Source organism: Echeneis naucrates, chromosome 5 (assembly GCF_900963305.1).
Source record: "Echeneis naucrates chromosome 5, fEcheNa1.1, whole genome shotgun sequence".
NCBI lineage: Eukaryota > Metazoa > Chordata > Actinopteri > Carangiformes > Echeneidae > Echeneis > Echeneis naucrates.
In genome coordinates, this window is record NC_042515.1 from 11,769,726 (window position 1) to 12,046,237 (window position 276,512).

Genomic DNA, 276,512 nt, shown 5'->3' on the forward strand with positions numbered 1-276,512 from the left:
ACTAACAATAATAAACTTTTAACATTCTCATGCTTTCAATTCATTCTGACTGTCCAGTGGCCGACCGTCACCATGGAATCATGCAGCAAGCGTGGCTAATGTGCAGAGCCAGTCCCCTCCTCTTTAATGTGAAACCATGTGGCCGTTGAAACATGCTCCGCCTCAAGCTTTCCATTCAGAAACACATTACACCCTCCCTCTGTCTCTGAGGGTACCTCTTCTGCTTTCTCTTTTCGTCATTGTCGTACAATCAGCTTTCTCAACTCTCATGGACTCACTCATTGTCAGAGTCAGTAACACTTGTGCTGAAGAGACCTGAAGATCTAGACTTGTATTTTTCCTCAAAGGAACTAGATGAGCCCTCACTGGAAGAGCAACCCAGATCCAGAGACTTCTGCTGTGTGGCAATTTTCACAGGTACTCTTTCCCTTTCCCTCATAGTCACACATAGTTTTCTTTGCCTTTATGTTAGTGCTTTGCATAAATCTACTGTGGCTTTCTTCTCAAATGAGAATCAAACAATATCCTTGCACTTAAAGGACAGCTGGGCTTTTGTAGCAGCACTGACTTGGAGCTTGCTGTATTATGTAGGGCAAAGGTTATTGGCCACTCTGCAGCTTCCCCTTGTTTAGTACTCACTCTCTCTCGAGGCTGTTTTGTTAAGTGGCTGCAAAAAGCAAAGTTTCTCTTGCCAGTGCGTTTAGAGCAGGTAAAAAAAAAAGTCCAGGTACAAATTTGAAAAAGTTCTAACATTTAGAGAAGCACAATGTATTTGTCTGAAAAAAAAAAAAGGCTTGTGCAGCCAGGGTCATACAGCAGCCTGAGGTGCTCTAAACACTCCCTGACAAAAATGGGTACACACATTCCAACAAACTTTTTATACCTGTTCAATGAATGAAAACAAAACTAGACTTACCAAATATATTTAACACAGAGCATAATTTGTGGTCGGCTGTGACCAACAACTATTCCTAGTTCCAAGTTTCTCACAGTCTCATCACATGTGGAACAAAAATATAATCTAAGATAATTCTGAAAAACCATCATACGTTTTTGACAGAATTTGCTTCCAGTGTATACATTTGTGGAGTTCTACCTTTTTGCATTCTCCTTGTTACAACTGTAACTAATTGTGGATGCCTTCAGCCAGAGAAAAATTATTTATTTCAAAATGAGGAGGCTAATATGAATAAGAGTTGTCTGCTAGGCAATCATTAATGGTTTATTTGTGTAAGAGGCAACAGCAGAAACAGTTCCCTTCAAGGTTTGACACAGTGTTCAAACCTAGTTTTCCCTTTGAATAATTACTTGGCAAACAAATTAGCCATAATATACATATATATTGGGTAGCAGGTCGTATTATGATTGAAATAGTCTATATCTGGGTCCTTGAGATACTGAATGCCTACCAGATCCAAGGTTGTTGCTATGTGTCTGGATCTGTTATTTGCCATCTTATCCCACAAGGATGCTACAAGTGTTTTCAAGCAGTCACTGTATCTGGCCTTCATCTCATGGACATTGTCAATTATGGACAAAAATCCAGCATTTGGTTTTAAAAGCATTGTTAGGGTTAAAGTGAGAGGTAGAGTTAGTCAATTTTCTTGGTTCAGCAACAACTGCTCCAGCATCAACAACAATATTTCATTTAGTGTTGATTTATTAATCATATGAAATATGTTACTTGCACAAAAGAACATGAAAGAGAAGCATTGTGAGTTTCCATTCTATGTAGATTTTTTTCTGTCCCTATAGAGTGTTATCTTCTAGGAAACAATCACACCATGTTAGCACATAAACAATACAAGATCTACAATATACAGCATAAATGAGTACACCCCCTTTCCAAACTTAACAGATTCAGTGACTTTTCTTCACAAATAAGACATATTTATGAATTTTTTTTTTGTTAAGGTTCAGTACTTGATGAGAAGATCAGTCTGTTAAACCATCCTACTCAAGCAGGTTTAACTGATTTAAAGTTTCAGTGTTGCATACCCATTTAATCACTATGACTATGATTAATGTTGACAACAATGATGCCTCCTGTGGGAAGATCTTCTGGGAGCTTGACAAAAATAAATATCGCATTTTATAAATATGAATAAAGTGAAAGGATGGTAGGCGAATTATTGTTATTAAGTAAGAACACAATGGAAAAAGTTATGCAAAGTTCATAAAGTTTGAATCACCCTTGTCTTCATAGATGAAGACTGGAGGGAATTCTCTGATCTGATGAGACCAAAATCAATCTTTGTAGATCTGATTGCACAAAACATGAAGGAGAACAGTGATGGTAATGTCCTTGTATGAGGATATATGAGTATGGAAGGTCTAGATGAACGAAGTGCATGATGAATTTGAAGATTTACTGCACTAACTGGAAAGAGAAGCTTGTTTGCTTTGCTGATCCTAAAGATAAGATAACTCTACTGTTGCCTTCAGCAGTAAGTATGTAACCTTTCTTTAACCCCCCCCCCGAGCACCTGGGGAGAATAATTTGAGCAAAACTAGTCATCAAACACCAAGGCACTTAGGGGTTCATTCTGCGGGACTGAACACGATTGACGGAGAAATGAGCTGCAAACTTGTTTGCAGGAAGCCAAGACAGGTCAGTGCAGGACTTAAAAGTAAGGGAAAACATATGAAGTAGTAAAATGTTATAGTAAATACTTGCAAGATTGAATCAAGGATGAACTCATCTTTGCAACCATAGATTTGAACAAAGTTGCCTTACTTACTTTTTGTACAGCTGTAAGCTTTCTATGAATTGGGATGATCATTCAGGAAAAAAAATATTATGTTCGAGGGGATGTAATCATTTAATCATTGGTTGAAAGTGCATTACATTTGCATGATGTCCTTTTTCCTTAAAGGATTTGTCCACAATCCGTGCACCAAAAAGCATTTGTGGATTTTTTTACTTTAACCAGACTTATTCAAATTTTGTACTGCCAGACCTTTGTCGTCATGATCCATCCAACAAAGTGTCATTTTATAAAAACAACATCTGCTTAGCACTGCTGAATATGGAAACAACTTCAGATTCAAAAAATAAGTTAGCTATTAGGACTTTTCATTTGTAGTCTTTATAAAATATTTTATTTGAAATGTTTTTTCTCCCAAACTGTCTATGTGCATATTAATGGCTTTGTATGTTGTTTGTGTTCACAAAGCATTTATTAATAACATAACACAGCAGTTTCTCATGCAAATCCTTCAAAAACAACTGTTGCCATTATGATTAACTTACATATGTTTTCAAATTCAGACATTATCAGATTATGAATAAATTGTTCACGAAGCATTTGATGGTGTGCTGAAATAAAAGATGAAAAGTTTAACATCTGGAATGATCACTAATAGTATGAACACTGGACAGAACAACAGCATTGAAATTTAATGTGACATTCCAAAGAGACAATGATGTCACAAGGAATGTCAGCTTTATCACATGGAACCATCTTAGAATCTGTCCAGCGGAAGCTCAGGAGTCTTTACCATATTTGTCTCAAACTGTATAAGAAAAAAAGGAAGGCCGTGGTATTTCCCATAATGCACCTGGTGATTTTCCTTATAAGGACATCATGGCATCATCATTTCCCCTACAATGCATGGCTTCAATATTGTATTTGATCTCTGACATCATTTCCTGTGGCTTTGATCTGTGATGTCACCGTTTCATATCAGTAAGTAGGCCACCCCACTACAGAATTAATCAGTTTCCAAGTTCATTTATGGAGTCAACCACTGAGAGCAGTAATCTTCTGAACACGAATACAAGTGAAGAAAGCAAGAAAGCAAGCAAGAAAGCAAGCAAGAAAGCAAAGCGAAGAACCCATCCAGATCTTCCAGACCACGGTCAACGAAGGTGTCAACACAGCCGTTTCAACTGAAACACTGAGACAAACAACACACAGGCTGCCACAAAAATGGAAGGACAGGCAGGTGCTACAAATGCTGTTCCTGCTGTAACAGAGCCCAAAAAGGTATCAGGAACCTTACCACTGTTATTACCCCAAGCTGTCTTTGAGGAGGCAAGGTCAGGTTACATATTCTACCGAGGCCAAATTGACCCACTAAGACAAGACCACAGTAAAAGACAAAATCCTGGAAATATGAACAACCAAAGACCGGAGAAAAAGAACCATCAAAGACAATGGAACGGCCACCTGCAAGGACCAAGCAACATCACCTACCAACGTGCACGTACCTGCAACCAGCAACAAGTCCAGCCTCCAGTCCAGGCCACACCACAGCATGGTGCTCTTTATCAAGTCCACCCGGGACACCAGGCCACACCACAGCATGGTGCTCTTTATCAAGTCCACCCGGGACACCAGGCCACACCACAGCATGGTGCTCTTTATCAAGTCCACCCGGGACACCAGGCCACACCACAGCATGGTGCTCTTTATCAAGTCCACCCGGGACACCAGGCGACACCACAGCATGGTGCTCTTTATCAAGTCCACCCGGGACACCAGGCCACACCACAGCATGGTGCTCTTTATCAAGTCCACCCGGGACACCAGGCAACACCACAGCATGGTGCTCTTTATCAAGTCCACCCGGGACACCAGGCAACACCACAGCATGGTGCTCTTTATCAAGTCCACCCGGGACACCAGGCGACACCACAGCACGGTGCTCTTTATCAAGTCCACCCGGGACACCAGGCCACACCACAGCATGGTGCCCTTTTCCAGGTTCAGCATCCAGTCCCTGCTACACCACATTACGGAGTTCTTTTCCAGGTCCCTCCAGGAAACCAGGCTCTTCCTCTTCAGGCTCAGCGTAAATATATACCGAGACCGCAGCCTGCAGCTCTTTCCCAGGTGCAGCCTCCAGTCCAGACTACACCGCAGCCTGCAGCTCTTTCCCAGGTGCAGCCGCCAGTCCAGACTACACCGCAACCTGCAGGTCTTTCCCAAGTTCAGCCTCCAGTCCAGACTACACCGCAGCCTGCAGCTCTTTCCCAGGTGCAGCCTCCAGTCCAGACTACACCGCAGCCTGCAGCTCTTTCCCAGGTGCAGCCTCCAGTCCAGACTACACCGCAGCCTGCAGCTCTTTCCCAAGTTCAGCCACCAGTCCAGACTACACCGCAGCCTGCAGCTCTTTCCCAAGTTCAGCCTCCAGTCCAGACTACACCGCAGCCTGCAGCTCTTTCCCAGGTGCAGCCTCCAGTCCAGACTACACCGCAGCCTGCAGCTCTTTCCCAAGTTCAGCTGCCAGTCCAGACTACACCGCAGCCTGCAGCTCTTTCCCAAGTTCAGCCTCCAGTCCAGACTACACCGCAGCCTGCAGCTCTTTCCCAAGTTCAGCTGCCAGTCCAGACTACACCACAGTCGACAGTAACCACCCAAGTCCAACCTGCAGTAAATACCAAACCACAGCAGGCTGTGACATTTGAGCAACAACAGGTTGCTGTCGGCAATTCCACTGCTCGATATGAGGCCAACACAGATGGGACCAAACAGGGTCTCCTCCCAACTCCTAAGAAACCACCAAATGAGATCATAGAAGAGCTGGTAAAGGAGAAGTTTTTCTTGGAAGCCCACGTAGACACTTTAAAAAAAATGATCAAACATCACACACAATTGGCAAACCAAGAAAAGGAAACCCTGTGTGCTGCCCTGTCCAAAATGGAAAAACAGGAACAGGAGGCTGCCCAACAAAGACAAACGCTAGAGGAAACCGTCCAAGCTGAAAAAGAAAATGCAGCAGAGCTTGAGAGACGTCTGGACATTCAGCTGAAGGAAACAACCACAGCCCAGTCTGCACTTGCCAATATCACAGATGACCTACTAAAGTCAAGATGCCAGTGGGAAGAGGAGAGGTCTCATCTCCTGGCTGAACAAGAGCTGACATCTTCCAGGCTTAAGGCTGCATTTGTACAAGACCTGCAAGAAAAAAGAGCTGAATGGGAGGCAGAAAGATCCCGTCTCCTTGAAGAGCATCTGCAGGAAACCTCCATGCTCAAGGCAGCATTGCTGAAGGCACAGGAAGACCTGGAGATGGAAAGGAACCGGCAGGGTGTGGAAAATGTCCAGGAGTCTGATGAGGTCCTGGATCAGGCTGTGAAAGACCAGGATGAAGTCAGGGCTGGCGCTACAGATGACCTGATGAGCAAATTAAGACATCTGGAAGAACAGGTGGAAGAGGCAGAGAAAATACCAAAGAGGAGATCCGTGTGGAAACGATTCCGCCAGCTCTTTAAAAGGAGCTAGAAAGATCCAACACCACACTGACCTCTGAAACAGATCGAAGACCTCTCCACCAGTTCTCTCTCTCTCTTTTTTCCTCTTACTCTCTTTCTCTCTCTCTGTCTCTCTCATTCCCTCTCTCGCTCTGTCTTTTTTCCTCTTACTCTCTCTCTCTCTCGCTTCCCCCCCGCCCAAAGCCTGGTTGCTGATCATTGCAACCAACCCCCCCCCCCCCCCAACCCCTCTAAAAAAAAAAAAAATAAAATAAAAATAAAAATAAAAATCTAATATTATCATTATTATTTTTTTCACAAGTCAAGACCATCACTGTTTATAATATTTTTGGGGGGATTTGGTTAATTTGTACCATTGATAGTCAAAGAAGAGGACCAATTGAATGACATATGTTCAGTTTAAAAAATTCTAAATTTTTATTGCTGGTCTAACACAGCTGATAAATGACATTGGTCTTGTTGCTGTTAATTGGTTATAGTCAATTCTGAAAGAACAAAACATACAGACTTAAAATTACTTGTGTGACCATGACAGCATCTGCACACACTGTAAAAGAAAAAGTAAAATTACAGGAAATGTTCTATCATTTTTTACAGATTTTCCCTGTTTTCCAATAAAACAATGACATGCCAGAAGATTTACAGATATTTTCAAAAATCTTAGGTTTTATGTTTAGAATTACAGTCAACTAACTATAATTTCGTTTTTTTAATAACAAATTATTGTATTTGTACATCTTTAACTGTAATTCTACACACAAGTTTGTGTATTTCTTTACAGTTTTATTACCATTTTCCATAAGACAATGTAATAACTGTAAATTAGCAGATATTTAGCATTAATTTAAATATTTACCTTTAGAGTTACAAGTAATAAACCATAATATAATATTACATTATCATTTGTTTTGTTAAAGGTAATTTAACATATTTTTTCATATTCAAATGCAATTTTACATTAAATGTGAGGTATGAATTTATGATGTCATGATGTCTTTGGACGGTGGCAGGAAACCAAAGTACCCAAAGAAAACCCATACAGGCAAACTCCACACAGAAAGGCCTGGGAATTAAATCCGCTACCCTCTTATTGTGAGGCTAACCACTATGTTGTGCTATGCCGTGGTTAGCATGTTGTCTTAAAACTCTGATGGAGAAATCAGACCAATGCATATGAGAAAAAGAAACTACGACATGGTTTAGTTAGTGTGATGAGAGTTGCCATGTGATTTGTCATTATGCGTTTTCATTGCGTTTCATTTCATTTCAAAAATCACAGCAAGTATCGGTATCTTTGAAATATGCCTGAAAACCATAAAAGTGTGTTATCGCCCATCAAGGGCTTTCACCTCCTGAAGGAGTTAAGCTCGCAGTTTGTACATACTGAGAAAATTTCAGACACTCACCAGCCTGGACCCTCAGCAAGGTAATTCATTCATGTCAACCTCTACGATAATTTAGACCAGTTTTGTTGTGTTACGTTAACTCTGTGGAGACAGAATAAGAGACATAATTAGTGACTCTAATGTGGCTCTGCACAGTCACTGCTGCCTCTATAGCCATAAAGGCGCTGTTATCCTGTGTGTTTATTATTTGTTTGGAATCGGTGTGCTATCCGTTTTCTGGGTAGAATACGATATTTTGGTGCCGTAAATGTCGAAAATCCTCAAAAATCTTTAGCTTTTTCAAACCTCTGATACTTTGGCATACGTCCAGCTACACAGTCCATTTTACCTTCAAAACGGAGGAAAATTTGTTGTCTTTCAAGTGGTGTTTTCATCTTTCTGATATCTTTTATACTTTTCTATTAAGCAATTGTTCAAATCTGATGCTCGTCTCACCTCATTTCTGCTGAAAGTTTTTGTTTCCCATGTGTGTGTATTGCACAGAATGTTGGTGGTTAGAGTGGAGGACACTTAAGTTAGAGTGTGAGTCAGTGAGCTGACACACACACACACACACACACACACACACACACACACACACACACACTGATATATAGACACACACACACTGATATATAGACACACAGACACACTGATATACAGACTCACACAGAAACTGAAATGCAATATACACATATACATATACACATGCACAAAGACAAATATACTGACGCACACACAGGGAAAATATGCACACGCTCACAGGAACGCACATTATGACACAAACAGAAACACAGCTGACACACACAGAAACTAAGCAGATAGACAGCATTGGTCAGTTTTTACAATAGTGTCACAGGGTGTATGTGTGAAATAGATGTCTCAGTTAAATAGTTGTGTGTCTAAAGACATATGTCTGTCTGTTTATATTCTCATTCAAACAGATTATAGTATTATTCCGTCCAACAGTTGAATGGAAAGCAACTTAACTCAGGACTTGGGTTTTGTCAAAGAAGCTTTGCCTCTGATCCAAAGGGCTTCGTCAGTTCCCAACGCCTCGGTCTGACTGGTCTGACGCATGTGTTCTCGCACACAGTTTGCACACGGTTCAGTATATCTGTACATCTGCCAAGTCAACGTCAAGGCAGCAGCCCCCCGAGTCACTCTTGAAATTTCTGCCGAAGAAATTTCTAGTTTGTTAGCTATAAGTCAACATCAATGTGCTTAACCTATATGCACACAATTTAAATTGGATGGATGTTGTTATCTGGTTGTATTTAGTTTAGCTTTAGTTTAGTAATTCAAAACTAGCAGCTGACAACAAGGGAAAGACCGTGTGACAGCTTGGATGGACTGCTGACAGGAGGCAAAGACCCCAAAGGTGCTGCCATGGGCTAGCAATCCATGGTAGCAGTGGCAAGGTTTAGCAGCCTTGTCACAACCAGCATGAGCTACAAGTCAAATGAGGAAAATATCCCAAGGGTCAGCGAGAGCAGGGGTGGAAGGTGACTCACAGGCAGACTACATGGTAACAGACACTGGAATGGACAAGACTACGAGTTGGACATGTAACTCAGTGAAGGATAGGGGCACAGACCTATTCTCTAGGACTAGAAGTGGGCAGAATAGTTTGAAAGGGCAAAGTGAGCACGACTGGAGAGAATAACAATGGTAGCTTAGAGGGAAAGAAGCTCCAGGTTTGTCCTTGTGGTTGACAGAAAGTAACATCAGTTAGAGGGCTTAGAGTGAAATGGAGAATAGAGTAGTAGGGCTTCCACCTGACATGCCACCATTAGGGGAGATACATCAGGAAATGGATATGATACCACCTAAGTGGAAGGAGGTTGAGGAGTCCCCTACCAGGTCTATAAAAGCGCACCTGAAACCCTAAAGTTTTTGGTGGAGGCAATTAAGAATAGTTTGGAAGAAACAGTCTATTCCCAGAGCATGGCGCAGGGCAGGAGGTGTTCTTATTCCAAAGGAGAAGGAGTCTTCAGAGCTGAGTCAGTTCTGTATGATCTCTCTCCTGAATGTAGGGGGGAAGATTTTCTTTCGTGTATTTGCACGGGGACTAGCTAGTTATTTAGAAAGGAATAGCTTAATAGATACTTCAGTACAGAAGGCAGGAATACCAGGTTTCGCAGGGTGTTTAGAGCACACTAGCATGATTTATCCTCAGATTCCGGCAGCCAAGAGTGACAAAAGAGACTGGCATGTGATGTTCTTGGACTTAGCAAATGCATTTGTGTCAGTGCCACATAGCTTTATTTGGGAGGCATTTGATTATTTTAGAGTACCTGGAGCAGTTGTCAATTTAGTAAGAACATATTTCCAGGATATCAGACTATGCTTAAGTACAGCAGGCTTTACAACAGGTTGGCAGAGGCTAGAAATAGGTATTATGTCAGGGTGTACAATTTCTCCATTAGCATTCACACTGGAAATGGAGGTAATTATCAGAGCTTCTAGGTGGGTTGTAGGTGGAGAGAGGCGGCAGGATGGGATGCGCCTTACACCAATTAGGGCATACTTGGATGATATGAAGTTGATAACTTCAACAGTGCCATGTATGAAAAGAGTACTTGAGAGACTTAATAAAAACTTAAAGTGGGCTAGTATGAAAATCAAGCCTAGTATGTGTAGAAGTATCTCATTAAGCAGAGGGAGATTAAGTGATCGAAAGTTTGAAATAGATGAGGAGGAAATCCCAATAATTAGGGAAAAACCAGTAAAGAGTCTAGGTAGGTGGTACAAGGCAGATTTGCATGACGGAGGACACGTAGTGCGGTTTCAGAAGGATGTTGCTGAGGGACTGGATAGAATAGACAAATCAGGACTTCCAGGAAAGTTGAAGCTGTGGAGACCCGCTATGTTCGTTGTGTTCAGATACTGCAACTCTAAAGCACATTTTGTCAGGTTGTAAGGTTAGTCTGTCACAAGGACGGTATAAGTGGCGACATAACCAAGTTTTAAAAAGCCTAGCTGCAGGCGTTGAAGATATACAGAGGCAGGCAAAATTAGGAGGGTCTAAGACAAAGAGAGTGGCAATTCAGTTTGTTCAAGAAGGAGGGAAAGTTAATAAGATAACAGGGAGGCAAGGCAGCTTAGAGGGTGCTAGTGACTGGGAGATGCAGGTGGATTTAGGATTGTTCCCCAGGAAATAGCCTGTACAAAGCTAAGGCCTGATAAAATTTTGGTCTAGGAGTAGAATGAGAGTAGAGCTGACTGTGCCGTGGGAGGATTCAGTGGAAGAAGCATATGAAAGGGAAAAGTTCAGGTAAGGACGCTGAGCAACGAGGGTGGAAGGTCAGGATTTTTCCAGTGGAAGTAGGATGTAGAGGGTTTGTAGCAAGATCTGTTGTTGCTTTATGAGGGAGTTAGGAGGAAGGGGACAGAGTGTGAGGAAAATAGCCAAGGAAATGTCGGAGGCAATAAGATCCAGTCAGTGGATTTGGATTAGAAGAACTAATAGTAGCTGGGGTGGCAGCAGGGGGAGCTCTTAAGATAGACTGACTCTAGGGAGAAGCAGAGGAAGAAATCCAGGAAGAGGAAGTGTATTTAAGTGGAGGGTGTGGCCTATTTGAGCCTCTTTGAGACCAGGCGCTTAGTCCAGGTGAGCTGGCCTGTGTTGGTTTGATTTGGTTTGAGTATCAGACTGTTTAGGTGAGTTTGTTTGCTGAATCTGCTAGTGTAGCTTGTCCTTCACTTCTGCACCCTCTACACTTCCATGTCCCCTACCTGAACCAGGGTCTGTATCCCATCCCTACTTTTATCTCCGCCCCTTCTATTTCTCCCCCCCTACCCGAACCAGGGTCTGTATGCCCAGCCCGCTTTTACTGTTGGTTAGGGTTAGGGTTAGGGTTAGGGTTAGTTGGTGAGAGGCCAGAGTAGTTGACGGTCGTGCTGTGTGAGATAGTTGTCTTTGTGTGAGGAGCGGTGATGGCTGGCGTTAGGGGGGTGACTCTGGGACGCCAGTGATCGCTGTCTAGCCTCCTGGAGGTGTCGTGGGCCTAACTAGACAAAACACCATTGAAAGGAGGTTCCCACCTGATGTTTCCAGTGCTGCATTTTATCGTTAACACATTAAATTGACAGTTTTCTACAATGTGATATGTTCTTTTGTCACACTGAATAACTTTTACAAGTTAGAATGGAATGCATATGTAAGGTTTACGTCACTCAAAGGAAATCTTTGTGACAACAAAAATAATTAATATACAGTATTTATATTAATGCTGTCATACCTGTGTATTACATTTACTACATTGAAAAAACGGTGTTTGGTAGATAATGATTACATTTTATAGTAGGAATGCTGTGGGATTTATGACAGCAACTAACCAGGTAATCACCGCCAGCCAGTAAACGGTACATTTCACACAACTGAGGATTTTCCTACCATGTCCGTGCAACCCCATATGAGACACTGACTGGAGAGAAAATAAAGTTTTGTACAAGGGGAGGTGTGAGGAAAAGGGGGTGCTGGTCCAGGGGGGCTTGGGGATGGTCCGGAGATGGTTCTCAGTTTTTAGGCTAGACTTCCCCCTCTACACAAGCCGCGTGTGCAGAGCGACAATCCGGCAGAGACTGGAGGTCGGTGCAGGGCTGGGTGGAGGCAGAGTGGCTGAGTGACAGACCAGAAAACAGTACAGACACACACACACACACACACACAAACACAAAAACTTACATGGGGCTGGCCTCGTGACAATTCTAGGTGTCAAGTCCTACACAATATAACCTCTTCTGTTGATTTTCAAAATTATTCTCTCAGGGATCTAAATGTTCACTTAAATTTCGAGGAAAGTTGTTTTTGGTAAATCTGGACTTCAAGCTTTTCAACAGCAGTGTAGTAGCACACACATTTTCCACTCTAGTTGCTTCACTCCCACAATAAATCCAAAGCAGCAGCACAAAAGAATCATTGATGAAAGAATTACCATAATGCAAAGCGGCAATGAGCCTCGCAAACTACTGCAGCAAGACAGCCTTCATTGTGCAGATTATGAATATTATTATGGGGTGAATTAATCATGTGTTCCTTTTGTGGTCCTAGATTGTGTTGTGGACCTGTCTGCAATGACGCGATTGAAGAAAAGTGACCTGTAAATCCATGCATTGCATTGTGGCTACCACTTAAATGTTTAGTAATGTTTATGCCAGAAATACTTTTGGACGTACCATATTTTAAAGTACTTCCCCTTTAACATTTCTATTGTTACAGTGCAATGGAGAAGCAACATGGTCCAGAGGTCAAGTTCAGGCTGGACATGAGCACGGCCCATGATGCACCCACCACAGCGACCAGAGGACAGTGGTCCAACAAAATTGAGTTCTTGTTAGCTGTTGCAGGACAAATTGTTGGCCTGGGAAATGTGTGGAGGTTCCCCTACCTGTGCTACAAAAATGGTGGTGGTAGGTTTCATATTTGCACACAACTGTAGAAACTATGCTTTTGGTATAGATGAAGAATGTATAAAACAGCTTAAGCCGTAATAACACAGCAATCAGCCAAAATCCTCTTCAGAATTGCTTTATTAATATTACCATTACTTATGGCTCCGTTGATGCCCCCGGGGCCAAAAACTGCAAGTAGCCTTTTTCAAAATTACAATCAGACAACACCACAACAAAAAAAGGACACATTTAATTTTTTTTTTCCCAAAAGAAACGTACTAACCCATTTCAAATAAACGCAGATTAGATGGAAGGTCCCTCTGCTACTGGATTACTGAAAGTGTCCCATCTACAAACAAAGTAACCTGGCATATTTTTGCATTTTTTGCAGGAGTGTTCTTCATCCCTTATGTGGTCTTTCTTTTTACCTGCGGGATCCCCCTGTTTCTGCTGGAGACATCTCTCGGCCAGTACACCCAACAGGGGAGCATTACCTGCTGGACGAAAATTTGCCCGTTGTTTGAAGGTAAATTGCTTAATTCATCCATGTGAAAGAAAACAAGTGTATTTTTATAGGCACGATGCACTAAATGCGGTATTTTCATATTAGTGTCACTGAGCACTGAGTACACACATTAAAGAGATTTAAAAATTGTGACGAAAAGAGGTTTGAAAAGGTTTAAGAAATTTCGAGATTAGGCAGTTACGTCATCATTCACTGTGGTCTACTAACATCTAAACGTTGAAAGGAATATGGGGTAGTTTGGAAAGTAAGAGTAGAGATTTAGAAATGAATATCATATAGTAAGGATAGTAAATGTGTTGTATTTTAATCAGAAAGAATTGAAAATGAAAGAAAAACAGTTGTTTTTCTCTGATTCCGTATTACCCAGGTATTAGTAAAAGTGTGTGCTTTGGACTTTACCCAGTATAATTTCCTTGTGTGCAACTGCTGTTTTCATGTTCGGCAGGAGACAGACTCTTCTGTGAATGTGCTACAAATTCAACAGTATTGTCTACAGTATGCTACCATTACTCAGGAACAACACTTTGTTTGGTCAAAAATCACAATATTTAACATGATTGCTTTTGAATTAAAACTTTGACGTTACCTCTGAATGTATTCATTAATCATATAAATCTAAAAGGAACTGCATTATTTATGCTATCCAACAATCTATCCAATTGCTCCTCTCCGACATTTTTCGGTATAATTTCAATTAGTTGTATACTTTGTTTGTATTGATATGTATAATCCAGAGTTTTCAATGAAAAAATTATCTGTTTTATTTGCTTGCTTGCTTCCAAGTGACGCCTTTTTAACTGAGTGGTGTTCGTCCGTTTGTTTCAGGGATGGGTTATGGTAATCAGGTGACTGTTTTTTACTCCAGCGTCTATTACATCATTATACTGGCCTGGGCTTTCTTGTATCTCTTCTCCTCTTTTAAGTCTGAACTGCCCTGGGCAAGTTGCAGAAACAGCTGGAACACAGGTGCGTCCCCATATCAGATCTGACCAAACACATGGCGAACAAAATAAGTTGCATTTTGACAAAGCGCTGTGAAGGCATCATAATACTGGAGAATTTATTTACAGTGAGTCATGGAGCGTAAAACCAGCTACTGGAAACTGATGGCTTGTATTCATGTCACAAAACAGCATACAACCCCAAATGTGTATGCATTGGTAAAATTCTTTAAACTGCATCTTCAAAGAAAAATTCGAATAATGTTAATTTCAGAAGCAAACTGTTCAGACACAAACTGCCTTCATTGCGCTAAAGTTTGGATGACACATTTTGAGTCGCAGGTGTCTTAACACGATTCTAAAATCCTAAATAATGTAATCGCTCCTATTTCAAACAGAGAATATATTCTAATCAATTTGCTGATCTGTAAACGTCCATAATTCAGTTTATTAGATTAAACCCTTATCTGCATTGATAAACGAAAGAGATTGGGTGACAGGTTTTCATGTGATAATTAGACTAAAAGTTTGATAAAGGAAAAAAATTGATGTCCCCTGTAACATTTCCTTTTATTTCTTTGCCACAGAGGCCTGTGTGGAGTTTGATCAAAGGGCTAATTATTTCAACTGGACTTGGGCAGAAAACTCGACATCATCAGTGACAGAGTTCTGGGAGTGAGTATAAAAACTAAATCCAAAATCAACGCTGAAAGTGATGTGACATGAATGAATTCTAACTGAAACTGATTTGCAGGAGGCGAATTTTAAATATTACAGGCAGTGCAAATGAGCTTGGCAGCATCCGATGGGAGTTGGCTCTTTGTCTTCTCTTGTCCTGGATCATCTGTTACTTTTGCATTTGGAAGGGAGTTAAGTCCACAGGGAAGGTAGGATAAGGGCCTTTTTTTTTGGGTTGTATGCAAAATCCAAGGAGACAGTTTTTTGGAGCAGATGGACGCTAATGTATTCTGTGTGAATGGAACAGTGATATGTCCTTCGAACAACATTTTGTCTTCTCTTAAAGACCTTTTTGCTGTTACTTTTGTGAGATAGAACACCTGTCTTACGACAGTTTTATTACAGATGAAGAACTTAATGTGACTGAACAAATGAAAAATAATTGGCACGCATGTATTGTCATAAAGGTATGTCATAAAGTGTTTATCATGTTCTGGCAAATACACACCCCGGGACATGGTCATGCCTTTAACAGTGGAACCATGAGTCATACCACAAATTATGCATCTCACTCAAACATCCTTGATGGGTCGATGAATCCTGCATATTCATAAATCACATAATCGCAAAATTCAAAATTCACGCGGATGTTCATGATTCCAACACGACGAATTTTAACTCCGATAATCCCCTGACTCTTCGAGTGAGCAAATTATCTCAACAATCAGCAATGATCGATTGCTATCAAATCTGGTTCATAAATTCATGTCCCCCTCAGGAAGAAGGGACGAATCTGTTCAATACTTGGGATGACATAATCCCTTTAAATCCCATCAAAATGTGCGTTTTGCTTAATACTAATGAGCAATGTTAACATGAAGAGGTTTGAATGAGAAATATTAAGCCTGGCATTTTTGCATTATTATTGTTTGCATGTTAGCATGTTGAAATTACTTTTTATCTTGACTGCTATGCATACTTGCGGATGACAGTGTAGGTGTGGTTTGTTAGTGTGTTTGGTTTGTATAAAATTAATCTTGAATCCAGTGTGAAAAGTGTCAGCCGCTCGTAATCCTTGAGCATGCCTCTCACTCTGGCTCCTCCGCAGGTTGTTTACTTCACTGCTACATTTCCGTATGCAATGTTGGCAGTGTTGCTTGTTCGTGGACTTACGCTGCCCGGTGCCTTGGATGGGGTCAGGTTCTACCTCTATCCAGATCCTTCCCGCCTCACTGATCCCCAGGTGTGAACATATAAACATCACTGCTTTCCTGTTGTGATGAGAGAATTTCAAAATTTGCAACATTCCCGGAGATGTGAAGCCTAGTTCAACAAAAATAAATTTAATTTGTGGGAGAAACATGGAAAAAACATAATGTGTGTTAAAGTGGCCTATTGTGATACTGTAATACAAAAACAAAACTACCAATAAGGTTACTGTCAGAGGAAAATCAGCCAATCAGGAGATTAAAAGGATTACTCATACACTTCAAGCAGTGTCATATTTTTCTATGTAGGTATATCTGCAAATGCCACAAAAGTCTGCACTATAAAACATTATACGTTCACAGGGTGATTCTGTCTGGACTCGTTATCGCATCTCACACAAAATGCTCTCAATTTGTATTTTATTGTGCGTGTACAAATGCTCATTTTTTGATTTGCAGGTGTGGCTGGATGCTGGCACACAAATATTTTATTCTTATGCTCTTTGCATTGGATGTCTAACCGCACTTGGCAGTTATAATAAGTACAACAATAACTGCTACAAGTAAGTTCAATATAATTTCTATGATTTAGAGTTGGTCTCCCGAACATTCGACCACATTTCCTAAATAACAAAGCAAAGAAGTGGTTCATACAAGCGATGAACTCTCTTGTACCTAAGTAGTTTTCCTCCAAAATTATTGTTTTAATCTATATGTATGAATGATAATGGATCAATATGAAAGTGAAAGACTTGTGGATTTAATCCATAATAAAAGTGGAATTTTCTTTCTCAGGGATTGCATCTACTTGTGCCTTCTGAACAGTGGAACCAGCTTTGTGGCGGGTTTTGCCATCTTCTCTGTGCTTGGATTCATGGCATATGAGCAAAACACAGACATATCAAAAGTAGCAGAATCAGGTAAGTGCCTGTAAGGAAATATTTAGTTGAATGAAAATTGGAATTGAATTATTTGTATTTTGTTCACTCCCTCCAGGCCCTGGCTTAGCGTTTATTGCCTATCCTCGAGCAGTTTCCATGATGCCTTTTCCTCAGATCTGGGCAATATTCTTTTTCATTATGATTATCCTCTTGGGACTGGATAGCGAGGTAAACTTACTTAGAGGAGAATTTAATTTTAACAGCCTCTTTTTTTTTCCCCCCTTCTTTAATAATGTTTTTCAATTGAGGAACATGAAATACAATTATTAGATAAGTCATCTTTTGTCCAAGAGGACTTGCCTTTCTGGCAACAAAAGCACAACATGAAGGCTTTCGTTCATAATGAAATTTTCAATTTGCACATTATATAGCACTCCTCATCAATCCTTTAGGATTCGGGGACTGTTGGTTTGAAGTCAATGGGTGTCTCACAGTTAAAAAGTCATAGTAACAGTGCATTTTTCAACTCTTTTAGTGTTTTAAAGATTCCAAAGTGAGTCACAAAATGTCAGTGAATGTTTGGGGAGTTCACTTCTAAAAAATGAATGAATGTTTCAAATCAAAGTTCACATAGGGAAAGTTTTCAGAGGATTTCTCAGCACCACGCAAACATTTGATGATTCTCATGAACTATTATGTCAAAAATGTTACTCATACTGTAGGTCACATGAATTTTTTTGTACTCAGTACTTTCAGCTTTGCTTTATTTCTATTGTGTCAATCAGGGGTTAAGCTATTGTTTAACTGAGACATCTGGATTCAGTTTGTAGGTCTGGAATCTCTCACAACAGCAATTTCTGACATGAATCCTGCTTTCTTTCACATCGGCCATCGACGGAAACTTCTCCTGTTGGGTATTTGTGTCATCAGTTTCCTTACTGGTCTTGTGATGGTTACAGAGGTGAGATCAAATTTAAATGTCAAATAATTACATGACATCATAAGAACTACATTTAATACATTGTAGACCTTTGTATGAGAAAGCTGTCTGAAGTCTCGTCTCGCACACAGGGTGGACTGTACATCTTCCAGTTGTTCGACTACTACACCTGCAGTGGGATGACGATCCTTCTCTTTGGCATGCTGCAGTCTGTCGCTATCGGATGGGTGTACGGTCAGTCACCAAAAAAGAAGAATGTGCACTTTTCTTCAAAGTGAGGTTTTATTTTTCTCATCTCTGTGTTTCTATCTATTTACAGGTGTAGACCGATTTTATGACAACATCGAAGACATGATTGGCTACAGGCCTTTTCCCGTCATGAAGTACTGTTTGAAATATGCCACTCCAGTAGTGTGCCTGGTGAGTCAGCTCTGCTGCCTGTCAAGTTTATATCCTCAGGAGGCATTTTGGTTTATAATAACTATGGCAGATTAAGCAGTTAAGGTGAGCATGATCAGTTCTGTTGGCTGACAACAGCAGTTGGCAGCTGTCAGTTTACTGGCTGCTAGGACACCTGCTGCTTATTTTTCAAAAGGGGCTCTTTAGTATCTATTTAACAGCGACGTAGACACTACACTGCCAAAAAAGTCAAAAACTTAACTAGCTCTACAGCGTAGAGAAAATGCACACATTACGTTAACCTTAAAAAAGAAAGGGCTATTAGGATAAGGGGTTAATTCATGTCTTTGCTGATGTTGTGCTGCTTTAGATATCAAAGTCTGGGTGAGCTTGCCCGACAGAGATGACAGGATAAACTCCAATAGCATCCAGGACGAACTCATGTACAGCAGAATAATGCAAAAGCCTGTACTGGTACTGGCATCATAAACTAAAGTGAGCTAACGGTTAAAATACTTTGTTGTGTCCAGGGAAGTGGTCTAACTGCATGTGAACTGAAAATATCGTTAAATATTTTATTTAAAGAAAAAAAGTTGTATACCTGAGGTAAAGCAGGAAACCTCAATTAGTTTTATATGTTTGGGCGATTAGAATTATGCTTGTGTGCCTTTTGTAACTGTTTTTTTTTTTTCCCCCCGTTGCTCTTTTCAGGGAACATTCATTTTCGCTTTGGTTAAGTATACTCCTCTGAAGTTCAACAACGTGGTCGAGTATCCGTGGTGGGGCTACGTCCTCGGCTGGGGGTTCACTCTCTCCTCGACACTCATGATTCCCCTCTTCATGGTGTACAGAATCTGCATCACTCCTGGTACACTGCAACAGGTGAGCTGTGGTTTCCAAAAACCCACCTGTTTGTGTGGTTTTATACATTCATGATTTAACACCGGTCTTCTTCTTTGTTAGAGGATCGGCATCTTATGCACTCCGGCTGAAGACCTTCCTTTCACCAGAGAGAGAAAGGCTTTAGCGCTGTTTGACTTGTCCCCTGAAAGCATGGTGCCCTTATGAGAAGGGATGAATCGGAGTTGGCTGGGACACATCTAACATTAATAGACATGGGGGACTTTTACGCTTTGCACAGTGGTCAACAACACCTTACTTGTTGAGCAATGTTTCCCCGTCGTTTTCCCAAAGTTCTGTCAACAATGGTACTTGCCACTGATAATAGTTTAAGTTTCAATGGTTCTTTAAAGGTTTGCACATTAACAACAAAAAAATCAAGAGTTCAGTCAAGTATTTCAAAAATGTTTTGTGTAGCAGAAACGAATGTGGGATTTTTGGTTTTCGTTTGGTTGGTTGGTTGTTGGGTTTTAGGGTTTGCTTGTTTTTTTTGGTTTTTTGGTTTTCTTCCCTGAATAATCTTTGAACCCCTCAGATTTACCTTGTGATCTCTGGTTGAACATCACAACACTCGAGGGATAGATTGGAAAGTACTCATTCAATTTTTCATTAAAGTTGTAATTATAATATTTTGAAGAACATGGCAAAGTAAGTTGGGGGCATTGCATTGCAGATAACATTGATAAATACTGAGAAATAAGACGTTATAATAAAAAAAAAAAAAAAAAAAGCACTTAAACCACTTTGAGGTCACTGAAATGGCACAAATCAACAGTGTGAAATGCCGTTACAGCAGTGACCTTAAAAAAAAAGCATTCAGGTACAGATTCAGGCCCGGGACACTGAGAGCACCTTTGGTAAGCTCTTTCTAAACAGTGAACTAAAAGTAGCACTACACAGACACACAACTATTCAACAAAGAGTGAAGACCAACATGCAATGCCAAATACAACAAAAGAAACATGGTTAAACTTTTTTTCCAGTCAGAATCAGAATCACTCACATTTGGTATCGGGTGTATTTTTAACCAGGGTTAACACGATTATATTTTCATCAGGTGTGGTTTTTGTATTACAGAGGTGAGTTTAGATTGAGAAATCACACTTTGACTGGCTCAATGTTTCCAGTCACTCTCTCTAGAGGAGCTGCTCAAGATAATGTTATTCTGAAATGAAAGCATAATTATTTTTTATCATTCTTATTAAACACTGTGCCATGTTATGTATTACTTATGAATGGAGACATGTCAATATCAACGAGCTTATAAATTTCCTCCTTGGTGCCTTGAATGGTGAAAGTATCAAGACTAATAATGTAATAATGAATAATGTAACAAGAGCCAAAACAATCATGATTACATTTTTATGATCTTTGGTCTGATTTGAATACATCTGATCAGATTTGGAATTGTAATTCAAATAAATTTGTATAATTCATCATTTACAAAAACAATATCCTAATTGCCAGTTTGCTGGTGTGGAAGAAAACAGTCTTCCATCATTGTTTTAATTTTTAGTTTTTTGTTGTTTTTTTTTTAACATGAAACTCAACAGATAAGCAATAGTTTAATAACGAAATGATTTGTTGGCAGCAGGTGCTTTGGGTCATTCCCCTCTCTCGTTTTTTTTTCTTGTTGGCCTCTCTGCCACTTAAAGTTTGAAATAAAGGCATAAAAAGCCTAAATAAATACATGCAATTATATAAAAGATAGCTAGGAAACAGCCAGACCAGATTCCATAATGGTGGATCAGTTATAGACAGGGATTGTTTTTATGATCATGATATCTAAACAAATGCGAAATGACTGTGTCAGCATGATGAACCTACTTGTATTTCACCTGATCTACAACTCTCCTCTAATAAACTCTTCAGTTTGCTTCATCCCAGTGTTGTTTATTGCTGTCAGACACATTTGTGTATATGTTACACTAATTCAGTTACGGCTATGCGTGTCCTGAAATGTATTGTTGAAAGTTACCATTTTGAAAACCTAAGAAAAAGTGTATAAGATCAAGTTAAAGAAAATGAACAGTTTGTTACTGTACCAGTCACGCTGAAGACAGTGAAACCAAGTGTTAATATAATACAAAAATATCTTTGATAGCAGCTCAGGTATCCTGTAAGTTATCTTGGACTTTTAAAACCGAGTCCCACCCGTCATTTTTGCATTGAAATTTGGTATGACATAACTGCTGTACGTCCAAAGCTATACTGAAAAATATGATTCTTGCAACTCTTCAATATATTTAATGGTTTTAAAGTGCAAAAAAATTTTAAAAATATATAAAGAAGACATGAACAAAGGTACCATACATTTGTTTGTTTGTTTGTTTGTTTGTTTGTTTTTTTTGCATAAATGCCAGTTTAAAACATTGATCACACTTTGCTTTACAGGGTGATGATCTTTTGAATGCACGTAAACATTTTGTATGACATTATAATTAATTTTCTAATAAAACCAAACTCACATCAAGCATGCTGCAGTTCACCAGCTGCATTTTATCCTGCTTCTTGTTGTCAAGATTTTCCAAATTACTTCTAAAATTTACACTTTCAAGTCACCAAAATGATGAATCTAGCAATTAAAGGCCTATAAATCTACTTGTAGTGGACAGTGGGGGATAAATAGGATGTATAACTGATCATTTCCACTGTACAAAATGCTTGAATGTTTAGAGCTAGCAGTACTAGAAAACATTTAGCAACAAGCTGTTTAAAAACAACAATATATATTAACACACACACACACACACACACACACAGTTGATTTTTTTCTTTTTTACACAAAATATTTAAGACAGTTAAGGTTTTCATTCTGAACCAACCAATGTTGATAAAGCATTTCAAGAATACTGCCCAGATATTTGTCCAGACATTTCATGACAAGATAACAGTGTTGGTTTGATAGTCACCAAAGTGCATTATTGTCCACTATACACTGACATTCACACATTTACGGAATTAAAAAATAATGTATGCAGTAAAATAAAGAGAAACCTTTTTTGGGCCTGAGGCGAAAAGGACTACACTGATGAAAAATGATGTAGTTGATCACATTACCAGAGTTGAAATATGTTAAAAAAAAATTGTGAAAAATGGAAATTAGAGCTGTGGTTCTGAGAATATTAAAGGATAGCTGTCCCTCTCCCAGCTGCACTCAGTCAACACAAACTGGTGTATCCTGTTGAATACAAAGGCGGGAGTAGGGCTTTTTTATGATCAAGTGTGCCCTCTTGCAAAGAAGCTTGAATCACACTTACTCTGATTTGTGACAGTAGTAGAAGCTATGCTACTTGCAATCACTTCTCAGATTAGGATTTTATGTGCCTGACAGTTGTGCTATGCTGTTTGCTGATAAATTAACACAAAGAGTGCGAGAGAAGCGTGACTACTCATCAATTCCTAAAATTCATCAAAGCTCAAGTGCAGAAATATAAATTTTCAATACGTAGTTTATATTGATAAACTATTATTATTGTTATATACAATGACAGGTTTTATTGTTGTAGTTTGTGTTTTCTTGTTTGGGTTTGTTTTATTATTTTCATTGAACATTTTTGCAGCTGCCACCATCTTAAAATAATCAGTCATCACTCCGATGAATGCACTCCCAGAGCTCATCACGTGTTTCGCTTGATCAACTACAATGCCAGATTGGATTTCTGGTTAAAATTATAGATACAAAGCTTCAACAAATTAATAATTGCCTGGCGTGCATGTACTGATGAATGAGTGATTTTAGTCCATGACTTTGGTCTAACCCATCCTAGAAAAAGATTGCCTCATTTTAGCCCAAAACTATTTTAAATTGCATCTCTGTAAATAATCTGTAGACTTAAAAGAGGATGTAATGATTTGTCTGAGTAATAGCCAACCAAATCATGAAAATATTATAATATATATACTGAAAATTTTTCCAAACCACCAGGATTTCAGATTTTGCTTTTTTCAACTTTTTTTTTTTTTTAAGATCTTTCCTTTGCTTCTGGTTATTTCTGATAATTTGAGGATCTTTACAGCGGTATCTGACAGGACTGAAGATTCATCTTTGAAGGAGAGTTCATTTTGAGTTCTTCATTTGTAATATTTTTGTATTTCCCGACATTATATTCCTTTTTTAAATGGGGCAAATGACTAATTTCAATTGCATTCTTTCAGCTCTACTTGACTCAACTCTACTCGGTTTTTTAGGCAAAGGTTTTGGATTATACCCATCATAGCAGCTGGTGCTTCTTCTGTAAAATGTCCACAGAGGCTCCAAGAGAGATGAGGCTATGCCAAAAGGTGATATGGACAGACAGTGGACAGACAACTTATTGGTCAGCGAGAACTGTCATTATCGTGACCTTGGTGCAGGACAGGACGGTTTAAATAAAACCACTAAGCGACTGTAGATCACTGTGTTCTGTGATATTTATATTCCAGTGTGTAACACACTTGAACCAAAGCATGGTCAGCTGGTTTGGTCTGGTATCCCTTCGGTATCCAACGTTCTTCAGGTGTGTCACTTTGAAGCTCAATACCATCTTACTTCGTCACTATTGAGCTGAGCTATCTACAGCGGGAAAAACTATTACCAGATACCAGAATAGAGTAGAGCTGAGGAGAGTAAATTCAAGTAAAGAAATGCAAAGGAAAAATGCTGTAAATTGACAACAGTTTAAACAATTTGGAATTGACTGAGTTTTTCTTTAAAAAAACGACTAAGCTGACCAGACTTGTTATACAATTTTATGCAAAGTACATATTGCACATTTGAAAAAAATAGCAAAGTTTCAAGTCTGAATCCCAAGCACCTTGTGACACATGCATGCAGCTGCCCATGAAAAGGCTTAATACCAAATGCAAGTCTGACATCTGAAAACCAGTGGGTACAGTTTTGGAGGCACATCTCAACTTTGCACAGTAGCCAAGTGACAAAGTGGAGATCTTCTGTTTTTCAAAAACAGTTTGCTTCAAGAGGTGAATTCATCCTGGCAGTTGTAGAATCCATGTGACAGGGAAATGCTGTGTGGCTTGCAAATGCCCTGCTTACACTGTTTTATATTTGCAGGAATGGTTATGCTGGATTTTGTGATGAGGAGGTTTGGATTAGAGGCTTTTTAATATCTCCATTCCAAGGGAGGTGTGTCTTTCTCTTTTTTCTCCTTGGATGTCACTGTTAGGACTGGCACTCCTGACTACTCCTCCGTCGTTTAATGCCCACCTCACCATTCCTCATGCTTTCCTCCCACCTCCTCTTTGATTTCCTGGTCTGTGTAAAAAAGAAAATTGTTGATAAGCCAACTTCTTAGATGGACTAAGAGATGGACAGTTTTAGACTTTCCTTAAACTGCAACCTTTACATGACTCATGAAACTGTGTATTTCTTGACAATATGAACAGGAACTGTTTTAGTTCCACATTGTGTTATTACTTTTTCCCCTCATTTATATGTTTAACAGAGTGGCATCGGCATCGGTAGGTGAGATCATCCGCCACTAGAGGTCAGTAGTGTACCACTAAAGAAGTACAGTTAGAGGCCCTTTCGGCTAAGCAATTTACTGTTACAACCTAAGTGCCTATTTTTCAAAAAATGTTGCATTATGTCTTGATATTCATATTAAAACATTTTTAGGAAACAGAGGGTATGTCAGTTCAATTGCCTCTGAAATTCTCACCATGATACCTTAAAATGGCTAACGTATGGTCAAATATCAACCTACACATCAGTCAAACATATTGAAATCATTTGAATGGTTTAAATAAGGCCAAACTGACAAGACCGGAGGTTAGATAAATGTTAGATAAGTGTTAAAAGGATCCAAAAACTGTTTCAACTTTGCAGAGTTGTCATACAAAATGCTAATTCCTTTATAATTTACACATTACATGTTCCCACTTCTCAATGTATGGCTTGATTTCTACTTGTATAATAAATAAATGTGACCCCCCCTCTATGAATTTTATATTACAGGAAACTGATAGTGATTATTGGTAACTTCCCAAAATAACGCCCATACATTAACCAGCTAGGCTAGAACTAGAACTGTCATAAAACTCGCTTTCTCGAAAAACCACAAAGAATGATGTGAGTCCTAATAACTACCGTTACTTCTCCCAAAGTAAAAGAATGTCACAAACAAAAAGAAAAGAAAAGAAGTGGATGTTTGTCTGTACTCAACCAAGGCCAGTGAGTTCACAAACCTTGGCATCCCGTTCTGCAAATTTCTTGAACATGTTGGCATAGGTCCTCTTGTCCTGCTCATGATGTTCCTTAATCTTGGTCTGGCAGATGGAAATCTGAGCACGAGCTGCCCGATTTGAGGGGTTGACTAGAAGCACTTGCTGAAAGTCTGCCCTGGCAAGGTTGAACTCATTGCGAAGAAGGCGAGCTTCCCCACGACGATACAAAGCTTTCTCATTGCTCTCATCGCACTCAATCACCTAAAGACACACATGCACACAGTAATTAGGCAAGAATGCATCTTAGGATCAGCAGCTACAGGAGGGTCAGTAAAATAAATCTGAACTGTCATCAGGGTCATTTATCCCTCCTACCTTGTTGCAGTTATCCACAACTTGAGAGAACTCTTTTAGCCGCAGGAAACACAATGCTAAATTGAGGTGGGCCGTCAAAAGACATTCTTGTATCTTCTTCTGCTGCTCCAACCCAGTACCACACTCCATCTCAAACCAGGAAACAATGCGCTGGTACTGGATGACCGCCTGCAAGTAACGCCCTGCCTATTACGGGAAGACAACAGAAACTTAGAAAGATGTAAACAATAGGACAAATTGTTTATTAAATAGAAGACCAGAACAGGCATTGTACCTTAAAATACTGATTCCCTTTATGTTTCACGCCAACAAATATTTCCAGCTTTTCCTTCAAATCCATTTCCCAGGATTCTTTAGCCTTGTGTTAAAACATTTAGCATCACAAAGAGTTAGGAAACACACTTATTTTTTGGGGGCTTGTTGGTTTAATTTCTTTCCTTTCTTTTTTTAGTTTCCTACATTGATAAATAGGGATAGGATTCAATGGAAACTACCCAAAATTTGTATGTATTGATCATAGATCTATTCCAACGTTATGCAAAATTTGCCTGTTTATAGCATATTAGATCATGAAAAGTAACAAGAGAGCTCACCCTTTGAAAGTCTTTGAGGATAACTTCATATACAACATCTTCATCTGGTCCAATTTTGTATACTGCACTACCTTCACTTCCAAAGGCATACCTATAAAATACAAAGAAAAAGAAAAACCATGACCACCATGATGTATTTTTGGTTGTAAAATATTGATTATATATATTTTGTCTACTTTTTGTATATTTCATGTACATTTAAAATTGCTTGGATATGGTCCCAGTGTGAGAAAAAGTCATATTGTCTGACTGATTTAATGAGATGGTTTTAAATTGTGATATTGCTCCTTGATTGGAAGTTTGTTCTACCTTCTACCAGTCTATGGTTGCCAGCGCGCTCTTCTTTGCTGTAGTGTGCTGGTGGGGTGGTGCCAAGACTAGTGAGGTCAACAGGTTCAGCAGGCTGGTGAGGAAAGCCAGCTCGGTGGTGGGTTTGAACTTGGATTGTTTGAATCAGTGGCTGAGGGGAGGGTGAAGGACAGACTCTGTGCAATCCTGGACAATCTCTCTCACCCTCAGCAGCACGATGAGCTGTGGCTGATGGGCAGCTCAGTCAGCCAGCGGATGCAGAACTAAATGCTTCAGACTCACCACCACCAGACTGCGACAGCACAGCTGTTTCTGGTCACCTTATCTGCAACTTCCGTTGCAGTTTTTTATGTTATTGTCGTCTCTGTCTTGTTTAATGTTTTTTTGTCTTTTGTACTTTGTGTCCTGTTTAATTTATTTATTTCTCACCTGTTCTCATGCCTTGTGCTGCTGTGACATTCGAATCTCCCCGATGGGGATCAATAAAGTATTATCTTAATTTATCTTGTTCACCCCTGATCATCAAAATCCCATATCAGACAGTTGAGGAAAAAGAAAGACTATAACTATAATCTAATAATAGTTAAAATCTATAATGTAGGACCATAGCGCCAAACAAATCATATCAAGACAGGATCACAATATGTGCCGTGATAGAGCAAAAGTTAGATAAGTTGAAACTTACTTTGGTTTTAAATAAAGTACACAGTGCTCTCCTCTCTGCATCTTGTCCATTGCTCGGTCCACTCCCAGTGGAATGCCTCTATCTTCAGCCTCACCAACAATAAAGCTAACATCCCTGCAATCAAACAGCCGACCAGCACATCTCCCCTCCAGGTGAACTGTGGAGCACATGACAGAAACAGTGACACACTTTAACCTCTGCTTTAGACATGTATCTCAATTATTTGTCTCAACTGGTGTGATATTAACATTTATCCTTGAAGTAAAGAATGCTGTTACCGTCAACACTTGCGCCATCATTGGGATTGGTGTAACCATCTCCTTTAACCTTTATTCTTCTCATAATGCCACTGTCATCTGTAAGCAGCTCCCCTTCAAAATTAACCAGCTCCATCTGTGTAATTGCAAACATTTATTTAATCAGATAAGGTGTAAAATACAAAGTTACAGCTCGACAGCAAAATTTCATCTATGTTGTTACATTATGTAGATGTGAGAAGAGAAAAACAAATAAATTGTAGGGGAAAGACAGGGTCCAGAGGACTTGTCTCCGTTCCACAAAAGAAGTCAAGACAAATACATTGGATAAGGCAGTTAGGATAACTAGAATCATTCAGCTCAAGTTGCTTCAGTGTTGGGAAAAATTCCACAAAAACAGCATATTCCTTTAGTATGAATATATAGTCTTTTAACCTATTCCAACCTCAACTTTATGATGTTTGCACTCAAAGAAATGCTCTTCTGCTGCCCCATCTGCACCACCAATGAAATGAAAACAGTCTTTTTTATCAAATAAAATGATGCAGTGGTTCTAACCCACCTCAATACCTGTGCTAATTACTAAATAAGCAAACATCTACTTTATCAGGATTTCTGCAGGTCAGAGAATCTAATTTAATGCTTTGTTAATAATGCCCTTTTTATTAAATTTTTAACATTTGTAATGCCAATGTACATGTCTAACTGTGGGTACTGTGTGCATACACATGGATATATAAAATACTCATGTCCAATTCTGAATTGCAACCATTTAATTTGACTATGATGAAATTCTGACAATATTCAATATTTTAGAAAATACAAATATAATTCAAATAAACATCATTTTATAAACAATCACTGAACGTAATGTGCAAACATAAAGAAATATAAGTGACTTTGTGTATAATTACTGCATGTGCCTCAGTTCACTTAGGTAACTTGTGGCTTTCTGATTCCATATCAGATTTAATGGCGCTGATGCCCAAATCCACCTAATAACTTTTAATGCTTTTTAATGACCTGCAGAAACCCTGTTCATAGAATAATACTGAACATAATTTACAGTTAACAATGAACAACAGATTGTGAAACAGTCCCATCTAAGCAGATTATAGCCAGCAGCGTTACAGTAACAGACTTAACATAGGAAAACTTAGAGGGGCTCATATATGCAATTAAATTACTAAAATGTGTCTATGGGGCATAACTTGCAAAGCAGAGAACTTGGTGAAATGTTTAGGTTTTCATTCCAGAAGTGAATTATAATGAAAGTTGATTGTTATTGGAATGAGAAAGCCTGAATTTTACCCACTGAGCTACACTGGCTATTTGACTCATAGGGATTAAAATAGACAAGCCAGTTAATTATATTACCATGAAGCTCAATCTGAAGAGACTGACACAAGTCCCTAAATTATTACAGTCCCTTGGTAAGAAGCAGAATTTTCAGTGGCACAAATTAGCAGCACTCATGGATCACACTTACCTCAAATATTACTGAGGAGTTTGGAGGAATTTTATCGGGATTTCCAGGAGGTCCATAAGCATAGTCTGGTTTACATAGTAATGTGCACGCCTCGCCTTTCTGCATGGACAACACACAAATGTCCCAGGCTTTCAGGACTTGTCCTGTGGGTGGATAAAGCAAACAAAAGTTAAAAAAAAAAAAAAAAGGAGAAAATTTTTTGGGTTCAAATTAATCAGTACTGGCACGGGCACTCAGACATCAGACCTTATTCAAGGTCAGTATCAAATAAAAACCTGACTTTAGAGAAAAGCAAACGGAATTGGAGTAAATGTTTAATGAGTTCTCACCTGCCCTTTGCCCTATCACTAAGTGCAAGCGGTTTTTACTACTTTAGGCTGATTTCTGTTGACAAGGTTTTATTTAGATATACAATATGATTTAATTTTACTTATGAAATCATATTGTATATATGATGATGATGTTTCAAAGGAACATCAACATACAAAGGAGCCCCTATCTCTCTATTAAATAAGAAGATGAGGACAACAGAGAAGTAGCTTATCTTAGATTTAAGAGAGGGAACTAGGGAGAAACAGCTAGTCTGGTGACAAAGGTAAGAAGAATCAGACTTAAGACCCATAATCACAAAAGACACCAAAAACTCACAACCAGCTGTTTTGAGTCCGTATGCGAAGCTAAAACAAACCCGTCATTCCTACAACTTCATATTTATTTGATAGACAATGGGATCAATCTTGTCACCTTTCAGTTCTCATCAGGAAAACAGATGTTAGGCTATTCCTCTAAAAGACAATCATAATGCAACAATCAAGCCAGTAATGCATAAAGTCACCTACCCCGTCCCACATTGAAGCAAAAAGGTTCCTTGCGATCTCGACTGCAGTCAAACGTCTTCCCTGTAAGCAACTTTCCAGTGTAGTGGACTGTCACTCTGTCCCCAATCATTGGTTGTTCTGCACCTAACCCCGGACACTTCACAATCTGCGGACAGAAAAATGAAGACGTCTGTTTGACAGAGAATCTAAAAGAAATTAAAACTTTGTAGGACTAAAAGGAAGAGACAAAGAATCATGACCATACCATAAGGACTCTTGTGGTACTTACGCCTGATCACCAACATAAAAACATTAAAATATCTAATGATGACAACAGATACCTTGATAACTCCTTGGTCTTTGTTAGGCGTTACATCAAGGCCCTTTGCAGCAAACATGGCTGTGGCTGACTGGCTATCCATCGGCAAATCCTGGTCAGTGGTCATTTCTGCACTTCACACAGTAACACAGGAAAATGATCTGAATACACGTTTATGTGTCAGCAATATGAGCACCATGAATAGCATGTCGTTATGTCTCATATGTTGTCACATCTGGACTAAGTTGAAACAAGGAAAAATACACACATTTTTTTTTTATAAAGATGGACTGGAAAATCCCAATCTCAGACAAAGAATATCAATACAAGCAAATGTGATTTTTTTTCCTTCACATTATATAACTTATTGCTATTTAAGGACATACACTGTACATCCACATTTTATACAGCAAAAACCACATTACCAGTGATGCCATATGTCTCAGGAGCATTACTCTGCGATGCAGCTCCATCACAGTTTGTCTGATCCCTTGTAGATGAAATTACATAACTCTAATTTTATGCAAAAAGCGGCACCTAGTTGCTTACTTATCATTTCCTTTTGTAACATGTACTCTGTTCAGAGAGGTACAGTATGTTCACAGAGGTACTGTGTGTTCAACACTATCTCATTATGGCCATGTGACAATCTATTAATTACATCTGGATATTTTATCTACAGAGCCATATTTAGTTATCTTCACTGTTGATATACTCATTACACTCATTTTGTGATGAATATATCAACATCACAAGGTGTGTGCTCAAACACATACGCTGTGCTTACAGATCTGCAGGATTAGACCTCCTGTAGATCGTTTTTAATCGCTCAGTGTGTATGACGAAACAGTAAAAATTTTGGATATATGACCATAATTCTTCAACTCGGTGGAGCTACACTGGTAAAGAATCTGAGGCTGCACATTGTCTGCTTTGGTCAGTCAGTTATTGTGGAGATATACAGACACTATCAAAGGACAAGACAACATTATGTGTTTTGGAAAGCATGAAGCCAACACATCTCATCAGAACAACCTCAATGCACCCTTATTGTACAAGTACAAGATATGTCCCTTGGCATTTTGATAAAGATGGTGAAGAGTCTGACTAAAACATCACTCTGAAATCTCAAAATGCAATAGCATATGAATCACTAAAGTTTTATTCTACCCATTCAGTATTCTCCTGGTAGGGCTAGGCGATATGCCTTAAAATTAAAATCTCAGATTTTTTTTTTCACATCAAATTATTTGAAATTTTAATACATTTTTGTTCTAATTAAAAACAAACTACAAGACAAAGACATTATTCAAAAAAAGTTATACTTTTATCTTGGTTTGATTTTCGCGTCTGGGAACATTTCGCATTGTTTCACGATATCTGGCACCATGTTTGTCCTTGTGTAGTTGCCGTACGGAGCTGTCCAGAGATGTCAAGCCCGACATCACATTTCTGCGTTTGTGCGTAGATAAGTCCATGGTGCGAATCACGTCAGCATGCTACAAGCCCAGCCCACTCTGAGCTACGGGGGCCCAAGAGAGGGTGTGTCACAGCAGAAGTTAAAGAAGACATCGATTTTCATTCAACACAAATCGTGCTAAACCACAACTGCGAATTAGTCGACTGAATCAATGTATTGCCCAGCACAAACTCTCAGTCTACGGAAGAGAGCTCTCCATACGGATATCAGTGATTCATCAGGGATTAAAGTTGATCATGCAGAAATTGTAGAAATGTCAGAAAACTATCCCCCACAGCAAAACAGATCCACCACACCAGCTCACTGCCATTCAATCATTTCATGTTCCCACGTGGTCCCTTTTTCCACTTGCCTTTGGATCGGAGTTATGGTTTTTGCATACCTGGATGATATGAAGTGTGCCTCAAAATTGCATTTGTGAAGTCCGAAATACAACTACGAAACAATGCATGTGCATCTGTGCAACTCCCGCAGGAGTTCATTCATGATGAGACTGTTCTGACTCCACAGTATGAACCCCTGAACGGGCTTTCATCTTTATAAAGAGAAGTTTACACACCCGACTGACTAATTTATTCGTCTTTGTGTAAATGTCAGTGAACTGTTCTTCCTAACAGTTTAATCACATCCTTCTTCAGACATCTAAGATAGAGCTGCTTTTTCAGTTTTTCCTTAAATATTACATCAATGCAAAGAGCATTTCAGTCATTAAATGGGTGTTACTTTAATTATTGACATTTCTGCTTTAGATCTAAATGCACATGTCACTTCAACTACTGTTGCTATTGAAACACTTGCCAATTTAGCACTGACACTGACTACAGCTGGTGTCATTCCTGGCCCAACAGTGCGTCTCCTTTCAAAGTGATGCATCTTCTCCTTATGTTGCACTGATACAAACTCTGTTTGCTCAGCATTTTTTTTAACAGTGCCTGTTATGGCTTAGTTGTCATATGAAGTTCACTTGTGTGGAACGTTTTTACTTTAAGTTGTCACCAATCTTGTTGTTTATACGTTGTCACTTCTTATTTCCAGATAGCACACGGTCCCTTCATGGAATTTTCTTCTTTTTCATAGCGCCAAATGTCATCTTTAAAGCTGTACACACAGCCACAGTCAACAATAGATATTTCCTTGCACTACTATACTTTCTTAACAATGACTTAATACCATTCTGGAAATATCACCAAGTATAGACAATTTTTTCTCTGTAGAAGAATGCTATTATAAAATAATATCTCAGAGCAACAACATATATAGTGATGACCTAACCAGCTTTGAGAGACAGACCAACAAGTAGAGGGTGAAACTGGAATCTTTCGGTTTAATGCTTATGATACTATTGATATCATAGCTATGACACCTTATTTTGAAAAACTTAATTTAAGTGCACTTATATGGCACAATATTTCCAAACTTATCAGATGTTCTCAAATTGCCCAACAACAACTTTGCCTGAACGAAAAATGTGTAAACATGGTAAAATTTTGAATTAAATCAAGATCAATCAATATATAAGCATACGTAACCATGATTAGGAATCTAGCCAAATATTTCAGAGACAATTTCATGCAAGGTGCCTCCATTCCACATCCATATGCCCCCCCCCCCCCCCCCCCCCCCCAAAAAAAAAAAAAAAAAAAAAAAAAACCTCTACTAGCTCTACCAGAGAAACTTCACAGTTACAACCTGTTGTTGCTAAATCTTGCCTCTCTCATCACAGTAGCAATCATTGTCAACATCCACATACTGCTTCAATAAACATGGCTACAGGCATTTCAAGTTTACCCTGGCGCAATAACCTAGACAGTGTTTGCAGACAATGTAAAAGCTAGTGAGTTATGTTAAGCATGTTGTCGAATGCTATCTGATTATTAATATCTCATGCAATAGCCGTGACGATAACACTCGTTCACATACATTCATGTAGCTGTTGAGATGAATATAACCATATTCATATCAGGATGTTACTAATGTTAAGCCCCAGTTGTAAAGTAACAAAAATAAAACATTTAAAGATTTAAAATGAGATATTAGGCAGAACAACAAGTGTTCTGTGTGTACTATTCAGTTAGTAATGTGAGATCCAACTGTCAGGTATATGGGTATTGAACCACTTCTGGTCAGGCACACTGCTTTTTCTAAATGTATATCAAACTTCAATATCATAAGGAGGGGCTACAGTGTTGTCTTACTAAGCTGATAAAATGCCTGGACAAGATAATGTGTTTTTTACACAATGACAAACAAGGTACTTTATTTCAAAATTATATTAAGCTGTTGCTTAAACTGCTGGTCATATGCTGCTAAATTACCATTGTGCAAGACTTATATAAAAGCTACATTTTGTGCTACTTTTGTCAAACCTTGAAAAATAAGGAGAGATTATCTCATGCACAAATTTTACCTCATCACATCTTCAGCATGGCCCATAATTGTAACTCTTTGTACTGAACATATAACAGGCTGCGTTAAAATTTCTCAGATCTATATCTCATTTTAAACCATATTTAATTCCATCGCCTGAGTAAAAAAATATTCATAAATCAGGGCAAAGCCTGCACAGTAACTTGAGAAAGAAAACAGGTTACGTCCAGCGCTGTTCTGACAGCCATCTTGTGGCCACTTAACATTTCCACAAAGACGGTTTAAGGCATTGCTCAAGGGCCATGCGTATTGACAGAGAGGAACATCAGATCTCCTTCCCTGCATTCTTTTTCAATATTTTTCCATCAGTTTTCCTGACCGACTCAGGACATCCCTGATGCTGTTCATTATCATGTGTTAACACTGGGGCATTCTGCCACGTTGACTAAGTTCTGAAATAGCCTCTAAATATGAACATTAGGCCGCAGTGCTTGGCCTGAGATACATCTTCTTGGCAATAAGATGTTAGGAATAGAAAGTGCTCAAACCGTGACACCACCCATGCGGGTTATTCTACAGGGTCAAACCATAAAGATCCAGCTTAGTGATATCTGCACAGTTTATTCTGTTTCTTCTATGTTGTGCCACGCACTTAGACCAAGTGCTTGATTCCTTTAAGACAAGTCTGCACAAAATGTCTGTCTCTTCTGTAGCTACACCTTGTCCTGTGTCTTTTCAATTTCATGGATTTCATTTTAGATGAACTACTTGTGTGTGCGTCTGTATGTTAGGTGCGTGTGTGTGTGTGTGTGTGTCTGAACACAATGTTCCCTCTATTCAACATTCCCTGCTCGCAAAGCCTGATGTTCATCAATCTGACCTCCTAATGTACCACCAGGCAAATTTTATATGAATGTAATCAGATTTTTACTAATCCAACTGACCTTACATTTAATGTATCATTTAAACTCAAACAAAGAAGTTAATTATTTGGGATAAAGTACAATGATTATAATAGAACAGAATCACACAATTAAAAGTTAGTCCATCTATCAATTCAATCATTAAACTTTTTGCTATTCCATTATGGAAAAAAAAAACAAAACCCAACAACAAACAGACAGAGAAACCAGCCGCAAATACCAACTAGACAATTCATATGACATCTAGGCTAAACTGAGATACCCAGCGGAGGAATGTAGGAGCAGAGCACAAATACGTAAAGACCTCATCCAAAGATGAACAAAGACGATCTGTACATTTAGTCTCACATCTGTATACCCTGCAGCTGAATGACTAGTGAACATACAGGCACACACAAACATCTATAGGCTGAAATCCTGAAACAAGTCATTGTCTGACACCAGAGTGTCTCCGCCAGACTGGCAAATACATCAAAGGAGATTAAGAAGGATGTGGGAAAGGCTAATAAAGTTGTTTTACAGTCATTATTTTTGGAAACCCTGCTGCTGTGCTCATCCTTTCTGCTATATACTATATACACTTTGGACATGTGATGACATTGCAAACCTTTGTTTGGCATGAAGACTACTGCCCCTTTACACTTGTTGGTGTATTTAGGCAAGAAGTTATTCATTGCCATAAAATATGTTCCCAGAGCAATCTGATTCATGTCAGGGACATTGCCTAAGCCCATGGCCATGTCAGCAGGCCAGCTCTGCCTCTCAGCTAAATCTAAAACACCCATATATTTGACATTATTCACAAGCTACCATCACCAATCCTGTAATTTACAGCTAAGTCCGAAATGAGTAAGAATGAGCACGTAGCTGAACTGGAGTTCACTAATTCTGAATAAATAACTGGGATATGAAACCTGTAATTTCAGAAGATACACCTAAGCCTAAAAGGACTCTGGATGTAAACCGTTGGCTTCATCCAGCTCAACTTGGAGCAGCAGCCAAGTGCCACATTCACACACACTCTCACCTACAGACACACACACAGGGAGCCTTATCTGCCTCAGAACACCACGTTGTACAGCTGGAACCTCAAATATAACCAGACACACGGGAAAAATTTGCATTCATCGCATACTACATTAACAGACACCTTCAGCTTTTCTTTTCTTTTGGGGTGGGGGTTGTTTCATTTCCCAAACTGTTTTATTAGACCCAGTTCTTGCATTAATTATTAGGGTTTTTTTTTTATAAAATATCATATAAAAGGTTACAAAAAAAATGAAAATAAAATAAAGTAAGAAATCCCCACCGAGTATAACAAGTGTCCCTTTAACTCAGCCAGGCGTGAACTAAAAGCAGCAGAGAGCCGGTGGGCTCCGAGAGCTTCGCGTCTTAATCAACTCCTTCATTAAGTCTTTCCAACAGCCAGAAGGGGAAAAAAAGAAAATGAAAACACTCACGTCGCTTCTTTTCCTCTGTCTTCGCTCCGTGTGTCTTCTTTGCTTTTTTTATTTTATTTTTTTTGTCTCTTCGTCTTTATTTGCCTTCCCCCTCCCTCTTAAAACAGCCGGCGACCCGCTGGAGCCCGCTTCACACTCGGTATATTTCAAAACCACGTCAATTCCTCCTAATTCAAGCCCGCCCCTCTCCTCTCACGTCCAGGGTACTAAATGTTCTTCCCGCCCGTGTGTGTGTGTGTGTGTGTCTAATGTGGAGCTGTTTTTTCCTCCATATGTTCCTCCCCACCTTTATCCCTGCCTCTCTGCCTCTCTCTGCCGGTGTGGCGGCCGCGTGGGGCTCAGACCTCAAAATGACAGCGCACAGCGGAGAGACACAGAGAGAGAGGGGGGGGGGGGGGCGGGGGGGTTGTGGGAGGGCGTTTAGTGTAAAATTAAGGGCAGGTCTTGGAAAGCGGCCACAAAGTAACACAATGTTCCGGCTGTACTGTAGCTGTACCGCTGCCGCCGCTGATGAGAACACTGTGTTCCAATAGACACCCTGACCTGTAACCCGTTCCGTGCCGAGCCGGGCCGGGAACAGGCTGTACCTCAGCAGGCTGTCCTCTCTCTCTCTCTCCCTCTCTCTCTCTCTCTCTCTCTCTCTCAGCTGACACAAACACAAACACCGGCAGGAGCCCTCCGTCCTCGCGCCCACCGATTACCGAAATAAAAGCTTCACTTCACCAGCCGATAAAACGCGCGGTGAGACGGATTACTGTTTCTGTAAGAGACGGTCAAAACCACGCCTTTCTCTCTTTTTTTATTCTTCTTTGACGGACTTTTTTTTTTTTTGCCATTGTTGTTGTTTAAGTACATTTGCTGTGACGTTTCTAGATGTTGTTAGAAGGTAGGGATTTCGACAGTTGTGCCTAGTTGTGTACTTTTTAAATTCTTATCTGGTGGTAGTTTTCCTATATTTTTTTTTCTCCCGGAAATAAGAAATGTTTACATTACTCATGGTGTTTGCAACTCCTACAACTTTACCCGATAAGCATTATGAGATTAACAGTAATGTAAAAAATAAAAATGATTAATTTTGTCAATATTTAAAATAACTTAGTGACAGAATACATTTAGGGATTTAAAGTAAAGTCAGCTACTCACTGATAAGGATAGAACTGTTAAGAATCTGTTCATGTTGCTCAGTTATTTCTTAAAACTTTTGGGAAATGTCATGCAGGACAGTGTCTTTTTGGACCGCTTGTTTTGCAAGGGAAATTTTAATGTACACAGAAAATTGTATATTTGTTTTGCAGTAACTTGAGTTACCTGAGTCACTTCCTAACCCAATCTGTAGCTGTATCCAAGTGAAATTTTCCACTTTACCACTAATAAAGTATAGATCAATTTTGAAAAGCGCACAGCGGAGAACAGCCCCTGTCAAACTATTAAATGTTAAACTTATAAACCAAGCAGGTTCCTGGATCACAGGTTGTCGGTGATTCTTTCATGTAATTTAAAGGGAAGATTGATGCATCAAGTTTTATGAGCTCTTGTTTTGCAAGTCAAACTGTGATAAAGGTTAACAGGTCAACAGGTTTCCTATGACCAGTGTAAGAAAATACTAGAAAGTACTAAGTTATTACAGTGGAGGATTTCATGGATTTCTGTTGTAGTGTTGAAAGATCAATGAGAACTTACAGGCCTTAGTTTGTATTGTGTAATGTTTGTCTCATGTTTAATGAGCTTCTGATATACAAATAAAATATTATGCTTCAAAGATTTCAGTGCAGCAATTTTAAATAGGTAATAATACAAAGGGCAATAAGACTGCTAAATAAACTATCAGTATGTCAAAACTGTTACAGGAATCAATTTCATATACTTTCTCTGATTGCTCCATAATCCTTAATGTTTCTCCGCTATCCAGTTTGGCCAGTATTAGAAACAAAGTGTTGAAAATTAAAGTACTGATAGTAAACGGTATGGTTCCTTTTAGTCTCTAATGACAACTTAACTTTTAGACTTTTTAACTTTTTAATAAACCTGGTCAACATATTCACACGAATATGCTTCATGTAATGCCTTTCATTAGGCTCTTTTGGATTATTTTTCTGTAAGACAACGTAAATATGCATGTATCTCTTATTCCAATGTAACCTATGGAAGACAAATATTTCAACTATGAGAAGACTGAGAATTGAAAGTAAAATTACTTGGTGCTCAGAAGTGTAAAGTCTCTGTCAAAATGTTGACATCTTAAAGTAATCAACCTGACCATGTGTGGTTATGTGTAATTGTTGTTTTTTATGTTGTAGTATCTATTGTGTGATATCTCACGTGCTGCTCATGCATCGCAAGTAAAATATTAATCTGCAGAGAGAATTATTAAGCCATAATACAGTAAAACAAACAGTAATCTCCCCTAATAACAGTAGTAGTGAATAATGTAAGCAGATAACTCTAACTCAAGCCAAACCATAACGAAAGTATGTCAGAACTGTCATTTGTGTAACATGGTTTACTTGCTTCCTGCTATAACTTTTATTAGTTTATATGTGACCAAGAAATGTTGCAAGGAAATACCCAGGGGCAAAAATCCCAAATACGACAGTGAAGTTAATGATTTTAACTGTTTACTAAATTCCAATGTGAGCTTTAACCTGTATTGAGTCATATTTTCCTAAAAAGTCAACACCTGTTACGCTATCTTAAAGTAAATAAGTAATGCAAGTGAGATTTCATTAGTGAGGTAAATTAAAACTGAAAATTTCTCCTGGAAAGTATTCAACAAAAATTTCCCTTAACTTCATGCATTGGTTGTAATTGGTATATACATAGACATTCAACGCTGATTTATGTTGTTACGTAAAACAAACTTGTCACAGTTCCACAACATGTTGAAATATGATTGGGACTCTCTCTGTGTTCATTTAAAACCAAATTTTGGGTAGATTGTGTAAGATTTCTAACCTCCCCTTGTGGAAGAAAGGCTTAGAATCATCTGTTGCATGGTAATAAAATCCTTTTTTTTTATCTTTGGGTAATAATATATACTTAGCATGTGTTACAATGTGTTTCAACACAGTATTTGGTGTCCAGAGTTGAGACGTTCATAAATGTAAATTGGTGTTCAGAATCTCTTTGAAGTGACACTTTCACTGAATCAGAACTTACACTTTGGAGGTGTGTTAAAGAGCAGCTGAAGTTCCCATAAAATGCATAAAAGCTTTTTATGACTTTGCATCTGTGTTTTTTGTGGTCTGAAGGTGCTGGAACTACATGTTATTACATCCATATATAATGTTTACAACACAGCATGTTCTATCACTGCTGCGTGTATCTTTTTTTGTAACTTTTTGTATTAAAATGTTTTAAGACACACCTATGGCACAGCTTCCCTTTCTTCTTCTTGGTGTGTGGTCTCTGACAATACGTTAACAGTCTACACCTTCTTGTTCAAACGGAGGTGCTCAGTCATTAAAACCTTATTGCAGGTTAACTGTGGGTGAATCCCACCATCAGGACACTGCCTGACCACACTGCTGGCAGACATCCAGGAAGCTACTGAAGGGAACACAATGATCCCATTAATTATAAAGGTGACATAACAACAGTAAAGTATACCTGATTCTGCAAAGCTCTGGGGATGTTGTCAACTGAATGTATAATCTTTTGAACAATTACATCCTTAAAGAGAGTAGTTTCACACAATCTTACATTAGAACATTTCATTCATATTGAAGGCAAAATAAAGCACATAAACGGAACAACTGGTCTTGCAATCTAAAAACACAACCAGCTCACCATGCACCGCCACCCACCTGAAGCTTTGAGCAATAAATACACAGACCTCTTTTTTTTTCCTCTAACCACACGCCACAACAGTTCAGTCCAGTTTGGGCAGATCTGTGTTTGTTTTCCCAAACCCTTGTCTGAACTGCGGTGTCCTGGTAGCTTTGTTAACTCTGTCTCCTGCCTGTGGAGGTCAAAAGTGAGTACCACTGACCTCGGCTGAACTTAAATGCATGAATAGATTTCTATATTGACACACGGTTTGGGCTTGAGTCTTCCTTCCTGAAACATCAAGAACATCTTGTTTCTGTTCTGGTAAAAGCACAGATCTGGTAGGAAACAGGAAAATAAGGTGGTCAAAGGTTAGCTCTGCTTTTACATGCAATAATCAAATGTATAAAATTTCTGACACACACACACACACACACACACACACACACACACACACACATATATATATATATATATATATATATATAAATATATACACATAACTGCTTTAGGGTACCTTGCTTCTTTTAACACAGTTTTAGCTGTCACTAGAAAGCCTTGTTTTCTTTGCTAAAATAAACAGCAGATACCCTTCATAATTGGCTACACACATATACTAAATGTGGTATGTAGGACTAAAATCTGACAGGCAGTTGCTAGAATATGTCTGGCTGAATGAGTGTCTTGGTGTAACCAGAAGCACGCGGGTGAGTTCATACAGGGATACAGGCTGCACAGTCATCAGGAAGTGAAACAGAACAGAATGTGCTGTACTAATCTGATTGAAAAACACTGCTCTGAGTAGATGCATGAAAAAAAAGGATGTTTCATTTAAACAGCTAAAAGGAGAATCCTATGGCAGCAGGAGGATACATACAATGAAAACAAGCTAAGCTTAACTCTTCATTTGGTCATATAAAAGCCCAGCGGTGAAGATAAGGTTAGAGAAGTGCTTGCTCTCACACAAACATGCCCGCTGCAACCAAAATAAAGCTGAGCAACATAATGCTCCTTGTTTGTGTTCTAGGCATCCGTGTTACGTACATAGGAGTAATCTCCTGAGTGATCCCTTTTATCCGTGAACTTTCGTGACCTGTGACAGGAGTCATTTGCTGCTGTGTCTGCTAATGAAATAGTGAGAGCAACTTATCTTGTCATGTAGACAATAAATTACTTTATTTTAACCTCCACCAGATTTCGTGCTTGTCTTTTTCCTTTAAAGTCAGATTTAATGTCATGACTGTGATCAGGTAAAAGTTTGAAGTTTAAATTCCCATAGAGAGAGAGCAATACTGTGTATACACTCCATTAAAAATAGCACATTCAACATCAGAATGAATGTCGAGAAGTGTGTCTTTTTATATGTGTCTGTTTCTATGTGTGTGTGAGAGAGGGGGAAATTTTGACCGAGCATACTTCTTCAAAATTCCAAGAGGCCTATATTTATTTCAAACTATCATGGCATAATATCTCATTTTTGATGCTTTTCTGTGAATGTTTCCCCCCACACCATTGTGGGAGTGCATGTATTTTGTATCTATGGCATTGGGTTACTCTCATGCATGACGGGTACACAGTAGGAATAAAGGAGGGAAGATTTCCAGATGTGTGGCTCCTTTTGTCTTGATGAATTTATTTCTTGTCTGACATTTTGCTTAAAAATAAATATTATCATTCACTGTACTTCATTACAGTTGAAAAAAACAAAACAAAAACAGAAACAAAAGCTGAACTCTAATGATTTGTTTGTAATTATGAACACAACCACACAATGTTTTGTCATCTGTACTTGAAATGGCTTGTCTTGTTTTATGACAATAGCAAATAAACATGTTTTTTTAAAGCACATTGTACTCTCAGAGACCTCACATGAGAAACATTATGAAGTACAGCTCATTTGATCTGTGTCTATGATTAGTGTTGTCAGAAGTCTCTTTCTAGCACTGCCCTTGAAGAATCACTAAAAGTATTTTTGGATTTCTACAGGTGCTTCTGTTATGTGGGCCGACAGCATTGACATAAATAGGGTGGGCAAAAAAGATTAACATTATTGCTGAAGATTTACTGCAGGACTATTTCGACTTGATACGGAAACAACAGATGCAACAAATTGAATGATGATAAGATGAAAAGAATTGCTGTCATCATTATTATAATTGCTGGGGTTTTTTTTTTTCGAGGGGGTGGGTTGCACATACAGTAGTGGGAAATGTGGGACTCCAAATAAATTAAAAAAGTGACATTCATGTCCACATAACACAAGAGTTAGATTTAAATTAAAACAAGTCTCCTTCCTGTACTGACAACCTGCGGTACTAGTCCTTATTATTCTGAATCAAGTGATCTGACAGCATTTACAAGGCATGATACCATGTCATAAATAAATCTGCTATGTCAGGTAATCATTAAACAAAGTCTGAGACATGTTAGACTAATTGCCTAATCACTGGAGTGATTAGTGACAAAAGAGTCCTGTCCAGACATATTGGCAAGTTGCCAAACGATGTCACAGTCAAAGTTTACAATAAAATGGTTCAGAATGAAGTCACCAACGCCAGTGCTATGTAAAAAATGCATTCACTCAAGGACAACAGACAATTCACTGCTACAAGTCTGCTACACTTAAATAAAAAAACAAAATAATATCTTTCCTCATCTTTCCGTCCATTTCACTCTGCCCAGTGTTTTGTGTCCTGGGAAGTCCAGCTCATGGTCAGAGATGTACAAACATGTCTGTTACTCGCATTTTTCCCCTGCTCAGCATTACTGCTTGAATGTCTCTCTATACGGGAAATGTACATACAGTATCTAACCACCCACCTGAACTCTCACAAGGGGTTATTTGTGGTGTTGCCTCCTGTTGAGCAATAACTCTCCAGCTCTGTTTGACTTACTCTTGTTGCCTGCACAGCAATCACTAAACAGCAGCCAGTCACTTTTTTCTGTTTTTACGGTCGGACTGTTTCAGTAAAGTTTACATTTCCTGTCAACATAAAACATAGCAACTAAATGAATGTGCGAACAAAAGCATTTGATGAAGTATGACATGAAGATGGAAGTGAATGTGAAAGTGGTGTCAGTCCTTGAGTAAATGCACTCATTCACATTTCAAAACGTCCCATTACATTTTCAAACATAATTGTTTTTATTTTTTCGTTTTGAGTAAGATTCTTTTCAATAAGATCACATATTGACGCGAAAACAGAGAAGGGACTTTTTGAGGAAACAAATATTTCAAATATTTTCACCAAGTGGAAATGCAATATTTGAAAAAAATAGCAGCCAAAAAAAATTATGGATGGTGTACACACGACAAAAACAGCCATCATGTCTTCCAAACGTCTTTCATGAATTCATAATTGTCATTTATTGAATTCAGTTTCTTTCTTGTCTCTTTTGAATCTTGTTGCTTTCTGTTTTGTGATCTTTGAGATATATTTGTTGGTGCCATAACTCTGAAATTTCACATTGGATTAAATAATATGCTCTAATCTAACCTGTCTAATCTGTCTATGAACAGAGAGGGGCTGGTGGTGGTGCAAGAAAATTGCCTGGAAAATTGTGGGGGTGCACTTTTGTGGGTTGGGATGGTGTTGGTTGGTTAACTGATTATTACAGCCTATTCAGAGTAATAAGGACTGAGTACGCCCAGATTTTCTAATTTGCGTGATAACCTCAACAGTTTAAAGATACTGACTCTTTGTTTTTTAGGTGTACTGATCACTTCTCTATTAAGATGATGCCAGTATAATTTAGGAAGACCTTCAACAGTGTGCTCCAAGATGCAGCCTGCTATGGGGGGATTGGTATGCATGATGTAGTCATTTAGTCTCCCTTGGTACTAATTTGTGCATTGTTGTAGTCATTTTGTGTGCCTTTGTCATCCCTTTGTTTCCATTTGCAGTTGCGTTGTGGTGTCCGTGCTATCATTTCATGTCTCATTGTGGTCTCTTTTCCTTGTCCTTGTGTTTATGTTGTGTCACTTTGTTGTTGTTAATCCGCCCTCTGGGACATTTTCTGTCTCCTTGTGGTCATTTGGCGTCTCTTATGAAAGAATGTCTATTAATGTTTGTCGAGGGGACATTGGATTGACTCACCATTTTTGTGTCATGTGGCTCCATTCCGGTCCAGCAGGGAGCGGCCTGTAGCTCAAACCCTGGTTGGCGGCCCGACCTCAGACACAGCGAAGAAGAAGAACGGCTTGTCTTGGCTCACTTCCGCTTAGCTGCCGGTGTTAACAACAAGTTAAGCTAGCGGCTACATCGGGGGGCGTGAAGTCTGCTGCTAACGTTTTTGTTCGACTGTATCTACAAGAAAGGTGAGCTGTATGCCCTGAATACATGGACCTGACTCAAACTCCTGTTTGTGTTTTGTATCAAGTAAGCCTAGTCCTGCTCGTTAGCCTCGGAGGTAATTTTCCCGAAAACCGCGTCGTCGTGTTTGATGCTAAATGTAAAAACCGCCACATCGTGTGTGCGCGCTAGCATAGCTTCAATGTCTGCATGGCTGGCGGGCTCGTGGTGATTCCTAAATAAACGTATGGCAGCCAAGACACCAATTTAAATTTTAAGAAACATCTCTAATCAATGAACGTGAACAAAAGATTTTTTTCAAGCCAGATTTAAGTCCCATCCGTTTTTTTTCGTGTACGCACTAGCTAATGAAATTGAGCTACCTTACTTTTGGTTGTTAGCTTGTGTTAGCACGAAGCTAATGATGGCCCTTAAGTAGAGTCAGCAATGAACGATTCAGCCAGTAATCAGGAACACCTTACCGAAACTTGTGTGGTCTAACAGAACAGCTGAGCATTAAAACATGCCTTTATTAAGGTTATGTTTAGATTTTGTATTAAAAAAAAGGGTTTTTGACGAGATAGCTGTGTGATACTCACGAAGGAAGTCGTCTTTGTTTAACTTTTTCTCGTTTATAGCGGACTGTATGTTGTTTAATTTATTTCGGGGTTAAATGGGGTTTACAAAATGTTTACAGAGCAACACAGTCCAACTCTCCCACAAACTACACCCAGCTTCAGAGTAACTTTAATTTATTGCAGAACTGAAATATTGGACTTACTAGTTTTTGTTAATAAACTGTTCCCAAGTGTGAGTTGCCGTTCTTGAGTGATGTTACCCTTAAAAAAGGTTAGCCCAGTGTTTGTAAACTCGAACAGTCAGTTGTCAGGTTCCACAGTGGCCAAAAGGTAAAACCTAAGCCAGATATTAGCTATTATTAAGCATAATAAGTAGTGCAGAATAGTGGGATGTGTGTTTAAATTGTATGAAAATATTTGTGAGCCATTTTGCTCACACCTCAGGTATGTGGCTTTAACAGTCTTTCTTGTCTTTCAGGCTTACATTGCAGCACTCTGTCAAGGAGCCGTTTGGTGAAATGGGAGGTATGATGATTGGTTACTTCAGTGTGTAAATCTTTCTTTTTTAGTCAAAAATTGTTTTTGTCCTTGAAGCAAATTGTTCAGCTGAGATATTAAGACTATTAAGGCTTGCACTCAATTAATCTAAAGAGAGACTTCTGCTTTTAATTTTGTGTGATTGATTGTGTGAAATAGTTGTTTGTTCCTTTAACCATTAGATTACAGTCCGGGGACTGGAGTTGAGAACTAGCACTAGCTATAAACTCTAAATGAGTCACATCAACTGCAAGCTTCTATCTATATTTGACTGCATTGTCCCTGTCAATTAAATAAAAATAGGGCACTTTCGCCATCGTACTGTTGTTTTACCCAAAAAGTCATCAAAGCAGGGGCTCTACCTCAGTGCAGAGTCTATACGTCAGGACTATGAAATGATTAAAATTGAATTGAAACTAAGAGCCACTGCACTCTTAGAACAGACCATTAGAAGTGGATCTTTGTCGTTCATCTCCATGACGTATGCAATGCCAGGAAGCTGCTGATGGCAAGTTAAGAATGTGTAGAAAAGACAGGAAAGCAGCAAGCCTTTTAAATAAATAATTGCGATCTTTGAATTGATTGCATTTCAACAACAAGTGTAAAAATGAGAGAAAGTAAATGTTAGGCCATTTCAGTTTCGCTCAAATGTTCAGTGGCACTTTTTAACACTCAATTTGTCTGTTTTCTTTTTTTCAGACCCTGCTCTTCACAGAGACTGTCCCCTTGACTGCAAGGTTTATGTTGGGAATCTAGGAAACAATGGCAATAAGACAGAGTTAGAAAGGGCTTTCGGCTACTATGGTCCTTTAAGAAGTGTTTGGGTTGCTCGGAATCCACCAGGTTTTGCATTCGTAGAGTTTGAAGATCCCAGAGATGCATCTGACGCTGTGAGAGAACTGGATGGAAGGTAATTATTTGAGCACATTTTGTATATATTGATGTCATGCTTGGTGTTTTTTATTTTATTTTTTATTTTTTTCTCTCCTTACAATTTCCTGAATTGTTTGACTGTTGTTCAGAACCATGTGTGGCTGTCGGGTACGTGTTGAGTTATCCACTGGGGAAAAGCGCTCGAGGAGCCGTGGTCCTCCTCCATCCTGGAGCAGACGCCCCCGAGATGATTTTAGGCGACGTAGTCCTCCAGTCAGACGCCGGTATGCCTTTCCACTTTGATAATTAATGTTGTTGCTTTCTTTACCGTTGCAGTATTGTGTAAAAACAAAAATGACAAAGGTTCACCCTCCTTACGCACCAGTAGCATTAGTTTTGACTATTTCAAATTATTAGTTTAACTGGTGAAGCCATTAAAATCGATATTTGATTGCCCTATTAAAAGCTTTGTTAGCCTTCAAGTCAATGCCAAGTGGGAAGTGCAGTTTCTGACTGATCATCTCTGTGGCATACGAGTTCATCAATAGATGATCTGTGGATCTGGCTGCTTCAGAATTTGATAGATCAACACTTTTTTTCATTTGTTTAAAAAAAATCTCATCCTTGAGTGATGCTTTCTAAACAAAATTACATTATTTCACTACCATGATATTTCTTCATCTGTGTCAATTTTATAGTTTGCAAGAGTCCACTGGCAACTTATGTCAGCACTTGACTATTTATGAACTCTTAAAGCACTAAGACTGTAAGGCACCAAACTCGAGTGTGATATTTCATTATGAGGACATCTTAAGAGGTTAGCGTTTCATCTTCCATTAAACATTTTTCTAGGTACTTTGTGGAATTACTTTCTGCAGGTGTACATTTTTTTTATTTTATTTTTTATTTTTTTCCTGAGTTCAGTTGCCATCTATTAATAAAACTGAACCCCGTTTCAGAGTCACCACCACGCTTCTCACCATCTGAGTCAGTCAACTAGTCTTCTTTCAGCATCATGTGACTGCTGACCAGCGAGCCCCGATCAGCTTGGCTGGTGTTGTCATATGACCCAGGTGCACCACCAGTCGTCAGGTTCCACCAACCTTTTGGTTCCTGAGCATGCAGTTCTCAGCATCCTCCTGTTCCTCCTCCAACCTTAACCAAATCGACAGTGGTCCACTTCACATTATCAACCAATCAGCGTCTTTACTCTTTCTATTCTCCATACAACTACTGTATCAACGGGAACAGCCCTTGGCTTACATCCCCATCCGTCTACCCCCCAAAAAAAAGGCAGGGAAAATCTACAACTACCCCCTCCAACCAGCCACCAAGCAACTTCATATCTCCAACATTTGCATCATGTGGCAAATCCTCTCTGCAATTCGACTTCCCTCACCATCAGTCTGGCTTCCTTGCGTCATTTCTATGTTGTCCAAATCCCCCAAAATAGTAAGTTTCTTTTATCCTGCTCTTTATAGTTTTCATGCTTAATCTAGTTTTCAGCACTGCCTGACAATTTTCCCTCAGCAGTTAAATCATGTTGAGCAATTTCAGTGAAGAGCTGCAAAAATCTGAAGGTGAAAAGTTGTGGTCAAGGAAACGTTCTCAGTCGTAAACTTCTCATTTGTAAATGTGAACAGTTAACTTTTTTTTAGTAGTTGGACTTTAATATCAATTTAGTTTAATGGATCGTTCCATATCCATTGAACAAAAGTTTATTAATGCCAACTCCCTTTGCAATTATAATATCTTTTGAAGTTGGGGACAACAAACTAAATGGGGGGGAAAAAAACTCATCTTAATCAAGGTTTGTATGGTGCAATCTCATGAAGTTCATCAGGTTTCAATAGTGCTTGCAATAGTTTTGCTGCCACCCTAAGTAGACTTTAGGTTGTTGGGGAAATGTCCCACATCCACATTTCTTTGAAGAATTAATTTACTTTTATAATGGGCTTTGTACATATTTTTGTGCAACCTGACCACCTCCGACATAAAAACAATGTATAGTATAGCATTAGTATGCTTTTCGCCACTTGTCCTAATTATCCCACACAAGTCTTTAATGCCAAGCTTCAATCTAGTTCTGTAGTCTGAGATCCAACTCCATGATTGGTGCTCGATAGTCAAGTTTTTAACGGGTTGCTCGTGGTTCATGGATGCAGATAATCTATGAACAGACAGGAACTATGTGTAGCCATGTTTCCACGTGTGACCTGTGTCTCTTTAGGGATGAAGCGCGTGAAGGTTTCATTGGTGAGGGAAAGCATTAAATTCTCTTGTAACTTTTTTTTTGTATTTTTCTTAAAATTCGCCCACAATATAGATCACCAAGGAGGAGGAGCCTTAGTCGCAGCCGCAGCAGGTAAGCTTATAATGGCAATTGTTAAAATACATAAATAATAAGTTGTGTGTTTTAATAAAGGATGAAATTGACACAACTTTTCTTGTCCCTATCAGGTCTCTTTCAAGAGACAGACGTAGATATCGGTCTCTGTCCAGAGACAAGAATCGCAAGCGCTCAAGATCTTTCTCACAGTCAAGGAGGTACACATGAGTATTAGTGCCAACTATCATATAATTTAAACTACTTGTCTTGCATTTATTCACAAATTCATATATTTCACAGTCGTTCACGGTCTAACGAGAGGAAATGAAGACCTAAGAATGGCTCGTCTGCAGGATCCTGCTGTCATGGTTTGACAATACAAATTTTTATAGCTATGTTTTTCTTTTTAGATTTTGTTGACTACGGTCAGCTTGTTAAATATGGTGTATCAGTTTGTTGAAATAACAAGATTTTTTTTTTTTTTTTTTGCAAGGGGGGGTTGTTTTCAAAGAAATATTTTCGGCCTTTGAATTTCTTGTTCACATGAAACAAATTTCATCATGCCCTGCATGTTCTGAAAATGGAATAATGGATTTAGTTTCACATTACTATCCTGTTATTTTTTAACTGTTCAACTGAATTAAAGTACATGTAATGTTTTTATTTGTTTTTTGTTCTTTACTCCTAAATTACTTTTGATGGGTTACTGTGATATACGTCACCAGTAGGAGCAGCATACTTAATGCTTGTGACAGAAAGCTGACACGCAACAGTTGTTGTAAATACTGGTGCTGTGGTTTGCAGGCCTTGAAGCCAAAAACATCAATTTTTTTTTTTTTTTTTTTTTTTTTTTACCAATGTCACTTTGGCAAAAGAAAGCATTTATTGTACTTTTTGCTGATTCTCTGGCCTCTGACAATTTGTGCTGATGCGGTTAAACAACTTGTTCAATAAATGTTTTTCCAGGTGAAACGTCCCACCTTCTTCAATTCTCTTATGTTTGATATGGTTTTTTTATGCTTAAAGTGTAATGTTGTTTATATCCATGCATGATAACCAAACGAGTTGAGAGGTTGACTAAATTCAGGACGTGCATTGTTGCTGAAGAAGGCTGTAAGGTTTGCCCACACAGGAAGTTGTCTGTCAGAGATGCAGCACAGGAACGCCTCTGCGTGTGAAATCTACCGCGTAGCTGAGGCAGATGACTTGACATTATGAAGCAGATCGTGCAGGGAGACAAGAGAGGGGCCAGATTTGGGTGGTAAGTACATGTAACTTTGTGGAAGGCCTAAAAGCATTTATCTAATTTCAGCAACTAACCTGTTATGCTTTTAAATAATTTTAATTGGAATTTATACCTCTATGGAATTAAATGAGTTTTTAGTTTTCTTTGTAATATGGTTAAAGCTAAATCCAAATGATCAATCTGCATGTGGGTAAAAACTCATGGCCTTTCAAAGCAGTTGGGTTAAAGGCTTACCAAAACTGACCAGGTACAATTTTTCTCCATGTAATTCCCATCAGATCTGATGGCTTGTGGATCTGAACTTTTGGTTGTATGATTAAATGTCTCATGCTGTAGGACAGAAGATAAGAAATCATGTCTGCTCAAACAGCAAAGAAAAAGAGGCTTGGTTCACGTCGCAGGGGAGCAAATCAAAAGGAAACCTCAAAGGCACATGAGCTGCACGGAACAGGCAGTGCTTCTGTTGCAGAGTGTCAAATGCTCGAGGGAGATAATGAGTCATTAACTGCGTTGTCTAATCCTGATGATCCACAACCTGACACCAAATATCCACCGTTGCCAGAACTCATGAACAGAAAACTTGGTTCTAGACGAAAAAATGAAGGACAGCATGTAGACGACTCAGAATTTCATGAAACCAGAGAGGAAGTTGTGAAAAACACTGTTGGTAAAGAAGGCCAGTCTGAGAAGGAGGAAGAATTAAGTAAAAGGGATGGGCATGACATCTCAGCAACACACAGCTCTTTAGCCATCACACGTGACCATTCCTGTGCTGTTCAGAAAACTATAACTGCAAACACAGCAGCAGAGGTCCTGGAAAAGATAATGTCCCATCAAAACTCAGATTGCAGTGAGAGTCAACAGCTTTTCAGAGTGTGCCCTGCAACAGAAAAGGAAATGGACGAAGATACAGAGCCACTCGGAGAGGATGGGACTTTACAGAGAAACTATGCGATGAGTGAACCACATATACAAGTAGTTGTTAAAGGGATTTCCACCACAGCAGCGATAACCACTGATGAAACTACAACTGAATGCATCATAGAGGAACCAACAGAAGAGTTGCCTGCACATGTGAACCAAAATGAACTGATCTCTCAACAATTTGACTCCCAAGCCCACAATCTTTCATTCAAGATAGAAAACACCACCAACACCAATTTCAACTTTTCTGTAAATAGAAGAAAACTGGGCTCTCGTAGAAATAAAGAGCAACAGCACATACAGGATTCTGTTAGTGAATCATATGAAACCAAAGAAGGTGTTGCTAGAAAGGTGAGTAATAACGCAATTGAAACCACCATTCCATTACTTCTGGAGTCTGAAAATGATGAGGAAAGGCAGGCTGATACAGACTTGTTAAAGAGATGGGGATTTTTACAAGCCAATGTTTCAGAGAGTGACAAATCCAAAGAATTAGACAGAGAAGATATCAGTTATGCTGCGGCTTTTCCAACAATGCCATTAGCATTGCAGGTAAGAAGTCAAGAAGACAGAGAGCATGATGTTTTCATGTCTGTGACATTTGACCATAACCTAAAGACTGCATACAATTATTCATCTGATTTTCAAAACCTTACAAGAAAAACTCGTACTGATGAGCTGGATGGGTTGCATCAGAAGAGTATTGATGATCCTGCCTCTATGCAGGAACTTTCTGATCCCAATGATGAACAGGATGAGTCTCCTTTGAAGGAAAGCAACATGGAGACTTCAGACCAGACAAATGTAGATGATCATTTAAATGATACGGAGACATTACAGACCAGTGACACAGGAAGAGCCAACACTGGACTAGATCAGGTCTATGAGAATGAAGCCCAAGCAGAGCACGAGATAAAACCAACTTCTGAACAGACAGATCATTGGGAGAAGGAAGGACTCCTCTCTGAGATCGAGGAGAGCAAATCTGCACAAACCCTGCCATCAGAAACAGACGCTCCTTCAGACTCAGACCTTCAGGATGGTTCTGTGAAAACAGAGGAGCAAAATGACAGCAACTTCAAGCCCCTCGGGAACAGAAGAAAACTGGGGTCTAGTCGTAGAAATAAAGGACGACAGCATGTTAAGGGCTCTGTTGCTGAATCAGAAAACACCCAGGATAACAAACTTCTTGGAACAACAAAAATGGCATTAACCACAGACGAAGCAGTCCAGGAAACATCAATGGAAATCAGGCCAGAAGGAGAAGTCAAATTTGACCATTCTCAAACTGAAGTCAGTGACCAAGACAAAACAAATGTTAGAGACCCTGAGTTAACTACCATTAGTTTATATTCGAGTGTTGAAGTGGATCAACAGGTTATCAACAAACCAAATAGAACACAGACACCAGATGAGGAACTCACCACTGCGTTTTCTGGAATGGATACAGAAAATAAAGAACCAGATGAGAACACAGACTTGTCGAGGCACGCCAACAACGAGGTGCCTCAGTTGAATCTAAAGTCAGAGGGAATAGAGTGTTCAATCACACAGGAGTTATCCACAGAAAGAAGCAGCCACGGACAAAACACTGACCCTGAGGACAGAGTTGACCAAACAACAGTTTTCCCACCAAAAGAGGAGTCATTTACAAATGAAGAACAAAATGATCATTTCAGATTATCTGATGTCAGAGGAGCTCAACTCTCAGAGGATGCTGTGAAGAAAGTGCTTGAAGAAGAGGACATAAAGCAAACAAAATTACAAGAAATTCATCTTGGTTATTCCCCGGAAAGTGGGATGCATGGAGCCATAGAAGATACTGAAATCTGTTCTGCAAATCTGGCAGACCAAGAAGTCAGTGACCCGCATAAATCTGAAACAATTCAGAAGAGTATTGATGATCCTGCATCCATGCAGGAACTTTCTGATCCCGATGATGAACAGGATGAGCCTCCTTTGAAGGAAAGCAACATGGAGACTTCAGACCAGACAAATGAAGATGATCATGTCAATGATACGGAGACATTACAGACCAGTGACACAGGAAGAGCCAACACTGGACTAGATCAGGTCTATGAGAATGAAGCCCAAGCAGAGCACGAGATAAAACCAACTTCTGAACAGACAGATCATTGGGAGAAGGAAGGACTCCTCTCTGAGATCGAGGAGAGCAAATCTGCACAAACCCTGCCATCAGAAACAGACGCTCCTTCAGACTCAGACCTTCAGGATGGTTCTGTGAAAACAGAAGAGCAAAATGACAGCAACTTCAAGCCCCTCGGGAACAGAAGAAAACTGGGGTCTAGTCGTAGAAATAAAGGACGACAGCATGTTAAGGGCTCTGTTGCTGAATCACTCCACAAATCTGCAGAGGAAGATGTAGAAGACAGAGCCAATGAAGCTCCCCAAACAACAAGGTCCTCTGCAACAGGTCAGGAAGACAGTGAGCATGATGGTATCACGTCTGTGACATATGACCATTCCCTGAATCCAGAGTCTGCATCTAATTATTCATCTGAGGACCAGAACCTCATGACAAGCTCTCCAGAAGAGGAGCTGCAAAGTTTCCTCCCTAAAAGTGAATATCTTGAAGAAAGCTACAAAGAAAGAGACCCTTCCTTTAACGTGGAGACGTCTGACAAATCAATGGAAGCAACACTCATAGAAAATAACAAATCTGACACGCTTTCAGACGATTCTGTAAATGAAGTCCAAGAACAGGAAGTTCAGCCAACACAAATCCTGAAAATGCCTAAAAGTGATGACTCCTTTGAAAGTATAATACATGACACTGGGGACAATTCTGATACCTGGACTAGAAACCTTAAAGAACAAGATGAAGTCAGTGACACATATCAACCTGAGATAGTTCAGAAGAGTATTGATGATCCTGCCTCCATGCAGGAACTTTCTGATCCCGATGATGAACAGGATGAGTCTCCTTTGAAGGAAAGCAACATGGAGACTTCAGACCAGACAAATGTAGATGATCATTTAAATGATACGGAGACATTACAGACCAGTGACACAGGAAGAGCCAACACTGGACTAGATCAGGTCTATGAGAATGAAGCCCAAGCAGAGCACGAGATAAAACCAACTTCTGAACAGACAGATCATTGGGAGAAGGAAGGACTCCTCTCTGAGATCGAGGAGAGCAAATCTGCACAAACCCTGCCATCAGAAACAGACGCTCCTTCAGACTCAGACCTTCAGGATGGTTCTGTGAAAACAGAAGAGCAAAATGACAGCAACTTCAAGCCCCTCGGGAACAGAAGAAAACTGGGGTCTAGTCGTAGAAATAAAGGACGACAGCATGTTAAGGGCTCTGTTGCTGAATCACTCCACAAATCTGCAGAGGAAGATGTAGAAGACAGAGCCAATGAAGCTCCCCAAACAACAAGGTCCTCTGCAACAGGTCAGGAAGACAGTGAGCATGATGGTATCACGTCTGTGACATATGACCATTCCCTGAATCCAGAGTCTGCATCTAATTATTCATCTGAGGACCAGAACCTCATGACAAGCTCTCCAGAAGAGGAGCTGCAAAGTTTCCTCCCTAAAAGTGAATATCTTGAAGAAAGCTACAAAGAAAGAGACCCTTCCTTTAACGTGGAGACGTCTGACAAATCAATGGAAGCAACACTCATAGAAAATAACAAATCTGACACGCTTTCAGACGATTCTGTAAATGAAGTCCAAGAACAGGAAGTTCAGCCAACACAAATCCTGAAAATGCCTAAAAGTGATGACTCCTTTGAAAGTATAATACATGACACTGGGGACAATTCTGATACCTGGACTAGAAACCTTAAAGAACAAGATGAAGTCAGTGACACATATCAACCTGAGATAGTTCAGAAGAGTATTGATGATCCTGCCTCCATGCAGGAACTTTCTGATCCCGATGATGAACAGGATGAGTCTCCTTTGAAGGAAAGCAACATGGAGACTTCAGACCAGACAAATGTAGATGATCATTTAAATGATACGGAGACATTACAGACCAGTGACACAGGAAGAGCCAACACTGGACTAGATCAGGTCTATGAGAATGAAGCCCAAGCAGAGCACGAGATAAAACTAACTTCTGAACAGACAGATCATTGGGAGAAGGAAGGACTCCTCTCTGAGATCGAGGAGAGCAAATCTGCACAAACCCTGCCATCAGAAACAGACGCTCCTTCAGACTCAGACCTTCAGGATGGTTCTGTGAAAACAGAGGAGCAAAATGACAGCAACTTCAAGCCCCTCGGGAACAGAAGAAAACTGGGGTCTAGTCGTAGAAATAAAGGACGACAGCATGTTAAGGGCTCTGTTGCTGAATCACTCCACAAATCTGCAGAGGAAGATGTAGAAGACAGAGCCAATGAAGCTCCCCAAACAACAAGGTCCTCTGCAACAGGTCAGGAAGACAGTGAGCATGATGGTATCACGTCTGTGACATATGACCATTCCCTGAATCCAGAGTCTGCATCTAATTATTCATCTGAGGACCAGAACCTCATGACAAGCTCTCCAGAAGAGGAGCTGCAAAGTTTCCTCCCTAAAAGTGAATATCTTGAAGAAAGCTACAAAGAAAGAGACCCTTCCTTTAACGTGGAGACGTCTGACAAATCAATGGAAGCAACACTCAAAGAAAATAACAAATCTGACACGCTTTCAGATGATTCTGTAAATGAAGTCCAAGAACAGGAAGTTCAGCCAACACAAATCCTGAAAATGCCTAAAAGTGATGACTCCTTTGAAAGTATAATACATGACACTGGGGACAATTCTGATACCTGGACTAGAAACCATAAAGAACAAGATGAAGTCAGTGACACATATCAACCTGAGATAGTTCAGAAGAGTATTGATGATCCTGCCTCCATGCAGGAACTTTCTGATCCCAATGATGAACAGGATGAGTCTCCTTTGAAGGAAAGCAACATGGAGACTTCAGACCAGACAAATGAAGATGATCATTTAAATGATACGGAGACATTACAGACCAGTGACACAGAAAGAGCCAACACTGGACTAGATCAGGTCTATGAGAATGAAGCCCAAGCAGAGCACGAGATAAAACCAACTTCTGAACAGACAGATCATTGGGAGAAGGAAGGACTCCTCTCTGAGATCGAGGAGAGCAAATCTGCACAAACCCTGCCATCAGAAACAGACGCTCCTTCAGACTCAGACCTTCAGGATGGTTCTGTGAAAACAGAGGAGCAAAATGACAGCAACTTCAAGCCCCTCGGGAACAGAAGAAAACTGGGGTCTAGTCGTAGAAATAAAGGACGACAGCATGTTAAGGGCTCTGTTGCTGAATCAGAAAACACCCAGGATAACAAACTTCTTGGAACAACAAAAATGGCATTAACCACAGACGAAGCAGTCCAGGAAACATCAATGGAATTCAGGCAAGAAGGAGAAGACAGATTTGACCTTTCTCAAACTGAAGTCAGTGACCAAGACAAAACAAATGTTAGAGACCCTGAGTTAACTACCATTAGTTTATATTCGAGTGTTGAAGTGGATCAACAGGTTATCAACAAACCAAATAGAACACAGACACCAGATGAGGAACTCACCACTGCGTTTTCTGGAATGGATACAGAAAATAAAGAACCAGATGAGAACACAGACTTGTCGAGGCACGCCAACAACGAGGTGCCTCAGTTGAATCTAAAGTCAGAGGGAATAGAGTGTTCAATCACACAGGAGTTATCCACAGAAAGAAGCAGCCACGGACAAAACACTGACCCTGAGGACAGAGTTGACCAAACAACAGTTTTCCCACCAAAAGAGGAGTCATTTACAAATGAAGAACAAAATGATCATTTCAGATTATCTGATGTCAGAGGAGCTCAACTCTCAGAGGATGCTGTGAAGAAAGTGCTTGAAGAAGAGGACATAAAGCAAACAAAATTACAAGAAATTCATCTTGGTTATTCCCCGGAAAGTGGGATGCATGGAGCCATAGAAGATACTGAAATCTGTTCTGCAAATCTGGCAGACCAAGAAGTCAGTGACCCGCATAAATCTGAAACAATTCAGAAGAGTATTGATGATCCTGCATCCATGCAGGAACTTTCTGATCCCGATGATGAACAGGATGAGCCTCCTTTGAAGGAAAGCAACATGGAGACTTCAGACCAGACAAATGTAGATGATCATGTCAATGATACGGAGACATTACAGACCAGTGACACAGGAAGAGCCAACACTGGACTAGATCAGGTCTATGAGAATGAAGCCCAAGCAGAGCACGAGATAAAACCAACTTCTGAACAGACAGATCATTGGGAGAAGGAAGGACTCCTCTCTGAGATCGAGGAGAGCAAATCTGCACAAACCCTGCCATCAGAAACAGACGCTCCTTCAGACTCAGACCTTCAGGATGGTTCTGTGAAAACAGAAGAGCAAAATGACAGCAACTTCAAGCCCCTCGGGAACAGAAGAAAACTGGGGTCTAGTCGTAGAAATAAAGGACGACAGCATGTTAAGGGCTCTGTTGCTGAATCACTCCACAAATCTGCAGAGGAAGATGTAGAAGACAGAGCCAATGAAGCTCCCCAAACAACAAGGTCCTCTGCAACAGGTCAGGAAGACAGTGAGCATGATGGTATCACGTCTGTGACATATGACCATTCCCTGAATCCAGAGTCTGCATCTAATTATTCATCTGAGGACCAGAACCTCATGACAAGCTCTCCAGAAGAGGAGCTGGAAAGTTTCCTCCCTAAAAGTGAATATCTTGAAGAAAGCTACAAAGAAAGAGACCCTTCCTTTAACGTGGAGACGTCTGACAAATCAATGGAAGCAACACTCAAAGAAAATAACAAATCTGACACGCTTTCAGACGATTCTGTAAATGAAGTCCAAGAACAGGAAGTTCAGCCAACACAAATCCTGAAAATGCCTAAAAGTGATGACTCCTTTGAAAGTATAATACATGACACTGGGGACAATTCTGATACCTGGACTAGAAACCTTAAAGAACAAGATGAAGTCAGTGACACATATCAACCTGAGATAGTTCAGAAGAGTATTGATGATCCTGCCTCCATGCAGGAACTTTCTGATCCCGATGATGAACAGGATGAGTCTCCTTTGAAGGAAAGCAACATGGAGACTTCAGACCAGACAAATGAAGATGATCATTTAAATGATACGGAGACATTACAGACCAGTGACACAGGAAGAGCCAACACTGGACTAGATCAGGTCTATGAGAATGAAGCCCAAGCAGAGCACGAGATAAAACCAACTTCTGAACAGACAGATCATTGGGAGAAGGAAGGACTCCTCTCTGAGATCGAGGAGAGCAAATCTGCACAAACCCTGCCATCAGAAACAGACGCTCCTTCAGACTCAGACCTTCAGGATGGTTCTGTGAAAACAGAAGAGCAAAATGACAGCAACTTCAAGCCCCTCGGGAACAGAAGAAAACTGGGGTCTAGTCGTAGAAATAAAGGACGACAGCATGTTAAGGGCTCTGTTGCTGAATCAGAAAACACCCAGGATAACAAACTTCTTGGAACAACAAAAATGGCATTAACCACAGACGAAGCAGTCCAGGAAACATCAATGGAATTCAGGCAAGAAGGAGAAGACAGATTTGACCATTCTCAAACTGAAGTCAGTGACCAAGACAAAACAAATGTTAGAGACCCTGAGTTAACTACCATTAGTTTATATTCGAGTGTTGAAGTGGATCAACAGGTTATCAACAAACCAAATAGAACACAGACACCAGATGAGGAACTCACCACTGCATTTTCTGGAATGGATACAGAAAATAAAGAACCAGATGAGAACACAGACTTGTCGAGGCACGCCAACAACGAGGTGCCTCAGTTGAATCTAAAGTCAGAGGGAATAGAGTGTTCAATCACACAGGAGTTATCCACAGAAAGAAGCAGGCACGGACAAAACACTGACCCTGAGGACAGAGTTGACCAAACAACAGTTTTCCCACCAAAAGAGGAGTCATTTACAAATGAAGAACAAAATGATCATTTCAGATTATCTGATGTCAGAGGAGCTCAACTCTCAGAGGATGCTGTGAAGAAAGTGCTTGAAGAAGAGGACATAAAGCAAACAAAATTACAAGAAATTCATCTTGGTTATTCCCCGGAAAGTGGGATGCATGGAGCCATAGAAGATACTGAAATCTGTTCTGCAAATCTGGCAGACCAAGAAGTCAGTGACCCGCATAAATCTGAAACAATTCAGAAGAGTATTGATGATCCTGCATCCATGCAGGAACTTTCTGATCCCGATGATGAACAGGATGAGCCTCCTTTGAAGGAAAGCAACATGGAGACTTCAGACCAGACAAATGTAGATGATCATGTCAATGATACGGAGACATTACAGACCAGTGACACAGGAAGAGCCAACACTGGACTAGATCAGGTCTATGAGAATGAAGCCCAAGCAGAGCACGAGATAAAACCAACTTCTGAACAGACAGATCATTGGGAGAAGGAAGGACTCCTCTCTGAGATCGAGGAGAGCAAATCTGCACAAACCCTGCCATCAGAAACAGACGCTCCTTCAGACTCAGACCTTCAGGATGGTTCTGTGAAAACAGAAGAGCAAAATGACAGCAACTTCAAGCCCCTCGGGAACAGAAGAAAACTGGGGTCTAGTCGTAGAAATAAAGGACGACAGCATGTTAAGGGCTCTGTTGCTGAATCACTCCACAAATCTGCAGAGGAAGATGTAGAAGACAGAGCCAATGAAGCTCCCCAAACAACAAGGTCCTCTGCAACAGGTCAGGAAGACAGTGAGCATGATGGTATCACGTCTGTGACATATGACCATTCCCTGAATCCAGAGTCTGCATCTAATTATTCATCTGAGGACCAGAACCTCATGACAAGCTCTCCAGAAGAGGAGCTGGAAAGTTTCCTCCCTAAAAGTGAATATCTTGAAGAAAGCTACAAAGAAAGAGACCCTTCCTTTAACGTGGAGACGTCTGACAAATCAATGGAAGCAACACTCAAAGAAAATAACAAATCTGACACGCTTTCAGACGATTCTGTAAATGAAGTCCAAGAACAGGAAGTTCAGCCAACACAAATCCTGAAAATGCCTAAAAGTGATGACTCCTTTGAAAGTATAATACATGACACTGGGGACAATTCTGATACCTGGACTAGAAACCTTAAAGAACAAGATGAAGTCAGTGACACATATCAACCTGAGATAGTTCAGAAGAGTATTGATGATCCTGCCTCCATGCAGGAACTTTCTGATCCCGATGATGAACAGGATGAGTCTCCTTTGAAGGAAAGCAACATGGAGACTTCAGACCAGACAAATGAAGATGATCATTTAAATGATACGGAGACATTACAGACCAGTGACACAGGAAGAGCCAACACTGGACTAGATCAGGTCTATGAGAATGAAGCCCAAGCAGAGCACGAGATAAAACCAACTTCTGAACAGACAGATCATTGGGAGAAGGAAGGACTCCTCTCTGAGATCGAGGAGAGCAAATCTGCACAAACCCTGCCATCAGAAACAGACGCTCCTTCAGACTCAGACCTTCAGGATGGTTCTGTGAAAACAGAAGAGCAAAATGACAGCAACTTCAAGCCCCTCGGGAACAGAAGAAAACTGGGGTCTAGTCGTAGAAATAAAGGACGACAGCATGTTAAGGGCTCTGTTGCTGAATCAGAAAACACCCAGGATAACAAACTTCTTGGAACAACAAAAATGGCATTAACCACAGACGAAGCAGTCCAGGAAACATCAATGGAATTCAGGCAAGAAGGAGAAGACAGATTTGACCATTCTCAAACTGAAGTCAGTGACCAAGACAAAACAAATGTTAGAGACCCTGAGTTAACTACCATTAGTTTATATTCGAGTGTTGAAGTGGATCAACAGGTTATCAACAAACCAAATAGAACACAGACACCAGATGAGGAACTCACCACTGCATTTTCTGGAATGGATACAGAAAATAAAGAACCAGATGAGAACACAGACTTGTCGAGGCACGCCAACAACGAGGTGCCTCAGTTGAATCTAAAGTCAGAGGGAATAGAGTGTTCAATCACACAGGAGTTATCCACAGAAAGAAGCAGGCACGGACAAAACACTGACCCTGAGGACAGAGTTGACCAAACAACAGTTTTCCCACCAAAAGAGGAGTCATTTACAAATGAAGAACAAAATGATCATTTCAGATTATCTGATGTCAGAGGAGCTCAACTCTCAGAGGATGCTGTGAAGAAAGTGCTTGAAGAAGAGGACATAAAGCAAACAAAATTACAAGAAATTCATCTTGGTTATTCCCCGGAAAGTGGGATGCATGGAGCCATAGAAGATACTGAAATCTGTTCTGCAAATCTGGCAGACCAAGAAGTCAGTGACCCGCATAAATCTGAAACAATTCAGAAGAGTATTGATGATCCTGCATCCATGCAGGAACTTTCTGATCCCGATGATGAACAGGATGAGCCTCCTTTGAAGGAAAGCAACATGGAGACTTCAGACCAGACAAATGTAGATGATCATGTCAATGATACGGAGACATTACAGACCAGTGACACAGGAAGAGCCAACACTGGACTAGATCAGGTCTATGAGAATGAAGCCCAAGCAGAGCACGAGATAAAACCAACTTCTGAACAGACAGATCATTGGGAGAAGGAAGGACTCCTCTCTGAGATCGAGGAGAGCAAATCTGCACAAACCCTGCCATCAGAAACAGACGCTCCTTCAGACTCAGACCTTCAGGATGGTTCTGTGAAAACAGAAGAGCAAAATGACAGCAACTTCAAGCCCCTCGGGAACAGAAGAAAACTGGGGTCTAGTCGTAGAAATAAAGGACGACAGCATGTTAAGGGCTCTGTTGCTGAATCACTCCACAAATCTGCAGAGGAAGATGTAGAAGACAGAGCCAATGAAGCTCCCCAAACAACAAGGTCCTCTGCAACAGGTCAGGAAGACAGTGAGCATGATGGTATCACGTCTGTGACATATGACCATTCCCTGAATCCAGAGTCTGCATCTAATTATTCATCTGAGGACCAGAACCTCATGACAAGCTCTCCAGAAGAGGAGCTGGAAAGTTTCCTCCCTAAAAGTGAATATCTTGAAGAAAGCTACAAAGAAAGAGACCCTTCCTTTAACGTGGAGACGTCTGACAAATCAATGGAAGCAACACTCAAAGAAAATAACAAATCTGACACGCTTTCAGACGATTCTGTAAATGAAGTCCAAGAACAGGAAGTTCAGCCAACACAAATCCTGAAAATGCCTAAAAGTGATGACTCCTTTGAAAGTATAATACATGACACTGGGGACAATTCTGATACCTGGACTAGAAACCTTAAAGAACAAGATGAAGTCAGTGACACATATCAACCTGAGATAGTTCAGAAGAGTATTGATGATCCTGCCTCCATGCAGGAACTTTCTGATCCCGATGATGAACAGGATGAGTCTCCTTTGAAGGAAAGCAACATGGAGACTTCAGACCAGACAAATGAAGATGATCATTTAAATGATACGGAGACATTACAGACCAGTGACACAGGAAGAGCCAACACTGGACTAGATCAGGTCTATGAGAATGAAGCCCAAGCAGAGCACGAGATAAAACCAACTTCTGAACAGACAGATCATTGGGAGAAGGAAGGACTCCTCTCTGAGATCGAGGAGAGCAAATCTGCACAAACCCTGCCATCAGAAACAGACGCTCCTTCAGACTCAGACCTTCAGGATGGTTCTGTGAAAACAGAAGAGCAAAATGACAGCAACTTCAAGCCCCTCGGGAACAGAAGAAAACTGGGGTCTAGTCGTAGAAATAAAGGACGACAGCATGTTAAGGGCTCTGTTGCTGAATCAGAAAACACCCAGGATAACAAACTTCTTGGAACAACAAAAATGGCATTAACCACAGACGAAGCAGTCCAGGAAACATCAATGGAATTCAGGCAAGAAGGAGAAGACAGATTTGACCATTCTCAAACTGAAGTCAGTGACCAAGACAAAACAAATGTTAGAGACCCTGAGTTAACTACCATTAGTTTATATTCGAGTGTTGAAGTGGATCAACAGGTTATCAACAAACCAAATAGAACACAGACACCAGATGAGGAACTCACCACTGCATTTTCTGGAATGGATACAGAAAATAAAGAACCAGATGAGAACACAGACTTGTCGAGGCACGCCAACAACGAGGTGCCTCAGTTGAATCTAAAGTCAGAGGGAATAGAGTGTTCAATCACACAGGAGTTATCCACAGAAAGAAGCAGCCACGGACAAAACACTGACCCTGAGGACAGAGTTGACCAAACAACAGTTTTCCCACCAAAAGAGGAGTCATTTACAAATGAAGAACAAAATGATCATTTCAGATTATCTGATGTCAGAGGAGCTCAACTCTCAGAGGATGCTGTGAAGAAAGTGCTTGAAGAAGAGGACATAAAGCAAACAAAATTACAAGAAATTCATCTTGGTTATTCCCCGGAAAGTGGGATGCATGGAGCCATAGAAGATACTGAAATCTGTTCTGCAAATCTGGCAGACCAAGAAGTCAGTGACCCGCATAAATCTGAAACAATTCAGAAGAGTATTGATGATCCTGCATCCATGCAGGAACTTTCTGATCCCGATGATGAACAGGATGAGCCTCCTTTGAAGGAAAGCAACATGGAGACTTCAGACCAGACAAATGTAGATGATCATGTCAATGATACGGAGACATTACAGACCAGTGACACAGGAAGAGCCAACACTGGACTAGATCAGGTCTATGAGAATGAAGCCCAAGCAGAGCACGAGATAAAACCAACTTCTGAACAGACAGATCATTGGGAGAAGGAAGGACTCCTCTCTGAGATCGAGGAGAGCAAATCTGCACAAACCCTGCCATCAGAAACAGACGCTCCTTCAGACTCAGACCTTCAGGATGGTTCTGTGAAAACAGAGGAGCAAAATGACAGCAACTTCAAGCCCCTCGGGAACAGAAGAAAACTGGGGTCTAGTCGTAGAAATAAAGGACGACAAAATATTAAGGACTCATCAACCTTGGAGAAAGCGGTCGAGGAAACATCAGCAGAAACCTTGGTGGAGAGAAAAGAAACGTCTGACCCTCCTCAGACTGTAGCAGATCATGGAAAACTGAAGGATGATGGACATGTAAGCACTTTTGATTCAACAAGTAATAAAGAAATAATTGACAAATTTTGTGTCATGGAGGTACATGATCAAGACTTTTCCAGTGTTTCTTCTGTAACAGACACAGAAAGTAAAGAAAAAGGTGAAAGCGTGTTAAAGCGTTCAGCAATTTTACAGCCCAACAACTTAGTGGATGGGTCACATTTAAAATTAGAGAGCAGAGAGTCTTCAACAACACCAGCTCAAACCACAGAAAAAAGCAGACAACACACAGAATGTGGCCTCGATGTTGAGCAATCAGCAGTTTCATTACCAAAAGAGGAGGTGTCTGCAAATGAGAAACAAAACAGTCATTTCAACCCCTTTGAAGTCAGAGTCGCTCAGCAATCAGAGGATACTTTGCCGGAAGAAAAGGAGCTGAAGCTTAGGGAAATGCAGAAAATGCATGAATTTGATCACTCCTCGATTGAAGAGAGCAGTCATCATTTACCAACTCTGCCATTAGAAGTAAGGTCCCCGCAGGACTGCCAATCTATGGATGATTCTGAGAGTATTAAGGAAGGAGCTCATTCAGGCTTCAAATTCACGGGCAGCAGGAGAAAACTGGGGTCAAGCAGGAGGAATCGAGGAAGACAACATTCACCACACCCCGAACATCCAGAAGAACTGGTGGAAAATACCTGGGACGATAAAACACCATTAGGAACAGAGACAACAGGGCAGAGAGGATCAAAAGAGCGTACTGAACCAGGTTTCACATGCAGTGAGAAAACAAAAACTGCACCCGCGGATATTATTGACAGCAGTACAATGTTGACAACAGGTATTTCTTTAAACTCAGACAAGATTGAACTTCCCAAATTCACCCAAGACCTCAGTGGAGAGAAAAGAGAACACATTATAGACGGTGAGAATTTGATGTCATTTACAGGATATGATACAGCAAAAGTAGATTTGATACAATCTGAGGAAGTGTCAGCAGAAAGCGCTCCGGATGTACATGGGTCTGAGCAGGTTAAAGTCAGTGAAGAATCGGAAGATCGTACAAATAAAGACCAAGCAGGCCAGGAAACAAGCACTTCAAATGAAGTCATACATGCTCAACCTTTTTCTGCTGCACTAAATAAAATGGGCATGTGGGCATTTGACGTTGGTGTTGAGGAAAACCTGAGAAGAAATCAAATTGTTAATGTACCTGGGGAAAGTGAAATTTCTCCAGCAGCAGCTGCATCTCACAGCCAGCAAGTGATAGAGGAAAGAAACACTGAGGATAACTGTGAAAATCTGCAGGAAAATGTCAACAAAAAGAAAAGAAAGATTGGCTCCACTCGCAAAAGCCAACTCAAAAGAAAACAAGAAGGACAAACAGACATCCAAGGCCAAACAATTGAAACTAAATTCAGTGAGGAAGCTGATATGAGATGGATGGAGCAGGTGAAAGAGGTAACACAAAATGAAAACACACACCCGTCATTGATAACTGTGCATAGAGAACAGGAAAGCAGCAGCCCCTCAGACTTGCAGACTGTAGAGACCAACATAAAACCACGCATCGATGATTCAGTGGTTCTCCACACTGATGTTAGAGATACTGAGGGAACTGAAGATCATGGTGCAGAGCCACTGAAGCCAAATGATCAGGCAAGCACTGAGATGGAAACAGCTTCTGTGGTCTCCAGAAGAAACAGACGTTCAATTGATTTTCAGTTTCTGTCTCCAAATCCTGTGGACACTATAAATCCTGACTCTGCTAACACATTGTCTTTTTCTGAGGCCACACAAAATACACAGACTGAGGAGCAAAGTCCAGAAACACCCAGTGCAGCTCTGACAGGTGGGAAAGCTGGTGAGGGGGATAGAGGTGGCCAGGTGAGCGAGCAGGAGCCAAACAATATGAATGAAGGAGCGAACAACAAAACCTCTGAGAAGAGGAATGCAAGTCCAAATTTTAGTTCGACGAGCAGGAGAAAGAAATTGAGCTCCACCCGCAGGAAACTTGTTTCACCATCCAAAGGGGAGGACCTACACCAAGAACAGGAGGGGGATAATGAGGCCACTGTCACAAGTGTTGGGGAAGCTTTGACTGAGTGTGTGTCAAGAATTGAAGACGAAAAACTTCAACTTCACAATGAAGAAGAGGGCGCTGACTCTGAGCAAAGGAAGGAAAAAGTATTTGAAACAACTGAATGCATCTACATTGGTGAATCTCAGTTAAACCCCACCGATGCTCTGAGGGAACTAGCAGAAATAGAGCATCATCCAGCTGTGGACGCTCTCCCTGGTACACCATCCACTTCTCCCAAAGAAGATGTCATGGCAGAAGCAGATGCTGGACGGAGAAGACGAAAACTGGGATCTCATCGGAAGTCACATGGACATCAGCCCTTGCTGGACAAATTATCAGAGGTGAGCAGCAGAGCCAAAAGATTTTATCAGTCGGCTTCTGTTGTTTTAGTTACACATTTTACATGTAGTTGTAATGTCCATCTTACCTACACGTTTGAATAACTTCCCTCTGTCTGTGATGTGCCACACTTCCTATTTGCTTAAATCGCTTGCACGCTGCTCAAGAACAAAATGGACCACAAAGCAAAATGAGGAACATGTGGTCCACATTACAAGTTTCACAATGAAAAGAAGAAGCACATTAAGTGATCTTGAAAATATCTAATGGAAGGCTGAGTCTGTTTCCGAGTCACGTTAGGCGAGGGCAGGAAAAATCCCTGGACAGACAACACACAGAGACAGACAGAGACCAACAACCACTCACACTTAGACCTACGGACAATTTGGAGTCACCAATCAACCTACACACAGAAAGGGCCTGGGAATCAAACCCACAAACTTCTTGTTGTAGGGCAACTGTGCTAACCACTTTGCCGCCATGCTGAACAAACAGATCATTGTCCTGAAAATCTTAACTTCAGATAAACAAACATCACTTAGTGTTTAACAGCGCATAATTTAACTGGACATCATGAGTTTATTATTTGATTTATTTTTAATATAATTCATTGAATTCATTATTCAACATGAATTTGATTATTTGTCCACAGGTTGATCAAAGCAATCAGAAATCCTCCTCCACCATCAGCATCTCCAAGGCAATAGAGCACAAAAGGCCAAAGAGGTAAGATCACACCACACTGTGCTGTGTTTGCAACTGTGTTTTCTTTTGTGGCAGTTTTTCTTCTTCAGTCTATGAGATTTTTCCCAGTGAAACAAAACTGTGACATTGTTAATATTCTTAAAAGAATACTTTCCTTACCATACATTAATTCAATGTGATCATTCACACATTAAGTGTGTCCACATGTGAATTGAGCTTTTAAACTACTTTGTATTTTACTTCTGGCTGTGTTTTCACTCAGGTCTGTTTGTTTGGTTGTTTGTTTGTTTTCTTTGTTCTTTTTTTGTCAAAACATACTAAACTGAATTTAACTATCTAGTTTAAATTACTTTCAGTTATATACATTTGATTCTCTGAGTTCTAGTGTAAATTGTGTGGCCTTAGTCAAAGTCAGTCCTTGTGTTTTTTTTTGTTTTTATTAAAAAAAAAAAAATCTAATTAATGCAACACTTTTTTTCTCCTGTAATAAAAATAATATTTCTCAAATATAAACTTGGCCAATGACTAAATGTATTCATTGTCGTGTTCTGTATATTTAGCTTTTTGTCATATGTGTATCTGGCTGTTTCACAGTGAGGGGGGAGCTGATGGGGTGAGTCCAGTTCAGACTCCACATTGTGACATCCGTCTTGTTCCAGAGAGTCAAGAGAAGTTTTCTTTTGGTAAAGAAACCTTTATCTCTTCCACTTAGCTGACTGCAAGCAGAGGTGTCGTGTGCAACAAATAAGTGTTTTGTGGTTTCCTTTCAGGAGCACACGCATCATCAAAAACCTACAATGTGTTGATGGTGGGAGACAGTAGTGTAGGCAAGACCTCTTTCATGAAAAGAGCTCAAAGTGGGAAGTTTTCTTTAGATTTACCTGCCTCTGTTGGTAAGTTCTGGATTCTAAGGGATTATTTTTCCCAGAACTAGTAAACATAAGGAATAATGACACATAACTGAATTCTGTAGGCCTTGATTCCTGCATGTGGACAGTGGTGGTGGATGGAAAGCCCGTGGTGCTCAAGCTTTGGGACACAGCTGGTCAAGAGAGGTAAGTTTGTGCCTGTGCTTGTGTTCCAATTAATTGGTAACTAATTGGTGATATAATTTTTGTTGGTTTACCATTTTTAGAGCAAATATGTGAGATTGCATAACAGTTTATTTATTGAGGGAGAGTTGTGCCCGTATTTGTGGGAAAATGTCCATCCAAAGTTCTCTTATGTTTGACATTTTTCTACCTCAGTCAAAATGAAATATTTTTCTCTCCTTTCAGTTTTTGTAAAAAAAAGAAAATGAAGATCTGAACGTATATAATACATTTTGGACTGATAACTATTTGAGGTGTTTCTGGGGTCAGTCTGTCACTATTGAATTTGGTTGTGGTGGATGTTGAAGCTGCCATAAAGAAAAAACACATAAAATGGGACAGACGCCTTAGGTTCCTCCATCATGACCAGGGGTGTTGCAATATATCTCTTAAGGACATCCAAAGCAATGTTCAGATCATTTGCTTACCATGTATGCAGATGTACTTTCAGGTCCTCTTGACGTCTGCTGTGGGTAGGCAGAAGGTCTGGTCATTGGCTGGAGGGAAGATTATACACAAACAGTAATTCAACATATCTGAACAGGAAACATCACCATCAGAAGTTTAATGTGCTATTTTGCGGTTTATGATGACCTAAATGCACCATGCGACTTTTGTATTCCTGGAAATTGCTGTGGTCTTTGTCTTTATAGATGTGCATTGCTTCTGTCGTAGCTCAGGACAAGTTGCCTCTGACAGATTGTCTCTGCCCTGAGGGCTTTTTTGTCTCCCAGTCTGAAAGCAGGCTTGTGTGTTCGCAGCAGTGTGCACACCTCGGCAGTCAGCCAAGAATTATGATGAGCACATGTGATAATGCTTGCACAATCCTCTATGCACTTGTCATTGTAGCCAGTGGCAGACACTGTTGAAGCCTACTGAACAGTCAATGTCAAAAGAATGTTTTGAAAACAACCGTGAAAGTTAAAAAAAAAAAACAACAAAAAGCCTATGCCAGGCCAGGTTGTAACCTGTTTTAGAACTGGTTTTGAACACTTCATGTTTTGTGTGAAGGAATCAACACACCCGATGTCCCAACAGCAGGGATGAGAAACAAACATGTAGTATGGAGACATGTTGCACACATACTTTTTTTGCAATGCTTTGTAAACTCAACTTTCATTATTATTAGATTACAAAAAAAAAAACAAAAAAAACGCCCATTCTAAATCTGCTGTCCATGTTTTGTCACGCAAAAAATGCTTTCTCAAAATGCGTTCACAGTGAATTTGAGGAAAGGTTTTTCACTGCTCTCACTTAAAAAGGTTGGTCAGGACCCTGTGAAAACTCTCTCTCATTATATTGTCTGTATCTCCAAAGGTTTCACAGCATGACAAGACAGATTTTTCATAAAGCCCAGGCATTTCTCCTGATGTATGACATCACTTCCTCTCAGTCTTTCACTGCTGTCAGCTACTGGGCAAACTGTATTCAGGTATGGTCTGTTTGAATGTTAAAATGTAAAATGTCCCCACTCCAGCAAACTTTGTTAATTTAGTGCTTCTAACTGTTGAAAAAACTGGTTTTACAGAAACTTGATTCATTGCAAAAAACATTTTTAAATGACTAATTGTATGAAAGATTTTTCAAATCTACATTGGAAAAACCTTCACACTATTGGCAGTGAGGCTACAACCACACAACTGAAAATGATCCAAAATAAAATAAACTAACATTTTGAAATGGCATTTACAAACTTGGATGTTATGTCATTCTTTGTAATGCTGAGCTCACATTGATGAAGTGCTTTATCTAGAATATACCATAATTCTTTAAGACATGCATCAATAATTTGTCACACTTGTAGACTCTTAAGATGTCTGCATGGCAATCCGAACAATAATCAAACAAATTCATACTTTCCAGGAAGGAGCTCCAGACGATGTGAGTATTTTACTTCTGGGCAATAAGAGCGATCATCCAACACGACAGGTTAAAAGTCAGGAGGGAGAAACTCTCGCCAAGGTATTGATCTTCAGCTTCACACCCACTCGCTCTCTCCATTCATTTCATCAGCACAGAAATGAAAACGGGTGTAATTGTCAAAGTATTACACTAAGGGTTGCTGTTTTGCCTCCACAGGAGTACAGCTTTGAATTCATGGAGTGCAGCGCTGCCACGGGTGAAAATGTCATTCAGTCCTTGGAAACTGTTGCCAGGTAGTTAACAGTCACATCCTCGCCTATGTTCCCTTTGTTTTGACTTGGTGCTGCAATGTCTTTCTCAATCTCAATAATATCAGCTGATTGCAGTGTTGTTGTGTTCTTTCCAGGATGTTGAGTCAAAAAGATGGCACAACAGAGGAAGTGACGGTGTTACATAAAGAGCCACCACAGAAAAAAAGCTCAGGATGTTGCTGAAAAAATGTGTTTGTTTAAGAAATCTGAAAGATGGTGAAATCCTGCACACTGTGGAAATTCTGGACCGTCCCCCCAGAAAGTGTCTAAATATGATAAAATCTGGTACACAAACCATTCCTTTAATGTATCCTACTAACATGCACAAATATATATACGTTTTTACATTTACCTGTAGCTATTTTACCATCCCTATCCTAATATAAAAGCACTGCACTGTACAGTTGGTGCAGGTTTTCTCTGTTTAGTGATTATGAGTAACTGATTCTATTTTTTTTTATTTTTTTGCTTGCAAATGCTACTTTATATTGTTTTTCGCTGTATATTTTATCAATTTACATTCAATATCTTTCTTGTAGTAATCTATTAGTGGAATTCAAATAATCACATGAAATCAAGGAGCTGTCTAAAGATTCATCAATTAATCTAAAACAAAACAGTACTTCTGCACTTTCTCAGGTTCTTGTCTAAGAAATATAGCGAATCCTCTATATTGTGCAACTTATGAATGTTTGTTCTACTATATTTTGACTTTATGGAAATTAGGTTGTTCATTTCATATGTCATATATTGTTTAGTTTGTATATGCGATGTGTTTTCACTCCTTTTGCTTCATCTCAAGCAAATTAGCTCAGAGGTTAGAAATCATAGCAGCAATCAATATTTGTAATGATATATTGAAATATGCAGTGTGCCTGTGTAAGTGTAACTCTAAATTTTTGCAGATTTGTTAAATAAGTGGTTGAAGATGAATAAATGAATGTTAAATACACAGAATTATTAAAAACAATATAAAAATGTGTGATTTTGTGTGTTCATTATTTGTTCTCAATAAACGGTGCTCTAATTGCAGTTGTCCCAGAGCTGTCAGGTTGGCTCAAGAGTTATGAATAAATGTCACACCTCTCTAAATAAAAATGGCTTCAGTAAAACTATTTAAAGGCTTTTATATCAATGTAAAATTGTTTTGTTTTTGTTTATTTCCCAGAAACATCTGTCACTAAACCTTCTATACCCCAAATTGTTCCAATGGCATGTTTCATATTTAATGAACCCCCAGAACAATGACCTGTGTGCTTAAGTATTTAATTTGTGCCCTGATGAAAATTGCGCGCTTCTGAGAAAGACAACAATGTTCTCAGTGGAACTAATTCTTCGGTGGTATGAGTAGAATGACAACAATGGCGCAACTCAAATCTCATCATAACATCCTCAGAGAGCTTTTGTGGGAAACAGAAATGCTGAGACAGTATCTTCCAACATCATCAGGCAACTAATACAATTACACTGATGCTGATATTAGTGATATGATGCACTGCCATTTTATTCACTGCATTTAAACACAAAGAGAATATGACCCAATCACTCAGCAACTGAGATTATTCTATTTTTAGGTTTATCTAATCCTTGAGAAATGGCTTGGCTGGCATTTTTCTTCTGTTGCTCAGATATGCTCCAACCAATGAAGGGATTTTAACTTCATTATTGATGCAAGTCTGCCAGAAGTAAGCCCAGAGTCTTCTCGTTCTAGAACTACAACGTAGTTTCTCCATATTTTTAATTCCCATTTACTTCTGCTGCAGCCATGGGACATTATGTCAATGACTGAGCTTGCAAACAGCTAATTAGAGATTTCAACCAGTGCTGGAATCAGAAGGTCAGTCAAGTCCCCCATACATTACCTCTGTCCTCAAAATGAGTGGTTTAAAATCATATCAAAGAAACTATTGAGCTAAAACTCATTCAATATTTAGCCACCTAGGGGAGTATTTGTGCTAAAAAAGCAGGCTAATCAGCTCATCTACAAACCTTCAGCTGTGTTGACTTATCTTCCCCCATCAAACACAGCACCGACCACTTTGTATAAATACCCTGTTCACCAGCCTGTGTATACACCCCGAGTCAAGCTGATATCAAACAGTAGCACAAAACAAGAAATGTTAAGATTTTGGTCATATTCTTTTCAGTTTATTGGAAAAAAAATAAACCACCTTCACATAAATTATCTGCACGTTTCAATTTCGATTCCAACTTTATCTCTCAGAAACAGTGTCTCTGGTCTTTCTCTGAGCTAAACTTGGAATGAATCGGTGTCCGGGTTCATAAAGTCACAGTAGAGCAGTAATCTTTTTTTGTGCAGTTTTGTGCATCATCTGCTGTTGACAGTGAGTTAATTAACTTTACCTGTTGCCACTGCTTCTTCATCAGTTTCATTTTGTTGAAAGGATGTTGTTTCCTTATCTGGTTGCTCCAGTTCTGTTTTTTTCATCTGTGATATGGAGCGTTTCTTTTTTCTCTTGGAGGAGTGGTATTGTTTGATTGCCTGCATGACATCATAAGCAGTCCATTGATGACGTGCCAGGGCATCCTGCAGTGTGAAGGGTCCATCTCTGGTCCTTCTTACTCCTTTACACACTGCAGTGCTGCGCAGCTCAAGTCCTACCTCATGCACAACTTTCCGCAAAAACTTCTGGGTTTCATTTATGCACTGCACCTCTGTAAGTAGACGAGAGAAAAGGTTTGCATTTTAAATTGTGTAATGAGACGTCCAATGACATTAAATCCAAGTTTATTCACCTAAAGTGAAGTTGGGGGGCTGGAAGCGAATGCAACGCATCCCTGTCAAAATAGGCTCTGATTTCCCCTCCGGACCCAGTAAACCCCGAGCAGCCATCTCATAGGCTTCCTGTGAGTGCATGTCTACATTGGAAAACCTGTATAGATGAAAGAAATAACTTGTGGCTGTCGCAAAATGTCTAGTCTGAGAATAAATTAAGAGCAAAAGCTGTCAGTATGATATAAATAAGAAATGCAGTCATCATACATTAACAAAGCCTTTTGATGGGCACCCTGAAGCATGGCAAGTACTCTGTTCAGCTTATCCTGTGTGACGTGATCTGTTGAACACAAATGATCAAATAAGATACAAATTCTGGCAAAAAATAATACACAATAGGCACATAAAGTAATATAAATACACAATATAATTTATAAAACCAAATAGGATAGTTATATTAGATGATACTATTCTTGTAACTGAGTGGTGAGCTGTGTTATCAATCATACAAAACTATGTTAAAACTAAATGAAGTGGGTGATCTGATGAAGATGAGCAAATACAAATTTGTTAGTTAATGAGGTAACATACCATAGGTGGACCTTTCCACAACACGTCCCAGGTGAGAGAAATCATCTGTTGCTGTCCCAAATTCACCCTCTAACGTGTAATCCTGGAACATAATAAACAGCTGCACATGTTGGCCTACCATAATTTAATCTTTGTCATCATTACATTATCATATGAAGCCAGTGAAAATGAAAAAATACCCTTGTGGTCCGTATTCTGCAGAAATCATTCAGGGCCTTGTTTCCATTCCCAACGGCAAGAACTGAAGATAAATGAGAGTGTGAATATTTTGGGACATTAGATAAAATAATGTGGCGTGAATGACCGAATATGACTGAAACATAATACACAACTTTCATACCTAGAACACCGGAGGAAAAGGCATCCAGGCGATGTCCTACTCCAACCTGAATATGCTGGAATTCAGGTCCAGTCACTGAAACATAGAAAAATATGTTACTCACTCATATACAGTCATTGATTCGTTCAGATTATTGATTTTTGCATATCAGGCATTGCTGAACTAACACAATCATTAATGTTATCATTTTCATAACTGAACCCAGTGAGGAAAATACATGAGAAAGTTACCGTGCTCGAGGCTAGAAAAAGAAATGTCAGCTGGCATTGGCTACTGCACCCTCACAACACTGATGGATAGATTTAGCAAAGCTAGAGTCTGGTCAATGGCATGAGACTGAAGGTGTCAGGTGGAGCTTCGGTGGCCTATAAAAATGTTTCAAGTGTCTTCTTTTTAAATGAGAAACATCACTTGGAGAGAGCAGACCTCAGAGGGCCAATGATCAATAATTGATTATTTATATGAAGCATAAAGGTTAAGAAACTAATTTAACAGAATTTAGAGTTCATCAGTCTACAGTTAGATGCACTGTCTTCATGGGGAATGGCTATAACACTGTGATCACTCTGTCACAATCAGTACAGAATGATTTCAAATAATGAAAGTATGCCCTTAAATCAACATGATAGTTGATCATATTTTATAGAGGATGTGGTGATGGTGGACGGGAGACTTGCCTAGAGGATGTTTGGACAGCACAGGCACAGAAGCCACAGTCAGAGTCAGTTTCTTGGGGGTCTCGGTATCAGTCCCTGGCTGGGCTAAGAAACGGACCTCCTGAGGACCAGGCAGAGACGGTGTGGCGTTCAGACCTGCGGTGCAGAGGACACACAAGTCTGTGGGACCGTGTGCTGTATTTTGACTGCAGAGTGCAAAGCAACGCTGCTGGGGGGCTCAAAAGTCGGCCATGCAGCCCTTTCATATCAGATACAGACATTTATGGATCCGGGATTCTCACCTTTGAGCAGATTTGTCTCGACGCTGTCCCGGACCAGTTTCCAGTGAACACCGGAGGGTTTGTAAACACAAAAAAGCCCCTCCAACCTCCGAAACATGCGAACAGCTGGGGTCGCCATTATGCCAATTTTGTCAGCTCATCCCGATTCCTGGAATAAATATCGGTTGTTTAAAGGTCCGTGTGAGGTAGCCTTTACCACACAGACATCCGACTCTGCTCCACTTCCATGAACGCATGTGTCGGGTCCCTCTCACACTGAAGCTTTGACGGCTGCTGTCCGGCCGCACCGCCCCCTGCCGGGCCGGAGGAACATGGCGGATAACTTAAAGAGACGCAATGATGACGTTCCCCTGCTCTGGGTGTGTTTATCACTCACTAAAACAACAGCATGAAAGTATTCATGTGTGGTGAGAAGTTAGTAGAAGGTAGAAGGTGGTTTCTTTCAGGATTTAAAGCAAAGAGCAGCGACGGAGCTAAAACGCCAAATGACGACGCGAAGTGCCAGAAGGTAAACACCACAGAAGAAGACAGGAAGGCGGAAGAAGACAGAGGAGGAAGCTAGCCGTGGCTAACTGTTTACCACCGGGGCCATCGGTGAAGACCACACTTAGGTAACCTCTAAACTGGTACAGCTGGCGTCAAAAGGCGTCCGTACGCGGGTAGTTTTCTGTCACAGCTTCCGCCGCTAACTATTATCTGGTGACAAACCAGCGGATGGCTAGCCACTGAAAAACAAACAAATACATGTATTTTATTGGTGCATTGTTTAACGTCGATATTCTTCATTGTCAAAGAGAAATAAAATATATGTAGCATACATTACAGTGCATCGTTTACTACAGTAGATAACAGTATACAAAGAAGAGAGATAATAGTGAAATAGCAGGTTTGCATTACACGACAAATTACACCGTAACCTGACGGCATTACTCTGCAGCCAGCTCCCTGACGTCAACGTTTCGTCAGAGCTCGTTACCAAGACGACGGTGACGTTAACGGACATGGATCAGAATGGGACAGAATCAGAAATGTCCCATTAAGCCTCCGTATATATGGCAGTAAACACACATGGTTACTTTTACAATTTACAATGGAAAACTCTTCATATCATATGCGTCCGCATGATTCACAAAAAAAAAAACAAAAAAAAACATCTCACAAGCCAACGCTATCCATTAGTATCACTGAATATTCTCCGTATATAAAATTGCTTATGCTTTAATATTTAAAGGCCTAATTAATGATTGGTATTTTTGGTTAAATTGTGGATGTCTATGGAAATAAGCAATATCAACTTATTGCTCCTAAAGGGGTTTATTTCTAAGAGTTGTGGTTAACTGACTGTGTAAAACTATTTAAAATGCATTTAATCACGTGTAAGCTACCATGCATACAAATTAAATATCAAATATAATCTCAGTGGTTACTACTTGACTGTTTAAATGTGCCACAGCAGGACAAAGACAGATGTAAATAGATTTATGTTGGTCGAGTTCAAAGAAAAAAAACTGTCAAAAATTAAAGAAATTACAAATCTAGATCCATGGTCTATTCGAACAATTGCTTTAACTAAATGTGCTTGAGTTTAAACTGAGACAGTAAATATTATTAATTGTAAACCTTTCTTCTGCCTCACCAATAAGCCAGTCAAACTGAATTATTGAAAAACCTGTGTGAAGGATTTTCAATGTTGTTAGTAATAACACCTGCGTCCCTCCTACTATGAGAATTGAATATGTCGGTAAAAGATTATTAAAAATGTAAATTATACAATGCGGGATTGAATTTACCCTCTGGTGGGTCCATACTTTGGGTAAAGACACATGTATTGTGTGTATATTTTTACATGGATCCTATGTACAAAACACACAGAAAATTATCTAGATATGAATACAAGTTCCTCATGTAGTCCTTCATTATTTCAGCTGATGAATCACGTTTCTGGTTTTCATTCGTTAAATTACCTGTCGTACCTGTGCAGGTGGTGTAATGCGTTTTCCTCTGAGATGGGTGCTATGGGATGTGAAGGACACCCTACTGAAGGTGCGTCTGTCTGTGGGAGAGCAGTACTGTAAGGAGGCTGAACAGCTGGGCCTGAGCCTCAATCCCCTGGAGGTTGATGCTGCTTTCCGCCAAGCATATAGAAAGTATTCCCACAGATACCCGAACTATGGCATCGCGCAAGGCCTTGGTGGACAGTCCTGGTGGATGGGTGTGGTGCAGGACACTTTTTCCCAGTGCAGGGTGCAAGAACCGGTCCTGCTGAATACACTGGCTCGCAAACTTTATCAGAATTTCTCCAATGCAGAGAACTGGGAGGTAAACAACAAATGGCTTAACACAGGACTTGTTTGTAATTAAATTTATGTGTATAAATATTTATATACTAAAGTAATTTTTAAGAAGGCAATGCTTAATTTATCCAACAAAAATAGGCAGGCAAACTGACACTTAAGTGTTTATTTGAATTGCTTGGGTCAGGGTCAGAAACCAGTTTGATCTGGAAGGGCCATTTAAACTGTCTATCTGTAGAAATGAGACAGATAACAGAAAACACAACACGTCAACTGATTTTATGTAATATGCGTTTGTTTTAGTTATTTCCAGACTCAAAGAAGGCCCTCGAGAGTTGTTCTTCGCTCGGACTGAAACTTGGTGTGGTTTCCAACTTTGACAATCGCTTAGAAGGAATTTTACGTGTTTGTGGCCTGCTGTCTCACTTCAGCTTTTTGATAACATCCGAAGAAGCAGGTGTGGCAAAGCCTAGTCCAGTCATCTTTAAACAGGCCCTGCAGAGATGTGATGTGCCAGCTGCCAGCATCGCTCATATTGGGGACCACTATGTGAATGATTACCTTGCTTCTCGGTCTGTGGGCATCCATGGGCTTCTATTAGACAGACATAGTAAACACGAGCAATCGGATGTTCCTCGAGAGCATCGACTCAGCTCCCTGGAGGAGCTGCAGTCCTGGCTTCAGCAGCACATGGACTAATGCCAAACGGTCATGGGCTCAAGTGCAAAACTACTCAGGCTCACTGTGGTGCAGTTAAGGAACTCCTTGCGTGGATGTACCCATGCTTTTCTGAGTAAAGGCAACCACTTCAAAGCTCTACAGTTAATGTTCCCAACACACAAATATAGAGAGAGAAACTAAGAATAATATATGGATATGTACAGCATATCATTATCACGTTTTTCACTCTAAATAAACTGAGAGCGTTAAATATCAATATCAAAGTGCAAAGTCTCTCAAAAGAAACAGCCTTATTGTCTTTTTTTCTTTCATTTGATGACAAGATGTTAATGCTTTGATGGAAACAGATTTAGAAAGCTGATCACACTGTAATATGAAAGAATTATGAAGGATCCCTCCTTCATATTGTGTATATAGCATATAGTATGGCTGCTCTTAACTCATCACAGATGGCTTATCAGTGTACATAAGAAGCAACAAATAACAGCATAGAAAAATAAAAGATATCTTTGAGTCATTTTATTTCATCACCCCAGAGCACTGAGTTGCCTTGACCTTAGTTTTTTAATAACATATTTTACAGTACTAACCTGGAAATATTATTGAAGGTATTTGTCAAAGGCAGCACTTACATGAGAAAGTGTTTTTGTTACTTTGTGGCTTCATATGATTTTTCCGCATAAATGCAAATATTTTTAACCAAAAACTAGAAGTTATCATAGGTTATTAAAGGGGACATTGGCAAATAACAGAAAAGCTTTGAGAAAAATTACCTTAAATATTATATAAATTCACATCAATGCTCTCAACAGCTCCAGGTGCAATTTTCATTCACTTTTAGGTTATTTTAGTGAGATGACCTTATGAACTTTAGTACAGGCTTTCATCAATCTTAGCTTTCTTCAGTGCTTAGCAGTTTGGAGAACATGGCAGGATTGCTTAACCCTAATTCCTTTGTAAATACTCTTATTTCAAACCATCTGGTCAGAGGCTGATAATGAGAATGTTGGGCTGAGGATCAAAAGGACCAGGGGAGGCAGAGGAAAAACGCTAGAGTGCAATTGCAAGCCGAGCCTCTGGATCTTATGGAGAATAGGAATTGACACTTGTCCAAATCAGATTTTAACAATTGAAGGGACTTTTTCAATGTTCATAAAAGTGCCTTTCACTCACAAACGAATGTGAATCCAAACCCATCTATTATGTCTTAAATTTCCCTTTCGCTTGCCTGGTGTTCACTCTGTTCCCCATGCAGAGCTTTGTATGTTAAAGGGTATTGTGTATCTTTAGGGAAGCACCCATAAGAGCTGCTTAATTCAAAGCTGGTTTAGTAGCTCAGCCAGACGGTTGTAAAGGGCTCCACTGAAATCCAATTGCAGACATAATGGGATTGCAAAACAAAAAAAAAAAAACAGGCTCTTGATGCAGGGAGCAAAAGCAAAGAGCAGCAGAGATGAAGCATGTTATGAGGGAAGATATTAACCTGAGAACAAAGTATGAAAATAAGACACAAACAGGATTTACGCGCTTATGTGTGAACTAATGTTGTGACACGAATAGGTATAAATTCTGTGCACTTTAAATGAGAAATAAATGAATAAAAGTTAATGCCAATACAGAGGAGGACTGAAATATTTCCTTCAGCTATAAAAGCACTCAAGAGCTGAGCTCTTTGTTGAACAGTGCCTGAGGTTCAGAGTTTCACACTGGCATTTCTGGCTTGAAGACAAAAATAGAAGATATTCGAGGAGATAGAAATAAAAAAGGAACAAGTTTCTGAAATGAAAAGAAGGTCACGCAATGAAAAAAAAATAAACAAACAAAACAAAAAAAAAAAAAAAACTAACAGACTAAAGAGCTGACGAAATCATTAATAGCTACACAAATAAGAAATAAAGTGACACCAATGCATACTTGCATTTTTAATTAATTGGAAAACAAACTCAGATACCAGAAGCTTTCCAACTGTGACAACACAGAACAAAGAGTAATCATCACTGAGATCCCCTTTTCAGATGAGATTCAGATTGTTCAGATACGATATATACATGTTTACACAGGATACGTCTGTGTCTTGGTGATATTTACACATCAACACTGTAATAAACAAACATTAACACATATTTTGAACGCAAATATCATCAAATACTGTAAACAAAGACAAGCATATCATCCCCGCAGAGTCTTTTGGCATATACCATCACATTCATTTTATGGTGGATTCTTTTCTGTCTTATAACCAAAAAAAAGCAAACAAACTAAACATGATCACTCTTTAAATACATGGCAGTTTGTATTATACATTTTTTTGCTCCTTCAATTTAAAGTCCAGCTTTTTCTAAAAGGAAATCTTGAATAGTTTTGTTTTAAACTGCCATTCAGAGGCTTCTGTCCCTTTGAAAGTATCTAAATTCAAAACTGAGGCAATGCTATAACACAAATTAACACACATTTTGCGTTCTTTAAAAATACAAGCTGTGATTTAAGTGCATGCTCAAGAGGATGAGTGCAAGCCACACGCCTCTTCCCATCAGTGCTCATCAGGCAAATGTAGAAACAAGTGTGTTTGGCATCTCTCACTATGTGGACGCTTTTCCAAGTGACTATAACGTACAGTAAGTGCATTGAGCAGGCTTGCAGAAAACTGCAATTCTAACATAAAAAAAAAAAGACCACCCAGAATGTGTATGTGTCAATACAGTTATAGCTTGCATATCAAAACCTCTGATGCATAAATTGATTGAAGTGCAGCTCAGGAATAAAAAATACAACTGATATTTCTAGCTTCAGTGGAAAAAAGGAGTCATTAAATCCTTTGAACATACCTGAATGACTTTTTCCCCTCAGTGCATGTGAAAGATGCAACCTTTTTGTATAATTAATAATCGAAGTCCTTGTAGAGCCAGGGTTTTTTTATCCATTAGTAGTCAGCCCAGTTTCAATTCCTACTCCTGTCCGATGAAGTGAATTCCTTCTTTAAAAACAAACACTAAAATGTTTTTAAAGCGTCACCATAATTTCTTTAAAATATCCGCCGTGTTTATATAGTTCTGATGAAAACAATGTGAATATATTAAAAGACAAAAATAGGAATTGGGGTCCCCTGACTTAAATCAATGAATTACTGTTTTCCTGCAGCCCAGATGAAACAGCTTTCCTATTCAGACTCTGCAGAGGATGATTCATGACCCTCCAGATCACTTTTCATGTCCTCTAGGCCAACCATAAACAGTAGTCAGGACACAGCAAGCTCTTCACATGCTGGATTTGGCAGCTACTTCGGAGTGTCAAGCAGACTGTTGCAGTTCTGCATTTCCACAGAGTCAAAGAGTGAAGAAAGCGTGCTCCTTGGTTTCTGTAGTCCCAAAGTCCCAGTCAGTGTAAAAGAAAAATGCTAAGGAACATTTTACCAACCTACCTCAGCCGCACCGAAGATAATGCCTCTGGCCTACTTAAGCAGAAAATGTGAGTATCACATTGGATACAATCCTGAGGGTTTACAGACCAGACAGATGAGGAAAATTTGCCAACAGCTCGTGCTCCAGCAGGAAGTCTCTCTTCTCAAACCACTGAAAGAGAAATAATGAGGTGTTAAGGTCTTTTTCTTAACCAACTATTCCCATAAAGACATCCAAGGCCTCCAAAAAAATAATGATTCAAACCTACTAGAAAGTACGGCCTGATTATTTATGTGTGCTAAAAATGTGGTGATATGTTCACCTTGAGCTTGGCCATTGCACTCTATTTTAAGTTAAGCCCACAAGTCAGGCTGCCATAAATGCTCCCTGGTGCATCATGGGTATCAATCCACTCCTGCTTGGGTAACATTTTTCTGAAACAGTGCTCTGCTGTTTTTCCCCTAAACCAAGAGGTTTGAAAATTAAACTACATTGTTTGTTGTTTTTGTTGATATACTGCTTTTTATTCAACTCGTGTATATATACTATCTATATTCATTGCCTTAATCTCATTTATTAGCTGTTTTGCGTTCACATTCACTTGTGAATGAAAACATTTACAACCTTGGAAGCACCCTTTTTTTCTTTCTTATTAACATAATAAATAAAAGGAAGGTACCGCTCTCAGGTGGATAGCAGGACGCTGCGTGCTTCTCTGGGACGTAGTGATGTGCATAGCTCCTCCTGCGGCAGTCCTGCCTCCACCAGCAACTACAAAAAAAAAAAAAAAAAAAAAAGACTTGAGCATTCAAAATGCTGAATATTGTCCTGGCATTAGACTCATCATTTGATTTCTTACATGAAAGATGTACTGGCCTCATACTGTTATATTTGTAATCCTAGGCAAATGATCAGATATGTATCCAGAGTGGTGCAGGGGACAGGGACACTGAGTGTTATAAAAGGAAAATATAATACAATGTGTTACTTACTGTAAAATTGTACACAACACCATGATCAGAACACATCCGATGACACACAACACCAGCACCGTGGCGACAGTCTGTTGTCTGTGATTGGTTGCTACCACAGCAAGCAGGTCTGCGTACTCACACCTCATCCCGACAAAGCCTGGGTGACAACTGAAACATGGAGTCAAATTAGTGCAGCAAGAGAAACAGTCACTGTGAAGAATGATTTGACATATACCTCAACCAAACAGTTCTTCTTCCAAACACTTCCAGATGTTGGTAAATGATTTGTGTCTAACAGAAACCCTGAGAAATGCTATTGCTACTACTGAAACTGTAAAATCTCAGAGCACATTTTCCTGTCGAGTGACAAAAAGGAGGAAAGTCCAGAAGATTCAGGGGCTGGGGTCGTAAAGGTCAGTAAACACCTCCCCATGTACAGTGTATGTAAAATGTTGTCATTGTGGTAACTGAACACGCTAGATTTGTATATATCTAATACGTATATGTGTGAACGTCGATAGAAAATTGGATGAATAAATCAGTGAATTCAACATTTAACCAAGTGTTGACTTACACACATGCAGGCGTCTCCTCTAATATCAGGAATCGGCATGTACCGTGGAAGCAGAAGTGGCGGTGGGAGTCTGGACAGTCGTCGAAATGAGACCGGACCGCTGCAGCCACGAACTCTAAGATACACAAGAAGACACTGTTCACTTATATGTAAGGGTCCCCCCCCCCCCCCTTGGGACACTGTGCGTTCTAAGAAATCGAGGTGACTTATTGTAAAAAAGTGGAAGGAGACCTCACTTCCCTGAATTACAGTATCAGGTTTAATGCCACTGCCATTAGTCAGTGTACTGAACATGACAGAGGTAAATATCATAAACCTAAAAATAGCCCTAATCTCACAGAGACCTGAAACAACACCATGTTCTAAATCCTAAAGCTGACACCCACGCCACGACCAGTAGACTGAAGCCTTTTGTTCACAGTTGCGTGTGGATGTGCGATGGCTTACATCCCTCACTGTACCTGGGAGGGGCAATTAGAGCCAGGAAAGGTCCGAACACTCCCAGTGAGAGAGACTATAAACAAAAACCTCTGTCCATCAACCTACATTAGGACTCCGAAGAGAGCATATCCCTGCAGGAACTCTTTCTTCAGCAGAAATTAATGCCTTCACTGTGTCTTTTTCTTTCTTTCTTTCTTTTTGTAGCAACTATATTATCTTTCACTTCGAAAAACAAAATGACCTGACAAAAAAATATCAGATTCAATGAACCACCCAGACCAAGTCATTTTAGTCTTTTTTTTTTTTTTTTGGCCCCTCTTTTTCTTACACACAAGCTGTATATTCACACAAATTCCTACATAACTGACTCAAACAAACGTCAGTGTTCCCCCAAGCAGCTGAAACAGATGCCACAGTGTGGCGTTTAGGGTGGGAAGGAAGATGAACAACCAGACAGATAGCTGCACAACAGCCTTCGTCACACACTCCATTCCAAAGGTAAATGGCCTTTTGGATGGCAGCCTACATGTTTTGTCTCCCTCTTTCAGACTGTGTGAAAGCCCTCTGTTGTCCCTGAGGCATCTGCCTACCAATCCCTCTCTCTATCCATGTGATTTAGGCAGTCGGACGAGAACACTGAGACAGAAACCGGCCTTTAGGGCAAGTGAGGTGCTTCTTTCACATAATAACCCAATACTGTAGGTGCAGCTTTTGTGAAAATGCTGAATGCGCTGCTCATAGTCTTTAATTTACCACAACTGCTGCCCTCACTCACACTAAGAGGATCAATTATCAGTGCGCGCCACACTGTCTGCATAATGTTGATGCACTGCAGCTTAGCAGGAAGCTTTAGTGTTCGGGCTGTGGAAGCAATGCTGCAGTGAGAGTGTATGAAGGGCTGCAATGAGGACAACTTGCACATTTTATCTGAAATGCTGTGTGCTAGCATGTGTCTTTTTTTGTTGTGGGGGTGGGGGGTTGGTTGACAGGTGTGACAATCATCTTGAGCTCTTTCCTTCATTCTGGCACAACCACAGGAAAACTTACTTTTGACTGGGGGGATGTTTGTGGTAGCAGTAGCAATAGTTGTGGCTGTGGTACTCGTGCTGCTGACTGTTGGAGGACTGCTTTTCAAAGTATTTGGACCTGCAGATGTCTCTGTGCCCACGGAAATGCCAGCATCAATGACTGTTGGACTGGTCTGCTCTGCCTCAAACGTAAAAAGGGAATCTGCAAAGAAAAAAAAAAAAAGTGCTGTTAACATTTGTACAGGTGCAGGAGGAGTAACACACCCCTAAAATAATATATCACATAATCAAACTCTGCTGTGGAAGTGACATTGCAGAGACATTTGGCTGGACAATGAACTTGAACCATCCCCAGAATTCTCCCAACTGTGCTCAGACTCACTTTTCACCATCGGGATGTCAGTCGTAGTGGCTGTGGTGCTAGCAGAGCTACTGGTGGATGCGTTTGGAGCAGCGGTGGAATTTGTATCAATGGAGATATGAGCCTCAATAATCGTTGAATTGCTCGGCCCTGCTCCGAATGTAAAAAGGGAACCTACAGAGAGCAAAACCATCTGTTAACATATCGTATGGGTCTGACGGGGAATAAATATAACAACAATCCCTCGTAGGATCATAATAACAGAAATACCAAAAAGTTCACTGTAAACTCACCGTTGAGTACCACAGACATACTAAATGTACCTATAGGAATATAAGAAATATATATTACTGTATTGTGATTCCCCCACCCCAAGACATCAGGGGTCACATATTCTACTATGTGATGAACAAACCAGAAAATCTTCATCTCACTATGCTGCTATGATCACGTGACCTGATCTTCAATCTGATATTGATGCTTCATTGAGTAACTGTTACCCAACAATAGCAACAGGGTCAGGCATCCGCTAAAAGGATGAAACCAAAGCACTATAAATACAGACGGTGCCATGAAGACACGCAATCTCAGTTACAGCCAGAATTCGGCTGAAAAAAATGGAGCCAGAGAAGTTTGATGTAAAAAAAAAAAAAAAAAAGGTTAACTGAAGCCAAAAGGAATTTATGTATAAATAAATGACATTTCATTTTACCACCAGATAGCACAGAAATGCATCAAAATAACACATTCAGTGCAGCTGAAATACTTTCTTTGAGATTATTAAAGCCAAACTGTTGTCACCACAGAGAGAAAAACATTCAGCACTGAAAGGTTAACGCAATGGATACAATTAATAGAGAAAACATATCTGATATCATGAGTATTAAAGTGGTTGCCATTGGGAGTGCTGGTATAATATTCTGAATAAATGTTCAAGAATATATATAATCTCGACTCACCTCGCAGTCAAGTATATAAACTCTAATTTCTAACCCTAAACTGCCGAGTCAGGTCACCATTTAGACATTTTCATGCTGCATTTTCTACTCACCGCTTATGAGGAAAATTGTGTCCCAGAAAATCCGCGTCATTCTGCCAACCTGAAGCCTAAAGTGAAGAAACTTGACGGGCAGCTTGAAGAGTGAAATGCGGGAGTGTGTTAAGAAACCACATTAGTCATTAGTGTTGCAGACTTCAGGCCGAGCAGCAGCAACACACACACACAAAACAAAACCCCAAACCGCACTCAATCACACAGCAGGTCGACAGCCGACAGATTAACTGAGACATGAGATGGGAGGAGATGATGTGCTGGAGAAGTCACTTTGCTCGGGTTTGCCTTCTTCTTTTCCCTCCTCCTGCAGGATGGACGAGCGTCCAACTTCTTCCTGTTCAATTGAGGAAACTCGTGTAATCCTGTCAGAGGCTGACCAATTAGAGCCTGAAGGGGGGGGGGGGGTCTGATTGTGACCTCATTATCACTTAAAAAAAAAAAAAAAAAAGGTCTATACCTGTCCTTGTGCTTCTGTATGATTTTAGGCAACATATTTACGTTTTATGTAAAAGAGATGTAAAATGTAGACCAACACATTAATGCATTCATTCAAACTTATGAGCATGTAATTTAGTACGCTTTTTTTTTTTTTGGCTATACATACAGAAATATAACGATTTCAATATTTATATAATTGACACACACACAAATATATATATATTCACCTGACTTAATTTCTCTTTTTCTTAATTTTCTTTCATTTTCCTTTTTCCTTGGTTCTAAAATTAATAAAAGTTGAGGGCTTTGTTTGTTTGTTTGTTTGTTTGTTTGTTTGTTTGTTTGTTTGTTTGTCCGCTTGTTTATTTGTTTTGCTCTGGAGCAGCAGGACTAAGAAAAGCCTTTCCGCTCCGTCTGTTCATTCATCTGTCAAAATGTTTGGTGCAGACTGAGAGATCTTCATGTAAAAGTTGCCCAGATTTCCGTGTAAACTGGTGTGGCTCTCCGTGAGATACAAAAGGATTATCTCATCATCATCTCTTAGTGATTTTCGGACCATCTTTCATTCTGACCATTTGTCTGCGGTGCCAGAAATCTGCAATCAAACTCATCCAAAATGGGTCTCCTTTCCTTCCCTCCTTCATTCCTTCTGTTGCTCTGCTGACCTGAGAAAGGCTCATATCTCCTAATTAGCTGGATTCAGATTTACTGTTATTTATATCCCGTAAAATGTCATTTATGTAGGAAATCACTTCATCTCAACATGCAATAGAAACTGCTGTTTGATCGCTTGAATAACGATGCACCCATTTTAATAATGTAGGCAAGCACCCACAGTTTTTTATGCTAAAATAAAACATTTTTTTTAAATCATTTATTTCTAGCCACTGGTCTGTCACACACGTTGGCCTGAGGTAGACATAAAGGAAGACATGCTGTATCAGTCTGCAACATTTCAAACCAGCTCCCTCTACTGGACATATATTGTTACTATAATAATAATAATGAAAATAGGAGGAGAATGCGCGAGTATGGGAAAGTAGGTCCTGCATTATGGTCCAACTTTGTGTCCAAATCTAGACTTGCTAACTGAATTGTCTGAGTTTAAACTTAATTTGAGCAAAATGCACAAAGGCATGCATTGATTTAAATAGACTTGAATCTCATAAAGTCCACAATGACAGAGAGAGTGATGGATCCTGAGACTTGACCTTTCCTTTCTCTCTGTTAATGGAAGTCAGCCCCTGCGTCAGCAGCCTGCACCTTCTGCTTAAACATCCACTCGGTCTGACGGCAGACTCACTAACCGGAGTTCTTAGTAACTTAATGAAAACTGTGTGCGGGCAGACCTGCCCCCCCCCCCCCCCGTGGTAAATAATTGTGGGGCAGGAGACGTGGTAAGACTTCACCTCTCCGCTGAACATGCGTAACTGACAGATTGCGCAAATGCAGCCAATCATAAAAGGTCTCACGCATGCTGCGCGTGTTCGTGCGTGTGGAGGTGAGCTGACTGATGAGGCTCTCTGCCGTCCGGACTTAAAGTCACCTTTTACCTTTTCATCACCGGATCCATCAAAAATGTCGCATTCAGGTGCACAGAAGGTAAACCACCTTATGCTTTCAGTGAGACTTCACTTACTGTTGGATTTCTTGCAGAAATGTAAACCCGATGACTTTGTTGTTCCTGTCTCACTGCTCTTTGTATTTATTTTGGACTCTCCACCTGATCTTTAGTAGGTATATTGTATTGTATCGTTGTGTAGTAGATGCCGTGGCAGCGACAATGAAGCCTCCTTGAATCCTTCTTATCATCAAACCAAGTAGAAAAGAAAAACAGCTATAATCCAGCCAAAGACTGGTGCCTAACATGAAAATATCCAGACTGAAGGGTATCAGGCAATGTTTGCTGCTGACAAAATGAAATGGCTCCAGCTGCAAGTTATGCAGCAGTTTTGAAATAAACAAACAACAAAACAAAACAAAAACAAAAAAACTGAACCACTGACATAATTTACAATAATTTTGCAAAGTGACATGTACTTGATGAAATGTTCTTGAAAAGAGTGCCCATTTGCATCTACAGGGCAGTTCTCTGATGTTGGTGCTCATGGTTGCTTCTGCAGCCATTGGAGGGACTCTGCAGTACGGCTACAACCTCGCCATCATGAACGCTCCAACAACTGTAGGTGTCTGTAGGTGTCTAACTTAGTTTGACACAATGTGTTCAGCACATTTGTGTATGTAGCACAAGTGAATACACACCTATATGCATGATGTTTGTTGTTGTTTTTGGTTGTTTTTTTTTTAAATCAATTCAAAGAGCTGATAACTTGGAGCTCATTGAGTTCACGCTCAACATATTCATGTGGTTTGTAGTGTTGTTGCATTTCACCACAGTATGAGGGGATGTTGGAAAAGTTATTATAGTGCTTTGTTTTTGGGGCTGGCATTGTGCTAACACTGAAGCAGCATCAGAAGTTTTATATTTGGGTCACAGTTTTGGCACAAACAAGAATTAGGCTACTTGTGTCAGCAATTAGCCGTTCTCGTGGTAATAGTGAGTGAGTTATTGTTCTTTGGAGACTATTTCTAGATGCAGGATCTGTCCTCAGTGCTGTATGATGCAACAACTTCACTCATAAATCACATTACACGTCCAACAAAAACAGCCTGTCTCACTCATCTGTCAATAGACACGTATTTTATCACAATCTTTCAGAATAATTATGTAATTGATGGTTTGATGCTGCAGGACTGACCGTGCAGCCAGCCCCCTATAACAAAATGTAAACAGACAAACTCATGAAGTAATGGTAAACGTCCTCTGTGTGTGCATGTTGGGTAACCCAGTGGGACTTCAACAGTAAAATGCCTCCTTGTCTGTTTAGTTTATCCAAACCTTTATCAATGAGACGTTCCTGGAGCGCTGGGACATCCAGTTGGAGGACTACCAGGTGACCCTGGTCTGGACGATCATCGTCTCAATCTTCTCACTGGGAGGGTTAGCAGGCGCTCTCATTGCAGGCCCTATGACCATACGCTTCGGAAGGTGATATAAGATGCTGCATCACGCTGCATTCACATAAATATTGTGAATCACAGGAAGCAAAAATGGGGGAGGCAAAAGATTTGAAATTGAGATTTTCCTTGCAGTGTGCAGGGAGACAATGATGAACTGGCTGGGGATTGTTCATTTGCTTTCTTGCCTCATGTGTATACATGTGCATGACCCTTAGTGTGTTTTTATCTCACCCAGCTAATATAAGACCAGGCAGAATAAGAGAAAAACACACATGGCTAGAACTAGAAAATAGTTTAATTGAACAAATATTCATTTTTAGTTCGCAAAGGAAATAATGCTGGTACCTACTGCAGTTGTGAATGTTTATTTAGAGAAGGCTGATTTCAGCCTAAAAGTGAAGTTTATAGCCAAAGTGACTGAAAATAGTGCATTTGTTTGGACTTTTTTTCATTGTGAATTAATACAGAGTTGTGTTTACAGTAAGTGTTATGGCAGCAGGACTGGGTGGAGGGCCTGACAAAAAATTTCCCCTGTAACATTTCCATTTCATCTCTGCAGATTATATTATTGTTAGTGAGACAACAATGGAGTCAGTGATCTGAGCCACATGCACTGATAGGACCTATTCACTGAGGATTTGTGGATTACAGTCAAGATTTTACTACATAGTGACAACTTCATTTGTCACCAGACGTTGGCAATAGATAATTTTTTTTTACATTTCCCTCCCAAAAGGAAGAAATGTCTGCTGTTGAGCAACATTTTCCTCATGAGCGGTGCGCTCTTAGCTGTGACAAGCAGAGCTGCAAAGTCTTTTGAGATGATCATTATCTCACGGATCCTGGTTGGAATCAACGCTGGTACGTTTGCTGTGTCAGTAGATGTATTTCATGTGTAATAATTCAATTCTGTGAATTTTGTTATTGTCATGCTTGCAAGAGACTGAATAGTACTGAAATGATTTGTGCCCTAAAAGAGACCTGGAAACACAAAAGTTAACTCAACAGTTTGTTTTGCAGGAATCAGCATGAACGTACAACCCATGTACTTTGGAGAAAGCGCTCCAAAGCACTTACGGGGCGCTATCTCATTGTCATCAGCTGTTTTTGCAGCATTTGGTGTGGTTTTAGGGCAAGTGGTCGGGCTCAGGTATGGACCATATGAAATAAAAATGTGTGTAGGAGAGTTCAAAATATCCAATGTAACACTCCTCTTTATTTTATAATAGAGAGATTTTGGGCAGTGAACCATATTGGCAGTATCTTCTTGCGAGTAACGCCATTCCTGGCTTCATTCAGCTGCTGACTCTGCCGTGGTTCCCAGAAAGCCCCAGATACCTGCTCATTGACAGGGGGGACAAGGAGGCTTGTATTAACGGTGGGCACTGCAAAAGGAGCTGTATGAACTAAAGTTAAATTGAAGCTATTACTGTGACCTGTTAAACATTTTTGAGGTTCTTGTACTTAGGTTTAGAATACACTAGCCCTCATCTCTTCTCTATTTCAGAGAGAAATAATTAATTAAACATTTTATTTTTCTCACGCTGCTCTCAACCTAGTACCTGAAATATGACAGTGGATTGAAACTGTCTCACTTTGTGAGGTTATGATTTTTGTTCTGATCAGCTCTGAGACGTCTCCGTGGCTGTGAAGTACAGAGCAGCGAACTGGACGAGATTCTGCAGGAACAGGCTGACACCAAAGGCATGAGGGCCAGCCGACCCTGGGAGCTGTTCACTGACCGCTCAGTTCGCTGGCAGCTCATCACCGTCATGATCATCAGCAGCGCTATGCAGCTCTGCGGTAATGACTCGGTAAGATGAACAGCTGCCAATGTCAAGATAAAAGATATTTTCATAGGTATATGTTTTGTGTTTCAAAAAGTGTAGCAGGTCCGCTTTACAGAAAATTATCTTGTTACCCAAGAGCATCAGTTTCAATGATACTGATCTACAGTAACAGTATCAGGTGTTCCTTTGGCCTGTTTCCTCCTGCAACAGTTGATTAGAAATTTGAGAGGATCCGTCAGCAGCTTGCGTCGAGTCAGTGTTTCTATACATCCCTGCAGGTCATATCAATAATGCACACTGGTGATGGAGCGCTGTGTCTCACAGTAGCACACAGTGGATGGTGTGTGTCCACTGCTCAATGATTGAAATGTTCTGCATGAACTACAGGGCAGAGAGCTTTACCATTTATTATATCATTTATTTCTATATTTTTCTTTCACATTTAGAACCCCATCCAGGCTGATTTTCTGTGCTGCTGCAGCTCTGATCAGAAAATGCTGACTAAATAACCCCGTGTTTCAAGGCTTTTAACCACATGCTTGGCAGCTTTAGAGAGGGGCCTAGGAATTAACACTATTACTCCGTGTGCAAAATGCTTAATCGGCTTAGCAACAGTTGAAGTATGTAATGATGCTTTGCTGTATTCTCGTGTCTCCTTTTGTTCTTTTTCTCTCAGATTTACTTCTATGCATCATATGTGTTTAAAGAGGCTGGAATAGCTGATGATAAAATCCAATATGTCAGCATTGGCACCGGGACATGTGAATTCACAGCCTGTATCATGTGTGTAAGTATCCATCATTAAAGCAGGCACTGTGTTATGTAACCAGCTGGAGGCGAAGGGAGACGGGTGTTGGCACTCTTCTGAACGATTCAATCCACGCTAAAAGATCAACGCTGTGAACTTTGTACTTCTTTGTCTCTGTCTAACACTTTGGTATATAATGCTACAAAAACAAGATATAGTGACGGTTCAAAAACAAACTTCCAATAAATGAAGGAAGCCAAGCTGAAACAATAATATTGTTGGAGCTCGATAATATTTTGATATGCTTTTAGAACCTGCTCATCGAGCGAAAAGGTCGGAGGTTCATGCTGATGGGAGGGTTCATCCTCATGACCATCTGGGCTGTTGTCTTCACAATCGCTCTGTCATTTGAGGTATTAATCCCACTCAGAATGAATTACATGCTAAGCCTTTTCAATCACAAGTTGAAATGAGATCTGTTTTTGAAATGTGTTCATTTTGAACAGCAGAGAATTAGACGCTAACTGAATCTAAAATGAAGACTCCTGGATAAACGTTAAAAAGGATAAAGAAAAACACAGTGCTACTGTCTAAAGGAATTCATTCAGTGTGAGGAAAGGGATCAATGTTGCTGCCCACCTCATACATACAGTCCACTATGAGGCATCATGTGTCCAAACACTTTTTGTTGGTTTATGTTGGGGGAGGATTGAGTCCAGAAACAAGTGAAAGATGATTTTTTTCAATCCATGGAAAAAAAAGGGCAAATGGCTGGTATGGTTTGCTTTTTAATGTCTGATAGTTTGCTTCGCTCCATACATGCAAACAGCACTACATATCCTGGATGCCATACTTGAGCATGGCCTGCATCTTCACCTACATTCTCAGCTTTGGCATGGGACCAGGTCAGTGTACTATAAGGTCTTTTATCTGGATTTTACAAAACAATTGAGACAAATAATTAAATGAATATACATAGTCAAGAATTCTGAATTATGTACAGAATTTATATTTTAATATTTTCATTTTAATATTTGAATTCCTTTTTTCTTTCCTTTTTATGGCTCATGTAAACATATTTATGGCTTTTTCATTTCCTCACCACATTTCACTAAGTACTAAAGGCTAAATATATCATAAGCTAATTGAAGCTTGTGATGTTGAAGGTGATTAAGCGTTCCCTGAACATCCCAATTGTTTTTATCAAGTGTTAAATATTCTTTCTTAAAACTGATCTACATTCATTCTCATTTCTCAGCTGGAGTGACCGGCGTGCTGCCCACGGAAATATTCAATCAGACCGCTCGGCCTGCAGCCTACATGATTGCTGGCTCCATGATGTGGCTCAATCTTTTCATCACTGGAATGATCTTCCCATTTCTTGTGGTCAGTCCATCAATCTGTTCACCCACAAAACCATCCACCATCCAGCCAAATATCTGAAGGACTGAAACTGCAAATCAGGATTTTATTACCCACATCCTGCACAGCAGACATAAACTTTCATAGCCATTGTAATCACACAGTCTGAAGGCAACATAAATATTCAAACATGGCCTTAAATAGGCCTTAGGATAAGAAATGATTTTAATTGTAATTGTAATTATCAGGAATCTTTCTCTAGATTCTCGCTAATTAAAAACCTTCCAGAGTTCTGCCTATGTATAAATCCACAAGTTGGGGACAGGCGTTCTAGTTGGTCTCGATGAAGACATTTGTGTTTTAAATCATTCCTCACATCAGTCTGATTGCTTTCGTCTGCTTCTCCTTCACAGAGCGAGCTGAGTGAATACTGCTTTGTGCCGTTTGGAGCCGTCTGCCTGTTGTCTGCGCTGTATGTTGGCCTGTTTCTGCCAGAGACCAAAGGGAAGTCTCTGTCAGTCATCACAAGCGAATTCCACAAGCTCAACTTCAAGGGCCAGCAGAGGACGTGTCCATCAAAGACTCAAGCTCAGTATCAGCTGGGTGAAGTGTGTCTTTCCACAGCATTGTAGGCCGCCTGAAACAGTCACATCCTCTGAAGGTCTGACTTTGACCTGACCAGCCTGAACTGAAAGAAATCACATGCAGTCTGGCAGCAACGGGGAACTGCTCACTTTTACATTAGATTTACTCAAGCTCCTTTATCTGCAGTGTGTTTTCTGTGGTCAGTTAAAAGACCTTCATATGTATTTCTGTTACTTTTAATACACCTGATTGTTCTAAAAGCAATCAGGTGTTAAATAGAAATATTACTTAATAAACTGAAAAATAACAGAGTGGCTTGACACGAAAACCTTTTGATGCCATTGTGGATTGTTCCAAAGAGTAATTTGTAGAATCTACTATTACCAGATACCCAATATTGGCATTAATAACAGTATACTTACCAGTATAGAGGAAAGTTTGAGTTCCTCAACTCCTCAACCCTGTTGTTGGCTCATCTCACCTCTGTCTGATATCTGTCTGAGCCAATGTGGCATCCACTCCACAGCACTACTCTGCTCTTCTAATCTCTTCTAATCTCTTTAATAGGGACTCAGTAATGGTCGAGGTTCTTGGAAGGACTAGAAAGCAGACAGTGATACTGATGACTGTTGGCTATGTAATAATGCTAAAACAACTCTTTTAATGTGACAAAGGACTAAATCTAAAGTGCTTGGAAAATTGAAGTTTCCCCTAAGGATTTGTAAAATACTTGTCTATTTTTATATCTAAATAGAACTCCTTTCCTTAGTCTGATGTCTGGAAGTTCAAAGGTCAAAAAGCTGCATACAGGCCTTTCTATGGAGCACTGTGCTTTTTCCTTCATGGTCGATACTTGACCTTGTCTATATGCTTCTGTTGGCATGTATATGTACACAAAGACTTAGAATTAGACGTGTTGTCAAGTTGACTTGCACCTTATTAAGTACAAACATTCGATGCATTGTTGTGCACACACAATTCACTGAAATGGTTCTGTGATCCATCCATCCATTATCCACTATAGCACATATGTTTGAAGGTCGCAGGCCGGGACTCCCTCCAGACAGATCCCCAGACTGTCTCAGTGGTACTATGATGCTGCGCGTTAATGCTTTAAAAAATGATTTAAATATAATTATTAATGATGAATCAATGCAAAACTGTTTATTGTTCTGTATGAAAATATTATTTTGTGATCTGAAATATGAGAAATTACATAGACACCATGTTTCATATTTATTTTAAACGCATATCATCAGACAAAATACAATGAAATATCCTTACACTGTGTCAAATAAAAAACAACCAAGAAGCTTCATCATGTTTCAGGAAATAAGGTCGCAACTAAAGATTTGATTCGCGGGAGAAGCATTGTGGAATTAGCTGACTAGTCTAATTGCATGTGTTGCACAGACGCACTTAAACAGAATGTCATGATCAAGTTCAATACGTAATAAAAGATTTCAAATGCCTGATTAACAGGGAAATGTAAATAAAAGCGCTGTACAATAAAGGCATTCAATAAACAGATTGAATGATGAGTGTAAGATAAGTGTGAAGTGTTTAATTAACTGAAAAGTTAGACATTCAGTAAAAGCAGCGCAAATTCTGGATGTGTCAAGCGTCTTCTTTTTTTTTGTACACTGAAGAAATACATGCAAAATGATGTTGTGGTATATGTGCATGTATGTCATTTTCTTTCCTTTGAAAAGACACAAGATTTTCAACTCTTGTGCCAAACCAATTTTAATAATAATTTTAAAGGGACAGTCCACCAACAAAGGGGAGTCTGCAACCTCCATAAGGCAACTCAGCAGTGTTTTTCATTCAACAGCTGAAAAAACTTTCTAATAACAGCCACTAAAACAATTTGGTGTAAGGTGGCTTTGTGGAAAGTAACACATTTATTTGTGTAAACTTAATCACAATTAACTAAAAAGTTTAGTGTTGAATTAAAAAAAAATTACAAAAAGGTTTGTTACAAAAATGACATGAGATAAATGAACAATGTAAAAAAAAAAGTTAGAATTTTGTTTCAAAACCATTGTCAGACGTTTCAGTGTCAGCTCCACTATTCTTGAAATTCAGTTTGTTAAAGTCTTCCATAATCTCAACCATTGTTTTTCCTTTGGTCTCTGGGACAAACCTAATCAGAAATGCTGAACTCATGATGCAATAAACCACAAAAACCATGAAGCAGAACTGTCCGAGTCCATTCTGTGTGGAAACATACGGAAACAGGATGGTATAAGTTAAGAGCAGCATGGCATAACCACAGGGATGACATGATGGACAGTAACTCACCACTATATAGCCGAATAACATCCCCAGGAGGAACATGCTGAGCCAGCTGATCGTCCCGCTTATCACATACGCAGAAGGACGCCAGGCTTGTAAGAAGAGATCAGCAGGAAGAGCCATCGACACTCCGGCTAAAGAAGACAATCAAAATCATCAGCTCGGTCAAGTTTGAGTAATTTGTATTTATGCTTCTTTTTTTCACTTGTGAGAACAAGAACCAAAAGCAGAAAACTCACAAGGTCCAAGTCCATAAATGCCAATGACACAAAAGATCAGGGCGATGTTCACATATGGGATCCATGAATTCAGATCCTGCATGACAGGACAAGCCTTTAAAATGTCTTCTCTACAAGACAGGGGAGAGGAGGTGTGCACTGTTGGAGTACAAGTACCTTAATGGAAAGCATGACGGTGAGTATAGACATGATGACACCCATCAGGAAATAGCCATAGGCCATCAGCTTCTTTCTGCCAGAGTGATCTATTAGGAAAGACTGAGATGCGCATGTAAAAGTTTCAAAATATTTACAAATCTTGTGAAGCAGCAGCTGCTTATCAGCCAGAAAACATTTTCTTCATGCACAATTTCTTCGTTATTTCATACAGCCCATTCACAAGTTTCTAAATGCAGCACATTTGGCATCTTTCTAATTTTCTATTTCAGTGATCATTGATGAATAGTAAATAAGAAGTGTGTTTTCTATATTAACCTATTTCTATTTTGTTTTTTTTGTTGTTGTTGTTGTTCATTTATGCTGACTTGTGGGTCTGAATGTTGGTGTCTCTGTCGGTCTTTCAACACTGATACTGCGTGTTAGGGTGAATGATCCCAAACTACTGGATACTGATTGTCCACATTGTGACCTAGTTGATATCAGCGCCAGTAGAGGAAACTGAGCGCCCAGTTTAAAGCGCACCCAAAGTTTAAACCCAGATTCTCAGAAGAGCTTGTTAGGCTCTTGTAGCGGTTAGTTACTATTCCATCACATACTTTCATTGTCCTTTCAGGAGCTACTTACACACAACGTTACAGTGATGAGCTCTGTTGCTCCAAGACCAATGGCGAAGTAATGCATCTGGTCTGCAGGCACTCCTGACTCATGGAAGATGTCAAATGCATAGAAGTACAGCTGACCAAGAGACAGAATGATAAGCCATTAAACTGCAGGAGAGGAAAGCAGAGTGCAGTGTGAAACAGCTCTCTGATGTAAATGCTGCTATCTGAAGTGAACGTACAGCGTTGATGCCGCAGAACTGAACTCCAGCGCAGGGGATGGCCAGAGTCAGCAGCTGCCACCTCACACAGCGAGATCCCAGCACGTCCTTCACTGTCTTCAGCTTCTCCCCCTGCGAGCTCGCTCTCTCTTTCTGCATGTCCTGCAGCTCCAACTTTAAGTCTTCTTGCTGCCACAGCCACTGCAAGGCTATAGCACAAAACAGGCACACACAGTGTAGTAAATCCGTGGCATTACGGCCATCGTTATGGTGTCACTGTCATTATTTCCATTATTGCTATTAGCCTAATACTGTAGAGTACATAAATAGGCACCATAGCAAGTATACTAATTCAGAAATTATTTCCTCAGAAGTCACTGCCATCAAAACCTTTTTTCCAAACACTTTAAATTTTGTGATATTTGTAAACCATCATGACATTCAGAGCCCTTCCTCCACTAACCCCTCTTGCTGCCTTCCACGTCTCCTTTGTCAATGTAAAGGTGTGAAGGTGAGTCAGGGAAGAAAAGCAGGGTCACAAACTGCAGGATGGCAGGAACACCACTCACAGCCAAGAGATAAGGCCACATTTCTTCTGTTCCCATTATCTCCCTAAACACAGTGTAAAACAATAAAGATCAAATAAATATACTTTTTAGTAATTATGTGGAGTAATTGATTATGACTTTGTGCAGTTATACTGACTACTTGGTAAGACTAGCTTAGCAAGGTACAAACACTCGAAAATATAAGACCAAATGAAATACAATTGAACAGAGAAACGAAATCTTTTTGGTATAAATATCATTTGTTTTAAACGTCTCTAGTCATTTCTCACTTGATGCCAATTATTTGACCGCTGATTTTTCCCAAGCTGATGAAGATTGAAGTCGTGAGAGTCAGGAAACCTCTGAGTTTCTTTGGCGAACTCTCTCCAAGATACATGAGGTGAACACTCAGGCCAAGACCTTTGGAGAAAAGCAAATTAAAGACAAAGTCCTGAGAAAAACTTGACAATTACAAAAACACAGCAATATAATAGGACTTCTACACATCAAGACCACATACCAACATTATAACCGTAGAGAAATCTGCCCAGCAAGATCATCTCAAAAGATTTTGCCATGCGACTGAAGAGCATGACCAGGGCAGCAACGATCGCCACCACGTTGTTGAATAAGAGAGCTTTTTTCCTTAAACAAAAAGTACACAAAAGTTATATTCAATTCAACTTGAACGAACTTGTTTGCATTGCTACACTCAATAAGTGCATGAGCACAGCCCAACTTCAGCTTTTATGTTTTACATGTCAATCTTCAACATTTACATCGATGGTTAAAAATTTTTGGCTTCCAGGTTATGAACACTGGAAACTATTTTGGTTGTAAAACAATTTTTTGACAATATAGATATTTTGGAAAAAGAGCAAAGGATTCCTGAGCATCTGGTACTTATTAACCTCCCACTTTAGCCCCACTGATATATTTGAGATCAAATAGCCATGATGTTTGTTTATTGTGTGTCTCTCACCGGCCATGAGTGACAGGGAGGCTGCCGCTGTGAATAGCTCCGACCCAAGCTCCAAGACTTAACACGGCCACGATGAAGGACCAGATGAGCTGGTTGGTAGAGTCGTCCACTGGAGCATTGTACCTCCACAGCCATGTGCAATTCACAAATCCCTGAACGTGCTGCAGGAAGGTGAAGGTCAGAGTCAGATGATGAACGAGTTGGGACTGGGAGAGGGTAAGCAGTGCACCAAATGACTATTCCTCATCATATAAGATGGACTGCTGTGCTAATGAACAGTAAATGTTCATGCTATTGCATTAAATACTGAGCAGAATCACAATGATAAGTTGTCTTTGTGGTGAATAACATTAGGTAGCTCAAGCATTTATACATTGTCGTACATGGTAAGGTCTGTGATTCATGGCCAACAAAATATCACAGTCTAAATCTATGACATAAATGACATAAAAATAAAATTAAGAAAAAGAAGGAAACTGAAAGATGTAAAATGCTAGTAGAGATAGAAATGAATAGAAAGCTCACCACTGCTGGAGAAGCGATGACAGACACTTGAATCCCGTACTGAAATGACCCACCAATTCCCAACACCCCTGCCAGCATGTAAAGCCTCCAATACTGGAGCTGACAAATAAAGTGGAAGTTTGTCAAAAATAGAAGTTACTTTGTCATTCTGGGCAGAAGTTAAATCGACATTTGTAAGGAGGCGAAGCAAGGATCTTCTGATCCCCTTCAATAGTTCACTGACATTAGACAAACTTGTTTAATGATTGGGAGGATTTTCAGTGATATGCATGACCTGCACATCTGTTAACCTACGATGAACTGATCTATGATGCTTCGTGTCACATCACACTGTGTATTCAGCATCTCTGCTCTGTAACAGATCATACAATATGTAGAAATGTGTCGAAAATAAAAACCTCCAAATCATCTGCCATCATTTTTGTACAGTGGAAGCAAATATAGTTTAATTTTGATGCATTCAAAAAATACAAAAGAGAACCCCCAAACAAATAGCAAAATTGCCATGTTGTCCCACTTCATTTCATTTTACTAAAAGTCAAATTAAAGTGTTTCTTTGACTGAATGTATTCTCAGTGAAAACCAAATCCAAATTCCATTCACCTCAGGTTTACTGGTGTGACAGTAGACGCTTTACAACAAGAAAATCTGTCATAACCTATAATAGATTTAATTCACTAACAAATATTTTCTGAATATTTTCTGTCATTAATGACAGCAAATGTGTTCGCTTATACATAATGTATACATATGTCTATTCTATCAATGACAATTCACTTATAAAAAGTTGTCTTCAACTCTTCAAAAAGTCTTCAAAAATGATTGCTATTAAGCAGGAATTTAAAATTCCCCATTAGGTGGAACTCATGCACCTCCACTGCCTATACAGCAAACAAGCAAATGCATGAAATACAAAATGAGATGGTTCTTTTTCTTCCGCACATTTTCTGTGTTTGCATTGTTTAATTTAAATGCAGACAAACTGATGAATATTTCTCCCTCTGATGCTTGCACTTTCTGAACAGCATTCTAAAAAAATATTTACAGGATGAGGGGGCATGTTGAAATCAATATTAAAATGTTCAAAATTACGTTGTTCAAAGATAGCAAATATATTTTTCCCCAATCAATGCAGGGATAATAGTCACCTACCATTTTTGGTGATCCGCCCATTGTTCTGCACAGACTTCCAGGATGGACTGCAGAGGCGGCTGAGGGTCAGCATTTATGAAGGATGCCTCCAAAAGTTACACATCAATAGACTTTAGTAGGCCATTGTTATTGTTAGGGCACTCGCGTGATTTCTTCATGTGAGTGATAAGGATCACCAAACGCTGGACTAGATAAAACCTGATCTGTCTGGTTGATTCCTTGAATTTCTGGATTTCCTGTAAGTATATTCTGTCTACTGGTTAGACATCTTAATCACAGAGAGAGAAACTGGCATAAAACTGGATTTGCACAGAATTTGTCATTTTAATATTACTATGTAAAAGCAATACATGCACACATTAAAGAGGCAACCTATTGATTTAGATCATTACTCATTAATCTGAGTACTAATAAGCCTGTAAAGGCTTCTTGGGACCCATGGAGGAATTATGCAAAAATGTGAAAAAATAACCAGGATGATGTAAACAGTGAGGTTATGTTATGTTGTATATCACAGCTTTTGCAAGGTAAATTTTAACATAACCCAAAGCAAGGAAGTATTTCAAAAACCTCACATCTTCTGATTAAAGCAGATGGTAGAAGAGCTCCAGGTGAGCATGAAGAACCTGACATTGTTGTTGCAGGGGAGGAAGAAGCCCGATTGGCAGCTCAGCAATCAATCGCAGAAGTCAGGCCATATCCTCAAATCCTCATATGTGTTAGCTGCTTCATACTTCGTTAAAACCATGATGGGTAGCTGAGATCAACTGCTGTAGGTGCCGGTGATTTAGTGAGCAGAAATTTGATTAAGTTCATTGTATCAAACAATCACTTCAGCCAGTTACCCTAAACTGGCAACCCCAGTACTGCTATACTAAATTTAAACCAAACTATGAAAAACTTGAACCCATGACAAAATAAAGTGAACTAATTGGAACAAATTGAAGAAGTTTTGTTACTCCAATTTGGAATTGAAACACCCAGTTACAGTGTAAGTTTGTAAGTCAATTGACCAGATATTTCTGTGACTATCTACCTTCAATAATTCTGAGACAAATATTAGGAGCTTTTTCAATTGCAATTTATTTGATGCCCATCTCTGTACCAACAAGAGATGAGACTCAATAACAGAGTACAAAAACAAATATCTATAGAAAAGTATGCTTATATTGAAATATGTCCAAAGACCTTATAACAAAACATGTAGCACACATGTTTTAAGAGCAATCTTGTTGAGTACGATGATAAAATACCAAGTTAAGATATTGTACATTTTCTGTTTTATACAAAAGCGTCAATGCAAGTCACTTTGTACAATTATCAACCTTTAGAAAAGAGGACCATTTTTTTAATCCACTGCTGTGCACAATCAGTATTTGGAAGGCACTTTGCAACAGACCAAAAGCAGAAAGCAAAAACACGTAGGCCCAAATTATCAATGAAAACTCTTTAACACTTCCGTACCAACAAGAGCGAAACAAAATCATACGTCCCAGTGAAGAAAAACACTCCTTCCTTGTGGTATCTTCCACATGATTTAAAACAATAACAACACAACCCTTATTACCTTTCAAGGAGGAAATACTAGTGCAGAGTGGATAATAAAAACAAAAAAACAAAAAACACAAAACAAAACAAAACAAAACAAAAAAAAAAAAAGGGAAAAACAAACTTGGTCAAAGACACGGGTCATGCAGCTGGCAGTGTGAGTGCTACCAGAACAGAGTGACAGTACGGTGAACAGAGAATCACTGCCACCAACCAGTGATTGACATTCAGTCCCCAGCTCAGCTCGCATGCCAGAACATGCAGTTTACACTTCCAATCAAACAGCCATGATTTAACTCCCCTCCATGTAACAAACAAGAACAAAAATCTATATATGTACAGGACCACCATTGACAAACACTGATCATATTGGTTTGTTATATATATTTCTATATATTTATATATAGATATATATATATACATATATATATACATATATCTATAGAACGTGTATATGAATGGTATATACACTTGTTACAATCACCATAAAACCATAAATAATATAGGAATGTACTGAATTTAACAGTCTGAATTGATCACAAATAATTAAAACAAGAATCTGAAAACAAAAACACACAATGCACATGTATGCACTTTTTTTTCCTTTTTTTTTTTTAAGTCATTAACACCCACCCACTCACAGACAAAGACACACAGACACAACCACCCTCCCACACAGACAGACACACAAACACCCGCCCACAAAGACACACACAACTATCCACTTTATTGTTGGAGGTTTTTGAACCAAATGAACCATGAACCTGTGAGAAATAATTAGATCAGCTGATGTATGTTGTATGATAACTTGTGTGAAACCCCACTTACATTAAGTGCTTTGCAATTATGTCACTTTTACATTGTGTGGATGCTTTTAATATACATAAAACAAAAAATGTAACTCAATGTCCTGACTGAAAACAATCTCCCAGATTTAGTTTTTACTGTTTAAACTCATTCTTGACTCATTCCTACAACAGAAATCAACTGAAAATGAATGGGTGCCTATTTAGATAAGAGATTAAATCAGTTTTTATTATTTTATAAGGTTAATGTAACAGCCATGCCGAATCAAAAACTATTTTTTAGATTAATCAATGATGAATATAATGGTTTACTGCAGCCCTAAACTGAATTTAACTCAAATTATACAATTCCATCCGATCCATAACATCCTACTGGGTAATTTACAGTTCTTTGTTCTAATCCAAAGAATGTCTTATCAGAAACTTGGATTAAAGGCTTTCACTGTATGAAGATGGACTACTTGTGACATGGCTGAGCAGTCATTAGTGCAAACACAAATTGCATCATCTACACAACGGCACAAGCAACTTTGATGGGTGGGGTCAGTGTTGGAGGTCAGCAATACAAAATGTGAAGATGATGGGGAAAAGAAAAAGTGTGGAGAATTAAAGTGAGCTCAATCACTTGACTCTGTAAAGGTCACATGATGTTTGGTTGGTCCAGAGGCTGATGGATCAGGGTGTGAATCCTTCCTCTGACCCCTTAACTACTGCACAACACACATACACAAAAAAAAAAAAACAACAAAAAAATAAACAAACAAAACACACAATTCATTTAACATAATTTAGAATGAAAAATTATCAAAATGAGCAAATAATTTTTGTTTGACTTAAAAAAAAAACTGTACACAAAATCAGGGGCATGAATAAGTTAATAAAATATAATTTACATTTCTCAAAATATATACTGAAAATATACCTGACCTTGGTCCCTGTTTAATACCTAACAAACAATACTTGGAAATATTGTCATTGTAGTGGCGGTTGGGGTACAAAGTTGATTCACAACAAGCTCAGGACATATTTCAAGACCAGTTTTCAATTAAAATGGATGTAGGCTTGATAAACAGAGAAAGAATATGTTCCTACACACAGAATAGATTATAATAATGAAGAGTTTACTACTCTTTACTTTGCAGTTTTCAGAATTATTCATTTTGAAAAATCATCAAATCAAAAACAATGAAGGCCTTTGACATCCAAATAAGCTGCCAGTAGACTTGCACATCTCGTCAGCTGTCAGATCAGTGTACTGACGCTTTCTGGTTAAAATTCACAAACCCTCCACACAGGTGGCTCCATCAGCATGTCTGTACTTGGGAGAGAAGGAATCTTACAAATTCTGAAAACAATGACTGGTGCTATTTGGGGCTTTGAATACCTTTTTTCCATTTGTGAAGAATAACTTTATTGTCCAATTATACTTTATCCAATGAAGTCAGCAGAGGAGATAAACTTAGTTAAGCTCTGATGAATGAAGCACTATGATGTTGATTCTTTCAATGAGGTAGCTAAATTTGTTTACGGTCAGATCTTTTTTTTTTTTTTTTTTTTTTTTTTTTTTTAAATGTAGCCAACTGCACTTCGATAAACAACTAAATGAAGTGTCTGTTGTTAGTCTCCTCGAAAACAATTCCCTTAGCTCGCTGACAAATATCAGTGACTTTTTGTACAAAGCCATTGCTCCTAATAAACAAGTCACAAAATATGCCATGAGCATGTTGGGAATATGGTAAGTTATTCACAATTCACAGATTCTAAACAAAACCTGCTATCAAAATTGAGGCCAATTTAAATCCCTGTCTTTAAGAAAAACAAAGTCCTCTTTAAAAGAAGATAAGAACATAAATAGAAAACTCAGCCCTCTCATTGCTCTGATGTAAGGACGTCCATCTACAGCCTTTAGGGGAACAAGGAATATGAAGCATTAAAAATTGTTGTAATGGCCAAGGGTTGATTGAAGGACATCAGAGCAGTTGAAGTGGGCCAACAGACAACACATTTCTTACTTTAAGAATGCAGTAAATAATTCATCTCATGTCAAGAACATATGTGCAGCTAAGAATAACACACAAGCCAAAAACAACCAAAAGCCTGTCCGACATAACTTCAACGGATCCGTCAGTTAAAGGAAATAAACCTTCATGTCATTTCTTTACAAAGAAAATATAAACACCGTACTCTGAAAAAGTAGAAAAAGTAGGAATCATATGGCGGCCTCTGACAAAAATATTGGGTAGACATTAAGCAACCAAACAAACAGAAAAAGTAGTCTTGAGGCAAAGATATTCCCAAATACAGAGCATCTTCTGTGAGTGACCCGGCTTTGTCCAACAAGCATGAAGCTTTCTTGCGTTTCTAGAAATATGTCACTTCCCTCCAAAGTCCAGTCCACTTTGGCCTGCCTCGGCATCTACCAGTGAGGAGGCGAAGGCAGACTGGACGATCTGAAAGCCAAAGGACTCGAGCAGAGACATGTTTTGTTGAGGAGAGAAGGGAGAGGTCAGGGATGGGGCCAGCTCACTTAAGCCAGATCCTGAAACTCCCTGGGCCTTCTGGGCTTTGTGAACTCTGTGCTGGTGCTTGTTGAGGTAGGACTTGGTGCGGAAGGCCTGACCACAGATCCCGCAGGTAAACTTCTTCTCAGGGTCCGTCTTGGCTTTGGATCTGTCTGGAGACCCCAATGCCCCAGCAGAGGCTCCATTACAGGCTAAAGATGGCATCTCCAACTCTGACTGATCAGGTTTATGTGGAGATTTAAGCTCATCACCGTTGGGCAATTCTCCAAATGAAGGATCTGATTCTTCTGATTCCAGATGAGGACATTTCCCGGCATTTTCCTGTCCATCTGAGGTAAACATCACATGGATAGGAAGAGGGAAGTGAGGAAGAAGAAAGAGAGCCGTGAATTAGGATAAACAGATTATAAACAATGGCTTGTTAAATACATATTTAATCCAGTGGTAGGGTGGCACCTGCAAAATCTAAAAAAGAAAAAAAAGAAAAAGAAAATAAAAGAAAAAACTTCAAACATTAGATGTTAAATGACAAAGCAACAATTACAACTGGAACATGTGGGGAGGACTGACTTTTTACACATCAATAACTCAAGAGGGTAAAAAACCAAAAACAAAACTGGAGTTCCTTCAAAACAGTAGCTATAGGATTAAAACATACAATCTAACTCAGTCCATTTGCCCAGTATCCACTGAGAATTGTGCTGTGCTCATCCAAGCAGTGGGCCATGCTAGCATCATGCCCCCAAACCCCCCTCCTGCTGGACTGTACTGACCTGCGACAGGCCCCTGGACGGGGAAGCCAGGCACCCCACCCGAGCGACTATCCCAGAAATATGGAGTCCCACCTGGCTTCCCCATGAGCAGCTCAGGCTGCAGGCCCAAGGCTGGGGGGCCAGGCTGTGGAAGAACTGGGTGTCCAGAGAGCCCATGAAAGCGACCCTCTGCCTCAGGCGAGGTGAGAAGCAGCTGGCGACTGGCACACAGGTCTACACAACACCCGGCCAGAGAGAAAGGAAGGGGGGAAGGACAGACATAACAGGCTGGCGGAATGACCTTCATATTTCATTTCTAGTATTTTAAATGCTGTCTGTAAACACAGTGTGCTATAGTTTTAATGAATAAATAAATCCATGCTGAATGAGTCCAATCACTGAAGCCATCAACAATGAATGGATTTACTTTTCCTCCTCCTCCGTTCAGCAAATACCAAATCACTGAAATGACTTGTAATGGAAGTAATTTTCAAAACAATGAACTCGATCAATTGCTTGTAATGTGATGTGGCATGTGAATTATCCATAACACTAACAAGCTTCTTATATCGGATAAAATTATACAAACTTCCCCTTTTGAGTACGGGACTTGGAGTGAAAATGTGTGTAATTAAAAACACATTTAAATGGTTTGAAAACAAAATGCCAGCACTCCACTATTGCACAATTTTGCAAGATCCTAACGAGAAAGAAGGAAAAAAAGTCCCATTGTGTTTAACATTGTATAATGTTAAAACACACAGTTTTTCTCACATACAGCCCTGATTAAAGACTACTGTGGAAACTACAGTAAATATAGTGACAGTACACATTTCAGGCCACAGTCGTTTCCAAGAAGAAATTATTTTTTCAGCTTTTCTATCTATTGAGCTTTGTTACTCTCTATTAAATAATCTTTGCCATATCACGTTGAGCTGAGCTCATTTTTCGCATTTAAGAACTCAAATAATCACTGTTTGTCAGTTCTTAGCTTTACAGGAACTACAATAATAAGCTGAGACTTTTCAATAATACTTGCTAGTTGCTGGTGGCTGAGTTGAACTCTGACAGATGACAGTCTGAAACAAACTTAAATTGCTGAGGGAAAACACTTCCATTCATTGTACAAGAGAATTCTTAATTTAGTTATAACACTTTAGCAGAAGATGGGAATAAAGATATTTCCGAAACTAAGTCCCATAATTGTCTCACAAATTCAGAATGCTAGCTGCAAAATAAAAAGAAAACTGAACACAAATGCAGATACAAACCTGAAAAATTGTGCCAAATGGCATGCAGCGTGAAAACAACTAATCATTTGACATAGTTGAATAAGTACAAGCAGTTTTTTACCTGCTACCAAGACAGATGTAGCTGGTAAATCAACACACACGGCTTGTTGTTCCCTATTTTTATGCTTACTTCTGACCGTGCACTGTGCAGAGCTTAAATTTGTTCTTTTCATATCTATTAAAAGTCTTTGTGAATATATGATGTTTCAGAACTCATAGTTCTCTGCAGATCAACTAAAGTGGTGTAATTATGGTCCAGTAAATAGTAAAATGAATCCTGCCATCTGCTGGTGGACACACAAAAGTGTGGGGCCTAGTTTTTAAATCAATTTAGAAATATTTCCAAACACATTTTACATGCTTTCATCTCCTCATGCAAATCTGCCTCATGTCACATCTGCATCATCTGCCTCAACCAGAAAACTATGGGCTCTATAATGTGCAGAACATGATAAAATAGTTTTTTTTTAAGCATCTTAATGTAAACCACCTCTTCAAAAATGTCATATTGGTTCAGCCTCACTATCATGAAAGTTATCATACATCAGTACCAATTACATATATTCTTTCTCATTCATTATTAACCATTTTCTGCTGTTACTTTTGTCAGCTGTGGTAGTGGCTCACAGTTCGGTGTGCACTGTCTCTATTCTACTGGTTATCCCCCCGCAAAATGGAACGTCTACGAGAAGTTTCAATGAATCCAGGGCAAATGGAGCACATATTAACACAATCATGCAACACTGCATTGTTGAACAATTGCTGATGGACCAGCCAAGCAGGAACAGACACTGTTAACCATATGCTGCCATGGCCATGCTGGACAGACACACACATACAAAAGCAAAGGTGACTCAACACTCCTTGTTATGAGTAAGAACTAGTAACTACAAAGTCTAAGTGCTCAATCGCTGTATGCAATGATTGGAAAGTCATTGTACAATACTGAAGCTGTAGTTCTTATTTTCGAAAAGGGTTTTCACCACCCACTTCTGCATATCCTGTCCTTAGAGATTTATTGAAAATACTGTGAGCTTTTTAAGTTATCATGTCGGGCTTTGTTCAGCACAGTTCTGGGTCACTTTACAAGTTGATAACACCTACTAAAAAAAAAAAAAAAAAAAAAAAAGGGGAAGGGAAAGGGAAGTATTAGATTATGTGAGATATATATATATCTCACATAATCTAATACTTCCCTTTCGTTCTGGTCTGCATGAATACAACTGGCTCTGAAACACAGGTTACTCCATGCAATCTTAATCTTAGCTATGTTTCTAAAAATAACTGAAGAAATTCTAAAACTGTCATTTTTGGAGGATATGCTGTATAGTCATTTGTTCTTAATAGGACAGCGGAGCAGAAGCTTCATAGGAAAATGTGCACAAGTTTTTGCCAGCTAAGATTAACGGGGCGGCCTGATGAACTAAATCACTGGTTCTAAAGCAACCAGTTATTCCTAAATTTCTAGGACGCACTTAAGACTTCACCTGGATTTGTGAATAGATGGTGCAACCTCACCCAGCAATTGGAACTGTCTTATTACAAACTACCTGCAGTTCATGAGAGAAATACTTCCAGTTGCTTCCCAACAGCTAATTAGCAGAGGTTTTGTACACAATGCTCTCTCAAGTAGAAGATGGCTGATGACAGAATTACAACCAGCAGATGAAATTGCACTACAGTAAACAGCTAAGGGAAGAGCTTGGCAGCGAAGGTTGATGTATGCTTGAGTCTTAAACATACACATGCAGCAGCATGTTTCTCCAAAAAGCAGCAGAGCACATGAAAGTCAGAAACATGAACATTTGGGATGGGGCAGACGGCTGCTTGCCTTCCACTGAGCACTGGCGTCCCATGTGGTAAGGGGTGCCGTTGTGCATCTGCAGTCCCCCCCTTGGCTCAGGGAAGGTGTGCATTGTAGCAGAAGGGGGCAGTGGAGAGCCATGGTGTGTCTTTATATGCACCTTAAGGTAGGACGCAGTGGAGAAACCTGGGACCAGAAGAACAAAGAACAAGGCAGATGTTTGACACACTCAAAGCCTTGGCTAGGAGTGGGGCACCCTGTGGACAGGAACAGGCTCTCCAGTTTCACCCCAATTGCTTTGGATACACGATCGAAAATAGCGGAGATTGATGGTTCATCAGGAGGAAGTTGAACTGATATCCATTTTTTAAGTTGCAAATCACAGCAGTGAACATTATGATTTGCAATCCCCTAGGTCCTATTGCAGACACACATGGAACATTTTCAACACAGAGCAGAGATATTTTAAAAGCCAAGTTTGATGCAAATTGTGAAGGTGTGGTCTAATGGAGCAATGCAGGACAATACAATATGTCCACCCTTGTCTCACCCCCTGTCAATTTGTGCACCTACAGATACAAAACAAAGCTCTCACTTTGAGAAAAACACCAACAGTTTTAAAGAAATAAAATACACACATGCACATAATTTTAAGAAAATTGTGTTTTTTCTAGTTCATCAGCACCAGCAAAACAATCTTAGAAAACAAATTGTAAATAGAAATAAATAGAAAATAGTCGTCCATCGATGAGGTTCAATGGAGGACCCCAGTTACCAGTTGGAGGATGAAATATGAGGCAAGGTTAAATTTGAAGACAAAAGGACACACTCCAACACAATTTATACTGCTTTGAGATGTAACACTACAACGCTAATGAGAGGTAAAAAGGGAAAGAGAGGTAAAGAGGTAATATTCTCCACCTCTTTGTCAAATAAACTGCATAATGTATTGAATCTTGGATATGCACTTGCAGGCATTTGGGCAATGTACACGGAAGCTGTACAGGGCTCAACATACAGCACTGTCAACCAGAATACAGACATCAACCTCTGAATATGTGTCAGGACCTGGGCCTCAAGAGAGCTTGCAGAACATGGGGCATGCAGACTTTTTTTTTTGATAAGGATTACCTTTGTTGCAAATGCCACAGTAGTTATGTGTTCCTTCACTGTGTTTCTTGAGGTGGTCTGTCATGTAGGCAGCACGCAGGAACTTGCCACAAACTTTGCAGGGGATTTTGTCCTCGTGGCATGCAAGGTGTGATCGGAGGCGATCTCTTGTAGCAAAAGAGGCATTACAAATCTGTAATGGAGAATTTAACCTGTTGGCACCTTTCTCATACATGATAAAAACCGTCCTTAAACTTCCTTTTGAGTTCTTATCCTGACTTAATTCTAATATATGGATTGCAAATGTTACCTGGCACTTGTGGGGTCTCTCTGTTGTGTGAACTTGTTTGATATGTCCGTTCAGGTGGTCGGGTCTGGAAGGAAAGAACAGGCAAACCTCAGTGACAGTGAATTTCTAATGTGTTGTCCCAGAGCTTAAATTGCCTGATTGTGCAGACATTGTTGTGAAATTAAATGATCCCCTCTAATATGATTACACCATTAGTTACTGTACATGCCCTTAGTGTTTGGATGTTATATTTAATTTGTGTGGTGCTGCTTTTAAGACTACTTTCTTTCAATAAAAACCCATCAGCATCCATCTAGAAATCAAGTGCTGTTAATTAGCACATAGTGACTGATTTTCCAAGAAAAGGTGAGAATCAGGTCAGTGTTTCAGTATAAACACAAGGTAATTTCACAACTGGACAGCAGTCATGAAACAAAAAAGCAAAAAACAAAACATGCGTTGTATTTTTTGAATGACAGGGTAATTTTTGTTTTGTCACTAAGATCATTGATTTTTCAAACGTGACTGCTTTTTGTTTATGTGCCATGTGTGACACCTCCAAAGCAGTAGGTGGTGTCAGTGAGTTCGCAGTTGGGCCTGAGGACACTGAGCCTGAAAATCCGATGTGCGTTTGTGTTTTTGCTGTTGAACGGTGATAGCACACCACAACATCTGCAGCTGTCTGACAGGAACTGAAAGCTGCCAGTGACAACACTGAACTGTTACTGTCTCAGAGAGAGCTGGGCCAAATCTAAAATGACTGAAAGCACAACCAGCCCTGTTTCTGTTCATGATTTCGTCTCAGAGGAATGATCGTGTGTGTATGCAGCTGTATCAGCTGGTCCTCCGTCAGTTTTATGGCTCACGTGTGAAAAAGCGAACAACAACCTGGTACATGACAGGAAACAGTGTGGTGCGGTCAGTGTTCCTCACAAAGACAATGCTGTCATTGGGAACAAATCTGTGGCTCACCTTGAAAAACCTTTCCCACAGCTTTGGCACACGTACGGTTTTCCGACCGAGCCGTCGTGGGACCGCACATGGTACGACATCCTGTCCTTGCGTTTGAACCGGAGCCCGCACACATGGCAGGCGTACGGCTTCTCCCCGGAGTGGGAGAGCTTGTGCCGGTTCAGGTGGTAAACGTCGCGGAAAACTTTCCCGCAAATGTCACAGCCGACGTGCCGGCGGGTCCGCTCCCGTTTACGGCTGTTGTCCAGCGTGAGCCCCCCGTGGAGCTGCAGGCAGTTTTCCACCAGCCCGGAGTGCGACATGAGGGACAAGCCTCCCGCCGCCGACAGGCTGTCCCCGCCGGTGTGGACGCCGCCGCCGCCGCCGGCTCCGGCTCCGTGCTGCGCTTCGTGGTTCTTCAGGCGGGACGCTTCTGTGAAGGCTTTACCGCAAGTCCCGCAGGGGAACAAGCCATTGTCTTTGCTGTGGTTGAAGTGCACAGCCCCCACCGCTCCACCTGCTTTCTTTGGTCTCCCCCTGCCCCTCTTTGACCCCGGGGAGCCCGCGTCGTGATGCAGCGTGTTGCCGGACATCTCCGCGGACGGAGACACCGTCAGCCCCTCCACAGGCTCCAGCAGCCGCACCGACGGCTCACCGCCGTCCTCCAGCAGGACGGCGGCGGCCGCGTCCTCTCTGCCGTCCGTATGCATCTGCGTATTGATAGCTAAGCCCTGGCCGTTCACCAGCAGCCCCGAACCGTTCAGCGCGTCCGGCTGTGCCACGGGGAAGCCCAGCTCGGCGGCAGCCGTGGCCTGAAAAAGGCTGGCGTCTCCCCCCCGGGTGGTCGGGACCAGAATCTGCACGTTGGACTGCTTGATGACCTCCTGACAGATCTCGATGACCGACCGCATCAGGAGAAACTTGGCAGCTGTCATCAACTCCGGGAAGCATTCCAGCCTCACCACGATCCTGGAGGTGTAGGCGAAGTCCAGGATGTCTTTAAAAACTTTGGGGCTGATCGTGTGCATCTCCAGCTCCCTGGCGTCGCCGTCAGCCTCCGTCTGGCGGCCGAAGACCGACTCGAAGTACTCGCTGCAGGCGGCCAACACCGCTTTGTGGGCAGGGAAGCTCTCCTCGCCGACGCGTAAGACCACATCGCAGAACCTGCCTCCATCTTTCCTCTGAACGTTGAGGTTGTGTAGCATCTCCGCACTGTGCTTGCTCACCTGGTAGGTGTACGAAGAAGTCCAAGACGGCTCCACTACTTTCTCCATGCCGAATTCATCCAATAGCGGGGGATGTTGTCGACTATGGTCGGAGGGATGGCGGATTGTGTGGAACGACCTCGATCAATTGATTTTCAGCGAGCTACAAAATCCTGAACCAGCCGCCCCTCCCCGTCGGGTTTAGCATCTAACGTTAAGCGTTAGCAGTAGCAGCAGGGAAAGATGGCAGCCCCCCAGCTTCCTGTGAACTTTGACCCCGGTTTCTTGAGGGGTGGGGGTCGCTCTTGTTCTGTGAATCGAGTGTTTCTGTGCGTTTCGACTCTGCGGCGTGTTTTTTATTTAGATTTTTTTTTCAATGTTTATCTGATCGCAGCGGCCGTCAGTCGGACTAGCTGAGGGGTCTCTCCGTGTTTTTCCGCCAAATGTGAATACGCAGGTCTCTTCCTGCCTGATCTGATTGTAAAACCCCTCCCCCCACCAGCCGAGCCGAAACCCCCCCACCCTCTTCTTCCTGCCCCCTCCCTCTCTGTAGGGACAGTCTGTATAAACAAAAACACATGTAAAACACCGCACCGTCAACTCACCTCAGGTAAAATGAGGACACCAGGCATCCTAGAAATTATCTGTAGCTGATCATGAAGATTAGTTATAAAATGCCATCTAATTTATAGATTTAGAACAACGTTTCAATCGTATAATCGTTTTAGATTAGTCTAAGTGACAAAAATGTACCCACATCTGATCAGTCTCATTTAAGCAAACACAAATATCACATGGCCATTTGTAAATGTTAAGATGTTCCCACATTGATTTTGCCTCTGTGTCCTGCTGCACTGATGATGAGCTGTCTGTGATGAACATGACTCAAAGGGCTCAATAATCAAAACTTTTGCTGGAAAATTGTTTTCACGACCTGGTTCTTCTGAAAGTTATTGTTTATAGATGATCCATAAAGCCTTGATCAACGAGTCTTTTAAAAATGGTGCCTCATCAGGTTATACAACCTAATTTAAAAAAAAAAAAAAAAAAAATTGTCAGCCCCTTATCATGGTACCTTCAAACACCACAAGTGTTGACTAACAGTTTATTAGACTTGAGAGATATAATATATATAAAATAATGGATAAAAATAGGACCAAGATGCTCATTTTAAATGTCAATTGGACCTTTTCTTTTTATAGACCTCAAAGTGCCTTTGAAATTACTGCACTGACAGTTGACAATTATTGACCTGCATACTTGCCAATGATGAAATGTCAGAAGAAATTCTGGCACCAAGACAGACAGCTGTAAACCTGCACACAGAAACAGGTCCCTCATAATTGTATTACCCCACCACAATAGTGTTGAATATCAGTCCATTGTTTTGAGGGAGCTTGATACAATCTTCACACTAAGTCCTTGGTGCATCTCCTTGGAGGCGACAGCTGATAAGAGTAAAATTAATTGGACCAAGTTGCATTTTAGTAGAATTGGTGCAGAGTAAAGTAATGCAATTTAAGGTCCTTGCCATAAATTCAAACTTTACAAATCTGGGCATGGACAGTTAAGTCCATTAGGGGTTTTAATTCAGATAATGTTACAGAGGTCTTAGTGAGTGGTGCTGCACTAAACTGCATTATGTTAAGGTGCATTTAATACTCTGCCTGCAGAAATTCAACATTAGGAACACTTAAAGCATTAACATAGTTCAACATAACACCACCACAAAGTATTGTCATGGTAATTCAGTTGATAAAGAATCCAATTTAGAGCTGTTGTGTTGAGTACATCTGTGTACCTAATAAAATGGCTGGTGCAAATATTCATCATGACCTCTATGAACATGGTAAAGCAAAGGTAGTAAAAAAAGAATTTTAAAAAACCCCAAGTAAACAGTGTTTTACTCAAGATTTTATTTATTAATTCTATTTGTGCTTTTTATAACTTAATCGCACATAAACTGAATCCCAAACACCCTCCGAAAACTGACAGTGTGAGCAGTGCTGTCCCCCACGGTGACAGAATGGATGGGGAAGGATACAGTCAAAGGAAAAAAAGAAAAAGGCACAGCCATTCCCTGGAGTTGTCTTGAAATGCCCTTGCCACTCAATTCTACAGAAAAGGGCCACTAGCTATGTCACAAAGTAAAGTTTGAGTATACACACACGCGCACACACACGTTACTTATCAAGCAAACATTTCTCACTAGTAGTGGCCCTCTCAGTGCGGGTTGGGGAAATCATGGTGGACAAGTCAGAGGAATGCTATCAGCTCATGGTGACGGTCTCAGTTTTTAGTTGAACTGCAAGATAACTTCCCATACCTATACACAGGTCTGTACAATTAGGCATATACATTATTTACTTCACAGAATCTAATAGAAAAAAAAAGTCACTCAGTTCCAAAACATCTCCATTTGCCTCTTCAAAAGCAGTGACTTCAAGGTTGAAGACAAAGCAAGGCATGGTTAGACAATCCAGTTCTGTGCACTGTCTTTCAAATTAAAGTTCACATTTTTTTCTTGTAACGAGGATGTGGAGATGGGCAAGGGTTTAAAAAAAAAACAAAACAAACAAAAAAAAACAAAAAACAAAACAACTTGCTATCCAGCAGGATAGTTTCGGCCATAGTTTTTTATGGCCGAAACTCCAGCTCATCTACACTTATGACCTTGGCTGGCATGGAGGGGAGTGGCTGTTCTAAGACATCTGATCCAAACCACTTGGAAAGGCCTAAAGGGGGGCTGCCCCCATGTTGTTGGGAGCCATTCGTCCGGTGGGGGCCTTGATTCTGTGACTGAGGGCCTGGGACACCTGGATGTACTGTAAGAAAATAAAAATCTTATCAAGTGTTGCCCATTTAACTTGACCTAATTCTGCTACTTGAGGAATATAGGTCTGTGGAACAAATACATGCAAGATACAACTAGTTTTGTTTGTGCAAACACAGAAGTCATATTTGACATTGCCTACACCTTACTTGGTCTCTGTTGCTGAAGTTGCTGCTGCATTACTGCCAACTGCATCTGAGTACTGGCTCTGGGAGGTAGAAGTGGATGTGCTGTTGTACTTAGAGGGTACAGCGGTTGTCCAAGCAGGGTAGGAGGCAAGCCTTGAAGCTGGGCAAGGTCAACATGTGGTGGGAATATACCTGAGAATACAAGTTCAGACATCCCTTAGTTATCAGAGTAAGGTTTCAAAATGTCTTTGTGAATTCTTGTGACCCCCCCAAAAAAAAAAAAAAAATCCACTCACCAGCTTGTACAAGAGCAGGTCCAAGCTGTTGAGGCTGTATACCCTGTGCCAGCATTCGCTGAACCACATTAGGGTGGAGCTGGGGAGGAGGACGCACCATAGGTACATGAGATAGCAGTGGTACAGGATAGATGGGTCGTGGAAAAGATGAGGATGGCCCTGGAGGTACCATGGTTGGTGTATGGCATCCAGAGGAGCCAGGCCTGAGACGTTCTTGATCCTTGTTTTGCAGAGTCTGCGAGCTGGATTTCCCACCCCCAGACTGGGCAGCATTTCCATCCATCGGCTCTTGGTATAGATTTGGGGAACTGCTTTCTAATCACATAACCCAAAGCACAATGTTTAGCTTTGTAATGCTTCAACTTAAGTGTTTAAAAAAAAAAAAAAAAAAAAAAAAAGTCAACAAGTTGAACACAACAGTACTTAGCACAAATTTAATAGCAGAGGTTAAAGTGCGTTCATGTTAAGTGCCTTGAGTGAATATAAAAAGTCAAGTTTGTTTTATTTGACAAGTACCATGTTGGAACAGCAGCCTACTACATGTCCAACTTTTGGAGAGTGACATGGGCTAAGATAAAGAGTACTAGGGTAAAGGATAACAAATTTATATGTGCTGCAAAAAAAATTTCTATCTAGCTACACCTATTTTTTTTTTATCACTGCTTTTATATCAAATGTGTAATTCTTATTTACATTTGACTTATCTTTGACATAAGCATTTTTCCATTTGTTTTGAGGACAAATTAAAAACTATACCATTCTGAGAATGTGCTGCTGCTCCCTCCTCCTTGGTTTCTGAACGACTCAAAGGTTCATCTTTGCTTTTTTCTTTTGTGGCGTACATTTTGCGGATCACAGATGTGGGTGTAAACGATGGGGACAACTGTAGTAGAGAAAACAAACAAAAAAAAAATACTAATAATAATAATAATAATAATAATAATACCAAGGGGTCTAAAGTTTACAAAGAAAATAGTAAAAAAAAAAAAAAAAAGAATAAATAAAGACTGGTTGGTCTTGGCAGAAAATGATTTATACTGACCATGCTGGTGACAGCATTGCTTGGCGAGTTTCTCCCAGCAGGCTGAGGGCCAGGGGAGCGATTGACACGCTGTGTCCTGTTGACAATAAGCCCATCAGCATCATATGACACACCAGCCTAACTAGTAGAGGCATCTTTGCTTGATGCATACATTTATAATACGGCAGACCCAAAAAAAAAAAAATAATAATAATAAAATAAATAAAAAAAAGCCCCTGCATCAGCCATTATTATAGCTTTTAAAAACAAGCCCCACAAATTTGACCTTCAGAGGTCGCGTTCAAAACTAACCTATTTCGAAACGACTTGTCCTGTGGCTTGTTGTAATTGGACTGGAATGAGTGGTGGGCATGTAGGGCAAGGTCCTGCTGGAATGCCAGTGCCTCTAGGTCAGCCTGATTCACTGGTATTGAGAGTGCCCTCATCTGTATCAACAATACACACAGGTCAAGAGTTACTTTTAATGGTCTTCCATTCCACTGAATGCTACATGCATTACAGCCCCTAGTTTAAGACTAGACACTATCATGAATTAATGTTCCAAAATAAGCATCTTCAAAGAGAATTTTAATTTATACCCATACAAAGCCCTAGTCTGTCATTCAAAATCATGCCATTAGTATCGTTTAGTGCTGACCTCACTCAAAACAGACCAGAGATTTAGCTTCACCATGTGTGTTTACCTAAAGTTTACCTTTATTTATCCAACAATGAAGCTATTCATTCAAGTTAAATGTGTTCCCACATTTAACCTGTTGCCTGTTACCTGTTGCTGTGCAGAAGCGCCAGGGCTGATGGGTCGATGTACATCAAACTGTTCTGGCAGTATGGGCTGAGGACCAACAGGAAAACCTGATAGGAAAGAAGCAAGATGGCATATTCAAAACCCTCTTCCCAGAACAGAGCAAATGCTGAAGGTAAGGTGCAAATATTGTTGCTTAAATAGCCACTGAAGCCCTATAGGACATCAAGCTGCAATTTGCAATGTGAATTTCCAAAGCAGCCTCATAGTAGGAGATAACCATAAACTTAACACATTTGGGGTCATGCAGAAAGCTGAGAAGTGCCATTCTATAAGTTATGCAGTTTTTGGCCATTCTGGCCCCCTTCCTCAAGTTTGATATGCAAGAGCTGTATTCAAGTTTGGAATGCAAGAGTGATTTAATTACTCAAAAGCACCCATCACAAATATTCAGCTAAAGTTTCAAGGCACAGTTATGTGATACTGACATTTTTAGGTGGCAACTTACCTGCTGAAGGCTGCAACCGACTGTGGAAATAGTCCGGAGAGGGTGCCCTCTGAGGATAGAGAGAATGGGGTGGACCCTTATGCAGCAGGCCGTGAAGAGGTGCAGAGGCTGTTTGACCTTCAGCACTGCCCAACAGATTCCCAAGTATTGTGGGGGAGCCACTACGAGCAGGACCACCTAAAAGCTCCTGCAATGCAAATACATTTGATATATTCTGCCTATTTTGATTCTGTGGGTTTGAGTTTAATTCATGAAGAATTGGTGAGAATGCAGGAAAAGAGCAAACCCCACCCAACATGAAACTGACAGGGAGCCCCAGTTAAGCAAGACTTCTGGATACAGAACACAAGGTTAATACAACCATTATGGAGCATTTTAAAATGCTTTCTGCAAATCAGGCTTTCCAATCTGAGATCCAGACTGACATTATTTGAACTGCAAACAATTTTAGCATGCACCAGATCAGAAACTGACCGAAGTAAAACCAACCCAAACAACACGCATAAATATCAAAGACAGCTACAGCGACTGTCAAACAAGAGTGGAAATTCACAATTTATTCACTCTAAACAGGCAAAACACTGACAGCCATGTGAACAGTTGCTGTTGAAGATATCGGCTATTTACACAATTTTCTCCTTCAGCTTATTTTACTCTCACCTGTTGCCAACACTTGCAGTTGTTGCAATTATGATGCACAACCAGAGATGTGTGGTACAATTAATACACACCTGGAATATGTTTTTCTGCTGCTGGGCAGGCACCTGAGCTTCAGACAGTGTCACTGCAGCTGGGTCTGAAGGTTGCTGCATTGTACAGAATGAAAGAATTCGTGGTGGGTGCAATCAATGCAACGAGAAAACATTTTGCTCATAAAAACCGATCCCAGTAAGCATTTAACTGTTTAAACCTGTTGGTAGGTGCAAACTGTAAATTTGCAACTACAGATTAGCTTTGAAATGACGCCACAAGAGAATTTGGGTATTTATTTTTGCAAAAATCCTCCTTTAATTTGGTAACTACATGCCAACTGAGACAGATTTTTTTTTTTTTTTTTTTTTTTAAACAATTGGATCACAGTACAAGTGTCCCTCATGCAAGTCAGTTCACCTCAGCAGAAATCTGAACACCAAAACAAAAGGATACTTATGTGCCAAACATAAAAAACCCTCAAATAGTTGAAGCAAATTTATGCCCATCTCTTTTTAGTCCTTTGAAATTGTTGAAAGTGAAAATATTAGTCTTAAGGTTAAAAAGCTTGCTTGCAACCCTCAGACATCGCACAGATTTGTTTACAAAGTTACCTGCTCAATTTCATCATGCACAAAGCTGTTAATTTGCTCAGTGTAAGCGTTGGCTGTATGAATAAAAATACATGTATATAGAGTGAAAAATACTTACATTGTTTGTGTTGGTTTTGGGGTGAGTTGGCAGAGTTCCACTTGCCTTCATGCTGCTGACCAGCTTATTAAAGGCGGACATGTCAGTGTCACGTGAGCGTGGGCGGGTACTGGAGCCACCCGTTAAAGCCTCCTCTAAATGCTCAGCCATGAAGGGTGTGCCATTACCTCTCTGTGGAGTCGGCACCTTTCGCACCTGTGGTTCTGAGTCCAGTTTCATCCCCTTCATCTCACCCTCCACCTCTTCCAGGGAAAGCACCACCCCAGAGTGAGCTGAATAAAAAGATGAACAAATTCTTAGAAGTGATGAGTTTTTAGGAGATTTTATATTAACTGACACTGCACACACATCAGGGATTCTAGGATCAGATGGTATCCTTTTCATTCACACAAATATTTTGAAGAGTTTCAAGAGTGGGTAATCTGTTTTATTTTAGGTACCATAGAAATAGCTTTAGGGGGTGTGGCATCGCAGGTTGAAAAAGACCAACAGATTTCACTAGACTACTGAGGGAGTTCAAAGGAATATCCTAATAAGGCAGTCACTTCACTAAATTTGCAAAAAAAAAAAAAATTATAATAATAATAAATCACTCCCCATCTGATTATTCCATCAAAAAAAAAAAAAAAAAATTCTCAATTCAAACTTACAATTTATCAATTTTATCAACATTTATCAATTTTTCCTACCTGTACACACAAGTTATCTGGTGCATTGTACATACTGTCTTGTTTTGTATTTTAAGGTAACTAAAACTTACTGCTTTCCCGTAACCGAGCTTTGTTGACAGAGAGGGTGGACAAAAGGGGCTTCAGATCTATTTTTGCTTTATGCAATAGCTCCAGGATGTCTACTTTTTCCTTGCACTCCGATGACTGAATAGGTGTGAAGTATGAGCCAGGGCCTTGGCTCGAGGACGTACAGCATGACTCAAGCCCTTTGAAGGGAGGGGGGGAGAAAGAGAGTCAAGGAGTACAACAACAAAAAAATAAAAAAAATTAAAAAAAAAAACCAACAACACAACAACAAACCGCTTTGTGAGTTAACAGCCACATAACATTTTGGCTGGGAGGTCAGCATCTATATTGTGTTAAACTATACCCACTTTTTAACCCCTCTAAGACTTATGGGATTTTAGGTTTTCAAGTTACCCAGATGATTCAACAAGTGCTGTAATGAAATCTTGGACATGGTGCAGTCATTCAGACCTAAAGAACAGCCCCACTGATTTCTACAACTTCAGCAAAAACAACCAGGCGGCCGAGGAAATCAAATCATTTACCTGCTAGTTTTTCTAACTCCTCGTGAGGCGTGGACCTCAGACTGCTCGACCGGCTGCCTGAGGGACTCAGGTTACTGGAGAACCACTGACTAAAGCGACTCGCAGACACAGGGCCCTCCCCCAAAACGTCCTCTATCATCTAGAAAACAGACAGATGCCTGTGAGACAAAGTGGAAAACACAAAAAGCAGCAAGACAGAAGGTGGCAAGATGAAATATGACACTTACGTTCAGAGAGTATTCCATGGATTTAGCACAAAATGTGCTAGAAGATTGAGGGCAGTGTCAAACAAGCCACTGCTGCTTGAATTTGTGTTGATTAAAACACCAAAATCTCATTTAGCTTCAGTATTGTTTCCATTAGTTTTCTGATTAGTTTCAAGTTGAATGCAGTTTTAATGATGGGCATAAATTTGGATTGTTGATACATTTCAACTTCTCCTTATCCCAGTGGAAGAGTCCACATTAAGTTATAAAGCACGTGTTCCATTAAGTGAAAATACCCACCACCTAAAATCAAGCCCTGTGAGATTAAGCCAGTTCAGCAGAGGGAATTGCATACTTCCAAGTATTCTCTGAATTATAACATTTAGGTATAAAGATTTATCAATATTAACAATATTAATTGTTCACATCAACAGTACTTTAAGTGTCAATTTTACATTCTTACAGTTTTAAGAACCTCTTGGATGGAAATGTACTTGAAAACCTCCACTGCTGTGCTTAAACTGATTAGTATACAGCATAAATGAGACTTGAAAAAGAAACATTGGAGTTTTTAAAGTTATAATTGTCAGCCCTTATGTGATGCTCACACCAACACACAGTGCACCCCAGTACTTACAGAAGCCAGTCCTGGCATCGTCTTTTCCAGATTGAAAAATTCATTGAAGTCAAAATCCCCAGCTGACTGCTCAGGTAGGACATCAGGGTGAGGAACCTCCTGATCAGCTGTAGACTGCACACTCGCATCTTGCTCTTCCACCTGTCCACCATTACATTCCACTGCTGAAAAGATAAATGCGACAATAAAAAAGTGCAAATTGAATATCTGTAATGTGACAGCCATCACACAAGCCCAGTGGTTTAAATAATACCATGCACTTGAAAATTTTCACAGAAAGGCATGCCTTCTTTCACAGACTCTGTCCGCTTCCTTGACCGCTTGGTCTTGCGTTTATCATCTTCCAGAATTTTGTCATCAAATCCAATGAGTTCAATTGTCTCAGACTGGCTTGTGGGACCCCCAGAAAACCACTCTGGCTCCTCCTCTGCGTAGGAGTCATTCCTTCTTCTTTCACTAAACACACGTTTGTCACCAAAGTCTCTCTGCAAAAAAAAAAAAAAAAAAAATTAATTATTGTGAAGCCCTTTGAGAATTAAATTGAGTCTATGTCATATTAACTTGTATGGAGAAACCCAATTTTCTGTAAAACATTATATGCTACATGTTACTATTTCAAATCTCTTAGAATTTTTTTTAAAAAGAAAGTTCAGTTAATGGCTCAACATGTGGATTAGAGATGGACTGAAAGGAGTAAATACCGACCCTGAATCTTTTATCTTTAAAGTCTCTTTCACGTTCTCTCTCTTTTTCTGCACGGGCTTCTCTCTCAAATGCTCGGGCAGCAATTATGCGTCCACTGCCAATTCTGCGTGCTCCACCTAGACGGAGGGTTTCATTCTCTTTATTTTCTAGGGGGCTGACTGGGCGACGGGCATGAGGCGCTGGTGCAGCATTGCCTTGACAGCCACCTCCAAAGCTGCGTCGCTGTGGGCTCAGTATTACATCCAGATCATCCTCCTTTAACCGCTCACGGGGATCTGAAAGTAAAACAGCAAAGAGGGTGGTTAGATGTCTTAAGTATTCAATCTACACCAGTCACATTGTACCAAATCAATCTAGTGCAGGCCACTGATTTAAATAAACTTTTCTAAATTTCTTTAATCCATTTCACTGGTACAAGACATGTACTTACTCCCCTCTAACCATAAGCTTATTAAATATTTGCCAGGGCATAAATTGATATCCACTGGACATTCACTGAGCACTGGTTTACAAAGCCTAAGCCACATTTCCACTGAGCAGTGTAGTACGAAATGCAATTACTAGCACATAGCTTCCATTCTCAGAAGTTATGAAAGGCACTAATACAGACGGCACCATTCTCTCAAACCCTTCCATTGAAGTACACAGGTTTTCTCCCAGAGGAGAGAAACTTGACATCTTGTGTCGATGAACAGCCTTATGACACGTGGAAAACAAAGGAGTGGCATGACCCCCCCCCCCCCCCCCGAGATGCTGCTCATCTCTCCAACATGGCTATCACCATCCAGCATATATCATGCCTTACCAGTATCGAACTTTACCACTCTGTGGGAACCCAGCTTTAGTGTTTGCCCCATTAATTATTGCATGGCAGCAAGAACGTCCCATTTCTGCCCATGGTTTGTATAAACAATCATTTACCTGGAATTCTTCGTTTCAGAGGAACTCTGTCATCCACATAGTCCTTCTTGAAACCTTCCACGGGAGAGCTACGCTCTGAAGTGGGATACAGTGAGGCATGCCACTTCTCAGGGTCCCAAACACCATCACTTTATGAAAACATAAATTCAATGTAAACAAAATGTAAACAAAGCCCACATTATAGTTTGCTTGCTGCTGTACTTGAGAATCTGATACATACTAAATGACAAATAAAAGCATTTCATCCCACTTCCAGGAGCATAAACTTTGAATAAGCTGTACATAATGCAGACTTTGATCTCCATGCTGAGATATGGTTTGAATTTCGAGCCATGTGATGATGGGTGCTTTGATCTCTATGGGATCAATACATTGTTGCCCCACAAGGCAGCTAAGAAAAATCATCATACTCTAATTTAAAGCAGGAATCTTCAATCTTATTTGTATTGTTTGCAACTTGAAAATAAAATCTGAACCTGTTTGTCCTCCAAAATGTTGGTACACCCCCCCCCCCCCAAAAAAGCCATGAATGTTGTAGACTCAGAATAAACTTGCATTTGTAAATGTTCACCATCAGTTGAACTGATAAGGAGAAAGTGTATCAGCTGATCAATTGTTTAATTAAGCAAACTGTGGTGAAAAGGAACCCAGAAAAGCTTAATTCATTGTTCAGTGGTGCACATACAAGATGCCCTTTGAGAAAATTTGTCTAATTTCCTTTGAACACAGCTAATACTTTTTAGGGTTGCTGTGGTGTACATATTTATATTCACAATTTAGCATACAAGTTCTTACCTGTCATATTTATCAGAAAGACATTGTGGTCTTTCATTGGAGATTGGCAGTTCTTTTATTTCCAGAAGCTCTTCCTATTCAATATCAAAATGATTAAATGCATTAGGGAATTCCTCTCTAAGGTCTATACATGAGCATGAAGTTAGTTTTTGTTTTTTTACCTTTGTGTATCTGTAAGGTGCTGTGGCTGCAGGTTGCTGTTTGACTTGATCCACAGCAGGATCAACAGTCTTCGGCTCAACACAAGCATCGTTCTCCATGATTGACTGCAGCCACAGAACAAGTAGCTTCCCAGTAATGCCCCTTTTGGTAACAGAATGAAGGTTTGTCTTTAAATCATTCACCACGGTTGCAGTGTCGATTACATGGTTTGTCACAAAACAGCGTTAAATGAATATTTCAGTTAATGTTGTTCAACCCAATTATTTTATCAGTCTGGACCAACACAGTCAGTCTAGTACGGATAGACACTGAGCTTATAGGAAACTTAGCGAATATCTGTACGTGGCAAAACCATAATCAAATAGTCAATAAAAAAAATTACCTTTAAAACTTTGCCATAAGCATTCGGGCTAACGTCCACAGGTAACGTTTCGGCAAAATGTGTCGGCTAATTAGCAAGTTAATTGGCAACAGCCAAGAAGGCTGACGTGAACCATGACATGCCAATTACAATAATTTAGCTGGCGTTTACTGAAATTGACAAATTCCAGCTTCTGGGTTTTGGACGACGCTGGTTTGAAACAAATAAAACTTCTAATATGGCTCTCTGACGCCACTTGAACACTCTTTGTCCAATTTAATCCACTCTTCACTGAGTTTCTTCACCGTTAACTCACAGACTGGTGAACGGTTAGCTAGGCTAGCGTTCCACATGTAGATAACTAGCCTTCATTTTTGTACAGAATATACACAGAGAACTTTCTGACTAGTTCAATAATAAAACTTACTTACTGGGTTTGTCCACTGTGTGGAGGACCGACAGCTTACGGCCGAACGGCGTCAGCTCACGATAGTTAGCTAGCTAGCTAGCTAGCTAACGTAAAGCTTCTAGCTAGCTAGCTAACTAGCTGGGCAATGGGGATAATGCCCACCCAGCGAGCACCAAATGTAAAGCCGGCTGAGGTTTTGTAGAGATTTCAGCAAGCACACACTGTGGGGGGGCAACTCAACGAGATTAAATAGTTCCAAATAACAAATTATTTCACACAGACACAGTGTGATCTCAAATTATAACCTGGTCTTTCTCTGTTTTCTAAGTCGTAGCACCAATTTTCTTCAGATCGCCGCTTTAAGAAGGTCCTTGGAAAGATTACATTGTGCCCCCTGCGCCTTTGTAGAATTCTCTATTAGTCTAGTGTGCACCAGCCGTGTTGCATTTTGATATTCAAACAATAACATGGGAATCGCATGGTGCTCGAAATTAATATATATGAAGCTATATCAACCGTTAAAAAAATCTACCTTGGTTGCTTTGTGTATAAATCACAATACTTTCAGAAACTGAAAAGGCATTATTTGGGACAGCTATGAATTTTCTTGGGGTCTGTTCGATTTGTCAGTCTACCTTAGCCTTCTGCCTTGCGGTAGGGATACATTATAAAGCACCGCCCTCACTGGCTGTCCAGGGTTAACATTGCTTGTATTTCTGCCTTCCTGGTGCAGAGGGTGAGTAAACACGCCACTCCTTCCTAAAGCGTGTGAGATAATACGATATCGTTGACCCCGGTGTCAAACTGCAAAGATTATTGACCAGAGAAACATTTAACCACCACAGGTCGGAGTCGGCGCAGTCTGTTGCTGTTAGCAACCACGGAATAATCCCATGTGACAGTCGCGGTCACGTGACGAGGAAAAGTAAATGCGCGGTACTTCGTTAGTATTTGAACCATTTCTTAGTTAATATTGTCACATACAAATGCCACTGTGGACATGTTTTTATTCTGTATGGCTCCAAAATGCTTTTAACTTTTTTCCCAAGACGGATTTCACGCAATGCAGAGCAACGGTGCAAAGACAGAGGGAGGTCGGCTAAGACCTGTCAGCGGTGCCAGCAGACAAATCCGTAAAGTCCAGACAAGGAAGGTTCCTTATAGAGTTGGATACAGCTGGAGCAAAGGCGGGAGGCTGAAGGAGCTGAGAATAAGGTAAGACGCTGGGTTTATTGTATTCAAGCTTACTGTTCTTGTAAATTATAATTTTCCTTATTTTTATTTATTTATTTATTTATTTATTTATTCATTCATTCATTCATTCATTCATTCATTCATTCTTCAATCAATACAGGCACCTAGCTAGAAAGTTCCTGAAGATATGGATCCGGAACACCTTTGGCCGACTTCTTCCTCATAAAGCCAAGTAATAACTTCTATTTATTCAGCAAAGGAGATTTTGAAGATGAATTTATGTTCATCTGTCTGTCATTATCAAGTCTCCTATCTGAATCCGAGGTCTGAAGTTCAAGCACAACCTGTATGTTGCATGTTGCAGGTCTTACTATGACCGTGTGTTGCTGAGACGAGCCTTTGGTGGATGGAGAGATGAGTGGTGGACAGCCAGACATGAGTGGAGTCTTACATTGAGGGCTGAGTGTCATTACAGGTCAGTTCAGGTGCTGTGCTTAAGCGTGGTTGTCAGGTACTTATAGTTTACTTGATCTTGTTTTTTCATGTGAATGTGCTATTGTAATTTGTTATATCCATATAATACAATATATCAATAGTTCCCTACCTCCCAATTTACTGTCTTCTATCTGGAGCCCCCCTCCTCAACACTTATGACTTGTTCAGCAAAATTTCTTTTATTATTCAGGATTTTAAGCTCTAGACTAATACCTGAAATTAAGCAATTTGACATAATTGTATGGTCACTTACAATTTGTGGATTTGAGTATTTCTTGCACCACTGAACTTCAATGTTCAGCAGACCCAGAAAGCATGCTCACAGATGATTATAGTGCATTGTCTATGCTAATGAATACGTCTGTGTTACAGGTATTATCTGTGCAATTTAACATTCCATAGCTGGCGAATGTTCATGTTGTTGCAGAGGGAGAAGAAAAACAAATTACAAATGGCTCAATCACATGGTATGATGTCACATGAGAGCATATCCAAACTCATGTTTGGTCAGCAGCTGTATCATCTATTGCTTTGTTTGCTGATCCAGCTGACAGGCAACGCATGCGTCTGGTTTGGGACAGGTGGGAGGTCTTCATAGAGGTGAGGCGACTGAAGATGACAATGCTAGAATCGGCTTTTGAGCAGAACAGACTTGCAACTCTACAGTAAGTTTACCATATCTGCAAAGCTGAATGCTGTACAGATGCCTTACTGATGGTACTGAGTGATGGGATATTTTTTGTGTGCAGTTCAGCATGGAACTTTTGGCAGACTAGATTCCAGCAGCATCAAGACCTTCACGCACTGGAGGACCAAGCCCTCAAACAGCAGGCACTTATTTTACAGAGGAAGGTAAAGATCTTATACAACTCATTCAAAACTCATGCACCCTGCTTCAATATAAACACTGACCATCATATTTCCCTTCCCACTTCCCACTGTTTGCACTGCTCTTAATTTTTCAAAGGCTTGGCTTCAGTGGAAAGGAAGGCACAAAGCTTTATGTTGCCAGAAAAAGAAAGAATCCACAGCTTCACTTCATTTCATTCTCAAAGTGAAAAGAAAAACATTGCATCAGTGGATGAGTTATGTGTCCAGCTATCGAACCCAAAAAGAGTCACAAGGTCATTTTAATATTCCATTCAGAATACACAGTTTTTTCATCTAAAGAAATACATCTAAAGCTGTGTTTCTCAAATTTCTCTCATTTGTGTTTTGATTTATGTTTCAGCTAAAATTCAGCTTTCCTGTTATCTCCACCTGGTGAGGAGATGTTGGAGTATTTGGCGAAATGCACTACAAAGCAAGTGGAGGAATGAGGACCGTATGCATGCTGCAGGGCAGTTAGCCATACAAAGCACTCAACGTAGAGCACTGGAACATTGGAAAACTTGTATCCTAAACAATGCGTAAAATTAAAATATCTTTCATTTTCATACAAACTACAGCACCATGGACAGACCACAATAAGATAGTGAGTTCTTATGATCGTCAGTTTGATTCTTGAGCTTTTTAGTAGATGTGGTGCTGTGCAAAGGTGAAGCTGAAGTAAACCAGATGGCAATTCAACACCATCAACATCATCTATTGGTGAGAGCCCAAAATCAAACAGCAAAAGAACAGAGTGAGATAATTTCATGTATATATTTCTGTGTATTGTTGTTTCAGACTGCTGGATTGAAGGGACTTTCTCTCAATATCATCTTGAACAAAACACATCGCTTGAACAACAACATAGCCCTCCAGCATTATTATCAAAATGTAATTTAGAAACACTCATCCTAAAATTGCATTATATGTTAATTACCTTTATGAGAGTCAAATTTTGCATCAGTGATTTAAGTTTTTGGTCTGTTTTTTTTTTTTTTTTTTTTTTTTAATAGATGATGAGGAAGTTCTGGAAGCTGTGGCAGGACCACCTGGAAGAGGCTGAAGACAAGAGTTTTCAACAACTTACTGAAATGGCACAGACTAAATACAGGTATTTTTATTTTCCTGCACTGCCAACAGCAGGGGTTATTTACAGTCTCTGTCTCACTCCTGTCCATTCATCCATCTATCCCATTCTGGTGAACCTGGAACTGAACCTTAGTTGTTGATCCTTGAGGGATTTTTGGCACAAATTTTGTACTGACATTCTTTAGGACATGAGAATTAACTATTAGGAATTTTGTGATCAAAGGCCACCTTACAAAAAGTCATTTTGGAGATAACTTACAAAAAAAAAAATCTTATGAAACAGTTTAACTAAAATGCTCACAATAATAAAATGACACCTTCTGTTCAAATAATCCAAGTTCAAGTTCACTTTGACATCCTAATGTTCAACAAAAACACAGGAAGGGGAGATTTTGACAATATTTTCTGCAACTTGGTTGGTGGGTGGAACTACACAACTGAAAGTTCTCATCACTTATTTAATCTGTAGTCAACATCATTGTGTTTTTATTATTGTTCATAGATTTGCATCTAAATGTTCAAAATGCAATTCCTGGTTAATTGGGATTTAGATATTTAGTTAAACTGTTTCTTCTTTAACAGCACATCACTGTTAAGCAGCTGTTTTCACTCTTGGAGGGAGAAATTTTCTGAACGGAGACACATGCAGGTATTTTTTTTGACAAGGACAGCATTTTCACTACAATAAATGAGAGGCATTTCACTGTCAAGTAAAATTTCACTTAGACTGTCAGCATGTTAGTGCCTTCAGTTACTTAGTTTAAAATGGCTTAAATTATTATTTCTATGAACTATTTTGATAACCAAGAAACATTTGCATCACAGAAAATTCTATATATTTGGCTATTATTGAGACAAAAATAGATTTTAGAATTTGTTGACTTGCCTTTTGTGAAAATTGTGAGGATTTCTCAATAATCTCTGAATTTATTGAGAACAAGGAATTGAAAGCATGTTACTCTGTAGGAACTGGAGCATCGCGCAGATATTTGGTTTGCAGAGCACCTGCTGCCTCAGTATTTCAAATTGTGGGTGCAGTTCACTCTGCAGAAGAGATGCCATACAGAGAGGAGACACAAGGCAGAAGTGTATAATCAGTGAGTTGCTGTCTTTTTACACCAAACTTGAAGTTGTTCTGACATTTGTGACCATTTGTGATCGGATTTGTTTGTGCATGATGTTATCAGGCAGCGTCAGTACACTTGGGTGTTTTACACCTGGTGGGGACGGTCAGAGAGGCACAAGGAGCAAATGCTCTCTCAGCGGATGGTATGCCAGCTACAGATCAAAAACTATGTTGCTGATTAAGAGCACAGCTGTGTATAAAACAGATAACCTGTTTTGTCAAAAGGCAATCCTACATGAGGAGCGATGCCAGATGCAGAGAGCCTGGGATCACTGGAGGCAAAGGACAGTGCACCGGCTCAATGAGGAGGAGAAGCAGAAGGCTTCAGATGGTCTGTATAGGCAAAGACTTCTCCACAAGGTGATGACACAGTGGAAAAACAACAGCACTGAGATTCGAGAAAGGTGAAACAAACTTGGTGTTTTTGAATTGATTGATTAGTTTTAGTACAAGTACATCACACTTGTTGTTTTTTATCTGGATGCTCATCAGAAGAAACCAAGAGCAGCAAGCCTGTCATCGAGGTGACCTGCAGCACATGAAATGGGCCTTGGACAGATGGAAAAAGGTACCTTTTGGAGTTGTTGTCCTAGCCAGTATTAAACCCATCATTTTCTAACAGACATCTGTTATTTTTGGTTTTTTGGCTTAAGAGGCTCATGATGAAGTAACTACAACTCAAATGTCCAAAAAAAAAAAAAAACTCTGAAAGATTTTCTATATTGCCTTTTTTTGAGAAGCTGAAACCATGAAATGTTTGACATTTTTGATTAAAAAAAATTGCTGCAGCTCTACATATTTTTGTAGAAAACCAAGTAGTTATTTGCATTTATCCACATCTGGTCTCTGTGAGTTTATGACTCTTTTGTTTTTGATCAGTTTGTTCAGAGGCAGAAAGTGAAAAAAGGCAAACTGGAGGAGGCACAACATTACCATGAAGCTAAACTTCTCAAACACACCTTTATGGCTTGGAAGGTACATAACTGTCAGTTACAGGCAGTATAATCGTATGAAATCATATGTCAGGGGGTGAGAAAGAAAACACGAAAGCTGCTTTATCATACCCTGCTGAATTCACAGACACATCACCTACAAATGTCTCAGATCTACAGAAGGACGGAGGAACTTCACAAACAGAAAACACAATGCTTTCTCAGGTATTCAACACAAATACATAGTCTTTAAAATCTGAAATCAATGTCTGGCTTTTTCATATTAGAAACTACAGGTACTGTATGTCATCAGTTATGTCTCTTCAGGACAGTTATGTCGGTGTGGAAGAAGAATGCAGGTCTGCAGGCAGAGGCCCAGCTCATGGAGAAACAAGCACAGAATCACTTGAAGCACTTTCTTCAGTTAAAGGTAATAAAGCTATCTGATTTCTTAGTCTTAAAGCAGCTACTCTATTTTTTACAACATTGTCCCTTTGCTTTTTGGCACTATATTGTTTGAAGGTGTTTCTTGCATGGAGAGAAGCAACCAAATGTGCAGTGTCACAGCACTACCAGCAGGAGGAAGCAGTGAAGAGGCTTCAGAGATCCATAAACCAAGGTAACAATCATAGACTACATAAAACAACACAGTTTCGACTTCATTTCAGTGTTTACATTCCTAAAAACTGAAATTATATTTATGTGGATATCATCTCTCTTCAACCCAGAAAGTGTCCAGTTCGTATATTGAAGTATATTTTGACCAAAGTATTTCAATAGTAATGCACATTTCTTGGATTTTCAGCTGCATGTGTTTATTTAACATGATTGAATTTCTTTCACATTCCTCCCATACAACATATCCATAAAATAGCGGATAGGAAGTTCATAACCTGAATAAAGCCAAGAGATGCTTTCTTTTCAAACATAAATATCCTTGATCCTAATTTGTTACAGTGGTTCCTTGTTTGAAGGGAAACCTCAATTCCTCCAGTTCTCCCAGAAAAATGCAAATATCATCTGCTTCTCCCTATTTTCATTGGTATTGTAATGTCCTTGACCCAAATTTTCCAACATACATCTATGTAACTCTGTTTAGGGTGTCAGCTGCGGCATTTAAGACAGTGGAGGAGACAAACCAGAGAGACTTTCATGGACAGGCTGCATATGGAAAAAGCCAGACAGCACCACAATTTCAAACTCCTGTCCAAAGCAATGAAAATGTGGAACATGTATCACTTCCAACACCGAAAACACAAGGTTTGATATTCACTTGCCCTCAAAAGTATCTACAAAGCTCATGCTTTGACAGTAATTTTTAAGAATTTGACTATTTTATAGGTGATGAAACGACAAGGGATCCTGTTGCTGAAATTAAAGCTGAACCAGACCTACTTTGAAAAATGGAAAATAAAGGTATGTTGATGTTATGTTTAACGTTATGTTTACACATAAAGATCAGCTTCATTGTCATGTCATCCAACACAAGGAGATAATTGTCCCAATATGGAAAATTACAGTGAGCAGACATCAAAATCATATACGTGTATATGTGTTGGATTTAACACAGTTCAACAGGCTGTGACTTTGATTTCCTTCCTGATAACAGCTGCAGCACAGACAGAGAGAAGTTTACCAGACTGAGCAGGCACTCTGGCACTGGTCTCTAACGCTACAGGCCAAGGTAACATTGTTTTCTCAGGACCTCACAAGGAAATCAAGAGAAAATAATTGTAGATGTGGTACTTGCTCAGTACGGTATGTCTTATTGTTTGTTGGTAAACCTGATGCAGGTTCTGTATGGATGGAGACTGTGGGTCTCTGAGCAACGCAGAAGGCAGGAGCAGGCGGCCAGAGCTGCATTGGTTTACAGAAATCAGCTGCTGAAGGAGGGTGTGACACGCATTCTCACATATGCAGCTCATATGAATGATCTCACAGCGAGCATCACACAACAGACACACAAACAAGTACGTGTGTGTGTTTACTAAATTTACTTCACTTAAGATGTATTGAAGACCATCTGCTCAAGTCTCTCTGTCCTGTAGAGGTCACACCATCTCCAAAGAGTGGTGAAACGTTGTGCTATGCACTGGAAACAGCGGGCACTCTGTAAACCACAACAAGAACAAGTAATCCAGAAACAACCATCAAAAAAAACCGTGACCTTCAGTTTGACTGCCCCTGGGCTGACCTCGGCTGACTCAGTGGAGCAGGAAGACGAAGGAGTGCTCTGCAAGCTGTGAGTCCACAACAGACCGGGAATCTGTGTTCAACACATGGGATATACATCTTACAGAGCTGTCATGTTTTGTAGGCTTCCCACCCATACGCCTCGACGGCAGCCACGCTGCAGTGCAGAACTGTTTGAGTCCCCACTTATGGTCTCTACACATGAAGGGTAAATCATTGTACCTGCATTTCATATAAATTACATATCAGTTCATATTTTAAATCAACTTTGGTAAAGACTTTTGCATTTTTCTTTTTTAGCACCCATAACCACTGTGGCATCAGCAACACTAATGCAATCTCTCTACAAAAAAAGCATCACGCAGTGCCATTCTTCCTTCATCCTTCCAAAGTCCTTGTTTGCACCACACATCAAAGCACCGCCATTACTAAACCTTCTGAGCCTCTTGTGTCTGGAGTGGACTCCTCTCAGGGGATCCATGACCAAGATCTTCTTTTACCTCCGTCTGCTTTCTTGCCCACTGGATTTCAAAATATGGTAACAAATATCTATTTATCTGGGACAGATCATTATGCATTTGGTGCGAAATGAAGTCACTCAACTTGGGTTATATCATGTTATGTTTTTTTTCCCCCAAAGTTGGGAAAGACACACAGCCTCAGCTCAAGAACTGCCCCAGCTGAGTCTTCTCATCAGTTTGTTAAACATAAATCCAAATATCCAGGTATGGTGATGCATTTTTCCCCTTTTTTAATACGTTACAAAAACTACTGATGTTGGATTTGAAATGTCATGGTTAAAAGAAGTTGCTCTTTTGTGTTTTCAAGCAACACCTTTGCAAGTATCTAGTGAAGAAACTGAATGTTTTCATGGAAAAGAGGAATTAACTGGTCCCACAGCAACTCTGACAAGAGAACTGCTCAGCATTCAGCAGGACATGAAGAGTTTCCAAGAGGACAGGAAACGGCTTCGGTGAAACAAAGAAAAGACCAGCTTCTCTTTTTTTTTTTTTTTTGTGTCGATGTCCACATTTTCAACATAGTGGTTTGGTTTGTGTTTATCTGCTCAGGGGATGGCAAAAACTGAAAGAGATATTGAAAACATGGCTGCAGACCACTGGAGAGGATGAACAAATGGACAAAGATTCTGTTTGTCAGGAGTTGCTTGTGGTAAGAAGATTAGATGTTGAATGTACACATTTTTTAATTATCAACAAGTAAGTTACACAACATCAGCATTAGCTTGTCGGCTTTGTGATATTAAATCAAATATAATTATATTGCGCCAAATAACAAAGTTGTGTCAAGGCACTTTACACATAGAGCAGATTTAGACCAAATTCTTCATACAGTTACACTAAGAAATTTTATGATAAGCTCAGAATTTTCCTGCCATTGTTGATATTCGTGAAACATGAATGACATTTTAAGTTGGTCATTCATTTCAAATCTATGTATACTTTCAATTACAAACAATTAATATAGAAAATGGGGGGAAAAAAAAAAACGTATTTCTGTATTCTTTATTGCTCTGTGCAACAAGTAAAACCGTGATAAACAATGTGGCATATTGAATTAATGCAACAGGGCACAGTGCCAGTGTCAAGTTACTTCAAAGTAATTTCTCAAATGGCACTGATCGCTTAAATTTTGCATGCACATAATCGTTTGAGGCCAATAACTGTCTGGCTTAAGCATTCTGAGGTCATAGAAGGTCACTGCCCAAATCACTGACACTTTTCTTGCTTGTGTCAAAGTTGATGTTTTTGTATATTTACAGTTGGAGGAACGTATTGAGAGCCTGTCCAGTGATCTAGGAAAACGAAGGCCAGTGATGCTGCTGCACTCAGAGAGAATCCAGCACTTACAGAGCGTCCTCCATACTTTAGGAGTTACTTCTTCCTTTCAAAAAATAAAAGACATGGAATGTAACCACTCTCCATTTACAACCTAACAGGAAGCAGTGACACCCCTCACAATGACTTACAAAGTGATTACACCTGCTGTTTGTCCAATATAGCCATATTTATTAAAATAATGTCAACACTGACTAAAGGCTGCAGGAGAAAACTGATACATAAGTTGCTGTAATTTTTTTGGTCTTAATTTTTATTCTTCTACATTCTGGTTGTCAGGAAAAATAATTGCTAATTTTATTCACATTATGTATTAACTCACAGAAGGCTGAAGCAGCCTCCTCCACCATGCTTCAGAACTGCAAAATGTTGGATAGAGGTCGTCCTTGTGACAGATGGTGCTAAATATTTTCCATATGTGTGTAAAAAGTGCCCTTACTGTTTTCAGCAGAACAGCCCTTGCGCAATGGGCTTTCTATTTCTCTGTTAGTACCAGCAGTCTTGTACTTTGACAGAAATATATGAAAATCTGGTATTTTCAACCAAAAGAAAGTACAGCTAACTGTTGTGCTCTGCAGCCTGCATGAGACAGATTTTGCCAAATCTTTTTATCAACACCAGGCCAAAATGCGTGGGTTTTATGCCATTTTACTCATTTTCATGGCTGTCTGCTGCATCAGGGGTAAGCTTTGTTACTGAACTAATACATTTAATTACGCTGATAATAACTTTGTATCTCACTGTTGTTGCTGGTTTTTCCCTGTAGGTGTTTTATTGTTTCTGGAAAAGTTGTGGATTTTTTGCTTTCCTGGACATCATTAAAACTGATTTTAATATAAATGTTATTATTTCACTTCATATTGTAATAGTATGAAATAATTAATGAATGCACAAGGAAATTCATTAAATATCAGCATCCTAAAACCCAAATATATGTAAAATTGTTAACCAAAACCTGCAGTACATGCACTACGTTATTCTTTCTGACTTGTTTGGGCTGGTTGAACTGTTTCTTGCATGACAGCCAAGAAAATGCGGTGGTGTACTGTATCTGATCCAGAACAGAGGAAGTGTGCAGAACTAGCTAAAGCTCTGGTGGCAGCACTGCCTCCAGCTGCTGTGGCAGCTTTTGCCAGACTCTCATGCATACGAGCATCCAGCACAACTGACTGCATCGACAGGATCAGGGTGAGCCATCCTTCACCGTAAATATAAGGAAACAGCAAAACTACAGATGCATGTACCATTACAACCTAATGCCATTTTACAGAGAGTAGTGCAACATAGATGTAATTTTAAAGAAGAGACTTTACTTAATAAATTGCGGACTTTGGAATAAATTTTAATAATGAAGGTTTTCAATGACAAATATCACAAAGTAAATTGGAAGCTGAGAGGCTCAATTACCTGCGCTTTTTTTTTTTTTTTTTTTTTTTTGGAAAGGTTTGTGCAGTGGATGGGCTTGCTTGAACTCTGCTGTGTTAAGATCTGTTTTGGATGTGAAGTTGAGACCTGCTCCTGTTCTTTGTCTCAGGGAAACCGTGCTGATATAGTGACATTAGATGCAGGAGAAGTTTATTCTGCTGTGAAGCAGTTTGGCCTCATTGCCATCGCCAAAGAGATATACAGTGATGGTAGGTTCCAGTTCTGAGGTGCTTCAGCATGTCTTCACTGCTCTGAGCCAGTTATTCCTGTGATCATCTGTCGGCATTTACACTGCAGGAGGCTGCATTTTGTCCGTGGCTGTGGTGAGAAACAGCAGCTTGGACATAAGATCCTTGCAAGGCCACAGGAGTTGTCACAGTGGGGTTCGATGGACAGCTGGATGGAGTCTTCCTCTCAGCTTCCTGCTGTCCAGAAACTACCTGAGCTGGTCAAAGGAACAGCCCCTCAGTCAGGGTAATGAGGACATTATTAGCAGTGTGAAAAGTGTTCTGTTTTCAGTTTTCTAGTCCCCAAGTTTTGTTTTTGTTTTTTTTTTTTTAACTCGAGCAGACGTCAGCACTTTCTTCAGAGCCAGTTGTGTTCCTGGAGCTGCTGCCATGGCGCCTCCTCTGTGCGCACTGTGCCAAGGCCAGAAGTCATATATTCGTCAGAGGAATTACCACTGCGAAACGTCCCACAGTGAACCTTTCTACAACAGCCAGGGAGCCCTCAGGTCAGAAGTGATACAAGGTCAACAAGGACACGTGATTACTTTGAGACGTGAAATAATAGTATAAACACTAGTTAATTTAATCTGTGTTTTGTTTTTTTTTTGCCGTGGCAGATGTCTCAGAAGTGGAGCAGGAGATGTCGCATTTGTTGACCATCTAGCTCTTGAAAGTATTAAAGGTAAACGATCTTACTCTTCAGTCATTCTGTTACAATTAAAGAACTTTTCCTCAGTAACCTCTTAGCCCAGGATATTCAAACACTGACCATCTTACTTACACCATTGTTTATTCAACGTTCTTTCACTGAGTTACTAACTCACTTTTCCAGCAACGCCCTGATCACATCTTGTAGTTGAACACAGTAGAATCAGTGTGATCTATCAGTCACTCAGAAGCTCCACTGGATCCGTCCTCAAGGGCACCAGAGTCGTCATCATGGGCGTTGGGTAAATGCTCTAACCTTTAAGCCATCACTGCCCCCAGTTATCAAGGAGCAGTTTAAGGTAGGGTCAGAACATCAACATGGTGACAGGCATTGGTGTGAGGTTAATATTCAATAATAAACATTTGGTAAAGCTGACAGGTACAGTTTAGAGTGAGCAGTCATGCCTAATCTAGTTTTCACACACACACACACACAACATTCAGCAGCTGTGTGGCCTGCTCTTAAAAAACTTTTTCACCCTCTCTCTGTTTTTTGTCTGTTCTCTCAGACAGTGGAAGCCATGAGTTCAGGTTATTGTGTACTGATGGCACCCAGGCTCCTATCAGCCACTACACAACCTGTAATCTGGGACGTGGTCCAGGAGGGAGCATGGTCACCAGATTTAACTTTCGCAAGGTTGCTCGCAAATTTTTAATGACTATTCAGGTATGTGTTTTTTTTATGTAAAATTATTATTATTTATTGTTATTTTATTAACTCCTTTGCTTTTCTCACACATACACATATTTTCTTTGTGTGCTCCATCATTGTTGTTGTTGTTGCTTTATCCTCTTAAAGTTTTCTTGAAGCACTCTTATTTTTCAGATGCTGTTTGGCCAACGAGGAAGAGAAAGGCAGCGCTTCCAACTCTTCAACTCATCAATTTTTGGGGAAAGTGATCTTCTTTTCAAAGATATGACAGATAAGCTAGCTGTTCTCCCAGATGGCATAGATCTCAGTCAGGTGCTGGGGTTGGATTATGTGGCTCTCCTAAAAGGCCTTGGACACGAAGGTGCTCACCTCCTGATTTGGGGGTTATTTTTTTATATTTTATACGTAATAATAAATATATTTTAAATACAAAACAGACCGGCTGTGAATGTGTGGTGTCACTAAACCTGCATGTGTTTAGGAAGCTCACTGGAGGACAGTGTTGTGCGCTGGTGCTGCATCAGCTATGCAGAGCAGAAGAAATGTGAACAGTGGGCTCTCAGTATCAAGTCAGACCCACTGGTGTGTGTTAGAGCAGCATCAATGCAGAACTGCATTGAGAAAATTAAGGTAAATCACATAGGCATTTCTATCTCGCTCTGTAAAGTACTATCATAAAAGCTCCAACAACTTGTGCCTTAACAGAGGGACGAGGTGGATGTTGTCTCCCTGGATGCAACACACTCGTTCATAGCTGGGAAATGTGGTCTTGTTCCTGTAGTAACTGAATATTATGGTAAGAATCTATGTATTTAGTTTTTCTGGTGTATTTAATTATTTAAATATTTGTCAAAATAATAGGCCTGACGTTTAAATTTGCTTTTTATTTCAATTTTTAAGCAAAATTGTTAGTTTTATATATAATACCTTAGTTGCAGTTCTTGTTTTTAATCCTATCTCATGTAGCCTATTTCTAAAGTCTTTTTTTGGACTCTCAGGAGGAAAATGTGTGCTTGCTGAAGGAGCAACTCATTTAGAGACAGATGGTGAGATGAAATGAGAAGCAAGCTAAATGTCCGATTTACAGTGAATTAAGCTGATGTCATTGTTATTTTTGTGTGTGAGCCTCACTCTTTGTCTCTTCAGTGTTGCCCTCAGTGGTGGGTGTAGCAGTTGCAAAACGCTCCAGCAGAAACATATTCCTGGGGAACCTGGGAGGTCGTCGCTCCTGTCAGAGCCACATGTACAGCCCTGCAGGCTGGCTGCTGCCATACAGGCATTTATTAAGCCCTGAGCAGAACAGCAGCTCCCTCTGTGATCCAGACCAAGGTGCTGTTTCCAATCGCTCATTTGGAGTCCTGCTTCACTGAACTTATACATTATTCGTCTTTGCATTTACAGTGGGGGTCCTCGTGTTGTTGGCTGCTGGTCTTCCTGGCATTTTAATCCTCACATTAATCCTCACAACTGTGGTCTGTCACTTTGCATTTTCTTAGTGTACAACAAGGTGTTTTGGAAAGGCTGTCTTCCTGGCTCTCAGGGGAATCTGTGTAAAGTGTGTACAGGAGGCACTGGAGAGGCTGCAACCAAACGCTGTGCTGACAACCACAATGAACGTTACTATGGCAACATGGGGGCTTTAAGGTATGACCAGCAGCTTACCCGAGTTAGTGGCAGGATTTAGTTTATGGTGGTGAAAAAAATTAAAACTTTAGTTTAAACTAGAAATAATCGATTTTCAGGCCACTCGTAACATAACGTTGACACATAAGTTTTTAGCAACAAGCTACTTATTTAGCAGTGTTTTAACTGAATCCTTTCATTTCTGCTGGAGTCCAAATTCACTCAGCTTTTAACAATATCCCCTCTCCCAGCTTTTGAAAAAAATTATTCTAAAATATGAAATGCTCCACTGTGTTGAAATGTTCATCTGCTAATTTTGTCTATCTGTAATTAAATGTCCAGCATGCTGTGTGCAGTGGGTTTATTAGAGCTTTTTCACTGAAACCAACTGAACGCTACTAAAAACTATAACTTGTAGTTTTTGGCTGGAAGGCCAAAAAGATAGCCCAATAGTGCTGAGAGGAGTCTCAGACTCAAATGAGTCTGACACAAAGATTGGGCCCATTTCACTACAAGTGAATATTTGAGCCACTGTTCAGATGAATATACAGGCTGTAGGCTATATGCAAAATATCCACAGCAACTTCATTTTGGAATCACAGTCCTCATTAGGTTGGATGCTTTCTTTTATATTACTGGATGCGCATGGGGCTAATATGAGTTTTAGTAAATCATTTGGTGAAACAGACTCTTTACTCTTTCACTCGTCATAGATGTCTGGTTGGCGACCCCAGTGGAAAAAGCTACGGCGATGTGGCCTTCCTTGAACAACACAATCTTCAGGACAACATCCTCAGTAAGATATTCAGAAGAAAATGTTTATGCGAACACGCACAGTGATGCTCACATATGTTGTGCGTTTATTCGAACAGCATATTTTTGTCATGTTGTGTTTCAGGTTTGAGCTCCACTGGTTGGTCAGAAGGCTGGACATCTTCAGACTTTGAGCTGCTGTGTGGTGATGGTCGCAGAGCCCCACTGTCAGAGTGGGAGAGCTGTAACCTCGGGGTCATCCCACCCAATACTGTGATGACACGGCCAGTGCTCACAGCACGAGTGTATGACTTTCTCATGAAGTCACAGGTCAGTTTTTGTGGTAAGATTAATGTAATGAATTCATGTTTTTCAATCAGGATTGCCTTGTACACAATCAATAGTTATATACTTACAGGGCTTAAAGTACGCCAGCACCGTGCCAGATCTCCAGTGAGAGTAGTTGGACTGCGATTAAAAAAGATCAACATTAAAAAACAAGCCTTTCGATGCGCGATATTGTCAGGTTCGAGCAGTCAACTGAGTTTGCCTATTAATAAAACGAGAGTAACGCAGATTTCCCTCTCAACCAAACTAACATCACCAGCCAATCAGCAGGGGTGGACAGTGACGAAGTAAATTTACTTGAGCACTGTACTTCAGTACAGTTTCTGTACAGAGTATCTGTCCTTTACTTGAGTATTATTTTGGGGATACTTTTACTTCACTACATTTGAAGGACAAATATTGTCCTTTTTACTCCACTACATTTCTATTGATGCTCTCTCGCTACTTTTGCTCAAGTCTAACATTATTGTTCATTGTTTTTCATTTTAATTGTTTTAGTGACACACACACCTTTGTGTGTGTTCCAGTTAAGAATATGGCCATGATGTATATAATCCTCATCCGACCTGGATTATTTCTCCATAACGATCAGCTCCTTCTTCATTATACATTGTGGCCGTATTATTACCTGAATACGCATTAGCTTGTATCCAGAGTTTGGATGTCTTTTGTGGACATCACTGACAACAACAAGGTCCAACTCCTCATCAGTCACAGCTGAATACAGGTCTGTCTTTCTGCACAAAAAAAACATTAGCAACCAGTAGTGTCCCAGTGTGTTGTGTGTTGTTGTGTCTGGAGTACTTCTTCTAATTTAAGTAGTTAAATCTTGCAGTTTTGCATTATCCCAGTCCATTTACTCTGAACCAATTCAGCAATTAACCTAGTGGTGTTCAGCTGCCCACACCAGAAATCGAATCGCGTCCTGGTCTGCTCTCTTTTCTGGTCCTGTTTACCATGTCTACTATCCGCTTTTCCTTGCTGTTGCTCAAATCGGTAGATCAGTAACCTCCATCTGTATTTTTCCTTTACATCCCAAACTGGGAAACAGAATAGCTGTTATGTTTTTTTATTTATTTCTTTATTTTCAATATGATATATATGATAGATATCTACTTTATTTATCCTGAGGGAAATTCACTTACATGCAACACTCACACAGAGTGTGTGGCCTTGTGGGTAATGTGACGTAGTCAGCATGTAGCCATGTTGTGTTGTGTGTACGCTTGCAGAGATGCGTGTTTGCCCCTCTCTCCGGTGAATGGTGTGAGAAGTAACGCCAGCTGTAGCCGCTGTAAGCTTTATAGTCAGTGTAATGAAACTCATAAAAGTCCTGTGTTGTGATGTTGAAGGAAGAAAAGAGCTGAATAAAGCCGGTCCATGTGTTCAACTACTCCACCTCTCGTCTAACTCACTAATTCTCGCCTCCATTTTTGCATTCATCCTGCATCTATGACGAAAAGTACTATCATAAAAGGAGACAGAGGAGGAACTAGACATGGAGCACACAGGACACACAGGTCTATTAATCAAGGTGAATAGCAGAGACAGAAACACAAGGTAACACACAGCAAACCATCAGAGACCGGACCCCCACAGACCTCCCAGAGTTTGAGACTGTGTCATTGTGTCCATATAAAATATGTTTTGTACAGATGAGAGACTAGACCAGAGACTAGAGACTGGACAAGAGGTCTCCAAATCCAGTCCTGGATGTTTCCTGATTCCAATGAGTGACTCCTGATCAGACTTCAGCAGAGCTTGATGATGAGCTGATGATTTGAATCAGGTGTGTTGGAGCAGGAAATATCTAAAACCTGCAGGACAGTGTCCCTCCAGGACCGGAGCTGGAGACCTCTGGACTGGACCAAACCCCTCCAGAGACTGAAAATATTTTTGAGCTGTAAACATGTCTGTAGCAGAATCGCATCAGTGCATTGTATAATGACAATAAAGGTACTTTGCTTTCCTGTATTTCTTTTAACTTTTAGTTTAGCAATTTTTTAAGCAAATACTTTTGTGCTTTAGTAATATTTTGACAAAGCTACTTTAACTTGTATTGGAGTAATATTTGACAAGGAGTATCTGTACTTTTACTGAAGTAGTGAAGTTGTGTACTCTGTCCACCTCAGCCAATCAGAAGTAGGGGGTGTGGTCTGGGAGAACTTGGTTGAGATCCTGCAGCAGGTGATGCTGCATTCTAGTAACTTGTGAAAAATGAGCTCTAAGTTGTCATACTCGAGAATTACTGCTTCCAAAATAAACAAAAAATGGCTGCTGCACATAGTTTAGCGTTCAGCAAATGATGGCAATATGCCAAACGTATTTTTTTCTCCTCCTTCCCGAGTTGCGTGAACGCTATGACATCGGAAGTCGGAAATTTCCAAGTTGTCATACAGAATTCTCGATTCAGCATCCAAGCCGGCTGTTTTTAAATCGAAGTCACTGATGGAGAATACGTTTATGAAGCCAGACAACCGACAAAGGACTTAAAATAAGAAGAGAGGGACAGAGACGACAAGCAGTTTGGTTATTTATTTCCTATTCTGTATTTAGAATAAGAGTTTACTATTGCACCCCCACCCCCGGAAAAAATTCAGGCTCAGGTTTTTTTCTTACTTTAAGCCCTGTACTGTTCTTCACAGCTTTAGAGAACCTTTAACAGCTAATGTAGACCTTCATGCTGTTCAATGGTTAGCCTCCAAAACTCTCTAGGATATGTAACTGCATTGAGAATTGTTATTTCAGCAATGCATAACTTTGAGATCTATAATCACCTTTTCAAAGATCTTTGCCACAGTAAATTAAAATCTTAGTGGCTGCACCTTTTGGAGAGATCCACCTTTTGCTATCTCTGATGAAAGTCAGGAAAGACAATTAATTGTCATCTTTGACATTGCAGGTGGATATTAATTCTTTAAAAGTTTCAAACACCTTTTTTTTTTTTTTGATTCATAAAGGAAACTTTGGCCGACAACCCAAACACAGAGTTCAAGCTCTTTGAGTCTCAGCAATATGGAGAAAGTGATCTCCTGTTTAAGGATGCAACACAGTGTTTTGTCCACACAAGCCATATGGATTACCGTTCCATCCTTGGAGAGGAGTTTTACACTCATGCAGAAACCATCTTCAACTGCACACGCTCTGGTATGATTACAACCAAATAGACTGGCTAATCATTATGCATGTCAAATTTGGATAAAAACACATTGTAATTCTAATTATACCTTATGTTTCTTTATTACAGATATCTTGGCGTTTTGCAGTCAGGACGTGTGCAGTATATTTTAGGTGTTGACTGCTTATGCCCAAAAGGGATTTGGGCTTCATGCAAAATGAAGTGGAGGACATTTTAACAACTGCAACATTTTTTGTCAGACATTACCTTCGTTTCATTTATCCAGCTTTTGACATGGCATTATAAGTGAGTGGTGTATTATTTATAATCGTGTATATATATATATATCATAGTCATTCCATGACTTTTGTTGCTGCAAATGTTTGCAAACCTGAAAACTAATTCCTGACATGTTAACTTACAAATTTAGATTTGTACACTTAAAAATGTGGCTGTAAAGTCCAGTGTGTAGAAAGTGTGCAAATATATCCTGAAATCTTTGGTTCATAAATTTCCATGATAGTGCCACCTGCAAGAGGTGCTGTGCACTTGGAATGTCATCAGTCCTATTTTTTTCCACATTTTCTAATGATACACTTTTATGTAAAAAAAAACAAACAAAAAAAAAAACCAAACAAACATGATTGTCTGTATTCCACTCTCCATAGCCATCATTAAGTAAGTGAAAGGGGATTTTTAGAAAAAGAAATGTTATGTTTTGGCTAAATAACAAGATCATATCTCAGCAGTATGAGTTAAATATTAAAGAGCTCACTAACACAGATTATTTTTTCAAGTGAGAACATGAATGAGTGAATACACATCTGTACTTCCCAACTCTTGATCATTGAGATGTTTCCACACTTTGATTGGAAGTAAACCTGATTAGCTACAAATAATTTTTGTGGTATGTTTTATGTTATTTTGTTTGCTGTTAAGGAATAGATTTAAAGTTGCTAAAAACACACCGATTAATTTTGACTTGTTTGTCATAAAGAACATATTGACCAGCTAAGTTGCGCTGTTTACCTTTGACTACAACTCCCAGAATCCACTGCGACTGCTCGGGTCTTTTATGAAATCGGAGATTTTTTCCCTTCCCGTCCGTGTCACTGTCCGACTAAAGTTCTGACCAAATATCTTTTTAAAGGTTTGTCATAAGATTCAACCAACTCTAAGCAGGTGCCGGCACTTTTCTGCGGAAGAAAAAACAACAAGGTGAGGCCGTGGCTTCAGGTGCAAGTGTTAGCTAACCCTCGTTCATGAGGTTAGCTAGCTGATGTAGTTATATGCAGCCGGCTGAAGATGAGACTGGTGTAAAAAGGAAAAGTGACAGTTTGTCCGCTTCTTGCTATATTCCGGCTGGCAGGCATTAAAGCCCAGAAGAGAATTAAACCATTCTCTGAATGAAATTTCAGAGGTCATGTCAGCCTGCAGTGGTAGCATGTGGCTGGCTGTACTGTGTCTACGGAGGATCTGCGGGCTTTCAGCAGTAGTTTAAGTTTACTCTAAAACTTCTCCAGCGCTATTCAAAGGGTTTTGTAAAACTCAGCTCGATCTAGACGATGCATAAAAACCTGCTTATAAAAACAATCGGTTGTTTCTGTAGGCTGTTTTACATCATAGCTTAAAAATATTGACTGTGTGCCAGTTATGTTTTACTGGCATACATACTGCGGATTGAAGCTCTTGTATTATTATAATCGGTGACCCGAGCTTAAACCCTGTACCTGACAGTTTGGCCGTCACCATTCATATGAGATTTGCTTTATAACCATCAGTGCTGTATTTGTCCTGATGTAGATGAGGCTGCCCTGGTGGACCATCACGTCACACTCAGCTCCTGTAAGGAAGGCATCCTCAGTCCCTGCAGGTATGGTGAGCTTTGTCCCCACCTGCAGCACCACCGATGCCCAAGCACTGGACCAGCTGCAGGATTTTGTGTCCCGAGCCAGGCGGCTGTTTGTCATAAGTGGAGCAGGTCTCTCCACAGAGTCAGGCATCCCTGATTATCGTTCAGAGGGTGTTGGACTGTACGCCCGCACTGACAGACGACCTATGCAACATGCAGAGTTTGTCCGCAGTGCAAAGTCCCGTCAGCGTTACTGGGCCAGAAACTTTGTCGGGTGGCCGCAGTTTTCCTCACATCAGCCAAACGCCGCACACAAGGTCCTGCAACAATGGGAGGAGAGGGGAAAGCTGCACTGGCTGGTCACACAAAATGTTGATGCACTTCACTCAAAAGCAGGACAGAAGAGACTGACTGAGCTTCATGGCTGTTCTCACAGGTGAAAAAAATGTCGCCTGATACTTTGGCCTTAGTGACATTACAGTTACAAGAAGCAAAAATTCAGTTAGTCTCCAATCCACAGATTTCACCGTTAACTTGTCTTGTGAAAGGCACATGACAAACATGCTTTTTAATACATTTTTGCCATGAACACTACAAATTAAATTTTTGTCATCTCCATTGCAGTGGGGTTTTGGCAGAAATATAGAACATAAATAAATCACTGCCAAAGTACTGAAATTTAATAATGAAATATGGCTGTTCCCAGGGTGATGTGCCTAGGCTGTGGTGCCATTTCAGGGAGGGAGGAGCTCCAGAGACAATTCATCTCTTTAAATCCGGATTGGCAAGCTCAGGCTGGTGCTGTGGCACCAGATGGTGATGTCTTCTTGGAGGACGAGCAGGTGTTAAATTTCCGAGTTCCCTCCTGCAGCAACTGTGGAGGAATACTGAAACCTGAGGTCACCTTTTTTGGAGACACTGTGCTTAAAGGAACTGTACAGTTTGTGCATGATAGACTGGCAGAGTCGGATGCGGTTTTAGTTGTGGGATCCTCATTACAGGTAGGCTTCTGAGCATCTTAGCCACAATAACACCAGGTAACAACATAATTATTTATGGACTCTAGCATTTAATTGTGCCCCCCTCTCTTTTCTTACTTCCCAAGGTATATTCAGGATACAGGTTCCTGATGGCAGCAAGTGACAGGAAAATGCCAATTGCCATCCTGAACATTGGGCCAACAAGGGCCGACCACCTCGCTAAGTTGAAAGTGACTGGCCGCTGTGGTGAAGTGCTGTCAGTCATTTGCCCTCTTTGACTATCACAGATATCCAAGTTTGACGTTTCTGCATCCAGCTGTTAAGCAAGCTGTGAAAACTACCTCAGTTTTAACCGGGTAACAAAGAAGATATTCTCTGCTGCTCTTGTGTAAGGCAGAAGGAAAGCCAAGAGTGTATTGCTTTTGTTATCCATGTAGGGCAAAATCTGACATGTCTGCACTCACATAGTGTTTGCAGAACTTTTCGAAGGTAATTATTGGAATGTCCTCCAGTGTAGAATGTGTGCTTACCTCAGAAATCATCTCTGGACACAAGTGAGTAAGTGTGGCTGTGTTCACTCACAGAGCCCTGATGCTGCTTTTATCTAAAGAAAATGTACGGGCAAGTCAGTCTGTTTTAATTTAACTAGTATAACTTTGTAGAAGTGCAATATGCTGTTGTACGAAGGCATGCATTTGTGCAGCAGGTTAAGGTACAAAAGGCAATTTACAAATACACTCAAAACTAATACAAGATATACTGTAAAAGATGGTTTTAAATGTTTCAATTGTGGGAATGTTTTTATCTTGTGATGCAGAAATTTTGTTTTATATATAAAAATGAATATATTAATTTTTTTGGGTCTAAGAACACCAACAATGCAACAAAACAGAGATACTATATTAATCCCCAATACATACTACATATATTCATGTTTTCGTCACTGGGTTGCTTCAAGATATTTTTTATTTTTCTACCACCATCATCATTTACTTCCACCATAATACTGGTTGTCTGTGCATAGTATGATGCTACTATTAACCCAAAGTTTGAATGAACTTTAAGAAATAAACTCTAGTTTTAACAAATTTTAATGGTGTAATTAAATATGCCCACATTTTATGTAATCAGGTGACTGCAAAGAGAAACGTTTATTATCACAGACAGACTGAAGGCAGAGTAACTGTGGTTTGACATACACTTAAATCTTTTAAGATGTTCTGCAGCAGAAATCGTTTCTGTAAACAAAGCTTCCAATTCTCCAGGTTAGACTGTGTCTCTTTGAGAAGAACAGCTGGGATGCTGAAAGAGTAGAGGTGACATCTGTGACAAGTAGTGCCTGCCTGCCATGTTGCTGTAGCTGTTGTCACCATCAGGGGAGTCATAGACAGACAGTTTTCAAAGCCTTCGCTTTCATTGAACCAGTAAGTGACAGGGTACCCCAATAAAAGACCAAAGACAGTGCAGAGGTTCCATTCTTCACATTTCTCTCCAGCATAAAGGGGCTTTGAAGCCTCCTTCAATTGTTCAAACTCCCTCAGAAGAAGTAGTAAATCCTCCATCATGCTCTTCAAATCTTCCCTAAACAGATCAATAATGGTGGGCTTCTCCAGTGAGTGGCAGACATCAATAACAGCAAGGCTGCTATCATGAAGCACCTGCTCTATGTTGGATCTGACTACAGCTGGATTAACAATGAGTGTGTTTCCATTTAAATCCAGTGTAAGAAGTGTTTTACACACAAGCTGGGAACACTGCAAAGAGGTCAAATACTGCTGTACCTGCTCTGAACTGGCACCATTACTGTCATATAACAAAGCAGGTTTCAACCCCAGATCAACAGCTGAGACCTGAGCAGCCAGATCCAGACTCTTAGAAACAGAAAGACATTTTTTACCAATGCACAGATTTTTACGCGCTGCAGCAACAAAGAGCTCCCAAGTGGACATGATTTGTACCAAAATGTTATAACTCTGCACAACTGGACACGTTTCAGACGCACTTTTCAAAATGTGATGTAGCTCTCTTTAAAACAAATAAAACACTATTGCAAGATCAACAAAAAGAGACACTGATTAAATGTTATGCTTTTTCAAGCATCTACAGTGAGATTTTATATATATATATATCAAATACAAAAAACATCAGAACAGATGAGTGATCCAAAATCAGGCGAGATGATGTGTTTTCAACTTGTCATGAAAGTTTTGACTGTTTATTCGTGTCCCTTGTTTCTTCTTTGTTGGTCCAAGACACCTAAAGGAACAGAAGCATCACCTCCTTAAATAAATTCCTTGAATGAGTTTAGATACCAGTGAAAATTAAACAGATAGATTATCTCACCATCATCCTGGTATTCTTGACGTTTAATTTTTGGTCAGGTTATGTTACAGGCTGAGGGGACATCAGGTCGAAATCTGAGAGGTTTCTTGCAACCCAAACACCAGCTGCAAACAAACCCAGGTTGACCAGAAGATTCCTGAAAGATTTGACATCCACTGAGTCAAAGTGTTGCACAATGAAAGCTTTAACACATGGAGCAAAATATTACATCTCTACACCAGCTGAAAAAGTAAAAAGCTCACACACAAAAACAAAAAACGAAGTTTAGTACTAGTTTAACCTTCCATGGAGGAAAAATAACCTGAATGAACAATGATTCAGCTAATTGCTGTTTTGTACAGTCAGTCAAGCATTTCCAGTTTGTATTCCCTAGTCAGCGACAGTGTATACAGATGGGCGGTAAAGTGAGATATGACTGAATTTATTGTATGATCGGAAGGGTCATTTTATTAGTCAGGACATTAGAGTTTTATAAATGCTATTTGCCAATTAGTCATACAAATGTTGGCCTTTTTTTGTAAACAGTTACGTAGAAAACTATTCATGACACTTGATTTTGACCCAATAGCCATCTTTAAGATGCTGTTTCGTTTGCTTTTTAGTTCAAATCGCCAACAGTCAAAACTAGTAAAAACAGGCAGCATACAGGACCATAAAGTTCGGGTGGCCCAGCTCAGCTGTCCTAATTTATTAAAGAGCGATACTCCAATTTTACTAACGAGTTACTACAACTCAACACAACTAAATTCATTATCGAAGAATCCAAAATTACATCTTCAAATATTTTCCTTTAACCGTTGAACTTTATATGTTGTTTATACTTATATATACTTAAAACGCTTTAAAAAAATATGAGCAGCAAAGTAGCACAGGGGAGAAAACGGCACCACATGCTCAGTCACTGAAACACGTAAATAATTGAAATCAATGGAGTCATTTTTTAAAATCAATTAATCGACCATTTTTTGGAATAATCTCGTTAGACGAATCCGGTCAAGGACAAACCTACACATGGAAACAGCGCTGTTAGCCGTGTGGCTAACATGTGGCTAATAGCACTGGTTTAAATCAGATATCAAAGATCAGCTTCATTAACTCGCCTCCTGAAGTCATTTCTGTCAGTCGCAAACCGACACGCTGAGCGGATCCAGTCAGCTACACCGGGAGACGGGCCCTTTTTACCGTTTGGGTCTGTCATCGTGCTGCTGTGCGCTGCTGCGGCGACAGGAGACGAGCGGAACTAATGCCGAGTGAGAGGCGGAGCGGAGGGGAAGAGTTTAGATGGAGCCCCGGTACGGTGCGCCATCTAGCCCAATCTTCTTACGTCTTACTTAAGCTGTAACCTCCACAGCTATGTCTGCCACTCGGTACCGTCGGTTCCTGAAGCTGTGTGAGGACTGGCCCCGTGATGAAACCAAGAAGGGCCGCGACTTGGCCACTTTCCTGCGGCAGAGAGTAGCTTCTGCCTTCCGGGAGGGAGAAAACACTCAGGTACCGGAGCTGCCGAGCACACCGAGCTACGCTGCGGGATTAACCCGGACTGAGTTCTGCGACCTTGTGTGGCCGAAACTGCACGAACTGCGTAGATACAACTGCACAGGCTTAAGCTAACTAAACGGAAAACTTAATGTAATTTACCAAATGAGACCAACTTAGAGATAAGAGACAGAACTGTGATGGGGAATTGATCATGTAAATGTATTTTCTTTATTTACTGCAGCAGTTTGTCCTCAGATGGCTCCAATTTAAACTACAGATATAAACATACTTCACTACATGTCCAACAGAAGTGTGAAGCATTTAGCTTTATTTATTTCAAGGTTAATATTCCTATTCTATGTTACCTACTGAATCTGAGTCTAAAATTTTGTCAGCTTTTTTATTTCTTTCTATTTAAGAGATATTAACATCTCAAAACATATTTTAAGATCCTCTAAATTAGGCATTAAAGCACTTTAAAAGAGGTACACAGCAAAATACTACACTCGGTGAGGCAGAACAGACCAAAAAAAGTGTGTTACTTTTCAGATAAAAATGGTCATAAAAAGTGAAAGTGAAATAAACCTTAGCATTATAGATGTAGGCAGTATTGCTTTGCTGGCATTTGTGTAGTTATTTACATTTTCACAATTAAACCTTGAATTCATTCCTTTTAGATCTCAGATCCGGAGAAGTGTGATCAGATGTATGAAAGTTTGGCCCGCATCAATGCCAACGTATACAGACAACGTGTAAGTATATTATTGAGTAGTACTTTTTAATTGACTTTTAATGAAGAGAAATAAAAAAATATTTGGCCAAGTCCTTATTCCCTTTATGGCCAGCAGATGAAAGATAAGTCTGTCTGTCCTTTCCGCAGCTGTCGTTAACATGAAAAGCATCAGCTAAAGAAGAACTTTTTGAAAAACATTTTGTTTACCACTATTAGGACATGCTTCTGACAGTGACTTGCCTATGTATTTGCTTTTATTGTGTGTGTTCAATGCAACTTTTATGTATCTTCATAGTTTCCACGTGTAAGAGACACAAGCTTTACTGGCATTACAGTGGAGGAATGCAGAGTGCTTTCTTCAGGTACTGCATTTGTGTACTTTTCCTACTAAAATAATAAAAATAAAAATTAACCCCAGCTAATAACTGTTCTTTGAATTTTATAGGAAATATGCAACAGATGGATGAGCAAAAGAAAGGTGTTTGGAATATGTTAATGAAGAGATTGTCCTCTAAATCACCAGAAGACTCTCCAGAAAAAGCTCCTGAAAAATAACATTCCTCTCTTTTCCCACTGCATGTACAGAAATAAAGTTTATTGTCCGTTAACTTTTGGGCTGTTTTTTGTTGGTGGTGTTTTGTTTTTTTTGTTTTTTTAGGAATTGTTAAAATGAGTATCTGAGTGCAAAAATATGTTTGTTGTATAGTCACCTTGGAGGCAAAAAGGAAAAAGACGAACAGAGGAACTGAACACTTGTAGACATAAATTAGATACAAAGGCACCATAAAGAGGCACATTTTTACAATCTGGAATGAAATTTAGCCCCCCCCCCAAAAAAAAAAACAACAAAACAAAACATTGCAACATTTGGTGTTTTAGAGGGTTTTCAGTGTTTCTTTCCTCATGAACTGCATGAACAGTATTTATTGAATTAAAAGTAATCTTGAATTTATTAGAATTGTTTATCAATATATTTTTTTAAATTTCTCAATATATTATCAATATATTGAGAGAATTATTTCATCAAGTTACATTTTGCATATTTTTTCAGCCTCAGTGGTGGTCTGAGTTTCTGGATGTCTGCAAGCTACTCTACTGGTCTCACATTATTAATTACCTTGAATGACTGCAGTGGTTAGTTTTCTCATCACAAATGTTTTGAAAATGAACTGCCAACCGTAATATAAACTAAGTTAGTAAGAGTTTTTCACCTGGCCTCGTGGCTTTGCTGTAAAAGTAATACATAGTTGCATAATGGATTTGACAGAAATCTTTTATTTTAAAGCAACAGCATCACAGCAATAGTTACAACACATACATTTCTTCATTGATGTATATATGCCACAGTCTTAATAAGAAAAAAAAAAAGACAATTTCTAAAAACAACTCAAGACTTTATTAGAAAAAATATATAACTTCAATTTAATCGTGTGACCTGGTTACTTTGGTTTTTTGTGTTGGATATTGACAATTTATGATCCTATATTAGCAGTTTTAATCAGTTTAATCAGTTGGAGAAGGTTGGGAAATTTTGCTGGCATTTCATAAAATATATATATAAAAAAAACAAACAAACCAACAAACAAATGCTTCAAAATTTTTGTCTCAAAAATCCAGGACCATCTCTTACTCTTCTTTACTCTCTTTGTTGTCTCTCCAGATGCAGTAGTTGAGAGATGTAGCAAGACAGAGCCAGGCCATGTAGGGGACCATGAGCAGAGTAGCAGTGCGGCTTATGGGATACCAAGAAACCATAGTGGCCCCAACAGTTCCAGTAAGAAGCACAATCTCCATAAAGGCCTGAATTGGATGGAAAAAAAAGTGTTCAATGAACAACATTGAGGTGTCACGCTTGCTATACTTGTAACATTTGAGTTAAACTCACCAATTTCAGCTTGTGTGCACCAAAGAAAATAGGAGTCCAAGCCCAGTTCAGAGCGAGCTGGAGCCCATAAAGTCCCAGGGGAACCAGAGCAGCATCACTGAATCCTCCAAGCTCTTTCCAGATCAGATAGGAGCCATACCTCAATGATGAAATTCAAAAGTTGATGTTTAAAGAGGGTGCAACAGAGGCAAAAAATGGATTGCAGCTGTAGAACTGAGACTGTAGGATTCAGTGAATGACACTTACCCCATGCCTGTGTATAGACACGTCCACACCACTGGGAATGCTGCATTTGGTGGGCGCCATGATGGTTTCTGCAGGGTTGGATACCAGGTCTTCACCTCTTTACGTGTGATGTAACCACCATAGAACCCACCCAGGTGTGGCAGGGCAGTCATCCCAATCATAGGCAGTGCCATGTTCTGATAAAGCAGGACACATTACACATGTCCAGTCTTTGCTCTTCGTCTATTTCATTTACTGTTATTAGAATTAAATAGATGGTCCCTGATTTAAATATGAATTTAACAATTTTTAGCATCTTTTGTTCAATTTATAAACCGTCTTTCAGAAAATGTAAGGAAGGACAGGATTGTCCTAATGGTGGAGGTATTATCCAGGGGTGCTATGATCATGAAATTTTAGTTGATTAATTGCCATGCAAATACTTGCAATTAGCAATTCATTTATCTTTTTCTGATCTTTTTATGCCACTATTATAAGCCTAAACATAGTTTACTAATACACATACATCTAAATCCATAATCCTAATGCCAACACTCATGTGCCATTAAACCATAGAAGAAGATGGCACAATGAGGTGATGCCATTAATATAGCACAGACCAGACCTCAAATGGTAGAAAATACTGCAATGTACATCTGTAAGTTTCATCCAACTGTTTTTATACTGAATGGGGACGATTTTAACAAGTTCATAAAATTGCCATTATGGAATAATTGTGGCACGCCTACTTGTATCAACAATCGAACAACGAACATGCATTATGGGACCTTCACACACACAACTGCTGGCACATGACCTGCTGTGTCCCAGTCAAACTGTCTGCTGATAGATTTCTTTCACCTCCAGCCACTCCTGACAAAACTCTACTTTTGGCAGCTGTTTTGTGTCTTGCAACATTTTTTTTTTTTCACAATTTTTACCTTTCAGATGCAAGGACTCGTTGGTTTCCACTGTTAGTTTCAGTGCCATCAACAAAAAATGTCGAGTTGGCTGAAGTTGTTTTCATGCTGCTTTGACATGGACAGACGCCAAAGACTGGAGGACTGTAAGTGAGCAGCAGCAACACCCGGGAAGGTACGCTTGTTTTCAGGCAGACAACGTTTTTTATTATTATTATTATTATCTGGTTTAGTTTGAGCTAAAAGTGATGACTCGTGCGCGCCGCAAAAAGCTCCAGGTTAAAGGTCAAGAGCTCCTGTCAACATTGCAGGTAGTGCTTACCTCCGCTCAGGTGTTCGCTCCTCCGGGCAGACAGAAGTGTTGACGTTGTGTCGCCGAGCTCGGAGTTAGACGGACACACGGAGGTCAGCTGACATGCTGCTGTGTGTTGATATAAGGCGGTCCGGCGGGCAGGGCCGTCTTATCGGAGCGGTCACCGAGCGGACACTCCCAGAACCTGCCGCCGTGACGTCACTGCGCCCCAGCCAACCGCCGCGCTCCGTCCGCATAAACGGTTAGTGACGCAAGCGAAGTGCGTTTCTAGCACGACAATAACCGTAGGAGGAAGGAAAATAAAAAAAAAAAAAACTTTGGAGATGTGGAAATATTATCCACATCATAAAGTGAACTGACGCTAATACAACAAATGGAGAGGATCAGGTTTACAGTTTGATTTAATGGCACTCCCAAGACATTTTAACTGGAGTAAATTTGTAATATGACTTCATAAAAACAGGATGTTTCATCTTAAACGGGTCAAGAATTTATATACAGATTTTTACTATTTTTTTAACGCTTAAATTGATTTCTAATCACGGGTGAATTCTAATCATTCGTCGTACGACAAAATTTAATATTGACTTAGTTTTTGTCGTCTGTTGCGTGACCGTCGAAACAGAAGCTAACTTCTGCGCCAATAGTCACGTCACATATTCGTGATTAAATAAAAATGCCTCTTAGCCAATAAGGCTTTATGCTCCAAAGGTCAAAAACACGGAAGCTATTGTGGCATCTGCTTCCTGCTCTTCGGCTTATTTTGTATTTCCTCCATTTTTTTTTAATTCGTCTTAATACTTAGAAAACGCACACACGGAACTGGATAGCAGGTGACAAAGATCAGCAAACAGTCAAGATAGTTACCGCCAACTTTTCATCTCAATTACCAGCTCCGACACGTTTGTGGAGAAATTCGCCCGTTTCAGGAAAAAGTTAAAACATGTTTCTGATAACAAAATCTTGAAAAATCTATTCAGTTGTTACCCTCATTGCAAGCCTTTGAATGCATTTTGACCCTCTTTAGTTGTTGTCCCTTTGCAGTCATATTGGATTTTTTCAAGCAGAAATATCCATGAACAGTCTGACCTTATACTTCGTTAGTCCATCCAGTGACCCCCTCTGTGAATTAGGCACATTACTTATGTGCTGAGCATCATGTCAGTTCATTACAACGAATGGGAGAACTGTAGATTGTTTCCAGATCTGGAAAATCTGGATTCATCCTTGGATAACATAGTCCCCTGAAATTCATTGCAGCTCGCTCCTGTAGGACTAACATTTCCTGAGGCTGCCCGGTTATCTTAGGAGACCCTTTATCGTTGAGGTTTTTTTTTTATTTTTTTTTGAGCAAAAATATATTTATGTCCCATTTTCAGATTGTGTCTCCAGTAGGAATGGCTGGATTTGGGCACAAGAGCTATATGCTGTTCCACAGTATTTAGAGGTGGACTGATGCTATTTTCTGCTGCCTTTACTTCTACTTCATTGCACATGCTACTATTTTACTTTCTGTGAAATTTGAAAACGTCAGTCAATGATTGTTTTGTAGATCAGGGTGTGGCATGATAAGTAATTATGACTGGCTAAAGTTTGGCTAAAGAATCAAATTTCATGGTAAGACTATAAATGGCAGAAGTGTCAAGTTTACACACGAACCACAAATCCACATACACACACACATAGAGACAAGATGGATTTACAGATGGAGTGTAGAGACAATTCAAAGGTAGGGTTTGGGGGCACTGGAAGTCCAAACATTACAATGTTTTCTGTTAATAATTTATTGTATTAGCTGACACTTTCATAAATTCAAAACCATATAATATTCAGTTTTTCAAATTAATAATTGAATAAACTATTCAATTTACAGTTCTAATAAAAAGGAAAAAAATAAAAATACTGGAACATAAAGAAATTGTAAAGCAATAGTTAATTTCCCCGGTAACTATATTGTTTTTATAATGCTGTAACTCAATGGATATGCTGTTGAGGTACAGTATCTCTGAGCAGCTTAAAAACACATACAGGGGTGTTTGATCAACAGTGTTGATATTTTGCTTTGGGTACAATTTATTTGAATTTTGAAACAGCTTGTTTCAAGAAAAGTAATCTTGTCACTTCCAACAAGCAAAATGAAATACAAAATTTAAAGAATATTCTTTCTTATACAAAGATGATGGGAGACAAAATAAAACTCGAGATTCTCTAACACAAAAACAGACTTGGGAGCTTCAAGCTTGGAATAACATCAGTGAATGAAGTACTCCATGCATTTTGAAGTGTATATATAATCCATACAAATTAAAACTTGAGAGAGAGGGGGGTACAGATCCACACTCTATTTTAACCTAAGTCCTGGTAGAGGGAATGAAAGCATGAAATAAAAACTGAAAGGCAAGTGACATGTACATTTAACATTAAACCGCTGGAGACGCTCCTTCCTCCCAGTGCGGTGGGTTTTTTCGCCCCTCCTCGCCGTCTGTCAGGCAGGCACACCTTTCCTCTCCGGTCCTCCAGCGTTTCTTACCTTCTTGCCGCTCCTCTCAGGCTCGTTGTCTGGCTGTGAACTCTCACCCCAGCTGCTTGGGAAATGTCACACAGGCAGAGAGGCCCTTGCTGCAGTAGGGGGGCGTAATAGGAGGGGGGGGGGGGAATAACATTTTTTTCTCCACTGCTCTATCTGCATCTTTTATTCGCGTCTCTGTCGTGCCGGTGCCACATCCAGCCTCCCAGCAGCAGCAGCAGCAGCCGCCGATAGATGATCGCAGTCCCAATGCTTATTTCGCATTAGGGCTAAGATAGGAGAAAAAAAAATCCGTGCCAGACATGTGAGTAGCCACACCGTCGCTGTCGTTCTGCACTTACCCTTTGACTGCTATGTGCTCACGCTTCTGTGCCATCACACCGATGAGATGAAATGGTCACTGAACCGTGTCGTTGTGCGGCTCCGCTGGTAGCATCTCTGCACACTGACGGGGCACATGAAGCCGGCCGTCGGCTTGTTTTGACCGCTCTGCGTCGGCTAACTGAGCAAAAAAAAAAAAGTGTGTGTTTGGGTTTGGGTGGGGGTGATGGAGGGGGAAGCCCGTTCAGTGTCTAACTGTGTGTAATGTAGCCTTGCTCTTTTTAGCCTGCTCGCATTCATAGACTTGTGCGTGCGTGTGTGTGTGTGTGTGTGTGTGTGTGTGTGTGTGTGTGTGTGTGTGTGTGTGTGTGTGTGTGTGTGTGTGTGTGTGTGGAGTCCATCCTGTCGACTCCGGTGAGCCGAGGAGGTCCGGGTCAGATCAGCCTCAGTGCGGGCTCAGGTGTGCCTCAGGGACCGGAGGATCAGGAGTGTGTTGTGTTCAGTGTTGTAGTTCAGTCCAGAGCTCAGATCGGACCTGTAGGATTCTTTTGTGTGTCTGCTAAAATAATCCTTTGTTTCTGTTGTTGGAGATTTATAGGAATAACTACAGGGGACCCAGCTTTCTTTATGAGTATATGTTATTGTTGGAGGAGTTTATAGTTTGGGGCCTTTGCTGTGTTTTTAGCCTCAGTGCTCAGGAGATCTGTGACAATATGTCAACTTAAACTTCACTTAGTTGGCTTTTGAAGTTTTTGACTTTAATGCAGGGATGCAGCCCTGTCCTCAGTGCTGTAGATCAAAAACCGAGCACAGTTGGAATTCGAGCTGCAACTAGTGTGTATTTTCACAATTGATTCAATTGTGACTTATTTTCTGTTCTATGTTGTGTGCTTATATAATGTCACTAAAAGGTGTCCATGTTAAAAGCTACTCGCTTTATTGTTGTGTAAGATATGAAGAGCGAATTCAAAACCTTGCTTAAAATGTACTTAAACGGATATTCATCTTTCAAAGTGGTTGCAGATTCATTTTCTGTTCTGGAAATTTGATTAATTTGACTATGTATTCAATTTTACTGTATAGAAAAGATTGCAAAAACCAATTACTTTTATGATCAAATTAGTGAAAGATTATATCATCAGATTACCTGAACCTGAAGTAATGTCAGTATTGGTACTAATATAGATTTCATTTTTGTTGCTGTTGTTGATTTAGATAGAGAAAATGAAGAGCACTGTGATATACATGTCTGTGAAGTCTTGATTTTTTTTGGGCTGTGTATGTTTTGTTTTTTTGACAGTGGATGGTAGAGATATGACGGGGTAAGATGATAGATCGAAGGAGGGATGAAATGCAATAGGTTCAGCGCCTTAAATATCGCTGACTCCCCTTGGGGATCAATAAAGTATTTTCTGATTTCTGACCCTGTAGTGACCTGTAGTGACCATCAACCAACTACCTGATGTCTAAAAAAGTTTTCTCTCTAAATCTGAATATGGTTTATGGTTTCAGGGGGAACAACGTCATGCTTCTCTTGAAGATGTCATTTAGTTTCCAACAGACTAAATGGCTTGTGATGCCGATGCCCAGTAGAAGATCCTGGGATTGAGACGTGAATCCCTTCACACTAATGGCCTGGACTAGGTAAGACGTTTAAGGGTGTTTTTTGTTTAATGTCTAATAATTAGCTCTGAAAATGTTGACGTTCAAAGCAGCGGGTGACATCTGTTGTGGCTGTGTCAGGTTTCAGCTGGCCTGCTGAAGCTATGGGGAGCTGTTGGAGCTGTCTGTACCGAGACCCCATCCGAGACAACCATCTCACTAAATTTAAGGTGAGTGATGCAAAAATGGTTCTTGGGTTGTGGCTGTACTGTAACAGCTAAAATTGTACTTTGTTTTTTTTTTTAAATCACAACATAATCATAAATTCAAGCAAGTTAAATTTAGGGCACTAACGCTGGATGAATGTACTCTTCTGATTCCTTCTCCTTGTTTTATGTTTTCCCTAGGTCACCAATGTGGATGATGAGGGCAATGAGCTGGGCTCTGGCATCATGGAGCTCACACAGACGGAGCTCATTCTACATACACGCAAGAGAGACGCCATCCGGTGGCCATATCTCTGCCTGCGACGTTACGGCTATGACTCCAACCTATTTTCTTTTGAGAGTGGTCGCCGCTGTCAAACTGGACAGGGTGAGAAAAGCTTTCTCCGACATGGATTCTGAACTAAACTAAACTAAACTAAATTTTACCCCTTCCTGTCTTACTGGGAAGTTTTAAACTGAGCCATTGTTAATTCAGACTATACAATATAAGCCTGAACCTGTAGACTTGGGGGGGGGGGGGGCGTGGCCACGACCACTGCCACTTTTCAGTTTCTTTAACTGTCTGATGTTCACTCATACAGACCTTTATGTTTGTAACTGATTCAATCTTAACTATGTTGTTTGTTCACTCTTTTTCATTAGGAATATTTGCGTTCAAGTGTTCCCGGGCAGAGGAGATCTTTAATTTGCTCCAGGAGCTGATGCAATGTAACAGCATCAACGTGGTGGAAGAGTCGATGATAATGAGTCGCAGTGGTCACACACCAGAGATGGACATGTCTCGCACACCACAGACTCCTAACAGTGAGTCACACAGCCACACAAACACAAATACAGTGCTGCTAATCATACACTTGATTTGTGATTAACTGTGGAATTTGCATGCAGCAGCAAATTTAACAGAATATATCAACTATTAATAGCCACAGGTTGGACTGACTCAGAGACAAAGGTATCAAAATAACACCAGGTGAAACTAAGCCTGCTGTTTTGAAATCTCTTTTCTTGAGTGTAAGGCTTCATATTGGACTATTGTTATTCATCCTGCCTATAATTACATGAATTCTGGTTGAACTTTCTTAAAATCCTCAGGCAAAGGTGTAAGATAAAAACTGAGACGAACAGGAGAGAATATTGGACCCATGTTCAACAGTTGGTCCTAAACATGACTCCTAATGAATGCTCTCAATAAAACTTTGTCACTGCTGGAAGAGTAAATAAGCTGCTGTTATGTAATAAGTTCCCCATAACGAACCTAAAGTCAATCTTACTTTCAATGCCCCCAAGTGGCCAAAAAAAAAAAAGGTTTAAACTGACAATGAGAGTCATGTAAAAGTTATTTATTGTTTTTGTTATTGTTGTTATTTGTTTGTTTTATTACAGACTAAAAACAAGTGAAACAGAGAATGTTGTGATGATAAAGAATGAAAAGATGGTGCCTATAATCGGGCATTATGTGAAATCCCTGAGGAAAGCAGGTTGAACATATTAGCGTAATAAACCACTGTGTATTGTTTGATTTTGACAAAGGGTGACAACTGAAGCGTTTAAGCCAAGTCAGGTTTTGGTTATAGCCCAAAACATTTGAATTATACTCCATAAAAGTGACTGCATTTAAAGCTAAAAACAAACCTAGAAAAAATCAATTGAATGGATATTTAGTGAATCTTCTTATTGTACTCCTTAAAAAACATTACCTCTCCAGCTCAGTGGCCTGATAGTGGTCATAATGTCATATATTTTCACTTGCTGAGTTACTGCATCAGTATTCCACTAACAAATGCAATCATCTACTTGTTTGTCTGTGTCTTCGTCGCATACCTGTGTTTGCAGCTCCAGCGTTTCCTGTCCAGGCTTTTCCCAATGGATACCCTGGTTATCCAATCAGAGGCGATTCTTCCCAACCCTCTCTTGCTGATGATCATGGACATAACCTCATGGGTTTGGAAGATCAGGTAAGACTTGTCCATGCTCCTTAGAGCTCACAGCATCTGTTGTAGCTCACAGTTTGACCTTGTTATTACTCTCCCTAACAGACCCACACTTATGTAAATACTGTTAGCATGGAGGGGGATCTCTCGATGCGTCACTGTGTACACTCCCTACCTGAGGTGCGGCCCAGCACCTTCCCCGAAACAACACGGGGGGCCATGCCTGTCGGGGGCCAAGGAAACCCGCAGTCCAACCTGCGGTGCTGTCCCCTGGAGGAGCATAAAGATCCTCAGGTGTTCTTACAACCGTCCTCACAGGAGGTTAAATTTATGCTGGGCCCCACTCCAGCGCAACGTCATCTGCTAGAGAGGGAGAGGGAGAGGCATGGGCACAATCCTCACAACCTTCAGCCAGTAGAGGGTGCTACAGGCTCAGAGACGGAGGGAGACGAGCCCTCTATGCACCTGTGCAACTCCCACTCCTATCACCATTTCCATCACCATGCGCATCGTCACCCGGGCCACGAGCACCCAGATGGCTGCCAGAGTGGCGAGCTTACGTACGAGAACATCAACGCTTTGAGAAGTGGCCGAAAGCAGCGGTTGAGTCCCAGCAGTGTGTCGCAGTCTGTAGGTTCAAGCAGCAGCAGCAGTACTGGGGACAGTCACTCTCATTCCCTCCTGCATTCTCATGCCCACGGCCCATCGTCTCTGCCCCCACAGGGCTACACCTGCGAGAGGGGCATGGGTGGAGGTCATCGGCGGACAGCTCTACTGAACTACGAGAACCTGCCCTCTCTGCCCCCGGTGTGGGAGTACAGAGCTCTGCAGCGGGATGATGAGCAGGAAGAGGAAGATGATGAGCAGGATGAGGAGGATTATGAGGAAGAAGAGGAAGACTTTGATGAATATGCGTTCTCAGAAGGCCCTGGGACACCCAACGGGTACCACCAGGATGGCCGGGGCATCCACAGAGATGCCCTGCAAAACTATGTCAACACAGAACAGGTTCAGCCGCCCAGGCTCCGACACGCCTGTCCCCCACATCCGCGGCCATGTCAGCCAGACAGAGGGGGGCGAATATTTAGCTTTGATTTCGGCAGGCGATCGAGGTCAGGGATTGGAGGCTGTGATCACGGCCACATGCCTCCATCACGGCAGCTGAATTACATCCAGGTGGACCTAGAGGGAGAACCTCCCTGCCAAGCCCTCAGCAGTGGGGCTGCCCAGACCCAGCCACAGCACCAGCGCCTACCACCCAAAAAATGTGGCCCACAGGCACCCCGGCGCAGTGAATGCTACGCAGTCATTGACCTGAAGAAGACAGCTGCCATGTCCAACCTGCAGAAAGCTCTGCCCAGGGATGATGGGACTTCCAGAAAGACTCGCCACAACAGCACAGACCTGCCTCTGTAAAAGGAGTTCAAACTGAAGAGGAGTGATGAAGACAGATGAAGGCTTATCCTCATCTTAGCACACTGGACCCTTCACTGTCATCCATCCATTCAACTGTTGGGCTGACTAATACGATACAGGTACCTAATTAGAAACTTATATAAAAGGAAATAAGAAACCTCCGAAGAGAATTTGCCATTTTATTTTGTTATTTATTAGATATGTGGTGTGAAGTTCTCTCAAGAAATCTGCAGTTTTTACTGCAGATATTGTTGGATACAGTACTGTGGATACTGTTTGCTGGATATATGGATATTTATATAAAAGCATAAAATCATACATCTATCTGAACAATGCATGTGTGGTTGTATGCTTAGTTATGGCTCAGAGCAGTGACCTCTGTTCAGTGGAAGCTTTCATTGCCATACTCTATTAGCATATTTTAATTCTTAAATCCATCTTGATTTATAGATATTATTTCATTTAGTTATGCTACACCCATGTGTTTTTGTTTTTGTTTTTTTGTTTTTTTACTTAAACACAATGAAAAATATGACCATCATTACAGAAGGCTTAGAGTGTTTGTTTGTGTGCAGGAAGCTTAATGGTTCCTCAAAGATACTGGCCAATGTTCATACCTCATCACAAGCACCTAAGTCTAACATTGTGGCTGGTGGGAGAGACCATTCTTTGTTACTATAATGCCTATGGAGCATTTTGCACACAATCCTATGGAATTGTATTTTATCATATTTTAGAAATAGTTATGTCAAATTCAAAAGTGGAATAAAAATGATATTTAGTGATATGTAGAGAATTAGACTTAAACTGGATGATGGTAAAAGTAGCACACATGGATTAATTGAGCTTTGGCTCCCTCCTATTTACATGCAGCAGAAGAAAAGGTAGCATATCATCTTTGATCACACTTTCTGCATATTATCCCAGACCTGCAGGAGGTCCACAGCTGTTTACGCTTGTCACGTTGCACTTTTTACCCTGGGCCACTGAAAAGCTCTTTGTATCTATTACTCCACTGGAGCAACAGGTTCGACCGTGTCCTTATACCAAAAGCAGGGGGCCAATTACTTCATGGACATTCTTAGTCATCATTGTAGTTAAGGTTTATTTCAATGTTTTGATGGAGACATCAACAACCTCAAATAATGGCATTAAGCTATAACCTCACGTAAAATGTCCTAAATCTGTCATTTGTCAGTGATCAGGTGTGAATGGTCTATTTAAAGCGTAAACCAGTATGTTGCCAAGTCATGCAGTGAAGATTTTTTGCGAGGCTTATTGACCTTCATGGTCAGATATTTATTTATTTATTTCATTGTTTATTATTATTATTATTAGGTGTTGTTTTTTTTTATTGTGATAATTTTTGTTTTTCCATGTGATTACCAGCGTTTTGTAATCCAGTTGGTAATATGGAGACCAAAGTTTCACCTCAAATTATCACTGGACACTGGTGTATTACTGTTATGACTGTGTGTAGTTATATTTAAAAAAAAAAAAAAAAAAGAGACAGAGAGAGAGACACTGTATTGATATTTTAAGTGCCAAAACTTAATTGCAAACTGTATGATGAATAAAATCTAATGTGCCAATAGGACTTGTGAGACAGAAAGGCATAAGAGGACAGCAGTTGAGACATAAACAAACAAACAAACAAACAAAAAAAAAACAACAACAAAAAATCCTGGAAATAGAAGTTGAAATGATAAAATGTGCTCATTCCACCTCATCCCCATCAACAGCCATTTCGGAGTGAGATATAAGAACGGTAATCTTGTAGACTGATAATCACAGCTAGGGTGGTTTTATGCTGCTACATGTACATACTAACAGTAGCCCATGTAAGCTACAAGTACCTGTCAAAGTGAAAACTTACACGATGTCAGATCTTTTACCATATTGTTAATAGAAGTAGCATTGTTGTGTTCTTCTGAGATTTTTTTTTCTGAGCAGTAGAAACGGATTGTGCCATTTCAGATAATGTTTCATTTGGACAAAATTAGATTCACTGAGATTATTCTCCTGACAAACTGGCTGTCTGCGAGGAGGGGTAACACAAGCACAGGCCCAATGATGCTTACACCTTTTTGTTGAGTACTCATATCAGGCTGATATTTCCAGCTGCAAAAAGGTTCTAGATTTCTACACATATGTAGATCTGCAAATTCACACATGTTGTGGCATTTAGCTGAAGTTGAACTTTTTAAAAAGAGTAAAAAAAAAATAAAAAAATAAAAAAAAAAGAAGAAGAATGTGACTCATACAAATTCTCAATTTCTGATTAGGTTTTTTGGGGCTTCTGTGTTGTGTGGTGAGTAGAGAGCTGTGGACAAGAAAAGTTCTCACATTATACATAGAACCTTCATATGAAACTAATGTCAATCATTCATCCCATTACTGTCAAGTAACTGTCCAGGGTGGCATCTTAATTCTTTGTAAGAACAGCCTAAACCCAAAGATGATTAATTTGTTCTAGAAAAAATAAACCTCAAATTTTAAGACATAAAATGTGAATTTTTCACCAGTTAAAAGTATCAAAAATATTCAATTAACAAAGATGTAAACTAAATAAATAAATGAATAGAAAAAAGTAGGTAAATATATTAACTCGTGACATCAGTGCCACCAGTTGGTAGTAGATAGAAATACAAAGAATTATTATCCTCTTTAAAGATGAACATTTCCAACACAGAAGCCTTAAATAACCTTAAATCAAATGTTGATAGTGTGTATATTGCTTGGGTGTCATAGTTCAATATGAGATTTAAAGGAAGTCCCATATATGTGGGTGTGTGCGTGTGTATCTGTGTGTGCATGCATATATTCATACACACACAGACACACATAGACACACACACACAAATAAGCCAACTCTTAACTTGCCCTACAACATTTTTGACTGTATTTGCAAAGATATTGTCATGATACATTGAAGGGATGTTTACATTTTTGCAATAATAGGTGAATTATCGTTTTGTCAGTTGAAATCAGACCAATGTGTGAAGTGTGAAATTTAAATAGTAGTCTATAGAGCTGTGGGCTTAATGTATTTAATCGCCTGTTCTTCTGTGAAACCGCAGTCGTCTTCTTCTTCTTCTTCTTCTTCTTCTTCTTCTTCTTATTATTATTATTATTATTATTATTATTATTATTATTATTGTTTCAGGTTCAATGTTTCCTTTCACAGTGCAATTTTTGCTACAAAAGCAGAAAAAAAGATGCCTGATTGTTAGACACTGTGTTTGATTAAATTCGCATAAACAGTGCCATACATTAGATGACCATTGCCACTATTTCATTTAATTTCTATCGTATTAAACTTTTGAAACGAGTGGCAATGTTTCATAAAGGAAGCAGCAGGTGGTTCATCTAATTCCTCAGAATATTGTTACTTGTATGTTTATGGTAATTTAAAAAGAAGTCCATGTTTAAATGTGTCAGCTATCTTTTTCATAACGCAGTAACCTCACCACCACCTAAAACAAGTCAATGGTTATTGCAGCATCATTACCATCATTGCCGTTGTTTACTGACTAATAATAACAATAAATAGATAATGTTAAATCATTGTTTTTCCGATAATGCAGCACTCAAACCTCTTGCGCGGACTCACTGGAGTTCAGATGAAGTGCAACTTTCTCATGTGTTACTGTGACAGGTTCAGTGTTGATGGTATCTGAAGCTTTTCATCCTCATAACTCAGTCAGTCAGTGTTCATGCTTGAGGCGTGACCTCACAGGTGTTTTGAAACGATTAAATGCTGTGGGTGTGGGTGTGATTGTTTCCCCTGGTGTAATATGCAGAGCAAGGAGCTACAAATCAAGATAACCTCTGTCACCAAGTTCCCTAATCTGATTTTATTGTATGGATTGCTTAACAAAAGGGCTTGTTCTGTGTTAAGTGCATAAACATGAACGCCCATCTTAATGTCCACTGAAAGAAGTTTCTCACTGTGCCTTTCATATTCAAGCCGGAAAACAATTTCACTGCTGTTTATGAGGTTGGCCTGTTTAAAAAAAAAAAAAAAAAGTCACCACCTGTTGAAAGGTAGAAGGTTTTTTGAGAAATGTGGTTTCATACTTCAAGTCGGGTTTGGAAAAAAATGTGCCAATTCTTGATTGTTTTACACCAAACTGTATTTAGAAATGAAGTCTTGTTTATTTTTATTTTTACAATTTTTTTGGGGGGTATGCTTATTCACTTTTTTTGGTGTGAGTTAGGTTATAAGATTGATACCACTCTCTGGTCTATATGATGAATATGAAGATTAGGTTGGCCTTGCATAAACACAGGAAAAAGACGGCAATAGTTACCCTGAATATGTCCAAAAGTGACCAGCACCTCAGTATTTCGCACATTAAATACAGTTTGTGTCGAAACAGTGATGGACTGGACAGCAGTTGAATGAAAACCAGTTGGAGGCTCAGTTTCTTCAAGACAAGAAAAATAAACTTAAATAAATGACAAATATTTTTTCATAATGTGTCGATTAGTGAGGGTTAGAGGGGGTGGGTGGGGGGTTGTGAAAGTTGTACTATATTTTCCTGAGTTGAAATAAACAATGCCCTCTATGGAGCAACGTTCAGACTTTTGTCCTCCTGTTGAGGCTCTCAATTGAAAGAAGTAACATGGTTTGGTCTAAACAGGGCAGGAAAAGTACCAGTTTAGTTGTAACCCACTTTGTCTAATCATTATGCTAAACTAAGCTGATTACTTCTGGCCATTTCACACTGAAAATCCAGATGTGAGTAGTATCAATCTTGTCCAGCAATAATGCCTATTTCCCAGCTGCTCCTTGAATTTGGAGATTAATTGAATGAATCATAATTTGTTGAGATTATATGACACGGAACATGAAGTTTATCATTTGCTCAGTGCTTTGTGAGCTGCAGTGTAATTGTCAAATTCAGTGTGACTGAAAAGGTGTTGAATCATGACTCTTAGGTTCTGTAGCATAAAATGTTCGTCATGAGTAAAAATCTCAGTGTGTTTGTTATTGTAATGCCATTTGGCGACGACCATCTGATCTCTCATCAGTTGCCATTTCTTCTCATAGTGCTGAAGAATGTGGAAATAAATGTCCTCTCAGAGATCCCGTTTTTTTGTATACTTTCCCAATTTACACACTCAGAGCGTGAGAAAAAAAAAAAATACACATGCAATTCAACTTCAGTAGTTCAGTAAGAACAGAAAGGAAAGGCAGTTTGCATCATAGTGCTGCATCACATGGTTATCATCATCAGCAACAGCTCTTAAGTAATTTATATATCATGTTCAAAGGAATATCTCCCATCAAACATTTAAATGACATATTGTACAACCTTAACTTCCTATTCATGCTACAAGATTGATCTCTGTCAAAATACTGTAAGTAACAGAAAACTGTTACATCTCTTTAATCTATTGTGAATTCTCCTTTCTCTTTTTTAAATCTGTTTGTTTTTGTCTGGTACGAGTGTGATCGTCGCCAGTGGGTGATGTACACGTACGGCTCTGAGCTGTACATTTTTTGTGGTAGATTTGTGTATTTACATTCAGGTTGCATTGGTCTTTGTGATTCTTATATCAATTTCTGAATTGATTGAGTGCCAAACAATGCTCGAGCATGACAAAACCTGGGACCTACGAGAAACAGCAGGAGCTCTCTGACTCAGCCAGAGACTTCACTAAGTCACTGCTGTTGTAGACTCTACTTGTGATGTGAATGGACAGCTGAAGGTTTGACCATGCTACATATTTTTGCTGACAGAGGGATAACTTCTTTATGTTTTTGTCTCGGTTTGAAAAAATTTCTTCAGATATGTGTTGTATGTTTCTGTGTTCAACTATGGCTTATAAAAGAGTATGCAGTGAGGGTCTTATCATTGCTGCCATTAGAGGTGAATATAAAAAGCTGATTTGCTTCATTTGTTGATCAAAAAAAATGAATAAATAAACATTTGCACCATTTGCATTCTTAAATCATTCCACACAGAGATGCATTGTATGTTATCTGACCTCCTCTTCATCCCAAAAACAAAGTGAGCCTGACATTTGGTGAATTTTACCCTGAATTTTATCAATTATAGAGTGTGGATTTGTGCAAAATGTAAAAGTAAATGTTATATTAAAATGAAGCTATGAAAATATCTTACTGCGCACTAAACAGTGTCCATTTTTTATTCTTTAAGTCAGACTTTTAATGTGTCAAAGAATCAATAAATGAATTTGAGCAAAGAAAGTTTTTCCCTCCAGGATCACGTGCTTCTTCAGTTCTTAACGTGCAATTTTTTAACATTACAGCATTTACTAGATATTTTTAAGGTATTCCTAAAATATTTCTTTATAAATATACCAGAACAGACTGCTCAACAGTCAGAACAGTGCAAGAGTTAAAAAAATAAGAGAGAAAGAAAGATGCACTTGTGAACACAGAACCTTTTTTGGGCCGTCGGTCAACCTTGATCCCTCCCAGAGGAGCGGTGCTTTGTTTGCTTTGGTCTATTTATTATTTTCAAAGGAAATCTTTAAGACCGGCATAAAATTGGTCAGTATGAATATGTTTAATACAATATTCATACCGTTGGTTGTATATTTATTCTTTGTCTGAACTAACAGCCAAGAATAAGTGCGCTGTGTGAGGGATGCCTGAACACTGAGGAGAGAAATGATGAACTCAGTGGATTGCCTTCTTGTTGAGACGTGCACAGCTGTTTGTAGCTCAGCAACCTGCCCAGGATAAATTATTTACTATCCAAGTAACCATAACCATGTTTCCCATTTTTGCTTCAAAAATAAATTAATTTGTGATTTTTATTCAACAACTGTTTTTGAAGGTGAACATTATCTTCCTTTGAGCATGTACTTAGTGTCTGCCTGTGTGTGAACAGTTTAAATAATTTGATGTACAGAAAGCATGCTCCTTGCTAGCGCTAGAGATTTACAGCCGACTGTAAATATATGCCTTAAATAGGAGCTGTTTTGTCCTGTATTCATATAGGTGTCTTGTTTTATGGTTAATGAATTATTGTATCAAAAGAGGAGCCTCACAAATAAACCAGAGCTTTTATCGTTTCTACTCTACTTGGCGTCAGTAATGTTAAGTCTGGAGAGGTTTTAACTTAACGAAAATGCTCAATAATTCATTTTGCTGTAACAGAACACAGGTAGCTAAGACGATGCCTGTTCTTGACATCAGGAAACTTGTGCAAAAGTTCAACATGATCTTGTTGAATTTCCAGTTTCCTAGGTCTCAGTTTTCACTATAAACAGTTCGGCTGCTTCAGTTTGTAACAACAACCGTCTTGTGTTTTCATTTCGTGCGAACATGTGACAGGAAGTTATGGAAAGGCAGCATATTTATGGGAAAAGAGAGTTAAGATATAAAAAGCAGGTTTTGACTACTCCTGAACTGGAGATAAGCAAGTTGCAAATTGCAATGCAATTATGTTGCCTTGTGATGCGTAAGTTTAAATTCCTCTCCTGCACGCTAAGAGTGAATTAGTATTGAGCTAAAATATTGCTGTAGAGTAACTGGTCAGTGAGTTTTTTTTTTGTTGTTGTTGTTGTTTTTTTTTACTCATAGTTTGTGTAATGGTGTTTATGGGCTATATGTGTAAAAAAAAAAAATAACTATGGAAAACAACATATTGATGTGAAAGGTGGCTTAGAGCGATGAAACCATGGAGAATTATCATTTGACTGCAGGTCCCCTTTGCTTTTCTGGATTCTTTTCTTGAGTCTCAGCTCTCTGCTCTTTCAGTGCCCTGTTTGTGGTGAACTCCCACTGTCTCAGTTCTAACACGCAGCTGTTTTGAGAGAAACAAACTCAGACTGCACACTATCTGCTCAGCAGCAAACAGACAGACGCTATTGGGGACTAAGCTGGTAAACATACTGGGACATTTAGCAGCTAAAGAGCTAGATGTTTTGTTTTAGGAGTGGATGGAAACAAAAATGTCCTGTTGCAAGGAAGCAACCAATTGCCAACAATATCACAAGACTAAAATAATGCAGTGATATTTAATGTATTTAAGCGCTGTATTAATTTCTTTTCACCAAACCCCAAGATGCCAAAAAATCGATTGCACGTTTCAACAGAGTTGGGAGGAAGTCCAAACCACTGGAGTATAAAACAAACTGTGGATTCTTAGTCATTTTTTTTTTCACCGAAACAGATCATCACCAAACCCCTGTCTAAATCCCAAAGCAGTTCACCGAGGGATCACTTCTTAAGCAGTTCTGCTGTTAGGGGCTCGAACACTAACACTGAAGTAAAGTGACTCATAAAATACTTATTAATGGCCTGCTGGTGGTGGCACAAGCAGGGGATCATAATTATTACAACATACGTTTACTGTTTCCGGAAGTAAGATATGAGATGTCTTACCTTTGACCTATTAGTCCAATCTCTCTCCCTGATTCCTGTAAGCCTCTCGGTCAGTTACCAAATCCTAAAGATATGTATAAATATTACTGTGTTGACAGAAGGAGTGTTTGTAGCACAATGCCAATAGAGAGCAGTTGATGTTTGACTTGAGTGCTGCTCTGATCAGATCAGATTTTGGGGTTTGAACTAGACAGAGTGAAAACAAATCTGCAGGACTTTTGCTGTGCCTTTTTTTTTTTTTTGCTTGTTTGTATGTTTCTTGGAGTAGAAGGCACTGCTGCCGTTGTGAGATTATTCATAGTTCATTGTTCCCTATTATGATGTGCTGAAGACGTCTGACTGGAAGAGGAAAATTCCTGTATAACTTTTTATCATTCGTTTTTTATTCAAGTTGACCTCACGTTTATGTAGTCAAAATATTGTGAATTATGGGTTTTAAGGAAACCGACCTCAACAGCCACAACATCCTCGATGACCCACTGTAGTCCAACAGCACTGTTTACATAATAACTTTACACATTTTTGTCTGGAAAGGAGTGTGTGCTTTCACCCTGTGTTTCTGGTTGAATCGCTGGCTTACGGGTGTTGGCAGAGCTGATCATCTCATGACAATTCTTCAGTGGCATAATGAAAGGTTTCTTTCACATGTTTTCTGGAGGTGGCTGATTTTGTGTTGCTCTATGACAGATCCTTAGTTGGTTGCGTCTCAAGAAATGATATTCGTGCTGCTCTTTTCACCTCAGAGAGAGCGTTACTAATTACGCATAATACGAGCTGGACTTCAGGCTAAACCTCTAACTCAATATAGAAGCTGTTCCTTCTGTCCGTCCAGACAGATTTATCACCAGACTGGGTGAGTAACAGTTTAAGGTTTATTTTGCACTGTGTCTTCTGACTAACTCTGTGATTTTCCATGTCTGAAGTTTGTTTTCAAACTCTTCAAAATTAAGGTAGAAATACATTTATTTAACATCTATCAAACATATTAATTGACCTATTTGTTGATTTATTTTCCAGCCTTTGTTTTATAGAAAAACTAACCATTTCTACAGCACAATTATAAATTACATGTTTTGTGCTTAAATTAATCTAATTGCTGTTGAAAAACATTACACACAATGGGAAACATAACATTAACTATAACATAAAATTATCAATAAATTATGTTTGGGAAGTAACAGTACAGTAGTAAACATTAACACTTAGCATAATTTTATCATTCTTGTCAAAAAAAAAAAAAAAAATGCAGTATTACAATAGTAGTATTCCATACAGAACAAACATGAGTGAAAACAAAAGAAGTAAAACACATCTATCCAGATGGTCAGGTTCAGGTGTTCATAATAGATGGCTGCCTGGATGCAGAAATGGTTGTTGGTGTTGTTTTACACAACTTACATACCAAGGCAACAAATTCCCATTTGGCAAGTGAAAGGAAAGCTGTTTGCAGCCGCTCAGCGAGCAGCTCAGCTGATTGGGTTTAGTTGTTAGCAACTGCATAAATCTCAATGAGTCAAGCTACTCCTTCTTCAGTGGAAAAATACAGCAGGCAAGCAGACCTTGGACCTTTGCTGGAGCCCAACAGTAGCTCAACCGAGACATGATGCTGTGCCAACCGATTCAGCAGTATCCAGGTCATAGATGAGGCAAAGGAAACTATTGCCACACTCTCATCTTTTTTTTTTTTTTTTTTGTTGTTGTTGCTTATGACAAGTTTGCGCAGAGATGCTGCGGTGTACCCGGCTGAGAGGAATGCTGATCAGCTTGCTGTCGCTTTAAGCAGTTCCTGGGGGAGGGGTAAGTACTTCAGTGTGTTTTTGTTTTATTCAAGGCTGCTAAATGCATCACCGCATCATATACTACTGTGACATGCGCTCCACTCTCTGCAGCATCCCGATAAACGCGCTCACTGGTGGAAAGTTTCCGTTCCTGATAATCCGGCAAGCTTAAAGTTCAGCAAATAAATAAATAAATAAATAAATAAATAAATAAATAAATAAATAGAAGCTTGTGAGCAGTGCCAAACAATCAGCTGAGTAGTTTTGTCTCTCTGCATAACTTGGGGCTCCAAAGGTTTGAAATACGTTGTCTTAGTAATTTCCAGGAGGTGGAAGGACACTTCAGGGCAGCTTTTAAAATAGTTTTCTAATTCATCTGTTTCTTTCTTTGAACATGTCAATGGAGTTCCTCAAAGGAAACAGTCTTGAGATGCCAAGCCAAGATAACAAGCTTGCGACAAAGACACAGCTGTTGGACCGTGGCCAATGGGCGAGTAAGGTGGAGTTCCTGCTGGCTGTGGCAGGAACCCTGGTCGGGCTGGGAAACCTCTGGAGGTTCCCCTATCTGTGCTACAAAAATGGGGGAGGTAAGCAGGACAGCAGATCCAGAAGAAATCTGTCACACCTGAGCTTCCGCATTTATCACACCGCACAAGGTCAAACGACCACATTTAATCAAACTGCAATGCTGACAAATCTAGAAATATAACCTTGAGATGCTAAGAGGTTCAAAAATAGAAGTTGGTGTTTGTTAAAGGAAAATTTTTTTCTTTATGTTATCAAATGCAGCTGACAAATAAGACCATTGTTTTTAGTCAGTATATGGACGTTGTCACCTACATAGGTTAGATCTACAGCAGTGTTTGATGTTTTTAATGCCATCTGTGACACTATGGACAAGGCACAGTTCATTAATTAAATATAGCAGAGGAAAGTTTTAAAGTTAAATCAGCATCTAATACAAATGTAAGAACCTCAAAAATCTTCTATTTTTGACTTTCATGCGATCAAATAATCTTTGAGAGCTTTGAGACAATATATAATTTGGCCCAAGCAAACCCTGAGGGAACAGCGTTTTGGTTTGTGTGACGCGCTCATCCTGTCTCTCTCAGGTGCATTTTTGGTTCCATATGTCCTGTTTCTGCTTGCTTGCGGTATCCCAATGTTCCTCCTGGAGACGGCAATGGGACAGTTCACATCTCAAGGATGTATCACTTGCTGGAGACACTTCTGCCCTTTGTTTGAAGGTCAGTGTAAGGACACTACACACACAAAGGCTACATTTATGTCCAGTCCGGAGAAAAAAAAAAAACAATAAAAGGACAGGCAATTGACTTGCTTCGAGAGATCTTTCTGTCAATCTCTTTAATATTATCCCTATAGCAGAGCCAACTCATTATAGGCACAAGTCTACTGTATTTAGTGACATTTATTTGCTGGAGTGATAGTTTTAAATTCTAGGAAATAATGTTATATATTACCAACAGTCTAAATGTAAGTATGAAAAGTGTTACAATTGTTTATCTGGCTCTATAAATGCATCAAACTGCACTATCATTTCAGATTAATGAACTTATTTTAAAGGCAAAAAACTTTAACTTCCTCTCAACTTGTTAATAAAGATATCTCCTGTTTTTTGAGTTTGGCATACTGTTAATTTTGGATTACCAGATTTAACTGTGACTTCAGTAGTTTGATTAACAGCATGTGTCTGTCTAACTTCTGTACCAGGTTTAATAAGTAGAAAAAGGAAGCTGGACTTAATGGTGAAATCAGCTGTCATGAAACCTGAGCCTGTTTACTCAGGTGTCTGTCTTTACCTGAATACAAGTCACTCAATGTCACAGCTATCACATATTATTGTTAACCAACCACACATATTCAAACTAAAGAGCTGGGGAAAAGATTTGGTGTTGCCTTTGTTCGACGAAACTCTGTCCTATGTTCAAAACGCAATTCTCACTAGTAACATAAATAAGCAAATATTCCTTCACCTCACTAACTTCACCTCACTTCAATAAGACCAAATTCAAGTTCTGCCAAGTATCAGCAAGATCGCAGACGTCCTAAACCTCTCTACCGTTACAGTTTGTGTTTAAAGTTTATTAATCCATACAACGCTGATCAGGCAGGATTGTTAGCAGATGGTACATATTTGTCTCCAGCCATGCTTAAAGCGATCACGCCAACACCTGATTCACAGAGGTGATCCACTGATACTGTTTCTTTAAGAATGCAGCTTTTTGTATAGTTTTCATTGTCAATAATAACAATTGTCAATAATTTAACATGATCCACACACTGTTTGTCTCCCCAGGGATTGGTTACGCTACACAGGTGGTGATTGCATATGCTGCTGTGTCATACATTGTCATCCAGGCATGGGCCTTCTTCTACCTCTTCTCGTCTTTCAGTGCTGAAGTCCCATGGGCCAGCTGCAGAAACACCTGGAACACAGGTAGTGTGTAACAAGATAGCTTGGATTTAAATTGACAGAGAAATACAAACATTTCCAATAAATTGCTTGGATTCCTGATCAATCGATATTTCAAGTGGCAGATTAATAAACTCTGTAGTAGAGGTATTCCAATGTTCTTCATATCTCAAATTACCAGAGAAATGTTGGGATTATTCAGTGCTCTCTGAGTATGTAGACCCGTGTCTCTTTGTTATCAAATAATTTTTTCATCTACACTTCTATCAGACAAAAGTTTCACGTTTGCTTTCTTGCAGAGTATTGTGTTGAATTTGATAAAAGAAATGTGTCTTCAAACTGGACAGCAAATGCAACAACACCTGCAACAGAATTCTGGGAGTAAGTATAAAAGTGTAAGGATCATAAAACAGTAGCATCGGTTTTCTCCTTAGCTGTCACCGGCACTGGGGGTGGATAAGCTCCTTGTGCGTTTGCCCATGACTTTTTAACTCTGCAGCATGTGCTGAAATGACATCATGACACTCCTAAGTGGAAAGAGAGAAGTCGAGCGGTGGAGAGAATACTTTGACGATCTCCTCAGTTCCGCCAGGGTGTCCTGGCAGTGAGGCCACTCGTCTCTGGGCCGACGTTGTTTTGTGGATGTGCAGCAGTTTTGGCAGCGGCTGGCTGCTACAGGCCATTCAGTCCTAGCACTCTTAGAGAGTATGGTGTGCATTAGAGAACGGCTGTACTTTGTCACTGCCAAGCTGCGGAGGGGTTCCGGTTCGGCGACCTTAGGATCGGGCCTGCTGTTTGCAGATGATGTGGTCCTACTGGCTTTGTTGCCCAGTGACCTCCAGCTCGAGCTGGGAGTTGGGGTTTGCAGCCAAACAAAATGAAGGTGGGATGAGAATTAGAAAACAAGAAGAACTAGAAACTAGAGCAAATTGAGAGATGGAGGGGATAGATGGACGGATTGAAAACAGAAAACAATGACTTTACAATGCTGTCATGAATGGACAACAATCTTTCCTTTCACTGGGTTCATGTTACTTCACTCAAGAGGAAGCAAAAAGTGATTTTAACAAACTGTTTTTGGCTGAATTTTTAACTCATAAAACATGTCATGATGTGGGGATGACCCAAAACAAAAAACTTAGAAACACAGATTATTTTCTACAAATAAATGCCACTTGGAAGACAATATACAATTCATAATCTAACCAAAAACCCATTTTGGGGTTTTATTTTGAAGTTGTATTTCTCTCTGTGCACCTCATTTTCCTCTGAAAGTGAAATTTCATTTCTGCATGACCAAGAATATCAGATTTATATCACCAGTCACACTAATCAGTCATTCCCCACTATAGTCATAACGTTCTTAATTTATTCAAACAGAAACAATAGTTTTTTACGAAGTTTGAAGTGTTTTTGTCTCAAACTGTTTTATCTTATTTATTTTTTAGGAGACGAGTGCTGGGTATATCTCAGGGGATTGAGGAGATTGGGAGTTTGAGATGGGAGTTGGCTTTGTGTCTCTTACTGGCATGGATCTTGTGCTACTTCTGTGTTTGGAAAGGAGTGAGATCCACCGGAAAGGTAAAACCACGTGTTTACAAGAAGACTCTCGATTTTCTGTATGTAGATGTTGATATGTGGTTCTTTTACGAGATTTATTGAATTTGTGTTCTTTACTGTAAATATGTGAGGGGGGGCGGGGTTATGATCAAGCAAGGTTCATTTATTGAATCACTCTGGGAATAAAAACAAGCATCAAAGCAAAGATATTTCCAGTGGAAATGATGGGAATAACCAAATGCAAATTCTGTATGTGGATCATTAGGAAAAAGTGCAGTGAATCTTTCTCAGAGTGATTTTCATCAGAATTTTTTTGATCAATGAATTTTGCTTTGCTTTCAGTGAGTACTGTTATGCTTAAATAAACAATCCCTGAGAGGCAAAAAAATAGAAAACTTGGCGAAGCTGAACACAGTAGTGAGCATTGTGTTATCATGTTTCAGCTCACAAAGTGTTTCTGACAGAAAATTAGATTAAACATTGTATTAACAATTTCTCGTGAAAAGAGGGAATAGTATGATTACATAACTTATGAGAACATTTTCTTGTGTTTAGTTTATGGAATTGTTAGAAATCACCTAGAGGTAATTATGCTTTTTAATCCAGTGGAGACTTGGGTATTGGAGCACCTCGCCTTCTAGTGGCTAAAATCAGTGTTACCAAAGCAATCACGAAAAACTAAATCCTTATGAAACCTATAAATAAATAAATATTTCTTTTTTCTCCCAGAAAAAAAAAAAAACACTTACTTTTTGGAGCAAAACTTCAGCTCATCATTTGCCAGTTTTCTGGCCAATAAAATGTCAGAACAAATATCAAAAAATAGCAGTTCGATTGAGTAGAACAACAGCTAGAAAAGGTAAAAAATAAAAGGAATTAAATTATTAAATGAAAGGAGAAACCGTACTTTAGCTTTAGGTCATTGTCAGCATTCTTTTGTGGAAGCAGTTTGAGAAGCGACACTGCAGTGAAACAATAATATGGGTCTTTATTTCCTGTTTCAGGTAGTTTACTTTACAGCCACTTTCCCTTACGTCATGTTGGTGGTCCTGTTGGCTCGTGGGCTCACTCTACCAGGAGCTATAGATGGTTTAACTTTCTACCTGTATCCTGACCCAACAAGGTTGGTCGACCCTCAAGTAAGTGAAAACTAAAGGTTTCAGTAAATATCCAAGGCAAACTTCCACCTCAGCCAGAAGCCCACATATAAAAATATGTACACATAAATTAGCAGGCATCTTCATGGGTACTTTCAACACTGAAACCTAACTGACTTTTGTGTTTGTAATCTTCTTAGGTTTGGATGGATGCAGGCGCACAGGTTCTTTTCTCATTTGGGATTTGTCAGGGAAGTTTGACTGCTCTGGGTAGCTACAATCAATATAAGAACGACTGTTACAAGTAAGTATTCTCCGCATTTTGTCCTCATTATTCAAATAAATTTTCAAAACATCCAGAAGACTGACCTGATCCTCTCGAGTTTTTTTTTATTTTTTTTATTGTTACTAGGACTTAGTTGGGGAATCCATTTATGTGTTGATTATTTTCTTAGTTAGTCTGTTTTTCTATAAAATCTTAGAAGTCGTAAGACATGTTCATGTTCAATTTTCAAATTGTGTGACAGTCCAAAAGCAGAATATTCAAACGATATAACAATGAAATGTAGCAAATTCTCACATTTCTCCCATCACAAGTTTTTAAGCAGATTACTCCATCTGTCATGTTGTCTGACAGTTAAAAAAAAAAAAAAAAAAGAGGTAATTATAAATGTAACGGCTAGAGAGAAATGGGGCAGCTACATAAATGAAGCATTAAGGTACAATACGTTAAAAGCTTTTGCGCAGCCAGACAGTCATTTTTTTTTTAAGCACCGACTAGTTTCGACCTGCATGCTCATTTTAGCTGGATGAACAAAAGTACCTAACATATTACATCACCCTTGCATTAGGAAACTTAAAGTAAAATTTTTCACTTTTAAAGCCTTTGAAGTATGTGTAGGAATTTTTTTTTTTTTTTTTTTTGCTTTTGGTAATGCTTTTATATTTCAATCAGTAATTGGCAGAGAGGAGTGAATGGCGATTCTTAAGTGACTACAGAATCGTTCATTTTATTCTCATTGTTTACAAATTTGGTTACAAAAATAAAAAAATAATAATGAAGTAAACTGCTGCAGAGAAATAAGAGGAAAGAAAAAATTAGGTAAAGCAGTTAGCTAGTTTCAACCTGCATGCTCATGATGATTGTATAACCACAAGACAGATAATTATACCTAGTTTTATACAAGCCATCATCCACCGCCAGTTATCAAATTATCTTGAAGACGATCCAAAAATTCAGGTGCTCAGCCAGATGGTAGGAAATAGGAATCTGGGAACAAAAAAAAGAGAAAGTTCTCACGTATGTTAGATAGGTAGATACTTTATGAAATTTAAGATACACTGTTTAGATACATTGCAAGTGATTATAGCATCTGTTATATTATTTTGATTGTCATAAAGTTAATGTCTGAAGAGAAATGGTGGTGGGAGGGGGGGGCATTTAAACTGAGACATTAACGTGTACTATATCGGAAGCCTTTGCACAGACAGTTTAAAAACAAACAAAACAAAAAAACCACACACTAGTTCCAACCTGTCTGCTTATCATGGTGGATGCAATAATAGACATAATTACACTTGGCTTTATTACCCAACGTTTTACATCACCCATTTTCAGTTATCAAAGCATCTTTGAAAGGAACAAGAAAATCTAGTTCTCATTCACATTACTTAACATTTTACATCATGAGTTATCCAACACGGTTTTAATTTAATGCAAAATAACTTTAATCTTGGCTTGTGTATTCAACAGTATTAATGTTTTTGGTGTGTTTGTTTCCTCAGGGACACATTTGTTCTTTGTTTGGTGAATGGCGGCTCCAGTTTTGTGGCAGGTTTTGCAATCTTTTCTGTTTTGGGCTTCATGTCCTACGAACAGGGTTTGCCAATATCGGAAGTCGCTGCCTCTGGTAATAACACATAAAAACACAAAATCACATGACTTCTTCTTTAACATATACATGTACAATCACATTAAATATACCTATATACCTGTTTACCTGAAGTATTATCCCAAGATAGTTGCATTTTATCATCCGATTTTTTAGGTCTCATATCATTAACCGTATCAACCTCACATACTGAATGTTTGTAAAGCTACGGAGATTTTTGTGTTTCCGCCTTTGTATTTAATTTCAATTTTTAATGATGAGCTTGGTATTTTAAACCGATGCAAACCAATTCAATCAACAAACTATGAAATCTAAATTTTAGAGAGCATGTTCAGTATTCCCTTTACGATTAGCTGTAGTGTCAAGCTGCACTATAAGTCCTCTGTATTTACAGCTAAATACAAATACAGAGTTTCCAGAACATGATCTGCAAAATAAAGAACTAGTTAAATAAAAGAAAGAATAAAGCTTTGCCTGTTTTCCCAGTAGCTTGAATGTTTTATTATTATGCGCTGTTGGTATCAGACACAAGATCTAATAAAAGATGTTCAACTGCTCAATGAAACTTCTTAAAATCAAATATTTTCCAGGATATATATTTTGTAATCTCCTTGCTGGTTTTTAACTTACTGCTGTTTGGTGTTGAGTAGGTTGTGTACCAGTTAGGTTTTTTGGGTTTGTTTTGTAGAAAATATACGTACTGTGGCCAGAGCAGCAGGATGAGAGCTGTGACTGAACCTAAACAGGAAACTTGCTACTAAAAATGAACTCAATAGAATCGAAGGCGACCAGCAGATTCAGATGATTCTTCATTATGACTGGCATTTTTTACATTGTTGTCCCACTTTTGAAACATTATAATTAAAATATTGATTACAACCATTTTAAAATGAACTCTCAATATAAAAAAAATGTCAATGGAGAGAGAATTGAAAAGGTCATATGTCTTATTGCAGGACCGGGCCTGGCATTTATTGCCTACCCACGAGCAGTAGCCATGATGCCGTTCCCTCAGCTATGGGCTATATGTTTCTTCATCATGGTCATCTTGTTGGGTGCAGATACACAAGTGAGATTTTAAAAAAAATACATTGAGTAATCATTGAATTTATTCCAGACTTTAAAAGTGCAAATGGCAGATTCCGGTAGATCTTTCACTCTAATTGAGTTAATTGTCGTTGGTGTGTATCTCTGGTAGTTTGTGAGCCTTGAGTGCCTGATGACCTCGGTGACGGATATGTTCCCCACCGTGTTTCGAAGAGCTTATCGTCGAGAGTTGCTCCTGCTGTGTCTATGCTCTGTTTGCTTTTTTCTCGGTCTCCTGCTCGTCACAGAGGTGAGAACTCCCAGAGCTTTTCAGGATTGTGGCGAGTTCACACTGAATAAAACCTATTCTGTGAACTCTAAACAAACTTTCACACAATCTGTACTTCACCACACTGAACCACTTTAGCGCTAATCTAAGTGTAATGAAGCTAAACTGTGTGCTGTTTTGTTGTTGCTGTGCAATAACACTTTAAACGCTTCTTTCCACAGGGTGGCTTGTATTTCCTTCAACTCTTTGACCATTATGTTTGTAGTGGCAACAATCTTCTCCTTCTTTCAGTGTGTCAGTCAATAGCAATTGGCTGGATATATGGTGAGTCATTATAGCTATTGTTTGTTAATGAACAATAATGTTAGAATTTTCAAATTGTAAGGTTGAGATATTGTTAAATAAGTGTTTAAAACGATTTTTGAATAGGTACAATAGCACATATTCTTTGTGGCTGATTATAGAAAAGCTTTTCTCCCATGGTACTCCATGTTCTTTCCCTGAAGTGGATTCAATCAGTTCGACTAACCACTGAAGGACAATGTTCTTTTTCAAGGACAGATTGGAGACAAAATCAAATGTTGGTTACGTTCAGATTGTTCCTGAAGATCTGAACAACAATGGTTTTCACACACACAAGTACAGATTATGACACAACCCTGTTAGCATCATTTTTCGATGTGTAATCGCCATGAGGTGGTTATGATGGACTGAGAGCGTAAACGTGAGTGCCACATCAGAGGTCTGCATTTGGTATTGTGTAATTTTAATACAGGCATGCAGGGACCTCACCGAAGGACTTCACATGGCTGTTCTCGTGGTTCTCACGAACGGTGAGGAGGCTCACCTAATCTCTTGTTGTATAAGTAGGTGTGTAGACAATGGATAAGGGCTAAAAGTGTCCTGCCCGAAGGCTGTGGCGCCCTCATAAAGTAACCATGGAATGCACGCCACCGGGTGTATGTTGTAAGCTTTCAGCTGGGAGGCAGAAGCAAGTTATTCAAATCATGTAAACTCACTGAGTTCAGTGTCATTGCACACAGTTTTGAATAACTGATAAAATGTATGGTTTGTTTTCTTTAGCTATGTCTCAAAGACAAGCAAGCAAATGATTTTCAATTATTACATTGAAGGACAAGCAGTCAAACAGGATATGTTATATTTTGTGATATCAAAGGTGATTGGCTGTGGCTTAGCAGTAGATGGCTTTAGATTTAGAAAATGACGTAGGTTGGCACGCAGTTTTCTGGATCCAGCGTTGTTAAATGGTAAACCATCAGATTTACTGGAACAGTCGTAAAGTTTACCCCACATCACTGCCAAACATGTGCAGTATTCAGGCCAAGGAGCCTTCCAAGATTAGATTTCTGTCCCCAGCAGTGAAATGTGGGCTGAGATGAATACATTTTGTGATCAGCATTCGTTCATCCATCTTCAACCGCTTTTCCGTTTCCGGGTCATGGGGGTTGCCGGAGCCAAATGCAGGTCACACTGGGCGAGGGTGGGGTCACTCTGGATAGGTGGGCGGTCCATCACAGGACCAAAACACAGAGACAGACACAGACCAACAACCACTCACACTGACACTCAGACCTACGGACAGTTTACCTCAGTTAGCCAAAAATGATGTCTTTGGACGGTGGGAGGAAACCGGAGTACCTGGAAGAAACCCACGCAGGCTCACCTCACACAACCAAAACCGCAACCCTTATACTATGGGGCAACAACGCTAACCACTATGCTGCGGTTGTGATCAGCAGTCGTTACTAAATATTAATTTTTTTTCAGGATCTCAGAGTGTTAAACTTAAAAGACCCACCCCATATAGGAAACCAAAGTCACTTAGGTGTATAGAGGGTAAGTGCTAAGAGTCCTGTGAGCCAGTAAGAATAGTATTTGATTTATCAGGTCTGGAGTTAGCACTGTTTCTTTTTTGGTTTTGGTGTCATTCCCAAAATGCTGGTCAGCCTTTAGGCCCAGGCTTCATATTATCCCACATTTTGTTCGAGGTCAGTGACTCATACTTAATTCGCACATCCAGGGAAGCTTCTCAGCCAAGATCAAGATGGGATGCTCTACATGTGGCATACTGATTAAAGGTCTGTGTCCGTCTGTGGGCAGTGTTACAGCGTCAAATAACTGGTTTCTGTCACTTAATTGATGCCTTTTAATTTTCTTTTTAACTTGTATTATCCAATTAGTTGTCGCACTCCATGCAGGTGACTTTGCTGGGCTTACAGACCTAACTTTAATGTTGTCTTTCAACAGAGGAGTTCAGTGGGATAGCCAAGGCTGGCAGCAAAGTCTACAGCAGGTCTCTAAAACTTCCTCATGCCCCTATAGATGCACTATAGATGTGTGGAAGAAGATTTCAGAAATTTTTCATGTAAAAAAAAAAAGAAACCAATACGTAACAAACAGAGAGCTTCAGAAGATCAGCAGAAAGGAAAACAGAGGCCCACTTTATATCCACCCAATAAACCGGTTAACGCGCACATGGAAGGCCTCTAAATCTTATGACACCTGTTGTCTATGTCATAAAATACATCAGGTTGACATTAAGAAAAACAAACTTATGAACACATGACCGTAGCTGATTGCAAAGAAATGCAAAGATATCTTTGAGGCCACCTATATGTTATAACACCATTTCAGGGATTGTACACCAGAGAGCACTGACACATTTATCAGCAAAATGTCACATTGTGTTATTCATAACCCTTTAATAACGTTTGTGCAAATACAATAAAAATTCTAAATTCACTTACCAAAAAAATCCAGTCTCTTAAATTGAAATACTGATATTAGTATCGGCCTCAAAAGTCCAGTTCAGTTCTTTCCCCACTGTTACTCTACACAGTGTGACAAAAAATGAAAAAAAAAAAAAAAACAACTTATCCTGAACTTATCTTTTCAAATATACTTTTACCAACATATCATTACTGATTGTCATTGATTTTTAAATCTGGAAGTCATATATTCACTGTCAAGTCAATGTTATCCCTCACCCACTTTTGCATTCCTCCAAACAATGGAGCATGCACTTCAGACCTCACTCCTGGCTACTCTGTCAATTGTTTTCAAGTAGATATTTTGCTCGCGCATTAAGTCCAATGTTCCCTTTTAAATGCAGCTTTGTAACCTCCTTCAGTCCTGTTTAAGCTTGATGGACACTAGATCCTCTTGAGGAGGGGTGTTTGGTATCTTGTGAATGTGAATGAATGCAAAAGATTTCAGAGCATGCTATACACTCAGGTTATAGAAACACATCATTCGCCCTGCCCCCATCTCCCCTCCTCTGTTCACTCAAGCTTTAAATGTTGTCTCACGTGGGTTTGAGGTTGCTGTGAAAGGGTTAGGGTTAGTAGTAAGTATGTGGCTGTGGTGAAAGTAATTTAACTTGTATCACAACAGTGTGTCTTAAATCCAGTCTACAAATACAGCTGCAAGGTTAGAATCTGACGATGTTTCTTTGAGTATATTTGTGTTTTTGTCTGTGTGCATGGGTTTTCTGCTTTGCCCGCAGATTTTACACGTTGTGGTTTTTTTGTCCTATAACATTCTGTCCTAAAAGCATCACATGTCCAGTTAAAAGCAAAATTAAGACAGCTCAAGCAATTGGTCATGTCCTCTTATGTCAGTGATGTAAAGGCTTTTTGTTATCGTTTTTGCTCTTTCGGACAGAGTAGAAGGAGATCTTTGAATAACCTTGATACGTTTCGACTGATAGTTTCAAAATTTCAAAAGCATCATCTAACGTGTTGCTAACATCAGATGATAAGACACGTCAGCAACCATGTCAAGGTAGTTTGAGCATTTCCTTCTACTTTGTCCGAAAGAACAAAAAAAAATGTCCATAAACATTTTATCAAGTTTCTTGAATATCGCACACTGCAAAAGTTAAATGATAAAACTGTCTTAGACACTGGAAATTTGATGTAGAGCTCATGTAACTGAAAAAACTGTAATCAACTGACCTGTAATAAAAGCATTAGTCAGCCAGGAGACACTTGAGCACAGATAACGTCAGTTACTTCAAATTGGACTACTTGATGACTTTCATTTGTAACTTAAAAAAAAAACCAAAACAACCAAATTCTTAATTTTGCATCATATGAAAACTGTGAAGACGTTTGTGTCACACTAAGCTAAAGACCTGGGTGACTGTACCAATATCTTTTTTATCACCACAGATTGGACTTTAAACAAGATGTTTATTATCCCCTCTATTTCCAGGTGCAGACCGACTCTTTGACAACATTGAAGACATGATTGGTTATCGTCCCAGATCACTAATGAAGCTTTGCTGGCTCTACATCACCCCAGCTGTTTGTTTGGTGAGTTTCTGAAAAGTAAAGATGTCATTGATTATTTTCTGTGTGGGAACGGGATCAACCAGTGGTAACTGAAGTGATTTTGTCTGACTCATTATATCATTGAATCCACTGATTTACTGCCTCCCTGGATGGGACACGAGGAATCAGGAAGCGATATAAATGAATGGTGTTAGGATTTTAAAAATGCACATTTCAGAAAGAGTTTCCTGAGAACTTCTTTTGGACAAACATACTACATCTGTGAGGTGTCCTTTTGGAAGTAGGTTTGTTATTTGGCCTCTTTGTTATTTGGGGTGAAAGCACAAGTGTGTCTTTACAAAAGAAATATCCCCCACAGTGAGGTGATGTGGAGAGTAATGTCACATGCCTCTTATATCTTCATGGAATATACTGAAGGAAACATAAGATATTGGTTAATGTAGAAATTTAGCAGAATAAATATTGTCCTTAGAACGATACGTGAGATGGAGGACGGAGGAAAAGAAGGGAGTAATGAAAGGGGATTACAGCACAGAACACATGGATTAAGAAATGAGTTACACAACCAGTATTCACAAGCAGCCACCAAATCACAGGGAGTTATAGTCCCATTCTGAACAAAGAAACCAGGTTCACTGGGTTTCTGAAACACATCTACACATCTGTTCTCCATAAACAAATTTCACTGGAACCAGATGAAAATAACCAATTTTATTCTTGATTGCTGTGCTTGTTGTTGTTGCTGTCAGGGTACCTTCATCTTTTCAGTGGTGAGATACAAACCTCTTAAGTTCAACAAAACCTACGTCTACCCCACCTGGGCCTACGCTTTGGGATGGTTTCTTGGACTGTTCTGTGTTCTCCTGGTTCCTCTATGGATCATCTTTAAACTTACTCAGATGAAAGGGACAATGCTGCAGGTATGGAGACAGTAAAGAAATGGATGGACTTACAAGGTCGATACAAAATGTTTGTTTTGATCAATGTGAAAGCTTTCTAAATGCAGCCCTGTTATGGCTTCATTTGAATTCTTGCTTTGATAAGAGGAAGTATTTAAGTTGCAAGGGGAGGCTAAAGGTACTGAGAACAAATTTCATGATTTCAACTTTGTGAGCTATTTCTAATGAGTTTAATTTTGCTCTCTAATTTTAGCAATAGTCTACAAGTGTAACCTTCTGCTGGAATGGAACACAAAGTCAAAGGATAATACTGTGTAGCAGCCTCACATTTTTTTAACTACTTAAAAGTAAAAAAATGCAGAGTCCCGAGAGGCTCAAACAATGGAACATATCTATTGCTGACTGATGTTAAATCGTGTAGCTGGCTGCGTAAAAAGCTGACAGTGAGCTTTCTTGAAATACCAGTAGCTTATGTGCACTGTTGGAACTCAACCAAATGCTCCTGATTGTTGAATAACTGGGACTGATTAGTCACATGTGACTATTTCTGCCATCGTTACTCAACCAGCAATATGATTTATAGGTTTCTTTAAGCATGTGTCGTCTTTGTTCTCTATTTATCGAGACAAATAGCTGCTTGTGTATGCATTTTTGTTTGTGTCATTCCAAGTCCAAATAATGCCCTGAATAATAAATAATGACTAATGCTGAATGGAGAAGCATCAACTGAAATTAAGTTCTAAATATCTCCAGGTTAAACCTGCCCTGAAACTTATTTCCACTCTGACAAACAGTGAGGAACAAGTGAGGTCCCAAAAAAGAGAACAGAAAAAAATGTTCACCAAGAAGAACAAAGAGCAGCATTGCTTTCACAGAGAACATAACAACAATTTGTGTCTTGCAAATTCTTCCGAAGGACCTAATAAAGAATTATTATTAGTAGTAGTAGTAGTAAATAAGCGATAAGTAATAATTATAGTAATACATGAAGAAGTATCAGCTTTGTATATATATTATATGTGCCTTTGTAATTCAAAATCATTGTGGGGTAAAAAGTCTCTCCCACCCTGCAGAAAATAAAGCTGCCACTCAAGAAGAAACACTTCATGCAAAAATCAGACCACTTTAAATCCTGAAACATTTACCGGTGCTATTTTCCAACAACCATCAGAGTCCAAAGACAGGCAATGATTTTTAAAAGCTAAATGAAATGACAAGTGTATCTCCAAGGCCCTCCAGACAAAGCTAATAAAGGATATGGCTGCACATGCCCCTGTGCACTGCAAATTAACTCAGCTTGACACTAATGATGCTTAGAAATGTAAGAAACGCAAGGCCAGGGCTCTCTAACTCCAGTGGCATTTATATATTCGTGTATTTGTGCCTGCTTCAGTCATGTTTTTCTCACCATTTTGACAGGTGAATTTGTGGACATGTTGAATACCAAAGTTAATGAAAAGAAGAAAATAATAAAACCATCAATCTGTGCTTCAGATAACTCAGATAAATTAGTTTCTTTACTGCTTAAGGTTCAAATTATTGAGAAGGGGAGACACACCTCTGCTGCGTGATCTGTGCAGCCAACAGTCCAAAAAGATACTTAGTTCCTCAAGAGAATCAGTTTATACCACTTAAACCGAAAAATTATTGACACTTTTAGGATGTTATAGTTGAACATTAAATTTTAAATGCAGTTCTTCCCAACACAGTTCCCATTGTGATTCAAGACCCAGGCAACACAATCCTGAGAGCCATGTCAGACCTGGAGATCCAGACTCATAGAGAGCTTTGCTGATTGGTGATAAAGTTGAAGCTGTTGACTAACCGTGATTTGACACACTGGAAGAATGTCGTCATTTTTTATGGCTTTTACACAAGTGATTGGTTGTGAGAATCTGATAAATGACTCTCAGAACTGCCAAAACATTTTAAAAATGTTTCTGGTGATTGAACCGCATCAAAGCGAAGGAGAAAAAAGTTTGAAGTAATAATAAGGATGTCAAAATTCCTCCTGAGGGAAATACGAAGGTATGAATATCAAATCAAGGACAGCTCAGACAGGTACAGGATCATTCTGTCATTGCTCTTCTCGATCGGTTAAACTGTTGCTCCATCGTGTTACTGTCAGCGTAAGACATGCTACACAATGTTTTTTATCCCCCAGCTAACTCCAAGCACAATCTCCTTTTCAACACACACCCAGATTACAATACAGCACGTGATATTTTATATACAGAGTAGAATGTAAGCATCTTTGTGTACGTTCCTGTTGAGAGGTTAAAGATTACTTTTTGCCTTTTTGTGCGTGTGAACTGATTGGTGTAATTATAGCATCCCTATTTCCACAGAACCTCAGACAGCTTTGCCACCCTGAAACCAAGATGAACAACACACTGAGGCAGCCTGAGCAATGCCCTCTGAACCCAGATGACACTCTTACTCCTGCTGCCACTGAATACAAGGGAAGTAGTGGATCTGAGTTGGAGATGCCGGTGTGAGGCACCAGACAGTTTAGCAATGCTTCAAATATTGCTTTTTTATTTTTAAGTCTTGTAGTTTTATGATATGAAGATGATAATTTTTATAAAATTATGATGAGCAATAAACTCTGCTAGGCTGCATAGTGAGCAAGTTTGAAGTAATAAAACCAACAAACAGGATAAAGAAAAGAAGCTTTATAAAGTTTTATAAATCTATGTTCAATCAAAGCAAACCTTAACTATGCATGATTACATTAGTTCAGTATCCCACCTCCAGAGATGATTAGGACACCGGTCCAAATATTCAGTTAGTCGTTATTTCCTGCATTTTCGCCTCATGATTTTTTCTCACCCTGTAATCTTTTTGATCTACACACCTGTCCCCAATCCCCTGATAAGATCTTAGTATTTAAACTACTAGACCATTGCCACTTATTGATTCTCGGATTGGCTCTTTTTTGTTCTATGCCATAACTCGCCAACCTTTTTCTCTTGGCGTTTTTTGGCTTTGTTTGCTTCTGACCAACATTAACTGGTACTCAGGCTTCAGCTGTGTGTCCTTTCTGCCTGCCGAGCTTTAATAAAGTTGAACTGTTTTGAACTTTTACCAGTGTCTCTGTCCTAAATCTGAGATTTTAGATGTCTCCTGCTCTGTAGTAGTTGGTGTATTTATAAAATACAAATTGCCTTAAAGATGTATTGATTTAAACATTGTGCCTTTATTCATTGTTTTAAGCTTAAAATAAATCCGTTTTCTGTGGTCTGCTTTACCCAGGACCCGCGGCTGGGCATATTACTGTGCTGATACTTTTATTATTATATGGAAACGTACATCCAAGGCTATGTAAATATACTTTAGAACAGCAGTGCATATGGTATGTCCACAGATTTCTCTTTCATACGCATCTAAAGAAGGTGTCCTGATTGAAGACACTGCTGCAAAACAGGACAGTATCAACGTGAGGGCTATTATGCTGACAAAGGTGTTTTCATGACTACAGCGTTGAAGAATGAGCTTTTTGACTTGCAGATAAAACTGCTTGTCTTTTTACAAGAGTTGTAACAATGATGGATCTGCGAAAAGGAAAAGTCTTTTGGGCTATCAGCGGTGGCGTCCAATCACTGTCATTAGATATTTAGCATAATGAATCCTTATCGTTTAAAGCTTTAAATACCAACACAAGTGTTCTTTGGTAAGACCCCAGACTTTTTCCCTTTCTCTCTCTCTCTCTCTCCCAATCATGCCTGCCAGCCACTCACTGACTCTCCATTCAGCCACTAATGCCTAAATCTGTCACCTCTCCACCCAGACTTCATCAATTGTGGCTTCATCTCTCATTCATTTCTGTCTATTTACTGCCCTGACAATCTCCCGTTTACAACAAGCAGAATTCAGACGCCTGAGTTTATGTACTGCTTATGGATCCCCAAAGAACACTTTGGGGCTGACTGAACATTTTGGCACAATGCTTTAACCTGGTTTAACTTGATCGTTTCAGAGCTTTTGTCAGAAAGACTGAATGCCCTTGTGCGAAGGCGGGGAAGAGAATATTAACATTAGTAAGCAACATGTTCCAGTTGCTGCTGGAAGTGTCACTTCACACTGATAGGAAGGGCTAAAGAGCCTGAGATGTCCCCTGCTGTGACCCTAAAATACTGAGCCGCACAGAAATAATCCTCTAGGAACAGAGAGGGCTGTGGCAGGATGTGAATGTAGATTTGCAGATGTAATTTTTTTTACTTTAAACTTGAGGTAGGAGAACTAAATGAGTGCATACTGCATAATCTGTATCTCTTCACGTTTCTATGGCTGTACGCAGGATGTATTTTACACAAGAACATAAATGAGCTGTCTTTTATATTTTCTGTGTTCTTTCATAAATACTTTGCTGGATTTTGTAGATGGATATACTATAATATTAAAAGCTGATATTTTGTGAATATCAGTATACTGGCTACCTACCATCACACTGTTACGAGATGTAAAGATTTATGAAGTGTTTCTGAAATGTATCGTTTCATTTATTGGACAGGTCTGTTCATCACATGAAGAGTCTTTATGTACAATTGCTGAACCATATAGCAATGCATATTCCTTTTCTTCTAAAAGTAACCAGGATATAAATACAGCTAAGCCATAAAAAGTTCTGTACTTGAAGGCCAGTTGACACTTGGAAGTTTAGTGAGGCGACATGTATATGCATATGCAATGTACACATAAATCAATACATAAGCACCATTTAGAAATGTTTGGCCCCCAGACAACAGATCATTGAAGCACCTTAAAAGGTCATTTTCTGGCATGTTTTAATATATAAAACCATACCAATGTCTATTTCCATTCAAATGAATTGACACTTGGTTATCTTATATTCAAGGTTGCGTTAAAATCTATTTTCCTTGAATAAAGTTACACATCTCCCAATAGTGAGGAGATGTGTAGGTTTACCCAACTTTGCCTCCAAAGTGCGAGGCAGGGAGCCGTGTTTTCACAGCCTTCAATACCATGTCCAAAAAGGGAATTAGTCACACTGAATACTTGCTGGCAAATTACTCGGCCTCTGGAGGTCCCCCTTGTGGCCAAAAAAAACAACAACCCTGTAGTCTGACAATTAGGTAACCTCACACCAGTCTGCATCAGACATTCCCCTGCCTGTCATTTCAGATACTGAAGGCTCTGTGCCAGGCGTGTTATTAAACGCCTGTTCGCGCAGTTATATGGTGCTCAGTGCATGCTGCCCACCAAGGCCCACCAAGATGACTTCACAAACAGCAAAGGACCGAGGAAAGTGGGGCAGTAAAAAGGAGTTCATCCTGTCTGCCGCTGGTGCCATTATTGGACTTGGAAATGTGTGGAGATTTCCATATCTGTGCTACAAGAATGGTGGTGGTGAGTATTTCTGTTTATTAATGACGTGGTTGTAGGTTATTATCCTCGCCATTCTTTGATAATATTGCATTATTGCGCTAAACACTATCCAAAGTAAAGTAATAAAAACTTTTATATAGTCTACAAAACTAATGATAATATTTCGTTGTCCACTAAAAGGACAGCTATTAGATATTTCTCTTTTTATTGACTTTATTTTATTCTTTTATTTTTTTGCTTTATATTATGCATATTTTAGTTGCGTGTTCGTATATTATATTTAAAATAAAATCACTTTGGAGTGAGAAAGAGCTAATTTCTTACATTTGAAAATCAATCAATCAATAGAAGTTTATGTAAACCTTATAAATCTCTTTATTTAGTCTCCAAACATGAAAGTTTCAGTTTTGCTCCACCGTGCGTGTTCAAGCGGAATCTGAGGAAGAGACCTGAATCTGGACGGTCTCAGGTTTGTTAGTTTATTGCATGACAAGTATATGATGTATATTTTTGTAGCATGTTCGTGTTTAACATTTAAAAGTAAAATCCCTTTGGACTGAGGGCGATCTAACTTCTTAAATTTGAAAATCCAAACCGAACTTTCTAAAAACTTTTTAAATCTGTGTGTTTAGTCTCCAGACATGAAAGGCGTCCACTGCAAAATGTTCTCCCTATTCTTGTGTGCCTCCCTCTATTTCACATTTGACGATTATTGGTCTGGCAGGTTATGACAGGCTAAATAAATATGTACTGCCTTTGTTAATACGAAGAGCAGAGTCACATTCTTTGCTGACTCCCTCTGATTCTCACGTTTTTATAAAACTCCAGCCAAATTGATATGACTAGCAATGCAGTGAATCAGCTTTAATAACAATATAATCTGCTCTCTAGATAAAACATAACAGATGCGATGCTGTTGTGTTTGAACTGTGTTTGCAGTCCGTCTCTGAACTAATGACTGCACTCACCACAGAATAGGAAAGTCAGGTGTTGACCATTTAATAACAGGCCATTTCTCCACTTCACGCTGGCATCGTATTACTTTATATTACTTCATTCATTCATTCATTCATTCGTTAATTCATTCATTCATTCATTCATTCATTCATTCATCGTCAACCGCTTATCCGTTTCTGCGTCGCGGGCTGCTGGAGCCAATCCCAGCTCGCACTGGGTGAGGGCGGGGGTGGGCCAACACACAGAGACAGACAGAGACCAACAACCTGTCACACACTCACACACAGTTTAGAGTCACCGGTTAACCCAAACATGATGTCATTGGACGGTGGGAGGAAACACACAGAGACATGCAGGGGAGAACATGCAACCTTCATTTTACTTGATGTCTGATGATAAGGAAACTTTTTTTTTTATTGTAGGATACACCGTAGTATCCTGCAACAATTGCGGGATATTGAAATGAACTTTTATTTACTTTGAGAAAAATGTGTCACCTTTCCCCAAAGAGCTTGTGGCTTGCCATCCAACACCAAAATGATTTTATATAATATAAAGTAGACTGTGCTCCAGTAGCTGTTTTTATAAACATATCCTTTCCGTGTATTTAGCAGACACATGTCAGTGGCCATGCTGTGGTTATGTAGTCTATCCTTTGAAAGGCCATGTGCTGTTTCAGATGACATGACCACGTGTGCTTTTGTATCTGGGTCAGTATGCAGCTCCATGGCTGAACCCAAATTATGACAACACCTGTCAACAGCAGTCCTCAGGTGCAGATATCATCATCAGCCATGCCACCATCTGTTATGGGAAGTCTTTAGAAATTAAACTAATTCCTGATCACCTCCTACTTGTTAAAGTGTTGTGAGCAATGTGATTTACCAAGATAGTATTTAAAGCCATTTTTAGAAGTTTCATGAACACAAATTTAGAATAAGCAACAGCCTTAAGTGATTATGCATGTATCACTGTAGAGAATATAGCCTATTATACATTTTTAATTCTACTATACAACAAATGAATAAGATAAAATAAATATTACTTAGCAGACAAAAGCAACCAAACATGATAACAAAATAAAACCTAAAAAAAATGTTTTCTGCATTCATAGTTTTAAAAAAGATAATAAATAATGGTGGGTAACAACTTTTAATGTCTATACGGATATTCATAAAGTACAGCCTGAGAAGTGCATTATAAAAACATAGGTGATTAGTGTTAATATTTAGACCAGCTCAGTGGTTTCCAAGCGTCCCTGTAATAGTGTGACAGTCAACCAGCATGAATGACAGCATTAAACCTGTGTTTTTCACACTATAACATGTCAGCATAATGTGGAAAGTGCTCGGGAACAATGAGCATGTCTCAAACTATTTGCAGGTGCCTTTTTCGTTCCTTATCTGCTGTTCCTTGTGAGCTGTGGTATTCCCCTGTTCGTACTGGAGACGGCCTTGGGCCAGTACACCAGTCAGGGGGGAATCATGTGCTGGAGGAAGGTCAGTCCCTTGTTTGAAGGTGAGCTACGGTGCACCTATCAGGACTGTGATGCTAAGAAGCAGGATTTGGGGGGAAAGGGAGAATTAACCCCAAAAAGATGCAATGTAAATATTTTATTTTATTTTATTCTGTTTCCAGGCATGGGATACGCCAGCCAAATCATCATTCTCTATGGGAGTATCAGCTACATTGTGATCTTAGCCTGGGCATTTCTCTACTTTTTCTCCTCCTTTTCCAGGGAGTTGCCATGGGTCACCTGTAATAATACATGGAATACAGGTGAATTCGTTATCTATCCCCCCTTATGTGATAAATAATAAATAAGGACAGCTTATAAAAATGTACAACACGACAGCATGTTGTTGTAAGGAGACGTGACAATAACGTAAAAACAATGTGATAAAGAGAACGTGTTCATCAGGGAAGACAAGAATTGGTGCCAACTATTTAACATGAGTGAATTAGGATGTGCTATGAATTATTTATTACATCTGTGTTTGCTAAGCTGTTATCAAAAAGGATGGTATTAATAAGGAGTGTAACTCGAGCTGCACAATTAATCGAAATTTAATCATGATTACGACTTCGGCTTTCCACGATCAAATTCGATATTTAAAATCATACAACGCTCCTTGTCATAGGCTTTTTTATAACCAAAGCCAACCTACCGTATCATACGCTTTTTTTTTTACCAAAGCCAACCTACCGTATCATACTCTTTTTTTTTTTTACCAAAGCCAACCTACCGTATCATACGCTTTTTTTTTTTTTACCAAAGCCAACCTACCGTATCATACGCTTTTTTTTTTTTACCAAAGCCAACCTACCGTATCATACGCTTTTTTTTTTTACCAAAGCCAACCTACCGTATCATACTCTTTTTTTTTTACCAAAGCCAACCTACCGTATCATACGCTTTTTTTTTTTTTACCAAAGCCAACCTACCGTATCATACGCTTTTTTTTTTTACCAAAGCCAACCTACCGTATCATACGCTTTTTTTTTTTTTTACCAAAGCCAACCTACCGTATCATACGCTTTTTTTTTTTACCAAAGCCAACCTACCGTATCATACTCTTTTTTTTTTACCAAAGCCAACCTACCGTATCATACGCTTTTTTTTTTTACCAAAGCCAACCTACCGTATCATACTCTTTTTTTTTTACCAAAGCCAACCTACCGTATCATACGCTTTTTTTTTTTTTACCAAAGCCAACCTACCGTATCATACGCTTTTTTTTTTTTACCAAAGCCAACCTACCGTATCATACGCTTTTTTTTTTTTTTTACCAAAGCCAACCTACCGTATCATACGCTTTTTTTTTTTTTTTTACCAAAGCCAACCTACCGTATCATACGCTTTTTTTTTTACCAAAGCCAACCTACCGTATCATACGCTTTTTTTTTTTTTTTACCAAAGCCAACCTACCTTTCCTCGCGCTGACGGAGAAAACGCGCTCCGTAAACCACCGTCTGATCACGTGCCTCCATGAGCCAATCAGAGTTGCTCCCTGCACCACCTTGCAGCTCGGCTTGTACAGGTATTCCCAGTCTGCAGTGTCTGAGGACGGAGTAACAGGTAACCCGGGGAAAGCGCCACAGGAGAGAGCAGTCGCCGGTCAGAAAGCGATAAAATATCTCAACAAAGAAAACAAAAAATGCCTCACGTAGCAGAGGCCGAGGGGCTTGTCCCGAGAAGATCGTCATGTTGGGTTCAAGGCAAGTGAGACGAAACAAGAACAGGTCATACGCTGTTTTCTTAGTTTTGTTTGTCCTTTCAGAAGAAGCACTGAATTTTGGTGAATAAGGAGACCTGTTTTATTTTGATGCACATATCGGTACCTTAGCAGGAATGTAAGCACCATATGGTTATAACGAGCCTACTGTATGTGACAATAACATTTGCTTTGGTTAAAATTTAACAATAATCCTGATAGTCAATCTCAACATTGAGTCACGGTTCGGTATGTATCTCGGTTTTTTATATCACAGTTCAGTACATTTTCGGTACAGAAAAATACAAATAAACAAAAACGTGTGAACGTGCGGCATAGAGAAAATACCATAAGCATTTGAAACTTCACATTCAAATTGCTCAGTTAAATAAAAAAAAAACAAAACAAAACTCTTTAACAAAACAATTTAAAATTTCCAGGAAAGTTGAAATAAATTTGAAATGTTACTCAAGCTTAATTCTTTATGGTAGAAACCCCAGAAAATAACAGCGCTAACACTGGGTGCTAACACGAGTTGCCAGGCTCATCTGTTCTCATGTTAGACTGAGTCGTTAGTTAGATTAATTAACTCAGACTTGAGTCAGGCTCAGTCAAGCTGCTCTGTGCTACATGCTAAACGAGGTTGGTAGGATGGCTCAACAACAACATACGGGGCTTTGCGATAGTGTTCCGTCACCCGGAGGAAACAAGTAGGGGCGTGTAGTTCCGCTTTGTTTTAGCGTGGTAATATTTTCAGTATTTTCTTTAAAAATACACACACGGACCGTTACACCTGTGTATTAATACAATGCGTTTATTTTTAGGTATGATATCTGACTTATTGGCTTTTAGTTTCAAATAAACCGTTTAACATATCACTTCACATGACACTGATCTTCTGATCCGTTAATTTAGCATTTTAATATTTAACAATTCTTTGATTTGTTTCAGATGCTTGTGTGGTGTTAAACAACCATAACAGCACTGGTAACTGGACCTCACAGATTAATTCATCCTCATCAGTTGTAGAATTTTGGCAGTAAGTGAAACTAAATTTAATCATTACAACATTTCAGATTTTTTGTGGATGAATAAAGCTAACATAACAAAGACCTGTGCAGGTGTTAGTCAAAGTGTGACACTGAAGAGTTTAACATGTACAATAGATTGTCTCAAATGACTGGTTCATATACACTGATAACTTCGGTACTTTCAGACGACGGGTGTTAAATATATCCTCTGGGATAGAGGCCGTGGGAAAAATACAGTGGGACCTTTCCTTGTGTCTCCTTCTGGCCTGGATCATCTGCTACTTCTGTGTCTGGAAGGGAGTGAGATCCACAGGAAAGGTACAAACAATCGCCATTCTTCACTCAAAAATCAGATTTGTCATGTGTACAAGTTGTCATAGCATGCATTTTTTTTATTTTCTTCACTCATTTTTAAATATTTTCTTTTCAGCCTTTTTTTTTTTTTTTTTTGCTCTATTTATATTTAAGAGAGGGAGCGCTTTAGGAGACTGAATCTGAGATGTTAATCCAGAGCTCTTTAGGTCCTCTGCAGAGGCTCTTTTTGGCTTTGAAAACTAAAAAAATACATGAATATAAACAACAGTTAATTTATAAAATAAAAGACATGCTTGAACATATTTAAACAAGAAATACAACAAAAAAAATTGATTGCAGCAGTAATCTTAAAATGCTCAAAAAGGAGTAGGAAGAAGTAAAAACAACTTTAGCCACAATAGAACGGGAAAGGCCAACAGATTAATGGAAATCTCCACATAATACACATGTAACCAAGGCGTGTTGCCACACGCAGGGAATTCTCACCTGCCACTTTCTCCCAAACCAAAGGAATTATTAATGAAGTCTGTTTCTCACTCTATAGCCTGTAGCCAGTTATGACACATCCAATAAGAAGGTCTGGTGTGGAGTCTTTGATTCTGAGAAGGTCAACTGGAAGCACTGCCTTTGCAATCATTGCCAAGAATCCTCTGTGTCTCACGAGACTCACACGGTTTTTTTGCCTCAGTGTGAAGTGATGGCAGTAAAATCATCTGTTTTGGTGAAAGCCTTGTTAGTGCCTTGTTGACAACCTTCAAGGATAATGGAGCTGTTTTGTTTTTGTTTGTTTTTTTGTTTTTTTTTTCACTTTCTGACCGACACGATTGCCTCATGCATCACCGGCCAAAATTAATTTTAACCCGCATTTGTGGGTGTTAATTTAGAACCCTGCTTGTAGTTATGTGATTTTGGCGGGTGCTTTAAGATTGAGTAGGCAAAGTGAGGTGTCAGTCCTCTACTAATATTTACGGGCTGTGAGATCATAAAAAACGTTTCTTCTGCCTTATTGCAGGCAACCTACTTCACAGCCACATTCCCCTTCGTCATGTTAGCTGTCCTGTTTATCAGAGGATTGACCCTTCCTGGAGCCCTCAAAGGCATCAAGTATTACCTGTATCCCAATCCTGCACGACTCACTGACCCACAGGTTTCATTTAGTTTTTACTTTGCAATATTCTGTAGCTTAGCTGGCAGTTGTTGAAACTCAGACCAATTTTTTCACTGATTCATAGGTTTGGATGGATGCTGGAACACAAATATTTTATTCCTATGCCATATGTTTGGGCTGCCTCACCACGCTTGGAAGCTACAACAAGTACAACAACAACTGTTATAAGTGAGTAGTTTTGTAGGCTCATCATCAGCCCCGGAAAGTTTCCTGTGTTTATGTGCGTGACTCCTGTACACAAGAATCAGAAAACATTTACATGACATGAACACAAGCACTCATGTAAAATTTTTATTTCAAAGTCAACCTTAATGAATAGATGCAATCTGTGCATCTATTCATTATTTTTGGCCGCTAAGTAACATTTTGATTTTGCTGTTTCAGTATGCATCTGCTGTATGTACTGTTCATCAATTTATTTCTGGAACATGGTGCATCTTTATCGGTCCGTTATCATTCTTTGGGTTTTGTTATCCAGAAATAATTGACATTTTTCTGCTTTGCAGAGACACCTTCTATCTTTGCTTGTTAAACAGTGGGACCAGCTTCATATCTGGCTTTGCCATCTTCTCAGTTCTGGGCTACATGTCAGTTAAACAAGGGATTGATATTTCTGCAGTTGCTGAATCAGGTATAAATTCACATATAACCAATGTAAATTTGGGAGAATTTAACATATTAGACCTATGTTGTTTTTGGGATTTTATAAAAGAGTTCAATTAATTACGTAATCAAAGTCACATCTTAAAAAAAAATTACAGTGATGGTTTCTCTCTGCAGGCCCTGGCCTTGTCTTCATCATATACCCGCAAGCTGTGACCCTTTTGCCATGGCCCCAGGTCTGGTCCGTGTGCTTCTTCACAATGATCATCTTGTTAGGAATTGACGGCCAGGTCAGCTGCTACGCCTCATTTTAACATTTCTCCCACAAAATGTCCAGCATCGTTTCTATATATATATATATTAACCTGTCTCTGTCACTCTATAGTTTGTTGGGCTGGAGAGCATCATGACCTCTTTAACAGATCTCTACCCTTCCCAAATCCGAAAAGGATACAACAGAGAGCTTCTTCTAATGTTCATCTGTACTGTTTGTTATCTCTTTGGATTGTTATTGGTGACAGAGGTGAGCTTTCATAGGTGCAGTCATTATTGGTCACATTAGGAAGTCATCATTTAGCAGCAATACACAGCATCGAAATACCCAAGGACATGAATAAGTTTGAAATGTTTAAACAAACTAACTAGCGATCTGATATCCTGACCAATGTATTGTTATTGTTGTTGTCATTTTTAGGCTGGCACGTACATTCTGCAGATATTTGATCATTACGTGTGCAGTGGTCCCACTCTCCTACTGATGGCCCTCATGGAGTCAGTGATCATTGGGTGGATCTATGGTGAGAAACAGCTTTATATGGTATTTACATATATAGTCCACATTGACAGGATACAAATTGTTTGAACCTATAGCCAAAACTGTCCCAATGCAGATTGATTCTAAGGGCTTTGAATAGTGGCTAAATTAAGTAAGGCTGTTCGACAAAACAGCTGCTACCTTAAGTGCTTATAAAGAAAAAAAAAACAAATGCTTAAAGTAGTAAAAGCTAGCCTGGCCAGATTAATGAGGGAAAAACTTAAAACATAAAAAATGAGATGAATTCACCTATGTAATATCTAGAGACAATGCTACATGTAATCTGTTTGTTTTAGGAGCTGAACGCTTCTGTGACAACATTGAGGACATGATTGGGTACAAACCAATGCCACTGATCAAGTACTGCTGGCTGTATACAACCCCTCTTGTTTGCAGTGTAAGTGTCTTCACCAGAATACAATACGCTGATATTAATATAATAATATATCTCACATGGGTTTTATATTTGTGATTTGGTTCCCTTTATAGGGCACATTTGTATTTTTGCTCTTGAGATACACCCCCCTGAAATTCAACAACTCCTATGTGTATCCCTGGTGGGCTTACTGGATTGGCTGGTTTCTGGCCATGTCATCTCTTGCTATGATTCCACTCACCATGCTCTGCAAACTAGCCAACGGAAAGGGAACTCTCTGTCAGGTCAGTGGAATATTTAGACTGAAATTATTTTAATATATTAACCTCACTGAAAACTATGTTTTTTTTTTTTTGTTTTGAAGTTGAGAATACGATGCCCGTGCTGAATTCGTATTTTTTACAATATTAATTCAATTCACTAGCGCATCAAGAAAAGCGCCCAGCCTTCAAAGGACCTTCCAGTGATGACAAAGGAAATGGGAAGCGCCAGTGCTGCGTTGCACATTCAAGATGGTGCAAAAATTTGAAACATTCAATGAAATGCCAATCTTTGAAGAATAACATGTGTCTTTTTTTTTAGGGGGGGGGTTATCTATCTGAATATAGTCCTTCAAATATGTCATATGAAAATGTTTTGTTTTTTTTTAACCTACAATGTAGCCACCATATGGCACAGCATTACAGTCCTTCACAGGGACACTTAAGGCAGCAGAACAATCAACCTCCAAATTCATTCACGATCATTGCTGCCTGTTAGCTGTGGGCAACTACTCAAGCTGCTAATGCATTATTTAAACTTAGAATAAAATCGGAGATGACAAGTAAAAAAGTACAAATGATTTGTTACTGTACTTAAGTAGATTTTTCAGGCATCTATACTTTACTTGAGTATTTATTTTTCTGGCGACTTTTACTTTTACTCCCTACATTTATACACAAAAATATGTATTATCTACTCCTTACATTGTAGAAACAGGTGTTACTTTAAAAAAAAGAAGAAACCTCCACAGTTGACGACATGACGTAAAACCATATATAAAAGACGTGATGAACTAGAGAGGGAAAGAGAGAGAAGGGGGTGGGCAGGTAACCACGGGAAGAAGTCGAGTGAGTGAGGGGGACGGTGGAGAGAGAAACGAGAGCTTGTACCGTAACAGAAATTATCAAAAGATGTATTGTGTTTCATTAACGGCAAAAATTCATTTTTACTTTTAATTTTACTTACAGAATGTTTCCTGTAATTTCTTACTTATACTTGAGTAAAGGAGTTGAATCAGTACTCTGAATAAAATGTATGTTATAGTAAAAGTGCCTTTAAAAAATGGGGTTTGAATGTTAAGTACTTTACATAATGTGAAAAATGGAGGACAAGAGAGTGGAATTTGCTATAATTTTCTATTATTTATTCCAGTTCAGGTATAAACCAATGTAGGCATAAACTAATCTTCTTCATTAAGACTGGGTAGTTTTAGTTAATAGTTTTAGCAGTCAAACATTAAATTTTGATCACGCTGGTTCACAAAATAACACCCATTGCAGACAAAATATGCACAAGTTTTGTCTAGTTACTTTGAAGGCTTTCATATTTTGGGAAAATCCAACTTTCTTGCCAAGAGCTTAATGAGAAAATCAAAACCAACTTTGTCATGTCCTTAAGGTTAGTGTGACAACCTATGGATTTCATATCTTAGGATGCAGGCTACAGGAAACAGCCTGACCAGCTACAACCAAAGGCAACAAACTTAGCCTTTGTTACTACCTCTGACTGAAGAGTAGTTTTTAATCTTTGTCTTGGGTGCTGGTAGATGGATTTAATTTATTTTGGAGAGAGAGACACAAAAATGAAATGCATCATATTATTGTTGTTGTTTTAGCATCCACATTGAGGAGGCCATACACCTAAAAATCAAACTGTTGAATAAGAAAAAAAAAAAAAAAAAAAAGAGAGAGAACTGATAGGATGCCTTTGACCTCAGACCTCAAAACCCTTTGTTGTTGTTCACCAGTGTGACCAACAGAGCTCTAATCCTCAGCCCTCCTCTTTGTTCTCTTCGATCTCCGGTATTTTTTTTTAAACGAACAGGCTGGGAAGCTGCCAGATTCTTTATTTTAAAATACTGAGTCATTCGTGTGATTCCATCTGTGAAATCTCTAAATCTCCTGCCACTACGGCATCAACATGATAATCATTACCAATGGTGTTGACTGAGGTTCCATACATGTCTCTCCTGTAGATTTTCATACTGAACTGAGCTATGAAAACAGTCATTACACTTGTGTGGCCTTTTAAAATACATAATTTGTTTACCTTTGTTTCATTTGTAACAGTCATTGACTTAAGCAATATTTTTGAATAATAATGCTTTTAATTATGAAACATTTTATAATTCATTGTATATTGTACGTAATTTATAGATTTTTTTAAAGTATACAGAAAAATATATGGAGGAGAATGTTACACCAAATAAATCCACATATTCAGACTGTCAAATTGTTCAAAGTGTTCAAGATGCTCGTGTGGTTTTGTCCTTTAGCGTCTTACACTGCCTTATAGTGCTACTCTTTTAGATACATGGTATTTTTGTGGATGGTATTGTAATACTTGAGAGGGTTTTTTATGTTTTGTTTTGTTTGTTTTTTTTTAGTTTTTTTTTTTTTTTACTTTTTATGACTGGAAATTTGTGTCATGCCATTCTGTAGTTTGTTCATTTTCCTTGTGTATGCATGCGAGTAAGGGAGTAAAACAATATGTGGACAAGTGTGAACAATAACTAGTTATCAGGCGTGAAAAACTGCTAAGCCAGAGTTCAGAGACCAGTCTGGGGGTCTCCGCAAAACTCTTTTGTACATCAACTCAGATTCACTTTAAAGCACAAAAAATAAAATTAGCAAATTCCAGTAAAATGTATTTTCCCACCCCCTTTGTATTGTTTTTTTTTTTTAACACCTTACCATTTTTTTTAGATGTGTTGCTGCTATCATATTCAAAATTAGTTAATATTGACCATGAAATGATAAAAAATGTCTGATTCAACATCTGATATCTTCTTTATGTTCTAATGGGAGTAAAATATGGTTTTGTCAATTGCATTGCATTGCTTTTATTTACATTTTACACAGTCAACTTTTTTGGAATTAGGGTCCTACATTTTTTTACGCAACCTTATTTTTATATATATTTAATGTTTCTTTTTTGGGATATGTTTAGTTTTGACTTAATGTTAATATTATTATTATTATACATACCTTACACATACTCCTGCATTTAAGATTATAACAGACAAACGTTCACTGTTCAGATACTGTGATATTTATGTCTCATTGGAGTAAAGAAAGTACTGAAGTTAGGGGTTCCAACAGAAACATTTTCCACTATATAATATAATTACAATAAGTGCATTACTTTCATCTATGAAAATTTTTCATGGATTTGCTGCATTTCCTAAAAAAAAAAGATATTTACAAATTCAGCACACCTTTATTTAAAAATTATTGTAAAAAAAATTTACATTTTCTCTAATTGGGCACACTAGCTCTGACAATTTTGACATCATCAACTGGACGATCTTGACCATTTGTCTCCACCATCCCAATCCGGTTCAGGACCCCCATCCCCTGGTACACTCTTCCAAAAATACTGTGCTTTCCATCCAACCATTGGGTGGGTCCAAGAGTGAGGAAGAACTGGCTTCCATTGGTGTCTGGTCCTGCATTGGCCATTGCCAGAATACCAGCACCTAACAGGAACACAAAGTAAGGAGCAATTTTTATGACTTATTTCTATCAATTACCACAAACATCCAAAAGTTGTGCAATAGTAGTGCTATGTTGGGCAATTTATAATCAGACTTCAAGAAAACCATCACATGACCAAGAAAGAGTTAGTATTTCCTATTTCCCAATTTACATGGTACTATATCTACCACCTTCTGTTCAACTGCAATTTTCCATAGTGATCACCTGTGAATTTGAGTTCTGGGTTCAGTTCATCTTCAAACTGTTTACCAAATATGGAGGCACCACCACGACCTGTTAGGAAAACATAAATTACAATGAAGAAAAGTGATCAAGACAAAGAAAATAGTCATGAGTGATGCCTGCTCTTCTTTCCCAAAGCCTAAGATAATTAAGGTTTACCTTGATCAAAAGACCAGCACAATATTCAATATTATACCAATATATAAATATTAATATACACACACAATATCCCATTTTAAGTTATATATGGCATAGAAAAGGATAAAATGATCATGGATTGTTAATGTGCTGCTAAAATGGTGTCCACTTCAGGTGGACTTTCGAAAAGATTTATGGATCCTGATTATGAGGTTCTGGAACTTGTTTAATAATACTACATCAAAACTGTGCTCTTTAAGCTGTTTTATTGATAACTTGTTCCCACAAAGATGGAAACATAACATTGCCTGAGATCGCAAAACTGCTTTTCTATGAAAATTATTTAATTTTGTGGAATTGCAGACATAATCATACATCTTTAATGATGTAGCTTGTTACCAATTATGTAGAAAACAGAACCAAGTTTCCATGACTTATCAATTATTTTGCAATGGAAATTTACTCTCCACAGTTAGTAAATTTTACATATCACATTGAGAGACCTTCAGCTTTATGGGCGTGCAACAGAAATACTTTCACTAGTCATTCACTATAAGCAATTCTAGGCTTGTACCAATTAAGTACTAGTTAAATTAACCTCTATGAATTATTAATAATAATAATAATAATAATAATAACATCCACTAAACTTTCTATGGTACAGTGGCGTCCACATGTGTCATCCTTTATTCTTGGACATAATGAACCCACCTGTGCCTGTGGGATCTCCGCCTTGCACCATGAAGTCTTTGATTATCCTGTGAAACTTCGTGTTGTTGTAATAGCCTCTCCGGGCCAGTTCTGCAAAGTTTTTGCAGGTCTTCGGTGCGTGTCTCCAGTAGAGCTCCAGAACCACCGTCCCCATCCTGCAAGGTACAATCCAAATCAGCAGGAAGTGTTTTCATTTTTTTTTTTTGTTTTTTGCTAAAAGCTTGATTAATTTGAGGTTCTATGTTTCTCATTAAAGAACTCAAATAAAAAAACCTAACAAACACAAAAATCAAAAGTCAGAATTTGTTGGCTTCTTTAAGCCCAAGAATAAATTCCAGTCGCACAAAGCTAATATTACCAACCAGGTTAGCATTCAGAGTTAGCATTCTGGGCTTTTTATATAAACTCACGTTGTCTCCAAAGCCAGTGTGGAGGGCTGCCATGTGTCCGGGGGTATTCCCGACATAGTCACTCAAATAATCGTATCTTTAGTTTTCTATAAACAAAACGTTTTAGTTAAAATATCCGTGTTGTACCAGCAGAGCGCTTTCATTCAAGTCATGGGGGATTTCTTCTTCTGTGGTGTCCGCTGGCTCCCTGACAGTTGGAGGCAGATCCGAACTGATGGCCGCCCCCTGCTGGACTCAACTTTGTGTGTTCGGGATTTTATTTATTCATTTGTTTATTTTTCATTTATTAGGGTCCGAGCACTCCACAGTGTGAGAACCCTATTGAATCTGTAGGGTTTTTTTTTTTTTATCCCTGTTTGTCGGCCTTTTGGAGACTTAATCATCTTTTAAACATCAACAACTTTTGCCAATTCAGCAACCTTAACTTAGAGTTAAAAAAAAATGAATGCACGTAACTTTATTGGCTTTATAAATTTTAACATTACACCCCTTATGTTAGAAAATATTTGGCATAAGAAGAGTATCCAGTGAGGGCTAATTGCTTGCTATTTAGCTTCCTGTTTGTTCGGAATATACTCACACAACAATGAGAAATTACAGATCTTTGGATGCCGATAGCTTTTTTGTAATTGAATGGATCCACGTTGTGTACCGCCATAAACGCAGGCTCAGTGTAGGAATGAGTGATTCGTTCAGGACTCATAACTTCGGTTCTTTCGTTCATTATTCGCGTGTTTACAGCAGTAACATGACCAATGCTGTTATTACTGATGAGGAGAGCTATCTGACGTTAGCTATGTAGCTATGGGATGGATGTTTAATTTGCCTTTCTGTTGGAACAATCAAACAAATGAGAAATTGTTAATGATAGGCGAAGCGTTCTCCTACCGGAAAATCAAGTAATCAGTCATTTTAACTTCAGTAGGCTTTGGCCCAAAAGAGTGCTCAATAGTTTAACAAAAGCAAACTTGTGTACTATATGACAAGTGAAGCAAACCCATTTCTGAGATGTTTACAGCCGGTGTTCTCCACATTGTACACTTCCACATGACGTAAAACTGATGGGTGCTCTCTGGAGCCGCTTAGTGGACATTCATAACACATACACACGCTACTCCCAACAAAATGTTGTAAAAGTTGTAGTTTTCCTCTTTGAATAATTTTTTTCTTTGAAATTACATGCTGATATAATGGCTGGGGCTACGTTTAATATTTCTTTCTTTTGAAGTCATAGAAACCAGATAAAACATAAAATGTGCTTTAAAGATTAGCATAAAAATGTTTACAAAACGGCCTCAAAGGACACGAAATGACCACAATACGAAACAAAAAAAAAAGTATAATGAGGCAGACTACAATTAAATAAAACCTAAAAGGTCATGAGATCAGGTAAAGTCTGAAACAAAAATACAGAATCAGGGAAGTGCAAGAGATAAACGAAGTAATCCTGAGTAAAGTTGGTATGATAACAGTATTTAATTTGATATTATCATTGATATTGTTGTTTTAAATGTTGCATATATGGCTTACAATATTACCTAATATTAATATATTGTATTTAATGTCAGCTGCCATTTAGAAGCAGAAGAAGAAGAAGAAGAAGAAGGCCGTCTCTCTCAGGAGGGGGCAGTAAAATCACCTACAACTCGTTTCACTGTCGCCTTAAATCACCGACGGAAGAGGAAGGATTTCCCTTTCTCCCCATCTCCTGCTGTGAACTACACGGTACAGTCACTGTCTTCATCCATCTCCTGAGTTTGTTCATAAATGTTATTTATTCGCTTTCTTTTTTTCTGTTTGTTTGGTGACGGTCTGTAAACGGGACTTTGGTTTGGGTGTCTCTATAACTATATTAACTATATGTCCGAGTGTAATCTTCTTAATTCGCTAAACCAAACTAGCTGAAGTTCATTTCCTCCTTCACCGTCAAACCACGACGTGTTTCATTTGGCTATAAGAGATCCGGCATCTGTCAAAGTTTCAGGCTTTCCCCTGGTCGATCAGGAAACACGCTGCCTGCTGAGCAGGGCGTCCTCTAGCCCTTCTTTATCCTCCTCACATGTTTACATTTGTTTGAGATTTATTTCAATGTGTCATTTACTATTTCCAAGGTCAATGGTTGACACGTTTTCATACTGTGGTGCGGTGAATGTGTCGCAGTGATCCTCTTCCTCCGGAGGATATAAAGTGTTCGGGGTTCAGCCAAACATTTCCCAGTTGCCTTTTATTCACATTCGCCCATCGATATTTGCTGTCGAGTCGTTTTAAAGTCAAAGTTGACACCTACAGTTATTCCTGGGGGGAGGGAGCAGGTTGAACCGATTCAGACGTGTGTTCTGGTTACAGTGGGGGAAAAATGTCCCATACCAAAAAGTGCCAAGGTATTCTTAGCGCTGGTGAGGCAGGTAATTAAATGTCCACAGGGTTAATGTGAAATCAGAGCACCAACGCTGTGACAGTCATGGTCAAAGTCTTTCTGCTCTCCCCCCACACATGAGAGCTGCCTCCCAGCCACCTAGCGTCCAGACACAAACACTGCATGTGTTTTAAATCATAGGTCAGGTCATACATTATACTAACGAAATGAACAGAAAATTATATCATGGCTCCAACATTAGAGTTGATATGTGTACGTCTAATGTCGTCCTCACTGCAGACCGGGCCTGAATCTTAACCCTCTACCTAAATCTCAGGTGGTCCAAAGGTTTTATTTCATTGCCATCCCTCACTATAAATTATGGTTCATTCATCAAATTTGTAATGTTAAAAAAAGTACCTATTTAGTATATATCGTTAACAAGGATCTGTTTAAAAAAAAAAAAAAAGTTTTCTTTGTATTCCATCATCAAATTTGAACATTTATTTGGAGGATGAGTTCGTCTATGACATACTAGATTTCAGGAAGAGCGAGATAGAGTCTGCATAAGTCTCTCTTTAGCCTGGTGTTATTTATCTGGGCAGTGCAGCACCAGCGTCTCTTCTCAATTCGTCAATTGTCAATTGTGTATCTGGTGAACAAAGAGAGGAAGGATTATTGAGGATACAATGTCATGAAATTAATGGCCGAATGGCCTTTCTATATTCTTTAGTGTTGTGGCTCTGCATTAAAACTTATAACATATAAATTTAACAAATGTACATTTGCCGTTGCAACACAGGCCTTGTGTATCTGCAAACTAAACCTGTCTAAACACTAATTTCTGCATCCATACTGCCATGTGATTAATCAGATGAAGAACCTAATCCAATTAGGATGGTAGCATTCCTGTTAGCACTCCTAAGCTTGCAGCTAAGTCAGGATATTTTTGTGAGTAAGCTTCAAGGACGAAAGAGAGTAAAAGAGGTATGTCCAGTGTATTTCAGTAATAGAGGCAGATAGCTTTGAGTTGGTACTTATTTTATTAAGCTATAATTTTTTTGTCTGTTTTGACACATGACAGTCTCTATTACATCTCTGCCTAGAGGATACTCGGCTAGAGGCAACCTTAACTTGTCATTCTCATCTCAAGATCCTGCACCATGTCTATTGTCAAGATCCATGCCCGAGAAATTTTTGATTCTCGTGGGAACCCCACAGTAGAGGTCGATCTTTACACTGACAAAGGTAGGTTTAAATTTGCTTAGTTTCTATCAGGTTTGTGATTCAAAAAGCATGCTTTTTTTTATAGCCATTAGGTGACCAGCTAATACACAGTGAGCAATGATTTGAATTTAATTCACAAATTCTAATGTCTACTTTTATGTACATTACTCAGGCTTGTTCAGGGCCGCTGTACCGAGTGGAGCATCGACTGGAATCTATGAAGCCTTGGAGCTCAGGGACAATGACAAGACTCGCTACCTTGGGAAAGGTTTGTAGATAATCTTTTTCCTTTCAGAGAAAACTAATGTGGTAAATGTCAGTTGTTGTTTTCCTTGTTCAGCTTTTTTGCAACTTTGTTAGGAATAGTGCTATAGTTCATTATATATAGTTAATTTAAAAGGATTAAAAATATATTTCATACATTTCTCATGTTTTCAATCTTTCTCTGTTACCTTCACTGTCTAGTCTCTCTCTCTACCTCATTGCCAGATGTGAAAGGGTTAGTGAGATTCTGATGTCTTATCTAAGTTTTTTGTTTGACATTACAATGATTGCACTAACAGTTGATCAGTGCTCCTGACTGAATGCCTCTGGGAAATGGCCACATATGAAGTGCATGGTGAATTCTCTGTGAAAGCATGCTCCATCACTCCAGTATTGCACATTTAACAAGTTGAATGAATATAAGCAATCAAAAAAGATTTCAAACCAGCTAAGCAATCATCTACACTGTTGCAGAGTTCAAAATGTGTATTTAAGAATGACGACGTGCATGTGTTGATAAATGTGTTTTGATATATTTGGCTCTTGCCAAAGTTGCAAAAGTAATCACAGCAACTTGTTTTTCCACAGGAGTGTCCCAGGCTGTGGATCACATAAATTCAACTATTGGACCTGCACTTGTTGGCCTAGTAAGGACACTATCTTCATTCTCTGCTCTAACTTTCCAAAATTTGTAGTATTACATCTTTTTGTTAAGTATGTGGATTGGGATTTGTTGTATGTTAATAATTGTGAACCTTCTTTGTCTAATCTCACCAGAATGTGTCTGTGGTTGAGCAAGAGAGAATTGACCAGATAATGATTGACATGGATCACACAGAGAACAAGTGTAAGTGACAGAGTGGTTGCCTGTACGGTCCATACCATCTGAACAGTGACAGTCAAAGTTTTTCTCTGTATTTTTTTGCTGTAACTAAATTAGAAAATTTCCAAACCATTTCTCAACAGCCAAATTTGGAGCAAATGCCATCCTGGGCATCTCTCTGGCTGTTTGCAAGGCTGGTGCAGCGGAGAAAGGAGTCCCCCTCTATCGTCACATTGCTGACCTTGCAGGAAACCCAGAGGTCATCTTGCCTGTGCCGGTAACCCTCTGCGCACCAAAGAAATGCAATTAGTTTTTCCAGTGTTTTGCCATCATTCAGTTCTCCTGCCTCTTCCTGTTCACTGTAAAGTCACAGACCATTCCCATTTCTCACCTCTCCACCTCCAACAGGCCTTCAATGTGATCAATGGTGGCTCTCATGCAGGCAACAAACTCGCAATGCAGGAGTTTATGATCCTGCCCATTGGTGCTAGCACCTTCAAAGAGGCCATGCGCATCGGAGCTGAGGTCTACCACAATCTCAAAAATGTCATCAAGAAGAAATATGGACAAGATGCCACCAATGTGGGCGATGAAGGTGGTTTTGCTCCAAACATCCTGGAAAACAAAGAAGGTTAGTTTGAGAGCTACTATATCGTCATCACCCACGTACCTGTGGTGGATTATTTTCTTCGATGCTCTTTGCTGGTTTAATAGCATTCATCATAAATAATATTGTGCAATTAGTTATTTTTGTTTTGTTTTTTTTTTTGTTTTTGTTTTTTTTTTTCATTTATTGTTCAACCCTGCAGCACTGGAGCTAATAAAGGAGGCCATTGCCAAAGCAGGATATACAAATGAGGTTGTGATCGGCATGGATGTGGCAGCATCTGAGTTTTACAGGGAGGGAAAATATGACCTGGACTTCAAGTCTCCTGACGACCCAAGCCGTTACATCACTCCTGACGAGCTGGCTGATCTGTACAAGAGCTTTGTGAAGGACTATCCAGGTAACCCAAAGACACCCTCTTTTTACACATTATTTAGCACAAGTAGAGAACAACACACAATGTAATAATGTCTGCATCAAGACACGGAAACCCTGAATGGTCTGCAGCTATACAGCCCCATAAAGCAAGAGTCTGCAGTTTTTTGGTGTTTGTTCTAAATCTTTGAAGCCTTTCATGACTTTGAGCATAAAGCTTTCACTTTTCACTTTAAATGGAAAGTTTGTATCACACCACCAACTTGTTACTACTGTGATTGTCACATTTTCTGCAGGTGACTGAATTTGATGTTTTAAAGGACAGACTTGCCACAGAAACAGTTTGTAGGATGTCAGTCACCTAGTTTCTCGTGAAATGTCAAAATCTTTAGCTTGTTTTGTCAGAATTCATAATCTATTTTGGGCCTTTATATGTATCATTTTATTGAAAAGACGATATCCATTTAATGATTGATGGCCTCTGTTGGCCCTCCTTCCCTCCTATAAAAGTTCTACAGTGGTTCATTTTATTCTCAGGACATTTTCAGTTATTTCAACGGTTTTGCATATTTTCTCTCTTAGTGGTTTCTATTGAGGATCCCTTTGACCAGGATGACTGGGCTGCCTGGACCAACTTCACTGGCAGCACAGAAATCCAGGTTGTTGGAGATGATCTGACAGTGACCAACCCCAGTCGCATCAGCAAGGCTGTAGAGGAGAAAGCCTGCAACTGTCTGCTGCTCAAGGTCAACCAGATTGGCACCGTTACTGAGTCTATGAAAGCGTAAGTCAACATTTTACACGTACAAAGATATTATTTTTGTAGAATTTTTTTATATTAAATGGTACACCCTAAAACGACAGAGCTTTGTTTAAGCCTTCTGAAGTAGAACCCACTCTTGAATTGTGTGAATCTTCGTGACACAAAAAGGAAGTTGGTATATGTGGATTTAATGTTACTGGTGAAACAAAATGGCCATTAACTCAGGCTGTCAGGTTTGTCTGATTGTCTACAAGTGGATGACTTCCGAACAAAATCTCTTCCCTCCTCCTCATAGGTGTAAAATGGCACAGGAGAATGGCTGGGGTGTGATGGTCAGCCATCGCTCTGGAGAAACTGAGGACACCTTCATAGCAGATTTGGTGGTTGGCTTGTGCACTGGACAGGTAAATTCAGATTATTGAAATATTTATTGAATGGTTGAAATTGTTGCACATACGTATTGATTTAATTGTGTGATCATTGGGTTATGCTGGTTAATTATGCCTTTATAAATGTAGAATTTATTGTAGAAGCTCAGTGTATCTACTAAAATGGTATCATTCTGTGCTTCCTTTCAATGAACTACATTACCAAGATTCTGAATAACACACATCCAGCAACAAAGACAAAATGTTACAACATACCTCTGATATTAATATTAAAACATCTTGATAAAGATTGATTGAGATTCTTAAATACTGTTCACAATCTTTTCAGATCAAGACTGGGGCACCTTGTCGCTCTGAGCGTTTGGCCAAATACAACCAGATTCTTCGGTAAGTTATTGTATCACAATTGTGCCTTCTTCATATATGAGAAATGCAACCTTCCCTATACTGAGAAATAAAATACCATGTACAGTTTTTGTTCTTTGCTACTTACCTGTGCAAATCTTTGAGCGTACATTAACATCTAATCTTTTGTTTACTGTAGAATTGAAGAGGATTTGGGAGACAAGGCTCGTTTTGCTGGAAAAAACTTCAGAAAGCCAGTCATAGAATAACTGGATGAAATACATAACATACAAACTGATTCCCTCAACATTGCATAATGACCCTTTGGGTAATGATAAAAAACAAATAATAACGGCTAATATAGAATTACTTACATAATGACAGCTATATCAATTCAAAGGAAAACTAGTAGTTATTGTGACAATTTCCAAACAAGACATTATCTGTTTCTTAAATATAGTGTAAAAGTAGTTCTGACTGAAATTTGAGATATGCTTATGTATGGCACTGAATAATTGCATTCCCAAATGCTGTACTTGAGGGTATGGTTAATAAAAAATAAAGTAACAACGTTTCTTTGTGACCAAATCTTTTGTTGTGTTAATTTGCTGTTGTGGTAGTGGATATTTTTGTTTGTTGAATGGATTTCATACACTGCTTGTTCATTCAGCTCTCTCTCTCTATATATATATATATATATATATATATATATATATATATATATCACTTAAAAATAAATAAATAAATAAATGATATATATGATATAATGATGATAATAATAATATAATGTTTGGATACATTAAAACTGCTCTGAAGCAGCTCTGTTAAATGATTTGTTTTAACTGTAGATGTGAGAAAGTCTGAGATTTATCATTACAGGCTATTGAATGTAGAATATTTTCTTAGACTGCTGCATTAAAAAAATGTGAAAAATGGTTACTGGGAAAAAAAGTGGCACTCAGTAATGAGAAATATCCCCTAAGTTCAAAAATACTAAATGAAACAGAAAGGTGAATATTAATGTCATAGTGATGAAATTCGGTTTTAATCTTAGTAACCACTCTGTGTATAAACATTGTATTCTTTTATTAAGGGTTAATGTTTTTTTTGCACACCAAGGGTAAATATAAATTAGTATATCTAAACTATTTTGAAAGGTCATACATTTTAAATGAATATTATTAATATAATTAGCTTTTTAGCTTTCGCACATATGTGTGCTTATGTGAATAAAGACAAGATCATCAAATTATCTTTCTTAAATATATTTATTAATTATTGTCAAAGTGCCTGTTGGGAACCACCGGGCGAAAATATGGTGGAGCAAAATGTGTTTTTAACCGCAGAGTGTGGAGCTTTAACATCCCACACCGGCCAACACAAAGTCACAGGGAGTTGTTGTTTTGTGTATGCCGGCGGTGCTGAGTTGTGTGTCGGCGGCAGGACGGTGTAATGGCTTACATAAGGCCGCCGCTGACCCGCAGCGGTCCGCCGTGCCGTGCCGCGCCGTGCCGTGCCGTGCCGTCTGAGTCACGGAGGCCGGTGTGTGTGTGCGTGTGTGCGTGTGTGCGTGCGTGCGTGCGTGCAGCTGGCGGGGAGCGGGGAGCTGATCCGCGGCTGATCCGCGGCACATGCTCCGCCATGAACATCCAGACAACTTTGAAGACTTAGCTGTGGCTGCTGAGGTCATCGCTCTGGAGAGGAGGAGGAGGGAAAAAAAAAAACTACACCGCCTCCATTTTGAATAGCCATGTAAACGGGGGCTCGCATAGTTTGTGTGTATCGCCCACTGCGCTGCGTAGTGTCAACAAGCCACATCCAAACATCCCTCGACATGGACGACCTGTTCAGTCCGCGGAGGTAACTTCGTCAAGTCGGCCTTTTCTCTGCTGATTTTAGTCACACGGCTAACTAATGTGTCTTTGCGTGTTTTGTGGCGCTGCCTTGAGGGACGTTTGTGTGAAATAGCCGGAGTGTCAGTGGTCACGAAGTTCGTGTCTGGCTAACGAGCTAGCCAAATAACAGCGTAACGTTGCTGTCTCGTTAGCAGCTAGCTGCTGCTGTCGGAAAATGGTTTCTGTTTGGTTTGATGCAGCTCACAGCTTTGTGTCCTCATATTATCTTAAACGGTGCTAATGGAGCAGATCCTCCGTCTGCACCGACGATTAAATGGGTCGATGTCGTTGCACGCAGGAATGTCAGCGACAACCTGTGCATGCTAATATGGATATTTATTATTGATTGCACATTTGCAAGCAGGAGCTGCTGTCAGCCTCCTGTGAGCTGATGAGGAGCACAGACTGTTCCTGTAATGGTGACCGTAAAAATTAGCAGCTCGTGTATGACTGATTGGCAGTCTTTTGCGGTGGTTAGCATCGGATTTCATTCATGTAATATAAGGAAACGTCGCAGGTCGCGGCTGAGATTGGCTCACGGTGATGGAGGGGCGGGATGATGTGCTGCTGAAAATACTGAGAGGCTGCACTGACAATCTATGCAGATATAGATCATAGGTTATATGTCTGCACAGACAGACTGCACAGTTGAAATTCACATGCATTTGGCAGGTAATAGGACAGGCTGATAGGTCTATTCCTTCTCCAATTCTCCTCTTCACTTTGCTTTCACACAGTGATTGGTTATTGGGGATCTATTTATCTTTTTTGTTTTCCAGGAGCCTGAACAGCACACAGGGGGAGATAAGAGTGGGGCCAAGTCATCAGGTAAAACCTGCTACACTTGAAATGTGATTTATATAATGTTTGAATTAAATCAGCTTGACTATAAGTAATACATTGCTTCTATATATCTAGTAGTCAGATTTATTTATTAATGTATTTATTTTTTTCCAAAAAACCTTGAAAAACAGAGCAAAATGTTAAAATAAATAAATAAATAAATAAATAAACCAAAAAAAAACAGAAAACAAAACAAAGCCGTTCTAATTTCTTTCACCACTTGTAAGGTCTTCAGGTGTCTTGTTTGGAGAGCTAACACTAAATTTGACAGCAACAAACATATAGTTGTTTTTTATTTCTGATAAAGGATGTCCTTTGATGTTGTGATTGAAAATGTTACTTAGTAAGTACTTGATTTTATGTTATTTAACTACACTTTATTAAACATAAATGGTAACAGTGCACACAGCTGTTGTCCTTTGAGGAAGTGTAAGTGTAACTAGCTCCTGTCTCCTCTCCGGTTTCACTGCAGGCTAAGCTTCCAGAGCTGCAGCCGCGGCCAGCTCCTGGTTTACAGACTCAGACAGAGAGTGAGGAGCTCATGTGGACGCCAGGGGTCAATGACTGTGACCTGCTCATGTACCTCAGAGCTGCAAGGTCAGTGTCTGCCTTTTGTAGCTTCAACTTTTCTACTCTCTGCGTATAAAGGCTGCCACCTTTGCAATGATAAATTCAACCATTTATTAACATTAAAGTTGGAAATATTTTGGAATTTGTCTCAAAATTTTCATCAGATAACAATATACAACAATATAAAAATATCACAAGGTATTAATAGATTTATTTTTTTTTTTTTTTAACACTGATAATTTACCTACAGCTCCAGGTAGGTAACAGCTATCAGGAAATCAGAGAAGTGTCACAAAAAGGGAAGTAAATACAAATGCAACCATGTGAGTGCCAGTGTGGTTAAGCTTGTGTCCAGGGTTATTGCAATACATTTAAATCAGTGCAATAATTAATGGCTTGTGTGCTTGTTTCCAAATGGATTTTATTCAAATTCATCTTTGAAATGTCAGCAGTAAAATAACTGTTGTGTTTAAACATAATTTGCTTATTGATCTGTTAACTTCATGGTTCAAGGATAAAGAGTTGAAATGTTAACACTGCTGGTTTTGTGCTGGAGAAACCAAAGCCAGTATTGATACGATTTTCAAAATAATTTCTGAGAATGGAATTTAATATTCAGCCATGAAAGTGTATAATTGCATTTTAAATTTTGAGTTTGTCTAACATCACAGCTGTTATGTGTTTTATTTTTTTCAAGGAGCATGGCAGCTTTTGCAGGGATGTGTGATGGTGGCTCCACAGAGGATGGGTGTTTAGCAGCCTCCCGTGATGACACTACACTGAACGCTCTCAATATGGTGTGGAAAAAGTGAATTATACTAATTTCCCAGCTACACAATATAATGTTGCAGTTTTCAAACAACCATATGTGCTTTCTTAATTCTAGTTACATGCAAGTCATTATGATGCAGCAAAAGCTCTCCAGCGTCTGGTTAAGAAGCCTCTGCCAAAACTCATTGAGAAATGCTGGTCAGAGGGTGATGTGGTGAGGCGCCTTTTGCTTGTAACACAGCACTGAAGGTCAGTGCTGATATGTCTATCATTAACAAAGTTTGAGCTGGGAGATAAAAACCCTGGTCATTAAAATTGTGAGAAACTGAAATTATTCTTCTCACTTAAATTGATTGTTATTAAACCCACTATTATACAATTTTGCTTTGTGTGTGCTGTCATTTAGTTATACTCACAATTCTCCCTCCCTTGTCTTTCCAGAAGCATTTCATCAAAGGACTGAGACAATATGGAAAGAATTTCTTCCGCATCCGGAAAGACTTTCTACCCAGCAAAAAGACTGTAATAGTCGTGTGTGTGTGTGTGTGTGTGTGTGTGTGTGCGCGTGCGTGCGTGCGTGAAGAGACCAATTTGCAATGCATGCAGTGATTCAACAGTATAGCTCAATTTCCTCAAAGTCTGTTTTTATTATTAGGGGGAGCTGATCACTTTCTACTACCACTGGAAGAAAACTCCAGAGGCTGCAGGAACAAGAGCTTATCGACAACAACGTCGACAGCCATCTTCCCGCAAGGCAAAGACTCGCTCTGCAGCTGCTCCAGTAAACACCCCATCAAGAAATTATTCAGGTGAGCACTTCTTGTTGCTCAGAAATATCTTTTCATTGCTGCTGAAGGGGAAATTGTTGGTTGAATTATGCAATCAAAACTTTTTTCAAACCTGTTCTTTTCCTTCTCAGTGGACATGAGTTCTGCCAGCGAGGATGACCTTGACAGTGAAGACAGTGAACAGGAAATCAAGAGCTGCAGCCACTGTGGTACAAGAAGTGAGTACAAGTCTGTAATTTTGATTCATCCCACTGGGTAGTGTTCAGTGTTTTATGTAATAGAGTTTTCAAAGTTAGTAAAATTTGTGTTTCAAGTAACTTTTTTTCGAACAGGTTCTAAAGATTGGCACCAAGGGGGAAGAGATAATCCTTGGCTGTGCACAACTTGTCGCACCTATGAAAACAAGCATGGATGTCTGCCACCTGCTCCAAAATCTGCAAATGCTCCATTCATGTTTAAACCTGTTAAAGAGGAAGAAGAAGTCAACAGCAAGCACGGCATGAGGACACGACGAAGCAGAGCACCTGTAAGCTCAAAGCTGGCAGATCACTCATACTTTATTACTCATAAACATTTACAAAATAATGTTTGCGCAATTGCCATTTCGCATAAGCTTAAGCCGAATGTAGTATTTATTCAAAATATCATAAAATACAACAAGAACCTGAGTTTGAAGTATTGATGCACCTTTTTGCTGGTAAAACCTCCTTGTATCATTATGGAGAACATATTTTTCTTGCCTGCATTTTAGCAAAGTCAACTTGTGACTATTTTGTTGTAGCAGCTGTCATGTTTAAGAAGTGGCCACAGAAGGCTCACAGGCTCTCCCACCAGCGAGGATCAGCAGTCTAGTAACCAGCCCTCCCCCAGTGGAGTAACATCTAACTCTCTGAGATCATCTTCCACAGACAATAAGAATGAGTCTGCTAGGAGGACAAATAAGGTAAACATAATGCATGCATTTGTGCATTCACCTGTGCGACGTTGTCTTTTTGGTCTGAAACTGGAATCCTGTCTCTTTACATGCAGACGTGATATCTAAAATAAGCTTTTAGATTTAGAAAAATATTGTTAGTCACCCACACTGAGGGTTTTATGTCAGTAAATATCACCCTGCATCCGCAGAAAGTAAAGGAGGAAGTAATCTCACCAAAGACAACAAAACGTGTTCGGGAGAGTCCTGCTCAGGAGCATGAAAAGGTTACACCTAAAAAGCTGAAAACGCAGGTGAGCTGTGGTTTGTGGTATCTTGTGTCGGGAAAGCCAAATGTCTTGTTTTGTAAGGGCTCTAAATGATCCAGATTTTGTTGTTCTTCTAGGATCCACAGGGTTCACGGTCGGAGGGAGAGGGGGAGGTAGAAGAAGAAAGCTCTTCAGAAAGCCGCAGCACTCAGGATGATGGCAGCAGTGACACCAAAGACATTGATCAGGACAACCGCAGCTCCTCTCCCAGCATTCCCAGCCCCCAGCAGGGCAATGAGAGTGATTCTGATTCATCTGTCCAGCCAAACGGTGTCGCATCAGATCTTGTTGCATCTGCTGCTGTGTTGACTGACACACCGGCCCCCCAGCCCCTCCCTTCTCAGGGTCCTGCCATCGCTCCCCAACCTCCACAAAGCACCCCCTCTACTGATCAAGCTCAGAGCCCTCCTCCTAATTCTCCAGACCCCCCTCAGCCAACATCTGCTCAGGCACCTGCAGCAGGGGGTCAAAACAGCCGACCACAACCCACCTCCCACTCTCTTTCTGGTCCCCCTCCTCTTCCTCTGGGTCAGGATTCTCCTCTTTTTCCAGTATTTCAGGTCCCTCCAGCACTTAGTTCTGCACAGCCTCTGCAGTCGCATGGCCAATTGTCTCAGGCTTCCCAACGACCCCCGCCTTTCTTTAGGGAGTCGCCGCTCCCTCAGACTCCTTTATCTGGCCCACAAATTAAGCCTCCTCCCACCACCCCGATTCCACCTTCACACAAACAGCTGCCACACCAGCCTCCTACACCTTTTCCCCAAATGCCCTCCAATCTTCCCCCTCCTCCTGCTCTAAAGCCTCTCAACTCACTGCCCAACCAGCATCCTCCAGGTGCTCTACCTCCTCCCCTTCAGCTCATGCCACAGCCTTTGCCAGTGCAGGCACTTCCCACCCAACTTCCAATGATCTCTCAGGGGCAGACCCACCATGGAAAAGGTGCCACTTCCTCTCACCCACCTGCTGCAACCTCACACTCTCTCACCTCCACAACATCTTCTAGTGGTCCTGTACCAAGTCTCCAGCCATCCTTCCTGCCTCTTCCCCTGAGACCCTTGTCGAGCAGCACAGCAGGGGTGCCACATGTCCAGATTAAAGAGGAGCCACTGGATGAGATTGAAGAGGCAGAGAGTCCACCCTGCCCACCGAGGAGCCCCTCTCCAGACCCCACCATTGTTAACATGGCAAGCCATGCAAGCCAGTCTGCAAGGTATGACTGAAGACAGTGTTTCTTAGGAATAAATGTCATAATTTTAGGCTGTCAGTGATTTATTTGCACCGTTTTTTTTTCTAGGGTAGAATGATTATCCAACATACATCCTCAATGATTTTTGAATATAAGATTTGGGTGCACAAGTGTGAATTTATTTTGGACGTTGTATAACCGTTCCACACTGGAAAAAGAATGGTTCAGATGAATCATTAAAAGCCCAAAATTAATGACATTCATACCTATAATGAGTGTATACAAACTTCTGACCACAACTGTATATCACACACAGCAAAGTACATCAAACTGCATGAACGAGCTCAGTATTCTTGCTCAGTTTAAGAAAATTTGTTGACTGTTAGAAATCTGTAATAGTCATTTGTTGGACTGTAAAATGGCCTGTGTCCCTAACTAAGGTCCAGGTTGAACCAGAATGCTGCTCCCATGACTGTTTTCAGCAGCAGATTTGCAATAATTTAAACAGTATTGTTGTTTTCATTTCCAAATTGGTGACTTGCATAACACAAAACACTGTGAAACTGTGGTATGTTTGTTTGTGTCATGGATTTTGTTTTCAGATCAAACCAAATTATGTAGTACCTAGTCATAACAAAGTTGCTTTCAAGGCACTTAGGTGGGTTGTACATCTCATTGTGTTAGACATACATGGAGCCAAAATGTTGCATGTTGCAACTTTGTGTGAGTGAAATTTAAATCAAACTACAAATGACCCCTAACATTTATTTCAGGTTCATCAAACACTTGGATCGTGGTTGCAACTCCTGTGCTAGAACAGACTTGTTCTTTACTCCACTTTCGTCTTCAAAATTGGCCAAGAAGAGGGAGGAGGCAGTGGAAAAGTCCAGGAGAGAGGCTGAACTTAGTGCTCGGCAAGAACGTGAAAGAGAGAAGGACAGAGAGCGGGAGCGAGAGAGGGAAGCTGAGAGAAACACTGTAAGTGCAACATCACTTACATTCCTTTTTTTTTTTTTTTTAAAGCATCCTCTATTTCCGTTGTCTAACACTTTCTCTTACAGAGAGCCAGCAGCTCCTCCCATGACAGTCGGATGACTGAGGCTCAAATGACCACGGGCCACGGGCGCCCTTCTTTTGAGCAGCCACCCACCACTGTAGCTGCGGTGCCCCCTTATATCGGTCCTGATACACCAGCTCTGCGCACGCTGAGCGAATATGCCCGACCACACGTCATGTCTCCCACCAACCGTAACCATCCTTTCTACGTATCCCTGAGCCCTGGAGACCCCCTGCTGGCCTACCACATGCCTGGTCTGTACAGTGCTGAACCCAGCCTGAGAGAGCGCGAGCTGAGGAACCTTAGGGAGAGAGAGCTCCGTGAGAGGATGAAGCCAGGCTTTGAGGTGAAGCCCCCAGACCTAGAAACCTTACACCCCTCCGCCAACCCAATGGAGCACTTTGCCAGACATGGTGCACTAGGTCTTCCTCACATACCTGGGCCCCCCCACCCATTTGCTCCCTTCCATCCCGGTTTGAACCATCTGGAGCGGGAGAGGATGGCGTTAGCTGGACCTCAGCTTCGCCCGGAGCTGAATTACGCAGAGCGGCTCACTGCAGAGCGACTTCACGCAGAGAGGATGGCCTCTGTGGCGACTGACCCAGCTGCCAGGCTGCAGATGCTCAATGTGACACCCCATCATCACCAGCACTCTCACATTCACTCTCACCTACATCTGCACCAACAGGACCCGCTGGGTCAAGGTGAGGCCAGACTAAATGGAGTTTCAGAAATGAATCAGCAGTATTACAGTATTGCCATCTTTACTTTAAACCTTATTCCTTCTCACAGGTTCAAGTCCTCACCCTCTGGTGGACCCTCTTACAACAGGGCCACGTTTGGCCAGATTTCCCTTCCCTGGTGGGCCGATCCCCAACCACTTACTCAGCGATCTTCCTCATGATCATGAGATGCTTCGCCATCCTTTGTTTGGTTAGTAATCTAACATATTCACATAGTTTTATCTTATCTTGTATTTGTTATCAATGACCTTGCACTGGTGTCAGCCATGACAGACAGCATTCCTCTTGGGAGGCCTTTCAAATTCAGCTCAAATGTTCAACAAAGATGGATTCAAGGATTCATTGATTTTTATTTTCATGGCGAAAGGTCAACATAAAAATCATAGTTGCATTCTCATGAATGTAGTGAAGGGGAACCTCATAAGAAAACTTTATTGCTTCTGGCACAGATTTTTATTTGGACTAGATGATTAACTGATTAGAATTTTTTATTGAAATGTTAAAGGTCACTGTGAACTCAAATTTGACCATAACACAAGACTTACACAGTACGTATGACAGTATTTAACACAATAACTAACAGGATAAAATAATATCGTGATGACATTTTATATCCAAATGGTCAAAGCTTAATTTTACTGTAGCAACATGGTATTAGTTTGTGATAATTTTTCTGTGCCTTCCATAGGAGCTGCTTATCCTCGAGAGCTGCAAGGTCCCATTCCTCAGATGTCTGCTGCTCACCAGCTCCAAGCCATGCATGCTCAGTCTGCAGAGTTACAGAGAATGGCGATGGAACAGCAGTGGCTGCATGGGCATCACCTGCATGGGGGCCCTCTACCAAGTCAGGAAGATTACTACAGGTGAGGCAATTGAAAGTTGTGTATGTTTATCCATAACTCTGGATTAAAGAAAGAGTCTTAAAAGATACGAAACCCTGTCAGCTTTTTCCTGTTGAGTAAAGTTTATCAGAGATACTCTTAGTTAAGGAGAAGAAAGTACTCATAAAATACCTCAGTATTTCTATAACATCACATAAATTTAACACCATTTACCTTGTCTGACAGTCACATTGACACTTAAAACTAACTTTTAGTTTGGACATGCATTTTGTCCATGACAGAAAACCATATTACCACAAGCCATGAGACATTTCTGCAAATTAAATAAGCGGGGAGAACGTGAATCGTCTGCACATAAAGGTCCCACGTCCGGGAATCAAACCTGCAACCTTCTTATTGTGGGGCAATAGTGCTAACCAGTATGCCACCATGCTGCCCTTCCGTTAATCAGTTCATTGAAAATCATTGCCGATCCCCAATAATCAAAAATCTAACAGTCAAATTGACCAGCTATGCAATGAAAGTTGCTTAGTTACACTCATGAAAACTGTGACAGCCAACTCATTGCTCTTATTTTATTAAATGTTTTTCTGTTTTCCAAAGCCGTCTGAAGAAAGAAGGTGACAAGCCATCTTGAGTGTCAGGTGGTGCATGCCCTGAAACCATACACTTATACTCAATAGAATACTGTGTACCCATAAGACTGTAAGAGAATATTTGTGTGTCATTTTATTTGTTTTAATATATTTTAGAAAATACTTTGTGGATCTTGTGCATTCCTTGTTCAGCACTTAATGGGGCTGTCAAAGTCCGTCTGAGATTTTCATATCACTTAAGACTTTATACTAGTTTTATTATCTAAAGAATGAACAATCTCACTTATTACTGTGGGATTTAAAAAGACCGAGTTTCTCTAACAAACTGTCAAACTCTTTGATATGCAGTGATTTAAACTTGCTAAAATACAGCTCTTATAAATGATATGAAAACAGACTGGCTTTGGTGTTAAGTTTAAATATACTTATGAAGATTTCTAAAGGATTTCATTGTACAGAATGACATTTAAATCAGTGTTTGAATGATTGTAATGACCTAGCATGACGCAGTCTTCAGTTTTCACCAAACTAGAGTAGCAAGTTGCATTGTGGTGTTTAGGTTCTAAAAGTATAGTAGGGGTTGGTTTTAATCTGCTAAATATTTGTCTAAATTCTAAAGTTTTTATATATCAAGATATCTTTTCACAGTGTAGCTGAAGCTTTTATTCACTCATTTTTAAGACTGTAAATATTACATGCTCACATTATTCTATATGAATGAGTACTATTGATTTAGCACTAGAGATAAACACCTGACCCCCAGCTCAGCAGTATAGCAGAAAATCATGAGCTAAAAACAGTATAGCATATAATAAGTGAAATAATCATGAATTTGAACATGATCTGTGAATACAGACAAAGTTTTATTGGAACAATGTATTTCCTTCATTTTGATAAGAATAAGTGAATTAGGGAAAACAAAATCTTTGGCATTTAAGTGGAAAAAAACTGCCTCTAAATTCAATATTTATGTGATATGATATGACAGTGTATCCTTCGTATATTTATTTCAATAAATATTTCTGCAGTGACACCTTATTAACTTGCAAGTGGAGTTCTTATATGCGAAAACAGCAACAGCAGTACACCTCTTGTTAGTGCTATTGCTTTCTGCTGACAATCAATTTACGGACAGGAGTTATTCGTTCGTGGTTTTATTGAATCAAATCACTTGTCGCACCAAATTTGCTGTACATGGAAAATCAAAAGATTCATCCGGTTGCCATGTGTGGTCTGAATCACATGGTTGACACACACTAATGCGTACCCTGTCTATTTTCCTCTAAATGGGATCAGAATTTAAAAATGAACATCTCATATTTCTACACGTGTTAAAGAAGACGATAAATTTATCAGGAAAAACTTTTCTGAGCTAATTAAATCAAGGAAAAAAGTTATTTCCCCTTGAACTTATTTTGGCCCCCAGTGGAGTTGCATAAAGGCTCTTAAGTTTATGTTTATATATTATATTCTTTATGTTTTTTTTTTCCTTGTTCAGTACTGTAGAGTACATTTCTTCACGTCAGTAAAGTATTTTAAATTGAGTCTGAAAATGGATTTCCCAGGTACTTATTTGGTTGGGAACCACTGTTTTAGTCCTCCAACTGATACAGATAGAAACCAGACCATATGTATAGCGGGCGCTCATCCATAAATAGAAACATCGAACACACTGCAGCCGTACATCAAACTCTCCAGGCTGCTCTTGGCTTCACGGTAGCTGTATAACATACAAATCCATGTTTGAGACACAACAGGACACACGCTCCGAGAATTACGGTCCATATATCAACATCAGTTTTATCACAGTTTACCCAGAAACCAAAGTGATCAAAAGCTTATAATGCACCTGAAATAGTTTCAGGCTTTTGGCGCCCATTAGCCTTTAACAAATCCTGTGAAAGAGCAAAATTAACCTCTAATTCTTTGAATGTTAATCCTATAAGTAATTTGTTCTCATTTCAGATACACAATCTTAAAGCAAGTCTTTGTACTATAACTTTTGGTGGACAAACGGTGGTACTAGTTCTGTAACAGCAAATGCCTGTTCCTGTCACTCTGATCACACATTATTGGTCAGACTGACTTATCAAGGACATCCAGTATTTTAGTTCACCATTGACAATTGCTCTTTCAGATTTAACTGTCACGGTTTGTTTACAACCTGAAGCGTTTCTATTTTTTTTTTTTTTGTTTGTTTTTATAGAGAGTCATCAGTAGTGCTAGAGGACAGCTTTCTCTCTGTGTTCTTACTGAGAGATAAAATAAAGTTATCCTAGCTTTCTCTCTGAATCAATCCAAAACAAATATTGCTGAAATCACATCACAGCCTTGGCCCTTACTTGTAAATTTGGTGATTTTTGTCAGATGAAGTTAACACTAGAAGCTATAGTGAGTTGCTCTGGATAAAAACATCAGAGGACTATATTTAGATAAATTCAGGAATTCGTGCAAAACAGCAGTTTGAAAATGTTTAGGCACATTGGCCCTGCAGAGTCCAGCCATTTAACAGCAGTTGTGTGTGTAACACAGAACACCAATATTACAAATATTTATAACTTTAATGCTTAAAATGTTATCGTTGACATTTTATTACTCTTATTTTAAGTATAAATACTGCACATCCGAGTATCATCACTACTAGTGTTAAGTTGGGTTAAACATAAATTGGAAGAAGAGAGTGTACACATATTTATAGTTGTATGACATTTACATGTAGTGGCTGTATTTGCACAGGTGGACCCAGGGGAAAAATGTTGGAAATGATTTTTCTTGTCTCTGCATTACGTATCAGTGATCATCACAAAGAGGCGTTGTCTTCCTCACATACTGCCGCAGATACTGGATAGCTGAGAGCGCACTCACATTTGCTAGAAGAGCTGAACAAGATTAGATGAAAGTTACGTTAATTAAGTTAAACATAACATTTGTTAAAAGCCCCAAAATCTCATTCATCTAAAAATGTCTTACTTAAATAAGTAATAATCACTGTTAAAATTATTTATTTATTTATATATATATACTTTTGTTTGTTTTGTTCTTTCCACAACAATTTTTGTGAAAGATAGAGCAAAAAAACTGCAGTGAATATTAATCACCCAGTTATGTATTTATCATAAAAGAAGCTGGCTGAGGAAATATGTTCTCATGGCTTTTAAAATTGTGTCTTGGCGATCATAGGGAATATCAGTGCGACAAGCTTTTTACCTGCTTTCCAGGTGTCAGCAGCCTCGGGATCCGACGATCTTATTACCCAGGATGCAAAGGCAATGCAGACCAAACACATGTCAGCCTGCTGCAGCGTAGAGAAGATGCCCTGTTGTCCTGAAGGAGACAACAGTGCAGACAAAAGTGAAGTTGGTGTAATTACACAATTTTCTGTGCTGTACATTCAGAACAGTGTGTCAAAAAGGTCTGATTTACTTGTCTGGATAGTTCCCAGAACGCTCTGTTGTATCTCCAGCTCTCTGAACAACTTTGACGGCGATGAAGAGTCCCTTCTCTCCATGAGTGCAGTCACCGGTGATTCCTGTCTCTCAATCTTCTCAGCCTCAACTGGAAACACCCAGGCCCCAGACCTTCGGCACCAGATGCTGCCTTTATCGTGGAAGCGAATCTTCCTTATCGACATAAAACTTTTCCAGTTGGGAGACTTACCTGTGGCTTCTTTGGATGTCCCACATTGATTGGCGTTGATGAAACAGTGAGAAACGACTCTGATCGGAGAGAGGCTCTCTAATTCTTCCTGTGTCTCATGGTCTGCACTCATGAAAGGATAGTTCAATTTTGCGAATGTGAGTTCTCTGATCTTACGATGGGAACAAGAGAAGATAGGGATTGGTTTCCCATCACTACACTGGGAATCCTGGAAGGAAAAGTATGACATTTCATCCCACAATGTACAAGTAGAGTAGCTGAACACAGAAGCTGCTGACATGTCCTCTGGATCATAGACAGCAACACAACTGGTGTCATCCTTATATGCATCCTCTGTGGAAAAGTGTTCAAACACATCGGGGAGGGAAATTTGATACTGGTCATCCAGGAGGGCTGTGCTGGAGAAAAAGGGTGCTGGCATGAGTGTTTCCAGGCTATCACTGACTTTCAACTCTGCGTCTTCCTCCAGAGACAGACAGCTGCTGAGAAGCTGACTGTAGCCATCAGAACTAATCTGCAAAGTTAAGTCCTCTTGGTTGAGAGTTTGTAAATTGTGCATACTTTCATTTGTTGTCTGCGTTGCCAATGAAGGTTTTCTATGTGACTCCTGATTCTCAGTAAGCCGTTGTGCACCGTCCTCTAAAGGTACAGGGGTCTCCTTTCTGTCAGAGCTTGATGATTCCTCCTCATCATCATCGTCATCCTCACCCTCCTGTGATAAAAAAGTAGAGTTGTTAGTCCTCCGTTGGGATTTGCTCTGGGGATCAGGACTGGGGTTCCTATTGGCACCAATAAACTGCCAGTACTCCTCTTCAAAATCTGACATGGAAAACTCACAGCTTGAGCGATCTGGCTTGGACTCGTCAGGTTGTGTGCAATAGTCTGAGTCGGCGTTGTCTAACGTATCCATTAAACCACCATCAGGAGGCATATTATGCTTCAAAGGGCCAACCGGGTCCCCGTGACTCATCGGAGACTCGTCTCCATCTGCCTTCCCTGTGTTGTGTGTTTCCCAGGGAGGAATGCGTCTCCCCATCCTGAGCTGCAAAATGTCATTTATTGTCAGTTTCTCCATTTCGTCCCAAAAGTCAGAAATGGCATAGACGGGTCGAGTGTGGCCTGCAGCTTTGGCGTATGCTTCAGGGCTGTCAGCCAAAGGCGTCGCAGTCAAATCTGGAGCAGGGAGGGGATTCAGCTGCTCTCCTGCAGAGCTACTAGAAGCTGAAAGATTGATTTTGTATCTTTCCAGTCCAGGAGTGTGTGAGTGTGTGCTGTGTGTGTCATTATCACATGCAGAGCTGTCATGGGGCATTTCACTGGCTCTTTGGAGGGCAGGTGGAAATGTGAGAGTGGAATGAGCATCAGTGTGTTCAGGGTTGATGAATGCTACAGTGCAGAAGGAAGTGCTATCGTAAGAATGCATTGGTCTGTCGTGTGTACTGTCTGTATCTGTACTCAGAGGTGCTGAGCAGAGCGGCTGTGTTGTTTCCCCAGATTGATTTTCCTCAATCAGTTCAGCAGCAGACAAATAGCTTTCAGAATCATAACTGTGAACGGAGAAGAACTCCGCACCATCTTCAAACTCTTCTGACTCTGGACTTTCCAGCTGTGAGGAGTCTTCAGGGGTACATGTGTCATGTGATGAGGAAGCTGAGCTGCCTGATTGATGTTTGTTTCTGTCCGTGGTCGACTCTGTGTTGTTATGGAGGATGGGATAAGAAATCACTTCCTCAGTGAGGTTTCCCGACACATTCTCCTCTTCATTAGCCATTTGCAACAAATCTGAAATGCGTTCAGGATTTACTTTCAAACTTTGACCCCCTGATGAGTTTTGAGCAAGGTTTTGGTTTGACTGGGGGAAATGTCCCTTCTCCCCTGGTTTATATTTCCCTTTGTTTATCCCCACGCCATTTGCATGTGATTTCTCCTCCGTTTGGCTGCGCAGACTGTGACTGTTCTTACAGAGTTTTTTTTGTCTTCGTTTTTTTTTCATAGAGGTGGTACGCACCTGCTTTTGTGCTGGACTGTCATTCACTGTCACAAACCAGCGCTCTTTCTCCACTCTGGGAGGGACACTCTGAATGTCCTGGTTTTCAGCTCTGTCTGCGGTGTGAGGCTCATTCACGTTGTTTTCCATTTGGTCGCATGATGGATCAGTGGTATTGTCTGCCTCGACACGAAGCTTTCCATCCTCCTTTTTCAGCTCTGTAGGAGCTCCTGAGCACTGATCATGTATTGTATCAGTTTGCAGTGCGTTTGCAGCATTGTCATTTGTCTCCTCCTTCATGCTCAGTGTATTTCCTGTGGGAGAATCAAGGCATACTTCAGAGGCCCCCTCTGCAGCGCTGTTTTCTTCCCCGGTACCTCTCTCAACCAACTCCATCATTAAGTTCATGCAGCTCTCCTCTCCTTCGCCGCAGCCTGAAGCCGTGGCCTCAGCTCCACCACTGTTTACATCAGGGCTCTGTTGCTTCTCCTGCCGGCCTGTGCTGATGATGGAACTTGACTCGTCTGTGTCCTCTGAGTCACTCAGACTGAGGTCATCAGGGCAGGCGCGAGAAGGCTGCAGCAGACTGCACTCCTCAGTCTGATCATAGAAGCTGGTCCAGTCGAACTCTGCAATGTGCATGCTGTGATCTAAATCATCCATTTTGATATATCACACGTTCTTCAATCTGAAGGAAAAAAAAAAGAAAAGCACACCAAAGATTGATGAGTCAGGCATTTTGAATTAGACAATAAATGACAGTGGATACATTAACACGTCACAGTTAAACATAGAGTGCAAGCATTTGTCTGAAGCTTAGCATCTCTGTAATCAGCTGTTAGCAGGAAACAATTGAGCAAAAAGCAAATAAGGTCCTCTATCAGATAAAAGCTTGACAAGTGAAAATCTCAGAGAGCAGCAGAGCAACAGTACAGCACCTTGATCACAAGATTCAAAACAGACCCCAAAATACTCCATGGCCCTGCTCTGCGAAAACATGTCATGTGAACTGTATCAGTTCATGTATCACTGTATCAACTTAACAAACAGCAGGAAGGGTTGTAAACAAAGTGAAACTGATACAAAAAATATAAACACCAAAATAGAATCTCATTGAAAAATTATGCCACATTCAATAATTGGTCATATTTTTGTATTTGGTTAATGTGTTTTCAATTTTGTTTTAGCTTTCAGGTATGTATTTGGTTACTATCATGCTGCCCTTTTCAGCATAATGGGCACTGTTGTGACTTTTCAAAGTGCTCGGCCTCAAAGTCACGAGAGGTCTCGAATTTTCTACTTCAGTTAACATCCAACAAAAAGCATATAGCTCTGCGTAAATGAACGTTCGTGTGTTCCTGCGGAGAACAGGGACCTACCGGCTGCAGAGGGATGAGACATCCAGTTTAAAGTTGTCAGTACTTTTTTCCTTGCAGGAGCATTGCAGCTCTAATGTGGATCTGTCCTTGCATATGTCAGACTGGGGCCTTGCACTCGGCTGTTAAAAATAGAGCAGTATGTCCAGTCACATGCAAATGTCTGTCCCTACATTATTAGAGGTGTGACATTTCAGCAACTAAAAATGTAAGCCTTCTTACATTCAGCAGACAATAATATTAATAATAATAATTATAATAATGACCCACAAACTTTGCTTTCATGCCTTTTATTATAGATGCATGTTGTACACTACAGTTAAAGTGTGTAACATTTCAAATGTGATGGAGAAATGTCATTTAAACTAACTTTTTTCATATATTAAAAAACTACATCAATAACATACATATACATATATATATATTTATTATAGGTCTTATAAATGAACAGAAAGAAACAGTGATTATGGAAAGGTGCTTTATTTCTGAAAACAATTCTTATATCTCCAGAACATTCAAGGCATTAGAGTAATTAGAATATGTACATTATTACAAAACAATACATCCTTTGTATAAAACAATATGTACACATTTGTTTAGCTTATTTTCCTTAAACCAGCAAACACGAAGCAAAAGGGAAATATTCAAGGAATGATGAGCCATCTTTTATCTGGTTCATTTCAGATTGCTCCAAAACATACTGAAGATGAAAATGATGTTATTAATCTTGTCAAGATATAAAAATATATGAAATAAAATACAACAAGGCAAATAAAGCTTGGATATCTAGCCTTGGTTTCAAATTATGCACAGTAAAGGCCACTGGATATCCTCAAAATACCCAATTATTCATCACATCCGGACTAAAAATGTTTCCCGGCTGGATTTAAAGCTGATAATGGCACAGTAATCACAGCAATGGCATACAGTACAAGCCATCTTCTTCAGACAACATTTGGCAAAGGTTATAGCAGTCAAGTAATGTTCACAATGCAACAACACTGTTGCCAAGTATGCAAGAAAACAAACTCAAACACACTTGACACCAAATTATGAAGTTTGAGCATAAAAAGTAAGATCTAATATTAAGTGAGAACCTCAGACATATAAAGTGCAGGAGGATTCAAAAATGTTGTTTTGCTTTGAGAAAAATCTGTTGCAATTTTACTTCATGAACAATGGGATTGTAAAAGTATTTGCAGGTGTTGTAAAGCTGTGGAGTGTGAGTGGGTCTGCTGTGGAAGGCAATAAATTATTCTTTCAACTGCAACACATTATTTGTTCTACTTGAAATCCATTCATCTTGGTTGAGCTCACAAAAATAATAAATACGACAACAATAAAACAACAAAAATACAAAGTCAGCACAACTCCTACAGTAAGTCCCTATGACGTCCTGGTCCACTGGAAGAAATGTAACGCTATCAGACATAATTTATTCTGTTGGCAAAACTCTAATCGATAAAATTCAATGCATTGTTACAAAATGAAAAATACCACACGTGAAAAAAAAAAAAAAAAAACTGTAATCAGTTAAAAAACAAAATACCATCAAAGGTCACTGGGTTGTCACTTTGTTCCACGCTATTAAACACACAGATCCCATGGATTTCTAACACCTGACACATACCGGTGCCAGATCTGTCTGTTAAACACAGAAGCCAAGTGATGTTTCCTTACCTCAGTTCAGCATTAAAACTGGAAACTAAAGAAACCAGCTCCTGTCTACAGATATACAGTCCACCTTCTTCACCTCTAAATCACAATAACTTTAAGATATCACATTTGTTTAATCCAGAGCAAAATGGGTGAATGAATGAAGAGACGGTAATTAAGAAGGCTTTTCTTTTTTTAAACTGAATTAATGGAGTCCCCCCGTTTCCAGTCCTTGTGCAAAGATAAGCAACAAGCAGCTGTAGCTTTTTTTTTTTTTTTTTCACTCAATCTTCTCATTTAAATCTCAGTCCAGAGATCCATTAAGAGAATGTCAAAAGTGGTCTTTTGACAGTGGTCCAAATATTCATTAAGCCCAACACACATGCTCAGAGAGCAGGAAGAAATTGCTAAATAACAGCGTTTAGACTTAAAAACTAGGGACTGATCCTTAACGATCAATCCATTCATCACCACAGTGCTGCGCAAGCAGGTGGAGAATACAAATTGACTGGTAATGTACCAAATTAAAAAGAGAAATACTGTACTCTTTTCCTGGGATGTTTGAGTTATTTATTTTCTAATCTATTTATTTTCATAGAAAAAAAACTAAAGAAATATTGTCTATGAGATGCTGGAACAAAAGTCAGAGTTAAATTTGGCCACATTTATAGGATTCATCTGGTCTTTCTTCACATTTGATGGGAATCTGATATCATTCCTAAGCTTTCTATCCTACCTGCCCCAGCGCTCTCCAAACTCCTCTCCTACACATTATACACTTGAGTGGTGGATGTGGTGGGTATGGTGGCACTTTTCACTGTGGATGTTGCAGAGGGTCGCTCCCTTCTGACATATCTTGGCTTCCTCACTTCAACAGAAGAAGAAGAAAAAAGCAAATAAACAAACAAACACATACATTATATCTGTGACACAACTGAAAGGATCAAACCCTGGATCAAAATACAAGCTTATCATTATTGTAACACTCCTCAAAAAAAAAAAAAAAAAAGAGCGGCACACCTTACCAACACTACCAAACAGCTCTGGGCATTGTCTTGACTGCTTTGCATATTCACAATACCTTAACATAAGGAAACCTGTTCTGCAAGGTCAGAGAGGCAGTTTGTGGAGTAAGACAGACTTGTCAACTTACCTGATGTGGAGGGGATCATGACAGCCTGCAGGAGGGGAATAAAACACAGGAATGATGTTAGTCCCTTGGAAATGCAAACACATAGAAATAATATCTTGTCCAGAGAACATTACTGAAGTCACAGTGCACAGGATCAGTACACAAGTCTCAATGTAATGCAGAGCGCAATCAGCAGTAAACAACAAAACTGACTCACTGTCTCACTTGGTTGGAAAATGAAGGCTGAAAAAACACAATATTACATATGAGTTCAACACACTGAAAAAAAAAAACAAAACAAAAAAAAAAACACACAATATAGCTGAGGCAAAGCAATAAAAATCATATTTCAATACTTGCCCTTGTTGCGGCGGTAGAAGATGCTCGGCAGTCGGTTAGAGCGTTTGAGGTAGAAAAAGGAGGCAACAGATAGAATCAGGAACAGGCTAATCAACAGTGTTCCCAGGAGAAGGGAGGCTGCCACGCCCGGCCCTCCTGATCAAGCGTCAGACAAAACAGTAGCAGATGAGGAGAATTATGGCAAAGATCCTATTAGCTGATGCTGACTTTTCACTTATCTTAAATGCACACTTCAACATTAAGCATTCTGCTCTCGTCACCCAAACTACCAAACATTTATTATAATTCAGACTTGCAGAGTCTTTATGAGAATGTGAACATAGTAAACATAATCAAATAAGTAAATCAGTCTATTCTGACTGTAGTTATGGTGCCTTACCAATTTTAGGAATGACAGTAGTTACAGTTGTGTGATTCTTCCGCTCCACTGTATAGTCTAATGTGGATAGAAAACATGCAAATTGAACAAACACATCCCCCGAAACATTCAGATTGTGATCTCTCCAAAACAGTGAGTTCCAACTCTTACTGTAGGTGCAAACAGTTATGTTCTCCAGATCCACAGCTGCTGAGTCACAGAAAATGCACACAGTGTTGCTATTCTCGAGGACACGCAAGAAGCAGCCTATATGATTGAAAAGGCAAATACAATTACCATGAACTTATCCCCCAGTGCAGAAAAATGTTTGTTTCTTGCTGTATGAAAGAGATTCACTGGTGTTAAATCAAAGTGAAATATCTTCCCCAGCTAATATAGTTTAAAAAGTTTCAAATCAACAACAAAAAAAAAAAAAACAAAAAAACAACAACACTGCGACAAGCACACTAGTTCAAAACACCAAGTGCCACCAGCCTGGTTTGTTATTCAGCACTTTTTTTTTTTTTTTTTTAGCTTAAATGGCTGTATAGCTATCTTGACTTCCATAATGAGGAATGGCATAAACTGGTGGTCAACAGTTTAGACATGTCTTTAAAAAGAGAAGTTGAATATTTAAAATCTCTATGCAGTCAGAAGATGTCGTCTGTGCCGTTGGATTGACCAGTGTGGTAGATAAGATAATGATTAGATATACTGACTAAAAACCAAAATGATTATTCTCTTCCACAAATCGCAATATAACAATAATCAACTATTGTGCCAACGTCAAAACTCAGGAAAGAGTCACATTCTGCATAAAGCTGCCAACTTCAGTCAGCGATTTAAAACATGCGCAGTACCTGGTTCACAGTGGGTGTCATTTGAACACGAGTTGTTCACTCTCTGTTTCTCACCACAACACTCAAGGGAGTTTTGATGTAAGGCCTGTAAACAGAGCAGCATACACAGATCAATTCAGTGTAGTGATAAGACACAAATGCAAACAGACACACAAAGTTTGACAGGGTAGCATTCAACCTGTCATTCACTGTCTTACCTTAGTTACAGGTGTTTCAGGTCTAATAAGAATCACAGTGGCAGCCAGGACCAACAGGAATGACAGAGCCATATTTGAACCCTTGGACATCAAACAAACTTGAGTTAGAAAACTGTGACTGCAAACGTAATAGGACACAGGCCTTTAGCCGTTTATGCCACAGGAATGAAGAAATCATCCAGCATGATTGTGACTACCTGAAATGATTCAAATACTTGGTTGGCCACAGCATTGTCTTTCTATCAAGCGCGTAGTGATATAATTATTAGTTATTCATTTCAGAGTTCACTTTATTAAGGTGCAACTGTTACCTGGTTTGACATCTTAGAAGGTTTATTTTAAGTGTATCTATTTTGTTCTATCTTGAAGTGGGTTAGTTAAAAGTCACCCAGAGTTTTTAAATTCAGCTGAAGGGAAGTGCAAGGGCTACATCAGTGGTGGGCATCTGTTCACAATCAGCTCATAATAACTCATGTCTAAGGTTGATGTTTAAAATTTTCTTATTTAATTGTGAGTAGCAAATTTCACAACATCAAATTAAAATGGAAAACTTTAATTGCCTCTTTGGTGTGGTAAAATAATAATAATAAAAAAAATATCAGTCCAGTTACAAAACTAAGACTTTGACCTTTAAGGAGTAAAACCACAGCAGCTTAAATATTAAACTTATCAACAGAAGTGATTTCACTGGTCACCACGGCTTTCGGATTGGGAAGTAATCATTTCAGGAATAAAGATAAATAAACAGTCTATTTCCTCACAAAAGAGGCTGAATGTGCTGCGAGGTGTTTAGCTAGCTAGCACCTGTCAGCAGGATGAACTTCTGTCTCAGTAACGCCGTCAGCCTCAGACAAACAGACGCACCGATCGGGTTTGAATCTGATGGAAATGATCGCCTCTGTTTGCTGCCAAGGACCAAACACCTGCCACATTAGCGTGCGGAGAGAAACAACAACAACAATAACAACAACAAAAAGTTCGCTCACCAGCCGAAAACAGCCAGGCTGCTCCGACCCTACCAACAGTCCTCTGGGCGGCTTGGTCAGCCACAGGTGTCCTCCTCCGCAGATATGACCGGAGATTGGCTTTAATTCGTCTGCGTGTTTGTCCTGAACACACGCCTGAAAGACGAGCAGACGATCCGGCAGCTCGGAGCGCACTTACGCTTCAGGAACATACACTTCCGGGTACGACTTTCAAAATAAAACCCGGCTGTTTTTGGGCTTCACTGTATTCCCAGGTTGGCAGGTGACGCCGCTCACCGCTAATGGAGGCTGCAGAGCTGTTCAGCCGTGGACATGTAACCATAAGTGTGTGTATATTCTCTGAAAACTGCTTCACAGAAGTGAAAATCCAAAGGTTGATGATTTCCTTGGCTCGTAATCGTCTCCTCTTTGGCCCACATCTCTGTTTGTGGCTTCTAAACGTTTCTTTTTCTCGACTTTGATATTAATTAAGACTCCATACTGATGCTTTCACTTACACTTCTGTTTAAGTCGTTACAGGAACACGAGAAAGGGATTTGGGCAGAAAACATATACAATAATACAAAAATTGAGTTCTCACTCTGTACTTCCCAGGAAAAATAAATGTTTATAAACTATCAATACAGCATCACGGTATCTATTCGACTTTTGCTCGGACTGGATTCCCCCCCTTATGGTCCGTGAACGCAGCATGGCCTGCTTTTGAAAGGAAGTGTGGCGGGAGAAGCTGTGAGTTGCGTTTTTCTCTCTGGTTTGATGGTGAGTCCGATTTTAGAAATTTACCATGACTAGCTTTTGGCACAGATTTAAAAAGTCTGGTTTAACAGTAAACGGTAACTGTTATTATTGTTATTATTATTATTATTCCTGTGATAGTTAAAAGTAAACTAATGACTGATGCATTTCGTACATTAGGCTAATGATAACTAGGCTAGCTTGCATGACTCAACATGTTTCAGCTGTTGATGCTGTTAAAAAACCAAAACTGCTGCTAACTTGTTATTTTAACCAGCAGGTCTCCGCAGACGATGAATCATTTGAAGAACATAAAGGAAATGCTGAGCATCCAAACTGGAAGCAGGTTTTTGATAACTATAATGTGTTCCTTATTAACACTTTCCCGTCCAAACGTTTGACATGTACTGTCTATATGGCTGCTCTTAGTATTTTTAAAATGAAAGACACTGAGCTCGCTTATAGCATCAGGAAATACAAAATGATCTACAGCATTACACCAATGTAGCAATAATTCAATGGCAGCTATTGTGATAGCGAGAAATGATAGTTTCATCAGTTTTCCTTTTCTAGATTAATAATGTTGTGGCATTTGGTAGGCAACAATTAAAACAACTGTCAGATCTATCTGAGCCGCATTCCCATATGAAACAATATTTAGCTCAATGCCACATTCCCACACTTTGCTTTTATTTATTTGTGTTTCACTTAACTTGTAAAACCTTTTGGGGACAAAATACTCAGCAGGAATGCGGCTACCAGCGGCTACTCCAGTATGACAGACTCTCAGTTATTCTTTGGGTCTCAATTTTGGCCTGAAAACTCTCAGGGTGCATCTCAGGATATGAGTTTGTCATCCAGGACCTCCCTGCAAAGTTCCCAAGAGGTGAGATTTATCAACTTCATCCTGGTGTTGGTGAGGCCGTAAGATCATCTGTGTGCAAAGACAGTAGGCCAATTGCTTATAGTGTTATTGTCTTTTTGTAGTGTAGTTACTCACATTGTATTTAAAAGTGACCTTAGTAATGTGTTTAGTGAGACAGCTGAAGCTCTAGATATTTGCGTGGGAGCTATGCTGAGACATAAAAAAAAACCAAACAAACAAACATTGAAAAAAAAAAACACTATTTCGGCGTTATAATATTTGTGATTTTATTTCTTTAGTAAGTTTAATACATACAATGTAACATAATGCATATCATGTATGCCCATAAGTACGTATCCTATATAAGATATTTCCATTTCTGTTGTACACATTTATCTATCCCCTTAATGAGTCAGCCCCCGCTTGGGCCGTTTGAAATGTAAAATTTGAAATTGAATTTGAAATTTGAAAATTAATGAGCAGATATGGTTCATAGCCTACTTTCACTATTGGTAGGAAGACAAGGTGTTTTGGTTTTATAATTTCCATGTTACAATGACCTAAATACAGGACCAGGATGTGTACTAATTATATAAACATAAGTGTGTATTAATAATCTTTCAGATAATGTGAAAGAAAGGTGTCTTTTTAACGTGTGATTTTTTTCTCTGTTTAGGGTAGCGATTCAAAGTTTTCAATCAGTTACCACACTAAACCTCTGCTGTTTGGAGAATTGAAGGATAAATCCAGATGTTTTGCAATACTGGATAAATTTGAGGAGGACAAGAAAAAGGCAAAAGAAAAAAATGACAGGTACTTGTTGGATTTATAACCTGTGTGTGTGTGTGTGTGTGTGTGTGTGTGCGTGTGTGTGTGTGTGTGTAAACACAATACAATTACAATTAGAGATTATATGAAAAATCACAACATAAAAAAATAAGAGTCATAAGGATTTCTTTACAATATTAATGATCTTACTTTCTACCAGTGACCATTTGGCCAAAGAATGTCAACATATGAGAGAGACTCTTAATGATGTAAGTGATAATTGAATTTTTTCTATTATACAGCTTCTCATCAATAGATATGATGCATTAAAAATGTCTTTCAGATTCAACAAATGCTTGGTGGCACAGAGAGAAATATGGCTGTCTGCCAGACTGTCCTTGAAAAATTTGACAATTTTGCATCAACATGTAAGTTTACAAAAGGACAGATGTGTTTTTATTTGAAATAGCCTTTAGTATTAATCTGGTGAACTCGTGAAAACAGGCAGTGTGTAATATTTATTGTCACCAATGGATGGTGCACTTTGTCCAACAATAGTTCCCAGACAAATGTGCACCTAATTTTATAAAATTAGTGAGAGGTTTTAGGATTTTATTTTATTTGAGTTATTCTATTCTATTCTATTGACTTTTTGCCTCTTTATTGGTTCATCCAGTGCAAAATAATTTGAATGGTCTTCAGAGTGACATCTCGAAGCAGTTTCAGACTTTTGTAAATGAATTGAATTCCCACAAAGATGTGATGACAAAGCTGGAAGAAACAGTGAAAAAGGTTAATACCATAATTCTTTTAATGACATAAAAAGAGAAACATTTCTTATTAGTGATGATGATTGTTAATTTTTATCCTTAAGAGTGGAGACACTATCGCAGAACTTGGTTCAAATTGGCAGAGTTTAAAGAGTAGTCTTGAGAGCCTGAAAGAAGAGCAGCAGAGAGAACAAAACATACTTGCAGAGATGCTGAAGCTGCTCACCAGCCTGGTCTCTCAGATTTCAGCCAAACCCAGCTCAATGGACAGTGCCACCCAAAGGACACCAGGGCTGGATCAGTCCCTCTCCAACATCCTGCAGGGCAACAAACTTGAAGACAAGCAGCATCAATCTACATCGAATAATTCTGAGGACAAGCAGGGTGAGCTCCCCCCTCAGGATCCCAGTTCCAGCAATGTGAAGAAAAAATCTACTCTCAGAGGATACAGGAAGCGCAAAAAGAGGCCATCCGTACTCTCACAGAGAAGTAAGCGTGTTATCCAGGATGAAAACAGTCAACCTCTGATAAATGGCAACAAACAACTGAATGATTCAGTACCTCGCTGTGAGCACCATGATCTTAACGTGGTAACCAGTCGGGACGATCTCAACCCAGAGTGTCCAATAGCACTGAACAGAGGGAAGAAGTCCAGTGAAGCTTTGGGGCATATCATGACCCCTCTCGGCTGCTGGTCTCAGGACAGCAACAGCTCTTCATGCCTCACAGGAATTGACTCCATCCTAGACAAGATGGTAGCTGAGTCTAAGACGAGGACCCCTTTGAAAACAGGGTCCCTCTGGCAGTTGTTTGACATGAGTTATGATTCTGATTTAGGCTCTTAGAGGATGAGTGAGGGATTCATGACACTGCAACCTGTCTTTCTTTGGGCAGTTCAAGCCAGAAAGATTTAACCTTATATTTACAATTACATGTGACCATTCTTCTTGATTCTGTAGAATCAATTTTTTTAAAAGATGAACACATTGATAAACGTTTTTTTGTCTTGTGGTGGGATAGTTAGGAAATGGTGTAAGAACAAGTTAAGGACAACATGACCCGCAGAGAATTGCGTATTTTTAATCTTTATATTCATTTTTCTGATGAAAAAAAATATAGGCCACTGTGAAGTTCCTGTAATTGAACTTGAACTCATTCATTACATGTCCTGCTGACTTTACAATGAAAATAAACTGAAATGCTTAAATAATTACTCAGAAGTAATGTTATATATCGTACAAATACTTTGTCCGTTATGTGTTGATTTTCTAAGGGTGCGTTGTGTTATAGTAGTTGTAACTAAAAGTACTTTGCCTCCTCACATACAGGTCACCAATAGACACCACTCTCCTTATTTCCACACTATTGCTTTCATGAAAGAAAGATTAAGGACTATGGTGTGAGTCTCTGTTCAAACCACAACAACCAATCCATAATATTGAGGTGCATATTTATTCGCACAAAAGCCATTAAAGCTGCTTTACAAAACATCCCCAAAGAACACACATTGATTAACTTAATCAATTACATTGTTTAAACATATGATTTGTTCAAAGTTTAACTATTCAAAATATTTCCTAGTTTTTACTAGTTTTACCTGATCTGCCATCTCCATGGTCAATTCACCATAATGTTAGTATTATTAAACTTGTAAAGATAGGGTTAGTATGAATGGAGAAATCTATCATTCTAAACATAGTTCATATCGAAATATTTCCTCATGTCAAAGGATATCATTTAATAATGTTACATATGCACTATCAGCTAAGAACTACTCAGTTTCAGGTGGTAAAGTTTCTCTTCAGATTATACCTAATGAAATAGAAAAAGGAACAAAAAGACTATTTACAAATTATCACCCTCATTTAAGAACGTGCAAATCATTAACCACAGATCCTTTTTCATGCAAAGCACCAGACCTTTTCTGCTTAGAAGAAAATGCTTTTGGCCCAGCAATAAGTGCAGCAATAATTAATCATTCATTTTCTTCACCAATTCTACCAGACTTTGATCTGACTTGACCAGCGTATCACAGTTTTACTAGGTCTGCAGGAGGGGACATGAGTCCCCTTGGGTTGAGACTTGCCACCAAGCAGACATCATAGTTGTCGTGCATCAGAGCACGGCGGGCCACCACTGTCCACCGGCTCTCCCAAGGATCCAACTCTAAAATGTCCTTTGTTATGTCATCATGGCGACCTGGGGGTTGTCAAGAAGAAGGAGCATTACTTTCACTTGGAACTCCCTTTGAGTGTCTGGATTTTACTGGATCTGGGTACTGCTTTGTTACCTGCTCCTTTATAATATCCACACACGTAAATCTTTCCTCCAACCACGCCTGCATTACAGGCATTTGTGCGCAGGGAGAGCTGTGCACACGGGAGAGGAGGACCATCTCTCCAGAAATCTCCATCTGTGTTGTAGATCTCCACAGCATCGAGGCAGTGGCGTGACTGCCCACGGTCTACACCTTCACAGCCAATGCCACCTATTGATGCAAAATTTCATCATTAAATTTGATCAGTTTTACATCTTACAAAAATTCAGTGCATTTGAAATAACAGAACATGTAATTTAACAGTACAATTAAAAGAAATCATTGTACCCATTACAAAAATTTCATCATTGAGAACCACAGCACTGCAGCGGTACTTTGAGTACTTCATGGGACACAGTTCTGTCCACTTGTTTGTATTTGGATCATACTCCAGAAGCCGGTTACTTAGACATTCAGGGTCGTCATCTGTCCGGTATGACTGGGTGGTTGAGAGCAAAGGAGGGTTTAACGAAATAGGTACAGAGATCATACTGAATGTGTGATTTTGTCGTAGATTCCAAAGGAAACAAGCTGAATGTACGTTTTTGAATAATTCCTGGGAAAAAAGCAGACATGTTTTTTTATGTCACCTGTGGGGTTTGACCACCCATCACGTACAGACGACCCTTCATTCTGACCACACTGTGATAGGCCAAAGGCAAAGGCAGGGGTGCTGCACTCCGCCAGGGCCCGCCCTGCAGGGACCATCTCTCCACACAGTTTGTGATTAGAAACTGGTTCTTCAGTCTCATCTGCCCACCCAGAAGGTACAGAGTGTCACCCAGTGATCCCAGAGCGTAGGAATCACGGTACTCTGCTGAAGTCATACGCTCCCAGCTTCCTTGGGCCTCTACTTTGTACCTGCAAACCAAGACAACCACATTTGTTATGTATGTGGGGAGAGCCAACTCGTGGACAGATGCATTGCTTCACATTCATCATACCTGTAGACCTCAACATTCATGACCTTCTCTCGGGCCATTCTGCGCACGCCTGCCTCGCCTGCAACAATAATGTCATTTTCTTCAGTTACTACCCCGGCACCAACATACCCCAGAGCCTCTCCATACCGGGGCGAAGTCACGTAGTAAGTTCGGCCTGTGGATGGGGCATAGCAGAAACTGCGCTCAGTGAAGTTTCCGTATCTTGACCGAATCCCTCCGCCATCATTTCCAATACAGAGCAGCAGATCTGTGGTCTCCATTCCATAGCGCAGCTTTAATTTACGTGGCACAGCTGAAAAATGCATTGCTGTGACCTCCAGGGCTTCATTCACCATCTCCAAACACTCAGAATTAGCCAGAAGAGCTGTGTTTCTATTCATTGCCTCTCGTAAATAACCAGGGCTTATGAGCGGCAAGCGGACCTTCTTCAGGAGCTCTGGGAGGTGTAGAATACGAACCTCTCCTTCCGTCAGACTGCTGTGTTTGACCCAGCGCAGGACCACATCAAGGATGGTCTCCTCTCTGGAAACATTAAGGTCATCAGAGTTCAGCAGCTTCCCCAGCTGATGAGCTTCCAGCTCCAGGATCTCCTCATTCTGGCAGACTTGGACGAAGTGCTGCCTCAAGAAACGCTGAGCATGGTCGGCCAGTTCCTCTGCGCCAAGGTCACGAGCAAAGTAATACACACCGAGGCAGTTGGAGGCATCCATGTTTTCTGTCATGTGCTGTTGACAGCGAGAGAAGACGTCATCCATCTGCAGCAGAAAAGCTGAGATGGAGATTCCCTGCACATTGGAGTTAGTGAGAGGAAGGTCGGAGCAGTACATGTAGTTCAAGAGAAGAGCCAAGCTGTCTGCTGGGGTGTCACGCAGGAATATTTCTCTATTGGTGCACTCACGAAGGCCACATGTGAACATAACACGGAAGTAAGGACTGAAGGCAGATAGGACAACCCTGTGACAGGGAAAGCTGATGCCCTCAGCCACCAGTACCACGTCTGTCAGATGCTCTGTCTCCCTCATCCTTCTCAACTGGTTGAGCAGCACCAACCCATGTTTGGCCGTCAGATCCATTTTGTTATAATATCAATGCTCTTCACAAATTTACGCGGGTTGTTATGCACTTATGATCAACTAGAGAAGAAACTCTGTGTGAAAAACACAAAGAAAAAAGTGTAAGCAAAGTTGAGCTGCCATCAGTACTGCATCAAACCCCAAGTTTACGTTAGTGTGGAATTAGTTAGCAGTATTAAAGCCCAAGCAACTATTTTGTTTTTGCAAAATGTTTATAATTATTTCACTTAATTGACACAAGGAGTGAAAAGTTATCAGACTATTTATGAAAGCAATCCTGGTGAAATATAATAAGAAACCTAAATTTTATATTTATATTCATATATAAGGTTAGGGCTATATATAGCAAAATAACATCATTGTTTGTGTAAAGCAGCATGTGCTCTCTTACAAATTGCTACTTTTAACCATATCATGCACACAGGCCCCACCGGACATGTCTTACCAAAGTCATCAGTGCCTTTTCTGTTATCTCCGATCTAAAAAGACCTGTGGATATCCATGTTTTTCATCCAGCTACATGTATTGTTGACGCTGAGTCAGGGGGGTTAGTGTGCGTCTGAGCAATTGCAAGAGAGAAAGATACGTTCCCCTCCGCTGCTGTGGCCCTCTGAGCCACTCACCCAAAAATAGACAGTGTTGTGGCTGGGCCAGATAGAAACTGGGTCAAAAAGGTCTGCGCTGCCTGTGGAGCTTTGGGTTTTAAAGCATCAGCGGTAATAAATATTGTGAATCCTCTTTACATTTATAAATTCACTCTTCTGCAAGATTTGTTTGATTTGTTTTGGGCAATTCTACGTTCAGTTTGTGTGGCTCAGTTACGTGCACGCAGTCCTGGAATGACTGTAATGAAGTTGGCAGCTGGGATTCAGATTTCATACCCCCTCTTAAAGGCCCAGTATATGCTGCGCACCCACATGTTTCAGGAAATCAGGAATCAGGCTCTTTATTATTATACTATTAAATATAATCTTTCACATCCATATTCTTGAGACTTTTGTCTCAGACACAATACAGCTCTGGGGTGTATTTAACTTTAAAAAAAAAAAAAAAAAAAAACAACTTGAATTTTAAATATCTTGATGAACATTTGAGCCCATAATAAAGACTCACTTGACCAGTGTAACTTGACTTCTATTTGACATTTCATGGTTCATTGGTTTTACTTTTGCTAGTAAATGGAAAAACAGAGACGATGGAAATACACGTGTTAAACATCATTTGAAAATGTTCCCCTCTTTTAACCAGATAATTGGATCCTGTTCCTCCTCTGGTCAGTGTCCATCATCAATGAAAAGGCTCTGCCCACAACATCCTTACTACAGTTAATCGTTAAACTATATGATGAGGCTACATATGCTGGTTCAGCTGCTCTTTTCTCAGAACTGAAGCATCTGCTTTTGATAAACAGTTGGATGCAAAGTTTGCCATCTTTGGGATAAATCGTATCTACGTCATTAAAAGGTTAAAAGAAGGTGCAGAGGTTGAGCCACTGAGCCTGATGGACTCTGCACACAGGTTAGGGAAATACAGAGTGGAGAGGGAAGTTCTGGATGAGCAGAGATTGGAAGAGGTAACGCTGAGAAAAGCACACTCTGATACTCGCCCTTCTCTAATTGAGCAGCTTAAAAACTCCTTAAGGTAAAGTAAACTTGGTGAATTTGATTCCCACTGTACTGTAGTATGTAAATGTCTGTTCTGATCTCTAAAATGACCAAATCCATTTTTCCTAAATTTAGGATTTAAAGATATCCCCCAAAAGTTAAGTGTTTAATTTCTGCCTGTTTTTCCTTCAAATCCCTCCAGATGTACAGTACCCCAGCTGAAACGAAGGGTGCTGAGCATCTTACCTATATTATACTGGTTGCCCAAATACTCAGTTTGGGACTATGGCATGCCAGACCTCATCTCTGGGATTAGTGTGGGTATAATTCACCTGCCTCAAGGTATGATGTCGTCCTTCATAGTAAAGTAAATGCCATCGGGATTCCAATATACTGACTTCCATGAGTTATATAACCTACAAGCAACAATATTTGTAGCAATTCATCTGCTTCCACAGGTATGGCTTATGCATTGTTGGCTTCCTTACCTCCTGTATTTGGACTCTATACTTCCCTCTATCCAGCATTAATCTACTTCTTTTTTGGAACATCGCGTCATATTTCCATTGGTAAGTCCAGAGAGAGCCGAACAAATGATAATAATGACAATCAATAATAACATTCACCTTTTGCTATGTTCAGGTACATTCACTGTGCTCAGCATCATGGTGGGCAGTGTGACAGAAAGACTTGCTCCAGATTTGTATTTCCTCAAAGTGAATGAGACAAACATAACAGCAGAGGTGGACACAGTTGCACGGGACTCCTACAGGGTGCAGGTCGCAGCTGCTACTACTGTCTTAGGAGGACTCATTCAGGTCTGGCACAGCATCCAACGGTGATAATATATTTCAATTCTGGTATTACAGCTGCGAAACTCATTTAAGCAAAGATGGTTGTTTTTGTGTAGGTGGTACTGGGCTTGGTAAAGTTTGGCTTTGTGGGGACGTACCTATCTGAGCCTCTGGTGCGGGCTTACACAACGGCTGCTGCAGCTCATGCTGTCGTGGCACAACTGAAGTACATTTTTGGTGTTTCGCCCACACGGTTCAGTGGTCCGCTGTCACTGGTCTATGTAAGTTCTCTCAAGTATTTGGTTTTCATACATACAATACTGATCTGTATTAGTATAATGTATTGTCCTTAAATTGTTGAAATATGAAAAAGGAACATCCAAGTTTAATATTCTCACTCAGAAAAGAGCTTAACCAAGTTTTCTCATTAAGTCAAACAGTTTTTCTGGGCTACCATTGCTTTAGCGCTCTTCCACTGACTTTCTCATTTTCCTAGTTCATTGCACATGTATCAGTCACATATGCAATGGAACTCTGTCATGAGAATGTCGGAAATATTTTTTCATTGACTTTTTAATCTTTGCAATCAGTCCTGTATAATTTGGCTTACATCCATTATCTGTGTTTAACTTAAATGTGCATTTATAACAGTAACAACTCTTAACTCACTTGGTGTTTTACCTTTATCCTCAGACTCTGAGGGATGTTTGCTCCCTGCTGCCACAGACTCATCTTCCCACCCTGCTAGTCAGTGCTGTGTCTATGGTGTTTCTGGTAGCAGCCAAGGAGCTCAACTCCTTCCTCAGTCCAAAGCTGCCAGTGCCTATCCCAGTGGAGCTCATCACAGTCAGTTGGCAAAAGAACACACGATCTAGGCTCACTTTATATTATCACATTTGTGTTCTGTGCTGATGTTGCAGCATAAAAAAAAAAGAAAAACAGGCACAGGGGAACCAAGCAGCTGAATCGGCTGTTTTGTCAGTGCCTTTGCATTTGTGCAGTTCACAGCAAAAGAGAGAGATTTATGGTTAATAATTAAGTCCACATCAGCAATATGACACCAGATTTTTAATGATTAAGGATTTGTGTTTTTTGTTTTTTTTTCCTTCATCTTGTTCTTTTTATGTATATGTATGTATTTATGTGTGATTGCTTCAGATTGTCGCTGTAACACTGATATCAAACTACGCCCACTTGAACAGCAACTACACAATTTCAGTTGTTGGAGAAATTCCTTGTGGGTAAGCATTTGGATTAAGCATTCATTATATATTTATCATATTCTTTTTTCATGCTAATTGATCTAATTCTCTATCTTTGCGCCAGATTAAGTCCCCCCGAAGTTCCAGATGTGACCATATTTGGGGAAGTTATTGGTGATGCTTTTGCACTGGCTATTGTTGGATATGCTATATCAATTTCACTTGGAAAAACCTTTGCACTAAAGCACGGGTACAAGGTTGACAGTAACCAGGTGAGACAGAATTCACATTCAATATGTTAAATAACTGTGCTGATACCACGAACATACAAGTGTTTTCAGAATTAATTATTTTGGCTTTACTTTGTCTTCGAATTCTGGCATCTGTCTGCTCTCCACTGAAGGAGCTGGTGGCTCTGGGTCTCAGTAATGTGGTGGGAGGCTTCTTTCAGTGCTACTCTGTGTGCCCCTCCATGTCGCGAAGTCTCGTCCAAGAGACCACTGGAGGAAAAACACAAGTGGGTGAAGACCAGAAGCTACAATTACAAAAACAACATTGCAGATATAGATAATTAAAGTGTCAGCCTTGCCTCTCATGCCAAAGTAATCTATATCTATCTGAACTACATGCCAAATCAGTTACCACCACTAAATGTTGGAAAACCATGTGATCACTGTCCACCTCCACTGAATGATGTCAACATAAGCGATCTTTTCTATGTTCACAGATGGCTGGAGTGGCCTCCGCTCTGATTGTGTTTGTGACCATACTGAAACTTGGACCACTCTTCCAGGAATTGCCAAAGGTTGTGGCAAACTGTACAGATACACAAAGTTATGAAATATGATAGATAAAGAGGGGTGATGGATTTCATCATATTGAAATGCGAGTGTGCTTGTTTTAGGCCGTCCTCGCAGTGATTGTTTTTGTAAATCTGAAGGGCATGTTCAAGCAGTACACTGATGTTGTAACACTGTGGAGGCGCAACAAGATAGATCTGGTAAGAGGATAAATTATGTTCATAATTTTGAACTATGAGTATGAAGAGAATAAAACAATCCCTTGAAATCAGTGGTTGTTAACAGAATCTGCTTGGGTTTTCAGTGTCCTTGTCATTGCTCCTGTTTTCCCCAGGTGGTGTGGTTGGTCACTTGGGTGTCAACGCTGCTCCTGAATTTGGATCTGGGTCTGGCTGCATCGATCACCTTTGCTTTGCTTACTGTTATCTTTAGGACTCAGATGTAAGACTCCTTTAAACTTTGCATACACTGCTTCTCACTTTATAACAATTAGCAACATCAGTTACTAAAATTGTGTGTGATAAAATATTGTACTCAAGCCATGCACACATCATGAAATTTAGTTTTTTGTTGCTTTTTTTTTTTTTTTTTTTTTTTTAATTTATTCTTAGGCCAACGTACTCTGTTCTGGGAAATGTTCCAGGTACAGAACTGTATTTGGATATCGAGACACACAGAGAGGTAAAACACAAAGATGGAAAGTCACGATTTAAAGACTTTCAACATTGACTGCAAAAAAATCTGAGGATGATTCTTTCTTCGACAGGCGAGAGAGATTCCAGGAGTTACTATATTCCGCTCATCTGCAACAGTATATTTTGCCAATGCTGAACTCTACCTTGAAGCCCTGAAAGAAAAGGTTAGTGCTTAGTAATCCTGTTGAGTCCAGGACTGTGACTCTTGGATATTTGCATTGTCCAGTAATCTGAATATATCTGAATATATTTTCTTTTGATTCATGAATTAATGTGATGTAACATGAGAATAAACTGTTAAACATATTCATTATTCTTTGCCATAAGTCCTAAGTCCATGTTTTAACCATCCAGACTCCAAAGACGTTAAATATCACATTTTAAAAGGGTTGGTAAATTCTCCTCTTTGAGGAAATGAAAAAATAGAAATGTTTTGTACATTCATTTTCTGTCAGGTGATGAATAAGTTAAATGACTGTTTGTTTAAGCTCTGATGTTCTATAGTTTAGAGCCTGACAACTGTATGATTTTGTCAATTTTTTCTGTAATGGATATGCTTTGTTTCTCTTCGTCACCTGACTTCAGAGTGGGCTTGACATCAGTAAAATGATTATCTACAAGAGGAGGCAAGAGGCCAAACAGAAGCGTAGAGAAAGGAGAGCTAAGAGGCGCGCAAAAAGGCAGGCCAAGAGAGAGGTAATGTGCCAGAAAGTTTAACATTACTGCCATGGTCAGAATATTTGAAGTAGTGCAGTAACTTTGGCTGCATGTGTTGTCCTTTGATAACTTTGATGATGAAAAGATAAGTACAAAAACTCTCTGTGAGTCATATAGATAGATATATATACTGAAGTTTGATAGATACTGGATATTATCACTTCTTTTGCTGACTACTCCTTAGAAACGAGCACAGAGGTCAACAAAACAGCTCTCTGCTGCGCCGGCGTTCTCCATGGAGGAAGAGCCCGGCTGGATGGACACGTGCATCGACGACGAAGAACAGGTCTGGACTGAGAGAGAGAACGGGACAGTGTTTGTCATTCCAACCTCTCCCAGTGCAGCAGATGGCCCGTGTAGATGGGAATACCTGAAAGGAGGAGATCCAGACTGCTCAAGTTTAGGTTGGCTGTCTGAGCTGCAGGACGGGGACACCACCACTCTGGGCTCCAGCAGTGAGGACACATTGAGTCGTGACCTGGAGCGGGTCTCTCTGGGTTCTCTGGGCAAGTGGACCTGGGACATTCACTCCATCATTCTTGACCTTTCCACAGCTAACTTCATTGACACAGTGGCTATAAAAACCATGAAAAATGTAAGTACCACAGTGACACGTATTCTTTAAACCAAGACATGAATGAAAGCCAGTCATTTCCCCTTTGTTTGAAAGGAGATTATCCTTTTATTTTCAGGTCATCGTGGTGTTAATCCTTCATTAGATAATGTAAATTTCATTTAAGTGATATTAACAAAGTATGCATGTTGTCCTGGGAGTTTGGCACCAAGGTAAACACTGATGGTTTAGCATGAGCTGGTTGAAGTTTGATGCACCTCATGAGGAAAAATGCTCAGCATTTATTTTATTGGCAGATTTTCCATGACTTCAGTGAGATTGATGTGGATATCTACATGGCTGGCTGTCAGGGTAAGTGAACACCTTTCCATTTTCTTAAGGCTCTAGGCTCGGTGTAGTATCTCTACAAATAGGCTGTTTGCTCCTCAGCCTCTGTAGTGGAGCAGTTGGAGCTTGGTGATTTCTTCTCTGAGTCGATTACAAAAAGGCGTCTTTTTACCACTGTTCATGATGCCGTGCTGTACTGCCTGAACCACCGTGGAGCAACATCATTCCCCAAATATGAGCCGAAAGTGGTGAGTACAATGAACCTTTATCTGTCAAATATAAATAGCTTTATGTGTGTACACACATAACTGTTGGTTATAGCTAATTGTCAGCACTGAACAATCCAACTTCAATTTGTCAATTCAACAAATCGACTAAACTGGTTTGATTTCAGGACATGCATAGCAGCACAAAACTTTAAAAACCAGAACCAAACCGGACATCCAGCACAGAGGATGGAATATCAGCAAGAGGAGATGTCACAAACTGAGAACTTGTATTTTTAAATCAAATAATGCTAAATAGTTAAATAATTAACGTACATGGATTTACATATTACCTTTTAAGGTATGTAAAAGAAGACTAATTTTGAATTCTGACACATGAGCTCAGTTTAACTTTATTCCATGTATGGGAGTGTTACACTGCATTTTTAGAGAAAAATAAATAGTAAATGAATACAGTGAAACATCCAAACAACTGTGCATTTGAATCGAGAATAAAACAAGGATATATTCAAATAGCAAAGACAAGGCAACATGCGTCACACTTAGTGTGTCAAGTCTTTTTTAGCAACGGCCGCAATAATGAGGTGCAACATTGAAAAGTTTACAGCAATCATTTCAATTTTCAAGTGCAATTCCTCCCCATGGCAACAGCAAAATTGTGAAGCGAATACATGCAAAGGAATGGGTTTCTTGTCTCAACTCCTTTTCTGAGTTTCTAGTGCAACATTCCTAACATGGGAACTTGTAATTGATTAAAAAAATAACAGGATAACAATACCCAAGCAACATTTTACTAAAGCTTCTCTTTACAGTTGCATAAACCTACTGTGACCTCATTCCCTGAATTAGTCTTATCTCTACATACTGGTCACAGAGGACATTACCGAAACATTGTGCACAAGTTTGAGGAAGGCTAGGTAGTTTTTTTTTTTTTTTTTTTTGGTAATATAAGCTACAAGTCTTGGTGGATTGTGGGGCTCTGTATGTCAGGGTTCAGAGTCAGACCATCATCATCCTCCTCTGGATGCTGTGACACCAGCTGCTGATAGCGAGCCTGCCTCTGGTAGTCTGGATCGATGTTTATCCATTTATTGGCGACCCACTTTGTGCCAAGGGTGACTACGCACCCTCCATGCAGAGCATATTCATCCTGCTCCCCCACCCAGCCTATTTAGATGAAAAAATTTATTTTAGTTAGTGACGTCCTTTGATTTGTTTTTAAAATGGCTTGGCTACCAAATACACTGTGTCAACTGAGCGGTCAATCTGATTTACTTGACTAGTTTTGTTTTCTCACTTTAGTTTTTGGATAATGTTAATTAACCAGTAAATATCAAAACACCAATTTAAACTATTATTAGTTTAAAAGTTGTTACATATCTGCTAAAATTTACCCACACCAAAACGAGCTATAACCACAAATTTCCAATACATAAAAATAAAATTTTGCACAGCAAATTAATTTAACTGAAATTAATTAACTGAAATTATATTATATTATATTATATCATATTATATTATATTGGGGGTGCAACGGTCCGTGTGAATTTTTACCGAACATACTGAAAATATTACCACGCTAAAACAAAGCGGAACTACACGCCCCTACTTGTTTCCTCCGGGTGACGGAACACTATCGCAAAGCCCCGTATGTTGTTGTTGAGCCATCCTACCAACCTCGTTTAGCATGTAGCACAGAGCAGCTTGACTGAGCCTGACTCAAGTCTGAGTTAATTAATCTAACTAACGACTCAGTCTAACATGAGAACAGATGAGCCTGGCAACTCGTGTTAGCACCCAGTGTTAGCGGTGTTATTTTCTGGGGTTTCTACCATAAAGAATTAAGCTTGAGTAACATTTCAAGTTTATTTAAACTTTCCTGGTAAAGCCAAAGAGTTTTGTTTTGTTTTTTTAATTTAACTGAGCAATTTGAATGTGAAGTTCCAAATGCTTACGGCATTTTCTAGATGCGCTCTTAAAATGAGCTTTATTTTATTACTTTTTTTTTTTTATTTTCCTAACCAGACTCAGATATGTTTTTATTTAAAAACCATCATTTGGTCAGGGTATTGTTATGTTTAACGTTCTCACAGTTTTGTTTTTTTTTTTTTTTTTGAGAAGATAAGTATCATTCTTTTGTCCGTGTGGAAAATTTGAACAGTCATCAGCATAAGATTACAAACAAACAGTAACAGTAAATCAGTACCGCAACATGATATAAAAGAGAAATTAAATGAATTGCAGATTTTCATTGTTATTGTAGTGATGATCATAAATTGTACTGTAATTTTTTTGGTTTCCTACCTCGTCCATCAGAAAGGTAATTGTACCAGAAAACAGCTGTCCCTTTGGTAGGCTTCACCCTGAGGTTGCTCCTGTCACAGTTCCTTCTGGTGTCCAAAAGATCCACGTCATTCTGTATTAGAGACTAAAACAAATGCTTAAACTCAGTGACTTAGTTGGCTTTATATCAGGCTCATGCACCCACTGACAAACGAGTGAGTTACCACAGATGTGAAAGACATGCATAGTATGCACACAATTCTTTCGCAGGGCTCCCTGAAGACATTTCTAGACCCACACACAATTACGCACCACTTCATCATAGGTCCTGTTGTCTGCCACAGGGAATGCGGTCTCCCCGCCCCCCTCAACAGAGTTCAGGTAGAAGAGTACTGTGATGTACCTAAGTGTGCAACACAGATTTAAATTGACACACACATGTATGGTGCAAACGAGCCCTAGACAAACACACAAACACTTTCTAAACAAGAGGCACGCACACACACTTTTTTTTCCCGTATTGACAATATCCAATCACCCCCATAAACATGCCAGCAGTCACAATGGAGTGTCAAAGTTTAGTCATCACACCAGACAGATGAAATACTTTCTTGTTATTACATTGAGAAACTCAACACTATGGACCTCAGTAATCTCACCTGCAAGATGTCTCAAAAGGGGTGGAGGTGTTAGCTGCAAGGCGAGTGTGCGTGCAGGCAGTTTCAGGGTAGACGGGGCCACTGTCATGGTGGGCGTGGTAGTGCCCTCCTTCCTCATAACGGACCACCTGAAGTGGCTCACTGAGGTCCACTAATGTGGGTGGCAGCCGGGTGAGGCGAGTCACCCTTGTTAGAGAGAGGTAAAGGAAAAGATTGCAATTGACTGAAACTATATTCAATTTTACTGCTCATTCATAGCAAGACAAGTAAAAGGCAGTCAATCGTTAGTAATGAGGCGACTTCCCAACCTGGCCTTGATGTCTTGGAGGACCTGGTGTGCTCCTTTCCCCTGGTAAAGCCAAGTGTGTCTGCTATTCCTCACCAGCTGACTCCTTTTCACCCCACGCTGAAGCAGGAAGCGCTGAAATGCATCGTTGCTCAGGAGCTTGAACTCTTCCAGGCTCAACAAATCTATCCAGAATATGAGACTATAGAAATTATGATGTATTCCTGAAGCATTTTAAGGCTCAATTAAAACTTTTTTTTTTTTTAAATTCCAACTCACCAAAGAAGGCCGTTAAATTGGAAAGTGAACAGTGTCAAAACCGAACAGGAAAAATAAAGTCGATGTCTTACCGTTACCATCCTTGTCAGCCTTGAGCCCTGCGTAGATTTCTCGCAGGTTCTCTGGTGTGAGCCAGATGCCGTCCCTCACTCGAGAGTGAGTCAGAATCTGTTGGAGGTTAGCAAAGACATGGCAAGTTAACGAACTGAACCACAAAACCGCTTCACGTCATTCGCTTCATGAAGTCCTCACAATCCACAAACTGACATACACCTCATGGAGCTGCAACTGGCCGTCCTGGTTGATATCAAGAAGGTTGAAGATCTCCTCTGGGCTGAGGTTGAGCTCCTTGGCCAGCTCTTCCTGACCATCTTGCACCATGAGCTGGCTTTCCATGAGACCCTTTAGCTGCGCCAGCTGCATCACAACACGACACTCATCTGCTGACAGAAACCCAGGGATCTCTGCAGAAACGATCACAGACAAACTGTCTACTTTGCTGCCACATTTTCTGTCATACTTTTATTCCACCAGTGATATATTTTACAGATTTCTCTTGCTTAAGCAGTAATTAAGTAATGAATAACTATCAAAACAATGTTGTAGATGACCAAATGCCAAACTTTTGCCAGCCCAGCTTGAAGGGTTTTCTTCTCTACTTTGTCTCCTAACAGTCTCACCAAGATGGACCGTTTGAAATTGCACTGAACATTTTTCACTATTTCCTGGGATTTTGTAGAAAAAGGTGTCAGCCAATGATTCAACAGTAACTCTAAATTGCACTACTGATACAGAATGATTTCATCAGTGTCAGGTTTATAGATCCACAGAAGCCTTTAGAACACATTATAGATTCTTTTCACTTCACAGTGGTTGTGAAGTGGAAAAGCATCATTAGTCCAGCATATCTGATCCAAGTGGTGACTGCACATTGACTGGTGATTCATAGCTGGATGTGTTTTTCAGACAGATGCATTTCTGCTCTTAAAGGACTTAAGTACATCAGATGTGCAGAACTGATGGAGTAGTTAGCCGGAGGCTTTATGATCCACTTCCTCCTCCTGCCTTTTTTTCATAGATGTAAAAAATGTACTTAGCTTTGTACTTGGCTTTGTGTTAAAATAAGGAAGGGGGAAAGTGCGGTGAACTTAACATGTTTGCTTTCACTAAATGAGAAGACCTATTTGGCAACAAGAGGTTCATGCTGGTGTGCTGTTCACTCTTTTGCCACACGGGTGTTTTGGATATTACCAAACAACAAAGGTTTCAGACTCAAAGTCCGCATCTCATGAACTGTGCCAGGGATCAGGGACACCCTCTGGACATGTCCCACCTGGTGGATAAATCGCACAAAGTGAGGGGATTGTAGAGAAGAGTAAAAGATGTGTGTTAAATTGAAGACTTAAGGGGGGTTGACGTTACTCACCCTTATTCCCTCGATCCTCGTCAGGGACACCTCACGCAGAAACTCGGGTTTTGATGGCGGCCGCTCCGGGCACTGGTGGTTCGTGGCCGGAGCATCACGACTCCGGCTCGCGTCCTCCTGCCCGCTGCTGTAGTGCACGTAAAACAGCAACGCTATAACGTTGATGATGTAGACGTGAAAAAACACCATGACCACCACGAAGTAGGAGCGGGAGCACACGCTGCTCTTATGGCAGGAGAGGCGCTCGCAGGGCGGCCGCAGAGGTGAGGTCGCGCTCTGGGACGGAGAGCTGTCCTCCACATCTGGAGCGTCCTGCTGCGCATTCATCTTCCTGACAGATCCGAGAGGGAGCCGATAGTTCCTGCAGCAAAGTCCATCGGATTAATCAACGTTTGCTGACTGTGGCAGATGTGTTGACTGACAGATGTCCAGTTTGATAATAGATAAATAAATAAAATAAAAAGATATATATAGAGAGAGAAATCCTCAAAGAGCACTCCAGACCGGTTTCTCCTCTTGCAGAAATGGCACTGTGGTCGTTGCGCATTTAACAAAGATCTGCCTTTTCTTGGTGAAAGTGTCCTCGCCTCAGATGGAGGTGTGCTGTGATGTGAACTGTGCAGACAGACGCGCTGCAGCCGCGGTCGGTCTTGTTTACACTGCAGCAGCAGCAGCGGCAGTAAAGCGCATTGCGCATCCCAAAGCGCAGCAGAACTGCCCTCCGAAAAAGAAATGAAAGCTGCCTTATAAACCTGAGCCCCCGTCAGCGAGCGGAGTAATCACCCTTTCTGACAAACGATTCGTCTGTGAACAAATCAGTGCGCCACTCATCCTTTGCCGATTTAAACGCTGACAGCAACAGTGTGTCTGTTGTGCAATGCTGACCTCTGGTGACCTAAACCAATAACACAGGCCACTGCCAGCTGCTGCACTGCTGCTGGTTGGCCTTATACTTAGATTTGCTAGACATGTATGAATTTTGCTTCAGGTTATGAACTGTGGACATATTGTCCTCAGTGGAAAATTTTAACTTTTGTGTCACTTGCATCTGATGTTTAAGTTCTTTGGACTTTGTTTGCTGGTTTACTTAAATACATTCCCATTATATTTCGTTATAAGCAACTTAGCACAATGAAAAAAAGTTTGAACAAATATACAGGTGCACGGCGGCATAGTGGTTAGAGCCGGGTTCGGTTCCCAGCCTGAGGCCTTTCTGCATGGGTTTCCTCCCACTGTCCAAAGTCATCATGTTTGGGTTAATTGGTGACTCTAAATTGTCTTTAGGTGTGAGTGTGAGTGTGAGTGGTTGTTGGCAGGGGTGGACAGAAACAAAGTCAATTTACTTGAGTGCTGTTTGAGCACAGTTTTGAGTATCTGTACTTTACTTGAGTATTATTTTTGGGGGATACTTTTACTTTCACTTCACAACATTTGAAGGACAAATATTGTTCTTTTTACTCCACTACATTTCTATTGATGCTCTGGTTACGCACTACTTTTTAAATTACTTTATTTGACTTAATTATTTGTTTAACTTGTATATTTTAAACTGAGCAGAATAAAGTTGTTGTATAGCCAGTATTTGACATGATTTCTTGTAAAGGTTATAATGTTATGATTGAGAAAAAATAATTCACCAATAAGAAATGACCAGTAATCGGTATCGAATATTTGATACAAAAGGTAATCGGGATCGTATCAAATCTTAAAAGTGTGGTATCGCCCATCACTACTGAGCATTCCCCTGTGTTGTGATGGTGAAGGAAGAAAAGCTGAATAAAGCCGGTGTGTCAACCGATTCGGTCCCCCCCAAATTCCTGTTCCCCTTTACGCTGATTTACTGCTGAGTCGTGCGTAGTTGCTAAGTTACCGTGCGTACTTAAAGAAGAAACGCAAATAGAAACACAACTGGGTGTGCGGAAAGCGCAATGGAACAATCCAATGTGTAGATTACTGTTATGTTATTTATTATATAACAAAATAATTTGAGAATGCATTAGTTCGGCCATTCAATTGTCAATCTTTATGTAAATGGATGCCAGCTAGCATAGCTGTGCGAGAGCAGCCTTCGTTAAGTAAACCTCACTGCCGGATCACTGACACTAGTTAGTCGCTTCGAAATGGACTGCTAGCTAACTGGTTAGCATGCTCGACTGACGAACTGATGACATTATTTTTGACGTATAACGTTACTATTGCTTGCCATGACACATTTCTGCTCCTTGGAAATACCCACCGGATAGTGTCCGTATTTTTCATAATTCACGAACTCGTTGAACACAGTTCAAAGTTTTTCCATTTTACCATAAAGAACATACATTCACATGACAAACGCTCATCCTGGCCGCCCTTTGGGAAACTGGTTGGGAATTAGTTTACGCCCTGGGATAGTTCCAAGTAAGTGCATGATTTGTATTAAAGTGCCCATAAAATAGGCTATAGGTCTACATAATTGTCATTGATCGATCAACCAGTTAAACTGTAGCATATACACAACAAAAATTCAGCAACAAAGCATGGTATTTATTTACTATTATTACTATTATTAACAGGCTTGGACTCGGAGCTAAGAAGGAAGCGGTCACGTGGGGTGCTGGAGCCAATCCCAGCTCACTTTGGGTACTACGTCATCACGGTTAGGTCACGTGACGTAAACGTGAAATGGCGAAATAGCGCAAATGTATGGTACAATTCGACCAGCGCTGTGGCGCAGCGGTAATGCTGCCGCCCCGCCCCTAGGTGGCAGGTGTTCGATTCCTGGCTAGGGTATGTAATATGAATGTATAATGTAATGTAACCCCGGGGTTTAGTGATGTAATGAGCTGTATGTGTGTATATATACATGATGTAAATGTAATGACTGTAAATATGTATACATGATGTAATGTTGATGTATGATATATATGATATGTTAAAGGTCCATTCCCGGTGTGGGCACCTGAACGTGTCTACGGAGTTAATTGGTTACGAGTGATGGACTGGGCTAATGCAGATACGGCGCCCCCCCAGGACCTAGGCCGAACCAGACCAGACGGGTGACGGCACCCCTCCAGGAACGGACCGAGACTAGACCGGAGACAGGACCCGACCACAGACTAGACCAGTAAAACAGCGAAGGACCCACTGAGATGATTTTTTTATGGAAGGAAACACAACTATTTTAGTATTTTCTTCCTAATTGTAACCACCCCCCCCCCCCCCCCCACCGATCCTTCGCTAAGCCCCGCCCCTTGGTTACTGTTGGTATGCTAGCCTGTTGTCTGTTGTCTGAAGTTCGGTAGGAAAATGTCCAGTCAGCATCAGTCCGGTGATCAGAAAGGAAAAGAAGAAAATAAAGGGTTGAGAAATTTTCTATACAAATGTTTTTTAAAAAGGTGGTGACGGCGAATTTGGGACGAGAAACGTAGAGCAAGGTAAGAAACAGGGCCGTTAGCTTGTAACGTAAGCTAACTAGCCAGCTCTAATGCTAACGTCCATTAGCCTAGCTTGTATTAAAGCCCAACACAAAACGTTATCTTTGACAGAAACAGCTGAGTTTGGGAGCTCAACCAGAAAGGAAGAGACGGAGAGGAGAGGGCTCCAGCTGCAGTCAGGTCACAGAAAGTGACATGGAGGGAGAGGAATTTATTTAACTCGTTGTCTTTAGACGCACGATTCAGCAGTAAATCAGCTTCAAGGGGAACCGGAACTTGGGAGGAACCGAATCGATTGACACACCGGTCCATGTGTTCAACTACTCTACCTCTCCTCTTCCGTGTGTACGAAATTAGCCCGGACTGCTAGTCACCATGGTTACCAGCATCAACGAGCCAGGCTAAGGGAAACAGAGTTAGCTTTATAGCTAGCTACACTAGCATAAGCTGAGCTAGCTAAAGTGCGGAGCCGCGACTCTAACTCACTAATTCTCGCCTCCATTTTTTCCGTCATCCTGCATCTATGACATGAAGTACTATCATAAAAGGAGAAAGAGGAGGAACTAGACATGGAGCACACAGGACAGTTTATTAATCAAGGTGAATAGTAGAGACATAAACACGAGTTAACACAGCACAACCATCAGAGACCGGACCCCCACAGACTTCCCAGAGTTTGAGACTGTGTTCATTGTGTCCTTAAAAAAGGCCTCTGGACTGGACCAAACCCCTCCAGAGATCGGTGAAGGTATTTTTGAGCTGTAAACATGTCTGTAGCAGAATCGCATCAGTGCATTGTATAATGACAATAAAGCTACTTTCCTGTATTTTACAGTAGTTTTTTAAGCAAATACTTTGTACTTTTATTTAAGTAATATTTTGACGAAGCTACTTTTACTTTTATTGGCGTAATATATGACAAGGAGTATCTGTACTTTTACTGAAGTAGTGAAGTTGTGTACTCTGTCCACCTCTGGTTGTTCCCTCGCCAGGGATTGGCTTCAGCTCCCCGGACAAGCGGTTGAAGGTGAATTAATGAAATATGCAGGTCAAAGGTTGAGGTGAGTAAATAAAATAAAACTAAAAGTGGTGATTTGGAGTCGATGACTAAGTGATGGAATGAGATTCTCCACAGCCAGCGGCCGAGGTGAATGGCGTCCAGTCGCCTTTAGCACATGGTAGCAGGTAGGCAGGTGTCGTTGATCATTTGTGCTGTAACACCAGCGGTCTCTAGGCTGGTCAATGGCCAGGTAAGCAGTCAGGTTTATGCTGGGGTAAACATTTGATCGCAGAGCAGTAGTTCACAGTGTCCATCAGTCAGCTGGCACAGCAGGTGGAGGTGTACAGAGGTCTGAGGAGTCCATCCCTCAATGGATCAGGGGCTGTTTTAGCAGCATACGGGGAACACAATAAATGAAGGAGTTTAAACTAACATCTGTGCTTTAACCAGTGATGAATGGCCTGTACGACATCATGCCATATTCTCTATTTGATTTTTTGAATGAACTTTTGTGTGTTTTGGATATAAAATTGCATATTGAATGTCAGCAAGACTCATAATAACTGGGAGTTTTCAGTCAGTAAATCAGGCATTTCAAGATGATGACATGGACACAAAAGATGCAAGACACTTCTACTTTTTATTTACTTTTGCCTGTCACGGCACATTATACAAGCAAAAGTGAACAAGTAACAAGATACTCATATTGTATGATTTCTTGTTACTGGCATAAGTAATTCCCTGATCACTCTTCTGCTTCTTTGGTCTGAAATGAAAGAACATTGACATGTAAAACATTTTGCCAGATCACTGAAGAGGAACATTTTTTCTGCGAACGTGACCAATGTCAGATAGTGATGTTTACCTTGACAATTTCTCGGCTCTTAACTCTCAGCTTGTTGACCTGAGATTCAGCGATGTCAGCTCTCTCCTGAGCCTCCTCCATTTCATGTTGGACCTTCCTGTACCTGGACAGGTGAGTGTTGGCCTGCTCCTCCTGAATAGTAAGCCAGAGTAAAGTAAGAACCTGTTGCTGGACTGATTTTTATTTTTTTTTTATTTGAGTATTCAAATTTTTTCAGTAATGTGCTGTCATTATGAAAACTACTACTCACAGCCTCCTCGGCTTGTCTCTTGTAGGATTTCACTTTGAGCTGCAGCTTGTCCACCAGATCCTGAAGTCTAGCAATATTCTTCCTGTCCTCCTCACTCTGTAAATTAGAAAATTGTAGGACATTGTGTTAGAAACACATATCATTGTGTTTTAATTACAATATATAATCTTGATTCACATATATATATAGTTGAACACATTTTTATCGTGACTGACCTGATAGGTTAGTTCCTTCACTCTTCTTTCATATTTCCTCACTCCCTTGATGGCATCAGCGCCGCGCCTCTGTTCCGCATCTACTTCAGCCTCCAGTTCACGAACCTTGAATGAAGAAGAATAAAGTGATTTTTAAAATGAAAAGATTGTTCTGGTATAGAATAAAACATCACTGTTGGTGGGCCCATTTGTTATTTACCCTGGCCTCCAGTTTCTGGAGCTGCTTCTTGCCGCCCTTCATGGCCAGATTCTCAGCCTCATCCAGACGGTGCTGCAGGTCCTTCACTGTCACCTCCAGGTTCTTCTTCATCCTCTCCAAATGAGCGCTGGTGTCCTGCTCTTTCTTCAACTCTTCAGCCATCATGGCAGCCTGATATTTTTAAGAATGTGTATTGTTTAATCCGTGAGAGCTCTTTCATTGACAGACAAGTAGCTCCTATATATGACACGTTTGGTCGACTCACATCAGTGATGGCCTTCTTGGCCTTTTCTTCAGCATTTCTTGCTTCCTGGACAGAATCTTCTACTTCGCCTTGGATCTGGACAAGATCGGCCTCCAGCTTCTTCTTGGTGTTGATGAGGCTCGTGTTCTAGTGTAAGAAAGACACTGTTAGATTACATGTGTTCAGCTGCAGAAGAACACCATTCAAATGTTGTATGTCAGCTCATGAGGGTACCTGAGAGTGCAGCAGTGCCACACGCTCGCTGGCATCAACCAGCTCCTGTTCAGCCACTTTGCGGCCTCTCTCTGTCTGCTCCAGTGCAGCTCTCAGCTCCTCAATCTCAGCTATCATCAGGTTGTTCCTGCGCTCCACCATGGCAACCTGCTCCTTCATGTCTTCCTGACTTCTAATGGCTTCATCAAGGTGCAGTTGTGCGTCCTAAATCATTAATCAAACATATTTGCAATGCAGCCTATACAAAGTAAACTTTACCTGCAAGTTTCTTTCACGTGTTTTCAAACCTTCAGTTGTCCTTGGACGTTTCTCAGCTGTTTCTGGGCTTCAGCCGCCTGGCGGTTGGCGTGGCTCAGCTGAATCTCCATCTCATTCAGGTCTCCCTCCATCTTCTTCTTGATTCTCAGGGCATCATTCCTGCTCCTGACCTCGGCATCCAGCGTGGTCTGCATGGACTCAATCACTCTCTGGCTGTTCCTCTTTATCTGCTCCATCTCCTCATCCTTCTCTGCAAGTTTTCTGTCAATTTCACCCTTCACTTGGGTGAGCTCAAGCTGAATGCGGAGAATCTTGGATTCCTCGTGCTCCAGAGTAGCCTTGACAAAAATAAATAAATGTTTTGTAGCTCAAGTATTATTACAAATTATTTCTAAGAAGAAATTTTGTTTGAATATACCTCTGCCTCTTCAAGTGAAGTCTGGATTTCTGACTTCTCTGTCTCTGCAATTTTTTTGCCTTTCTCCAGTTCATGAATTGTTTTTCCATTCTCACCAATTTGCTCAGTTAAATCGGAGATCTCCTCTTTAAGAAACAAAGTGTATGCGTTATTAAAGTAGATGTGGGATTAATTAGGCAGGTTAGTTTGAAGTTGTATACCATGCACATTAAACTTATTAACAGGGGGTTACATTACTCCTAACTTTTTGAAATAAAGCATTGTAACAGTACACGTTGTGAGTTTACAAAAGAAAATCCTCTATAAAATGTCAAACTGTCAATTGAATAACAGTTTTTCTTATTGGCTTATATTCTGCAATTTGAAAACTTTTCATACGTTGTAGATTTTTGTTCTCCCTCTTCAGGGTGTCCAGTTGATCCAAAGCTTCTTCATATGAATTTTTCAGTTTGAAGATCTCAGTGCTGAGAGACCGAGCCTCTTTCTGAGCTCCCTCCAGCTCTGCCTGGCTCTCCTCATACTTCTGCTTCCACTCTGCAAGAACCTGAAACCACAAAGGTCCATATTTTTCATTAATACATAATTCTGTGGTCTTTGTTTTTAATCTAAAATTGAGACTTGAGCTAATTGAGAAATGAAAATGTCACCTTGTCGAAGTTCCTCTGTTTCTTGTCAAGGTTAGCTGCCAGGGCATTAGCTCTCTCCACGTCGATCATCAGGTCCTCCACTTCACTATGCAGTCTATGTTTTGTCTTTTCCAGTGAGGCACATTTTGCATTCACAGCCTCGATGGATTCTTCAGCATCCTGAAGACGCTGAGCGAGCTTTTTCCTGTTGAAACGTGCAGTAAACAGGTTTTTAAGATGATTAACAGAATGAGTGCATGTGGAAACAGCATGACTGACAGGACTGTCCATTACTTAGCCTCCTCCAGCTCCTCAGTGCGCTGAATGGCATCAGTCTCATATTTGGTTCTCCACTGAGCCACCTCGCTGTTGGCCTTGGACAATGCACGCTGCAGCTCAGCTTTGGCTTCCTGCTCCTCCTCATACTGCTCCCTGAGCAGGTCGCAGTCATGACGGGCTGACTGAACAGCATGAGCCAGGGCATTCTTGGCCTTTAGAAGTGAAAGCATTTACTGTGTAAGGCATTTCATTTTATTCACTTGTCTGTATATGACATAAAATTTTGGACTATTTTCACAGTACAGCATTTCAGTTCTGTGATCCTCTGCGTTCTTTATTTTACACGTACTTTAATCTCCTCTTCAATATGCCTCTTGAGCTCTTCAGTCTGCTGGGTGTAAGCCTGCTTGCTCCGTGTTAGCTGAGAAATCAAGGCTTCTTTCTCCTCCAGCTGGCGGCTGAATTCACCTAAGGAGCACAAAGATGAAATTGAATTAGAAATGCAACTATATAGAATCATGAAAAACCTTAGAAAACATATTATATATATTCTCACCATTTTCCGTTTGCAGTCTTGCCCTATGAGCCCCAAGATCATTCAGTTGCCGCACATGTTCTTCATTTTTACTCCTGAACTCGCTCAGTTGATCTTCAAGAGTGCGGCACATTTTCTCTAGATTGGTCTTAAATGAAGTAAAGCTATGTCAGTATGAAGAAATGCATAGGTGTAGCAGGGTCGTTTTTGTTATCGGAAAAACTTTTAAGATACCTTTGTTTTGGCAACAGCCTCCATGTTACTGCTGAGGTCATCAATCTCCATCTTGAATTCACTTTTCTCTTTCTCCAGCTTCTGTTTGACTCTCTGGAGGTTGTCAATCTGTTCTCCCAGCTCTGCCACACTGTCAGCCTGCTTCTTGCGGAGAGCTGCAGCTGTGGCTTCATGCTGCAAGGTGGACTCTTCGAGGTCACGACGCAGCTTCTGAAACTCAGCCTCACGCTTCTTGTTCATCTCAATCTGCACAGATGTTGCTCCGCCAGCTTCTTCAAGCCTCTCACTGATCTCCTCAAGTTCCCTGGAGAGATCAGACCTCTGCTTCTCCACCTTGGCCCGAGCAGCCCTCTCAGCCTCAATCTCCTCCTCCAGCTCCTCAATACGAGCCTAGTATTTATATATTAAAAAATAGAAGTAGCCGTTCTAATAACTTCAAGTTTCCAAGTTAAGTACAGCTGGGTTAGCCAAAGTCAATACTATACCAACCTGAAGCTCTTTGATCTTCTTGTGAAGCTGAGCTGAAAGGGATTGCTCATCTTCAATCTTACTGAGAAGCTGGCTTGTTTCAAAGTCCTTCCTGGGAAGTACAGGTCATAAAATGACATTCAACTAAATGCATACAGTAAACAAATGAAGCATTCAGTTGAATATCTTGAATATTATTTTTGAAGTTGCTATTAGAATCACAATTGCATGAGTTCAAAATAATGTTGAAATTCCACAAAATAGTTTAGTTTAGATCTTTCACTCACTTCTTTAGTTTCTCTTCAGCCTGCTGCTTGTCATTTTCCAGATCCATGATGGTTTCATGAGCCAACTTAAGATCTCCCTCAAGCTTTCTTTTAGCTCTCTCAAGATCCATGCGAAGCTTCTTTTCTTGCTCCAGAGAACCTTCAAGCTGTTTTTAACCAGGATGAGACATTATTTTTGCGTTTTCAATTTTCAAGTAGACAAAAACCCGTCTGTTAGTACTCACATCATCCACTTGCTGCTCTAGCTTGGTCTTGGCCTTTGTCAGAGTGTTGACTTTGTCTTCCTCTGCCTGCAGATCATCCAGGACCTGCTGATGGGCTTCTTGGAGGGCTTTCTTCTCTTTGGTCAACTTGGCAATGGCCTCATCTTGAGAAGCCATTTCCTCAACCAGGTTTTTAACCTGAAGAGTTAAAAAAAATACATAAAATGATTTAAATATTCAGGCAAAATATATTTAAAACATACTTTTGAAAACATTGAAATAATGACTGTCACCTTGTTCTCAGTAGCATGTTTCTCCTTTTCCACCTTAGCCAGTGTGAGCTCCAAGTCATCGATGTCTTTCTTCAACTCTGAGCACTCATCTTCCAGCTTCCTCTTCTTTGCAGTCAACTCAGCATTGATTTCCTCTTCATCCTCCAGCCTCTCGGTCGTGTCTTTGACTTTGGCCTCAAGCTGGATTTTGGCTTTAATGAGCCCCTCACACCTTTCCTCAGCATCAGCAAGGTTTTCACCTTCCTAATTTTACGATGACATACAATTGATTAGTATTTAGTTATCTATAAAATATAAAACCAGAATGTCAGATGAAAGAAATTGCCTCTTTCTAAGTAACATACAGACTGAATCTGCAGCTGCAAGTCATTCTTCTCCTGCAGGAGAGAAACCATTTTCTCCTCCAGTTCTTTCTTCTTGGCCAAAGCTTTTGCTAGTTCCTCTTTGGTCTTTTCAAAGTCCTCCTTCATCTGAGCCATCTCTTTCTCAGTCTCTGCACTCTTCAGCAGAGGCTTGATCTTGAAGTACAACTTCATCCATGGCCATGTTTTGACATTCATGAATGAGCGGATGTTGTACTGGATGGAGTAAATTGCCTCCCTGGTGACAACAAGTAACAAAGGATATAAATAGATTAATATAAATTCAAAAAAGTTATATTGATAAGGAGCCTTGAATAGGTTTTAAAATTAATATGTGGCTAAAAATCCCTAAAAAGACCATAAAATTACAGTAGCCTAGTGCTTTGGTGTTTGAGACCACCACAGTACCTGCGCTCCATCATTTTGACAAACTCTCTCCTCATCACGTAACCTCTGCAGAGAGCCTGAGTCATTGTGACTAGGATAGCAAGTTTATCATCTCGCATCTCCTCCAGAGTTCCCAGCAGACCAGCTTTGAAGAATACCTAAAAGAAAGCATTAATTGAGTAGCAGTAGCTTTAGTTTTATTTGAAAATACTTACATTTACTGAATTTGAAAAGGAAATTGATTACCTTTGTGTGTCCAAATTTGTATTGTGTATGGTCAACATCAATTGAGCCCAAGAGTTTCTCTGAGGCCTTCTTGTTGTCAATGAACTGCCCCTCAGGGATTACACTGGCATTCAGTACTTTGTACCTAAATGCAAGTAAATTGATCATGGAAGAATACCCGTTCAGGAGAGTGCCCAAAAAATGTGTCAATCTTAGTAGTTACCTCTGCTTGAAGTCACCGTAGAGGATTCTGCTGGGAAACCCTTTCCTGCAGATCCTGATCCCTTCCAGCACACCGTTACACCTCAGCTGGTGGATGACCAGGTGGTTCTCCATCAGACCTTAAAGGTATACCATATTAAGTGTTGCACGAAGATATTATTCTTTGAAATGCATGCATTAATACTGAAACTAGGAATACCTGGAGTCTTGGATTCGTTGGGAATCAGACAACGTACAAAATGAGGATGGGTGCTCCTCAAGTTGGTCATCAGCTTGCCCAAATTCTCCTGAAATGTTGAGACCACCCCCGAACAACAACTCATTACTTACTGAAAAATGACAATTTCGATTTCCAGGGTTGTTACCATTAGCAGCATTTGGAAATATAGTGTTATACATATTGTGCTGTAGTTACTTGTGATCCTTACCCTGAAGAGGGCAGATACAGTCTGAAACGACCCACCCTTTTTCTTGCCACCTTTCTTTGCTCCACCCTCTGCATTGTGAAGGTTATTTTTGAATTATTAACAGAAAAAAAATCTCTACGTGTCTTATTTTAGTTGCTAACATACTATTTACAAAATGTATAAAAAAAAAAAACATTTTAAAATTTTGTTCAAAATACTATATGTACCATCTGCTCCGGCATGTGTTGCGTAGAGCAGAGCCAGGAGTTTGGCTGAAGACTTCTGGTAGAGCTGAACCACTGAGTCGTTAAGTGGATCTTTGTTCTTGTCCAGCCAGCCGACCACATTGTAGTCAACAGTGCCAGCATAGTGCACCAGAGAGAAATGAGCCTCAGCTTTGCCTTTGGCAGGTTTTGGTTTCTGGAAGGGGGCACTCTTTCCAAGATGCTGGTCATACATTTTGTTCTTGAAGGTCATGTCTGTGGCCTTGGGGAACATGCACTCCTCTTCAAGGATGGAGAAGATGCCCATTGGCTGTCATGAGGAAATGACCGTTTAAATCAAATGCTTTCAAGCCCTCACTTGTCTGTATTTGTGAACATACAACGTGTGTCTCACCTTCTCGATAAGCTCAATGCAGGCAGCCAAATCCATGCCAAAGTCAATGAACTCCCATTCAATTCCCTCTTTCTTGTACTCTTCTTGCTCCAGGACAAACATGTGGTGGTTGAAAAACTGTTGCAGTTTTTCATTGGTGAAGTTGATGCACAGCTGCTCCAAACTGTTGAACTAAAAGAAGTACAGAAAAGGCCTTAAGTTAAAAAACATGGCGTTATCATTAATCTGTAATCTGAGATCATGTTGTTACATTCAAGCATTCTTACATCAAAGATTTCGAACCCAGCAATATCCAGGACACCAATGAAAAAGCTCCTGGGCTGCTTGGTATCCAGCATCTCATTGATTCTGACCACCATCCACAAGAACATTTTCTCGTAGACAGACTTGCAGAGAGCCATCACGGAATTGTGTACCTAATTTTACAAATAAACAGCAAAACGTATTGGAGGAAGTAATAAAATATAAAATAAGCAAGAGACGAAAACTCTAAGAGCTTCGTTAAACCATCAGTAAAGAAAATATAATTTATTTGCTGAAGTGTTGTGAAATGTGGTAACAAAACAAATAATGTTTTTGTGCTTATACCTGAGGGACGGTTTGACCTTTGGTCACATACTCATTCCCAACCTTCACTCTGGGGAAGCAGAGTGCTTTGAGCAAATCAGCAGAGTTCAGGCCCATGAGGTAGGCAATTTTATCTGCCACTGTAAAGAGAACAAACGTAGTCAGTGAAGATATCAATGCAACTCTAACTCAAGTCAAATCGAAGGCCATGGTGTGTGGTCAGCATACCCTCAGTGCCGTCAGGTTCAGCCTGCTCTTCACGCTGCTTCTGCTTGAACTTCATGTTTCCATGATGCATCACAGCTCCAGTCAACTTGTACATGCTGGCCTTCTCTTCTGAATTGAAACCCAGGATGTCAATAGCAGTCTGTGATAAAAAGAAAAACGCAAACACAAATTTAAAGCATCCACAGAAGTTGATAGCCATTGCTAAAAAGTAGCAATCGGAAATAGTCAGTGACAAGGTAATACACATTATTTAGCTTTTCTGTCAATAGACTTGGTTAAATCGAAATCAAAACTTAATAACTCAAACAACAAATGGAGTTTCATATTAAGTAAATGTTTGTATTTAAATGTGGATTTTTTTTTTTATGTATACAATTCCACCTAAATTGAGGAAAACTTTTGAAACCCTACTTAATATCATTGAATCAAATCTAACTCTATCATGAATAACTGCTTCAGAAATGACCAGAGAGTTGGAAGTCAATGGCAATAAGAAAAACCCTCAAAGTGACATAAAATAGGATTTATTACTCCAGTGGATTGGAGTTTTTTCCAATAATAGTAATGAATGTAAACAAAGGAGGGTACGATCGGTGGCAAAAATATATATATAAACCTAATAAAACCCTGATTTACTGTAGTTTGAATGACAACATAAAAATAAATTTGTTCTCACATCAGTTGCGATGAATTCTTCAACATCATCGATACTCTTGACTGAGATTTCACCCTGACTGACCATGTGATAGTCATATGGATTTGTGGTGATCAGCAGAGCCTCTGAAGAATATGAATGAAGAAAACATGTAAATAGAGAAGAAGACATCAGTTAAATTAGAATCACTGAAAACGTTGCTCACTAATCTCTCACCTATGAGCTCAGGTTTGTGGCCCGTCATGAGCTGGTAGAAGATGTGGTAGCTCCTCTCAGCAGACAGCTGGAACGTCACTCGAGACTTCTCCAGCAGATCTGTACAGGGTGAGGTTGTTTTAAAGAGCTCCCTGAAGCAGTTTAAACCACGATAAATATATAATCTGAAATGAGTTTCTCAGAAAAAAAATCTTACATGTTTCAATATCAGCCGAAGCTAGCTTTCCCGTTGTCCCAAAGTGAATTCTGATAAATTTCCCCTAGGCGGAATTAGGTTCACATTTAATTACAATTTTCTCATGTTGAATGACTTTCATCATAAAAGAGCAAGTATTTAAGAGAAACTACCAAAGAACTTACAAAACGTGAAGAGTTGTCGTTCCTCACAGTCTTGGCATTTCCATAAGCCTCCAGCAGGGGGTTAGCTGCAATGATTTGATCCTCCAGTGACCCCTGAAAATGATATCACATCATGTGTATTAGTATTTTCCAGAATTCATTTTCACTAATATAATTATAAGAAAAGTAAGTTACATTGTTTACCTGCATTTTTCCAGCAGTATGCTCTACTTTTTTCCCAGAAGCCACTGCAATTGTCGCAAAGTACTGGATGACACGTTTGGTGTTGACAGTCTTTCCTGCACCGGATTCTCCACTGGTTTTAGAAATGTATGTAATTAAATGTGTAAAAAGATAATTCATTTGCATTTTTCAGAAAGCTGATATCACTACTGTCCCCTGTACTTATAAATAATATGGAAATTTTGGCACTTACGTAATCAGGATTGACTGGTTCTCCCTGTCTGTAAGACATCAAAAATATCACCAGTAAGAATGACCTCTCCTTAAGTCCAACGGCTGTATTTATGGACACATTGGCTTGCAAAGCCATTCATACCTTGGAGCATGAACTGATAGGCATTATCAGAGATGGAGAAAATGTGGGGTGGAGCCTCAACCCTCTTCTTTCCTCTGTATCCTGCCACAACCACTGCATCATACACTGGGAGCCACTTGTAGGGGTTCACGGTGACACAGAAGAGTCCTGAGTAGGTCTGTAAAAGTGTATTGAAAAATAGTGATTATTGCTTCAAAGTTCAAGCAAAGGTTTGGACACCCCTAGGATGAACAAGTTGACACAGGAGTGGTGGCACAGCAATTTACTTAGTGTTGATATGCAGAATTGTACATGAAAGGAATCATCTGAAGGAAAATGTCTCATGTCTGCAGGGTGCCTATCTGGATTAGCCAAAAAAAAAAAAAAAAAGTAAGTCAATCCATATGAACACGGCTGCTGAGTTGCAGTTGTGGACAAATTGGAAAACGTTTGACTGAAACGACACCAGTACCAGCTACAGTATTCTGCTTTGGAGTTTTTGTTGCAGTCAGGAAAACACGGAAGAATGGATACAAATAAATAGCAAATTCTGCACTGAAAGCAGGACAAAGTCAAAAGTCGCTATGAAAGACACTGAAGAGCAGATGAAAAATTCTTCAGTAAATAGAAAAAGCTAATCCAAAAATGCTTGTGATATCTGCCAAAGAGGGTATTACTGAGTGCAGATTTTGTGGGATATTGGTTTTCATGAAATAAAATATAAAATCAGTATATACACTAAAAGTAATCTCTCCCTTGCACAAAACTCACGTAGATCATCCATGCTGCATAGCGCTCTTTGAGGTTATACAGCACAGAAGGCTCACTGAGGTGGGTCATCATGGCCATGTCCTCAATCTTATCGAACTTTGGAGGGTTCATGGGGAAGATTTGATCATCTTTTACAGTGATGTTCTGTTACAGAGATAGAAAAGGCACAGAAATACATAGTTATTATCAAGCATATTGGTTTCCAGCCTATGGGCTGGGGATTATGAAAGTATTGCAAGTGGGTCTACTAAAGGGATCAAAATGGACAGCTGGTTAAACTGTCGGTCTTAGTTTGTTATTACACCACCTATCATTTTCCAACTATGTCTACAAACAAGTTTTGACAGTTATGAACTGTTTGTTTAATCACAGGTTTATCTTATCACTTTATTTAGAATAGAAAATGATGAACACTTTTCTTTGTCAAAAGATTTTGCCAATCATGCACGTTGTCTGAGTTCACCTTTGTCACAAAAGTCTACATCACTCATTACAAATGTGAACCTCTGTGAAATTACTCTATTTTTTTTTTTTTTTCTTCTCACCTTTCCACAGAGGGTCTCCACGGTGGCTTTGCCCCCCTCTTTCTTGGTAAGTTTCCCCTTGAGGTACATCTCAGTGGGCTCAGCCACGAAGTAAGCAGTTTTAGCATCAAAGGGAGTGTTTTGAGCTTCTATTCTCTCTCTCTCTGGCTTCCGGAGGTAAATGGCCGCCGGGCCAAAACACTCCATTTCTGCGTCTCCACTCATGATGACACTTTATTGCTAGTGTGGAAACAAAACATTATTTCTATATTTTTTTCTGTAAACATTATCATTATTATTTATGTGATTTTAAATAATAGAAGTCGATGGACAGATACACAAATAGTGACTACTGCAATATCTACTAATACCAAAATCTTAAGGGTTCAAGATTACATTTGGTTTAATCTAGATGTTGGCAACATTACCAGAACCATACCATACCAGAACTTAAGAACCTAAAGCTCCAAAAAAATGTTTACATTTAAAAAGTGTCAAGCTTTACAGATACAAATCTACCAGTGATTCTCCATGACAAATGTGTCACCCAGTCTACCTTAGAGCACACCAGGGGAGCAGGGTTGTTTCTTGCAGGCTTCAGTGCAGACTTCTGAAAAAAGAGATGCAAAGTTCACAGAGGTTACTAAATTAAGTCTATGATACTTTCATATCATAGACAATGTTGAGGCAAAGGAAATTTGTGTAGATGTAAATCTACACTGACTAAATTTGAAACAATAGTGACTTTGCACTGGAGCAGTTGAATGACTCTAAATACATCTGCTCAGCTCAGAAACCTACCTTTGCTGGGTGTCTGTCCTTGGTGGAGGTTTGCTCTGTCTTTTTATATGGAACGATTGAACTCAATCACACGTGCCCTGCTGTATTTGGTCATGTTGTCAGGCACTATGCTTGTGTGATAGTTGTTACCTCTGGCTGTAACATTACACAATTTCTGAGATGTCTCTCATATCACATGATTGACTGTCTTGGAATTTGCCTGCAATTTGAGTTTTTAAATGATGATATGAATAACAAAATAAATGTTATCTATATTCCTGTTATAACTAGCAAAAAAATGCTGTTGTGATGTTTTTAACATTGCCTGTACTAATAAGTAGTTTGAAAGCATGAGGATTAGAAACATTTTTATAATTAGAATTAGAATTTAATTTATGCAAATGTGGGATGGTGATTAGTTTGTTCTGCTTGTGGATTTTACCGTGAATGTGAAGTTGCTTAAGCCGTTGCTAAAGGTTAAGTCAGCAGTTTCAGACAGTCCAAAGGTATGAGTAATACTTCTTTATAATGCTTTCTGGCACAACAGTAACCACTTGCTATGCTTTGGAGAAGCTTTAAAAAGTCACCCATATACTGTTTCAGAGTCCAAACAAGTCAGAAATTAATGTAAAACAAAATGAGTGCCAATGTGCCTGAAAGCAAAGGCAAGATTGCCAAGAGATGAGTTCTGACAACAGTGCCAGCAGCTGTTCTTATTCTTGCTCTTCAGAGGTACGCATGGGAGAGTGAGACAATCCTTAAATGTAGAGCAGCTGAGTGATGGATTCCAGCTTCACTTCCTTTATGTCTCTCAGATCACCTTACCACAAAAGGTTCTAATATAGATGCTCGCATTGTTTCGGCATACATTCAATTCTATGCTGTTTTATTCACTAACTATCTGCAGTATATGATGAGATAGAGGATGCTGTCAAAGATGACAAGTGAACTTTGGCATCAAGCTGTCGGGCCAAGGACACTGGACACGGCCAGTTTGATTTAAAAGAGTGAGCGGTCTTTCTCTTTCCACTGGTAAGTGTCTTCTTACACCAATGAATAAGAGGAAGAAATTCTAAAGTGGTTACCCTCAGGATATAATGAGCCTCTGTCTTCAGTTAGTGTGTGTTACACGATTCCTGCTATGAAACCATCCTTCTTATTAAGGCAAAACTCAAATATAGCTCAAGGCTTGCATTGATGCTCAAGCCAAATACCACATGCTCAAGAGACTTATTGTTTTTATGAACTTTGATCTTTGTCTGTCAGCTTCTGCATTTGTCAAGCAACAAATGTGCTGAGGATAAAGAACCAAGGTGTGTGTTGACTAATATTCCAGCAGCTAGCCCCAAAGAGCATGGATTTTCATTTACAGTAATCGCAGCATTTGTGTTTGCCGTTGTAAGTATGTGCTGTACATGTTTCTTAAATCTTTATCTTATATATGTGAAATGTAATAATGATTCTGTGTTTTATTTTCAAAGGTGAATTTCTCCATTTTATGGTCACAAAGTTAAACATTTCCAAAAAATTGTTAGCTCCAGCATGTTTGCTAGGATGTGCATGCCAAGCTCATTAACTGAGCATCAAGGTTATCAACAGTCCGCAGAATTAATTTCTCATTCATGCCTTTGGAGTAATTACTTCATGAAGCTATACCATTGTTCAAATTTTAGACTGTAATATTGAAACATTGCAATGCATGTTTGTGCTGAAATACTGCTCTGTGAGTCAACTGTATTTGTTGGCATATTTGAGAAAGTAAAACGTTGTGATTTTGACAGCCTTCTTAGTTTCTTGGTTAAAATTAGTCTTGGTGATGGAGTTTGGCCCAGGCTGCTGGTTCATGTGGTAGTGGAGCTCCCGGACTGGTGTCGTGTAGAGGAAGTTTGGCATCATGATTGCCGATGATCAAATAAATAATGGTAAAAATGCATGGCACACACCTGCTGCTGCAGGTTATTCACAATGTTTGTGCTGTATCATTAAGGAAATATATCTAAATCTAATCTTTTCATTTTCTGATAGTTTATGTGCCAAGCTGCTCCCTCAGTTCCTCAGCTCTGCCATCCATTCTGCAATCTCAGCTGACCAACAGTTCCTGGCCATTTTTGTAAGAGCCGTCATTCTTTGGAGATGAGACTGGATGCCACTTACCCCCTTTACAAATCCTTCTTACAAATGCATTTTATCGGGCTTCTGCATGTATTTTTAACTTCTTAATTCCATTATTGTATGGTGGTGTTGTCCTGTTTCTTATTTTATCAGTTTTGTCAGTCATTGGAGAAAGGTCTCTTTTCTTAGTCACCCTTTGTTTCTTTTTTTTCCCCCTCTTAACATTTTCTCCACCAATGTCTTAAAACCTTCTGCCATTTTTTTCTTGAATTTTCTTTTGTCTTGTTAAGCACTTTCTGTGTTTTGAAAAGTAAAAGTAAATATTATAGTAATAAACAAAGCTGATGATGTGATCTCATAATTCTTGGGGTACTTTCAGTTCCTCGAGGTGGTGCTAATGCCATGAAAATGTGTTGGGGAACAGTATCATCTTATGAACACTCGAGGGAGCCTCAAGTTGCCAAGGTGCAAATGTGCAATTTATGGTATCAACTTCTGTGTCTTGTATCTAACATTATACCACATCGTCTTATATGTTAAACAGAATGTTTATCGTGCAATGAAAATGTTGCAATAATAACATTAACAGATATATGCAAAACACTTTTTTCAGGTTTGGTCTTAATTTATTTTCTTTCAGGGTCACAGAAAATGTTTGAGCCTATCCACCATATAGTGGAGAGAAGGCGAAGAAACACCCAGTCCGTCCTAAAATATGGTATGATTTATCAATACATCTATATTGTTGTACACTAAGTCTGATTTAGTGCGATTGTCTTTGTTTTTGTAATTGTTGGTATTTTTTTCTGTCTACAGTTCAAACACATGCTCGGTTGATTGGTGGCTCTAAAATTGCCTGTAGGCCTGAGTGTGGCTGTTGAGTTTGAATGGCTGTTTGTCTCTGTATGTCCTTGTGTCGGCCCTCAATAGATTGGCAACTTGCCCAGGGTAAGCCCCGCCCTTCCCCAAAATGTTTGCTGGGATTGGCTCCAGCAAACACGCCCACCACCCTGACAGCGCTTGAAGATGGATGGATGGATGTTGTGTGCATGAATGTTTTGCTCCTTTGAGTTTATCCCGTGATTAGCCTATAGCACAAAGGAATAGAACTTAATATGGACAGGGATGATCAAGTTTCAGTTCAGATTGTTGTCTTCAAATAGACTTCTGTTTGCTTGCTTTACACACAGGACCAAACTTTTCTCTTCACCAGTGCATTATAGCCTTGTTTGACAATATTTATTTATTTTTTTCTAGTAGTAGGTTTTTTTTTTTGTTTTTTTTTCAAAATGAGGAAACCATTTTAATAAAATGGAGACCTAAATAAGCCATTGTTCCTCATCTACACAGGGTGTGAAAGATTTTACAGAACGTATAGGTATAATGTAAAACTATCAAAGCCATGGTTATACTTAAAATAAAGAAATGGACAAGCCTACAAAGTTAAGTGAAGTAAAGGATGATGCCGATCTCCATGCCACCATAAAAAAGCTTTTACCTGTGGGAGACGAGAAATATTAAATGAAATATAGAAATTTGCAAAATTCAGGGGCATCCACAAGCTTTAAACAACATGAGGATAGACATAAAATACACAAAGTAGATCAATTAACCATTAGGCTCAAGCCAAATGACTTTGAAATGCCCTTAGTGTATTATGAGCATATTGAATATTGAAATCTTACATTTTGTTTTAAACACTACTGAAAATGTATGACGACGAACAAAACAAGTGGCTAAGTAAAAACTCGAATTTCTGGAGGTTCATTTAAAGGAAATAAAAGTAATTTTGCAGTCAAAAAGAAAAGATGCTGCCAGCAGATTTAAAAATAAATAAATAAATAAATAAATAAATAAATAAATAAATCAGGAAGTCTATAATAAGCCAGAAATGCGCAGGAGTGACCTGGCATTCCTGATTCTCTGTTCAGCAAAGTAAACAACAATTATTGCAAATATTCACATTCAAACTGTTGATTTGCATTTCAAACCATCATACTGATTTCATTAAATGTCACATAGCATCTTACTTTCACTTTTTGAATATTTGGTTGTGCAGTTAGTATAGAAGTATAGAATACCAGCACAGAGTGAGAATGCCCCTTGGCTGGAAGTGAGGTCCCTGTTAAAAAACACACAGTTAAGCTAGAGCCATTCAGTCCACAGAAGCCCAGCATCACCCTGAGAATCATCACAGCATCACGTTTGCTTTGGTTTCTAATATGTTGATTTAACATTTCATAATGTCAGTATCATTCAGGCTTCGATGAGATGTAG

At 39.7% G+C, this 276,512-nt stretch overlaps 31 protein-coding genes across 63 annotated transcripts; 16 read left to right on the forward strand and 15 right to left on the reverse strand.

The window, feature by feature from the left end:
• The first annotated feature begins 257 nt into the window (after positions 1-257).
• On the forward strand, positions 258-20,214 carry LOC115043481 (sodium- and chloride-dependent GABA transporter 2-like). The gene is made up of 15 exons (XM_029502008.1): positions 258-417; positions 12,830-13,020; positions 13,394-13,528; positions 14,354-14,494; positions 15,057-15,144; positions 15,224-15,356; positions 16,256-16,390; positions 16,815-16,918; positions 17,151-17,275; positions 17,352-17,464; positions 18,060-18,197; positions 18,308-18,410; positions 18,496-18,596; positions 19,287-19,457; positions 19,539-20,214. The coding sequence occupies exons 2-15, from the start codon at positions 12,834-12,836 to the stop codon at positions 19,641-19,643; spliced, it is 1,779 nt and encodes a 592-aa protein (XP_029357868.1). The 5' UTR covers positions 258-417; positions 12,830-12,833; the 3' UTR covers positions 19,644-20,214.
• Positions 20,215-20,954: 740 nt separating this feature from the next.
• On the reverse strand, positions 20,955-37,023 carry fkbp5 (FKBP prolyl isomerase 5). Of its 4 annotated transcripts, none has more exons than XM_029502011.1 (11): positions 37,002-37,023; positions 30,508-30,614; positions 30,188-30,332; positions 29,349-29,491; positions 27,881-27,995; positions 27,603-27,759; positions 26,609-26,699; positions 26,290-26,373; positions 26,016-26,201; positions 25,662-25,901; positions 20,955-24,729 (listed from the first exon to the last, which is right to left on the reverse strand). In XM_029502011.1, exons 2-11 carry the CDS (start codon positions 30,610-30,612, stop codon positions 24,637-24,639), a joined length of 1,359 nt encoding a protein of 452 aa, XP_029357871.1. In that variant the 5' UTR covers positions 30,613-30,614; positions 37,002-37,023; the 3' UTR covers positions 20,955-24,636. The 4 variants fall into 4 exon arrangements, with proteins under 4 accessions (XP_029357871.1, XP_029357870.1, XP_029357869.1 ...); XM_029502010.1 differs by lacking the exon at positions 37,002-37,023 and adding an exon at positions 36,716-36,995; XM_029502009.1 differs by lacking the exon at positions 37,002-37,023 and adding an exon at positions 36,716-36,995 and having other exon boundaries at positions 30,508-30,619.
• Positions 37,024-44,688: 7,665 nt separating this feature from the next.
• On the forward strand, positions 44,689-50,032 carry srsf3a (serine and arginine rich splicing factor 3a). The gene is made up of 7 exons (XM_029502898.1): positions 44,689-44,798; positions 45,829-45,875; positions 46,587-46,797; positions 46,910-47,044; positions 49,087-49,125; positions 49,221-49,307; positions 49,390-50,032. Exons 2-7 carry the CDS (start codon positions 45,869-45,871, stop codon positions 49,415-49,417), a joined length of 507 nt encoding a protein of 168 aa, XP_029358758.1. The 5' UTR covers positions 44,689-44,798; positions 45,829-45,868; the 3' UTR covers positions 49,418-50,032.
• Positions 50,033-50,267: 235 nt separating this feature from the next.
• Positions 50,268-71,746, forward strand: rab44 (RAB44, member RAS oncogene family). Of its 10 annotated transcripts, none has more exons than XM_029501119.1 (11): positions 50,268-50,350; positions 50,672-63,897; positions 64,018-66,805; positions 67,456-67,529; positions 68,103-68,191; positions 68,279-68,401; positions 68,482-68,563; positions 69,917-70,031; positions 70,463-70,561; positions 70,679-70,755; positions 70,869-71,746. In XM_029501119.1, exons 2-11 carry the CDS (start codon positions 50,690-50,692, stop codon positions 70,954-70,956), a joined length of 16,743 nt encoding a protein of 5,580 aa, XP_029356979.1. In that variant the 5' UTR covers positions 50,268-50,350; positions 50,672-50,689; the 3' UTR covers positions 70,957-71,746. The 10 variants fall into 10 exon arrangements, with proteins under 10 accessions (XP_029356979.1, XP_029356972.1, XP_029356978.1 ...); XM_029501112.1 differs by having other exon boundaries at positions 50,672-62,703; positions 62,824-66,805; XM_029501118.1 differs by having other exon boundaries at positions 50,672-61,716; positions 61,837-66,805.
• Positions 71,747-72,672: 926 nt separating this feature from the next.
• trub2 (TruB pseudouridine (psi) synthase family member 2) lies at positions 72,673-76,346 on the reverse strand. Of its 3 annotated transcripts, none has more exons than XM_029502636.1 (9): positions 76,297-76,346; positions 75,400-76,124; positions 75,119-75,253; positions 74,442-74,516; positions 74,281-74,342; positions 74,102-74,183; positions 73,778-73,850; positions 73,531-73,667; positions 72,673-73,449 (listed from the first exon to the last, which is right to left on the reverse strand). In XM_029502636.1, the coding sequence occupies exons 2-9, from the start codon at positions 75,515-75,517 to the stop codon at positions 73,124-73,126; spliced, it is 1,008 nt and encodes a 335-aa protein (XP_029358496.1). In that variant the 5' UTR covers positions 75,518-76,124; positions 76,297-76,346; the 3' UTR covers positions 72,673-73,123. The 3 variants fall into 3 exon arrangements, with proteins under 3 accessions (XP_029358496.1, XP_029358495.1, XP_029358494.1); XM_029502635.1 differs by having other exon boundaries at positions 76,218-76,317; XM_029502634.1 differs by having other exon boundaries at positions 75,400-76,342.
• Positions 75,703-80,233, forward strand: hdhd3 (haloacid dehalogenase-like hydrolase domain containing 3). The gene is made up of 3 exons (XM_029502637.1): positions 75,703-76,010; positions 77,381-77,718; positions 77,997-80,233. The coding sequence occupies exons 2-3, from the start codon at positions 77,389-77,391 to the stop codon at positions 78,390-78,392; spliced, it is 726 nt and encodes a 241-aa protein (XP_029358497.1). The 5' UTR covers positions 75,703-76,010; positions 77,381-77,388; the 3' UTR covers positions 78,393-80,233.
• A 2,394-nt stretch (positions 80,234-82,627) lies between these two features.
• On the reverse strand, positions 82,628-86,241 carry tgfa (transforming growth factor, alpha). Its single transcript, XM_029502940.1, is given in 7 exon segments — positions 82,628-82,654; positions 82,765-82,790; positions 82,793-82,914; positions 83,321-83,435; positions 84,809-84,991; positions 85,172-85,324; positions 86,202-86,241. Coding segments are annotated over 7 exon segments (666 nt in total).
• Positions 86,242-88,220: 1,979 nt separating this feature from the next.
• slc2a11a (solute carrier family 2 member 11a) lies at positions 88,221-94,195 on the forward strand. Its single transcript, XM_029502756.1, has 12 exons — positions 88,221-88,244; positions 88,726-88,824; positions 89,531-89,691; positions 90,400-90,524; positions 90,684-90,813; positions 90,893-91,041; positions 91,290-91,477; positions 92,130-92,240; positions 92,513-92,614; positions 93,031-93,106; positions 93,460-93,587; positions 93,977-94,195. Exons 1-12 carry the CDS (start codon positions 88,221-88,223, stop codon positions 94,193-94,195), a joined length of 1,512 nt encoding a protein of 503 aa, XP_029358616.1.
• A 1,975-nt stretch (positions 94,196-96,170) lies between these two features.
• Positions 96,171-100,892, reverse strand: LOC115044100 (solute carrier family 2, facilitated glucose transporter member 11-like). Its single transcript, XM_029502943.1, has 12 exons — positions 100,872-100,892; positions 99,720-99,818; positions 99,195-99,355; positions 98,733-98,857; positions 98,503-98,632; positions 98,128-98,276; positions 97,686-97,873; positions 97,469-97,579; positions 96,842-96,943; positions 96,686-96,761; positions 96,453-96,580; positions 96,171-96,365 (listed from the first exon to the last, which is right to left on the reverse strand). The coding sequence occupies exons 1-12, from the start codon at positions 100,890-100,892 to the stop codon at positions 96,171-96,173; spliced, it is 1,485 nt and encodes a 494-aa protein (XP_029358803.1).
• A 3,870-nt stretch (positions 100,893-104,762) lies between these two features.
• patz1 (POZ/BTB and AT hook containing zinc finger 1) lies at positions 104,763-113,527 on the reverse strand. 4 transcript variants are annotated; one of them, XM_029503139.1, is made up of 5 exons: positions 111,967-113,527; positions 111,016-111,079; positions 110,727-110,898; positions 106,521-106,733; positions 104,763-106,076 (listed from the first exon to the last, which is right to left on the reverse strand). In XM_029503139.1, the coding sequence occupies exons 1-5, from the start codon at positions 113,217-113,219 to the stop codon at positions 105,598-105,600; spliced, it is 2,181 nt and encodes a 726-aa protein (XP_029358999.1). In that variant the 5' UTR covers positions 113,220-113,527; the 3' UTR covers positions 104,763-105,597. The 4 variants fall into 4 exon arrangements, with proteins under 4 accessions (XP_029358999.1, XP_029359001.1, XP_029359000.1 ...); XM_029503141.1 differs by lacking the exon at positions 106,521-106,733 and adding an exon at positions 109,635-109,781; XM_029503140.1 differs by lacking the exon at positions 106,521-106,733 and adding an exon at positions 109,623-109,781.
• A 1,520-nt stretch (positions 113,528-115,047) lies between these two features.
• Positions 115,048-125,946, reverse strand: eif4enif1 (eukaryotic translation initiation factor 4E nuclear import factor 1). Of its 3 annotated transcripts, XM_029503167.1 has the most exons (20): positions 125,601-125,946; positions 124,808-124,949; positions 124,647-124,720; positions 123,852-123,979; positions 122,931-123,205; positions 122,512-122,710; positions 122,226-122,389; positions 121,383-121,521; positions 120,861-121,037; positions 120,101-120,372; positions 119,431-119,505; positions 118,700-118,886; positions 118,216-118,301; positions 117,741-117,874; positions 117,450-117,525; positions 117,164-117,290; positions 116,577-116,722; positions 116,408-116,486; positions 116,133-116,303; positions 115,048-115,975 (listed from the first exon to the last, which is right to left on the reverse strand). In XM_029503167.1, exons 2-20 carry the CDS (start codon positions 124,904-124,906, stop codon positions 115,788-115,790), a joined length of 2,796 nt encoding a protein of 931 aa, XP_029359027.1. In that variant the 5' UTR covers positions 124,907-124,949; positions 125,601-125,946; the 3' UTR covers positions 115,048-115,787. The 3 variants fall into 3 exon arrangements, with proteins under 3 accessions (XP_029359027.1, XP_029359026.1, XP_029359025.1); XM_029503166.1 differs by having other exon boundaries at positions 116,408-116,722; positions 122,226-122,386; XM_029503165.1 differs by having other exon boundaries at positions 116,408-116,722.
• A 292-nt stretch (positions 125,947-126,238) lies between these two features.
• On the forward strand, positions 126,239-135,462 carry sfi1 (SFI1 centrin binding protein). Of its 7 annotated transcripts, XM_029501681.1 has the most exons (33): positions 126,239-126,314; positions 126,424-126,514; positions 126,628-126,793; positions 126,933-127,004; positions 127,137-127,247; positions 127,640-127,734; positions 127,815-127,932; positions 128,017-128,119; positions 128,235-128,391; positions 128,499-128,660; positions 128,787-128,857; positions 128,936-129,028; positions 129,151-129,248; positions 129,809-129,875; positions 130,193-130,323; positions 130,414-130,495; positions 130,578-130,756; positions 130,845-130,920; positions 131,232-131,327; positions 131,433-131,509; positions 131,612-131,714; positions 131,807-131,903; positions 132,384-132,544; positions 132,626-132,700; positions 132,894-132,968; positions 133,078-133,254; positions 133,333-133,526; positions 133,602-133,685; positions 133,778-134,015; positions 134,118-134,202; positions 134,306-134,450; positions 134,548-134,647; positions 135,258-135,462. In XM_029501681.1, exons 2-33 carry the CDS (start codon positions 126,508-126,510, stop codon positions 135,429-135,431), a joined length of 3,669 nt encoding a protein of 1,222 aa, XP_029357541.1. In that variant the 5' UTR covers positions 126,239-126,314; positions 126,424-126,507; the 3' UTR covers positions 135,432-135,462. The 7 variants fall into 7 exon arrangements, with proteins under 7 accessions (XP_029357541.1, XP_029357537.1, XP_029357540.1 ...); XM_029501677.1 differs by having other exon boundaries at positions 128,787-129,028; XM_029501680.1 differs by having other exon boundaries at positions 126,424-126,503; positions 128,787-129,028.
• A 469-nt stretch (positions 135,463-135,931) lies between these two features.
• On the forward strand, positions 135,932-144,854 carry sxph (saxiphilin). The gene is made up of 17 exons (XM_029501684.1): positions 135,932-136,015; positions 136,358-136,521; positions 136,868-136,967; positions 137,056-137,232; positions 137,329-137,491; positions 137,603-137,667; positions 138,203-138,360; positions 138,520-138,706; positions 138,827-138,975; positions 139,051-139,141; positions 139,344-139,391; positions 139,492-139,674; positions 139,842-139,989; positions 140,682-140,764; positions 140,867-141,051; positions 144,030-144,216; positions 144,317-144,854. Exons 1-17 carry the CDS (start codon positions 135,961-135,963, stop codon positions 144,358-144,360), a joined length of 2,187 nt encoding a protein of 728 aa, XP_029357544.1. The 5' UTR covers positions 135,932-135,960; the 3' UTR covers positions 144,361-144,854.
• On the forward strand, positions 144,061-149,328 carry sirt4 (sirtuin 4). Of its 2 annotated transcripts, none has more exons than XM_029501687.1 (4): positions 144,061-144,093; positions 145,991-146,475; positions 146,746-147,040; positions 147,145-149,328. In XM_029501687.1, exons 1-4 carry the CDS (start codon positions 144,085-144,087, stop codon positions 147,295-147,297), a joined length of 942 nt encoding a protein of 313 aa, XP_029357547.1. In that variant the 5' UTR covers positions 144,061-144,084; the 3' UTR covers positions 147,298-149,328. The 2 variants fall into 2 exon arrangements, with proteins under 2 accessions (XP_029357547.1, XP_029357545.1); XM_029501685.1 differs by lacking the exon at positions 144,061-144,093 and adding an exon at positions 145,284-145,405.
• Positions 148,147-149,270, reverse strand: c5h1orf74 (chromosome 5 C1orf74 homolog). The gene has a single exon (XM_029501688.1). The coding sequence runs from the start codon at positions 148,966-148,968 to the stop codon at positions 148,177-148,179; it is 792 nt and encodes a 263-aa protein (XP_029357548.1). The 5' UTR covers positions 148,969-149,270; the 3' UTR covers positions 148,147-148,176.
• A 67-nt stretch (positions 149,329-149,395) lies between the features above and the next one.
• Positions 149,396-150,617, reverse strand: tomm6 (translocase of outer mitochondrial membrane 6 homolog (yeast)). Its single transcript, XM_029501690.1, has 2 exons — positions 150,463-150,617; positions 149,396-149,498 (listed from the first exon to the last, which is right to left on the reverse strand). The coding sequence occupies exons 1-2, from the start codon at positions 150,558-150,560 to the stop codon at positions 149,402-149,404; spliced, it is 195 nt and encodes a 64-aa protein (XP_029357550.1). The 5' UTR covers positions 150,561-150,617; the 3' UTR covers positions 149,396-149,401.
• Positions 150,618-150,637: 20 nt separating this feature from the next.
• Positions 150,638-152,198, forward strand: uqcc2 (ubiquinol-cytochrome c reductase complex assembly factor 2). The gene is made up of 4 exons (XM_029501689.1): positions 150,638-150,853; positions 151,519-151,593; positions 151,870-151,936; positions 152,020-152,198. The coding sequence occupies exons 1-4, from the start codon at positions 150,716-150,718 to the stop codon at positions 152,127-152,129; spliced, it is 390 nt and encodes a 129-aa protein (XP_029357549.1). The 5' UTR covers positions 150,638-150,715; the 3' UTR covers positions 152,130-152,198.
• Positions 152,199-152,829: 631 nt separating this feature from the next.
• tspo (translocator protein) lies at positions 152,830-155,113 on the reverse strand. 3 transcript variants are annotated; one of them, XM_029501933.1, is made up of 5 exons: positions 154,927-155,113; positions 154,626-154,748; positions 153,706-153,881; positions 153,460-153,598; positions 152,830-153,374 (listed from the first exon to the last, which is right to left on the reverse strand). In XM_029501933.1, exons 3-5 carry the CDS (start codon positions 153,876-153,878, stop codon positions 153,201-153,203), a joined length of 486 nt encoding a protein of 161 aa, XP_029357793.1. In that variant the 5' UTR covers positions 153,879-153,881; positions 154,626-154,748; positions 154,927-155,113; the 3' UTR covers positions 152,830-153,200. The 3 variants fall into 3 exon arrangements, with proteins under 3 accessions (XP_029357793.1, XP_029357792.1, XP_029357791.1); XM_029501932.1 differs by having other exon boundaries at positions 154,626-154,784; XM_029501931.1 differs by lacking the exon at positions 154,626-154,748 and having other exon boundaries at positions 154,927-155,111.
• frs3 (fibroblast growth factor receptor substrate 3) lies at positions 155,049-163,446 on the forward strand. 2 transcript variants are annotated; one of them, XM_029501930.1, is made up of 7 exons: positions 155,049-155,158; positions 159,278-159,409; positions 159,509-159,597; positions 159,775-159,961; positions 160,237-160,398; positions 161,428-161,549; positions 161,631-163,446. In XM_029501930.1, exons 3-7 carry the CDS (start codon positions 159,532-159,534, stop codon positions 162,939-162,941), a joined length of 1,848 nt encoding a protein of 615 aa, XP_029357790.1. In that variant the 5' UTR covers positions 155,049-155,158; positions 159,278-159,409; positions 159,509-159,531; the 3' UTR covers positions 162,942-163,446. The 2 variants fall into 2 exon arrangements, with proteins under 2 accessions (XP_029357790.1, XP_029357789.1); XM_029501929.1 differs by lacking the exon at positions 155,049-155,158 and adding an exon at positions 157,642-157,748.
• Positions 163,447-171,704: 8,258 nt separating this feature from the next.
• LOC115043508 (sodium- and chloride-dependent GABA transporter 2-like) lies at positions 171,705-189,682 on the forward strand. Of its 2 annotated transcripts, XM_029502055.1 has the most exons (17): positions 171,705-171,943; positions 172,053-172,162; positions 173,024-173,106; positions 173,494-173,674; positions 174,200-174,334; positions 175,405-175,545; positions 175,821-175,902; positions 176,970-177,102; positions 178,086-178,220; positions 178,379-178,482; positions 179,964-180,088; positions 181,027-181,139; positions 181,269-181,406; positions 181,607-181,709; positions 185,622-185,722; positions 186,451-186,621; positions 188,949-189,682. In XM_029502055.1, exons 4-17 carry the CDS (start codon positions 173,518-173,520, stop codon positions 189,096-189,098), a joined length of 1,788 nt encoding a protein of 595 aa, XP_029357915.1. In that variant the 5' UTR covers positions 171,705-171,943; positions 172,053-172,162; positions 173,024-173,106; positions 173,494-173,517; the 3' UTR covers positions 189,099-189,682. The 2 variants fall into 2 exon arrangements, with proteins under 2 accessions (XP_029357915.1, XP_029357913.1); XM_029502053.1 differs by having other exon boundaries at positions 171,705-172,162.
• Positions 189,683-191,837: 2,155 nt separating this feature from the next.
• Positions 191,838-200,964, forward strand: LOC115044104 (sodium- and chloride-dependent GABA transporter 2-like). Its single transcript, XM_029502949.1, has 14 exons — positions 191,838-191,970; positions 194,290-194,424; positions 194,545-194,685; positions 197,073-197,160; positions 197,338-197,470; positions 198,480-198,614; positions 198,700-198,803; positions 199,142-199,266; positions 199,416-199,528; positions 199,624-199,761; positions 199,933-200,035; positions 200,349-200,449; positions 200,542-200,712; positions 200,853-200,964. The coding sequence occupies exons 1-14, from the start codon at positions 191,838-191,840 to the stop codon at positions 200,955-200,957; spliced, it is 1,725 nt and encodes a 574-aa protein (XP_029358809.1). The 3' UTR covers positions 200,958-200,964.
• A 2,054-nt stretch (positions 200,965-203,018) lies between these two features.
• On the reverse strand, positions 203,019-205,825 carry ppil1 (peptidylprolyl isomerase (cyclophilin)-like 1). The gene is made up of 4 exons (XM_029502355.1): positions 205,668-205,825; positions 205,258-205,412; positions 204,391-204,459; positions 203,019-204,167 (listed from the first exon to the last, which is right to left on the reverse strand). Exons 1-4 carry the CDS (start codon positions 205,721-205,723, stop codon positions 203,947-203,949), a joined length of 501 nt encoding a protein of 166 aa, XP_029358215.1. The 5' UTR covers positions 205,724-205,825; the 3' UTR covers positions 203,019-203,946.
• A 1,510-nt stretch (positions 205,826-207,335) lies between these two features.
• Positions 207,336-213,404, forward strand: eno1b (enolase 1b, (alpha)). 3 transcript variants are annotated; one of them, XM_029502082.1, is made up of 12 exons: positions 207,336-207,392; positions 209,177-209,271; positions 209,423-209,518; positions 210,103-210,161; positions 210,292-210,361; positions 210,481-210,614; positions 210,746-210,968; positions 211,147-211,344; positions 211,902-212,103; positions 212,378-212,486; positions 212,800-212,858; positions 213,016-213,404. In XM_029502082.1, exons 2-12 carry the CDS (start codon positions 209,187-209,189, stop codon positions 213,083-213,085), a joined length of 1,305 nt encoding a protein of 434 aa, XP_029357942.1. In that variant the 5' UTR covers positions 207,336-207,392; positions 209,177-209,186; the 3' UTR covers positions 213,086-213,404. The 3 variants fall into 3 exon arrangements, with proteins under 3 accessions (XP_029357942.1, XP_029357943.1, XP_029357941.1); XM_029502081.1 differs by lacking the exon at positions 207,336-207,392 and having other exon boundaries at positions 209,097-209,271; XM_029502083.1 differs by lacking the exons at positions 207,336-207,392; positions 210,103-210,161; positions 210,292-210,361 and having other exon boundaries at positions 209,093-209,271.
• A 1,001-nt stretch (positions 213,405-214,405) lies between these two features.
• rereb (arginine-glutamic acid dipeptide (RE) repeats b) lies at positions 214,406-224,381 on the forward strand. Its single transcript, XM_029502738.1, has 17 exons — positions 214,406-214,676; positions 215,491-215,539; positions 216,027-216,151; positions 216,822-216,921; positions 217,011-217,109; positions 217,337-217,417; positions 217,551-217,704; positions 217,815-217,901; positions 218,016-218,209; positions 218,465-218,626; positions 218,809-218,910; positions 219,003-220,135; positions 220,885-221,089; positions 221,173-221,872; positions 221,961-222,101; positions 222,600-222,774; positions 223,357-224,381. The coding sequence occupies exons 1-17, from the start codon at positions 214,651-214,653 to the stop codon at positions 223,388-223,390; spliced, it is 3,567 nt and encodes a 1,188-aa protein (XP_029358598.1). The 5' UTR covers positions 214,406-214,650; the 3' UTR covers positions 223,391-224,381.
• A 1,368-nt stretch (positions 224,382-225,749) lies between these two features.
• perm1b (PPARGC1 and ESRR induced regulator, muscle 1b) lies at positions 225,750-230,462 on the reverse strand. The gene is made up of 4 exons (XM_029502955.1): positions 230,373-230,462; positions 226,773-229,681; positions 226,557-226,673; positions 225,750-226,228 (listed from the first exon to the last, which is right to left on the reverse strand). Exons 2-4 carry the CDS (start codon positions 229,654-229,656, stop codon positions 226,140-226,142), a joined length of 3,090 nt encoding a protein of 1,029 aa, XP_029358815.1. The 5' UTR covers positions 229,657-229,681; positions 230,373-230,462; the 3' UTR covers positions 225,750-226,139.
• A 1,801-nt stretch (positions 230,463-232,263) lies between these two features.
• c5h1orf159 (chromosome 5 C1orf159 homolog) lies at positions 232,264-236,064 on the reverse strand. The gene is made up of 9 exons (XM_029502305.1): positions 235,919-236,064; positions 234,933-235,013; positions 234,736-234,820; positions 234,047-234,142; positions 233,897-233,953; positions 233,518-233,652; positions 233,375-233,400; positions 233,179-233,203; positions 232,264-232,893 (listed from the first exon to the last, which is right to left on the reverse strand). Exons 2-9 carry the CDS (start codon positions 235,002-235,004, stop codon positions 232,790-232,792), a joined length of 600 nt encoding a protein of 199 aa, XP_029358165.1. The 5' UTR covers positions 235,005-235,013; positions 235,919-236,064; the 3' UTR covers positions 232,264-232,789.
• Positions 236,065-236,532: 468 nt separating this feature from the next.
• ccdc36 (coiled-coil domain containing 36) lies at positions 236,533-240,243 on the forward strand. Its single transcript, XM_029502361.1, has 8 exons — positions 236,533-236,647; positions 236,934-236,999; positions 237,401-237,539; positions 238,195-238,331; positions 238,507-238,555; positions 238,630-238,714; positions 238,963-239,078; positions 239,161-240,243. Exons 2-8 carry the CDS (start codon positions 236,947-236,949, stop codon positions 239,899-239,901), a joined length of 1,320 nt encoding a protein of 439 aa, XP_029358221.1. The 5' UTR covers positions 236,533-236,647; positions 236,934-236,946; the 3' UTR covers positions 239,902-240,243.
• On the reverse strand, positions 240,221-243,954 carry kbtbd12 (kelch repeat and BTB (POZ) domain containing 12). The gene is made up of 6 exons (XM_029502360.1): positions 243,836-243,954; positions 242,318-243,464; positions 241,964-242,234; positions 241,662-241,812; positions 241,347-241,544; positions 240,221-241,255 (listed from the first exon to the last, which is right to left on the reverse strand). Exons 2-6 carry the CDS (start codon positions 243,388-243,390, stop codon positions 241,086-241,088), a joined length of 1,863 nt encoding a protein of 620 aa, XP_029358220.1. The 5' UTR covers positions 243,391-243,464; positions 243,836-243,954; the 3' UTR covers positions 240,221-241,085.
• Positions 243,955-244,891: 937 nt separating this feature from the next.
• slc26a6l1 (solute carrier family 26 member 6, like 1) lies at positions 244,892-250,441 on the forward strand. The gene is made up of 19 exons (XM_029502959.1): positions 244,892-245,031; positions 245,197-245,336; positions 245,453-245,563; positions 245,637-245,812; positions 245,905-246,069; positions 246,482-246,634; positions 246,947-247,029; positions 247,115-247,262; positions 247,394-247,507; positions 247,718-247,795; positions 247,895-247,990; positions 248,125-248,231; positions 248,402-248,471; positions 248,557-248,649; positions 249,071-249,181; positions 249,387-249,797; positions 250,073-250,127; positions 250,206-250,351; positions 250,436-250,441. Exons 1-19 carry the CDS (start codon positions 244,892-244,894, stop codon positions 250,439-250,441), a joined length of 2,403 nt encoding a protein of 800 aa, XP_029358819.1.
• Positions 250,442-251,272: 831 nt separating this feature from the next.
• Positions 251,273-255,590, reverse strand: p4htmb (prolyl 4-hydroxylase, transmembrane b). The gene is made up of 9 exons (XM_029502864.1): positions 255,264-255,590; positions 255,089-255,170; positions 254,111-254,301; positions 253,909-254,005; positions 253,581-253,743; positions 253,273-253,458; positions 252,926-253,016; positions 252,635-252,758; positions 251,273-251,497 (listed from the first exon to the last, which is right to left on the reverse strand). Exons 1-9 carry the CDS (start codon positions 255,588-255,590, stop codon positions 251,283-251,285), a joined length of 1,476 nt encoding a protein of 491 aa, XP_029358724.1. The 3' UTR covers positions 251,273-251,282.
• A 4,707-nt stretch (positions 255,591-260,297) lies between these two features.
• LOC115043152 (myosin heavy chain, fast skeletal muscle-like) lies at positions 260,298-272,166 on the reverse strand. The gene is made up of 41 exons (XM_029501354.1): positions 272,145-272,166; positions 271,900-271,953; positions 271,365-271,583; positions 270,820-270,963; positions 270,070-270,226; positions 269,947-269,974; positions 269,715-269,826; positions 269,532-269,624; positions 269,368-269,431; positions 269,172-269,270; positions 268,977-269,080; positions 268,301-268,439; positions 268,094-268,212; positions 267,772-267,921; positions 267,506-267,676; positions 267,115-267,421; positions 266,909-266,976; positions 266,680-266,767; positions 266,482-266,599; positions 266,280-266,403; positions 266,055-266,191; positions 265,629-265,884; positions 265,285-265,527; positions 265,013-265,189; positions 264,789-264,934; positions 264,523-264,613; positions 264,034-264,423; positions 263,821-263,947; positions 263,614-263,732; positions 263,280-263,476; positions 263,007-263,190; positions 262,738-262,903; positions 262,360-262,484; positions 261,971-262,279; positions 261,684-261,887; positions 261,471-261,596; positions 261,206-261,376; positions 261,007-261,111; positions 260,792-260,887; positions 260,542-260,673; positions 260,298-260,442 (listed from the first exon to the last, which is right to left on the reverse strand). Exons 3-41 carry the CDS (start codon positions 271,566-271,568, stop codon positions 260,422-260,424), a joined length of 5,811 nt encoding a protein of 1,936 aa, XP_029357214.1. The 5' UTR covers positions 271,569-271,583; positions 271,900-271,953; positions 272,145-272,166; the 3' UTR covers positions 260,298-260,421.
• Between the last annotated feature and the right edge of the window lie 4,346 nt (positions 272,167-276,512).

Coding starts and splice junctions, on each gene's coding strand:
- LOC115043481 (XM_029502008.1), top strand. CDS start 12,834: ATGGAGAAGCAACATGGTCCAGAGGTCAAGTTCAGGCTGGACATGAGC. Junction 15,145..15,223: donor TCAGTGACAGAGTTCTGGGA/GTGAGTATAAAA, acceptor ACTGATTTGCAG/GAGGCGAATTTTAAATATTA. Junction 19,458..19,538: donor CTCCTGGTACACTGCAACAG/GTGAGCTGTGGT, acceptor CTTCTTTGTTAG/AGGATCGGCATCTTATGCAC.
- fkbp5 (XM_029502011.1), bottom strand. CDS start 30,612: ATGACCACTGACCAGGATTTGCCGATGGATAGCCAGTCAGCCACAGCC. Junction 26,374..26,608: donor TCCTCAAAGACTTTCAAAGG/GTGAGCTCTCTT, acceptor TTTTAACACAAG/GCTAAAGAATCCTGGGAAAT. Junction 25,902..26,015: donor TTGTGGATAACTGCAACAAG/GTAGGAGGGATA, acceptor GTGTGTCTTTAG/GTGATTGAGTGCGATGAGAG.
- srsf3a (XM_029502898.1), top strand. Junction 47,045..49,086: donor AGTCCTCCAGTCAGACGCCG/GTATGCCTTTCC, acceptor CCCACAATATAG/ATCACCAAGGAGGAGGAGCC. Junction 49,126..49,220: donor CTTAGTCGCAGCCGCAGCAG/GTAAGCTTATAA, acceptor TGTCCCTATCAG/GTCTCTTTCAAGAGACAGAC.
- rab44 (XM_029501110.1), top strand. CDS start 50,690: ATGTCTGCTCAAACAGCAAAGAAAAAGAGGCTTGGTTCACGTCGCAGG. Junction 66,806..67,455: donor TGCTGGACAAATTATCAGAG/GTGAGCAGCAGA, acceptor ATTTGTCCACAG/GTTGATCAAAGCAATCAGAA. Junction 67,530..68,102: donor GAGCACAAAAGGCCAAAGAG/GTAAGATCACAC, acceptor GCTGTTTCACAG/TGAGGGGGGAGCTGATGGGG.
- trub2 (XM_029502636.1), bottom strand. CDS start 75,517: ATGGCGACCCCAGCTGTTCGCATGTTTCGGAGGTTGGAGGGGCTTTTT. Junction 74,184..74,280: donor GCAGAATACGGACCACAAGG/GTATTTTTTCAT, acceptor ATTATGTTCCAG/GATTACACGTTAGAGGGTGA. Junction 73,450..73,530: donor GCCCCCCAACTTCACTTTAG/GTGAATAAACTT, acceptor GTCTACTTACAG/AGGTGCAGTGCATAAATGAA.
- hdhd3 (XM_029502637.1), top strand. CDS start 77,389: ATGCGTTTTCCTCTGAGATGGGTGCTATGGGATGTGAAGGACACCCTA. Junction 77,719..77,996: donor CCAATGCAGAGAACTGGGAG/GTAAACAACAAA, acceptor CGTTTGTTTTAG/TTATTTCCAGACTCAAAGAA.
- slc2a11a (XM_029502756.1), top strand. CDS start 88,221: ATGTCGCATTCAGGTGCACAGAAG. Junction 88,825..89,530: donor TCATGAACGCTCCAACAACT/GTAGGTGTCTGT, acceptor TTGTCTGTTTAG/TTTATCCAAACCTTTATCAA. Junction 90,525..90,683: donor CCTGGTTGGAATCAACGCTG/GTACGTTTGCTG, acceptor TTTGTTTTGCAG/GAATCAGCATGAACGTACAA.
- LOC115044100 (XM_029502943.1), bottom strand. CDS start 100,892: ATGGGCGGATCACCAAAAATG. Junction 99,819..100,871: donor TGGGCGGATCACCAAAAATG/GTAGGTGACTAT, acceptor TTTATTTGTCAG/CTCCAGTATTGGAGGCTTTA. Junction 96,581..96,685: donor CATTTATGGACTTGGACCTT/GTGAGTTTTCTG, acceptor TGTCTTCTTTAG/CCGGAGTGTCGATGGCTCTT.
- patz1 (XM_029503139.1), bottom strand. CDS start 113,219: ATGGAGAAAGTAGTGGAGCCGTCTTGGACTTCTTCGTACACCTACCAG. Junction 110,899..111,015: donor AGAGACCCCACAAGTGCCAG/GTAACATTTGCA, acceptor TCTCCATTACAG/ATTTGTAATGCCTCTTTTGC. Junction 106,734..110,726: donor CTGTGGCATTTGCAACAAAG/GTAATCCTTATC, acceptor GGTGTTGTGTAG/ACCTGTGTGCCAGTCGCCAG.
- eif4enif1 (XM_029503165.1), bottom strand. CDS start 124,906: ATGGAGAACGATGCTTGTGTTGAGCCGAAGACTGTTGATCCTGCTGTG. Junction 123,206..123,851: donor TCTGAAACGAAGAATTCCAG/GTAAATGATTGT, acceptor TTTTACTTTCAG/ATCCCCGTGAGCGGTTAAAG. Junction 115,976..116,132: donor ACTTCAGCAACAGAGACCAA/GTAAGGTGTAGG, acceptor ATTTTCTTACAG/TACATCCAGGTGTCCCAGGC.
- sfi1 (XM_029501677.1), top strand. Junction 132,701..132,893: donor TTGAAAAATGGAAAATAAAG/GTATGTTGATGT, acceptor TCCTGATAACAG/CTGCAGCACAGACAGAGAGA. Junction 134,203..134,305: donor ACATAAATCCAAATATCCAG/GTATGGTGATGC, acceptor TGTGTTTTCAAG/CAACACCTTTGCAAGTATCT.
- sxph (XM_029501684.1), top strand. CDS start 135,961: ATGCGTGGGTTTTATGCCATTTTACTCATTTTCATGGCTGTCTGCTGC. Junction 139,990..140,681: donor GGCAACATGGGGGCTTTAAG/GTATGACCAGCA, acceptor CACTCGTCATAG/ATGTCTGGTTGGCGACCCCA. Junction 141,052..144,029: donor ACTTTCTCATGAAGTCACAG/GTCAGTTTTTGT, acceptor TGATTCATAAAG/GAAACTTTGGCCGACAACCC.
- sirt4 (XM_029501687.1), top strand. Junction 146,476..146,745: donor CTTCATGGCTGTTCTCACAG/GTGAAAAAAATG, acceptor GGCTGTTCCCAG/GGTGATGTGCCTAGGCTGTG. Junction 147,041..147,144: donor TTGTGGGATCCTCATTACAG/GTAGGCTTCTGA, acceptor TTACTTCCCAAG/GTATATTCAGGATACAGGTT.
- c5h1orf74 (XM_029501688.1), bottom strand. CDS start 148,968: ATGTCCACTTGGGAGCTCTTTGTTGCTGCAGCGCGTAAAAATCTGTGC.
- tomm6 (XM_029501690.1), bottom strand. CDS start 150,560: ATGACAGACCCAAACGGTAAAAAGGGCCCGTCTCCCGGTGTAGCTGAC. Junction 149,499..150,462: donor GACAGAAATGACTTCAGGAG/GCGAGTTAATGA, acceptor CAAATCTTTCAG/GAATCTTCTGGTCAACCTGG.
- uqcc2 (XM_029501689.1), top strand. CDS start 150,716: ATGTCTGCCACTCGGTACCGTCGGTTCCTGAAGCTGTGTGAGGACTGG. Junction 150,854..151,518: donor GGGAGGGAGAAAACACTCAG/GTACCGGAGCTG, acceptor CATTCCTTTTAG/ATCTCAGATCCGGAGAAGTG. Junction 151,937..152,019: donor ATGCAGAGTGCTTTCTTCAG/GTACTGCATTTG, acceptor TGAATTTTATAG/GAAATATGCAACAGATGGAT.
- tspo (XM_029501933.1), bottom strand. CDS start 153,878: ATGGCACTGCCTATGATTGGGATGACTGCCCTGCCACACCTGGGTGGG. Junction 153,599..153,705: donor TGTCTATACACAGGCATGGG/GTAAGTGTCATT, acceptor TTCATCATTGAG/GTATGGCTCCTATCTGATCT. Junction 153,375..153,459: donor GTGCACACAAGCTGAAATTG/GTGAGTTTAACT, acceptor CATCCAATTCAG/GCCTTTATGGAGATTGTGCT.
- frs3 (XM_029501930.1), top strand. CDS start 159,532: ATGGGGAGCTGTTGGAGCTGTCTGTACCGAGACCCCATCCGAGACAAC. Junction 160,399..161,427: donor CACACCACAGACTCCTAACA/GTGAGTCACACA, acceptor CTGTGTTTGCAG/CTCCAGCGTTTCCTGTCCAG. Junction 161,550..161,630: donor TCATGGGTTTGGAAGATCAG/GTAAGACTTGTC, acceptor TCTCCCTAACAG/ACCCACACTTATGTAAATAC.
- LOC115043508 (XM_029502053.1), top strand. CDS start 173,518: ATGCCAAGCCAAGATAACAAGCTTGCGACAAAGACACAGCTGTTGGAC. Junction 173,675..174,199: donor GTGCTACAAAAATGGGGGAG/GTAAGCAGGACA, acceptor TGTCTCTCTCAG/GTGCATTTTTGGTTCCATAT. Junction 181,710..185,621: donor AGCAATTGGCTGGATATATG/GTGAGTCATTAT, acceptor CTCTATTTCCAG/GTGCAGACCGACTCTTTGAC.
- LOC115044104 (XM_029502949.1), top strand. CDS start 191,838: ATGACTTCACAAACAGCAAAGGACCGAGGAAAGTGGGGCAGTAAAAAG. Junction 198,615..198,699: donor CACGACTCACTGACCCACAG/GTTTCATTTAGT, acceptor ACTGATTCATAG/GTTTGGATGGATGCTGGAAC. Junction 198,804..199,141: donor TACAACAACAACTGTTATAA/GTGAGTAGTTTT, acceptor TCTGCTTTGCAG/AGACACCTTCTATCTTTGCT.
- ppil1 (XM_029502355.1), bottom strand. CDS start 205,723: ATGTCGGGAATACCCCCGGACACATGGCAGCCCTCCACACTGGCTTTG. Junction 204,460..205,257: donor CGGAGATCCCACAGGCACAG/GTGGGTTCATTA, acceptor TTTTCCTAACAG/GTCGTGGTGGTGCCTCCATA. Junction 204,168..204,390: donor CCCAGAACTCAAATTCACAG/GTGATCACTATG, acceptor TGTTCCTGTTAG/GTGCTGGTATTCTGGCAATG.
- eno1b (XM_029502082.1), top strand. CDS start 209,187: ATGTCTATTGTCAAGATCCATGCCCGAGAAATTTTTGATTCTCGTGGG. Junction 209,519..210,102: donor GACTCGCTACCTTGGGAAAG/GTTTGTAGATAA, acceptor GTTTTTCCACAG/GAGTGTCCCAGGCTGTGGAT. Junction 211,345..211,901: donor CTTTGTGAAGGACTATCCAG/GTAACCCAAAGA, acceptor TTTCTCTCTTAG/TGGTTTCTATTGAGGATCCC.
- rereb (XM_029502738.1), top strand. CDS start 214,651: ATGGACGACCTGTTCAGTCCGCGGAG. Junction 216,152..216,821: donor ATGTACCTCAGAGCTGCAAG/GTCAGTGTCTGC, acceptor ATTTTTTTCAAG/GAGCATGGCAGCTTTTGCAG. Junction 221,873..221,960: donor ACAGGACCCGCTGGGTCAAG/GTGAGGCCAGAC, acceptor TCCTTCTCACAG/GTTCAAGTCCTCACCCTCTG.
- perm1b (XM_029502955.1), bottom strand. CDS start 229,656: ATGGATGATTTAGATCACAGCATGCACATTGCAGAGTTCGACTGGACC. Junction 226,674..226,772: donor TCTGGGAACTATCCAGACAA/GTAAATCAGACC, acceptor TGTCTCCTTCAG/GACAACAGGGCATCTTCTCT. Junction 226,229..226,556: donor TGCTGACACCTGGAAAGCAG/GTAAAAAGCTTG, acceptor AATCTTGTTCAG/CTCTTCTAGCAAATGTGAGT.
- c5h1orf159 (XM_029502305.1), bottom strand. CDS start 235,004: ATGGCTCTGTCATTCCTGTTGGTCCTGGCTGCCACTGTGATTCTTATT. Junction 234,143..234,735: donor TGACACCCACTGTGAACCAG/GTACTGCGCATG, acceptor TCAATCATATAG/GCTGCTTCTTGCGTGTCCTC. Junction 232,894..233,178: donor CATGATCCCCTCCACATCAG/GTAAGTTGACAA, acceptor CTTCTGTTGAAG/TGAGGAAGCCAAGATATGTC.
- ccdc36 (XM_029502361.1), top strand. CDS start 236,947: ATGAATCATTTGAAGAACATAAAGGAAATGCTGAGCATCCAAACTGGA. Junction 237,540..238,194: donor CCCTGCAAAGTTCCCAAGAG/GTGAGATTTATC, acceptor TTCTCTGTTTAG/GGTAGCGATTCAAAGTTTTC. Junction 238,715..238,962: donor TGACAATTTTGCATCAACAT/GTAAGTTTACAA, acceptor TGGTTCATCCAG/TGCAAAATAATTTGAATGGT.
- kbtbd12 (XM_029502360.1), bottom strand. CDS start 243,390: ATGGATCTGACGGCCAAACATGGGTTGGTGCTGCTCAACCAGTTGAGA. Junction 242,235..242,317: donor ATGAATGTTGAGGTCTACAG/GTATGATGAATG, acceptor CTTGGTTTGCAG/GTACAAAGTAGAGGCCCAAG. Junction 241,545..241,661: donor TGATGAAATTTTTGTAATGG/GTACAATGATTT, acceptor TTGCATCAATAG/GTGGCATTGGCTGTGAAGGT.
- slc26a6l1 (XM_029502959.1), top strand. CDS start 244,892: ATGGACTCTGCACACAGGTTAGGGAAATACAGAGTGGAGAGGGAAGTT. Junction 246,070..246,481: donor GTCCGCTGTCACTGGTCTAT/GTAAGTTCTCTC, acceptor CTTTATCCTCAG/ACTCTGAGGGATGTTTGCTC. Junction 247,030..247,114: donor GTTGGAGAAATTCCTTGTGG/GTAAGCATTTGG, acceptor TCTTTGCGCCAG/ATTAAGTCCCCCCGAAGTTC.
- p4htmb (XM_029502864.1), bottom strand. CDS start 255,590: ATGAATGCGCAGCAGGACGCTCCAGATGTGGAGGACAGCTCTCCGTCC. Junction 254,302..255,088: donor TCTGAAACCTTTGTTGTTTG/GTAATATCCAAA, acceptor TCGTTTCTGCAG/AGATCCCTGGGTTTCTGTCA. Junction 253,744..253,908: donor GGCTGACAAGGATGGTAACG/GTAAGACATCGA, acceptor TATTCTGGATAG/ATTTGTTGAGCCTGGAAGAG.
- LOC115043152 (XM_029501354.1), bottom strand. CDS start 271,568: ATGAGTGGAGACGCAGAAATGGAGTGTTTTGGCCCGGCGGCCATTTAC. Junction 269,081..269,171: donor CCACAAACCTGAGCTCATAG/GTGAGAGATTAG, acceptor CATATTCTTCAG/AGGCTCTGCTGATCACCACA. Junction 266,977..267,114: donor AACACATGCCGGAGCAGATG/GTACATATAGTA, acceptor TTCACAATGCAG/AGGGTGGAGCAAAGAAAGGT.